General features: G+C 44.8%; 2 protein-coding genes across 2 annotated transcripts; both read right to left on the bottom strand.

The window, feature by feature from the left end:
- Positions 1–60,695: 60,695 nt before the first annotated feature.
- Positions 60,696–189,968, bottom strand: LOC124796236. The gene is made up of 5 exons (XM_047260325.1): positions 189,925–189,968; positions 187,849–187,986; positions 174,251–174,507; positions 106,642–106,824; positions 60,696–61,431 (listed from the first exon to the last, which is right to left on the bottom strand). The coding sequence occupies exons 1-5, from the start codon at positions 189,958–189,960 to the stop codon at positions 61,365–61,367; spliced, it is 681 nt and encodes a 226-aa protein (XP_047116281.1). The 5' UTR covers positions 189,961–189,968; the 3' UTR covers positions 60,696–61,364.
- On the bottom strand, positions 60,825–61,343 carry LOC124796222 (platelet glycoprotein Ib alpha chain-like). The gene has a single exon (XM_047260314.1). It carries the CDS (start codon positions 61,341–61,343, stop codon positions 60,825–60,827), a length of 519 nt encoding a protein of 172 aa, XP_047116270.1.
- Positions 189,969–288,358: the final 98,390 nt, after the last annotated feature.

Below are 288,358 nucleotides of genomic sequence, written 5' to 3'. Positions count from 1 at the left end.
GTCCGAAATGACTGAATATGATGCTCCAGAGTCAACAAGAGTTTGGGCTGGTCGGTCATCCATGAGGATATCGACGTAGTTTCCTATCATTTTTGTAGCGATCGACGGCGGACGATATTTCTTCTCGGCGACCTTACCTCCAAGGAAGGTCGCACCTGTTAGTCTTCCAGATTGCGGCGGCTAGGTGATCGGCTGGAGCTTCTAAACGGCGATGGAGATCTTGCTCGGCGTGTTGGGGAGCGTCCTCTCCAGCGGCTAGCTTGCGGCGATGGTGACCTACGTCGTCCTGCACCCACATCTTCTTGTTCATCTTCGTCGTCCCGGAGCTGTCGTCGGCAAAGTTCGGTCTGCTGTCTTCTGGAGTGGGCGTCGTCAAATATCCGCCGTCTTTCTCGACAATAGCGCACCACACGTCCCGATCGTCCGTAGTGGAAACACACTGGTTGGTTATCCTGGGTCCTCCAGACGTCAGTCTTCCTTCATGCCCAAACAGGTTCCTCCTGCGGCATTGTAGGAACGTAACTTCGTCTGGGTCTCGACTTTTTCGTCATTTTAAAGTGAAATGAAGGTCGAGAGATTCCGTTCAATGTTTGTTCCACTTCATCCCTCATGACCTCTTGAAGCGACTCGGCTTTTTGCTCGACGTGCAATCCAAGTGCCTTCTGGACTTCCTCTCTCACTATCTGACAAAGAACGCTTGTGAAATCAGTTGCTTCCTCCACCACAGACATCGAGATGACGTTTGGAAGCCGTTCAAACTTCTTTTTTGATGCATTTTCTCGATGTACTGGCACCATTTTACGACGCCGCCTGCTGTCGAAACTTCTTTCAAGAGTAGTACTTGATGCAAGTTCTCAGCAACACCCTTCATCAGATGTGCAACCTTGTCTTCCTCCTTCATTCTAGGATCCACTATTTTACACAGCTCCCAGACGTCTTGAATGTAGGATGCTGTCGTTTCTCCTGGAAGCTGTGCCCTGTACTTTAATTTATCTTCGGCCTCGCACTTCTGTCGTTGAGTGCCGCCGAAATACTTGCGCAGTTCCGCCTGGAATACTTCCCAGCTTGTGAACTTCTCCTCGTTGTTCTCATACCACTGCTTGGCAGTGCCCTCCAAGTAGAAAAATACGTTAGCCAAACACACGGTGTCATCCCATTTCTTAAATTTGACTATATGCTCGTATACCTTCAGCCACTTGTTCGGATCTTGGCCATCGTCACCAGAGAACTCGGAAGGATGTCTCATGTGGTGGCACACCGTTGCTGTCATCGTAACGCCCTCTTCTTCTTCTGTCTCAGGTAGATTGGGATCTTTTGAATATGGTTCGAACTCGGGTTTCCCGCCACGTAAACGGCGGCTCTGTCGTGGCCTGCTGGGAGCCACTGTGTCGTCGATAACGTGCGTTATCACAGGTTCCAATACCGAGCGCCTCCACCAGAATCATGTCACGTAGAGGAAGGTGTAAGTAGATGAATGACGAACACTAACTTCACCTAACGAAGGTTTATTCTGCACTTGCATATACAAGAGCGCGAATTGCCTCCGGCCAGAACACATTCAGTATATATATAGCTACAGAACATTCCAGTACAATGATGCTTGACATTTCTGGATACTTCTAGAATGTACGCGAACCGAATATGGGAATTAAAACTGTACAGTCCAGGTGAGTTATGAACTCACGACCCTCCACGCAACAGTTTAGTATCATAACCACTACACCACGGTGCTACTCAGCTTGTTTTGCGACAATATTATCCCTACCTGTTTTAGTGGTTACCATTATAAATCTTAGTGACGAATGCATAACACCTCACGGACATTTTCATTGTCTCAGACCAGGCAACACAGAAATCTCATCGTCTTCTTAAATTTTGTGTCCGACAGATGTGTGTTCAAACCACGTTTCATTTTCCTGCGTTTCTGGTACAAAAATGGGAGCAGCTATGGTTATTACTGGAAACAGAAATTTCCTTCTTATTCCAAAAACTGAATCAGGTCGAATGCCCCGTCACTGCTAAAGCTCCTCCTGCTAGAGTCAGACATGTGAGGATTAATCGAGAAGACAATCGCGTCTAATATGTAGTCGTGCTGCCTTCGTAATCAGTAGCGAGACGTGAGAGAAACATCGCTGCCTTTTGCGTTGCACAAACAATTCGGGTGTGCGGTCAGTCTGTAATACGATAGCAGGTCGGGCTAGATGAGTTCACTCGCAGAGATCGTCAAACGACAACAAGTTAACTCTTTATGAGAAGGAGCATCGCCGGCCAGCGAGACCGCGTGTGAAGCTGCCGTCGACAGTGCGGTGGCGCTGTTGGTTTCGCATTTGTTTGGCGCGTTTTGCTGACGGTTGGAGCCAAGTGATGGGTCGCGTGTGATCGGCTGTCTAACGCGACGGAACCGAGGAAATATTGGGTCGCAAAAATGTTATAAGAGTTGTGACAAAAGCATAATCACTGATGTGCAGTCGTACGAGCGCATCACGCGAAGGCAGCAGTAGTTCGCGAAATGAGTGAGGAATCAAAACGCGAGAAATACGACTTGGCGCATCCCCCACACCGCGCCACCTCAGAATTGTATTAACCACATCGCCACGAACGTCGCCTTGATGAACTGCAGTGAATCGATGTGAACGTCACCCAAAAGCGCACAGAAATGAATAATAATCAAAGTTCTACCACCAGACTCGTGTGACGAAATCGGTACTGAGGCATTCCCCCTCCCCCCCTCCTCCTAGCCCCGATTCCCCTCTGAACATTCCAGGGACGTTCCAGCATCGTGCCAGTGCAGCAGTACGACGATGGAAGAAGGAACGTGGTCTGAAGAGTTCCAGGTGAGTGAGTACTTATTAGGCATATATATATATATATATATATATATATATATATATGAAAAATGAAATTTGCGCCCAACCAGAATTCTGTGAAATCTGCGCTCCATACCTGCTCCTTCTGTGCCACGGATTACCTGCACCCAGACTTTCGTAATTACTCTGAACTACCTGGTCTGCACGCACGGCCCAACTGCTCCCCGATAGACCTCCTCTACCACAGTAGGCGACTCTGAACAAAACAATCTTAGTAGCGCTCCAGCTGTCGTGCGACTTGCGTGTTTCTAACACAGTAGTTCCGATACGGGAGTTTCAACGGCCATTGGCGGTATACCATGTTGCCACTATAAAGGTTATTCTTAGACAGTGAAGAGAACGAAAGAAGGCGGCACTGTGAGGTGGCGCGGCTCAAGACAGAAAGCAAGCCGCTGCCGAGGAACGCTTAAGAGCAAGGAAGGATTCCACGGAGCTTTTTCCACTGGTACATCCTGACGATGCTCAGCTGGAAATAAGGTAGACTTTGAACAAGGCACAGAGAAGGCGGGCGCGAGAGAGACTTGAATTACAAAAAGATATTCAGAGCAACTGGGTTGCCTGCATAATTCAGGGTATGACCTTCTTACTGGAATGCCAGAACAGCAAGCAACGAAGAGAATTTTGTACCACCAGCAGGGAAAATCACAGGGAAATAGAAGAGATCCACAGACAAGAGAAGAAATTGACCTCAAAGCAGAGTTACTAGCAGCTTTCTGTTAAGGGATGACAAATTAGGAGAAAGGGTTATTGACAGTACGTTAAAGTGCTGTAGCAAATATACACCAGTCACGCTGTCTTTTGGAGTAGAAATAATAAGTCATTCATCTATCCAGTTGTCCTGGAAAATATTCCAGAATGGAAAACTGCAAACGTGATTGAAGATGTACTAGCAACAGCCGAGGCACATAGATTTTATTTACGTATGAAAAAGTGTCTCTGGAGAAAACTGCAACATCTGTCGCTTACTCATGAGTACAAAGAAAATGTGTGCTAATGAGGGCAGACAATAAGTATGAAAGGCAAGCTGAAACGGGATGAAAGGTTGGAAAAAATAGCAGACAAAGTAGGAGCAGGATGGTAATATCATAGCTTCTTTGAAAGCTATCTCCTGCCTATAAAAACTTGACTAAATTTATCATAAGATGTATAAGACAGAAAAATGTACGAAATGTAACTAGGAACTTATAAACAGAAAAAAAAATAAAAAAGTTACGTTGATTATGCTTATAAGCTGATTTTAACCAGCGTAAGCCTGGGAAAAGCGTGATGGAAACTTTATTACTTTTAAAAACCTGGACTCAATTCTATACCCGGCCATACCGCATTTGGTTTTCCGTAGTTCCTCAGATTCTTCCAGGCGAATTCTGGGATGTTTCCCTAAGGAGACCATGGCTGCTTCCTCCGCCTCCTACGACCACAAATCAGAGCAGTATGCGATGACCGCGGACCTGCTATCGATGTAGACCCGTCCGGGCGACAGCAGCGGCACCTGGCGAGGAATGACTGCTGCTAGTGAGACACACAGACACACACAGGGTGCACGCAGTATCACTGAGCGCGCTGTCCGTGTGTAGAGTGGGGAAGGCGCGCGATCTGAGTCTGACAGGGGGACGATTATGATGGCCTTTCAGACATTGCACAATTTCTCTGGCGTTCGAGGAGTACTGAGGTGAATGTCTTCAACACGTGGCGAAAGCAAGCTGAAACCACATCGTAGGGTTGGGTGGCCACCCCTTACTGCAGATGTCGGACGTCGTCGGCTGGCCAAAATGATAACAGAGGATAGGCGGCGACAGTGGTGGAACTAATACGAGACTTTGATACTAGGTAGAGTACAAGTGTATCTGAACACAGGGTGCGGTGAACAGTCCTAAAGACTGGCCTCCACAGGCGAAGACGTGTGCATGTTCCACTTTTAACACGGTGAAGTCGGTAACTACGACTGAAATGGGTGCGTGATCATCGGCACTGGAGGTTCGCGCAGTGCAGAGCGTTGCACCGTCTGATGAATCCCGATACCTTCTTCATCACGCCGATGGCAGGGTGCGGAACGGCTCCTGGACACCTGCACTACGGGACCTGTGACTGAAGAAGCTGTGCAGTCGATTATAGAAGGCGAGACATTTAGCATTAGATAGGTTATCCAGTTAATGTGGTATCACAAAAGTTACGCAAAACATGGTTACAGTATGGAAACAAATACTGAATTTTCCTGCGATTAGTGTACGTATTGTGAACGCTGCAGATACGAAAAGTAAGGCTGTAAAGGAGCAGATTTCGGTCGCTGTAAAAACTAATGAGAGAATTTATGAAGTTTCGACGCTAGTTTCTCCTGGGCTGTGGTTGCATATGATATCTGGTGTAGAGTGGATAGCAAAGCAGCGAGCTTGCTTAAGCTTTGGTGATGAGAATGTAAGAGTGTTTAATGAAGGAAGGGATGATATTATCGTCTATAAGGGGAGTAGCACGTCAAAAGGGGCGACTTGGAGCAGGAGAGGCACCACAGGACATTTTAATTTCCACTGTCTATACTTTTACAAATAAATTCATAAAACTTTAACAGCATGACCAGGAAGGATTCAGGATTCACACTCATAGCAGTGGAAGCTCAAAAACTTTAACAAAACACATTTTATTACATGTGAAATTTCATCATTTTTTCACTTACTACTGGCTGCATTTGTTGCTATAGGTACACTTTTCTTCCTAAATAAGAGACATTCTTCGATGACTTTTGCACAGCATACAAACCATAGTTACAGGTGTATGAAACTCTACAAGTTATTTAATTTATGAAAAAATGAATGAACTGTTTCATTTTAAACTTCATATTTAGAAAAAAATCAAGTTTTATAATTAATTATCTCAATTTGTTCCACAGTTTTTTAATAGATTTGGAAAATTCTAGAGTTTCATACACCTGTAACTACTGTTTGTATGCTATGAAAAATTCATCGAAGAATCTCTCTTACTTAGGAAGAAAAGTGTACCTATAACAAAAAATGCCGCCAGTAATAAGTGAAAAAATGTTGAAATTTCACATGTAAAAAAAGGTATTTTGCTACGTTTTTGAACTTCCACTGCGATGAGTGTGAGTCCTCAATTCTTCCTCGTCATGGTGACAAAGCTTTATGAATTTGTTTGTAAAAGTATAGGCAGTAGAAATTAAAATGTCGTGTGGTGACTCTCCTGGTCCAAGTCGGCCCGTTTGACGTCCTGCCCCCGTTAAGGGTACCACGGTGGCACATGAGGTTACAGGAGCGACGAGACTATGCTTCGTGCCATCACAAAATGTACCGCAACATATGCACAAAGTGGTGATACTGCAGGACTAACCAAGAGACACTGGAGATGGCACAACCAGGTTAAGAGGGAGGACTCTGAAGAAACGTTTAGAAGAAAGATAACCTCATTACAGCAAGATGAACATGAGGAAATTAAGAATCTCGTGGACACATTGAGGAAGCACAGTCAAGTTTTTGCAAACGAGCCAGGTACAATCAAAATGCAAGTTAGCTGTCACGGAGCAAAAACCCTTCTTCATGAAACCATAAGCAGTGGTGGCTGCTGTTAAGAGCACGTAAACACCCTAACTTTTGACGCCTTGAGTATTTATTGCGTAATTTTCTTTGAATGCTGCTCAACGTAATGTAGCTGCGATAATCTGAAACACGCTGCACTAAATGTATTGCATTACATCGCGACTCCTCTGGACTCCATGAAACTTGGCGTCAGGGTTCGTGACCACACTTTGGGTTGTGCACGTTTTAAGGGGCTTTTGCGCATGCGCAACTGGCGTGACGTAATAGCCTTACAGGCCAAATACACACGGAATTCACGAACAACGTGCACTGTTAACGGCGTCCACAACCAGCCCTTCCACTCATCTAAAAGCTTATGTCAATGCCACTAGATGGTAGCACACTGGAACAGACTTTTGTCTGCCTGGCATAAATCCCGCTAGGCGGTAGCCAATTCACGCGATACAAAGTAAAATTAGTGTGTGTGTGATCTTGGCTACTGAAAGATTTTCCCAAGCAGAACATTAATCGCTACTTCTGAGTTCTCAATATGAGAAAATTCAGTCCAAATTTGTATTTCCATTGCGAATAAGGGAAGAATTTGCGACATCATAGCAACTTCCACTTCCGTTTCATATGACTTTACACTCAGTATACGTTATAGTTATACTGATGGAAAAACTTACTTTGTGGGGACTCTGAATGAGATATACAAAGTTTTGGATTTTATCATACTGCAATCCATCAGAGGTGCTGAGAACCATAGAACCATCGTATGACTGCAGGGTATGACTGTGCTTCTGACATCAGTTGAACTTATGGTGGGTCAGGTTTAAATGTGCTGTAGGGCAACATTGTCTTTACGAACTTTCACGAAAAGCTGACTGACCGGTTTCTCTGATATTCACTTAAATTTTAGATCGACGACGGTGTGCTTTTGGCCCTTACGGTTCTCAGCGCCCCATTTGTATTCTCGTCAAGCGACCATGTTGGTAAGTCATTACTGCTTGACTTTAACCGTTTTCACTAACGGCAGTTAGTGTTTGGAGTTGATTGTTTACTGTGCAAAAATCAGCATTTGTGTGCAATGCCAGCATGAACACTGTTGCATCTGTTTTAAGTGCTGACAGAAAAGAAAATTATCAGGAAAAGTTAGCCGCAAAGGAACTAGGCTCTCCCAGATCAGATCCTCTGACTAAGAAAATGACGAAATAGAATAACTTTGACTACAAGCGAACATTTAACAAACACGTTTACAACAAGCGTGGGTGCAACGTGAGAATATCTGATTTTCAGCCTGAAAGTTAATGCTTTACCTAATACATGTGTTAGGGAACTTGTACATTTGTCGAAAAAAATAAAAAAAGCACCAAAACTCCGACGTACACAAAAATGGGAAAACGGAGAGTAGCGAAAGCTTAAACGTTAGTTCGTTCTCGCCCTAAACTATACTTACTTATGTATCAAACATCAAATTTCCACAAAAATAGTTCTTTCTTTGTTCAGACGAGTTATCCATATCTGAACGGTGAATTTACTTTCAAATTTTTTTCTTAAAGAATTTACTTTATTTACTGGCGATTCATCAAGAACATTAGGACATTTAATCATACTTGGTGAGCGTGGAAGTAGTTACCAGGAAGTAACTGATGGAAAATGAAATTACTTTTAACGAATGTGAATTTTATTCCTAAAAGCCTTTTCAAAAACAGGTTTAAAATCATAACCAGTAAAGCACCCTCGAAATATCAAGTTACAATTGTATTTAGAGGCAGACAGAACAATATTAACAGCAGGAGCCTTCGGGCTGGGAACCTTGCCTGCTCCCTTTCAACACGGCCGTAGTCATGACCGCTCACAACAACCTCTGAAAGAGTACACTGGTGCAAATCTGCAACACACCAGATTACTTTAAACTAAAAAAATGTTAACAACTCACGCAAACACGTAAACTATGCACCCCGTAAGAGGGATGGAAATGGTACAACACTCAAATTATTTGCCACCGAAGGTGCAATTTGTTTTGTTTTTTCAAAGGACTCTTATGGTGGAACGGTGGCAACCTTAAACCTAAAATGACTATTTAAATAAAACTCATAAAATGCAGACTTACATAAAATGTACAACATGCTCTGCATTAAACATATACCACCTCTCAAGATGATAGGCAAGATAAAAACATATTTCAGGAATTCGGCCTTTGAGCAATAAATTCGTTAACACCGAATCCGACAACCATGACAGAGGCAGCTATTAACGAATGGCAGATTGACGGTGGAGGGGTTACTAAACAACCCGAACCGCAGATTGCTCTAAACCTCCCCAATTCCACACAAGGAAAGAAACGGACCACCCAATTCACAAATAACCACCTTCCCGCGGGTGGGCAGACGGAGAAGAATGGTGGGACGACCCCAAAACAAAGCGGCTGGTGACTTCACCAAGAAAACAAGTAGAATTTAACAAGTAAATGAAACAACATATCTCCAATCACAAAACTTCTAATAAACTGCGATTTCTGGCGAAGACCTGGCGCAGCACCCACAACGCTCTCCCGAACCGTCCGCTGCCAGCCGCTTCAACGGACGCAGGAAGGCGCGCCGATCTCACGTCTCGCGGCGTCGCAGCTTGCACCGGCCAGACTGATGTCGTGGGTTGACTCCTGTTGCTCTCGTGTGAACCGCAAAGCCACTACCCCTTTCTATACGGCGCTGCCCACTGGACTCACGTGGCGACTTCACATGCGCCGACGCTCAAGGCGGGCACGTCATCTCGTGTCTCAGTGCGCGACCGACCAACCGACCGATCCAACCGCCAATGACCGTTGCCCGAGCAACTCGAGCAGACTGGCGGCCTAACGCGCAGACTCAGATGCAGGACTTCAGCCCCGACCGGGCGACCACTAGCTGAGTTCTGTTACTGGCGGAGTGGCAAGACTCTCATTTTCTGGCTTTTAAGTTTGACCCAAACGACAGACACACTAGCACTCAAGACGACAGACAGACACTAACTAACTGCCGCACAAATGCAAACGAGAGACAGACCAGCAACTGGTGACGCGAGACTGACCTGGCCTCACACCGACTGACCCCTGCCGAGCTATCAGCGCCCCTTAAATGCACGTGAACAGGCAACCTTTCCGCTTTTCCCACTAGAGGGAGACACCGAAGCTGCGATTGCCACAGCGGCGCCACCGCCAGAAACGGAGGGCGACTGCTTCACACTACGCGCTGCGGCGCGCTCTTCAAAACAGCAATTTTTACCACGGCTCAATATCATTATTATTATTGTTGTTATTATTGTTGGCAGCGGCAGTAGATATGTAAATATTTTAATAATCATAACTGTTATATACAAAATGATATTAATTTCACACTCTCATATCTATCCGCATCTAAAAATTTTTGAATACCAGAATGTATACTCAACAGCCACCGCTGGCCATATGCTATTCCAAAGGCGAAACAAAAAGCTGCGAGCGAGGAAATAACAAAGATGTTGATGATGGGAGTCACTGAGAGACCAACAAGTCAAATTTCAACTTGAGAGAAAATTACATTACAACAGGTTAACTAGATGGGCTCTTGAACTTCAGGAATATCAATTTGAGATCATATATAGGTAACCAAAGCATTGTACCAGATCCATTATTCAGAATGCCACCGGATATTGAAGATATTAATGTGATTGTTCCTCAAGGCAAAGAGTTGAGAGTCAGTTTAATGAAAGGAGTTCCACACATACCTTTTATGAAAAACCGTGTAAAGAAGATAGATACAGCTTGAACAGAACTTGAAATCAGTACTTAATCTTGTAATGACCTTATTTGGTTGTGCAGGTCAAGAGAATATTGACAAAACCTACCTGAAACATAACAACATTTTATATAGGCGTACAGATGAACCTAAACAGGACTGGCGTGTATGTATTCCGTAACATGCCAATGAGAAGATTTGGTACACACATTTTAGTAGTGTACACTTTGGTGCAGATAAATGCATAGAAAAACTGATAATGAAGTGCGGAATCTTTGGTATGAGCAATAAGGCGAGGAAAATGCCGTGGACATGCGATGACTGACAGGAGGTAAAGACTACAGACATCAAGGGCCAGTGCATCCAGTTATACCAGGCGGTATTAAGGACATCACTACAATTGGTCTCTTGGGGCCTTTATCAAGGGAACAAGTGAATTTTACACAGGTTATGGTAGTGTTGGAAGTATGGTCCAAATACGTGAACTTTTGCCCTCTACAAACAATTGTCAATAATGTAATGGTGGCAAAGATGGTCCATAATTATTTTGTAACTATATGTGAACCAAAGCAACTACTAACTGCCAAATATAGACCTGCTTCGAACACAGCAGTACGTGTAATGAAGGAAATAAATCCCGTGTGTAGGACCTCTCGTCAACGCAAGCATAGTCATTGGAAGGAATACTTTGAAGATTTTGAGAGTGTGCTTAAAAACCTGGCACATGTATCAATTGACTTTGGACTCTTTGAGTTGTTACTAAACGAGAAAGCTGAAACCGTTTTTGCTGAACAGATGAGAGATGTTAAAATGACTATTATGCCATGGGACGGCAAGATACACCTGGCAGTGGATACAATGGATATAAAAGCGAACCAAAGATGATCACGATAAAATCGTTCGTCGAATTAAATATTCACTGGCCAACTTGGAGTTAATTAATACTCATACAAAATTGTCTTAGATGAGATAAGAGAATTTAATTTGGGGCATAAGGGTGCACGCAAAATAATGGGCATTGATCATCATAATGGAGTCGAACTTGGAAGTTGTAAAGTCGGGGAAATGAGATGGAAAGCATCATGTTAAAAATATTAAATGGCTCTGAGCACTATGGGACTTAGCATCTAAGGTCATCAGTCCCCTAGAACTTAGAACTACTTAAACGTAACTAACCTAAGGACATCACACACATCCATGCCCGATGCAGGATTCGAACCTGCGACCGTAGCGGTCGCGTGGTTCCAGACTGAAGCGCCTAGAACCACTCGGCCACTCCGGCCGGCTGAAAATATTATACCCTGTCATAAAAACGACTGGATGTAAGGACGCTTACGTACAACGAAGACAGTCTGCTCGGTCAGTTAGCAACGTGTGGTTGTGCTCGAATTAGTATTAGGAGGGTGAGTCGTATTGTAAAGTAATAATGATGTTTCTTATACTGTATAAACTATTAAGTCATGTGTTGCGTTATAGCACATTTACTACTAAGATTCTGTGCGTGTCAATTTCTTATAATGTTGCCTTTCTTTACACGAAGTCAATTTTATCTTCAGTATGAAAATTTGAGCATTATTCAGTGTCACGTAAGTTTGGCTAAAGTAAAAATTTATTATATTGAATTTCAAGTATCTTAAACATCGCAGCTGTTAGCCTTAAGAAATGTGTGTGTTAGGCTGTGTGCAGGTCAAATTGTAAAGCTCTGATTACCGTGTTTCGTTGCCTGCTACATGTTGCAGATTAATGTTTCTTTCTTCTTCTCTCTTCGGCGAGCGCTTATGCGCCCGTGAAAGTCTGCGTGTGCCGCTAGCAGATGAATGATAGGCTGTTAGTGTTGTTCAGTTATCACTAAGACTGCGTGTGGCGGCTTTGTGACTTGTTTCACCTCTTTGTGTATTTTAATATATTTAATTATTCGTGTGCGTCGTGTTGTCGACGGTAGCGCTGTTATGCAACAGAAATTTTCTTGATTTCCGTGCTTTCCTTAGAGACCGCAGTCCATTATCCTCTTTAATGTTACGGTGTCAGGTTTTCATGTTTACTGTGTTCTTGTAATTTGTTTGTACTTTGGCTGCACTGTAGTGACGAATATGGTGACTAATGTTTGTTTCGTATAGAGGTTTCTTTTACATATTACGTTCCATAACATTTCAACAGCAATTTTTGAGTGAATAAGTGAACGAGCATTGCCATCTAATGGTGTAATAGTGCACCAGACGACATTCGTGGAAATTCTTTTCCATTCTTATTACTTTTTATAACTCGTTAGTTGTTTTCCTTGTTCTTGGGTAAGCTCCTCTTCTGTTTTCTAACTCCCTTCTGAATTTACAAACAATTTTTCGTGGGGGAATGTAAGCTTACATCCACTAGCATCACTGTTATCGTTTAGGCGCGTTTTGCTAACTAATGACACCAAGTGATGGATCAAGTGTGTGGTTGGCTGTTTAGCGTGAGGGAACAGCGGAAATACTGGGTCGCAAACTTCCTTTTATAAATGGATCATACTTGTGGAACCGTACACAAATGAAATATATATAAATCCCAAGAGTGTGAGTATACTTTCTGGCATCGGTGGGTTAGTGCTGCTTGTCTCTATCATCCCCCAAGCTGTTCGCAGATGCGTAACCCAGCAATGAAGCCCTGTTGACTCGTTCATCCATCTACACACTAGATGTTTATCTTCAAATCCCCAGAACCGTCTGCTGATGGCTGACAAATAACTCCAAAATGTTAGCATTGCTCATAAAACTCGCTTGTAGTACTCGGTAATGAAACTAACTTGCAGCTTGAATAATGGATAGATGGTTGGCTGTTAATACACAAAATTTAACACATTCATTACCAAACACGATCTCGTAATGGGAGTTTGGAAATATTTACAGTAATATGGACAACATTTTTCTGATGTTCAGTGAGTTATTAGTAGCGTTGTACATTTGTGCAACGTCTAATGTGTTTCGTGGCCTGACACTTATACGTAAAGCCCTTCCTCTATGCAGGTACACCTCCGACACATACTCACAGCTGCAGTCGCCAGTTGTCAGAACGTAACGAGACGCCTTACCTGACGAGTCTTTGGACTCAGCTATGGGCAGTACACTATCCGCTGCAGGGATGAGTTACTGTGCAAGGCCCGGTCTGTCAAATGGTTTTAACCTAATGGATACATTTGTTTGAGCTTCTTGAGATATTCACAAAAATGTGACGGCACTTTGTGTAGGCATGCCGCTGTAAACACTTTCTCTGCCGTGCAGTACCCACCACAGATCGCTCTCTGATACATTCGAAACATCGCAGGGTAAAAGATGGATGGAAAAAAAAAAAAGAACAACTTTTTTTATCTTAGATACCGGCACTAAAATAATTATCTAGAAAATGCCGGTAAAAGTTTCGAGGCAAGTTCATCAGTTCGCTCGCACTGCCTAAAACGAAATGAGTCATTAGTGCAGTGGCTAAGAGCACAGTTTAGAAAGTCTGCACCTCGTGCTCAAATTCAGTCTTAGGCACTTTTTTCTTTCATTATCGCGAAAATGTATCAGTACTTTTTCTGGCATCGTAAAATACAGTGTAGTTATTGACGAAATAAATACACAATTCAAATCTTATTAAAATAGATTTGATAATCACAGATCTTATAAAATTAACGGTAACTGAAAATGAAAAACGTAATCTATAGTATTTCAATTTCTGCTTCGATTTTTGGTTTTATACTTCGAGAGAAGCAATTATTTCCGCAGGGTCATATCTATCATCTACTTAGTTAATACCTCGCGATCTAGCGATAATTTCGCGGCAAAACACGTATATAAAAGATTTTGCTCAAAAGCTGCAGCCCGCATTTGGTTATGGATCAAGACGTGTGTTTTAACGGCATCGCCCCTACTTACGAATTTCCTTTGCTGTGCTATGAGAGCAGGGCACTTCTGTAATCGGCAAATGTAATTATTCACTTGCCGGTAAAAGTATACGTTGCCAGACTGACAAAAGGGCATTCGGTGTAATGACTTTTAATGAGCACAGCGGCATTCCGGTCTCGTCGACAAACAGCCCATCGCACAGAGAATGAATTTTCACTCAGCAGCATATCCCGTGCTGGTACGGAGTTTTAGGCAGATTAAAACTACTTGCCGAACCGAGGCTCGAGCCCTGCCGAATACACGGTAAGCGCTCCGCGCACAGGCTGCCTGAGGGAGGCGGGGTTGGCTCAGCTGGACACAGCGCAGACGCGCTGAACCGGCCGACGCTCGGCTCTCGTCACGACCCTTCAACACGACGGAAAGCCTCAGGGGCGACATTGCCCCTTCCCCCAGTACACAAGCTTCACCTGCCGCCATTTGTGCGAATATCTTCAGAAGGAGGCTGCACCCGTCTCGTATGGAGAATAATGACACGTTTTAGTGAATATTACAGTCACTCGAAGCCAACCGATATTGTGTTTTATGGGAGCAGTGGCAGTTTGGCAACTTAATACAGTTTGAATGAAATCTAATGTTACCCCTTTCTGCCTAAGTGGTTTTGTAGAGAACCCACGGTAACATTTTCACTTTGTGGCTACTCTGGTTTATCAGTGGATTCACTTTGACATCATTAATGCCTGCAGCCATGTTGCTCAAAAACAGCAACTATGTGCTATAGGCGGATGCATTGTTACTCTAAACAAGTGGAAGTCAAAGAAAAGTTTATAATGTGTGGTTTTGTGCACCGATACCACGCCACTGGCGTTCCACAGTCGAACTGTCAGCACATGCCGCCTGTGGTCGTGGGGAACCTGAGGGGAGCCAGTGGAGCACGCCGGCTGAGCCACACCTCCGGCGGGCAGCTCTGTACCACGGGCGCCCTGTGCTGCTGACGTCCTTGTTCGTGCTTCAGTACAGAGAGGGACTCTTCCTTGTTGACACTGGGAGCTGGACTCTACTTCTTGTCACATCATTTGCAGTGAGTATTCATACACTTGGAGAAATTCAAGTTAAGTAAACCTGTCATATCTTGCCGGCTAATTATTGCTGCTCCTTTCCAGCTTTACTACGACGACTGTTGCGCACCGTTATGTAGCCTACCTCTCCTTAGCATTGTGTACAAATCCTTACACAACATGATGGTCCGATTCATTTTTTTTTTTTTTTTTTTTTTTTTGCAATAATCGTTTGTTTTTGTTCTTAAGGTAAGACTTTTCCTACTTCACATAATCAACAATAGTGAAAGTTTCTAATTATTTGTTAATACTAACCATATACAAAATTTTACTATTTACTGTCTATATTGGTGGTTTCAATTGAAACCAAGCTGCTGCGAATCATTCTCGATTTTGAGGTTATCCATGTTGTTCACCCAAGAGACGGCATCTCCAAAGAGATGAAAGTACTGAATTTACAAGTGATAACAGTGCCTCAAGTCTGAGGATAAACGCTGTGTCATGTTAGCACAAATATAAGTCATCTGGTGAACTTCGAACAGAAAAGAGAAAGATAGAGCATGATTACAGTCAACTGACCAAAAACTTTCAAGGACAATAATAAAAACATGGGATTCGTTGACAAAGCAGACGTAATGAAGACAACACATGTCGCTGACCGCAAAAACAGAATATCTTGACACAGAATATTATGACACTTTGTTGATGCCAGTATTACGAACATCTGCATTTTATATAAAGTTTCCAATAAGCTTCCCAAGTGGTCTTTGAAATCTTTCAGGTGTGAGGTAGCTACAGGAGTTTTCGGGCGCATATGTTTCACCCTGTCTAGGGAGGAGGAAGTCAGATAGTCTGCAGCGCGGGATTAGCCGAGCGGTCTAGGGCGCTGCAGTCATGGACTGTGCAGCTCGTCCCGGCCGAGGTTCGAGTTCTCCCTCGGGCATGGGTGTGTGTGTTTGTCCTTAGGATAATTTGGGTTAAGTAGTGTGTAAGCTTAGGGCCTGATGATCTTCTACATTTGAACATTTTCAGATAGTCTAAGAATTCACTTCAGTCTGTACGTCTCAGAGGATGTGCACCCTGATAAAGTAGCACACATGTCAGTGTAGAGCACTTCAAAACATTGTGCCTAATGCAACAGCAAGCAAAATCCCAAACGAACAACGCGGATGCGTTCCATGTGCAAAGTTGGATTATGTATGATGAAGGGCAGAAAGTTCTTTCAGCTATACTACAAGTAGTGATCGCGCTTGTGAGGACTAAACGAGAGAAACTGAATGGACTTTTTGTATGTTTGAAATAATGCATCATGATAAAATTATACATAATGCATACTGCTTTTTGGACTGTATACTTAGCTCTCTTTGGGCCAAGAGGGCGTTCCTGGCTAACAGGAGTTTACTTGTATTGAACATAGGCATTTATTTTAGGATGGTATTGCTGAGACTGTACGTTTGGAGCACAACACTGCTTGGAATTGAATTATGAGCTGTGGGAAGACCGGGTAAGAAGTGGGTCGAAGTGTCTGAGATGTGATGCTGTATAGAATGTTGACAACTAGTTGGAGTGATAAGATAAGAAATGAATGTTTTAGCAGAATCGGCGAGGAAATCAACTCGTGGGAAACACTTCCAAGAAGCAGAGATAGCGTGATAGGTCATGTCTTAAGACATCAGTAGTTCCTGTGGTTCTACAGGGAGATGTTGAGGATAAAAACAGTAGGAGTGACAGAGAGAGCAATATATCCAATAAATAATTGACGACGTTGGGTGAGATGAATAGGTTAACAGAAACGAGGATGCCAGGGTGCACTGCATTAAGCCATTCAGAAAACTGATAAAAAACATAAAATCAGATTAAATATCCATTCAAAATAATTTTTCTGCGGATATGACAGGACTTATATGCCAATGTTAGGTAAATGTTTATTCTTACTTTTAATGTGTCATCAGGGCATAAACTGGTGGTTTCAGCGTGATAGCACCGTAGCGATACCAACTTCAGTAGACTTTTGAATAAAGCTGCCACTTTGACCACTTTGGATCGTCTGCTTTTATTTTGATTCGAAGCTAACAAAATTCTTTCAGTTCTTCAGCTTCGTGCTCCTCAGTGTGGATGTTAAGTTTATAAATTACGTCAGTTCTGATACTTCTCAATATATTCGCCTTTTCTTCGGTAACTCTTGTACCATATTCTGTGTTCATTAGATAGTCCATTCGATTCAACATGTACTAAACTTCTTCCTCACATTCACTGAAGATGGCAATGTCAGCAGCGAACCTCGTCATTCACATCCTTTGAATATGAATCCCATTCACGATTCTTTCTTTTATTACCGTCACAGCTTCTTCGATGTACAGACAGCGGTGAGCAGATAGACTGCATCAACGCATGCTGATCATGATTTTCCATTCTCAGTATCACCTCTTGGTACTTCTATATACCGCATATTATCCGTCGTTTTCTATTGCTTGTAGCTATTTATCTGAGACTTCCAAACATATTGCTCAATATTACGCTGTAGATCGGCAAATCATTTGAAACGTCATTCATTTTTCTCAAGTTTAGTTTCCATTATCAAGCGCAAAGTCAGAATTGTCTCTCTTTTACCTTTACCTTGCAAGAGGTTCGCTGTTTTAGCAACTGGTCTATCATAGCCAATAGTATGTTGAGACCCTAATTTGGTGAAACTATAGCCTTTAAGCAATAAACGTGTGCTCCGTAGTCTTATTCTGACTTTGAGAATAGAAAAGGATTTGTTAGAGTGTACCCACTTGTGGTAAATCGCACAACTAGTAACCAGCAGGCGTATTTTGTATAAGTGAACATCAGATACAGTAAACAGTACTCATAAGACCCAATCGAAACTCTAAGGGTTTTCGGCTTGTAGCGGAATATGGAACATTGTGATCGTCGACCTTGATTGTAATCAATACATTTTTATTAAGATTTTTGATTTAATTTAATAATCTTTGTAATTATGATAGAATTAGTATATTTATTTGTATAAAAATTTTACATTATTAACTTATTGCAAGTAACTAAGCAAAACTGATTTTCACCTGTTTATCAAAAACATGTCCTCTTGAAAATATTTTGAGGTCTGGCCTTATCAATGAGCTAATTTTTAAAGAGCCACGGTATTTTGACCATGCAAAGGTAGCATAATTATTAGTCTCTTAACTAGTGGCTGGAATGAATGGCTTGTCGAGAAATCAACTGTCTCTTAGTAAATTTTTGAATTTAACTTCTAAGTCGACAGGCTTAAACTTATCTTTAGGACGAGAAGACCCTACACATATACACACACACACACACACACACACACACACACACACACACACACACACACACAGATCAAGGCAGGTCCAGAAATCTGCAGCCGAGACAACCACAGAATCGATGGAGTCTCTTATTGACAGCTTCTGCTCGGCTCTAAACCGAAGAACGCCGTTAAATTCTGGGTACGATATTGTGAACGGCGAGCTCTAACTGCGCCCAGAGACCGCCGACTTCACCAATAACGCCAGACACCTTTACGAAATGAGGATGGACTCTGGACCTAAGTGACAGGTGTCATTGTTGTCGACATGAGCCACAACTTGAAGAAGGTGAACTCTGTCTGCACACTCGTTAGCCGCAGGCTGGAGCTGCTCCTCGCCTCGGATGGGCCTCAACGGCAAACATATAGAGAGCACATTGGACTTACTTCCAGTCTTGGATGCTGTTTCCCAAAAATAGCATTGCGGCGCAGACAGAGGGTGTTGTAAAATGGACCATCTCTGAAAACTGTCTTGAACAGTTACTTCCCATAAATAGCAACTCCCTCTCCCCCCCCCCTCCCTACCTATGTGACTTTTATGACCCTGTCGAATGAACATTAATTTTTGGTGAAGTTGGACTGCAAGACGTCAGTCACCATTTGCAGCGCCCTGAGCGACGCTAACATGCTGCAACCTGCAATGGGTCTCGTGGTGGGTACAGTTCCCCCGCGATGGGCACACTGAAAGGTGCCTCGGTAGTAGAACCTATGGGCGACACAAGGAATACTTGAGGTCTCCCATGCGACGGGCCAGTTGCCCCACCGCCACTGCACCTCGTGGTGAGCACAGTTCCCCGCAATGGGTACACTGAAAGGTGCCTCGGTAGTAGAACCTATGGGCGACACAAGGAATACTTGAGATGTCCCATGCGACGGGCCAGTTGCCCCACCACCACTGCACCTCGTGGTGGGTACAGTTCCCCCCGATGGGTATACTGAAAGGTGCCTCGGTAGTAGAACCTATGGGCGACACAAGGAATACTTGAGGTGCCCCATGAGACGGGCCAGTTGCCCCACCGTCAATGCACCTCATGGTGAGCACAACTCCCCACGATGGGTACACGAAAAGGTGCCTCGGTAGTAGAACCATTGGGCGACACAAGGAATACTTGAGGTGTCCCATGCGACAGGCCAGTTGCCCCACCGCCACTACACATCGTCGTGAGCACAGTTCCCCGCGATGGGTACACTGAAAGGTGCCTCGGTAGTAGAACCTATGGGCGACACAAGGAATACTTGAGGTGTCCCATGCGACGGGCCAGTTGCCCCACCGCCACTGCACCTAGTGGTTGGTACAGTTCCCCCGCCACGAGTACACTCAAAGGTGCCTCGGTAGTAGAACCAATGGGCGACACAAGGAATACTTGAGGTGTCCCATGCTACGGGCCAGTTGCCCCACCGCCACTGCACCTCGTGGTGAGCACAGTTCCCCGCGATGGGTACACTGAAAGGTGCATCGGTAGTAGAACCTATGGGCGACACAAGGAATACTTGAGGTGTCCCATGCGATGGGCCAGTTGCCCCACCGCCACTGCACCTCATGGTGAGCACAGTTCCCCGCAATGGGTACACTGAAAGATGCCTCGGTAGTAGAACCTATGGGTGACACAAGGAATACTTGAGGTGTCCCATGCGACGGGCCAGTTGCCCCACCGCCACTGCACCTTGCGGTGAGCACAGTTCCCCGCGATGGGTACACTGGTAGATGCCTCGGTAGTAGAACCTATGGGCGACACAAAAAAAACTTAGGGTGTCCCATGCGATGGGCCAGTTGCCCCACCGCCACTGCACCTCGTGGTGAGCACAGTTCCCCGCGATGGGTACACTGAAAGGTGCCTCGGTAGTAGAACTTATGGGCGACACAAGGAATACTTGAGGTGTCCCATGTGATGGGCCAGTTGCCCCACCGCCACTGCACCTCATGGTGAGCACAGTTCCCTGCAATGGGTACACTGAAAGGTGCCTCGGTAGTAGAACCTATGGGCGACACAAGGAATACTTGAGGTGTCCCATGCAACGGGTCAGTTGCCCCACCGCCACTGCACCTCGTGGTGGGTACAGTTCCCCGCGATGGGTACACTGAAAGGTGCCTCGGTAGTAGAACCTATGGGCGACACAAGGAATACTTGAGGTGTCCCATGCAATGGGCCAGTTGCCCAACCGCCACTGCACCTCGTGGTGGGTACAGTTCCCTGCGATGGGTAGACTGAAAGGTGCCTCGGTAGTAGAACCTATGGGCGACATAAGGAATACTTGAGGTCTCCCATGCGACGGGCCAGTTGTCCCACCGCCACTGCACCTCGTGGTGAGCACAGTTCCCCACGATGGGTACACGAAAAGGTGCCTCGGTAGTAGAACCAATGGGAGACACAAGGAAAACTTGAGGTGTCCCATGCGACAGGCCAGTTGCCCCACCGCCACTACACATCGTTGTGAGCACAGTTCCCCGCGATGGGTACACTGAAAGGTGCCTCGGTAGTAGAACCTATGGGCGACACAAGGAATACTTGAGGTGCCCCATGCGACGGGCCAGTTGCCCCACCGACACTGCACCTCGTGGTGAGCACAGTTCCCCGCGATGGGTACACTGAAGGTGCCTCGGTAGTAGAACCTATGGGCGACTCAAGAAATACTTGAGGTGTCCAATGCGACGGGCCAGTTGCCCCACCGCCACTGCACCTAGTGGTTGGTACAGTTCCCCCGCCACGGGACACTGAAAGGTGCCTCGGTAGTAGAACCTATGGGTGACACAAGGAATACTTGAGGTGTCCCATGCGATGGGCCAGTTGCCCCACCGCAACTACACATCGTGGTGAGCACAGTTCCCCCACGATGGGTACACTGAAAGGTGCCTCGGTAGTAAAACCTATGGGTGACACAAGGAAAACTTGAGGTGTCCCATGCGAGAGGCCAGTTGCCCCACCGCCACTGCACCTCGTGGTGGGTACAGTTTCCCCGCCACGGGTACACTGAAAGGTGCCTCGGGAGTAGAACCTATGGGCGACACAACGAATACTTGAGGTGTCCCATGTGACGGGCCAGTTGCCCCACCGCCACTGCACACCGTGGTGAGCACAGTTCCCCGCGATGGGTACACTGAAATGTGCCTCGGTAGTAGAACCTATGGGCGACACAAGGAATACTTGAGGTGTCCCATGCGATAGGCCAGTTGCCCCACCGCCACTGCACCTCATGGTGAGCACAGTTCCCCGCAATGGGTACACTCAAAGATGCCTCGGTAGTAGAACCTATGGGTGACACAAGGAATACTTGAGGTGTCCCATGCGACGGGCCAGTTGCCCCACCGCCACTGCACCTTGCGGTGAGCACAGTTCCCCACGATGGGTACACTGATAGATGCCTCGGTAGTAGAACCTATGGGCGACACAAAAAAAACTTAGGGTGTCCCATGCGATGGGCCAGTTGCCCCACCGCCACTGCACCTCATGGTGAGCACAGTTCCCCGCGATAGGTACACTGAGAGGTGCCTCGGTAGTAGAACTTATGGGCGACACAAGGAATACTTGAGGTGTCCCATGCGATGGGCCAGTTGCCCCACCGCCACTGCACCTCATGGTGAGCACAGTTCCCCGCTATGGGTACACTGAAAGGTGCCTTGGTAGTAGAAACTATGGGCGACACAAGGAATACTTGAGGTCTCCCATGCAACAGGCCTGTTGCCCCACCGCCACTGCACCTCGTGGTGGGTACAGTTCCCCGCGATGGGTACACTGAAAGATGCCTCGGTAGTAGAACCTATGGGCAACACAAGGAATACTTGAGGTGTCCCATGCAACGGGCCAGTTGCCCCACCGCCACTGCACCTCGTGGTGGGTACAGTTCCCCACGATGGGTACACTGAAAGTTGCCTCGGTAGTAGAAACTATGGGCGACACAAGGAATACTTGAGGTGTCCCATGCGACAGGCCAGTTGCCCCACCGCCACTGCACCTCGTAGTGAGCACAGTACCCCGCGATGGGTACACTGAAAGGTGCCTCGGTAGTAGAACCTATGGGCGACACAAGGAATACTTGAGGTGCCCCATGCGACGGGCCAGTTGCCCCACCGACACTGCACCTAGTGGTTGGTACAGTTCCCCCGCCACGGGTACACTGAAAGGTGCCTCGGTAGTAGAACCTATGGGTGACACAAGGAATACTTGAGGTGTCCCATGCGATGGGCCAGTTGCCCCACCGCAACTACACATCGTTGTGAGCAGAGTTCCCCCACGATAGGTACACTGAAAGGTGCCTCGGTAGTAGAACCTACGGGTGACTCAAGGAAAACTTGAGGTGTCCCATGCGAAAAGCCAGTTGCCTCACCACCACTGCACCTCATGGTGAGCACAGTTCCCCGCGATGGGTACACTGAAAGGTGCCTCGGTAGTAGAACCTATGGGCGACACAAGGAATACTTGAGGTGTCCCATGCGAAGGGCCAGTTGCCCCACCGCCACTGCACCTCATGGTGAGCACAGTTCCCCGCGATGGGTACACTCAAAGATGCCTCGGTAGTAGAACCTATGGGTGACACAAGGAATACTTGAGGTGTCCCATGCGACGGGCCAGTTGCCCCACCGCCACTGCACCTTGCGGTGAGCACAGTTCCCCACGATGGGTACACTGATAGATGCCTCGGTAGTAGAACCTATGGGCGACACAAAAAAAACTTAGGGTGTCCCATGCGATGGGCCAGTTGCCCCACCGCCACAGCACCTCATGGTGAGCACAGTTCCCCGCGATAGGTACACTGAAAGGTGCCTCGGTAGTAGAACTTATGGGCGACACAAGGAATACTTGAGGTGTCCCATGCGATGGGCCAGTTGCCCCACCGCCACTGCACCTCATGGTGAGCACAGTTCCCCGCTATGGGTACACTGAAAGGTGCCTTGGTAGTAGAACCTATGGGCGACACAAGGAATACTTGAGGTGTCCCATGCAACAGGCCAGTTGCCCCACCGCCACTGCACCTCGTGGTGGGTACAGTTCCCCGTGATGGGTACACTGAAAGATGCCTCGGTAGTAGAACCTATGGGCAACACAAGGAATACTTGAGTTGTCCCATGCGACGGGCCAGTTGCCCCACCGCCACTGCACCTCGTGGTGGGTACAGTTCCCCCTTCACGGGTACACTGAAAGGTCCCTCGGTAGTAGAACCTATGGGTGACACCAGGAATACTTGAGGTGTCCCATGCGACAGGCCAGTTGCCCCACCGCCACTGCACCTCGTGGTGAGCACAGTACCCCGCGATGGGTACACTGAAAGGTGCCTCGGTAGTAGAACCTATGGGCGACACAAGGAATACTTGAGGTGTCCCATGCGATGGGCCAGTTGCCCCACCTCCACTGCACCTCATGGTGAGCACAGTTCCCCGCGATGGGTACACTGAATGATGCCTCGGTAGTAGAACCTATGGGTGACACAAGGAATACTTGAGGTGTCCCATGCGACGGGCCAGTTGCCCCACCGCCGCTGCACCTTGCGGTGAGCACAGTTCCCCGCGTTGGGTACACTGATAGACGCCTCGATAGTAGAACCTATGGAGGACTAAAAAAATTTTAGGGTGTCCCATGCGACGGGCCAGTTGCCCCACCGCCACTGCACCTCGTGGTGAGCACAGTTCCCCGCGATGGGTACACTGAAAGGTGCCTCGGTAGTAGAACTTATGGGCGACACAAGGAATACTTGAGGTGTCCCATGCGATGGGCCAGTTGCCCTACCGCCACTGCACCTCATGGTGAGCACAGTTCCCCGCTATGGGTACACTGAAAGGTGCCTCGGTAGTAGAACCTATGGGCGACACAAGGAATACTTGAGGTGTCCCATGCAACGGGCCAGTTGCCCCACCGCCACTGCACCTCGTGGTGGGTACAGTTCCCCGCGATGGGTACACTGAGAGGTGCCTCGGTAGTAGAATCTATGGGCGACACAAGGAATACTTGAGGTGTCCCATGCGACGGGCCAGTTGCCCCACCGCCACTGCACTTCGTGGTGAGCACAGTTCCACGCGATGGGTAGACTGAAAGGTGCCTCGGTAGTAGAACCTATGGGCGACACAAGGAATACTTGAGGTGTCCCATGCGGCGGGCCAGTTGCCCCACCGCCACTGCACCTCGTGGTGAGCACAGTTCCCCGTGATGGGTACACTGAAAGGTGCCGCGGTAGTAGGAACTATGGGCGACACAAGGAATACTTGAGGTGTCCCATGCGACGGGCCAGTTGCCCCACCGCCACTGCACTTCGTGGTGAGCACAGCTCCACGCGATGGGTAGACTGAAAGGTGCCTCGGTAGTAGAACCTATGGGCGACACAAGGAATATTTGAGGTGTCCCATGCGACGGGCCAGTTGCCCCACCGCCACTGCACCTCGTGGTGAGCACAGTTCCCCGCGATGGGTACACTGAAAGATGCCTCGGTAGTAGAACCTATGGGCGACACAAGGAATACTTGAGGTGTCCCATGCGACGGGCCAGTTGACCCACCGCCACTGCACTACGTGGTGAGCACAGTTCCACGCGATGGGTAGACTGAAAGGTGCCTCGGTAGTAGAGCCTATGGGCGACACAAGGAATACTTGAGGTGTCCCATGCGACGGGCCAGTTGCCCCACCGCCACTGCACCTCGTGGTGGGTACAGTTCCCCCGCCACGGGTACACTGAAAGGTGCCTCGGGAGTAGAACCTATGGGCGACACAAGGAATACTTGAGGTGTCCCATGCGACGGGCCAGTTGCCCCACCGCCACTGCACCTCGTGGTGGGTACAGTTCCCCCTTCACGGGTACACTGAAAGGTGCCTCGGTAGTAGAACCTATAGGTGACACAAGGAATACTTGAGGTGTCCCATGCGACAGGCCAGTTGCCCCACCGCCACTGCACCTCGTGGTGAGCACAGTACCCCGCGATGGGTACACTGTAAGGTGCCTCGGTAGTAGAACCTATTTGCGACACAAGGAATACTTGAGGTGTCCCATGCGATGGGCCAGTTGCCCCACCGCCACTGCACCTCATGGTGAGCACAGTTCCCCGCGATGGGTACACTGAAAGATGCCTCGGTAGTAGAACCTATGGGTGACACAAAGAATACTTGAGGTGTCCCATGCGACGGGCCAGTTGCCCCACCGCCACTGCACCTTGCGGTGAGCACAGTTCCCCGCGTTGGGTACACTGATAGACGCCTCGGTAGTAGAACCTATGGGCGACACAAAAAATACTTAGGGTGTCCCATGCGACGGGCCAGTTGCCCCACCGCCACTGCACCTCGTGGTGAGCACAGTTCCCCGCGATGGGTACACTGAAAGGTGCCTCGGTAGTAGAACTTATGGGCGACACAAGGAATACTTGAGGTGTCCCATGCGATGGGCCAGTTGCCCCACCGCCACTGCACCTCATGGTGAGCACAGTTCCCCACTATGGGTACACTGAAAGGTGCCTCGGTAGTAGAACCTATGGGCGACACAAGGAATACTTGAGGTGTCCCATGCAACGGGCCAGTTGCCCCACCGCCACTGCACCTCGTGGTGGGTACAGTTCCCCGCGATGGGTACACTGAGAGGTGCCTCGGTAGTAGAATCTATGGGCGACACAAGGAATACTTGAGGTGTCCCATGCGACGGGCCAGTTGCCCCACCGCCACTGCACTTCGTGGTGAGCGCAGCTCCACGCGATGGGTAGACTGAAAGGTGCTCGGTAGTAGAACCTATGGGCGACACAAGGAATATTTGAGGTGTCCCATGCGACGGGCCAGTTGCCCCACCGCCACTGCACTTCGTGGTGAGCACAGTTCCACGCGATGGGTAGACTGAAAGGTGCCTCGGTAGTAGAACTTATGGGCGACACAAGGAATACTTGAGGTGTCCCATGCGATGGGCCAGTTGCCCCACCGCCACTGCACCTCATGGTGAGCACAGTTCCCCACTATGGGTACACTGAAAGGTGCCTCGGTAGTAGAACCTATGGGCGACACAAGGAATATTTGAGGTGTCCCATGCGACGGGCCAGTTGCCCCACCGCCACTGCACTTCATGGTGAGCACAGTTCCACGCGATGGGTAGACTGAAAGGTGCCTCGGTAGTAGAATCTATGGGCGACACAAGGAATACTTGAGGTGTCCCATGCGACGGGCCAGTTGCCCCACCGCCACTGCACTTCGTGGTGAGCGCAGCTCCACGCGATGGCTAGACTGAAAGGTGCTCGGTAGTAGAACCTATGGGCGACACAAGGAATATTTGAGGTGTCCCATGCGACGGGCCAGTTGCCCCACCGCCACTGCACCTCGTGGTGAGCACAGTTCCCCGCGATGGGTACAATGAAAGATGCCTCGGTAGTAGAACCTATGGGCGACACAAGGAATACTTGTGGTGTCCCAAGTGACTGGCCAGTTGCCCCCCCGCCACTGCACCTCGTGGTGATCACAGTTCCCCGCGATGGGTACACTGAAATGTGCCTCGGTAGTAGAACCTATGGGTGACACAAGGAATACTTGTGGTGTCCCATGCGACGGGCCAGTTGACCCACCGCCATTGCACCTCGTGGTGAGCACAGTTGGCCGCGATGGGTACACTGAAAGGTGCCTCGTTGGTAGAACCTATGGGTGACACAAGGAATGCATGAGGTGTCCCATGCGACGGGCCAGTTGCCCCACCGCCACTGCACCTTGTGGTGAGCACAGTTCCCCGCGATGTGTACACTGAAAGGTACCTCGGTAGTAGAACATATGGGCGACACAAGGAATTCTTGAGGTGTCCCATGCGACGGGCCAGTTGCCCCACCGCCACTGCACCTCGTGGTGAGCACAGTTCCCCGTGATGGGTACACTGAAAGGTGCCTCGGTAGTAGAACCTGTGGGCGACACAAGGAGTACTTGAGGTGTCTCATGCAACGGGCCAGTTGCCCCACCACCTCTGCACCTTATGGTGAGCACCGTTCCCCGCGATGGGTACACTGAAAGGTGCCTCGGTAGTAGAACCTATGGGCGACAAAAGGAATACTTGAGGTGTCCCATGCGACGGGCCAGTTGCCCCACCGCCACTGCACCTCGTGGTGAGCACAGTTCCCCGCGATGGGTACACTGAAAGGTGCCTCGGTAGTAGAACCTATGGGCGACACAAGGTATACTTGAGGTGTCCCATGCGACGGGCCAGTTGACCCACCGCCACTGCACTACGTGGTGAGCACAGTTCCACGCGATGGGTACGGTGAAAGGTGCCTCGGTAGTAGAACATATGGGCGACACAAGGAATACTTGAGATGTCCCATGCGACGTGCCAGTTTCCCCACCGCCACTGAACCCGTGGTGAGCACAGTTCCCCGCGATGTGTACACTGAAAGGTACCTCGGTAGTAGAACATATGGGCGACACAAGGAATACTTGACGTGTCCCATGCGACGGGCCAGTTGCCCCACCACCACTGCACCTCGTGGTGAGCACAGTTCCACGCGATGGGTACAGTGAAAGGTGCCTCGGTAGTAGAACCTATGGGCGACACAAGGAATACTTGAGGTGTCCCATGCAACGGGCCAGTTGCCCCACCGCCACTGCACCTCGTGGTGAGCACAGTTCCCCACGATGGGTACACTGAAAGGTGCCTCGGTAGTAGAACCTATGGGCGACACAAGGAATACTTGAGGTGTCCCATGCGACGGGCCAGTTGCCCCACTGCCACTGCACCTCGTGGTGAGCACAGTTCCCCGTGATGGGTTCACTGAAAGGTGCCTCGGTGGTAGAACCTATGGGCGACACAAGGAATACATGAGATGTCCCATGCGACGGGCCAGTTACCCCACCGCCACTGCACCTCGTGGTGAGCACAGTTCCCCGCGATGTGTACACTGAAAAGTACCTCGGTAGTAGAACATATGGGCGACACAAGGAATTCTTGAGGTGTCCCATGCGACGGGCCAGTTGCCCTACCGCCACTGCACCTCATGGTGAGCACAGTTCCCCGCGATGGGTACACTGAAAGGTGCCTCGGTAGTAGAACCTGTGGGCGACACAAGGAATTCTTGAGATGTCCCATGCGGCGGGATAGTTGCCCCACCGCCACTGCACTTCGTGGTGAGCACAGGTCCACGCGATGGGTAGACTGAAAGGTGCCTCGGTAGTAGAACCTATGGGCGACACAAGGAATACTTGAGATGTCCCATGCGACGTGCCAGTTGCCCTACCGCCACTGCACCTCATGGTGAGCACAGTTCCCCGCGATGGGTACACTGAAAGGTGCCTCGGTAGTAGAACCTATGGGCGACACAAGGAATACTTGAGGTGTCCCATGCGATGGGGCAGTTGCCCCACAGCCACTGCACCTCGTGGTGAGCACAGTTCCCCGCGATGGGTACACTGAAAGGTGCCTCGGTAGTAGAACCTATGGGCGACACAAGGAATACTTGAGATGTCCCATGCGACGTGCCAGTTGCCCCACCGCCACTGCACCTCGTGGTGAGCACAGTTCCACGCGATGGGTACAGTGAAAGGTGCCTCGGTAGTAGAACATATGGGCGACACAAGGAATACTTGAGATGTCCCATGCGACGTGCCAGATTCCCCACCGCCACTGAACCCGTGGTGAGCACAGTTCCCCGCGATGTGTACACTGAAAGGTACCTCGGTAGTAGAACATATGGGCGACACAAGGAATTCTTGAGGTGTCCCATGCGACGGGCCAGTTGCCCCACCGCCACTGCACCTCGTGGTGAGCACAGTTCCCCGTGATGGGTACACTGAAAGGTGCCTCGGTAGTAGAACCTGTGGGCGACACAAGGAGTACTTGAGGTGTCTCATGCAACGGGCCAGTTGCCCCACCACCTCTGCACCTTATGGTGAGCACCGTTCCCCGCGATGGGTACACTGAAAGGTGCCTCGGTAGTAGAACCTATGGGCGGCAAAAGGAATACTTGAGGTGTCCCATGCGACGGGCCAGTTGCCCCACCGCCACTGCACCTCGTGGTGAGCACAGTTCCCCGCGATGGGTACACTGAAAGGTGCCTCGGTAGTAGAACCTGTGGGCGACACAAAGAATTCTTGAGATGTCCCATGCGGCGATATAGTTGCCCCACCGCCACTGCACTTCGTGGTGAGCACAGGTCCACGCGATGGGTAGACTGAAAGGTGCCTCGGTAGTAGAACCTATGGGCGACACAAGGTATACTTGAGGTGTCCCATGCGACGGGCCAGTTGCCCCACCACCACTGCACCTCGTGGTGAGCACAGTTCCACGCGATGGGTACAGTGAAAGGTGCCTCGGTAGTAGAACCTATGGGCGACACTAGGAATACTTGAGGTGTCCCATGCAACGGGCCAGTTGCCCCACCGCCACTGCACCTCGTGGTGAGCACAGTTCCCCACGATGGGTACACTGAAAGGTGCCTCGGTAGTAGAACCTATGGGCGACACAAGGAATACTTGAGGTGTCCCATGCGACGGGCCAGTTGCCCCACTGCCACTGCACCGCGTGGTGAGCACAGTTCCCCGTGATGGGTTCACTGAAAGGTGCCTCGGTGGTAGAACCTATGGGCGACACAAGGAATACTTGAGATGTCCCATGCGACGGGCCAGTTACCCCACCGCCACTGCACCTCGTGGTGAGCACAGTTCCCCGCGATGTGTACACTGAAAGGTACCTCGGTAGTAGAACATATGGGCGACACAAGGAATTCTTGAGGTGTCCCATCGACGGGCCAGTTGCCCTACCGCCACTGCACCTCATGGTGAGCACATTTCCCCGCGATGGGTACATTGAAAGGTGCCTCGGTAGTAGAACCTGTGGGCGACACAAGGAATTCTTGAGATGTCCCATGCGGCGGGATAGTTGCCCCACCGCCACTGCACTTCGTGGTGAGCACAGGTCCACGCGATGGGTAGACTGAAAGGTGCCTCGGTAGTAGAACCTATGGGCGACACAAGGAATACTTGAGATGTCCCATGCGACGTGCCAGTTGCCCTACAGCCACTGCACCTCATGGTGAGCACAGTTCCCCGCGATGGGTACACTTAAAGGTGCCTCGGTAGTAGAACCTATGGGCGACACAAGGAATACTTGAGGTGTCCCATGCGATGGGGCAGTTGCCCCACAGCCACTGCACCTCGTGGTGAGCACAGTTCCCCGCGATGGGTACACTGAAAGGTGCCTCGGTAGTAGAACCTATGGGCGACACAAGGAATACTTGAGGTGTCCGATGCGATGGGGCAGTTGCCCCACAGCCACTGCACCTCGTGGTGAGCACAGTTCCCCGCGATGGGTACACTGAAAGGTGCCTCGGTAGTAGAACCTATGGGCGACACAAGGAATACTTGAGGTGTCCCATGCGATGGGCCAGTTGCCCCACCCCCACTTCACCTCTGGTGGGTACAGTTCCCCCGTGATGGGTACACTGAAAGGTGCCTCGGTAGTAGAACCTATGGGCGACACAAGGAATACTTGACGTGTCCCATGCGACGGGCCAGTTGCCCCACCGCCACTGCACCTCGTGGTGAGCACAGTTCCCCGTGATGGGTACAGTGAAAGGTGCCTCGTTAGTAGAACCTATGGGCGACACAAGGAATACTTGAGGTGTCCCATGCAACAGGCCAGTTGCCCCACCGCCACTGCACCTCGTGGTGAGCACAGTTCCCCGCGATGGGTACACTGAAAGGTGCCTCGGTAGTAGAACCTATGGGCGACACAAGGAATACTTGAGGTGTCCCATGCGATGGGCCAGTTGCCCCACCGCCACTGCACCTCGTGGTGAGCACAGTTCCCCGCGATGGGTACACTGAAAGGTGCCTCGGTATTAGAACCTATGGGCGACACAAGGAATTCTTGACGTGTCCCATGCGATGGGCCAGTTGCCCCACCGCCACTGCACCTCGTGGTGAGCACAGTTCCCCGCGAAGGGTACACTGAAAGGTGCCTCGGTAGTAGAACCTATGAACGACACAAGGAATACTTGAGGTGTCCCATGCGACGGGCCAGTTGCCCCACCGCCACTGCACTTCGTGGTGAGCGCAGCTCCACGCGATGGGTAGACTGAAAGGTGCCTCGGTAGTAGAACCTATGGGCGACACAAGGAATATTTGAGGTGTCCCATGCGACGGGCCAGTTGCCCCACCGCCACTGCACCTCGTGGTGAGCACAGTTCCCCGCGATGGGTACAATGAAAGATGCCTCGGTAGTAGAACCTATGGGCGACACAAGGAATACTTGAGGTGTCCCATGCGACGGGCCAGTTGACCCACCGCCACTGCACTACGTGGTGAGCACAGTTCCACGCGATGGGTACACTGAAAGGTGCCTCGGTAGTAGAACCTATGGGCGACACAAGGAATACTTGAGGTGTCCCATGCGACGGGCCAGTTGCCCCACCGCCACTGCACCTCATGGTGAGCACAGTTCCCCACGATGGGTACACTGAAAGGTGCCCCGGTGGTAGAACGTATGGGCGACACAAGGAATACTTGAGGTGTCCCAAGTGACTGGCCAGCTGCCCCCCCGCCACTGCACCTCGTGGTGATCACAGTTCCCCGCGATGGGTACACTGAAATGTGCCTCGGTAGTAGAACCTATGGGTGACACAAGGAATACTTGAGGTGTCCCATGCGACGGGCCAGTTGACCCACCGCCATTGCACCTCGTGGTGAGCACAGTTGGCCGCGATGGGTACACTGAAAGGTGCCTCGTTAGTAGAACCTATGGGTGACACAAGGAATGCATGAGGTGTCCCATGCGACGGGCCAGTTGCCCCACCGCCACTGCACCTTGTGGTGAGCACAGTTCCCCGTGATGGGTACACTGAAAGGTGCCTCGGTGGTAGAACATATGGGCGACACAAGGAATACTTGAGATGTCCCATGCGACGTGCCAGTTGCCCCACCGCCACTGAATCCGTGGTGAGCACAGTTCCCCGCGATGTGTACACTGAAAGGTACCTCGGTAGTAGAACATATGGGCGACACAAGGAATTCTTGAGGTGTCCCATGCGACGGGCCAGTTGCCCCACCGCCACTGCACCTCGTGGTGAGCACAGTTCCCCGCGATGGGTACACTGAAAGGTGCCTCGGTAGTAGAACCTATGGGCGACACAAGGAATACTTGAGGCGTCCCATGCGATGGGCCAGTTGCCCCATCCCCACTGCACCTCTGGTGGGTACAGTTCCCCCGTGATGGGTACACTGAAAGGTGCCTCGGTAGTAGAACCTATGGGCGACACAAGGAATACTTGACGTGTCCCATGCGACGGGCCAGTTGCCCCACCACCACTGCACCTCGTGGTGAGCACAGTTCCACGCGATGGGTACAGTGAAAGGTGCCTCGGTAGTAGAACCTATGGGCGACACAAGGAATACTTGAGGTGTCCCATGCAACGGGCCAGTTGCCCCACCGCCACTGCACCTCGTGGTGAGCACAGTTCCCCACGATGGGTACACTGAAAGGTGCCTCGGTAGTAGAACCTATGGGCGACACAAGGAATACTTGAGGTGTCCCATGCGACGGTCCAGTTGCCCCACTGCCACTGCACCTCGTGGTGAGCACAGTTCCCCGTGATGGGTTCACTGAAAGGTGCCTCGGTGGTAGAACCTATGGGCGACACAAGGAATACTTGAGATGTCCCATGCGACGGGCCAGTTACCCCACCGCCACTGCACCTCGTGGTGAGCACAGTTCCCCGCGATGTGTACACTGAAAGGTACCTCGGTAGTAGAACATATGGGCGACACAAGGAATTCTTGAGGTGTCCCATGCGACGGGCCAGTTGCCCTACCGCCACTGCACCTCATGGTGAGCACAGTTCCCCGCGATGGGTACACTGAAAGGTGCCTCGGTAGTAGAACCTGTGGGCGACACAAGGAATTCTTGAGATGTCCCATGCGGCGGGATAGTTGCCCCACCGCCACTGCACTTCGTGGTGAGCACAGGTCCACGCGATGGGTAGACTGAAAGGTGCCTCGGTAGTAGAACCTATGGGCGACACAAGGAATACTTGAGATGTCCCATGCGACGTGCCAGTTGCCCTACCGCCACTGCACCTCATGGTGAGCACAGTTCCCCGCGATGGGTACACTGAAAGGTGCCTCGGTAGTAGAACCTATGGGCGACACAAGGAATACTTGAGGTGTCCCATGCGATGGGGCAGTTGCCCCACAGCCACTGCACCTCGTGGTGAGCACAGTGCCCCGCGATGGGTACACTGAAAGGTGCCTCGGTAGTAGAACCTATGGGCGACACAAGGAATACTTGAGGTGTCCCATGCGATGGGGCAGTTGCCCCACAGCCACTGCACCTCGTGGTGAGCACAGTTCCCCGCGATGGGTACACTGAAAGGTGCCTCGGTAGTAGAACCTATGGGCGACACAAGGAATACTTGAGGTGTCCCATGCGATGGGCCAGTTGCCCCACCCCCACTTCACCTCTGGTGGGTACAGTTCCCCCGTGATGGGTACACTGAAAGGTGCCTCGGTAGTAGAACCTATGGGCGACACAAGGAATACTTGACGTGTCCCATGCGACGGGCCAGTTGCCCCACCGCCACTGCACCTCGTGGTGAGCACAGTTCCCCGTGATGGGTACAGTGAAAGATGCCTCGGTAGTAGAACCTATGGGCGACACAAGGAATACTTGAGGTGTCCCATGCAACAGGCCAGTTGCCCCACCGCCACTGCACCTCATGGTGAGCACAGTTCCCCGCGATGGGTACACTGAAAGGTGCCTCGGTAGTAGAACCTATGGGCGACACAAGGAATACTTGAGGTGTCTCATGCGATGGGCCAGTTGCCCCACCGCCACTGCACCTCGTGGTGAGCACAGTTCCCCGCGATGGGTACACTGAAAGGTGCCTCGGTATTAGAACCTATGGGCGACACAAGGAATTCTTGACGTGTCCCATGCGATGGGCCAGTTGCCCCACCGCCACTGCACCTCGTGGTGAGCACAGTTCCCCGCGAAGGGTACACTGAAAGGTGCCTCGGTAGTAGAACCTATGAACGACACAAGGAATACTTGAGGTGTCCCATGCGACGGGCCAGTTGCCCCACCGCCACTGCACCTCGTGGTGAGCACAGTTCCCCACGACGGGTACACTGAAAGGTGCCTCGGTAGTAGAACCTATGGGCGACACAAGGAGTACTTGAGGTGTCTAATGCAACGGGCCAGTTGCCCCACCACCTCTGCACCTGGTGGTGAGCACAGTTCCCCGCGATGGGTACACTTAAAGGTGCCTCGGTAGTAGATCCTATGGGCGACACAAGGAATACTTGAGGTGTCCCATGCAACGGGCCAGTTGCCCCAGTACCACTGCACCCCGAAGCAGCAGCCTTCAAAAGGCTGCCCGTAGCCAACAGTGTCTTAATTTCTTCTCGGAACGCAAACAGCTTCCCTTGCATTTGCACACAGCCTGTCACACACCCTATCCACCGTTCTGCTAAATTTCGAATGAAAACTATATACAAAAACCCTGTTGTCTTTTATATACAGATTTGCACTACGAAACTCGTTAAAATCACAAATCTGCTAATCCCATAGCATACTGCCTGACAGGGAAATAGGGGCAGAGGTGGTGGCCTTAGACGTTACTATATTTAGACCTACACAACTGTGGTGCTGCAGGAGACACTAAATTATACTGCAGAAACTATGAACTACAAAGAAAAAACAGTAACTAAATACAAACCATATTGTTTTCAGAAATGGATTCGCTACATCAGACTCGGTAAAACCGCAAACGCAATCTACTGCCCTGAGACTGTCACTGACCTCTTTTTACTTCACACTGGCAAAGGTGTATCCAGTCCCTACTCTGTATTTGACAGCGGGTTTGCCACTGCACTAGTAATGTTGATACCTTTCGTTTTAATTTCAGCGAAGTTTAGTTTGATTTCTCTATATGGTGTATCTGTCCTTTTGACGAACATTTAATTTTCTATTGCACCACATTTCTCTGCAGCCATTTCCCTTCAGCTCCCTGTATTTCCTATTTATTTCATTTCTAAGTAATTTATGTTACAGTATTCCTCACTTCTCTTGAACATTTTTATACCTCCGTCTTTCGTCGATCAGTTTAATTATTTCTTCCTTTACTCAAGGTTTCATCGCAGTTACCTTCCTTGAGTCTATATTTGTCTGTCCAACTTCCGTGATCGCTTATTCGCAGATGTCTAGTCCTCTTCAACTAAAGTGCACACACGCGCACGCAAACATTCTGTAGTTTTTACAGTAGTTATATTGTTTACACATTTATTTTTCCTGACGATACTGTTAAACTTCAGCCTTATCTTCATCATTCTTAAATTGTGATCTGATTCTACACCTAGTCGAGGTTATGCCTTACGATCCAGTATCTGCAACTGGAATCTCTCTCTCCCCATGATGTAGTACAGCTGGTAACTTCTCGTGTCTCATGACCTTTTACAAGTCTGCTAAGTGCTCTTGTGATTCTTGCACAGTATATCTGCTATTACGGGCCGATATTTATTGCAGAAATCAAGGACTGTGTATCCTCTTTTATTCAAGCTACCGAGACTGTGTTTTCCCCTTAACTCTGTCTTCTGTGCATTGCCCCACTACAGTGTTCCAATCCCCTGTGTTTATTAGATATTCATCTCTGCTTACATATTCAACTGCCCGTTCGATGTCCTGACATGCCCTGTCCCTTCACTTTCGACTTGTTGTGTTGGCACGTATACCTCATCTACTGCTGTTGGTGTAGGTTTACTGTCGATTGTGACGACCTTTCTGTGGTGTCACCGCCAGGCACCACACTTGCTAGGTGGTAGCCTTTAAATCGGCCGCGGTCCGTTAGTATACGTCGGACCCGCGTGTCGCCACTGTCAGTGATTGCAGACCGAGCGCCGCCACACGGCACGTCTAAAGAGACGTCCTAGCACTTGCCCCAGTTGTACAGCCGACTTTCCTAGCGATGCTACACTGACAACTACGCTCTCATTTGCCGAGACGATAGTTAGCATAGCCTTCAGCTACGTCATTTGCTACGACCTAGCAAGGCGCCATTACCAGTTAATATTGAGATTGTAAAACCTGTACAGTCAAGAGCGATGTACACCAATTATGGATTAAAGTTAAGTATTCCAGCAGCAACGTACCTTATTGGCTATATTAATTACATTGTAATGTTCCAGACCTCACGCCAGCCTGCGTGAGTTAAACGCGTGCATTTCGGCCTCCTCTAGCAACACGGTGTTGGCTCTTCTGCCAACACAATACTTTCCACAGTAAGTTATTTAATGAATCGTACTCGCTGTTAAAATTACGCTCTATCATGACACCACGAATCGTTATTTTCTTTGTTTTTCATTTAACTGGTGCTATTATATCTAAACTGAATATTCTCGTTTCCTTTTTAGATTTTCTTGCTTCCCCATCAAATTTAGTCTGCAATTCCACGGTCGGGCACGTGGAATGGCTTTTCAGTCTTTTTCTCTCATCCGTGGCAATCGTCCCGGAGATCCGACTGTGTGACTAAACCTGAAACTTCTCCACATTGGTTTCAGGTACAGGCCACACATCCTGTGGAAAGTCATTACGTGTTGCTACTATAACGGCTTCCACTGCGTTTTGTATTCTGACGTCGCTGATGTTTCCTGATTTTCCCATTTTCACGGGGAGTTTCCCAAGTCCAACGCAAGGCGTTGGCCTGAATCTCTGTCGTCTATTTTGCCTACATTTTCCAGGGCGTCGGCAGAACGAGGCTGACTCTGCATACTGAAGAGTTCGGTCGCCTTCTCTGACGGTTTTTATCCTAAATGTGACGTCTAGGATCGGACCCAAGACTAAGGACGACTCGGTTCGTCATCTAAAACAGTATCTGTATACCACGAGTCTAAAATTATGTGGGAGCGACACGTGGGCAATGAACAGTACAGACAAGATGAAATTAGAAATATTTTAAACGCAGTGCTAATGAAAATTACTAAGGACCTGGTGGGTAGAATGGATAACTAACGAAGGCATTGCATCGAATCAGTGAGAAAGGAAATAATTGTGTATTTTTACTGAAATAGCGGGTAGACTGACTGAACACATCCTGAGGCATCACTGAGTATGTAATTTCTACTTAGAGGTAAGTTTTTGGGGATTTCTGGCTTTCTGGAACGAGAGGGCGAAGACAAAACATTGTAGAGTGTAGGTTGAATTAGCTGTTGCGTGCAGCGATGACGCAGAGATGAGGAGAATAGCACAGTCTACACGAGCATGGAGAGATTCGTCGAATCAGCCTTCTGTCAGAATAGCTGATCGGAAACGGCGTACCTGCAAATACTTATCACGCAAGTACCATATTTTCAGAGGAAAATCATGGAGACTAGTAAACTCAAAGATTCTACACAGTCTGGTCACATTAATGCGATCACCGCTTATGTCAGATGCCAACGTGCAGTAACCACTCACAGACGCAAGATGGCACCGCTAGCAATGGAGGGTGTACAAAGCGTTTCGGGGGGACGTGGAGAATAGTGCAGTCGTTGTCGTAGTGCTCAAACGCAACAAATTACTTGACGTCCAAATGGGCATAATCACGACCATGTACTCAGTTTTCTTCCCATTAATTTCTAACACTCCTTTCCTTGCACTATTTCTCTAAGAAATTTTCACGAGTTGCAAGGCGTCTTTGCTACAACTTATTAGAACAACACTTTAAGCATATGCAGCCCGATTTATTTCTTTATCACCCAGTCTTATTTGAGGTTGGTTTAATATTTCATTTTCTCTATCTTTTCTGAAATATTAAGTTAAAAGGTATCGGAGATAATGGTCTTGTCGGAGATCAGTTCTGACTTCAGACTGCTCTGATATTTCTGTAATGATCTTTACTCTGCAATAGTTTTCCCATAGACACATCTGTACTAGACGTATAAACTTTTGTGGAAACTGAAACTCTGCCAAGACAATGGTGATTGCGAACCTACGTATGCTGTTATAAGATTTTTTGAACTTAATGAAAACTACGTAGATGTCAACATTATGTTGGAAACTTTAACGCTTACCCGCCCGAGCATATAAAGCTGACCTATAGTTGAGCTGTTCCCTTCTGAAACTATACTGGTCGCCCCTATAGTTCCTTCAGCAATGGGGATCATAATTTTCCGTAGACGCTGTGATAGAACTTAGTAGTTCACTTTAAGGAATGCCATCCCTCTACGATTATCACATACCAGGGGATTGTTCTTCTTTAGTATAGGACAGATTACGGCCATTTTCCAGTCGTCAGGTAATCTCTCATATTCCCAGTTATTGTGTAACAGATTCGTAATTATTTTAACCAGTACCAAAACTCTATTCTTTATTACGTCTCCTGCAGTTTGTCATTCGTCAAAAACGTTATTGTTTTTTAGGTTCTGGATTATTTGACGTATTTCTTCTCTACCGGGGTTATCTACATTACTGTCTGCTGTGTCTTGTACCACGCATGGAACAGACGCGATGGGATCGTCACAGTATGATAATTTTTGGAAGTAATCCGTCCATCGCCCTCTACTCCAGTTTTATTCGTGAGGACCTTTGTCTTCTCATGTGATCGATAAAGTCCTCTTTGGCTTCACCTATTAGCTTCTTGTAATACTTCCGTTTCTCTTGCCTTACTATAATTTCCGTTTCCTTCCTTATTCTGATTTCAAGTCTCAATTTCTGATTACTGATCTTTTATTTTATAACTGATTACTCATATTTTACACAAGAGGACGTCATCATCATTTAATCACAGAGTAAACCTGCATGCCATCGGGAAAAATTACGGCTATAGTTTCCCCTTGCTTTCAGCCGTTCGCAGTACCAGCACAGCAAGGCCGTTTTGGTTAGTGTTACAAGGCCAGATCAGTCCCACACTGTTGCCCCTGCAACTACTGAAAAGGCTGTTGCCCCTCTTCAGGAACCACATGTTTGTCTGGCCTCTCAACAGGAAGACCACAACAACAACAACAACAACAACAATTCATATTTTATAACTAGCACTTCGTGGCTGCCTACTCTCTTCAATTTCTTGCTCGCACGCTTGAGAGAACCACACGTTTGACCTCTTTCGTTTGTCTACAATTTCGGAGGCTACCCTTTTTACTGTTTTCTTAATTTAAGACCGGTCGTGGTTGATATCACAGTCTCCTACTTTTACTCACATTTACTAACGTTTGCCGCTCGGGATAGCCCTGCGGTCTGGGGCGCCTTGCCACGGTTCACGCGGCTACCCCGTCGGAGGTTCGAGTCCTCCCTCAGGCATGGGTGTGTGTGTTGTTGTTAGCGTAAGTTAGTTTCAGTAGTGTGTAATCGTAGGGACCGATGACCTTAGCCGTTTGGTCCCATAGGAATTTACCACAAATTTCCAAATTTTACTAACGTTTTCTATTAAACTCACTTTCTTTGAATATATTTATACATAATACGTAGCCTGCTTAGCTATGCTACACACCTTCGTAATGTTCATATTACTCGTAATGTTCATACACTCCTGGAAATGGAAAAAAGAACACATTGACACCGGTGTGTCAGACCCACCATACTTGCTCCGGTCACTGCGAGAGGGCTGTACAAGCAATGATCACACGCACGGCACAGCGGACACACCAGGAACCGCGGTGTTGGCCGTCGAATGGCGCTAGCTGCGCAGCATTTGTGCACCGCCGCCGTCAGTGTCAGCCAGTTTGCCGTGGCATACGGAGCTCCATCGCAGTCTTTAACACTGGTAGCATGCCGCGACAGTGTGGACGTGAACCGTATGTGCAGTTGACGGACTTTGAGCGAGGGCGTATAGTGGGCATGCGGGAGGCCGGGTGGACGTACCGCCGAATTGCTCAACACGTGGGGCGTGAGGTCTCCACAGTACATCGATGTTGTCGCCAGTGGTCGGCGGAAGGTGCACGTGCCCGTCGACCTGGGACCGGACCGCAACGACGCACGGATGCACGCCAAGACCGTAGGATCCTACGCAGTGCCGTAGGGGACCGCACCGCCACTTCCCAGCAAATTAGGGACACTGTTGCTCCTGGGGTATCGGCGAGGACCATTCGCAACCGTCTCCATGAAGCTGGGCTACGGTCCCGCACACCATTAGGCCGTCTTCCGCTCACGCCCCAACATCTTGCAGCCCGCCTCCAGTGGTGTCGCGACAGGCGTGAATGGAGGGACGAATGGAGACGTGTCGTCTTCAGCGATGAGAGTCGCTTCTGCCTTGGTGCCAATGATGGTCGTATGCGTATTTGGCGCCGTGCAGGTGAGCGCCACAATCAGGACTGCATACGACCGAGGCACACAGGGCCAACACCCGGCATCATGGTGTGGGGAGCGATCTCCTACACTGGCCGTACACCACTGGTGATCGTCGAGGGGACACTGAATAGTGCACGGTACATCCAAACCGTCATCGAACCCATCGTTCTACCATTCCTAGACCGGCAAGGGAACTTGCTGTTCCAACAGGACAATGCACGTCCGCATGTATCCCGTGCCACCCAACGTGCTCTAGAAGGTGTAAGTCAACTACCCTGGCCAGCAAGATCTCCGGATCTGTCCCCCATTGAGCATGTTTGGGACTGGATGAAGCGTCGTCTCACGCGGTCTGCACGTCCAGCACGAACGCTGGTCCAACTGAGGCGCCAGCTGGAAATGGCACGGCAAGCCGTTCCACAGGACTACATCCAGCATCTCTACGATCGTCTCCATGGGAGAATAGCAGCCTGCATTGCTGCGAAACGTGGATATACACTGTACTAGTGCCGACATGGTGCATACTCTGTTGCCTGTGTCTATGTGCCTGTGGTTCTGTCAGTGTGATCATGTGATGTATCTGACTCCAGGAATGTGTCAATAAAGTTTCCCCTTCCTGCGACAATGAATTCACGGTGTTCTTATTTCAATTTCCAGGAGTGTATTACTAGTCACCAGGAAGTGATTGATGTTATAGACTGAAGGTATAGACTAGAAGGTTTGCGTATCTTTGATACTGTTTGCGTACCGCTTCTGGATACACACGTTTTCAATCTAGTTTATACTTTGCCCGTTTGGTGCCATTCATGATCGTTTGTATTTGTGATGCAAAAAGAGACAGCCAGCAACTAAAGTGGATATTTACTTAGTCGGCGGTCGGTTTCGGATTATGCTCATTCTCAAACCAATCTATGTTAGCCAAGTAAAATGTCGGTCCAAAATAGCAGTAAATAAAATGGATATATACATGTATGGTCCCAACTAATGGTCGTTGATTAATGAATATTAGTTGGGATCATACATGTATATACCCATTTTATTTACTGCTATTTTGGACGGACATTTTACTTGGCAAACAGTGGTTGGTATACATTTATGTATGGTCTCAACTAATGGTCATTGGTTAGCGAACATTAGTTGGGATCGTACTTGTATGCACCCACTTTATTTACTGCTATTTCCGACGAACATTTTACTTGGTTGGCTTGAGAACGAGCGTAGCCCGAAAGTCACTGACTACATAAACATCCATTTTACTTGCAACTCTGGCTACCCCTTCTTGCATCACAATGTAAAACGAGTTGCTGCCTCACACTATCAAGCAGCCTGGGAATGTGTTTTATATTTGTTTTTAGGTTGAAGTCATGTAGAGACAGGTTGTAATTAAACTTTCGCTACTTGAGCCGGTGTAGAGGGAAAAGTATTTACTGTACGAGTACCGAACCCTGTAAGAGTGATGTTCAGACTGTGCGCTGCAGTATTTGCGTGTTTAGTGGTGTTGTTGTCGCGACTTGCCGTTGGGCGCTGATATTGGTACGGCGGCGTGGGGCGTCAGTGTGCGTTACAGTTGTGTGTCAGCAGAAGCTGCGCTGGGCTTCACTCGTAAGACAAGAGGAAGAGTGTTGCTGGTCTTCGCGAGTATCGGTGAATTACAGGAGTACGGAGAAGCCCTCCTGTCACACAGGAGTTGAAGAACATGGTCCGGAAGTCGAACTAACTGGCGACTTGGGAATTGGCCCTGGGAGAGGCCGACGACCAAATGCGCCACAAAATGTTGTAGACTTTACATTTGCCACGGCTGAGAACGCTTCTCGCACTGTGCGATCTTAGAGCACTGCACGAGTTGCGTCGCGACAGCTGGACGCTCCACAGTCGATCATTCGAAAAGCGCTGTGAACAACTGTGAAATGTGATTCTTGAGTTTCTCCCGGCGTATTTGATAATCAAAATATCCACGGGTATGCTGCCGGTCTATAGTGTCGAACGGGCACAATATTTCCGCGATCAAACATGTCGCCATCATCAGGTGAACTGACGGACTGAGCTCCTGTGAACGTGCCGGCACGGAGATCCGTACGCTATGGCTGCTCAGAGGGAACTGGGTTCGGTCGCGGCGGCGGCCGATTTGAATACCCTCCGCCCGCGGCGCGCTCCCTCCGCCGTCCGCGCCCAGCGCCACGGTCGCGCGGTGGAACAGATTGCGACGGCGTCTGAGATGACGTCGGTGTGATGGCTCTGTCCGCCGTGGTCGTCACAACTATACGTCTGCTCGATTTACTCTTGATTAACCCGATCGCTGGTTCCCAAGCCTTGCTAAGATTATAGCCACAGTCACGGTTTATGAGGTCGTCATTGGTGCGAATTTCGATGGCCTTTCTAACAACGCTGTCCCAGTATCTCGACGTCTGTACCAGAATCCTCGTGCGGTCATACTCCATGGCGTGATTTTCCGACAAACAATGTTCAGCGACCGCCGACTTGCTCGGATACATCAGTCGAGTGTGCCTCTGGTGTTCACGGCATCGATCCTCGACGGTACGCATCGTCTGACCAATATACGACTTGCCACATTGACACGGAATCTGGTACACGCCGGCCTTCCTCAAACCGAGGTTATCTTTGGCGCTCCCCACCAGTGCACGAGTTTTATTTGGAGGACAAAACACAGTTCCGACCCGGTGTTTCTTCAGAATGCGGGCGATTTTTCCCGAGAGTGCGCCTGTGTATGGAATAAATGCAGTGCCTACCTCCTCCCTCGTGACTTCACCCATCTCAACAGGTTGTGCTGCAGTGGTTGGGCGGAGAGCACTCAGAGTGGCAGATTCAACGTGGACACTATAGACCGGCAGCATACCCGTGGATATTTTGATTAACTGTGAAATGGTATACCTAGAGCGCTTCCTGTGTTTCGTGGACGCCAATGGTCTCACACTGAGCAATGTTTGAAACCTCGAACGTAAATACGGTATTCAATTAACAAATGTCACCCTCTCTTGTGGAAACTAAAAAGTGTTTCTGTCAATGGTTTATTCGTTATTTCTCTTCCGCGTGTTCTTGCACATGTTTCCGCAAAGTTTCATTGTCTTAAGACCACTAGTTTTTCATGGTGGCTCTCACAAGTACTGTTAGTTTAGTTAAAAGCACCCTGTACTTTTGATGCAGATATTAGTGTCAACTGCAAAACTAATCAAATGGGGGCCATTTTCACTGTTCATTTGTTGCAGACTTGTATGACCGATCCTCGTTCTATAGATGTCTTGTTCATTCACTTCGGCGTTAAAATCACCGAATACTGTTTTCTTCTTCTTCTTCTTTCGATTTCGGCCATCTTTGGACCACGTTCAACAATTCACTTGCCCGGCTTTTTGATCTTTTTTTCTCTCTTCCCAATATTTCCTCATCATTTTCGAGTGGTTCCTCCTCCGCTCTTCCGACCATTTCCTGTTATTATTCTTTAGTTTCGTTTCTTCTGGAAAACACTTAATTTCGTTCACTATTTGTCTAAACTTTTCCCTGTCCCTGATTGACTCACGGGTGACATTAAAATAGGCCAAATCCTTTTTCACCATCTGTATCCATTTATTGTTGGTTTTTTCGTTCCTGTTACTATGTTCAAACACTTTTCTTGTTAGTCTGTTTCCATCCATCCTCGACAGGTGACCATAAAACGTTAGTCTGCGTTTACGCATTGCCTCACTCACTTTCTCAATAGTTTTGTATATTTCCTTATTACTCTTTAGCTTGTACTCTTCTCCAATCTTTCTCGGTCCTAATATTTTTCTCAAAATTTTCCTTTCTTTCTTTTCCATGTTTTCTATTTCCCCCTTTTTGTTAAGAGTTATGCACTCCGATGCATACAGGCATTCTGGTCTAATGACAGTTTTATAATGTCTTAATTTAGCTTGAATTGAAATGTTTTTTTGGTTATATATGTCTTTGGTTTTTTGAAAAGCAAATTCCATTTTCCTTGCTCTCGCCTGGTTTGCACTCTTGTCTAAACCATTCACTTGAATTATTTCACCTAAATACTTAAATTTTTCTACTCTCTTAATATTGCCGTATTTAGTAATAAGATTTTTCTTGTTATTTCTATGATTAGACATATACACGGTTTTTTCAAATGAAATCTGCAGTCCAGCTCTGGCCGAAACTTCTTGTAGTTTCTCCAGGTAGTTCTGAGCTATTTCTTCGTTTTCTGTAACTATTGCCAGATCGTCTGCAAAAGCTAAACAGTCCACTTCTATTTTTTCTTTTTTTGTTCCAATTCTGATGTCATTCTTGGTGTCTTTGAGTTCTTCTTTCCATATTCTCAATATCTTTTCCAGTACGCAGTTGAAGAGGATTGGGGATAAACCATCACCTTGTCTAACACCTGTTTTAATTTCGAACTTCCTTGAAATTTCACCCATAAATTTAACTTTGGCCTTACTGTTTGTTAGCGTCTGTTTGATAATTTGAATTGTTTTCTTATCGACCCCAAATTCTTCCAATACTTTCAGTAATGTTTCTCTATCTACCGAGTCGTATGCTTTTTTGAAATCTACAAATACTATCGCAAATCTGTGGCCTCTTGAGATTCTGTAACGAATTAGTGTTTTCAGGTTAAATATTTGTTCAACACAGGATCTACCTTGTCTAAAACCTGCTTGATATTCACCTATTTTTTTATCCAGAACTGGCTCCACGATTTGAAGTAATTTCCTTGACAAAATTTTGTATCCTACTGGTAGTAGCGAGATCCCTCTATAATTATTAACATTCATCTTATCCCCCTTTTTGTGTAGTGGGTGTATCAGGGCACACTGCCAGTCTTCAGGAATTCTTTCTTCGTCCCAGATCTTCTTAAACATATGTTCCAAAACTTGTGGGAGGTTGGTATCCATTATTTTTAGGATTTCTGGTACTATGGAGTTTTCACCTGGGGCTTTATTGTTTTTTAGACTGTGTATTATGTGTTTTATTTCTTCAGCGTCTGGAGGTTTTGACTCGGTATTAGTATTTCGGTGGTTTTCAAAACTCATTTTATCTTTGGGTGGTTCACAATTTAGTAGATTCTCGAAATATTTTGCTAATATTTCACAATTAGTCTTGTTTGTCAAACCTAGCTTGTTCTCTTCATCTTTAAAACATAAATTTGGGGATTGGTATTTGGTTAGCTGTTTTCTAAAAGTTTTGTAGAAATCTCTAGAATTATTTCTTTTAAAGTCTTCCTCAATCTGTTCTAGGTTATCCTGAAATTGTCTTCTTTTTTTATTACGGAAAAGCTTAGCTGTTTCTCTTCTCTGGATTTTAAAATTGTCAAGATCTTGAGGATCTTTTGTGGAGTTCCATTTCTGCCACAATTTCTGTCTCTTCTCCAGGTTCTCATCACATTCATTGTCCCACCATGGATGTCTTCTTACTCTTTTCACGAGACAATTTTCTTTTGCTATTTCAACTATTTCGTTTTTGATCTCCTCCCATCCCGCTTCCTTATTTATTGTGGATATGCCATCGCTATCTTTGTGCAATGCTCTTTGAAACCGTTGTTTAATTTCTTCATTTTTTAAAGTTTCTGTGTTATATTTTGGAATTTTGTAAAAGGTTTTCTTCTCTTTTCGAAATGGGAGTGGTCTGAATTTAATCGTAGTCAAATAGTGGTCTGAATCAACATCAAGGCTTTTCAGCACTTTAGTGTTTTGAATTTCTTCTTGACAATGAAGTGAGATAGCCACATGGTCAATTTGGAATTCTCCGAGAAGTGGATTTGGTGATCTCCATGTTTTAGTTTTTCGGCTCAGCTTTTTGAAATGTGTTGTCATTATTTTCAAGTTGAAATGCCTACATACCTCTATAAGCCTTTCTCCATTTTTTGAAGTTCTTTTGTGACCTGGGAAGAGGCCTACTGTTCCATGGTATTTTTTCTCCCTTCCTATTTGTGCGTTAAAATCGCCTACTAACATTTTTATGTTCTTCTTTGAGCATCTATCCAGTTCCATTTCAAGTATCTCCCAAAATTCTTCAACTTTCTCCGGGTTATTTTTGTTGTCCTGGTTTATGGGTGCATGACAGTTGATTATAGAGTATCCTTTGTTTTTACATTTAATCTCAAGAATGGATAGTCTCTCAGAACTCGAGTAGAAGTTAGTAACTGAATCTAAAATTGAGTGATGTACCAGAAATGCTGTTCCCAGGTATGGCATTTGTTTCATTAAGATTTTACCTGGTTTTCCTTTAAATAAACGATAGTTTTCAAAATCTAAAGCAGTTTCATCTAAAAACCTTGTTTCTTGTAATGCACATATTAAAATTTCTTTCTGGTTCAGCTTTTCAATCAATAATTTCAATTTTCCTACTTTAATTAGAGAGTTTACATTTAGGGTTGCAAACATAGTTGCTTTCTTAAATTTCAGTGTTGAGGGCTGCATACATGTTGGTTGGGGTCCTCCAAAATCCTTTGACCCCTTTGCATTGTTTCTACGAACAACGGAGGATTTGCCATTCGGTCTACCTCTTGGAGTAGTGTCTATCTTTGACGACGTTCCCATCATGCTTTGCAGTAATTGTTGGATAATAAATTGGGGGATCGGGTTGCCCCGAATCCGAAATTAAAACCAAGGTAGTAAGCCCTGGATTTAGCTCTTCCGCTCTCTCTGCCGTTGGGAAATTGTTCCTCTTCCGCCATTGAGACCGTTGGCTGGGTTTCACCTAGTAACCCTAGGCAGGGGCCCTATGACAGGGTGCTACCATCTGGAGCCAGACGGACCCTGGTTTTTTTACGAGGTTGTTACTCCTCCCCCTCCACACTTCCCCATCCTCTTGTTTTTAGATGGGCCCGGGCTGTTTTAATATTATGATTTGGCAACGAGTTATACACATGGTCCAGTTCAGTTTCGTCCTTTATGAGCTCGTTGTAGGGAGCGTCTGCATTGATCAAGGATACGTCACCATTACGGAAAGAGATTGTAAAGTAGAAAATTCTGTTGTTTTATTACTCAGTTCTGTATTTGAAAACCAGTCCCAATTAATGGCCCTCGCCACAGTCCCAATACAGGATATTTCCATTGCTTATGTTGATTAATCCTATACCCTTTCATCTAATCTCCTGGAAAGCTACAACTTCTAGCTCGTATTTCCCTCAATTCTTGGTCATACTCTGCGCATGTCCTGCCCTGTGTGGGCTCCTCACATTCCACGTTTCAAAAGAGAAGTCCACTGTCCGTCACCCTAGCCAATTCCAGTTGAGACACTCCTCATACCATGATCTCAGCAGATCGTTTAGAAGCATTTTTTTTTTAAATGCCGATCCTAGAGGCGTAGCCTTCTGCACTGCTTCGACCCACCCCGAGTATTTTGTATCCTCGCTACCCACCCACCATATCTGATGAGCGTAGCTCAATCCGCAAGTGAGGAGGCAACCAGCGCAAGGCCAGCGACACCACACGAGCGTTGCCCCCGTGCCAATAACAGATTCTCTGTAGTACTGTGAATAGTTAGAGAAAAACTGCCGCGCAGGGTCGCCGCCTCGCCACGGTTCGCGCGGCTGCCCTTGTCGGAGGTTGGAGTCCTCCCTCGGTCATGAGTGTGTGTGTTGTTTTTGGCGTAAGTTAGTTTAAGTTAGATTAAGCAGTGTGTAAGCTTAGAGACCGATGACGTCAACAGTTTGGTCCAATAAGACCTTACCACAAAATTTTCAGCTTCCAAAAAGACTCCGAGATGTCTCCACTTGACTCAGAAATCAACATCCGTAGCAGTCATTACACCGCCTGTAAACTGATTTCTAGTAAATCTCGCCATTAGTCTCCTCCATTAACAGGATAGGATAAAAGCGCGAAATCAAAATGAAACAGAGACAAGAAAAACCACGGTTCAAAAAAGTCTTAAGCTGCTGATGAAACAATTCTACATTAACTACCGGTCTCGATCATCTGATGATCTCGAAGCATACAGTTGCTTGCACCGTGCCAGTGAAAGCGAGATAGGAACATTATCATACGCATTTTCCTAACTAATTTTGTGATACGTGAAGATGATTGAGAAGCCCGCCTCGTTAGTCTGACACCACCGTCCAACTGCCCGGCGTCTGAACGCACTGTACGTTTGTGTGCACTGCAACAGCGACTGGCTAAACTATCAGATCCGGCAGAATTCCAACCGCGCACTGGAACGCTGTCGCGAACTCTATCAGATATTTCCGTATCGGCAACATGACTTACTTCCGGCCTGATACACAGTATTATTCGGAACTACCTCCATGGCTGCAGAGGGCGACTCCACGGGAAGTACGACATACTGAATGAGTAGACGGAGAAGTGCAAGTAGGACTACCGCTCTGAGGGTTGCGTACAAACTTAATTACGTATAGCAGTAACAAGTTGCTGTGATTCAGCGGCCTGGTACAAGCCTCCCTATTGGGCGCCACTTCAGCGGCTAGCGTGTCCGAAACCCATCCCGTTTATCCGACTGGGGAAAGAGAATGAGAGGTGAAGGCTAGGTTAAAACGAAGACTGAAAAGTCCGTGGCCTGATCAACATTCGACCCCGCGAGTTCTGCGTTTGCAGACGCACTGTCTACCACTAGACAGTCAGTTTCCACAACTACATAGAAAGTTTATTTACACTAAGGTGCCAAATATCGTGTCGAACTTCTTCTTTCCCAATGTAGTGCAGCAACTCAATGTAGTAAGGCCTGAACAATACGCTGTATCTCCCATGACGATGTACTGAGCCATACTGGCTCTATATCCGTCCAGCAATTGTTAGCCGCGTCAGTGGAAGAATGAAACTCCCTACCACAGGAGCTCCTTACCAACTTCGTGACCAGCATGGGAGCACGTTGCAGAGCATGCGTTGCCGTCCGTGGGTATCACACACCCTGCTGTCCGCCCCTGCTAGCTGAGTGGTCAGCGCGACGCAATGCCATGCCTAACGGCCCAGGTTCGATTCTATACCTCTAGCCTCTCCTGAAAAAAAGGGATCTTGACATACATGGGCAGACACGGCACAACCGGTGGCATGGACTTAAACGTAGTGGAAGCTTTGTACCAGCTTTCCAGAAGGCAATTCCGCCAATTATCTAAGCTGGTCTACAGCTCGTCGTCTGCGTCAAAGTGTTGTCTTCAAAGTCAGCGGTTGATTTGAGCAATGAAAGAGTATACCAAGCCCCGGCTGTACAGTGGGTGATCAAACATATGTCATAGAAAACACTCTAAGATCGTCTTCACTGCCCTTGCAACGTGCGGTCTAAAATTATCGTGAAAGAGGAAATGCAAGTCAGTTAAGTTATACGAGCTGCAAGAAATCAGACAAAATCTCTCAGCAGTCATTCATACTCGGCAGGAGGCACTATTATTCTAGGCACCTCTCGTGCCCACTGTTCGCTCAGATCCGGAAAGAGCGACATGTCGGATCTACGGCCAGACGAGAGACATTGTTCAACAGGTCTGTGCAAAGTTCCATACCATTCTCACACTAGTTTCTATTACGCTATCGATCAGCCCGAAATCAACGAATTACTCTCTTAAAAGTTAACAATTTTCGGATTTTTTCATTTACTTGTACTGTGAAACTCTGCTCCTTGCCAGATTTCACTATTCTAGGTCAACGGGTAGTACACTACATTTTAATGAGTGATGACCGTTGGTGTGCAGCAGGTTCGTCTGCACAGGCGTGAAGAACACTGCAACCAACGGTTCCTACAGTCATCGAGGAATATAACTTTGGCAAAACCTCGTCGTCAGTTTTGTATAGGCCTCGTCACTACTGCTGTGGAGGCCGAGTTGCCACTGTTGTTACGGTAGGCCGAGCTTGTGGGTTCGTGAAACAGCTTCTGGTGCAGTACACCGCTAATGCAATTTCTCCCTGCTACCATTACACAACTATGCCCCAGGCTCAGGTAACAGGATAGCAGAACGAAGGTTCTACAACACTCCAACAAATAAGTAACACAGTCACACGAATGAGTTAAAAAGGTTTACTTATCTTTGTGACTTGTTGAATAACGTAGTTCGCAACACTGCATGTAATTTAACACCAGAAAAGCCCTCACTGGCTAAGTGCAAACGATCATAGGTAAACTTCAAGGTACATAGCAAATGAAATTTACAACAACTGTCTGTTCACTTCTAAGAGTTCAATAAACCACATTCCCCATCTATGACAGCCCTGGATCATGATATATGACCAAATGAGTGAAAGCTGCTCTTCTGTCTTCTGAGTATGCATCTGTCCGTTATCGTCCCGTCATTGGCAGATTGTTGTTGGCCAGCAACTTGGTGAAGCAAAGTCGATATCTTCGTCCTCAGCACTGCCAGCGAGTATTGGGACAGCCTATGTTCTGGCACACTCTGCATTATTGCGAGATAAATCCAAGATGGCGGCGATGACGGCATCCAAGGTAGTGCCATGTAGACTTGGCAACAACACATGATGTCATCCAAGTTGGTGGCGATCACGTCATCCAAGATAGCGGATTTTCTGGGGAAGACAGGTCAATTGGGCTCCCTCCACTAACCTAACTCCCTACCCCACCCCTCCACGAGAAAAATGGCGGGAAGTTCAAATTCCAATAGGATAATGCATCATACCACAGTTATCTCTACTAACCTAAGAAAACTGCGGGAAGATAGGTCACTTGGGCTACTTCAACTGACCTAAGTCACCAGACCACCACATCGTCCTAGGGATCAGCGGGAAATTTGAAATTTGGTGGTAACAAAAGGTCATTTCGGCTACCTGTACTAACCTAAGAAAACGGTAGGAAAGAAAGGGCACTTGGGCTACTTCCACTAACCTAAGTCAGTCGACCGCAGCATCGGTGGGAAATTTGAATTTTGGTGGTAACGATAGGTCACTTGGGCTATCTCTCCTAACCTAAGTAAATGACATGAAAGAAAGGCCAGTTTCAGTAACCTGAATCACCCGACCGCCACCTCCCCATAGTAGGAATTGGCGGGAAAATGACTCAGCCTGCACTGGACTACTGGAGATAGGAAGGAGTGTACATTATCTATTATGGAACAATTTATTTAGCAATGGAGCATATTCATCACAGCAATACGGGCTCTGACATGCTACACAGCCTACAGACCTGCGAACCACTCATAAATAATGCAGTACACTTACATCCAGAGAGCCAAACAGCTCGTAAATCATCAAAATAATAATCCATCTAAGAGACTTTGCAAACATGCTCGCTAATCTTCAACTGTCGAAATCATGCACCAGTCTTTATTTAAACAATTTGAGGCACTACCACCATCCATTGCTTTCCCCACAAAGTCCAGAGTCCAACTTACCCAGTACACAGTACTGTTATCCAAGATGGAGAGAAATTGTGTGTCCACCAAAAGATCTGCACCTAGTACACAGTACTGCCACCAGAGAGCACTGTCGTCCCTTTATGTGCTGTAACCCAAGATGGTGGGAAAATGTCAGGAAACAGTGTGTTTGTCACGAGATCTGGATCTACTACACAGTACTGTCATCAGAGGGCGTTGTCGCCCATTCCATGACATAACCCAAGATGACTGTCTGGAGGGGGAAGTGACACAGCCTGCACTGCACTGTTGGAGAAAGGATGGAGTGTACTTTATTTATTTATTTATTGAGGGGCCGATTTGAGATGGTATATTTATCACACAGATAGAAAACACACGCCACACAGCTCACAGACCTGTAAACTACTCTGAAATAACACTCTGCAGACACACAAACAACTCCTAAATAATTCCAGTACAGACATGCAAACGCCTCCTAAATAATGCAGTACACAGATGTGCAGACACGAAATAAACTCTTAAACTGTCCAAATAATGCATAGCACAGCCTACAGAGCTGCATACAAAATAATGAAATAGACACACAAACAATGTACGCAGGCACCGCCTGCTGCCCCCCTGTCCACTGGACCACACAGGAGGATAGTGGCAGCCCCTGTGAAGTGGCATTGCCATCAACTGCCAAGCCACACACAGGTGGCAGTTTGGGTACCTCAAGAATGAGGTGGTGGCATCCCCTTTATACTTGACACCTGAGGAATGACGCAACCTTATGGGAGCGAAGACCTATTTACAGAGCGCACATGCTCCAAGGTGGGCCGCACATGTGTGTGTTCACCACTGATGGTGTGAATCCGCCTCTACCTGTGGTCTGGCGAAGAGCTAATTGCTCAGTGTAGGCTACAGAAATCCGTTCCAGAATAGCACAAGCTGCTTTCTCCCTAGCGATTGTAACAGACCATGCGTGATGTGTGGCTTACGCATTGCTGCGGGTAACTACATACAAGCGCAAGTGCATCTAACAATGTTCTCAATGTTATACTGAAGCCACATAGCTATCTAAAATAATAACCAAGTCAAACTCTAGTAAACTGCATAGTGTCCCAGAAATACTCAACGTGGGCTTTTGTAGGAGTTTTCGTGATGTCTCAGCTTGTAGGCACGGAAATTCTTGCCCTAACAGAGCCTGTTTACGAAAGTAGCACACAATATCATCGAATACGATGTTCCTAGCGGTCCTAACGTGATACCCCATCCATCACATGTTACCCTTCCTGCTTTCAACACACACAAACGTTCCCAACGCTATGTAGAGACTCACATATCCCAGCTCAAAGGATGTCTTGTGAATGAATCGACCATTATGATTGGCTCTTATCGAATTTACCCACCGAATTACTAATGCCGCCGGTATCGAAGCACCATCGACCTTTTCTTTCTTTCTGCAGATGAGATTTTCAGAGGTAAAAACTATTTTACACAGATCGTCATATTGCACTGACAATTAAACCCTGCAAAGTGCCCCTACATATCGCCAAATACAGAAAGACTGTTAATTACATTGCTCTCCTACCAAGGAGAGGAGCTTGAATATTAGAACATGATGCCGACCTGCGACCCATCAATATATCACTGCGTACCCTACATTTCGTAAAATATGGGAAGATTCCTACTAAATTACACTGCTCTCCCACCGAGGAGAGGAGCTTGAGTATTAGAACGTGAAACCAACCTGCAACCCGGCAATATATCACCGCCTACTGTCTCGATGTAGTAAACATATAATTCGTATCCTGCGCTATACAAACTCAGTCCTTTTATATACACCGTGAATACTGTTGGGGATATGTGAACAAACATTTTCCAGCGTGCATAGTGACGTACAAGATATGATGTGCAGAGTGCATTAGACTCTATGGAATACACATGTTCTGTGTTTGTTGTTGGGGCAGCGTAATATAATTTGTTTCAAAAATGGTTCAAATGGCTCTGAGCACTATGGGACTTAACTGCTGAGGTTATCAGTCCCCTAGAACGTAGAACTACCTAAACCTAACTAACCTAAGGACATAACACACATCCAAGCCCGAGGCAGGATTCGAACCTGCGACTGTAGCGGTCGCGCAGTTCCAGACTGAAGCGCCTAGAACCGCTCAGCCACTCTGGCCGGCTATAATTTGGTAGAAAAATGTATTAATATGTGTTGTGTGAATAAAGCATAAGTTTATTTTGTCCCTTAAATCGTGTTACCTGTCATTTTGCTGCGTTAACCTGCATAAACTACAACAAAGACAGACAAAGTTGTATATACCCCTTGCAGCAGTAGATATTTACCACACGGTCGGGTGGTCATCCACCCCCAACACATGATCAGAGTGTATCAAAGTCATTCTCAGAACTGTTCTACAATTTTGGGCTCGCTTCCCCTCTGCACAAATGCACTTCTGTTTCCGGTCCAGACCTGATTGCTTGCTTCCTTTTCTACACCCATGTCTGGACTCTGGGATTAAAGAACAGATGTATTTTCGCATGGTTTGCGATAATATTATGCCATTTTCGCGGTACTTCTGGATATCAAGCACACAGCGGTATCCCACTGATCGCTTGTGCAACATAATTATCTGGGTACAGACTGAAAATTATTTCTCTACAAACCCCAAACTTTAGCGAGGTGGAGCATGCTCTAGATCACTGAGTAACTGGAAATGTATCCCATGTGCGAGGATCTTTATGTGAAAGAAACTCGACAAAAGAAAAATAGAGGAAACTGATATTTCCTCTCACTAATACCAATGTCGGTGTTGTAACAGATTCCAATTCATCCCTATAATTTACAAAATCAAATAACGTGTTTCTGATGTCTAGAAAACCAGCAAACATGTCTTTCAACTGCTAGATGCACACTCCACAATCCATGTTCCCTCATCTAAATAAATGCGCGAAATGTGCAGAAGCAATGAACCGAACAATTTACATAGGCGGGAATAATGATCCACTGCAAACACTTCTACATTTTCGATCTTCTCAATTTTCCATATGATCATGAAAGCTATCCAGCACATACTAACAATTATTTCGCTATTCGATCGTCTAGAGGATAACACAGTTAAGTCATCTACATTCGCAGAGCGCCTACCGTTAACGGGAAACGTGAATCATTCCCACCACAGACCACGCACACACATGGAATCGTCCTAGAAAACTGGTCACATATATGTTTTATCATTGTACTTACAATTAAATCTTACGATCGATGGCTCAGTTGAGCGACATTCGACAATGAGCGAAGTATCGGAAATACGCCCTGATGACGGCTGTGGCTCTGGCTCCGGAAGTAGAAATATTCTTACGACTTGACATGCTCTTCCCTCTGCTATCGAAGCACTCCACAGTCATCTCCTTTGTACATGTCGGAACAAAAACACATACTCTATAAGCCTGATGCTCAAGGTGAACCTAATATGCATCCCCTACTACTGCTAATACTTGGCTAATAATGGTATAGCTCAAAGAACTTTCTGCCCTTCATCATACATAATCCAACTTTGCACATGGGACGCATCCGTGTTGTTCGTTTGGGATTTTGCTTGCTGTTGCATTAGGCACAATGTTTTGAAGTGCTCTTCACTGACATGTGTGCTACTTTATCAGGGTGCACATCCTCTGAGACGTACAGACTGAAATGAATTCTTAGACTATCTGACTTCCTCCTCCACAGACAGGGTGAAACACATGCGCCCAAAAACTTCTCTAGCTACGTCACACCTGAAAGATTTCAAAGAGAACTTGGGCAGCTTATTGGAAACTATATACAAAATGCAGATGTTAATAATACTGGCATCAACGAAGTGTCATAATATTCTGTGCCAAGATATTCTGCTTTTGTGGTCAGCGACATGTGTTGTCTTCATCATGTCTGCTTTGTCAACGAATCCCATATTTTTATTATAGTGCTTGAAAGTTTTTGGTCAGTGCCCCATCTTTCTCTTTTCTGTTCCAAGTTCACCAGATGACTTATATTTGTGCTAACATGACACAGCATTTATCCTCAGACTTGAGGCGCTGTTATCATTTGTAAATTCAGTACGTTCATCTCTTTGGAGATGCCATCTCTTGGATGAACAACATGCATAACCTCAAAATCGAAAATGATTCGCAGCAGCTTGGTTTCGATTGAAACTACCAATATAAACAATAGATATTAAAATTTTATACATAGTTAGTATTAACAAATAATTAGAAACTCTCACTATTGTTAATTGTGTAAAATAGGAAATGTCTTACCTTAAGAACAAAAACAAACGATTATTGAGAAAAAAAATATGAATCGGACCATCATGTTGTGTAAGGATTTGAACACAACGGTAAGGAGAGGTAGGCTACATAACGGTGCGCAACAGTCGTCGTAGGAAAGCTGGAAAGGAGCAGCAATAATTAGCCGGCAAGATATGACAGGTTTACTTAACTTGAATTTCTCCAAGTGTATGAAGACTTACTGCAAATGATGTGACAAGAAGTAGAGTCCAGCTCCCAGTGTCAACAAGGAAGAGTCCCTCTCTGTACTGAAGCACGAACAAGGACGTCAGCAGCACAGGGCGCCCGTGGTACAGAGCTGCCCGCCGGAGGTGTGGCTCAGCCGGCGTGCTCCACTGGCTCCCCTCAGGTTCCCCACGACCACAGGCGGCATGTGCTGACAGTTACCGACTGTGGAACGCCAGTGGCGTGGTATCGGTGCACAAAACCACACATTATAAACTTTTCTTTGACTTCCACTTGTTTAGAGTAACAATGCATCCGCCTATAGCACATAGTTGCTGTTTTTGAGCAACATGGCTGCAGGCATTAATGATGTCAAAGTGAATCCACTGATAAACCAGAGTAGCCACAAAGTGAAAATGTTACCGTGGGTTCTCTACAAAACCACTTAGGCAGAAAGGGGTAACATTAGATTTCATTCAAACTGTATTAAGTTGCCAAACTGCCACTGCTCCCATAAAACACAATATCGGTTGGCTTCGAGTGACTGTAATATTCACTAAAACGTGTCATTATTCTCTATATGAGACGGGTGCAGCCTCCTTCTGAAGATATTCGCACAAGTGGTGGCAGGTGAAGCTTGTGTACTGGGGGAAGGGGCAATGTCGCCCCTGAGGTTTCCCGTCGTGTTGAAGGGTCGTGACGAGAGCCGAGCGTCGGCCGGTTCAGCGCGTCTGCGCTGTGTCCAGCTGAGCCGGCCCCGCCTCCCTCAGGCAGCCTGTGTGTGGAGCGCTTACCGTGTATTCGGCAGGGCTCGAGCCTCGGTTCGGCAAGTAGTTTTAATCTGCCTAAAACTCCGTACCAGCACGGGATATGCTGCTGAGTGAAAATTCATTCTCTGTGCGATGGGCTGTTTGTCGACGAGACCGGAATGCCGCTGTGCTCATTAAAAGTCATTACACCGAATGCCCTTTTGTCAGTCTGGCAACGTATACTTTTACCGGCAAGTGAATAATTACATTCGCCGATTACAGAAGTGCCCTGCTCTCATAGCACAGCAAAGGAAATTCGTAAGTAGGGGCGATGCCGTTAAAACACACGTCTTGATCCATAACCAAATGCGGGCTGCAGCTTTTGAGCAAAATCTTTTATATACGTGTTTTGCCGCGAAATTATCGCTAGATCGCGAGGTATTAACTAAGTAGATGATAGATATGACCCTGCGGAAATAATTGCTTCTCTCGAAGTATAAAACCAAAAATCGAAGCAGAAATTGAAATACTATAGATTAAGTTTTTCATTTTCAGTTACCGTTAATTTTATAAGATCTGTGATGATCAAATCTATATTAATAAGATTTGAATTGTGTATTTATTTCGTCAGTAACTACACTGTATTTTACGATGCCAGAAAAGTACTGATACACTTTCGCGATAATGAAAGAAAAAAGTGCCTAAGACTGAATTTGAGCACGAGGTGCAGACTTTCTAAACTGTGCTCTTAGCCACTGCACTAATGACTCATTTCATTTTAGGCAGTGCGAGCGAACTGATGAACTGGCCTCGAAACTTTTACCGGCATTTTCTCGATAATTATTTTAGTGCCGGTATCTAAGATAAAAAAAGTTGTTCTTTTTTTTCCATCCATCTTCTACCCTGCGATGTTTCGAATGTATCAGAGAGCGATCTGTGGTGGGTACTGCACGGCAGAGAAAGTGTTTACAGCGGCATGCCTACACAAAGCGCCGTCACATTTTTGTGAATATCTCAAGAAGGTCAAACAAATGTATCCATTAGATTAAAACCATTTGACAGACCGGGACTTGCACAGTAACACTTCCCTGCAGCGGATAGTGTACTGCCCATAGGTCTGTCCGAAAACTCGTCAGGTAATGCGTCTAGTTACCTTCTGACAACTGGCGACTGCAGCTGAGGGTAAGTGTCGGAGGTGTACCTGCATAGAGGAAGGGCTTTACGTATGAGTGTCAGGCCACGAAACACATTAGACGTTGCACGAATGTACAACGCTACTAATAACTCACTGAACATCAGAAAAATGTTGTCCATATTACTGTAAATATTTCCAAACTCCCATTACGAGATCGTATTTGGTAATGAATGTGTTAAATTTTATGTATTAACAGCCAACCATCTATCCATTATTCAAGCTGCAAGTTAGTTTCATTACCGAGTACTACAAGCGAGTTTTATGAGCAAAGCTAACATTTTGGAGTTATTTGTCAGTCATCAGCAGACGGTTCTGGGAATTTGAAGATAAACGTCTAATGTGTAGATGGATGAACGAGTCAACAGGGCTTCATTGCTGGGTTACACATCTGCGAACAGCTTGGGGGATGACAGAGACAAGCAGCACTAACCCACGGATGCCAGAAAGTATACTCCCACTCTTGGGATTTGTTTATATTTCATTTGTGTACGGTTCCACAAGTATGATCCCTCTGATAAATGATTATAATGTCGCTCTCCACAGCATATAATCAATCCTCTTCAGCAAGGCTTACCAATGTATGAAATATGAAATTAGAATATTTAGTGGATCACCTGTGAAAACATGATATCCCACTGAATTTTGTTTTATATTGTGTTCACCATCATGTGCATTATGTGAAGAAATTTCGTTCCTTTTATACACACCTTTATGTGCATTTTAGGTGTAAACAAACTGTTATATTTTAAGAATTTATTTGCAGATTATCGTTATTGTATTGATTTTGTATCACAATAATGGATTACTTATTATTTTCAGTTTAAAAAGTAAATGTATATGAAGCAGTAAGCTACAAAACAAAAAGAAACAAAAACGTAAAATGCAAAACAACAAGTTACAATATAAAACAGGAACAACTAAAATAAATAACTAAAATAGCAATGAATCTTTAGATACTTTAGTTAGGTATGTTGGAAATACTCTAACAGCACGCTGTATAGTTTATTTTCCAAAAATCTTATATTAGAAACAAGCTTTATTACCCACAGATATATGTGGCTTGAAAGCTTTATGATGAAACAAAAGTTTTCAGTTTTCTAAATTAATTAACGGTGATGGGATATTTTGCGAAATTTCAAATCATTGCAATAGTTGATTATACAGTTTTCAAGAACGTTAATTACACATCAACTTTTACATGGAAACATTTTTTTTACATTTCATCGTTGTGAAGATATCCCATCGAAGCTTAACATGCCAAATGACATTTTGGGATGCGCTGTACTCCTTAAAAGTGAAATTTGGCACAAACAAAAGTTACACATTGCATTACTTTGCCCTCTATATAAATCGCTAAGTTTCATCAAGTTCGTTTATTTGTGCTTTGGAATGTTCCCTTGTCAGTCACGCAAGTGACGCATTTCTATTAGTACAGGAACAATAACATATGGCAGGGTTTCAACTAACATTTTAGCAGCATCAACACACAATCCAGTGTTCTGCAAATCCTATATTGCAACAGATGTTATGCTTTCCGTATTTCACCCAATCAACAGCTTGAATGAAATGAATTTTAAAACTGTTACACATTTTCGACTGGAGTCTTTATACATTTTGGTCACTGGTGAAGCGTATTTCACATGCTACTGTTAAATCCATGATCACTGCGTGCACTGTTGCTCAAATTAAGAACAACACTGGCTGAGAGGAGACAAGCTTGTTTTGTCAATGTGTAATGTGAGTTTCTATAGAATCGTATCACTGATTCCCATATGAACATCTTCACCAATGAGTTGCGCTAGCGCCCATTGTACTCAGTTATTTGGTTAATTATTCCACTCTGTTTCTTCCCCTATTGCTTTTCCTGTCTATAGCTCCCCCAGGTACCCCTACATATACCATTCATAGACTTTATGCTTTTCCTCATTACAACCTAACAACTGTTGTAATTTACATCAATAAGTTGTTCTTTGAATACTACCAGGGTTGAACATAATTTCTGGCTTCATCTTTAAGATTTGGTGGAAGAAGGAGCGTTATGTTTTAACAGTTAATCGAGTTGAGTTTGTTACAAACGCAGAAGATTCGAGGAATGAGGGGTGGTCGACCACTTCTTTTAAAGATAACACTTTAAAAAAAATAATCCTGGCACTCACTCGAAGTGACTTAGAAAAAGTGTTCAAAACCTATATGAGGACGATGGGATGGATTTCTGAACCAGCGATCTAGCGAATACGAGTACTGCGTGTAAACCACAGCGTGAAATGTATTGGCTACATTTATCAGGACTAGAGACAAATTTTTGTTAGGAATTCAAGTGACCGAAATAAAGATAACTTCAAGGCATCGAAAGGTAGTAACACACTAGCAGGCGATTCTCTGAGACCAGTTTGTGTAAGGAAAACATAATGGATAACTGGAAATAATTATTTATTTTTTTCAATGATACAAATCAATGCATTAACAACGATTTCTGTTCTTGGCTGAGACAGCTAACTAAATGAAATACAAGTGTCACAGTTAAGGTAGTTATTAGAACTGAGCCAGAATTACTCTCTGAAATATATTCTGATGTATCACCAGAGGTAGGAATCACCACAAAGTGTAAGGGCAAGAACCATAAAGGCACTTCTCCCCGTCTCGATTGAAGTAATATCCATAAATGCATTCGATGTGCGTCCACTTATTCATTGGGAGACACTCGTAGTAGCTGGAGCAGTCACTGGGGTCTGGAACGATTTCCAGCGGGTTGGAACACTCGCCGCCAGTGGAGGGAGGAGTCGTGCTGGGCAAAGGGGACGTCAGTGAGGGCGTTGTTGGCACGTCCGGAGCTGTAGTCTGTGCTGTGCTGGCAGTCACGGTAGGGGGAGTGCCAGGCGTGTCGGACGACGCTGTTGGCTGTGACGATCCTGTGGCTGAAGACGTTGCTGGCGGTGTGTCTGCAGACGTAGGCCCTGCCATGCTGCCAGGTGTGGTGGGAGGTGTGCCAGATGTTGCGTCAGGTGACAGTGTTGTCGGTGACGAATTAGTGGGTGAAGGTGTAAGTGGGGTGTCCGAAGACGAGGGCTGTGTCGTGCTGGGAGGCACAGAGGAAAGGGTGCCAGATCCCATGCCAGACGTCGTGGTCGGTGACTAATTTACGCCTGAGGACGATGATGAAGAGCCCGTCGCTGCCGAATTTGTTGGGCCATCGCTGCATCTAAGAGAAAGGAAAAGAAGCTCGTTAACGAACAAAATTTACTGCAAGAAGAACAGGTGTAATTTAATAGCCACTGCAAGTGGCTTATTTATCACCTGCAACTGTACCACCGCCAAGAAAGAATTCAGGTATACTTATTTTTTTATTTTACACATAAGGGTTCTATAGGACCAAATTCAGGAGCAAATCTCTATGGTTATGAAATGAGCCATTGCATTAAACTGGCATCAGAAGTGTAATAATATCGGTACATATAAAGCAGAGTGTATGAGTGCATGTGAATGTTCCAGATCCCCTCCCAAACCCCTGGATCGATTTCAACCAAATTTTGCACAGAAGCAGCTGGCCTCACTTGTTGCAGCACTCTTTATTACTTCAAAACACCAATATGAGCGGTGACGTGGGCAAAAAGGTCTTTATCGGGCCCTCGTGTATAGACTGCCCTGTATCACAGGTATGTTACGTGGCAATAACATTTGCCTTGTCGACCAGCATTGCAGGGCAGCCTCAATGTCAGTGGCATAGAACGACTTTCCAGCCCCTGGAATGTAGGCTGCCCTGCAAGACACAGGTGTGTTGTAGTAGTGCTGCCTGCCTTATCGATTTCCTTTGCATAGCAGCCTACACTTCAGCAGAATAACCGGTTTTCAAGTCTCTAATCGTAGACTGACATCCATGACAGGTGTGTTGTAGTACCTGCTGCTTCATCAACCTGTTGCTTACAGACCACACATGCAAATGGGCACGGATTGGGAACGGTTCAGATGGCTAGGTAGGAAGGGATGAACAGAAAAAGGGGGAAGGAAAGGGACAGAGAGAGGGGGAGTAGGAGGTGGATGGGGACAAGGGGCAGCAGGAGATGAATAAGATGAAGTGGGAAGGAGAAGTTGTCGGGAGACGGGCTAGAGGGAGATAAACAGAAAGAGGGAGGCATAGAGAGTGACAGAAATAGAGAAGGAGAGAAAGAGAGAAAGTGGTTCAAATGGTTCAAATGGCTCTGAGCACTATGGGACTCAACTGCTGAGGTCATTAGTCCCCTAGAACTTAGAACTAGTTAAACCTAACTAACCTAAGGACATCACAAACATCCATGCCCGAGGCAGGATTCGAACCTGCGACCGTAGCGGGCTTGCGGTTCCAGACTGCAGCGCCTTTAACCGCATGGCCACTTTGGCTGGCGAGAGAAAGTGGGAAGACGAGATGGACTGAGAGACTGACAGGAGGAGATGGGCAGAGAGGGTAGGACGAAATGGCCAGGGAGGTGGGAGGAAGTGAGGTGATGAGGTGTAGATGGGCAAGATGTGAGTGAGGAGGAGATAGTGACAAGGAGGGGTGAGGCTGGAATGTGTAGGGGTGGGAGAAGGGCATGGACAGAGGGATGGGGGAAGGATGAGATGGTCAGAAAGAGGAGGAGATGTGTAGACTCGGTGAGGAGAATATGGATCCACAGAAAGGGTGGGGGTGGAGTGTGCAATATATGTGTCGAACATGTATGCAGGCGAAGCTGTGCAGAAAAGGGTAGTAGATAAAATAAAATTTATACGAATTCTATGCAGATGACATTCTACAAGTATATAATAGCGTAATCAAAAATATGATATCAGATTTAGCTTAATTTCTTTTCCAGGTCTCCCTGACAGAATGAAAGGTGTCAGTCATGAGCAAATTCTTCAGTTTGGTGTTGAAAGTGCGAGGATTACTGCTAAGATGCATTACTTTTTCTGATAGCTTACTGAAAATGCATTAAGGGAAGTACTGCACACCTGTGTGCACAGAAGTCAGTGAGGCATAAACCAAATGCAGACTGGATTTCTGCCTAGTATTAAGTGAAAGGTGCTAATTGTTGGCAATAAGCTCATAAAAAAAAAAAATACCAATATGTATGGGAAGATTTCTCTTAATAAACAGGATGGTCTGAAACAGTCTGAAAAGCATGTAAGGTTGTCGCGTCGTAGGTTGTGCTGAGAAATAAATGATCCGAAAAATCCACATATTGCGCCGTTTCCGTTTTGCCATTGGAGTTAGACAGAAAGGCTGTTGTCTGTGCAAGTTCAAGTGCCCCGTCAAATACAGTCAACGTCAGCTGTACTCACAGTGTAGATGATAGCGTGCGAGACTGCTCAGCGTTTGGCTCAGGTTCGTTACTTACTACCATTCCATGTCCAATTTTTGTATCGCTCTATTGTTCGGTTTTGGAAAACCAAAGAAGAAACACACTTGGCTATACCGTTTCTGGCAGGTCACTTGAATTTGCGTGCAAAGTGGCCTGATTGGCTAACCTCAATAGTCTTACCTCACAAAGGCGGGCCGGCCGCTGTGGCCGAGCGGTTCTAGGCGCTGCAGTCCGGAACCGCGCTGCTGCTACGGTCGCAGGTTCGAATGTGTATGATGTCCTTAGGTTTAAGAAGTTCTAAGTCTAGGGGACTGATGACCTCAGATGTTAAGTCCCATAGTACTTAGAGCCATTTGAACCATTTTGAAAACGAGCAATATATCTAAAATTTTTCCTGAACAACTATGTCTCAGCACAATCTACTCTGCAGCACCGTTACCAGCTTTCCAGACTTTTTTTGACCACCCTGTAATACGGCATATGTCATAAGCGAATGGAAATTGGTAAAACAGACTAATTTTCGTTTAGGACATCACTTATTGCAGATACTGTTGTAAAGGTAAATCAAGCAGCCTTCAGTTTTTGAACAATATCCTAAACATGGGCTTTCAATGATGTGTTATGGCAAGATAGTGTCATAGCAAACAGAAATATCTTAGGATCAGCTGTCATATGACAAGGCATGTCTATGGTACTATATAAAGACAAGTCTTTCGTTAATGCTGTTACCAAAAATCTCGAAAAGTTCTTGACCGATGTACTTCAGATTTTTCAGTGATACCCTAATAAATGTTTGGATTGACGTAGGCTACACATTTATTTTTAAATATATGTGGTGTAAGTACACTGAAGGGAAAACTGCATCGCCAGAAGAAGTTGTGCTACATAAACGAAAGTTGGTAGGCGTGTTTCTACACCTGGAAGATGACGTCTATTCGGATTTCACACCAGCCATGTAAGAATGCCGCTGGAAGCGCCCCCATGCGGAGCAAATCACGTATGCATTAAACACGGTCGTGAGTGTTAGCTACTTTTGAGACTGGGCGAGGTGAGTTGTTGTTAGTCAAGAGTGCCTTTGAGACATGAAAGATGCCACAATCAACACCTCACTGCGTTTGAACGAAGTAGTGTAATAGAGCTACAAGAGCGTGAATGTTCCCTCTGCGATATTGCTGGAAGACTTGGCAGGAATGTAACTGCTGTACGTGCCTGTTGGCAGCAGTGGTCACGAGAATGTGCGTTCACAACTAGACTTGCTCCGGACGGCCACATGGCACTGCCGACGGGGAAGACCATCATGTTTGGCGTAGGGCTCTGGTGCCTCATACTGCTTCTGCAGCAACAGTTTGAGCCATAGTTGCCACTACAGCGACACAACGAACTGATACAAATCGGTTTCTTCAATGACAGCTCCGAACCAGGCGCCCTGCAGCAGATATTCCACTGTCTCCAAACCTCAGCCATCTGTGACTTGACTGGTGTCAAGCGAGAGCTCATTGGAGGGAAGGCATAAAGTCTGTTATGTTTTCTGATGAAAACTGCCTGTGTCTCAGTGCCAGTGATGGCCGTGTGTCCGTAGGAAGAAGGCCAGTTACGGCCTGCAACCAACCTGTCTGCATGCTAGACGCACTGGACCTATACCCGGAGTTATGTTATGACAGCAGAAGGACCCTCGTGGTTATCACGTGCACCCCGACTGGCAATTTGTACATGAACTCGGTGATTCGACCTGTTTTACTGCCTTTCATAAACAGCATTTTCCAGACAGTGTTTCCCAATACGATAACGCGCACCTACTTGCCGCTGTTGTTAACCAGCGTTCTCTACAGTCCATCGACATATTGCCTTGGCCTTCTTGATCGGCACATCTGTCTCAAATCGAGCACGTATGTGAAATAATCAGACGACAGCACCTGTGTCATCCACAACCGTCATTAACCAACCATTTCTATATCGACCAACCAAATGCATCAGGCGCCGGCCACAAACTGACGACTGGCACCTGTACAACACAAAACATGCATGTCTGAATGCTAGCATTCAACATTCTGGCGGTGACATCGGTAATTATGGTAGCAGCATTTCACATTTGCAATGGCCTATCTCGAACTTAAATTAACATGTGAGCTTGCAATGTTAATCACTTAAATATGTCACCTAGATAAATGTATATCCGAAATTTCATTATTCTACATTAATTATTTTTTTGGGGGGTTGCAATTATATGTATATATTCTTAGCGAAATACCTGAAATGTTCTTGACTGGTTTATTTTAATCTTACATAATACTCTAAGAAAAGCTCATACAGACATGAGCTACATAATTAATAAAAGTTGTATATAAATAAATACACAAAAATCTATATGACTATATTAAAGGAAATAGTTCTGCAATGCTGTTGCAAAAAAAAAAAAAAAAAAAAAAAAAAATCTCGAAAAGATGTTGAATGGTTTTGTATGGTTTATTTAAAATTTTCCATAATTCTTCAATAAACATATATATATATATATATATATATATATATATATATATATATATATATATATATATATATATATATATTGTCTTTGTGTATGTGACTTATCATTTGAGTAATGCGCAAAAATTTGTAGTAAATCGGTCAAGACCCTCCAGAATGAGATTTCCACTGTGCAGCAGAGTGTGTGCTGATATGAAACTTCCTGGCAGATTAAAATTGTGTGCCGGACCGAGACTTGCCTTTCACAGGCAAGTGCTCTACCAAGTCAGCTACCCAAGCACGACTCAAACCCCATCCTCACAGCTTTACTTCTGCCAGCACCTCGTCTCCTACCTTCCAAACTTTGCAGAAGCTCTCCTGCGAACCCAGGGGGGGGGGGGGGGGGGGGGAGGGAGGACAGGATTGTAGTGCGAATCCTTTATGAGATACTGTATTTTTAAAGGATTCCACACTGACGCTTAAACAATACCTGTGGTAGCACACCCTACAAGTGCATACACGAGTTATACGGAATCTGACCAGTAACGAAACAAACTGACCATCACTGGTTGTGTTCAAAACGACCACCAGCAATGTAAATAGACACTTCCAGTCTTGTATGGAACTACTGCTGCACACTTGCTAGTATTGCGTGGGAGGTTTCCGAGCAGGTTGAAGTAATACATAGTCGCATATCTATCAATGTCTGACGTAGTGCTTGGGGGAACAACATGAATCCTGCAGGGCTGTCCATAGATCCTTAAAAGTACAAGGGGGTGGCATTCTCTACTGAACAACACGTTGCAAGCCATCCCAGGCATGCTCAATAATGTTCATGTCTAGGGAGTTTGGCGACCAGTGGAAGTGTTTAAACTCAGAAAAGTGTTCCTGGAGCCACTCTGTAGCAATTCTGGACGTGTGGCGTGCAATGGACATGAATGACATGAATGACATAGATTTGTATCTAGACATATCAGGGGTCCCCATATCACTCCAACTGCACACACCCCACACCATTACAGAGCCTCCATCAGCTTGAACAGTCCCCTGCTGATATGGAGGGTCCATGGATTCATGAGGTTGTCTCCATACCCGTACATGTCCATCCGCTTGATACAATTTGAAACGAGACTCATCCGACCAGGCAACATGTTTCCAGTCAACAACAGTCGAATGTCGCTGCTGGCAGTCCAATGACGGTGTTGACAGGCCCAGAAGAGGTGTAAAGCTTTGCGTCAAGCAGTTATCAAGGGTACACGAGTGGCCTTCGGATCTGAAATCCCATATCAATGATGTTTCATTGAATGGTTCACACGCTGACACTTGTTGATGGTCCAGCACTGAAATCTGCAGCAGTTTGCGGAAGGGATGCACTTCTTTCGCTTTGAACGATTCTCTTCAGTCGTCGTTGGTCCTGTTCTTGCAGGATATTTTACTGGCCTCAGAGATGCCGGAGATTTGATGTTTTATCGGTTCCTGATATTCGTGGTACACTCGTGAAATGGTTATTCAGGAAAATCCCCACTTCATCACTACCTTGGAGATGCTGTGTCCCATCGGTCGTGCACCGACTACAACAACACGTTCGAACTTGGTTAAATCTTGATAAACTGACATTGTAGCAGGACTAACCGATCTACCACCTGTGCCAGACACTTATTTTGTATATGCGTTGTCGACCGCAGTGCCGTATTCTGTCTGTTTACATATCTCTGCATTTGAATACGCATGCCTATACCAGTTTCTTTGGTGCTTTACGGGTGTTTTTATATGTGGCACCTTAATATTTACATACATACATCAGTGTGCAGATTATTTTTTCTCTGTGTGGAACAGTCTTCCCAAAAACTTGTCACAACCTGATGTTTTCTGCATGGTTGTACTGCACCATTCAGTGCACTATATCTGTCAGTGTAGGCCAGCCACTTTGCATCCATGTGCCCACACTTGAACACCTGACTTGTTCTGCAGGGGAAAATAAACATTGGTGCTCTCGCCACATATATTTGGAGATACTAGACAACCTAACAACATACTACTTTAATTATTAGTATGAAAATAGCGTCAATACTTATATAATGTTGTTCAGTACACCGTCCTCAGTCGCCAGTAGAAGTATCTGCACTGATACCAATTACACCGTGCACATACAATATTAAGGGAAAAAGTGGTTATCAAAAATCACGAAAAGCACCTGACTGATGTACTTCTAACTTTCCACAATACTCTAATAAGCATGCCGACGGACATACGATGCATATTTTTAATATATATAATATATAAATACATAATTAACTGATAAAGTGGAAACTTTATCACCAAAAATATCGAAAATTTCTTGATCAATTTACTTCTAATTTTTATATCACGTTCTAATGAACATTCGAGAAGATATAGGATATATATATTTTAGTGTATATTATACATAAGTATGTATGTAATGTATAAAGGAGAAAGTTGTTACCTAAGATCTCGAAACATTCTTGATCGATTTAATTCAAATTTTTGCACGATACTGTTATAAGCATTCAGGCAGAGATAAGCTATACATTTTTTTAAACAACAACATGCAGATTTTCTGTTAAAGCCAACTGCTAGAAAAAATGCTGCACTTAGGTCTGCCGCGAAAATGGGCGATTTTGGTTTCTTTCCAACAGTCAGTTTTGACTATGATAGCAGTGCATAGAAACCATTAGACAAACTGTTTCTCCCATACATATAGTTTTTTGTCACTATATGTATTTTTGAACAAAAACTGTTCATGCAAGAAAGCCCTGTTTTCACAGAGCCAAAGAAGTTGTATTTATGTCTTGTGATTAGAATACTACTAGAGAATCTGAATTTGCAACAACCATAAACAACACTCAAAGTCAGAGAAAGGGAGGAAGAGGAGATGGATAGAGAGAGGAGGGTGGAGGACATGGAGAGAGAGAGGAATGTTGAGGGGACTGACAGAGAAAGGGGAGGGGGAAGTGTACAGAGAGAGGAGGAGGAGGAGGAGATGAACAGAGAGAGAGGAGGGGACATGCAGGAGTCAGGTGGAAGGTGTAGGAAGGTATTGGACACGTGAACCAGGAAGAGGGGAGGAGAGGGAGGAGGACATGAACAGACAGAGTGGGAGAAGGTTATGGACAGTGGGAAGGGGGAGGAAGCTGTGGTCAGGGAGAGGCGTGGGTGAGAGAGGAGGTTGGAAGAGATGGATAGACGGAGAGAGTGGGGTGGAGCAGATGGTCAGAAAGAAGTGGGGGGATAAGATGAAATAGATGTGGACACAGAAAGGGTGGAGGAGAAGGTGTGCGCAGTACATATGTCGATCGCGTATGCAAGCGAAGCTGTGGTGAAAAGTCTAGTCATTACTACACATAAGAAACAGCAGTGCCCTAGTCAGACGCCACCTCACGACCGTTATCATTATGGTGGAGAATGGCCTGTTGCAGTCTGTTCTTAATGAGAGAAACCAATTTCGAGCTACTGCTCTTTCACATTATACTCCAAATTCTCTAGTAATATTTTATAATGCATGAAATCAAAAGCCTTATGCAAATCAAAGAAGATGCCTAGCTTTGCAGATTTTTTTAAATGCGTCCAGTGCCTGACAGAGAAAAGGGAACATTGTGTTTTCAATTGATAAACCTCTTCTGAAAAGAAACTGTACGTTTGACAACAATTTATGTGAATTGCAGTGATGAATTACCCTTATATATACAGCCTTTTCAATAACTTTTGCAAACACCAATGGAGTATAAAATGGGTCTAAAGTTGTTTGCATTATTCCTTTCTCCTTTTCATAAAGCACCACTTTAATAGTTCAGGAAACTGACCATTACAAAGGAATTATTACAAATGTGGCTAAGTACTGGGTTAACATATCCAGCACAGTGCTTTAGAATCGTTGTAGAAACTGTATTCCATCCATTAGAGTCTTTAGCTTTCAGTAACGTAGTTATTGACTCAGACTCTCCCTTGTCAGTATGACTAGACGTATTTCAGACGGCAGTTTTGGAAAGGCATTTCCTACGAGAGTTATACAGTGGTGTGCAAAACTTAAGGACAAAAGAAATTGTCGCAAGACATGTCACAGTGAAATAACATAGCTCGATGAAACTTGGACCATACATAGGACGAACTGCCATAGTGTAGAACAGAATATAGCTGAAAGAAAAACGCCAGTGGGCTGAACAGGAATGACACTTTTGTTCACAGACAATAATTACAATGAAGTCACTGAGATAAGTGATGGTCCACTGGACAATACAAAAGGCATCGTTCTTAATAGGGTGTGTGATCACCACAAATAGCAATGCATGCTCTGCAACGATGTCCCATGCTGGCCATAAGGTTGGCAAGGAGTTGTTGCGGCAGAGCATTCCATTCATCCACCAGTATGGTTGACAACTGCTGGATGGTCGTTGGGGCACTTGGATGTGCTGTAATACATCTCCCCAAACTTTTACACATGTGCTCAATGGCATTTAAGTAGGGGGATCTGGCAGGATAGTCGATTCGCCGACTATCCTCTTGTTACAAGAGCCCCTTCCAGTCTCGCAACTTCCTCAACGATGATGAGATGACGAGGACAAGACAAATACCCAAACCCCGAGCGAATAAAATCTCTGACCCACCCGGGAAATGAACCCATGACCCTGTGATCCAGAGGTAGCAACACTAATCACCAGACCACGAGCTGCAGAAGCCTCCACTAGTGCTGTTCGATGCAGTGGCTCATTGTCATCCATAAAAATTAGGTCTGAGCCAAATGTACACATGAAAAAAATGCACATGGGGAAGGAGTACAGTATCACAGTGACGTGACTCTGTTCAAGTATCAGCGATGGTGCCAAGAGCATAGGAACTGGAATGGTGTCGTAAGCCCTTCTCGGATAAGAACAGATTTAATCTGAGTAGGGACTCTGGACATACCATGATATCGGACGGGGGGGGGGGGGGGGGGGGTTCGGAACAATTAATGAACCCAAGAACATTGTCAAACATGATAGTCTTGGTGGTCCAGGTATTATGATATGAGCTGGCATAATGGTGCTTGGGTGTACTGACCTAAAATCTTTGAACACAATACACTCACCAGTCAACATTATTGTGGTAATGTACTTCTTACCCACGGGCATTTTGTCATGGCTGCATTCAGAATCCAGCACTGGTGGAATAGATTAGGGAGAAATATTACAGCAATGGTGGCACATGTGGTTATTCAAGGTAGCAACATGTCCCAAACAAAGCATTATAATAGCTCTTGGATCCATAAAAGGAAGCTCTTCAATAGCGTTTAACCAGATTAAAATATTCAGACAACCCACTAGACGAAAACATTTAGTACATGTTCTTGTGTAACGGTTATCTTAGTGTGTGATTTGTGCTACTTATAGTGAATGGGCTAATATGGATAATTTATTACCGTTCATTGAAGGGTTAGATACATTATATAAAGAAAGAGGAGATTACAATCAGGAAGAAAACCGGGCTGCTTGAGTTAAATATCCAGAGAACAATGAGGGCAATAGCTATCCATCGAAATGTCAGTGACAAAAAGAAAGTAATATTACTTACATAGACAGAAGGCCCAATGTTAGCGAAAACGGGAAAATAAATACAAGAGGATGTAATAATTCACAGGTACTTTTGCATCGAGTAACACAAACATCAAGAACAATGGAACATGTCATCTAACTGTAAACGTAATACACAAATGGATATTTATCCTATAGTAGTGACTGAAAACACCCATCATCCTGGAATGCAGGCCAGGATCCAGGATATAACAAACCAATAGCAGGCCCATATAACAAACGATTAGTACCTTTTACTCATATAATATGTACAAGGGAGTGACTATTACAAGAGGATAAGATAAAGGAGGTTGAACAACTGAAACCATAAATGAGAGAAAATGTGTGGGGAAAGAGAGTAAACGTGCACAGAGATCGAGGAAGGAAAATTTCATTAGTATCGCAGGAATACCTCGAAACAAATAGAAATAGAAATGTGGATCATGTTTTGTCGGTGACAAGAGTGTGCATTATAGAAATCAATGGCGGAAAAGGAAACAAATCTGACAAAAGATCCGATTATCTATAGAAATAAATTATTTTAAGTTTATGAAAACTTTGTTAGTGGTACCTAACGTCACATTATAGGCCTACCTTAGGTATAGATTGGTTAGTAATGTACAATGTAAAAATTGACTTCGACAGTAAATTATTACACTAGAATAGTGAAATAGTAAGTAACGAAGAACTAACAGAAGATATTAATGTGTCAATCGAATCAGTTAGTTTCAAAGGTCATGGATCACGGCTGTTAACGAAGGAACAACAAAATGATTTATATAGTATTTTATTTACGTGTAGGAGTGTGTTTTGTGAAAAGCCAGGAGTGAGTGGAAACTACATTTGTAGCTTTCAGAAAAAAAATCACGAACCATTCTTTATGTAAGCTATATACAGTTCCAGTGAGTTTAAGACCAGTTACGAACGATGAAATAAGTAAGATGGTAGAAAATAAGGTAATCGAAAGGAATCCAAGGTATATAATAACCCTTAACTTGCAGTGAAGAAAGCCACAAGAGGTGTGCACTTAACTCTAGATGCCCATACATTGAACAAATGTATAGAAACAGAAACGGACAGACCAATATTTATCGATGGTTTGTTAGTTAAGTTTGAGTAAGAAATGTGCTTCAGATTGATGGATCTGACAGCCCGTTACTGGCAGGTAAAAATGTACTGTTTTACTCTTGGATGATAAATCTTATTTACTTTATATACTTTAAATAGTATTAACTTTTGGTCAAAATATATTGGTCTCGGTGTTCATAAGAATCTCTGGATAAGGAATTATTAGAAGTATATGTAGATGATATACTACTAGTATTCAAAGTTGGGAAGAACACTATATATTATAAGGACACGTGGTAAGAATGAAAATAACTAGACCAGAACCAGACAGCATGAAAGCCATCGAAGATTAGCCAGATATGAAAAATGTCAAACAGTTATGATCTGTTTTGGGTTTAGCTGGCTTCTAACACCTCTACAAAAATGGCCAAGCAATGAATGATCCAAGATTATTATCATTAATAAGACAAAGAGCAAAGCACATAATGGTGATTACAACCTGTATTAGGTCAGAGATGTATGATATCACATGCATAACACATGAACATGAACAGGTGACATGAACAGTTAGAATTAATTCAGTCATTCTTAAACATATGTGTTAGGAACATCACACGATAGGGGAGGGGAGGGGATAGGGAAAAGAGGAAGGGATATTATGACATTTTAACATGTAAATACAGGAGATAAGTTACATAGGACAGAGGTGTATGGTAACTGTGGTTACCTTGCTAATAAGAACAATATGCCATTATCTTGTGCAAGGCAGGAATATTGTGGTGAACTTGTGATATTGTAAAGGAAAAGATGTGTTTCATAACCTGGTGAGGACACTGTGCTACGAAGAAACTTCAACATTGTTAATATTGAAAAGTCAGAAACTACACATACAGCTATTTTAGATGAAGTGTATCTGGATGTTTAGGGAGTCAGGAAATAAAGAATATGGAGATCCAAAATATAGGAATAGTCTAATCCATGGTCAGATGAATCCAGGAAAGGAATGACCTGAAGCAATTTTGTATGGAATAAATATTGAAGGAACACTTGCATTTCAGATATAATAAAGTAAGTTCCCAGTATCTGTCCAGAGGATTGGATGAGAGTAAATCAGTTACGAAAGGATGGAACTGTAAAGTAAGAGGAAGGACATTTAAAGAAGTGTTCTCTAAAATAGCTAAAGCATATGGACTTACCAGGTCAATGTTGATTCTACTGAATATTCGTTTTTCCGTGAATGTTGTATGAAGGCAAATCTGAGATTTGCATATGGGAGCAACAGAGTGTGTGGCAATGAAAACATATAACTCCTTATGTAATTAAAAGATTAGGACGTTGTTTATGAAACAAATTGAGGGAACTATGTGGCTGGAAAGCAGTTACAGAGGTTACCCACTGTCATTACATACATAACAAAAGAAAAAACCTAATTGTTCATGGAAAATGGTTCTTGTTGGTTTTCACGACTAGAGACATATTTTGAAGTAAAGTCTCAAAAATTTTCTTTTAAAGTCGTTCATTCATTTGTGGCAATAAAAACAACATACACTGACGTGTAGAGTCTGATATATGATGAAAGTATAAAGATATACCAAGAATGGCATACCCCATGAGGCATTAGCATGCATTGTGAAATAATAATTATCATGTACTGACATAAAGAGGTTGAAACCTATATTTGATGAACCAAGGGATAGCAAATGGAAAAATGGTTAACTGAAAATATTTGAATGTGAGTAGTTTGTTGTGGAAATAATGTGAATAATGCTTTATTTTAAGAGCCTCTTGATATACAAGAACAGTAATTTATGGAAAGTCAAAGCTATACAATACTGTGATTAGTTACTTAAACTCATCTTTGACAGGAGACCTGTGTTGGTATATGTCACTATTCAAGATAAGAAGAAGTACCACTTCCTTTCTACTGTGCTGAGGAAAGATTGTCGTGTAGAAATCTCAGTTTATGGTAGTGGTAGCAGATGAAAGGCCACATACTGTGCTCTCATTTTCTGTTAATGCGCAGATACTAAACACTAACGTGAGCTCTGTACAGCGACAAGGCACGACAGAGGGCGAGGTTTTACTGCCGTGGAAGGAGCTGTTTACATTTTGACGTCGCAACCTGAGAGTGTCGTGGATGCCAAAGAAGAAGAAGTCGGGACGACAGTGGCTGTTGGTCCGGAAAGAACAACAAAAGAAGATTATACGGAATTACACAATCAATTACTTTCATATTTCTTGACTTTTGGATAATAACGTTCTGTCTGTCGACGAGTTTGGTTATTAAGGGCTTAAATGTGAATGTTCAGTTGATATGTTGCAAATGTTATGGGGACTGTTAAATAGAGAAGGATTTTGAGAGTAAGTGGTTACATGATTTCTTAGGTAGTGGGTAAAAGCAAACATAAACTTCCAATATCACAGCGCTTTCCCACAGAAGTTTGATATAGCTACGAGTGGCACTGCAGGGCAGGAGCGAGGCAGTGCAGAAGGAGAAGATCTGAGCCTAGAGGTAATTACGAACATACGGTTGACAGATCACATTCACGGAATTGTCAAGCGTTCTTCATCAGGGAATACCGGCAGTAACTTTCAGTCATGCGCGACTGTATTGAAATGCAGGTGGTGGAGGTCTCGGAACTAGAGGATATTCGGCGAGCAGAGTAGTCTCCCAGTTCCCCCAACTTAAATCTAAACCCCACCCAGCACGTGTGGAGCGGGTCCACATGCGCCAACGCCCGCACAGCCGCTGTCTGCCGCTCTGGTGGAGCAGTGGGACGCCCTACCGCGACAACTCTCCACCGATCTCGTGGCCGGCGTGGGTGTACGGTGCGGAGCACACACTGCTCTCCGTGGACATCGCATATCCTGACCTACTAACGAGCTTGCCCCGTCTTTTGTAATGTCCATGGAACCATCATAAATCGGGACGTCTTCAGTGAAATTAGAGTGTTTCACAAACATGTCATCTCTGTTTATCTCATTGTACACTTCTTCAGTTACCTTCTATACCACAGTGTAGCAATTCTTTCTATTGTCCTTCTTAAATCTGACTTACTAATAACAAAAACATTTTTACTAAATATAGACTATATAGCCTCGTTCTAGTGCTCCAGACATTTGCTTCACGACTGACCATATAATTTCTGTTTTATCATTAGAGTTAGTTATTGTATTTGCGTATCATATGCTTTTTGGCTTCTTAATGACTTTTTTAAGCACCATAGAATATTGTTTGTAATGGAGTAATGCACATGTTTTTTCCTATCCCTAAAGTTTTGATATAATTCTTAGTAACCGATCCAGGTTGCCTTTCTTAAACGTTGTAATGGAAAGTAACGTTCAAACAGCATCTGAAATCTGTTCAGGAATTCATTATATTTATCGTATATGTTATCTGTGTTATTAACTTCCCGCCATCTTTGTAGTTTAATGAGGTCCAAAGAAGTCTCTGTTATCAGTGGAATAACAGTACTAAATAGTTTGTAGTTAAATATAACATGCGTGTGCACAAGTTCCTTTAAGTCTTAATATTTGTGGCTCATGGTCTGAAACGCGATTTATCCTTTTACTGACAGAATGCCCCTCTAGTAATGAATGAACTAAAATGTTGACTAGAGCTGTGCTACTGTTCCCCTCGCTGGAAGGAATACAGTCTGCATCAGGTGATATGAATTTAAGAGACCTCCCAACATTCTTTTACTTGCACTATCACTTACAAATTAATATTAAAATCACCACATGCAACTGATTTTCGGCACTTTCTACAAAGCGAACCAAGAACAGAAATGTCTGAACTTATGTTATGCGATCTCTACATAAATATAATTCAACAATTTTTAGTTTAACCAAATTGAAATGCTCCTGCACAGTATTCAACGATATGTTCAGTGCAGTGCTCTGATATGTCAATAGGTTAAAAGGGAATACCGTTTTCCACGTAGATGGCCACTCCTCTTCTCTGCATAAAGGTCCTTGAAGAATAGCCAGTGTAGGAAGCCTTTAAATTGTCTCACTGTTTACGTGGTGCTGTAGTACCCTGATAATATTAGGGTCAACATCACCAAGCAGCTCATAAATTTTGTCTCTAGGGCCACTTACATTTTGATGAAATATGCAAATTCCTTCATTACTTTCATATCTGACCTTTTCCTAAGGTGTTTCGTTTGTTAGAGAGACGTCCCTTAAGCGGGGGTAGCCGTCAGGCGACTTGAGTCTGCTCTGCGCAACACCATTAAAGGATAACTTTTTCGAAACCTCGTAATTGGCTCCCATTAGACTCAGAAGTCTGAAATGTGGCTCAAAGGTTCTTAGAGCTTTCCTCTGTGCTGACGCAAAAGTGTGGCGCCCTGCGACGCCAGCCTCGCGCTCGCGAACGCTTCGAACAGCCAGGTGTGGACAATTCCGGGAAACGGTGTAAGATAGGTTAACGACGTCATGTTGGTACCAGATTACATCACAATTATACCCAACACCATCGCGAACGTGTCACACGATGGGAAGGTTGTGGGATACCCGCATAACCACATCTCACCCCTCTTCATTGCGGAGAAGGGCAGAACTGAGACTCGTAGCGTTTAAATCATGCGGTTTTCTAGAGGATTGTCAAGGAAAACCTTTCAACACAACGCTGCTCAGAGTCTGTACGAAGAGGTCTCAGGGGCTGGCCTAAATGGCATGAATAAAATCGCCCCTTTTCTTCAGACATAGACTTCCCACACATTTCGCATTTCTCATTTTGCAGTGCGGACTCTTGAGAGAAGCTTCTCTAACAGTTTCTAGGACGACGTTCTTGTCAATTTTTGGTGTCTACAGACGATTCTGAGCTTCTCTAAGACTATTGTGGGACAGCGGCAGCATTGAACGTGAATGAATCCCCTTGGAGTGGTGTGCTGCTGCAACTTTTCGCTCTGGTGTAGAAGGTGGCGCCACTGGGAACCGTTCCAAACCATTCAACAAATTTTGAGCACGATTTAAGCCCTACTGTTTCACGCGATTCTGTGGCTTAATAATAGAGCGGTGCGCCACTAAGACACGTGTGAATGAAACAGCAATTGGTCCCTCTGAGACTACCCAGGAAGGCACATGGCCCACTTGTTGAGCACCTTGAAAATGTATCTGTACAGAGACAATCCAGGATAGTGTCCTAGGCATCTGCAGGCAGGCAACCCTCTTACACCCCTCTGATGACACATCCTAGCTTGCAGGGGTTAGACAGGCAGCGTAACAGTGCGTGCAGGCAGCTAAAAATTCTTGACGCATTGTCTATGTAGAGGTGCACTCTTAAAGTGACCTCCATCATAGACGCGTTAAATGAAGGGACCAAATATGAGTAAGGGGGTGGGGAGGGGGGCAGTGCCGTCCTTCCCATCGTGTGACAAGCTCACAGTGTCATCCGGCAAAACTGTGGTGGAAATTAGTGCCACTGTGACATCATGAACCCACCTTACACCTCCTGTGAACTTCTGATCTCAGACCTATTTCTTGTGTTATACTATATCGTGGGTGTTACCAAGAATTGTGACTATTTCTGTTTGTAATGTAGATGAGTCATTGCTCTCACATAAGATAAATTGTGGAACTGTGTGGGCTTGTGGTTTATTCATCTCATGACATGCATTTGCAAACTATTTGGTTCGTGTACAAGAGACATGTCAAAAATGTATAATACAGTTACAATTATTTTTACACTAATAGTACTAAAACAAATAACAACACTACAATGACGTTTCTCCGAAAATGTAACACATTTTATGCAGCTGACATTTCCAGTTGGTCCTGCATGAGTTATTCACTGAGTAAAAACATTTCAGTGTCAGTGCCTCATATAGCTTTCTTTTAAGTTTGTGAAAAAAAAAAAAATTAATGAATTACATAAAATGATGAGAAAAATTTTAAAATAAGAAATGTTTCATTTGGTGTAGATGGTGTATGGCAAGCTAATCTAGTAGATATGGATTCTGAGAACTTGAAAGGAATATCAAAAATAAATAAAGGATATGAATATTTATTAACTGAGATTGATGTTTATTCAAAATTGTTTGGGCTATTCAACTTAGAGATAAAACAGGTAAAATGTGGCTGATGCTGTTGGAGGAACATGTAAAGTAAGAACACCAAGAAATCTGCAAACAAATAATGGAAAACAATTCTACAGTAAAGATTTTCCGTTGCCCAATAGTGTATATTATGCCGGTATACGTTACCGCTGTTGGTGAATGACGCTTCGTCGCCAAATAGAACGCGTGCAAAAAATCTGTCATCGTCCCATAATTTCTCTTGTGCCCAGTGACAGAACTGTACACGACTTTCAAAACTGTCGCCATGCAATTCCTGGTGCATAGAAATATGGTACGGGTACAATCGATGCTGATGTAGCATTCCCAACACCGACGTTGTTGAGATTCCCGATTTTCGCGCAATTTGTCTGCTACTGATGTGCGGATTAGCCGCAACAGCAGCTAAAACACCTACTTGGGCATCATCGTTTGTTGCAGGTAGTGGTTGACGTTTCACATGTGGCTGAACACTTCCCGTTTCCTTTAATAACGTAACTATCCGGCGAACGGTCCGGACACTTGGATGATGTCGTCCAGGATGCCGAGCAGCATACATAGCACACGCCCGTTGGACTTTTTGATAACAATAGCCATACATCAAGACTATATCGACTTTTTCCGCAATTAGTAAACGGTCCATTTTCACACGGGTAATGTATCACGAAGCAATTACCGTCCGCATTGGTGCAATGTTACGTGATACCACGTACTTATATATTTGTGACTATTACAGCGCCATCTATCACAAAGCGAAAAAAATGGTCCAACGAAAACATTCACATTTCATTACGTACTACACGAATACGTAATAAACAGTGGGGGTTCCTGTTTAAAAAAACGCAGTTGATTTCCGTTTGACCTATGGCAGCGCCATTTAGCGGGCCAACCATAACGCCATCTGGTTTTAGACGAGTTTCGTTCTTTGTAGGTTTTTCGTTTGATGCTTATTTCGTGAGATATTTGGCCCAGGTAAACCACACCAAATATCGACAAACCGATTCCACAGACCGAACGTGAGGAGAGGGGCTAGTGTAACTGGTTAATACAAACCGTACAAAAATGCACGGAAGTATGTTTTTTAACACAAACCTACGTTTTTTTAAATGGAACCACGTTAGTTTTGTTAGCACATCTGAACATATAAACAAATACGTAATCAGTGCCTTTTGTTGCATTGTAAAATGTTAATTACATCCGGAGATATTGTAACCTAAAGTTGACGCTTGAAATCTCCGAAGTTCAGTTGCGTGTTGTAACAAATACGGGCCACGGTCGGCGAGCAGCATCGGCAGGGACATGTTTACGATGACGACCGTGTTTACGAGTGTGGCTGTAGTGCACTGTTGTGGTTTGGTCTAGCTGTCGCAGTGTCCGCATGTAGCGCTTGCTGCTATTGTTATTCTGCATTCGTCTCCGCACGCAGACCAACTGTAGTACACCGTGTTACCAGACGTCTGTGATTGTGTAGTGTTGTAGGAACTGTGACCATGGTGTATCCGAACTCTGAAAAGGCGGAGATGATACTTGATGTGTTGGCAGAAGAGCCAACACTGTGTTGCTAGAGGAGGCCGAAATGCACGCGTTTAAGCTCACGCAGACTGGCGTGAGGACTGGAACAGTTAAAGGTGTTGAGTCTACTAAATAAAGTACGAAGCTCTTTGAATACTTAACTTTAATCCATGATTGGAGAACATCGCTCTTGATGATACATAACGACAATCTCAATATAAACTGGTAATGGCGCCTTGCTAGGTCGTAGCAAATGACGTAGCTGAAGGCTATGCTAACTATCGTCTCGGCAAATGAGAGCGTAATTTGTCAGTGATCCATCTCTGTAAAAGTCTGCTGTACAACTGGGGCGAGTGCAAGGACGTCTCTCTAGACCTGCCGTGTGGCGGCGCTCGGTCTGCAATCACTGACAGTGGCGACACGCGGGTACGACGTATACTAATGGACCGCGGCCGATTTAAAGGCTACCACCTAGCAAGTGTGGTGTCTGGCGGTGACACCACAATACTCATCTATGGCGAGTGTCGACGAAATGCAGCTGAAGCCTGCAGGGTGTATGCAGAACGGTACCCGGACAGAGAGCATCCAACGTGCATCACATTGCAAAACATCTACCGCCAACTGTATGCAACAGGTATGGTCGTAGCACGCAAACTGGTCCGTAACAGGCCCGTCACAGGAGAAGCGGGTGCAGTTGGTGTGTTAGCTGCTGTTGCCATTAACCCACACATGAGTACACGGGACATTGCGAGAGCTGGTGGACTGAGTCAAAGTAGTGTCATGCGCATACTGCATCGTCACCGCTTTCACCCGTCTCATGTGTCGCTACATCAGCAATTACATGGTGATGACTTTAATCATCGAGTGCAATTCTATCAATGGGCATTAATAGAGAATGCGTTGCAGTTCTACCTGTTTACCGATGAAGCGGGTTTCACAAACCACGGGGCAGTGAATCTACGGAACACGCATTACTGGTCGGTGGACAATCCTCGCTGGCTCGGACAGGTAGAGCGACAGCGACCGTGGACTGTTGCATACAGTTGGCGGTAGATGTTTTGCAATGTGCGGCACGTTGGATGCTCTCTGTCCAGGTACCGTTCTGCATACACCCTGCAGGCTTCAGCTGCATTTCGTCGACACTCGCAATAGATGAGTATCATCTCCGCCTTTTCAGAGTTCGGATACACCATGGTCACAGTTCCTACAACACTACACAATCACAGACGTCTGGTAACACGGTGTACTACAGTTGGTCTGCGTGCGGAGACGAATGCAGAGTAACAATAGCAGCAAGCGCTACATGCGGACACTGCGACAGCTAGACCAAACCACAACAGTGCACTACAGCCACACTCGTAAACACGGTCGTCATCGTAAACATGTCCCTGCCGATGCTGCTCGCCGACCATGGCCCGTATTTGTTACAACACGCAACTGAACTTCGGAGATTTCAAGCGTCAACTTTAGGTTACAATATCTCCGGATGTAATTAACATTTTACAATGCAATAAAAGGCACTGATTACGTATTTGTTTATATGTTCAGATGTGCTAACAAAACTAACGTGGTTCCATTTAAAAAAAACGTAGGTTTGTGTTAAAAAACATATTTCCGTGCATTTTTGTATGGTTTGTATTAACCAATTACACTAGCCCCTGTCCTTACGTTCGGTCTGTGAAATCGGTTCGTCGGTATTTGATGTGGTTTACGAAATATATCCAGCGGTAACGTTAGGTGACTCACCCTGTATATATGTGGTTAGGGGTGGGGGGGGGGGAGAGTTGTTGGTTTGAGTTGTTGAGTGTTGAATATGAATGTGATGAATTTTATTCAGCATAGATCATTTTACAATGATACTGGTATTGTCATAGAGGATGTAGTAGCACACATATAATAATAAAATAGATTAGTGTTAATACATTATAACATAAATTTGAAGCATGGCAGTGTACCAAATTACACCAGGATAGTTTCTAAAAGTTAATGCAATAAACTATACTACAATATACTTGTATTGTATAGTATGCCCTTATATAGTGCATTGTGTATTGTATACACTCTGTAATTACACACAATTAACCACACCACATAGCACTATGTTTAACTACAAAAAACTTTTAAATGCTAATATGCTCCTCAGGTATCTCAAAGAATTCTTTTATGTCATAGAATGGATGATCTGACAGTTAGCTGTACCACAAAATTAAAAAAAAAATTATATCCATAGACTGAACATGAATTAGCTGTTTATGGAACATTCTGAGTGGGTTTACTTTGTGGAAATTTCCTGTTCTTACTAATCCGTGGCACAGTATGTCTAAATTACCCTTAGCCCTGGTGTTGTGTTCATGTATTTCTCCTCTGGCAATAAATTCTGAAATATTTTTTTAATATAGAGTACAGACACATAAATGTATAAATTTATAATTGTGAGTATTTTGAGTTGGAAGAAAGAGGATGGCAGTGCTCCCTACAACATCTTTTACATACTATGCATAAGACATTTTTTGTTATTTCAAGATATTCCTGATGTGAGGGGACTGCCCCCTTATAACCAGACCATATGAAATATGTGACTGGAATAGCCCAAAGTATGTCACCCTAATATACTCCAAGCTCACTACCCCTCTTAGTTTCAAGATAAGATATGCCACCTGAGATATTTTTCACATACCTGATTAACATGTTTCTACCTATAGAGTTTTGAGTCAATGTGAATATGTAAGAGTTTTACTGACTTATTGCCTACTTCATTTGTTATTCGCATTAAAAGTTGTTGGGTTTTATCAGTATCACACAGGAGCTTATTGACTGCAGACCAGTCCAGGGCCTTATCAACAGCTTCTTTTGTTACGTTGTTCAGATCTGAAATGTTCTGATGTGTGGTAAGTAGTGTTGTATCGTCAGCAACATACCACAGGGTGGGCTCTGTTTTTAGGTAAATCATTGATAGCTACAATGAAGAAGAAGGGTCCAAGGATAGACCCTTGTGGTACACCTGTGCTGATTTCCATTACAGAAGAATTTACTTTTCTGACTGGATCAAATTACTTTTGGTTACTTAAATAAGAACTTATCGCAACTAAAGTGCTCCCTCTCACCCCATAAAACTCTAGTTTTCTCTGTAGTACGTCAACTGAAATCCAATTGAAGGCTTTGCTTAGGTCATATAACACCAGTGATACCATGTTATTGTTATCAAATGCTGTTAAGATTTGGTCAATGATTTCAAAGATGGCACCTGTTGTGTTTTTCCCCTTGCCAAAACCAAAGTGTTTGCTACATAGGATATTATATTTGTGTGTGTATTAGTGCCTCAAATATGTTTGAGAATATTGAAACAATATCTGTAGCTTTGGGGAAGATCTTTGTCCCTATTTTAAAAACTGGGACAACTTTTGGTAACTTAAGTGCATCCAGAAGACTCCAGATTCCACACATTTATTTAAAAAAAGGTAATGGTTTAGCAATTGAGTGTATTGTCTTTCTAACTATGTTTTTCGATAACCAATAACAGTACATACTTTTAAAACTTGAAAATTTGGATACAGCTTTTATAACATTAGCAGGTGTGACAGCCGTTCATTGAAATACCATGATAATGGGCAGTGGTGTTCCAGCAAGGTCAACTGCAGATGAATTTGTTGCTTTAATACTGTTACTTATTTCTTTAACTGAGTTTAAAAAGTATTGATTTAATTCCTCATGTTCAGGCAAGGCCTGTTTCTGTGCATTTTGGTGTATTCACTCGTTTTATTATTTGCCATGCTGCCTTGCATTTATTGGGAGCCCTTTCTATATAGTTTTCCACTGCTCGCGTGTTTGCCAGTAGTTTAGCTTTGTAGAATTTTGTGCGTTTCAGATATGACCTATGAATGTTCACACTCTGGTCTGCCCCTTGGTTGGCGGCTAGCTTACTCTTCTGGTACAGCATACACATGTTTCCTCTAATTTCTGATAGCACTTCTGTAAACCAATTCACACTTTTCTTTTTCATTTCACTTGGATATCTAATTTTTTGTTACTGGTGAGCAAGAATACGATAAATCTGTGTACTTTTTAATGAAGTTATCAAAGGTAATTTCAGCTTTCCTTTTGCCAGATTGACAATTATATATAAAGTCCTAATCTGCACTTCCTAATCTATGAACAAACATGTACTCTTCCTTTTACCCTCGTACCATTACTACTCTATGTTCTTCAATTTTAACTAGTTGCCTCTTACAGAGTTTAAGGAGCAGTGGCTCAAGATCTGCAAGTCCACTTCCTGCAAGTCTGACTGTAAAATATTCCCTATAGAAATTCACAACAGTATTCTCTATGTAGGCATACTTAGGTCTAATGATCTTAGTGTATTCAAGACTGTCCTAGGGACTAGCCTCTGTTTGTTTGCCATTACTAGGCTGAAATCACCACATATAGCAACTGTTGTCTTACTCTTCAATATCTTTTTGCCTACGAATTTACATTTTTCAATAACCAAATTTGCATCACCATCTGGCGACCTATATAGACTAACTACCACTATATTTTCATTCATTACTTTTACACAACTAAACTTTCCATCTAGTTCTGAGGAGTACATAGAGACCTCAATTCTGGAAAACTTTATTCCTTATTTGACAAAAATACTAGCCCCACCATTCTTTCTCTGTTTTCTACATATCATGTCTCCCACAACATACCCTTGGGGAACAAATATATTTACTTGTTCTTGGGTTAACCTGTGCTCAGATACACATATGGCATCTACATGCTCAGCTGATGACATTGTTATTCTGTCAGAGACAGCAAAGGACTTAGAAGAGCAGTTGAATGGAATGGACAGTGTCTTGAAAGGAGGATATAAGATGAACATCAACAAAAGCAAAACGAGGATAATGGAATGTAGTCGAATTAAGTCGGGTGATGCTGAGGGAATTAGATTAGGAAATGAGACACTTAAAGTAGTAAAGGAGTTTTGCTATTTGGGGAGCAAAATAACTGTTGATGGTCGAAGTAGAGAGGATATAAAATGTAGACTTGCAATGGCAAGGAAAGAGTTTCTGAAGAAGAGAAATTTGTTAAAATCGAGTACTGATTTAAGTGTCAGGAAGTCGTTTCTGATAGTATTTGTATGGAGTGTAGCCATGTATGGAAGTGAAACATGGGCGATAAATAGTTTAGATAAGAATAGAAGCTTTCGAAATGTGGTGCTACAGAAGAATGCTGAAGATTAGATGGGTAGATCACATAACTAATGAAGAGGTATTGAATAGAATTGGGGAGAAGAGGAGTTTGTGGCACAACTTGACTAGAAGAATGGATCGGTTGGTAGGACATGTTCTGAGGCATCAAGCGATCATCAATTTGGTACTGGATGGCAGTATGGAGGGTAAAACTCGTAGAGGGAGACCAAGAGATGAATACACGAAGCATATTCAGAAGGATGTAGGCTATGGTAGGTACTGGGAGATGAAGCTTGCACAGCATGGAGAGCTGCATCAAACCAGTCTCAGGACTGAAGACCACAACAACAAAAAACAACATTTACCTTGTTGATGTCAGCAAGTAGTTTTTCAGTTTTGTTTGTGGTTCATCTCTTAAGTAGAGCACATCATCTATATGCTTGAACCAATATAATATTTTGTATTATTTTGCTATTATTTTTGTGAAAATGATTTGTTTAATGTGGTTTACAAAAATATTTGCTAAGGCTCCTGAAACTGGAGACCCCATTGGTAATCCAACTTCTTGTGAATAAAATTCAGTATTGAACTGGAAGTCATTTTGTTTTGTTGTGAGCTTTATTAATGTGCATATTTCCTTAATCTGTTCGTTGGGGAAGCGACTATAAGTTTTCAGGTTCTTACCTATGTTTTCTATTGCTTATGTTACTGATTTGTTGGAATACATGCTTTCTATATCAAAAGAGAGGAGTGTTGCCTTGTCTGGGCTTTTTATATCTTTAATTGTTGTACTAGCTGTGTAGCGTTTTCAATGGTTCTGTCTTCTTGTATTTTGAAATTTTCAGACAGTAATTTTAACATGTACCCTACAAGCTTGTAAGTGGAGCATTTTCTTAAATCCAAGAAGGTTCTGTTTTGGATCTTTGCTTGGTTTGGAGGGCATGTGCAGTGGTATTAATCTGTGTCAACTTTCATTCCCCTTGTTGTCTAGTATGATGTCTATATTTTTTAGAGTATTTCTTACTTTTGTCTGGAACCTGTTTGTAGTGTTTATAATGTTATTTCGTGAGATGAATTCTTGTTTTTTTTCAATGTATTGTTCTTTGTCTATCAGTACTACTGTGTTTCCCTTGTCTGCTTTTGAAATGATAACATTTACATTTTGACGTTTTCTCCTAAGTTTTTTGAGTGTTGCAGATCCTTTGTTTTTGTTGTGTGTGTGTGTGTGTGTGTGTGTGTGTGTGTGTGTGTGTGTGTGTGTGTGTTTTGGGGCTTATGGGCGCTCAACACCAAGGTTATCAGCGCTCTGACACACATTAAAGGAAACGAATGTGGACAACATTTGTAAAATGGGAGTATACACGCAAAGAAAGCGGGAAAAGACGAATAATGCTGTGCAAAAGAATAAAACTTAAGTTAAATGACAAAGGAGTTTAAAGGACGCCACAGGAAGTTGTCACTGGCTGGCCACTTACTTAAAATATGGGCGAGGCAGTCACCCTGTGAAGATATTAAAGCCCTCTCCCTAAAATGTTGGTGAAAACATTGGACAAGTCACAGAACTTTAAAATTCTAGCCACATTAGTCTGATTATTACCTAAAAGAGATGGTAGATCCACCTGCAAGTCAGCCGCGGCCCGCTGATCAGAAAATAAAACGCAATCCAATAAAACGTGGCGCACAGTGACCTGGACGCCACAAGCACCACACATTGGAGGGTCCTCTCGCCGGAACAGGGAGGCATGCATCATAGGACTGTGGCCTATCCGAAGGCAAGTGAGGAGAACCTCGTCCTGCCTACGGGGCTGGATGGAAGTACACCACACACGCGTTGTGGGCTTGACTAAACGGAGCTTATTGTCAGTCACTTCCAGCCCCTCATCCTCCCACTGACGCGAGGCTCTTGACCTCAACAGCGAGGTGAGAGTGTGCAGGGGGATAGCACACTGAAATACTTGCGGATCGAGATACACTTCCTTGGCTGCGAGATTTGCCCTTTCGTTCCCAGCAATGCCGATGTGCCCAGGAACCCAGCAGAAGCCATCTCCTTCCCCTGTCGTTGTAGTTGGAGGAGGGCACCCAGGATGGTCTGGACCATTTTAAATGCTGGATACAAACGTTGCAACGAGTGAAGGACACTGAGTGAATCGGAACAGACAAGAAATTTAGGATGAGAAGAGCGTCTCATCTGCTCCAGTGCCCGCAAGAGCGCGGATAATTCTGCATCAAAGATAGTAAACTCTGGAGGCAGTGTGACTTTGAGGACGCGATCCAGAAAAATGACAGAGCAACCAACAGAATCCCTCTGTTTCGATCCATCCGTGAAAACTGCTACATAGTCGTGGTGTTCAGATAAAATGGCGGAAAATGTTGCATTAAATACGGTGGCAGGCGTGCAATCTCTCTTGTACCGCACCTATCTAAAATCACTCTGGCCCTCTCCAGTAACCAGGGTGGCAGGCGGCTAAAACCCTAGATTTGGGGCTGTATGGGCTCCACACCAAGGGACTCCAGCACACGTTGCACGCAGATCCCAAATGGCATTGTGGCTCAGGGACGTTGGGAAAAAAGACGGTCCAGAGGCAGACGAGCAAGAATATGGTGATCGGGTGAAGTTGGAGCTGTGAGAAACTTACACACTTGGCGCACAAGGAGGAGCTGCTACCGGATGGTAAGTAGCGGTTCCCCTGCCTCAGCACAGAGGCTGGGTGTGGGAGTGGTATGATAAGCATCCATGGCCAGCCAAAGCCCCTCGTGGTGGACAGCATCAATGAACTTCAAATAGGAAGACTTTGTCGATCCATACACTGTGCATCCGTAGTCCAGCCGTAAACGCACGAAAGGCCTATTAAACTGGAGGAGACGCGTCCTGTCCGCTCCCCAAGACCTGTGACTGAGGCACTTTAAGATATTCAGTGCCCAAAGGGTTCTGGCTTTCAGATCTTACAGGTGCGGCTGCCACGACAATCGAATCAAAAATGAGGCCCAGGAACCGCACTGTATCTGTAAAACATAGGATGGTGTCCCTCATACAAAAGGCAGGTAAATGAAAAATACTACGAGAACAATTTAAATGAACACGCACACACTTACCCGCAGAAAACTGGAAGCCCGTCTTTACAGCCCACTCCTCTAACCACCGCACAATAAGTTGCAACTGATGGCTTGCAGATGCAACACTGGAGGAGGAACAGAAAACAGCAAAATCGTCTACAAATAAGGACTAAGGCAAAGAGGGTAACGCTTAAAACACTGCTCTGAGGGACACCATTCTCCTGCCCGAAACGATCTGACACCGAGTCACCAACTCGGTTCCTCAAATAGCGCTGAGACAGGAAGGACCGAATGGAGAGGTGGTCACGAAAGCCCCATTGATGCAGTTGAGCGAGAATACAGAGTCGCCAAGTAGTATCGTTCGCCTTACTGATATCGAATAATATTCCAATGCAGTGATGTCTTAGGAAAGAACGCTGAATAGCAGCCTTGAGCAGAGTCAGGTTATCAACAGTGGACCGAAATCTTCGAAATCCACACTAAGGGCGGCTAAGGAGTTGCCTGGCCTTTAATAGCCAGACCAGACACCGGTTAACCATTGGCTCCAGCGTCTTTCGTACACAGTTCGTTAAGGCGATACTCTGATAACTACTGGGAGACGTGCGATGATTTCCTGGTTTGAGAAGAGGTATCAAATCTGCCCCTCTCCACTAGTTGGCGAAGTGACCTGTCTGCCATATAAGATTAAAATATTCAAGGAGGATGTCTAAGCATGCAGCACCGGATCTGGTCGTGACCAGGAGCCATGTCACAAGTCTCAGATAGGGCTGATTCCAGCTCCTACATGAAGAAGGAAGAGTTGTATCTTTCGGAATCGTTGGAACCAAAGTACAATTTACTCCTCTCTGCAGTCGCACCGTAGCAGCGAAACGCCAGATCCTAGCTGGCATTTGCAGTAGTTTGTGCAAAAGTCTCCACCAGCGTCTGAGCGATGTATCCAGGTGCTGTTTGGAGACATAGCACTGCAGCTATTGGTGAACGACTGCGCTTACCAGAAATCCTTCTGATGACTTCCTATACTTTCGTAGAAAAAGTGGAACGGTTGATAGAGTCCAGGAACGCTTGCCATGATCATTCCTTGCTCTCCTTAGTCACACGTCAGGCATTTGTTCTCGCGACTCGAAAGGCTATAAGGTTGTCTGTCATAGGCCAGCTTTTAAATCGTCGAAGAGCCATAAACCTGTTCTGAATGGCAGATCGGCACTCATCTGTCCACAAGACACAGGTCCCTCCGGAGACGACCTGAGGACTTAGGGATGGATAAGTCAGCAGCATGGTTGATGACTTGTGTGATATGGTCCACCCATTCCTGGACGCTTTTGCAAACACTACCAGCCGGCTGAACAGCGTCCAATTAGCTCTGATGACCAACCATGTTGGTGGCTGCTCTTCACGTATGGCTCTGTCAAATTGTGGAATGCAGAGTGGGAAGTGGTCACTGGAGTGGAGGCCATCAATGAGCATCCACTGAACAGAGTCTTCGAGGGCTAGAGAACAGAAAGAGCGGTAGATGGTGGAGAAGGACCCAGTAGCAGTACAAAAGTGAGTGTCAGTACCTGTGTCTAGGACCTGTGAGATATCATGAGGCTCTCCAAAACTCGACCCCGGGGACAAGTAGAGGTCGAGCCCCACAAAACACAGTGAGCATTGAAATCTCCCAGAAGAAGAAAAAGTCGAGGGAGTTGTTCCACGAGATCTGTAAGAGCCTCAGAGTCGATCACATCTTGTGGAGGGAGATACAGTGAGCAAATAGTGATCCTTTGACACACATAAATTTCGACAGCAACTGCTTGCAGGTTGGTAGCCAGGGGGAGAGCAGAGAACTGATACACGTCATTGACAAACACAGCAACACCCCTCTTTGTCCTGTCCCCAGACAGGTCATCCTTCTGGTAAAGGGTATAGCCAAGTAGCCTGGGGGAGTCAGTGGCTCTAAAACGTGTTTCTTGTAAACACAGGCACAGAGAGCGTTCCTCTCCTAGAATTTTCAGTTCCTCCACATGTGTCCTGAACCCATTAATGTTTCACTGTAAAATGGAAGCCATCTATCACGGGGATTTTACTTTCACCCTGTCTTTGCGCTGGGGAAGGGAGCACTTAATGGGTGGGGGCTCAGTCTCTGGGCGAGATGATTGCCCATGTCTGACATCAAGCTCCATTAGTTCTACTGAGGAGTCAAGAGAGACATCAGAGTGAAGGATACCCACATCGTCGGACTGTTTACGTCAGACTCCAGCGGTGGTGAACGCTTGGTCAAAATGGCTGCGGGGGTAGTGGCAGCGCTGGACGGTAGACCAGACTGAGCCTTTGAGGGAGCAGGGAGCTCTGCAATGTCAGCAACAACAGACTTGTCTGATGTTTTGGGAGTCGACTTTGAGGGACTCGCAGGAGCACAAGTGCACAGGAAAACGCAGGTGCTAGTGCTGACACAAGCAACCTCCGCTTTGGTAACAGCATCGTTCTTTGGAACTGGTTGTTTAAGAGCAGACGCAAAGGAGGCAGCAAATGCTGGAGGCTGCATAGCCTTATAGATCTTTTTGGCCTCTCCATATGAAATATGTCTAGACGTTTTGATTTCCTGTATCTTGCTTTCTTCAAGGAAGGCACAGCAGTGCCTACTCCAGACAGGGTGATCAAGAGCAGTTGACACACTTTGGAGGAGATGAACAGCCAACACCACCATGGGTGGCCTTATCACATTTGCCACACGTGGCCGCCCTCTTACAACGCGAGTTGGTGTGCCCAAAGCGCCGGCAGATAAAACAGTGCATCGGGTTAGGGAAATAAGGCCATACACTAAGACAGAGGAAACCAGTCTCCATGTGCTCAGGAAGTTTTGTGCTCCGGAAAGTCAGTATAAATGAGTCCGACTTCATTTGGTCACCATCCACCCATTTCATAATATTCTGGACATCAGCGATTCCTTCCTGGGACCACTCAGCTTTCAGTTCTTCCTGAGGAGTGTCAACCAGATACCTGCAAGCCACAACACCTTTGCTACAGTTTAAGGTGTTGTGCAGTTCACTTTAGATTGTATACTCCCCGATGCACTGAGCTTTCTGGATGTTCTTGACCTGTTGAGAATTTGACGTTTCTATCAACAGGGTCCCATTCCACAAGCGCTTGGAAGTTTTAAAGTTCCAGCGATTCCCTCTAATCCTTTCTGAATGTAAAAAGGTGAAACTTTCTCAAAGCTCCCCTCTTTCCGTTTAGTTATAAGAAACACATTCTGGCCACCAGCATGCGTTCTATTACGCATACCTGAAAGATTCTGCACAAACCCCGAGTCTGGAGGACTGGCTACACGAGCCCTTGCCACTGGGAGGAGGAAGAGAAGATTTCGAAGGATCCATCTCGGCAGCTAGGGAACTAGAAGTCCACCTAGACAGAGCCCCATGTGCCTAGGTAAGCCTTATACAACGGCAGATTCCCCAGAGGTTGCCCGCTAACGACTGTTCCACCTCGACAGCCATGCATCCCATCAGCATGCAGCACACCTTGAGATTGAGGGTTTTTTGTAGAGGTTTATTCCGTCCTCGCGATCCGGGCAGTCAAGCCAAGATCCCCGTTCCATGAGACACACAACCTTCTACCGCCATGCCGCAAGGTCGTCGCTGAAGCATGCCTAGAGCTTACAGTGACAGAGAACTGGCGGCGCTTACCGGTCCCCTAGCACAGAAGCATTGGAGTCGCCAAGCCCCTGAGGCCATTGTTTTTGTGTTGTGTTTTTTATCTGGTTATTATATAATGAATTTCTTTTTTTTAAAACTAGTTCTCTAGTTAGTCTAATGTTGTCGCTGCTGTTTCCATTACTGTCTTCACTTGTAGAAACACTTCCTGTTTCTGTAATTAGATTTTCTACGCAATCTTCATCTATTTCTGAATTTGCATTGTTTTGTAATCCTTTCTCGAACAGCAGTCTTTCTTTACTGGTTAACTGTGTGTCTGTAAGGTTCACTGATCTTGGGTAGGATCTTTGCGTGTGTTCTTGGTTGTGTGCAAAGGTATTGTGTTGTGACTGGAGTTTTTTGAGTTGGTTGATCTTCCCATTTGTGGTGTCACCGCCAGACACCACACTTGCTAGGTGGTAGCCTTTAAATCGGCCGCGGTCCATTAGTATACGTCGGACTCGCGTGTCGCCACTGTCAGTGATAGCAGACCAAGCGGCACCACACGGCAGGTCTAGAGAGACGTACTGGCACTCGTCCCAGTTGTACAGCCGATTTTGCAAGGAAAGGTTCACTCACAACTACGCTCTCATTTGCCGAGACGATAGTTAGCATAGCCTTCAGCTACGTCATTTGCTACGACCTAGCAAGGCGCCGTATTCAATTGATATTTGTTATGTGAAGCATGTATCATCAAGAGAGATGTTCTACAATTGTGGATTAAAGTTAAGTATTACATCATCTACGTATTTTATTTGAAATTCTCAAGACATTGTCCTGTTCCAGACCTCACGCCAGTCAGCGTGTAATTAAACGCGTGCATTTCGGCCTCCTCTAGAAAAACAGTGTTGGCTTTTCGGCCAACACTACACCATTCTTTCTACAGGCGTTTTTCTGTTTTCCGGCCTTGTTGACCAGATGGGAGGAAACGGTCATATTATTAATTGTGTGTGCAAGTTGTAAATGTGTCTTATATAATTCGTATTTCTCATTTTGTTTTGTAGAGATTACGGATTCGATTTCGTGTTTTAACTACATTTGCTGAGCAGCCTGCGTTAGTTTTTGGGCGCTGAGTGAACTATTTTTAATCTTTATATTGATATATTTAGGTACAAGATCGTTACATTTGCATATGTTATTGAATTTCATGTGTTGTATGATTTTGTGGACGTTTTTTGATAAAAAAACAAAAGAAAATTATACTAAAGACCCCATAAGTGGGATCTCCCCCTGCAATATATCCTACGATCTTATAACGCTCCTGGTCTCAACCTTCGTCAGTCATAGTCCTCACCTATCCAGCGCCTTCCCTGTTCCTATCCCAGCACGACACGGACCTCATTCTAGTAATGCACCCAGTCGTTTTACTTCTCTTCGTCCCATTACCCCGCCCCTGCCCTCTGTCTAGCTCCCCACTGCACATAGCTATTCTCCACCTCGTCCCTGCATGCTCCCCAGCAGCACATCAGTGCCCCCACCTCTACTCTATTACCCCTCCGCCTCACTGTCCCAGCCTCCACCTTACTTCCACCCAGTTGCCATTCCCATCATGCACTGCTTTTGCTGCTCACAGTGTGGCTTCAGCTGACAGAGTCAGCAGTCAAATGTGTGTCAGTTGCATTTGCATGCGTTTGTGTGTGTGTGTGTGTGTGTGTGTGTGTGTGTGTGTGTGATCTATTTTCGACAAAGGCAAAGGCCTTGTTCGCCGAAAGTTTGTTTGTAACAGTCTTTTTGTTGTGCATTTCTGCGAGTCTGCATCTCCACTATATGGTGAGTAGCAACTTTCCATTTCATATGTTGTTAAACAATAATAACATTCTGCTAGAACTAAAATATATGGCTTTGATAAAGAAACCAATACTGTTTATTAATATCAAGGTTGTTTTCGATAAGGCTGCTAAAAAGTTTTGAAATTGAGACAATTAACAACAAAAATAAAGAAATTATGGAAGACCCAGATTAAAAGACTTAAATAAGAGGTAGTGAAATATGTAATTCTGGATACAATTTAGTAGAAATTTGGGAATGTGATTGGCTTAACTCATCAGAATATAAAGATTTTGAGAAATTGAAACAGTTACCTGAAGTTGTTGAACCACTGAATCTAAGATACACTTTTTATGGTAGTCGAACTCACACAATAAATTTAAGAGCTAAAGCAAAAGGTATTAACAGAAAAATAAAATATATCAATGCATCAAGTGTTTATCCAACTGTGCAATATTATGATTATAATCCTTATTGGCACCCTATGAACTGAGATATACTAAAAAATGGTCTGTATTTATAAGATGTAAAGTATTGGCACCTAGAGGCATGTATCATCCTGCTTTACCAGTATAAATAAAGATCGATAAAAATGAAAAACTGTTGTTTCTTATATGTGCCAAATGTGGAGAAGAGAAAATTAAAAAATTGTAATGACAATTGTGAGGAAAGAAGTTTTATTGGAACTTGGACAACTCATGAAGTAATTAAAGCTACAGAAAAAGGATTCAAAAGTTTAGATGCCTATGAAGTGTGGGACTTCAAAAATAAGAGCAACATGTTGTCAAAATTACATGAAAAACTTGAGGAAAACGAAATTAGAAACCAGCCCCCCTAATTTTGAAACTATTGAGGTATATAGGAGATATGTGAAAAAAAGGTATTGACTTAGATCTTGACAGAATAAAAGTAAACTCTGGAAAACGAACAGCTGCTAAGATATGTCTGAATTCATTATGGAGAAACTTTGGGCAACAGCAAAATACGAGCCAAACTGAGTATGTGACAGATTTACAACAATTTTGTGAAATACTATTCGTAATCGATTAGATAATACAGATATAAATTTTATTAATGAGCATATGGTGGAGATGAAGTACGATTTCAAAGATCATTATGTAGAAAATAATGTAGCTAAAAATATTTTTGTAGTGATATCCATCATATCAAATGCAAGGCTGAGATTGTGTGATTGGTTACACAAGCTCTAGAGAAAGCTGTTGTATATATATATTGATATGTATAGTATAGTATAAATTGATAATGGTAAAAATACTGTGGAAACACGTTGTTTGATAGGTGAATGGACTGATGAGAAAGGAAATAACTGGATTATAGACTGGGCTTTAAATGAACCTAAAAGTTATTATTTTGAGTAAAATGATAAAAGCACAGAGATGAAAGTAAAGGGCTTCACTTTAAACTATAAAAATAGTCAAAAGTAGAATGATAAATCTATGATAAAATTTACTGAGAATGAAGTGAAAGAAAAGGTAGAACTAGATTACAATCAGATAACAAGAGATGTAGACACTGGAATTTTAATAAACAAAAAAGTTAAGAAAGAATTCTCATTTCAGTGCAATAAAAGAGTAGCTCTAGAAAATTATGATACAGTAGATTATGAATATTAAAGTAAACTTTTTGTATCTTCTAATATAAATATAAAATCTATATTAGCTATTTCATTATAACAATTGAATAAATTTATTATTTGGTTTTTATTGTATTATCTGATATCTGTATCACTAGATGTAGATTTTTTGGTTATTGAATAAAAAACTTTTGAAAGTTGTGTATAAGCTTTACTACAATTTTTTATTATTTTGGTATATTTTTTATTGATAAGTGATAATGATTAAATTGAAATTTCTCTATTTTTTACAGTTATAAGAAATTTGACTTTTCTATTACTTCCAACATTTCTGTACCAGTTTCTAAAAATGTCTCATCTTCTCCATAAGCATTATGTTTCATACTTCTCAAATGTTCTATGATTCAAGATGTTTTAAATTAATATTAGGAAATGTCACATTTAAGTTACCTCTCTTTTGCTTTAGTATTTCTCTCAACAGAAATATTTTGGTCAAATTTAAATTAGTTGCATACATTAGTAATATTCATCCTTATTTAGAAGATAAATAAATTTTATTTTTAATAAAATTTTAATCTACATAAATGTAGGGTCTACTGAAGAAGCTCAATAAACCAAACAGGTGTAATTTGTTTAAAAAGCTCATTGAGTGAGAAGTAATTAATTTATATTATGTTACTGGTTGTGAACATTTAAAAACTAGATAAGGTGAAAAAATTTGTATTGAGCTTCATAGTAAATTTAAAATTTCAGATACCTGAAATTAATTATTGATTATTATTTTCAGTTTTTTGATGATGGGAGTATAAAATTGAGATTCAAAGGGATGAAGAAATACAAAAATAATGATAATGAATTTCATTTTAACTGAAATTCGCTGATGCAGCCTGGTTAATTATTTCTGAGTTATTAGTTTTTTTGAGCCCTAAATTTTTAATATTTCTTGTTCAATAATTAATCTTTTTATATTAATTTATGCCAATGCATGTAGTTTGTGGGATGCTGTTGACTTTTATGTAGACGATATTGTTTGTTCTGAAATTTGGGTCCTTCCGTGCTCTACATGCCCACTTACTTATACTGTAGAAGGCTCTTCTAATCTGCATAACTTACTGCAACCTACATCCGTTTGAACTTACTATACTATAGTGTTGATACCCTCTTCCCGCCATCCTCCCGACACACACACACACACACACACACACACAGAAACACTTCCCACTATTATTAATAAGCATTCGGATTTGTTGTATCCACTGATCCTTTCTTTGAATCATGATATGCCATAAATTTCTTTTCTTCTGATTCCGTTCACTACTGCTTCTCTAGTTACTCCATATACCCACATAATATTCAGCTTTCTTCTGTAGCACCATTTTTCATAAGCTTGTATCCTCTTTTTGTCTGAAAAGTTTATTATACATGTTTCATTTCCGTACAAGCAACACTCCAGATAAATACTGTCAGAAAAAAACTTCCTGATTAAATGTTAACAATTTTGTCTCTTTCAGAAATATTTCTTCTTCTATTGCCAGACAGTGCTTTATATCCTCTCTGCTTCTGCCCATGTCTCTTATTCTGCTGCCAAATAGCAAAACAAATAGACTACATTTAGCATCTCATTCTTTAATCTATTTCCCTCGGCATCCTGCGATTTAAGCCAACTATATTCCATTGCCATTCTTTGACTTTTGTTGATAGTCGTTCTATAACGTCTTTTCATGAGACTACCCATGTGGTTTAGCTGATCATCAACGTCCATTACCGTTTCTGACAATATTACAATGTCATCAGCAAATCTCAAAGTTTTTACATACTTTCCATGAGTCGTAACTCCATTTCCAAATATCATTTTGCTTTTCTTTACTGCTTGCTCAGTATACATATTTAATAACACTGGGGATGGCTACAGATCTGTCTCACTTCCATCTGATCTACTGCTACTTTGTGATGTCCTTTGAATCTTATAGTCAAAGTCTGGTTTCTGTACAAGCTGTTGATAAGCTTTTGCTTCCTTCATTTTATCCTTGCTGCCTCCAGATCTTCTTGAAGTGAATTCCACCTTTCTCTAAATCCACGAATACTGTAAAGACAGCTTTGTCTTTTTTTCAGGCTGTTTTCTAAGTTAAGTCTCTCCTGTAGTGGCTTTCTCTGGGTTCTTCCATTCTTCTACAAATAATTCGTTTGAGGACTTTGAAAACGTGACTTGTTAAGCTCGTGGTTCTGTAATACACGCATCTGTCAGCTCATGCCTTTTTTGAAGCTGAAATTATCTGACACTTGTTGAAGTATGAGGTTATTTCGTCAGTCCCATATAACCTGTATACCCGGTGAGTTATTTTGTCACCGTCGGACCTCCAAAGGGTCTTAATAATTCTGCAGAAACGTCATCTCCTCCAGGTGACTTGTTTCGACATTCGTCTTTGGGTACTCTGTGAAAGTGTTCTCACAGCATCGTATCTCCCACCTTTATTGATTGATTGATTGACTGATTGAGAATTCATACAGTACAGCAGGTTTTGTGTAATACAGAGAACCGCGTTTAACAGTTAGCGTGGTGACGCCAATTCGTCTGCAGACCGCTGGCTGCGCGCTTCTCTTGTCTTCCCTGTTGCCCGGGTGCCTTCAGACTCCGTCACAGTCTCAGCACCTGGACGGCAGTCACCGCACACGCTACGACTGTACACTGGACGCTCGTAGCTTTTGTTGTCAGCTGCCGTGTTGGTGACGAATACACATAATCGTGTCGGCTTTCGGTAAGTTTGACTGGCAGCAAAAGCTTTTCCTTTCGGACATTCGTGGCCTCCAAAACATATTAAAAATAGTTTATTTCACTACATAAGTTTTACTAGTTTTCATCGCCAACTTCACTTTATTCTTCAATCACTCAACGACCCTATACTCTCCTAGATAACGTTTATGAGGAACATTGTCTGTTGTTTAGGATAGGCCGACAGGAACATATTTTAATTGGTAAAATCACAACAGTCCGTGATTTTAACACAAGTCAGTCCCTTTTTGGCAGTTGGTCCACGTTACTTCGGGACTGTCCTCATCTCTTTTTCATTTTAGATACCGCTTCACTCAAGAATCAGTTTCTGGTTCCTAATTCTATTCTTTCATTTTTTAAACATGACGTTCATCATTGATGACGGTTTTATCAATTGAGGAGGACTGAGAACTTTACCTAGCCACGCCAACTGTTACTCTGTGGCATTCTGTAAGTAATCCCTATACCACATGACGTAGCATTAGTAGGTACCCTTCTTTTGGTATGAAATTACAGATCTTATTTATTCTCTGTGGGGCGTATGTGATCCACACCTAGTTGCCTCACTAGATGCGTAATATTTTATTCCATATTTGAGTATTTACATCCTTTGTTTTAACATATCTCAGACAACTTCAATTCTCCATTATCAAAACATTAATTTATAAGAAAATTCTGTACAGATATACATTAAGAACTGTAACTTAAAAATTGCGAAGCGGGATGTTTGGGTCTCTACTCGACTTCAGGAAGTACAGCTACAGCGGACTGTTAAACTTTTCGTTCAATTTTATATTTTAATAACTTTAACACCTGTAGTACTTTATGAATTGTGAGTCAATCATGTATAAAAATTTTAGCTGTGGCTGCCCAATTGTTAAAATTGTCTGCCCTCATGCTTAACTACTTCCTCTTCTGTTTCTCTAATATTTTTCTGCTTATAGTGGTTGAACATTAATTGATTTTCTCAATATCCTATAATCATTTTGCCATAAATCTCACTAATTTACCATTCCACTTTATCAGTCTCTTTTAAATTAAGGTTGCTTACTTCTCTTATAATATTCTCTGATTCAATGTTTAAATTTCTGGAATTTCACATTCTGATTCTTATATTAGCCTCAGTTGTCCTCAGGTTCCTATTTCAGACAGCGAATGCATGACCAGACTTCCAGCAAATTTTTTTGAAAGGAAGCTGTCATCATGAAAATGTTTTTCAATGTTTTCGATACTCTTCCTGCCTCCTTAATGAAGCGTTTCACTAACGTTTGCACACTCATGTCGTTGCTCTTTTCTGATTCTTACAACTCACTGTCAGTATCAACCCTAAGGCTTGGAAACCAGCCTGATCATCTATTTATCCATTTGATGAAGCCATTTTCACAGTAACTGTCATTTCTTATAGTGGAAATTTTAATTCGAAATCCGACGAACGCATTGAATCAAATTCGAGAGTTTTCCATTCGAATCTAAAGGTACTAGATCTTTCTACTATATACCAAAACAGTTTTAAGGTTACTTAAACTGCTATGAAGTGTAAATAAACTTGGTAAACCGTAAAATATAAATTTCATGCGGCTTTCAGAAATTTAGTTTGTGAACTGAATCTACTGCTTTCAGACATTTTAGAAAGACCATTCTGTTGTATTTTTCTTCAGTAACGTAAGACTAAAACTCATAGCTAAATAAAAAATGTATGAAACAGTATGTCAGCAAATGTAACAGTATAAAAAACTGATTCATTTATTTTATTATTGTTATATTTTATTTTCGGTAAGACGTCTGTGACGTATTTGATACTGCCATGGAGCACCGATAGATACGTCTTCGTATCCTTGGATTTTATTTATCCTTAACGCTCTCTTCTTTCACATTTTCCCTTCATGAATCTAAGTTTCCTATGCTTTACTGCGTCTTTCTATATTATCTTTAAATTAATGTGCCCTGTGTTTGTGCCCAACTGCAGGAACAATTTGTCTCCTTCCAAATAACCACAAGTGAATTACAAACGTTTGGACGGACGGGCAGTATTTAAAACACAGTCTGACGTACACACTGAAGTGGAGAAACGCCTCGTCAAATTCTCCACCATGGCACGTAAGCATATTCACAAGAGATTTGCATCACGTACTCAGTACTGTGTCTGAGTACATAGCGCCCAGAATGAACTGCTTTTGTGTATGCACTTTTGTTCAGTCTCTGTAAAGACGTTGATGAAGTTTCTGCAGCCTTTGAGGAAAATTATTGTTTGCCATTGCACGAAAAGAGCGTGCCCCGAACATTAGTCATTAGGGAATCCGAATTTGCTTGATTTGTTTGAACCGCCATCAGGAAACAACGGGTAAGACGGTAAGAGATGAAAATGGAAAACGAAATAAACACTATACCGTAACAAATGAAAATCAATACGTCTTAAGAAAAGGGATCTATGTGAAAAATACACTCCTGGAAATGGAAAAAAGAACACATTGACACCGGTGTGTCAGACCCAACATACTTGCTCCGGACACTGCGAGAGGGCTGTACAAGCAATGATCACACGCACGGCACAGCGGACACACCAGGAACCGCGGTGTTGGCCGTCGAATGGCGCTAGCTGCGCAGCATTTGTGCACCGCCGCCGTCAGTGTCAGCCAGTTTGCCGTGGCATACGGAGCTCCACCGCAGTCTTTGACACTGGTAGCATGCCGCGACAGCGTGGACGTGAACCGTATGTGCAGTTGACGGACTTTGAGCGAGGGCGTATGGTGGGCATGCGGGAGGCCGGGTGGACGTACCGCCGAATTGCTCAACACGTGGGGCGTGAGGTCTCCACAGTACATCGATGTTGTCGCCAGTGGTCGGCGGAAGGTGCACGTGCCCGTCGACCTGGGACCGGACCGCAGCAACGCACGGATGCACGCCAAGACCGTAGGATCCTACGCAGTGCTGTAGGGGACCGCACCGCCACTTCCCAGCAAATTAGGGACACTGTTGCTCCTGGGGTATCGGCGAGGACCATTCGCAACCGTCTCCATGAAGCTGGGCTACGGTCCCGCACACCGTTAGGCCGTCTTCCGCTCACGCCCCAACATCGTGCAGCCCCCCTCCAGTGGTGTCGCGACAGGCGTGAATGGAGGGACGAATGGAGACGTGTCGTCTTCAGCGATGAGAGTCGTTTCTGCCTTGGTGCCAATGATGGTCGTATGCGTGTTTGGCGCCGTGCAGGTGAGCGCCACAATCAGGACTGCATACGACCGAGGCACACAGGGCCAACACCCGGCATCATGGTGTGGGGAGCGATCTCCTACACTGGCCGTACACCACTGGTGATCGTCGAGGGGACACTGAATAGTGCACGGTACATCCAAACCGTCATCGAACCCATCGTTCTACCATTCCTAGACCGGCAAGGGAACTTGCTCTTCCAACAGGACAATGCACGTCCGCATGTATCCCGTGCCACCCAACGTGCTCTAGAAGGTGTAAGTCAACTACCCTGGCCAGCAAGATCTCCGGGTCTGTCCCCCATCGAGCATGTTTGGGACTGGATGAAGCGTCGTCTCACGCGGTCTGCACGTCCAGCACGAACGCTGGTCCAACTGAGGCGGCAGGTGGAAATGGCATGGCAAGCCGTTCCACAGGACTACATCCAGCATCTCTACGATCGTCTCCATGGGAGAATAGCAGCCTGCATTGCTGCGAAAGGTGGATATACACTGTACTAGTGCCGACATTGTGCATGCTCTGTTGCCTGTGTCTATGTGCCTGTGGTTCTGTCAGTGTGATCATGTGATGTATCTGACCCCAGGAATGTGTCAATAAAGTTTCCCATTCCTGGGACAATGAATTCACGGTGTTCTTATTTCAATTTCCAGGAGTGTAACTTTTGTCTATAAGAACTGATTCTTACATACATTTTACACCTTACCTGATGAGATAATTTATCCACTAGTCGTCTGCCTGATTCCTGCGACGCCCTCATATACTGTATACATTAAGCTGTGATAGCGATACGCACGCATAAAGACGGCGGTACAGTCGCGTGCACAAGGTATAAAAGGGCAGTGCATTGCAGGAGCTATGATTTGTAGTCACGTGATTCACGTGAAAAGCTTTACGATGTCATTATGGCTGGATGACCGGAATTAATAGACTTTGAAAGCGAAGTGGTTGTTGGAGCTAGACACATGGGGCATTCCATTCTGGAGATCGGTAGAAAATTCGGTTTTCCGAGATCCACAGCGTCAATAAAGTACCGAGAATACCAAATTTCAGGCATTACCTCAAACGACGGACACTGCGATGGCCATCGTCCTTCAGTAACGACCGAGAGCAGCGGCGTTTTCTTAGAGTTGTCAGTGCTAACAGACTAGCAACAGTGCTTGAAATAAACGCAGAAATCACTGTGGGACGTACGAGGAAGATAGCCGTTAGGAGAGAGCGGCGAAATTTGGCGTTAGTGGGCTGTGGCAGCAGGCAACAGACGCGAGTGCCTTTGCTAAAAGCACGACATCGCATGCTACGCCACTCCTGGGCTCGTGGCCGAATGGATTGCAGCCCAGACGACTGGAAATCCGCGGCCTGGCCAGATGAGTGCCGACTTCAGTTGGTGAGAGTGGCGCAGAGCCACGGACCCTAGCTGATAGTAAGGCACTGTTCAAGCTGTTGGTGGCTCCATAATGGTGTGGGCTGTTGTTACACGGTTTGGACCGACTGGGTCTTCTGGTCCAGCTGAACCGATCATTGACTGGAACTGGTTATGTTAGGCTATTTGGAGACTATCTGCAGTCATTCATGTACTTCATGTTCCCAAACAACGACGCAGTTTTTATGGATGTCAATGCGCCACGTCACCGGGCGACAGTTGATCGTGGCTGGTTTGGTGAACGTCCTGCAGTTTGAGCGAATGATTTGGCCACTCAGATAGCTCGACGTCAACCCCATCCAAAGCTTGAGGGACATAACCGAGAATTCAGTTCGTACACATACTCCTACACCAAAAACACTTTTGCAGTTGTGGACTGCTATAGAGGCAGCATGGCTGGGCATTTGTGCAGGGTCCTTCCAACGACTTGCTGGGTCGATGCTACGTCGAGCTGCAGCACTATGCCCCACGACTCTCGTCACCTCACTGTGTGCTGTGAAGGGCTGGAGTGTGCTAGTAACGTCTGGAGTAGTGAGAAAAAATCTAAATGTACAACTACTTTACACATGAAACAGTTTACAATGAAACATTTCTGTAAGTTTTGAATACATTTTTTTTGTTAAAACACTGTAATAAAAGGTTCGAATCCTGCCTCGGGCATGGATGTGTGTGATGTCCTTAGGTTAGTTAGGTTTAATTAGTTCTAAGTTCTAGGCGACTGATGACCTCAGAAGTTAAGTCGCATAGTGCTCAGAACCATTCGAACCATTTGAACTGTAATAAACGTTTTTGCGTACGTGTGTTACAAAATTCTTTTGAAAGCTGTTTCAACGTTCCTTTTCAAATTATTATGAGACGTTTTAGGCCCGTACAGTGGACGTGCTACATGAAGCTGCTGGAGAGCTCACACATGCTCATATGACCTCCTTACTGTGCTTTCGCTTGACAATAAGCCTTTAACTGTACTCGCCACGCCGGTATTAGTAGTCATGGATAAATAGATTTTTCACTGTATCTAATATAGAAGATATATTGTGTAGTCTATGCGGCTCTTTTGTGGCGCCGTGATTCAAGACATTTTCGTACAATTTTTTTTTTTTTTTTTTTTTTTTTACGTTTAGCACCTCTGAGGATTGAATATGGTCTATACCTGTAACTCGAAATCAAGTACCACTAAAGGACTTTGTAATCCACTTGATAAGTACTTCATTTAAAAAACGTCACAATTTTTCCAACATAATCCCACTGTTCCAATACATTAGTAGTTTTCTACGGATGATATTCAATTGTAGTCCTTTTCTCGGGTGCCTCGCTATCACATTCAGCGAAATAATGGGCGAGGTATGGATCTGTCACTAGGCGCGCATTAGCATTATAGTGGCGTCGAAAATGGATGAAAGAATATTTTACCTCAAAAATTATTTTGTACTATGTGAAGTAAGCACTATCAGTTTAAAAAGCGCAGAGTATCAAAATATACAGCATCTTTCCCTTAAGTTAAAGGATGTATCTGATCGTGAATGAGACGCAGTGCACCAGATACAAACCGCATAAGTGTACCACCGGCCAGCCGCCATGCGCTGTTGCCATTTTTCGGGGTGCACTCAGCCTCGTGGTGCCAAATGAGGGGCTACTCGACCGAATAGTAGCGGCTCCGGTCAAAGAAAACCATCATAACGACCGGGGAGCGGTGTGCTGACCACTTGCCCCTCCTATCCACATCCTCTACTGAGGATGACACGGCGGTCGGATGGTCCCGATGAGTCACTTGTGGCCTGAAGACGGAGTGCCTGCCTGCCAACAGAAGTCAGGACGTGTATGCTGGGATTGAGGTACAGATTTTTGAGTAGATGTGAAGCTGTGTTTCTGGTTGTTTGAGCAATCAGTTTTCACAATTTCCCATTTTAAATAGCGTACTGTGACTATTCAGGAAAACCACGCATATTACAATAATGTAGTATGTCTATTCCAAATCTCCTGAACTACTAGATCGATTTGAATCAAACTTGGTAGGGCCTACACATATCGCCCACTGGCTGGAAAGAATCACTGTGGGGGTGAGAACCACTTATGTATCTAAGGGGTTGATGTGACGCGCGGATGCCAGATCTCTTCATCCAATATTTGAGAATGAGAGCACTTTGTCACTTGCAACAAACTTTAACCATAATATCAAACTCTTACGACACTTTTTCTCGTTTATACCTCGTACAAAATTATGAACGAAAAAAAGTTAATCGCTTAATACATTTTCGCTGTCATACAGTAGAACTTCCAACGACCTCGCCGCTGTGGTAACACCAGTTCCTGTACATCACCGAAATTAAGCGCTGTCGGGCTGGGTTAGCACTTGGATCGGTGACCACCCGGTCTGCCGAGCGCTGTTGGCAAGCGGGGTGCACTCAACCCTTGTGAGGCAAACTGAGGAGCTGCTTGATCGAGAAGTAGCGGCTCCAGTCTCGTAAACTGAGATATGACCGGGAGAGCCGAGTACTGACCATGTGCCCCTCCATATCCGCATCCAGTGACGCCTGTGGGCTGAGGATGACACGGCGGCCGGTCGGAACCGTTGGGCCTTCATGGCCTGTTCGGGCAGAGTTTAGTTTAGTTTTTATACAGTAAAACTACCGCAACAGAGACGACTTCTTTATTACTAACTCTTTCGTCACACGTTTTGCAGGCAGTATACACATATACGACTGAACGTACGTCGAAAATTATATCATTGTACGACACATAAACACTGGATCCGTGAAAAACTGCCGCATCATGAATGAAGTTTTAATTTATTACTTCATTACTGCCAGCTGCACTCCCAACAAATTACTCATACAGTATTCATACATGTCACTGAGTGTAGCTGCAAAATTATACCGTATCACTATGGATAGAAGATAAGACGCTATGAACATGGATCTGCCTGAAAACTAAACTACAGGGTGAAATTCGCTAGAGATACAGATGAAACTGTATACAAACATTTGTGAAATATGTTAAATATATGTGATGTGTGTACACGGGTGGAGACACAGGTAAAAATCTCCCACTACACCCCTGCATCGATTTCAGCACACATGTTACTGTCTGCGGGCGAGGACCACCAACCATGCAATCGCAATAATTAAGGAAGAAATGATGGGAGACAGAGAATGAGACCACCTGGCTAGCTTATCTGCAAGGAGGATGTGTCTCAAGGCAAAGACGAAAGCGAGGGATATTTGCTACGAGTTATTCATTTTGGCAGTCAAGGCAAATGGGTTTCCACAATGATCTGAAGTTTCGTATATATTCTTACCATATTAGTACTTTTATCAGATAAGGTGATTAAATTGCTTATCATCCATTTTAAGAGCACGTTCTGCCTCACACTTCACAATATATTTCGTAGTAGCTTATTGTATTTCTTACTTAACGAGCATTGTGATAATAACACTAATTTTCCTTCTATGTTTAAACTCCGGGGAATATCACAATGGCAGCCTTGCAAAGAACCTAAACTGAATGTTTCAGTTGTTCCACCAGCGATTTCCACATCACACCCCTCAGCACAATATCTGTTGTAGTGTGCACCAGAAGATTTCGCAAGTTGTGTTTTCCAGAGTCAGCTGTAGAACATTGTCTATAAAAAATAATGAATATCGTTCCCTTTTTTTAGAATTAATGTTACACAGTTTTTCTTTTGTTATAGACTAAAAGCACAAATAAAAGTCGTTTCATGCCATGCACAACAACAATGGTTTAACTGAAGCAGGTGTGTTCCGCTGGTAGCTAACGTAGTGCACTTACTGGTAGGTGCTCGGGTTGTAAATTCCTCCGTGTGGGCATCTGTACAAAGAGGGGTAAATTTTACCAAGTGTGTCGCTGACACAGATGTAGTAGATGCTTGGGTTTCCAGGAAATGTATTGGTATCGGCTAGGGCGTCGCACACGATGGGAAGGCTGCTGCATATGCTGCCCGTTAGCTGTTCACTGAAACAGAATGTACGCTCCATTGGGAAAGAGTGCTTTGTACAGTCACCTTGCCAACAAAGACAAAGTCCCATACATACATAAAATACAAACATAATTTAACCAAATGTTTTCATTAAACTTATTACTTAAAAGTACATTCGGAGAGTCTAAAATAGCAACAAAACGTGTGTGTTCAGCTTTCTGGCGTTATTTTCTGTCCGGGTAGCGGTAGCCAACGCTTAGAAATTAGTGAATAAATCTTTACTAATTTTTCACCATTGTAGCTGCCGTAGCCCAGCCAAGATTCCAAGATATGTGTTTTGCTCCCCGTGTTCGGTAACTGGCAGCAGGAGCGTTACTCGTTGCCTTAGAGCGAAGAGAAAGAGGGATCTAACTGTATGTTGCATCCAGTAGCTAACGATGTACACACTTCCACTTTTATTTTTTTATACACTGTGCTGTCAAAAGGTTACGTGAAAGGTATTACAAAGCATAGGAAATTTGGATGGAAACGAAACACCTGCGTTCGGATTCAAAGTACTCTCCGATCGCACTGCTGAACTTTTGGCCACATTTATGAAGACGATTCCATTCAACTCATGCCAGGAACTCAGTCTGAATGGAAATTCCTCAATCCGAAATCTCTATTCCTTGAACTAAAAATAGTTACCCACCTGAGCTAAACATGTCCCAATGAATATCTGGTATATACTCTGTTATAGCAAAATCCTAAAATCCTTACATTAATTCTCTTGGATGTATAAATCCTCTGCTGCAACCTTCGCTCACCGAGCCCCACTAAGTCCCACGCGCGTCAACCAAACGCGAATACTGATCCTCAGTACTGCGTTTATTGGACTAATATTTTAGATAGATTTCAATGGAGACGACTGAATGGAAATTTAACATCTACTGTGATGTTCAGTTCGATGAATCCCCCTCCACACTTGCATAAACGCCGGTCCCACATTCCCTGTTCGCATATTTTCAGAATCTACTTCAGCTATCGAACACTTCACAGTCAAGGGCCCCTCCATTTGTTACCGTTCACACCATTTGAACCCTTCTGTTCCCGAGTCCAATCACATTTTTTCCTGCAACGACTATTCACTGATGGCCATCTCAACCAAGATTCTAAAGATCACGCCATTTATCCTTATCGCAAATCTAATTAACCCCTGTAAAAAGTAACTCCACGTATTGCAATAATTGAAAATCAAAGCCTCGTCTTGCTTTTACCTGAAGTCGCCATCCCCATTCGCCATATCGATACAGCACAGCGTCCAATCGGCTCCCCTCGTCCTCTCCTCACCGTTGACTTTATAACGTCTTTTACTACAGTCATCCTCCAGTACACCCAGGGCCCTTAGCAACAAACTATACTGTAATCCCGCTTGAGCACCGTCGCCCAATTCGTCCGGGATGACGCGTATTCCGCTGCCACGCGGCCAGGTACCTTCCCACCGTACTCTGTCAAGCATCACAACCCCCGACGCCCAGAGCCCACAGGCCAAACACACGCATGTCCTCCTATTCCTACAGTGTTCAGCTGACAGTCCCTTTCATCTCCTATCCCTGCCTCATCTTACCAGAACCCCAGTCCTTGACCCACGCGGATTGAGAGAATAATACGTTGATGGGACACGTACGTCCCACTACTCATTGAATTGTTAACCTATTTCTTTCTGTACCTGAGTGTAGACTGATGCAGTCAAAATCAGTTTCACTAAAATTCTTCATAGTGTATTCCTGCGCTGTTGCGTGATAGGGCTACCGACATTTCTCCTACTATTACAGATGGTGACAACCTGTGGTCTAATGGACGTCACAATCCCTCGCTGTCTTGATTCACACGCTGCAGGCGATGTCATTCTGTTGACAAAGCCACTCGTCGTAGGTCGTCTGCTGCCACAGTCCATTAACGCCAGATTTCCCCCCTCTCTCATAACGGATATATTCATCGTACGTCTCACACTGCTTTCTGGGATTATTTCACTCAGTGTTGCTTGTCTGTTAACACTGACCAATCTACGCAAACGCCGCTGCCCTCGGTCGTTAAGTGAAGTCCTCGCCCACTGCGTTGTCTGTGGTGAGAGGTGATGACAAAAATTTGGTATTCTCGGCGCACTATTGACACTATGGATCTCGGAACATTCAAGTCCCTAACGATTTCCGAAATTTAATGTCCCATGCGCCTAGCTACAACTACCACTCACCTTCAGAGTCTGTTAGTTCCCGTTGTGCGGCCATACGCACGTCGGCAACCTTTACACAAGAATCACCTGAGTACAAATTATAGTCCTGCCAATTCAGTGTACTTTTATACCTTGTGTATGTGATGCTACTGCCATATGTAATGTTCCCATCGCTATCCCATCCATTTGTTGCCTGAGTGTATGTTAAATAGGCCAGTCATAATAACTTGCTTTTCAGTGATATGTTGTACAAGGTATAACAGGAGCAAGTGCAGATATTTTTATGTGTAGTATCTTAATATGTGCACACATCAGTGTGCTGGCTGTTTTTCTTTTCGCATCAAACCGTCTCCTCTCAAACACGACACAAGCCTTATGACCTGATGTTTTCTGCACAGCTCTAACAGCACCACTAACTGGACTGTGCCTGTCAGTAAACACTGGCTGTTTTGCATCCACGCATTCACAGTTCAGCACCCTGACCTGTTGCCCAGGGGAAGATGAGCATCGATAACTCGCTCTTGCAATATGTATTTGGATGTACTACCTAATCCAAAAACATATCATTTGTAATGCTATAATTATTAGTCTACAGGTGGCGTAAATACTGGTGTAATGTTGTTCGGGTCACGAATCTCAGTTACCAATTGGAATATCTGCAGCAACACCCATTACACCGTTCAGATGTTGAAGTACGCGCAAGCATCTAGATTATGGCGTTGTTGTTTGATATCTGTTATCTCAGTTTTTCCTCTTGTATCAGTTCAGTTTACATTTGCTGTGGTTCTCCTTTCGATCATTGCCAATTTGTCATGGAGGAAATTCCATATATCACCTATGTGTCTACAATTAATTCTGTAGATTAATGTATCGCCATTTCTGCATATAATGCAGTAGTTACTTTGACTAAGGTACATTTAGTGCAATTTTCCTTTGGTCGGGAATTTGACAGTTAGATTTTACGGCCGATGTGAAGTGAACGTTGTGCACATTTCTCCAAACGATGTTCCACTTCGACTGGTGGTGTTTCTCTTCGATTCGATTACAGTGCACTGTAGAAGTCAGGATACTGGAAATGATGCTGTTGCTAAGTAATTTTATTTTGTCTGCTTTGCTGTTTAGGTAATGAAAGTTTCGTCGATGGCATAATACTGTATGGCTGATGTCTGAGAAATTGAATTTGGATTGGGCTTGGGTTTTGCTTTCTTACTTCTTTTTTATGCAATTAATTAAAAGCGTTTGCCACATACATCTCACTCTCACAAGAGTAAGGCCTCCACTTGCAAATGGTGGAGTGTGTGTCTGATTGTCTCTCAATAAGAACCAGAAAAAGGCAGTGAGTCTGAGACAGGCTGTATGTGCACCGAGTGCCGTAGTGTATTTGCTACTGACAGGTCCATCATCTTCAGTTTTTGGAGTAAATCGATGTCCCTGTTTTCAAAACTTATTTTGTTTAGTGTTTCTCCAGTTGGAGGCTATAATCTGACAGGAAATTGCATTTAAACAGAGACCAAGTAATTTTTGCGGTGTGTCAGTTTTGCACTAGTTTATACTGTCAGTAATGTTAATGCCTTGTCCAATGTTTAACGAGGTAGTCCTCTTTAAACTGAGCTTGGCACCTGTCACTGTTGTGAAGTGTCTGAGAATATGCGCCGCTTCGAGTGGTCTTCAGGTGACGACACTCAGATTTCGGCGGCGTATATCATGCACGAGATTTTGATGTTATGGAACATTACACCTTGTACCTGCGATTCTAGATTAACCAGTAACGCATCGACAGAAATACCATACATCATTATTGTCATCGGATACCGTTGTTTCAGGGCTTGCGCAATAGGAACATCTTTGCTGAGGTGTCCACTAAGTAAGAGGAGTGAGCTAGTGTTCGCAATAAAAGTTTGAAAATTTAAAAAGTGTCGGGTTCTTTTACAGTAATTGCCAGTTCGTTCTTTTACGGGACAGAGCTACAGCATTGTTGATGAGTAACAACTTTCGGCAGCTGTGCAGATAACAGTAGAGGATGTAGGCCGGTTCTGCGACAAAGGTCTTATTCTTATCGTTAACTAAAGTTGCCCTAGCCCAAGTTATGTTAATTTATGATGTAATTAAATGGAAGTTACTGTCATAATGACAATTAATGGCCAATAATTGTCAAGATAATTACAGTAATTTATAGGCAAGATAGCTAACTACCATGGTATTACTTATTGTTATGCTTTTAGCGTTAAGTGATAACTGTCATTATAATTATGGTTCTATTGGCATCTATTCAAAAAGCGTACAGATGTGCTACTGGCTTAACACGATAATTAAGATAGATACAAATAGAGGAAAGGGAGTGGTCCCCATCATTACCAACGGGTTATTCCAAATTAATCGTATATGTGAAAGTACTAAGAACACACAGTAAAAAAAAGACATTTGTATTATTTTTACAACCTTCACTTCACTGTTTCTTAGGTTGTGAACCATCAACCTCACAGTCTCCATCCAACTGAAAATGCCTGTCGTATTAGAGACACTTGTAAATAAACTCGCCATGGCTTGTGAAAGTTGTCTGTAATATTTCACAAAGCATGCGTCATTTCTTTAGGAAACAGGCAGTAATCTGCAGCATTCAAATTATTGCTTGTTCATTAGTTTCTTCTAAATATGTAGCGTATTAACCATATTCAATCAAAAAATACGCCACAGAACTGCAATATGCTAGCGGAAGACTGGAAGTCTGTCCTCGCTTGTCACCACAGAAGTATTTAAAGCACGTGCCTTATGCCCTAAACGAACATAGTCTGGAGCACATGCACTACTGGCCATTAAAATTGCTACACCACGAAGATGACGTGCTACAGACACGAAATTTAACCGACAGGAAGAAGATGCTGTGATATGCAAAGGATCACCTTTTCAGAGCGTTCACACTAGGTTGGCGCCGGTGGCGACACCTACAACGTGCTGACATGAGGAAAGTTTCCAACCGATTTCTCATACACAAACAGCAGTTGACCACCGGCGTTGCCTGATGAAACGTTGTTGTAATGCCTCGTGTAAGGAGGCGATATGCGTACCATCACGTTTCCGACTTTGTTAAGGTCGGATTGTAGCCTATGGCGACCGCTGCGGTCGCAGGTTCAAATCCCGCATCGGGCATGGATGTGTGTGATGTCCTTAGGTTAGTTAGGTTTAAGTAGTTCTACGTTCTAGGGGACTGATGGCCTCAGATGTTAAGTCCCATAGTGCTCAGAGCCATTTGAACCATTTTGCAGCCTATCGCAATTCCGGTTTATCGTATCGCGACATTGCTGCTCGCGTTGGTCGAGATCGAATGACTGTTAGCAGAATATCGAATCGGTGGGTTCAGGAGGGTAATACGGAACGCCGTGCTGGATCCTAATGGCCTCGTATCACTGGCTGTCGAGACGACAGGCATCTTATCCGCATGGCAGCAACGGATCGTGCAGCCACGTCTCGATACCTGAGTCAAGAGTTGGGGACATTTGCAAGATAACAACCATCTGCACGAACAGTTCGACGACGTTTGCAGCAGCACGGACTATCAGGTCGGAGACCATGGCTGCGGTTACCCTTGACGCTGTATCACAGACAGGAGCGCCCTCGATGGTGTACTCAACGACGAACCTGGTGCAAGAATGGCAAATCGTCATTTTTTCGGATGAATCCAGGTTCTGTTTACAGCATCACGATGGTCGCATCCGTGTTTGGCGACATCGCTGTGAACGCACATTGGAAGCGTGTAATCGTCATCGCCATACTGGCGTACCACCCGGCGTGACGGTATGGGATGCCATTGGTTACACTTCTCGGTCACCTCTTGTTCGCATTGACGGCACTTTGAACAGTGGACGTTACATTTCAGATGTGTTACGACCCGTGGCTCTACCCTTCATTCGATCCCTGCAAAACCCTACATTTCAGCAGGATAATGCACGACCGCATGTTTCAGGTCCTGTACGGCCTTTCTCGATACAGAAAATGTTCGATTGCTGCCCTGTCCCGCACATTCTCCAGATCTGTCACCAATTGAAAACTTCTGGTCAATGGTGGACGAGCAACTGCCTCGTCACAATATGCCAGTCACTACTCTTGATGAACTGTGGTATCATGTTGAAGCTGCATTGGCAGCTGTACATGTACACGCCATCTAATCTCTGTCTGACTCAATGCCCAGGCGTATCAAGGCCGTTATTACGGCCAGAGGTTGTTGTTCTGGGTACTGATTTCTCAGGATCTATGCACCCAGATTGAGTGAAAATGAAATCACATGTCCGTTCTCGTATAACATATTTGTCGAATGAATACTCGTTTATCATCTCCATTTCTTCTTGGTGTAGCAATTTTAATGGCTAGTAGTGTAGCCTGCTACACCATAAGCACGTAACAGCCAGGGTGGCCTACTGGAATGCAGTACAGGGTCCGCTGTTCGAGCACGGGGTGGGGCAGCCTGCCCCGAGTAGGGAGAGAACCGTCGCCACGGTCGGTCGCTGCCGGAGACTTCGCTGACAGCGGCATTCGCCGCACTTTACAGTGTCAGCAATGCTGGGAGTCTGTTGTTTCACGTGAGAGGCAACTGGACGCCTCCGCCAAGCTGGTCGTGATGCACTATGGCTGAGGGTCGGAGTGAAGAAGCTAATTAATCAAAATCAGTGCCATCCTGACGTCTCATTTCACTCTCCACGGGTGGAAAAAAATGGTTCAAATGACTCTGAGCACTATGGGACTTAACTTCTGAGGTCATCAGTCCCCTAGAACTTTGAACTAATTAAACCTAACTAACCTAAGCACATCACACACATCCACGTCCGGGGCAGGATTCGAACCTGCGACCGTAATGGTCGCGCTGTTCCAGACTGTAGCGCGTAGAACCGCTCGGCCACTCCGGCCAGCACGGGTGGAAATCGAAGGGCATCTAATACAGATCTCAGAACAATGATGTTGCCTTCCTAGAGTGACGTCTGAACGTACAGTCTACGATAAGGTCAGTCCAAATAATTTTCATTGCGCTTTGTACACGGAAAAAGGTTCGGCAGTCGTACATTTTGTACAGTAGATTCTATTGCGAGTAGAGAACCAGTGGATTTGTCTAGTTTTAGAGGTAATGGAAGTCACAATTGGTTAGTGTCTGTTAGATGTGCACAGTGTAACCTTGATGGGCACTCAGCACCGTATACGGAATCATTTTCAGTAAAATTCTGTACGTGCAATCGTTGGGGGCATATGACTAGGCAATGCCAGGAGTTGAAATAGCTCGTAATTAGACGTCAGAATTAAGTTGATGAATATTGTTTTCTTATCTCGTCAATGATAGTTCTCAAAATGGGGGCCGGCCGCTCTGGTCGAGCGGTTCTAGGCGCTTCAGTCTGGAACCGCACTGCTCCTACGGTCGCAGATTCGAGTCTTGCCTCGGGCTTGGATGTGTGTGATGTCCTTAGGGTACTTAGGTTTAAGTAATTCTCAGTTCTAGGGGTCTGATGACCTCAGATGTTAAGTCCCATAGTACTCAGAGCCGTTTGAACCATATTGTTCTCAAAATGAGTTTTGACAAGGACAAAGCTTCGATAGAAGCAGAGACCCAAAGCGTACGCACATTTTTAGAAAAGGTAGCACAACCAACACAGAACTGCTTGCCTTTCATAAAAACGCGATCGCCACAACGCGGTGTAAAGTTCTCAGTGGCACGTTTAATTGCTCCTTTTCCTTGTAAGGTAACTGAGGATGTGCAGATGTTTGTGGGAGACATTAGAAATCTGGCTCAGGTGGAAGGTTGGTTTGATAAGGAATTATTGAGTGTTGCAAAATTGAGACTAACAGGGAAGCTGAAACTTATGTACCGTATCAGATGCTCTTCAGGGAGCCACAACATTGGAAGGTTTTAAAGATGCGTTAATTTAGAGATATACAGAACGAAATAGTGCCAGACACTATAGCGGACAATTAGAGGCAATAACTAAGAAAAATACGGAAAGTGTGGAACAATTTGCGGATAAGATAAGGAAAGTTAATGGATACATCTGTGAGTTAGGACAGAATGCTGCAGTCAATGAAATTATTTTGTAAGAAGCCGAGCAGATGCTTTTTAAGAGGTTGCTTTTTTAGAGGGTTGCATGAGGAAATTAGATATATGCAGACAGGGGGTCCGACGGGTTTGCGCACAGCAGTACAGATAACTACAGAGCTCGAGATCGACTTTTCGAATGGAATGCGGGGTAAGCGGATAGTGGTTGGCAGCCAGTATGAAGTATTTCAGGTGTGAACGAGCAGGGCATGCAAGGAGGCAGTGTCGCCAGAGTGATGCGAATAAAGTAAGAGAATGCAGTAGTTTTAGAAGTAGAAGATCGGGTAAGGATAAGGTGTTAAATGCCAACGGGAACCCCAGGTCCACCTACGGTCGTTCCCAGTGAGATTGGATGCTACGAAATCGTATGCAGAGGTGGACTGTGAGATAAGAGTAACTGTAGGATGCAAGCAGGATGCTATTGGAAATAGTGGCGCATGTGTCGATCGCCAATAGTGATCTGGCGAAACGTAAGCAATGGGACTCACCACAATATAGATTGCGTGGAGTGGGGATAAAGACATCACACGATCAGGATCTCTGGACATAGACTTTTGCGTGGATATGGTTCAATTAAAACAATGTGTAGAGATTGTGCCACACGTAAGTGAGGGCTACGACATGATTCTAGAATTACATTTATTTTTTGTATCAGCATTGTGCCATAATCGACCTTCAGCAACATGGGGTGGAACCTGACTGATATAACTTTTAGTTAGGTGAAGCTATTCCCAGGGTAGCGATGTCGTGAGGGGAGTCTGCCGTGGAAGACGAAACGATTAAACCACACTAAACTTGATTCGCACGATTGTGTACCTGAGCCTAGTGGGAAATCACGTTGTGTTAGTCTTGAGACTAGTTTGGCCGTGGAAATTTTGTGCATGGAACCGTTAAAAGAGAATGAAGTATTACATCATGGGGTTGCTTATTTAAAAGAGGTATTGCATGCGTACAAGAAATAAAGCCTGAAAAGAAGGTACCTGTTTCTATAGGCAATGTTAGCGCAGAGGACATAGGATTAACAAAGGGATTGTTAAACGCTAATATGGATATCCTGGAGGAAGAAGAATAGGACACGAGGGATGTCGGCCACTGACAGTCACTGGACGTTCTTGAAACGGCATTACGAGAAAAAGTGAAGCACCTACAAGGAGGCAATAGAGAATGGATGAAAAAGTTGCTTTCGGAATCTAAGGATTTATTTCGTCCAAAAGAGCCATTATCAGCTACACATATTACACAGCACTGCATTAACACCGGGAACCGAGTCACCTGTCTACTGCAAACCGTGCAGGATACCTAGGCACTCGCAGCAAATTTTGGAGGGGTTTATCGATCAGCAGGTGAAAAGCGGAATAAATGAAAAAAGCAATAGTCCATTCGGGGCAGGAACAGTCGTTCTGTGAAAAACAATCAACGGATGAAATTCGAAAATATAGGTTTCGTTGCGATTACAGGCACATAAATGCGTACACGATAACGGACTTCCAGCCTCTGCGAAACGACAAAGAAACCTTGGATCATTCAGGGGAATGCAAATATTTTTCAACAGTGGATTTGGTTATCACCAGATAGAGGTCGCACCACACGATCGACACAATAAAAAAAGGTTCAAATGGCGCTGAGCACTATGGGACTTGACATCTAAGGTCATCAGTCCCCTATAACTTAGAACTACTTAAACCTAACTAACCTAAGGACATCACACCCATCCATGCCCGAGGCAGGATTCGAACCTGCGACCGTAGCAGTCGCACGGTTCCGGACTGAAGCACCTAGAACCGCTCGGCCACTTCGGCCGGCCGATCGACACAAAACAGCGTTTTCGGTACCATGGGAACACTGCCAATTCAGGAGAGTGGCATTCGGATTAAAAAATTCACCGGAAAAGTTTCAGAGATTGTTGGACGGAGTACTCAGAAGTTTAAAAACACAGCAATGCCTAGTGTATCTCGATGATATAATCGTCTATGGGCGAGATATGGAACAGCATATGCAGCGATTAAGGAAAGTATACCTAAGCTTAAAAGCAGCTAATTAAGCACTGAGTACAAAGCAGCGCAATTTTCTGATGAAAGAGGTGGTATACCTAGGTCATATCATGAGTAAAGATGGGGGTAAGAGAGACCAAAATTAGTTAAGAGGTGTACGTGAATTTCCTGAACCAGAATGTGTAAAGGAGTTAAGAATCGCTCTTAGAGTTCCCGAACTATTACCACCGCAAAAGGATTTTAGGACATTGCCAGACCGTTGACACACTTGTTAAAAAAGGATAGTAAATTTTTGTGGCCAGAAGAATGCCAGCATGCTTATAAGGAGCTAAAAGAAGCTTTAACATCGAGTCCGATATTGGTACTTCCGGATATTAATAGAGAATTTGTTTTAGCATGTGATGCATCGAACCATGCACTTGGCTGAGCGTTGTCACAGCAGGTAGAAGGCGTAGAACATTCAGTAGCCTACGCATCAAGGCTACCAAATTCTGCAGAAATAAAATGATTACCCAATGGAGAAAGAGATGCTAAGCCTTATTTATGGAATTTCATATTTCAAATGTTAACTGTATCGTAAAAAGTTTAGAATAATAACAGATCATGTGGCATTAAAATGGGTGCTGGGGTTAAAGGATCCTTCTAGTAGGCTGACGTGATGGGCAGTAAGACTAAATGAATTGGAAGTCATGCATAAAGCTGGGAAGAAGCTCGGAAATACGGATGGCTGAAGCAGAAAAGTAGCGGTATTACATACTGGGGGTAATGAGCATAATGGATGTCAAACGCCACAGAGAACGGATATAAGCAGTATTTTAAGCAGTAACAGTTTTGTTTGCAGGATTGGTTGCTACACAGAGAAACCAAGTTGGGACTGCAGGTAATGGTACCAGCGAAGCTAACGAATAGAGTGCTACAAGAATCTCATGATCACATATTAGCGGATCATGGAGGTTGCAGATCTATCAAGAGAAAACTAGCAGAAAGGTATTAGTCGAGGAACAGGCAGACGGACATAAAGCAGTATGTGCGGAATTACATACAGTGCGCTCACAGATCGGGCTTGTGTCGAACGAGAGCAGGCTACCATTGCAGAGTTTTCTGAAGCATTAATACCATTTGAAATTCTGATGATTGATGTTTTAGGTCCATTCAGTGAAACACCTGCAGGGAATATGTACGTACTGACCGTCATAGATCATTTTTCAAGATACGTAGAAATGGTTCCTATGCCAAATCAGCAGGCAGAAACAGTGGCACAAACACTTGTGAATAGTTGCACACTGAACTTTGGAGTGCCTGCAACAGCTGTAACGGACCTTCATGTCAGATCTGTTCAAGGAATTGTGTTAGTTATTGAATGTTGAAACACGTATGTAACGTAGCAGCGATGGTGAGGCACGTTAAAATCTTTGACCAGAGAGCCTATTATCGTGGTTAGTCTGCGCTTGACCGCGCGAGTGTTGCGAGTAGTACGCTAGTAGTCGTCATGCAGTACAGTTGCGAGCAGTCTGTCAGTGGGCAGTCTGTGAGCAGTGCAGTATGTCGGTAGTAGCAGCCGAGTGCAGTTGTGTGTGAGGAGTCGGCGAGCGTCGACATGTCATTCTGGTCAAGATGCTGAATGAGGTATATTGTTAATTAAGGTAATCATCAGATAATGTAAAGTTTATTTATTGTAATTAATTTCCAACAAATGCCCCAATAATAATTTTGATTTCAAAGCAATTTTTACACAAAAAAAATCATTTAATTACGATTTCCTTCATTTCCCTTAAAGAAAAGTTTCAGTTAAATTCAAAAAATTAAAAAAAAATATTATTTGCAATGCAGTTCCTCCAAGCCGTGCGCAACAATAAGAGCAGAAATTTGACAAGCAGTTTCAATGAGGTAAGAAATTAATTCTGATTTTTGCACAAGGGCCAAAGACCGATATTTCGGTTTAATTGAATTTTCATTGTCACTGAAGTTTCATTAGCACTGAATTGTTTTTCATCATTTTCGTGACAGCTTATACTTTCAGTCAGATTGCGATTCTCATTTTTATTGTCATTAAATTTAATTGCTAGGGAGGTTAGCATTCTTAAATAATATTGTCACATTTATAAATTTTTGTGGGGAGGTTACACTTGGCGACACCCAGTCCAGGATCGAATTTCGTTGAGAATCTTTTGAACAACAGTCAGATATCTGCTCTTATTTGCTTAAGTATAATTAGGATTTGGCGCTACGCTTTTACTAATTTTGCGACTTTCTTTCCACAGATCAACGACAATTCGTTTGCTCTGTTGTATTTGTGTGTTGTTTTTGCATTGTGCTTATTTGTTTTGTGAATATTTGTGACTATTGTAAAAATGCCGCGAAAGACTGTGAATAGTGTATCGCGAGGTATTACGAACGAAATTACCGGCTCAAACGACTTTACCGATAGGACATGTGACACGCAGTGTAATGATGACAATCCTGCGTTCACTAACAATCAGTGCATTACAACCACTAATGATGACTTTTATCTTAATGATGAACAAACGAACTCAATTGTCTCGTCTGTTAATCTGACGACAATTGATGACGCGGGACGCTCTATTGTAATGAGCGCTGCCGAGCTTAACACACCCGATTTGGAAAATTCAAATAACGTTCAGACAAATTTGTCTAATGAAAATGAACAGGATACACAAAGTACGCCGGAGTTATTTAATTCCGAAATAGTGAATGTGAGTGTACATTTGACAGGGACAGCTTTTTGTGAACCAAAGAATGACCATATGGTCACACAAAACGTGACAATTGCATGTACTCCATCACAGAGTACTGAGAATGCAACAGCTACTTTAGGTTTGGATCAATTTATGACAATAATGCTACAGTTTAAGAACGAACTTGGTGTAGATATCAAACAACAGAGTGAGAAAACAGACAACAATTTCAGACAACTTAGTGAACAAATTAGAGCCGTTTCCGCGCAGTGTCATGACACTAAGGAACAGTTGCGCGAGGAAATTGAGGCTACCTCAAAGAAAAGTAGCGAAGAAATTAGGTCTGTTGCGCAAGAATTAAGGGAAATGCAAACAGTCGCAACAGAAACACTTAGAGTGGAAATTAGTACAGTCGCTAAACAATGCTCTGTAAAAGCTACACAACTACGCGACGAGTTTAAAGCAATGACAACAGAATTTTCGCGCACAATGGATGAAAAGATCGACGCGAAATTCGACCAACAAAACACTCAGATTGACGAACGCTTTAATCTCCACATACAAAACAGTGATACGCGTTTCCGCAAATTTATTCAGGATCAAAATAAAGTCAAACGTCAAGTCATGGAAACAATCACTGCACAAAGACAAGAAGACAAACGTAAAATGTTTGCGAAGGCAAAAACGTATGTAGACAATAATATTGCTACAGTGTCAGACAAAATTAATACCATAGAACAGTTGAACGCGGAATTACGTGATGAAATTTCTGATCTTAAATCAAAAACAGATACACACACAGTAAATATTCAAACAGTGACAGACAGATTCGAACAATTAGAACTAACACAGGATTGCGATGTCATCAAAGCTGATGTTAAAAAACTGAGCGAAACTACACGTAAGCTGCAAAAACAGATTAATGCGTCCGATTCTAAAACCGATGATCAGGCAAAAATACTAACTGAAAAATATGATGAATTAGCCAGTCGTATTGATGCTATTGAAAGTAATAATGATCATAAATCAGACGATACTGCACCGGTTTCGTTTGACCAAACACCTGAATTTCAAAATTTACAGCAGACAATTAATGAGATCGATTCGTCTAATAACACGTTGCATAGAAAATTGTCGAGTTTACAACAAGAAGTAACAGAGATGAAAAACATTTCAGTTAATAATAACATATCACAACAGACGCCACTTTATGAACATTTGTCAGACTTACGCAGCGCGTATAATGTGAGCAACTTACAGAGACTACGAGACGTAAAATCCGAAAAGCCACGCGATTTAAAATCTGTAAAGCTATGCAACTTGAAATCCGAAATGACACAGACAAACAGACTTTCACACAAACCTGAACGTGTTCTCAAATTCAGTGACGAGAACGTTAATTATAAGCAATTTGCATTTGTAAGAAAATGTAAAGAATTTAATAATGACAGAACACAGGTACACGCTTTGAGCTGTATACGACAATTTGTTTTTATGCTTTCACCGCTATTGCGTGTAATGCAGAAACTAGCTTTGAACCAGATGCGACAATTTATTTTTGTATTTACAACAGCATTGCCTATAATGAAGAAACTAGAATTAACATGGATACAACTATTTGCTTTTGAATTTATACCGCCATTGCCTGTAACGCAAAAGCTAAAATTTATTTGCAGTGCGTAATAGACCTCAGGGGATTCATTACGCTTTAATGAATATGTGCCGTAGCGAGCATAGGGCCCCGAGCTGTAGAAGTGCTGTTTCATCTTTAGTTTTCTGCACTGCTGCCTTTTCTTCTACTATCCTTTATATCTATCCAAACTGCTCTTTAACTATTGCTCTATCTAGAATTAAGAAACATTGTAATGAAAACCCGATATGACAAATCTTTTACCGAATGTGACAATTTTCAGTAGGCACTCCCGTAATGACAACTACCGCCGTAACTTTAATAACAGATAAAATCGTAATCATCAGTATGTACAAAATTTTCGGCAGTCGCAACCACATTTTTGTAACAATAGATGTTTTTCACCACAATAGCATGAGGGTCAGCCGCTTAGCATACCTAACCAACAATGCAGTCTACAAGGTCAACCAAACTTTGATGTTTCGCCGCGTGCACGTGTAGTCCCGGATCCAACAAATAGTAATGCACGGCAGCAAGGAAACAACTACGTACAAAGAAGACAGTATTAAAATTCCTATCGCAATGCGCCGTATAGAAATTACTATCATGACAGACGTAAAAAAAAAATGATGAGCACAATTTTCAGCGTACATTTAATAACAGTCGATCTTATGAGCAGCAACAACATCAGCAACAACAAATAATCATGAATGAAACAGACAATAGGTGTCATCCATAGCGTAACACGTCAGTAAGAAATAACAGAACAGTTCATATAGTGGATATGCCACAACATTCTCCCGTAAATAATAACACGTACGATAGATTTTAACCAGATACAGCACAGATTGCATATTACAGTAACGCAAATATTACTTTTGACACGCAGAATTTTGTTCACGAGAATGTTATTTGAAACATGCTTTGTTGAATGCTCCACTTTTATCGCACCCAGATCTTACCAGAAATTTTTCCATTGCCACTGACAGTTCCAATACCGCTTTAGGCGTACACGTTTTCCAGGAAATTGAAGAAGATGGTTCAATAGTAATCAAAAACATCGCATTTGCAAGCCGCATTTTGTCACCTGCTGAACGAAATTACTCCGTTACAGAATTGGAAACATTATGTGTTGTATGGGCTTTTACGAGATTTCGGCACTTTCTTTATGGCAGACATACCACCGTTTACACAGACCACAGAGCAATACAATTTTTACTTTCGGCTAAATTCACTCACGACAGATTAAGCAGATGGAAACTTTATTTACAGAAATTTAATTTTACGATTGTTCACATTCCCGGCACACAAAATGTTATAGCAGACGCACTATCGTGTTCTCTGTGCAACAATCAGCAAGACGTAGCAACCAACTTCTGCAAAGCAAATTTCAGTGTCATGTACATTCAGCAAGTTGCATTTGAAAACTTTATTTCGTCGTCATTACAGGACATAGCACAAGAACAAAATAAAGACAACGTGTGGAAAGAAATTAAACACCTTTGGCAAGATAAGAATAATGTTACGATTAGAAACCACTACACTGTACGCAATGACGTTCTGTTTCGCCGCTCTCATCCTGACAGCAACAATTGGTTATTATGCATTCCTGACGAGCTGATTAACAAATTAATTTGGTACACTCATTTAAGTTACGCACATTACGGAGCACGAAAACGTTTTCTTATACTGAGACAGAACTGTTATTTTACTAACATGGAGAAACGTATACGACGAGTTTTAGCGTCTTGTAAAATTTGCCAGAAAGCTAAATCAGACACCACTTCACATATTCCTCCTTTATATCCCATTGTACCTGTTAAATTAAGACACATGGCGGCTGTAGACATTTTTGGTCCAATTCCGAGAACTAACAGAGGTTTTTGCTACATCTTTGTCGCTGTTGAGGTCAGTTCAAAATTTGTTACTTTCACTCCATTACGCAAAGGTACTGTTAAAACTGTTTCGAAAGCATTTGTAAAACATTTTCTATTTCATGTAGGGCATGTGATGAAAGTAATTTCTGACAATGGATCACAATTTCGTTCTAGCATATGGACACGCATGTTACGAGCCAGAAACATTTCTCCGATTTATATATCCAAGTACCATGCTTCTTCGAACCCTTGTGAACGGTTAATGAAAGAAATTGGTAAGCTGTGCCGAATATACTGCCACAAAAGATATATTGATTGGGATACACACATACTCTCATTCCAAGATGTAATTAATTCCATTCCAAATGAATCCACTATGCTATCTCCGTCTGTTATATTGAAAAACGTTGAACCACCAAACAAAATTAAAGAATTAGTAAACTTCCCCAAATGTCGTCGACTAAGACACCACGAAATAATTGACATTGCGCTGAACAACATCAAACGTGCCGCAGAGCGCCGGAGAAGACAGCAAAAACAGGTTTGTACACGCCGCGACTTTCACGTTGGACAGAAGATATTAGTACGTACACACTATTTATCCAGTAAATTAAAAGGTAAGTGCAGTAAATTTGAACTTCTATACGCAGGTCCATATCGGATTCGCAGCATCCCTCACCCCAATGTTGTACACGTCGAAACTTTGAGAACCAGAAAATCGAAAGGCAATCACCATATCTCAAACATTAAACCGTTTATTGAATCAAACCACTTTATGATTCAACACACTATGATGCTATTCACTAATGCAATTATATTCACATGACTAATTACTGATGATTATCGTATTTTTCTTGGCAAGTGCCCGGCAAGGTAAGGTTAGCAGGTCGCTCTTCTTGTCGTTACACATCAGACCGTGCATATTTTTCCAGACGAACTTACGTATTTTATGAATAATTATGCAATTGTATGTAATGACGTAGTAATTTTATCAAATTCTCTCTCCATTAAAGTCTTTAATTCTCGCCTCTATTAACTACACTACATACAAGCTGAACACAACGAACGTCACATTTTGTCTTTTTATGTATGATTGTATTCCAGTTTTGTTTGTATGCACTGTGAAATAGTTAAGATATAACACACACCAGTTGACTTTGACATTTTTTTTGCCTTATGACATCTCAACATCGTGACTGTTTTACATTTTTTGCTGCTGCATTGTATTATTCTGTGTACATTTTTGCATCTGAACACTGTCAATGTCTTTGACATATTACGTTTTCTGTCATGTTATGCTGTATGGTTAATTATGTTACCATAAACCAGTCATTATTTAGTGGGTATATGATTTAAATGCAAGGCATTAATCTTTGTTCATCAATTTCAGAAAGAAATGATGCGTGTAAGAAATAAATTCAACAGAAATGGGAATTTCACCTACGGAATAAACGAAAGAAGATGCAATGACTTTATGAGGAAGAGTAAATGGATCAGGATTAACAAGCATTAACAAGAATATACTATACTCATCGTAGAATAGCAGTCTTAACTAATTTTTTCTTTCAGAATACAAGGTGATTTATGCAGGCTGTCAGACAGAACTACACATCTTAGTTTTAGTGATGAAATATGTTAGAGATAAGGATTAGTTGTATAATGAGTAATGCAGTGATTTTTTGCGGATGATAATGAATCCTGATGAATAATGAAGAAGAGTATGCTACTATGAATAATGAAGTTTTTCTTTACAGGTGATGATAATAATGAAGTTATGATAATGTGGATAATGAAGTGATTGATAATGAAGTTTTTTCTTTACAGATGAGGATAATGTTGAAGTTATGTATTTATGCTACGTAGTTATTTAAGTATTTGTTGCAGTTTGCTTTGACAGCAGGTGTTATATTGCATAGTAGGATGACGGAAAGTTTTGGAAAGGTCAGCTATGGAACACATTTTTATACACATTTCACTACCTGTTAATTCGAAGTTCACTACTTTTCAGCATAGTATGCGTTTCTTCTTTCAGGTCAATAATCCATTTTGTATTTTTTTTCAGGAGAAGCTTTTCATGATACTTACTAAACCTGTTACTTATTATACCTGTTCTAGTACTTGCATTTTTATTTTTTACCCATTTGTGTTTATCATTTATAAATGTGATCACATATACTGCCTTGTTACATAATCTTGCTACAGCTGACTCATGACGAATGACGTTACCTATCCTCATTTGCAGCAATAGGTCAAAAGCAAATAGTGTTATGCCTCAGCAATTAATTATCGATCCCAACGCAATGCATTGCTAACAAAAAAAATGTATTAACAGTCCCAAATAGTGATACCAGTTAGAGAAAGTTCTGAGTAATGCTGAACAGCAATGAATAATATGTCACTTGGAAAATGATTAATTAATTATGCTATGCTTTGTAACTGGAAAAGAATTCGATTGTTTCATAATGCTTTGTAATTAGGAGAAGGCTAATGATTATTACTATATTGGAATGACACATAATTAATTAACTATGCTATACTTTGTAACTGGAAAAGAATGCAATTGTTTCATAATGCTTTGTAATTAGGAGAAGGCTAATGATTAATACTATATTGAAATGACAAATGATTAATTGACTATGCCATACTTTGTAACTGGAAAAGAATGTGATTGTTTAATAATGCTTTGTAATTAGGAAGAAGCTAATGATTCTTACTATATTGAAATGACAAATGATTAATTAACTATGCCATACTTTGTAACTGGAAGAGAATGCGATTGTTTAATAATGCTTTGTAATTAGGAGAAGGCTAGTGATTAATACTATATAGGAATGACAAATGATTAAATAACTATGCTATACTTTGTAACTGGAAAAGAATGCGATTATTTAATAATGCTTTGTAACTAGGAAAAGAAGGTTACTGATTCTATGTAAAACAATTAATGAACATTTTTCTGTAATACTACATACATGGTACAGAAATGTTAAATAACTGGGCTATGAATGCCGCAAACTACTAATGAGGAATGGTATGTGACTTAATGTCCTTCACCTTATGAGCTAACTACCCTGAATTACTGCAATGTCCATTTGTCCTGTCTATCCTAGTGATCATGGAGCACTATCTTTGGTTTTGCACTAATTCTACGTTGGTGTGCCTTGTAAGAGCGTGGTGTTGACACGACATGCTGTCCACCACCGTGAGCGATGAAGACGTTATTATGGTCCCACTGTTTGGTGTACCTAATGTACTGCCAAAATGAAAACATGGAACATTACTACGACAGTTCAGTGTCTTGGCTACACTGATAAATTCTGATGGGAAAAGAACTTCAAATTGTGTCACTTGGTGTTGTACTTCTGTGGAAAGATATGGACTTTCAGAACAGCTGTGTGCAATCTAAAGTGCTACAACCATAATGCAATCCTTCCCTTTCCTATCCTAATTCTTGTCACATAGTGAAAATCATTTTTTGCTAACATCATTTATGTTCATGGGTTATACATTTTTTTTGGCTTCGCTGAACTCCAGTGCGAGTACACTTATGTCACTGGTCGACATGATTTTTTGCCATTATGTTTATTTATTGCGAAAATGCTAAAGACATTTTTTTCGATTTGTTCTGAAGTACAGTATATGCGCACTCTTGTCTTTTATATTGTATATACATTTTTATTTTGATGATATGTTCTGAACTACAGTGCAAGTGCACTAATGTTGTGTGTTAATATGTTTTCTACTGAACTTCAGTGCCTGTGCACTTTTCTCATTTTTCAATATGATTTGTACTCATTCTGTATATTCAATACTTCAGTGCGTATGCACTTATGTCATTTGTTACTCATTGTATATACATTTCGTCATTTGCTGATATGTTCTAACCTGCAGTGCATGTGCACTCATGTCACTTGTCAACATGATTTTTTTTGCCATTCTGTTTATGCTAAAGAATTTTTTCAGTGCGTGTGCACTTTGTTATCTGTCAAATAATTTGTATATACATTTTTCTGATTTGCTACTATGTTTTGTACTCATATTTTGTCTTTGTCTGATATATTTTGTACTTAGTGCGTGTGCACAACATTTAATTCATGTACTACATCTAAATATTCTGTAAATTGTAGAAGTTTGTTAATTAAAGAAAAATTTTGCCGCGCTTGGCAAGTCCAAATGACTCACCATCGCTGCCAAATTTTTGCCCCCCCCAGTGGAGGGTTATGAAACACGTATGTAACGTAGCAGCGATGGTGAGGCACGTTAAAATCTTTGACCAGAGAGCCTATTATCGTGGTTAGTCTGCGCTTGACCGCGCGAGTGTTGCGAGTAGTACGCTAGTAGTCGTCACGCAGTACAGTTGCGAGCAGTCTGTCAGTGGGCAGTCTGTGAGCAGTGCAGTATGTCGGTAGTAGCAGCCGAGTGCAGTTGTGTGTGAGGAGTCGGCGAGCGTCGACATGTCATTCTGGTCAAGATGCTGAATGAGGTATATTGTTAATTAAGGTAATCATCAGATAATGTAAAGTTTATTTATTGTAATTAATTTCCAACAAATGCCCCAATAATAATTTTGATTTCAAAGCAAATTTTTCACAAAAAAAATCATTTAATTACGATTTCCTTCATTTCCCTTAAAGAAAAGTTTCAGTTAAATTCAAAAAATAAAAAAAAAATATTATTTGCAATGCAGTTCCTCCAAGCCGTGCGCAACAATAAGAGCAGAAATTTGACAAGCAGTTTCAATGAGGTAAGAAATTAATTCTGATTTTTGCACAAGGGCCAAAGACCGATATTTCGGTTTTATTGAATTTTCATTGTCACTGAAGTTCCATTAGCACTGAATTGTTTTTCATCATTTTCGTGACAGCTTATACTTTCAGTCAGATTGCGATTCTCATTTTTATTGTCATTAAATTTAATTGCTAGGGAGGTTAGCATTCTTAAATAATATTGTCATTTTTATAAAATTTTTGTGGGGAGGTTACAATGTGAAGAAGTTAAGGACGAATCCTGTCCGCCCACAAACCAATGGAAGAGCTGAAAGAGTGCACACGACAGTTAGGAACATGCTTGGGTACTGCGTTGACTCGCATCACACCAACTGGGATGTCTATTTGAAGTACCTCATCTGCACCTACAACTCAAAGCAGCATACGAATACACGATTATCGCCGTATGAAGTAGTGTATGGTCGTAAAATGGCTTCACCACTCGACATATTGAAAGCGAAGAAAGGGAAGACTGGAGCGTCTGTTAAGGAATTTGTCAGTGTGATTAGGGGAATCAGGAACAGATTCGCCGTAATTTACGACTGGTGAAATTAGGACAGCTGGATTGAGCTAACAGACGTTTAGGCCAGTAACTGAAAGTCCTAAAAGGCAGAAGAGGAGGAAGAGGGATTTACATTAACGATTGTAGATACATGTTCAAAATTCACATGGGTTCTACTTGTGAAGGTGAAGTGTGATAAGCAAGTGTCAACGTCTTTGAGCGACTGCTGCAGGCAAAAACAAATCGCTGCCTAGACAATCTTCAGATTGATCACGGAGGTGAATTCTACAATCGCTATTTCAGGGCAGTAATGAATCGGCACAGAATACATCACTACTCAACATTTACTCATACACGATTTTTGTGGAGCATCTGAGCGCAACAATAAAAAATAGTGTGTGGGTTCCGTTTAATCTTCGAGGAACATATCAATGACTCAATATTCTTCCACAAATAAATCGCAGTATAATTGCTCTAGACGTAATACCATAAAAATGCTGCCTATAGACGTCCGCCGCGCCGAGTAGCCGTGCGGTCAGGGGCGCCTTGCCACGGTTCGCGCGACTTCCCCCGTCGGAGGTTCAAGTCCTCCATTGGGCGTGGCTGTGTGTGTTGTCCTTAGCGTAAGTTATTTTAAGTTAGATTAAGTAGTGTGTAAGCCTAGGGGCCGATGACCTCCCACAAATTTCCAAATTTTATAGATGTCAACTTAACTGTGAATTGCAGAGTAGTCATGTAGATTTAAAAAAACATGTAATTTCATATGGGGCAACCTTGGTATCCTCAGAAATAAAAAAAAAAAAACAGCTTGTAAATACAGTATTCGATGGCATTTAAATGCTGGAAACACGTATATGTAATAATACAAGACAGTGTTTAAGAAATCATATCTATTGAACTGGTCCACAGAGACATTTATAGTTTCCAAAAGTATGACAAACCCAAGAATGTACCTCTTACATGACGATGAAGGTGAAGAAACTGCCAGCAGTTTCTAAACAGAGGAATTGGAGAGAAGTCCTAAAACTGAGGTAAATCTCATAGAATGTATCATAGGCAGGGACCAGTAAAATTGCTTGGCTTTCCTTCAAAGCACAATACCAGCTTGAATGTTAAAGATGTGGTACACAGTAACGTATACAACACCCTCTAATCATACAGTATCACAATGCAAGTTGTAGGATGCGCATCGTGTACAGTGAAGGTAGTATTCTTGATAGTCTGACAATCGAGTTACGTATACTGGTTTATAATTATTGTAGGCCCGGAACAAAACTGGGAAAGCGTCTGGTGCTTAGTGATAGGGGATTAATCTGCTAGACGATGTGTGTAAGGAACGTGACTTGACATAGTCTGAAAACGAAGGAATAGCAGAACGTCTCCTTGCACACCGAATTTTAGCCGATAAACCTAAACAAATACGTGGAAGAAGGGATACAGGCATAGGACAAAGTATTGTGGCATTCGCAGTTCATAAAGCAATGTGTGCTGGGATAAATTTCAAACTGACTATCGACACTGCTCATCGACCACTTAAGGGGGGGGGGGGGGTATGACGCCAAAGAGGTCGACTCGGAGCAGGAGAGGCACCACAGGAAATTTTAATTTCGACTGTCTATACTTCTACAAATGAATTCATAAAACTTTGTCAGCATGACCAGGACGAATGGCTGCATTTGTAACTATAGGTACACTTTTCTTCATAAGTAAGGAGATTCTTCGATGAATTTAGCTCAGCATGCAAACCATACTTACATGTGTCAGAAACTCTAGATTTTCCAAATCTATTAAAAACTGTGGTAAAAATTGAGACAATTAACTATAAAATTTAAGTTTTTTCTAAACATGAAGTTTAAAATGTAACAGCTCATTCATTTTTTCATAAATTAAATAAATTCTAGAGTTTCGTACACTTGTAAGTATGGTTCGTATACTGTGCAAAATTCATCGATGAATCTCTCTTACTTACGAAGGAAAGTGTAACTTTGAAGAAAAGTATACCTATAGCAACAAATGCAGCCAGTACTAAGTGAAAAAATTATGAAATTTCACATGTAAAAAAATTATATTGTTATGTTTTTGAACTTCCACTGCTATGAGTGTGAATCCTGAATCCTTCATGGTCATGCTGACAAAGTTTTGTGAATTTATTTGTAAAAGTGTAGACAGTGGAAATTAAAATTTCCTGTGGTGCCTCCCCTGCTCCAAGTCGGCAATTTTGACGTCCTAACCATCTTAAGAACGCGAAGAAACCTATGGGATTTTAAAAAGAAATTGCATTCAGTTATTTTTGCCATTGGCTAAAGGTGTTCTGAAGCGGAAAGGAGTAAAAAGTAGAAGATGGGTTAAAACACCCCAGATTCTACCACTTATCAGGTGAAATTATTCCATTTTTAATTCCAGCCACGGTTGGATTATCAGTCGACAGCTCACTGGCCGGCGGCGGCAGCGCAGGCAGTGAATAGCATGGAGCAGCAACTTCAGGAAGCGCAAAGTCGTAACAAGCTTGTGGCGTCTGCCGTTGTTAGGAAAAGACTCTATCTGAAACCATACAGGGAAATGTTTGGACTGTTCATGACGGTTAAAAAGACTCATAGCCGTATCACCTGTCAGACCACTTACAAATACTGATCTGCTTAAATTCGTCAAAAAATCCTGCATCTAGCGATTCTACGGACGGTTTATGAGTACGCTCCCGAAGACGACGTGAAGAAGTGGAGAACTAGATGTATTTTTTCTTTTTCTAAAAGTGGGTCCCGGGGTGTGCCCATACAGCTATCTCAATGGTGATATACACTCCTGGAAATGGAAAAAAGAACACATTGACACCGGTGTGTCAGACCCACCATACTTGCTCCGGACACTGCGAGAGGGCTGTACAAGCAATGATCACACGCACGGCACAGCGGACACACCAGGAACCGCGGTGTTGGCCGTCGAATGGCGCTAGCTGCGCAGCATTTGTGCACCGCCGCCGTCAGTGTCAGCCAGTTTGCCGTGGCATACGGAGCTCCATCGCAGTCTTTAACACTGGTAGCATGCCGCGACAGCGTGGACGTGAACCGTATGTGCAGTTGACGGACTTTGAGCGAGGGCGTATAGTGGGCATGCGGGAGGCCGGGTGGACGTACCGCCGAATTGCTCAACACGTGGGGCGTGAGGTCTCCATAGTACATCGATGTTGTCGCCAGTGGTCGGCGGAAGGTGCACGTGCCCGTCGACCTGGGACCGGACCGCAGCGACGCACGGATGCACGCCAAGACCTTAGGATCCTACGCAGTGCCGTAGGGGACCGCACCGCCACTTCCCGGCAAATTAGGGACACTGTTGCTCCTGGGGTATCGGCGAGGACCATTCGCAACCGTCTCCATGAAGCTGGGCTACGGTCCCGCACACCGTTAGGCCGTCTTCCGCTCACGCCCCAACATCGTGCAGCCCGCCTCCAGTGGTGTCGCGACAGGCGTGAATGGAGGGACGAATGGAGACGTGTCGTCTTCAGCGATGAGAGTCGCTTCTGCCTTGGTGCCAATGATGGTCGTATGCGTGTTTGGCGCCGTGCAGGTGAGCGCCACAATCAGGACTGCATACGACCGAGGCACACAGGGCCAACACCCGGCATCATGGTGTGGGGAGCGATCTCCTACACTGGCCGTACACCACTGGTGATCGTCGAGGGGACACTGAATAGTGCACGGTACATCCAAACCGTCATCGAACCCATCGTTCTACCATTCCTAGACCGGCAAGGGAACTTGCTGTTCCAACAGGACAATGCACGTCCGCATGTATCCCGTGCCACCCAACGTGCTCTAGAAGGTGTAAGTCAACTACCCTGGCCAGCAAGATCTCCGGATCTGTCCCCCATTGAGCATGTTTGGGACTGGATGAAGCGTCGTCTCACGCGGTCTGCACGTCCAGCACGAACGCTGGTCCAACTGAGGCGCCAGGTGGAAATGGCATGGCAAGCCGTTCCACAGGACTACATCCAGCATCTCTACGATCGTCTCCATGGGAGAATAGCAGCCTGCATTGCTGCGAAAGGTGGATATACACTGTACTAGTGCCGACATTGTGCATGCTCTGTTGCCTGTGTCTATGTGCCTGTGGTTCTGTCAGTGTGATCATGTGATGTATCTGACCCCAGGAATGTGTCAATAAAGATTCCCCTTCCTCGGACAATGAATTCACGGTGTTCTTATTTCAATTTCCAGGAGTGTATGAATGGCCGGCCGAAGTGGCCGTGCGGTTAAAGGCGCTGCAGTCTGGAACCGCAAGACCGCTACGGTCGCAGGTTCGAATCCTGCCTCGGGCATGGATGTGTGTGATGTCCTTAGGTTAGTTAGGTTTAAGTAGTTCTAAGTTCTAGCGGACTGATGACCACAGATGTTAAGTCCCATAGTGCTCAGAGCCATTTGAACCATTTTGAACCCCGCCCACCCTCCTCGCCCCACTCATAGGATATTGACGATTTTAATGCGTATATAAAACAATATGTAAAATGGCTTACAAGATGCACAAACGTTAGTATGTTTAAAACAGAGATAAAAACGATAGAGCACACAATTGACTTTACCCAAAAAGATTCAACAGAACCACTGCTTCGTTTCTCAAGGAGCCATGTTTTCCAGAAGAAATTCGATAAATTTTACGAGTCAACAGAACGTGTTATTATATTATCTACAACGACATCTACATCCATACTCCGCAAGCTACCTGACGGTATGTGGCGGAGATTCTCTCTTGTATTCCAGTCTCGTATTGTTCGTGGAAAGAAAGATTGTCGGTATGCCTCTGTGTGGGCTCTAATCTCTCCGATTTTATCCTCGTGGTCTCTTCGCGAGATATACGTAGGAGGGAGCAATATACTGCTTGACTGTGCGGTGAAGGTATGTTCTCGAAACTTCAACAAAAGCCCGTACCGAGCTACTGAGCGTCTCTCTTGTAGAGTCTTCCACTGGAGTTTATCTATCATCTCCGTAACGATTTCGCGATTACTAAGTGATCCTGTAACGAAGCGCGCTGCTCTCCGTTGGATCTTCTCTATCTCTTCTATCAACCCTATCCGGTACGGGTCCCACACTAGTGAGCGGTATTCAAGCAGAGGGCGAACACGTGTACTGTAACCTACTTCCTTGGTTTTCGGACTGCATTTCCTTAGGATTCTTCCAATGAATCTCAGTCTGGCATCTGCTTTACGGGCGATTTACTTTTATATGATCATTTCATTTTAAATCACTCCTAATGCCTACTCCCAGATAATTTATGGAATTAACTGCTTCCAGTTGCTGACCTGCTATATAGTAGCTAAATGATAAGGGATCTTTCTTTCTATGTATTCGGAGCACATTACACTTGTCTACATTGAGATTCAATTGCCATTCCCTGCATCATGCGTCAATTCGTTGCAGATCCTCCCGCATTTCAGTGCAATTTTCCATTGTTACAACCTTTCGATATACTACAGCATCATCCGCAAAAAGCCTCAGTGAACTTCCGATGTCATCCACAAGGTAATTTATATATATTGTGAATAGCAACGGCCCTACGACACTCCCCTGCGGCACACCTGAAATTACTCTTACTTCGGAAGACATGCTGCGTTCTGTTATCTAGGAACTCTTCAATCCAATCACACAGTTGGTCTGATAGTCCATATGCTCTTACTTTGTTCATTAAACGACTGTGGGGAACTGTATCGAACGCCTTGCGGAAGTCAAGAAACACGGCATCTACCTGGAAACCCGTGTCTATGGCCCTCTGAGTCCCGTGAACGAATAGCGCGAGCTGGGATTCACACGATCGTCTTTTTCGAAACCCATGCTGATTTCTACAGAGTAGATTTCTAGTTTCCAGAAAAGTCGTTCTACGTGAACATAATACGTGTTTCAAAACTCTACAACTGATCGAGATTAGAGATATAGATCTATAGTTCTGCACATCAGTTCGACGTCCCTTCTTGGAAACGGGGATGACATGTGCCCTTTTCCAATCTTCTGGAACGCTTCGCTCTTCTAGAGACCTGCGGTACACCGCTGCAAGAAGGGGGGCAAGTTTCTTCGCGTACCCTGTGTAAAATCGAACTGGTATCCCATCACATCCAGCGGCCTTTCCTCTTTTGAGCGATTTTGATTGTTTTTCTATCCCTCTGTCATCTATTTAGATATCTACCATTTTGTCATCTGTGCGACAATCTAGAGAAGGAACTACAGTGCAGTCTTCCTCTGTGAAACAGCTTTGGAAAAAGACGTTCAGTATTTTGGCCTTTAGTCTGTCATCCTCTGTTTCAGTACCATTTTGTTCACAGAGTGTCTGGACATTTTGTTTTGATCCGCCTACTGCTTTGACATAAGAGCAAAATTTCTTAGTATTTTCTGCCAAGTCAGTATATAGAACTTTACTTTCGAATTCGTTGAACGCCTCTCGCATAGCCCTCCTCACACTACATTTCGCTTCGCGTAATTTTTGTATCTGTAAGAAACCTGAGTCAACGGTAATAGTGCGACGAGTTCGTACTTCAACGGCCGGTTTTAGTATCTCTTGGTCCGAACCTACAGTAAGCCCAGGATAACAAACTGAACAGGTTCCAGAAAACTTGATATATCTTATAGTGACTGTCCAGACATTAGACCATCTAGAGATCACAATTCTTTATCAGAACAGAAGTTAAGTTGATTTTTTTCGCAAGGAGACAGTTACACCACTTGACGCTATGTGGATGTAGGGTACAAATCTGACACTCACAGTCATCAGTACAACACTTCACAATGGAAGCACAGTGTGATAATATTTGAGAATTTCAAGTTTCTCAAAGCGGTAGGTTTTAAATCACGCAAAGATGTCACTGGAATGAACAGCTCCAGTTCGATATGACGAACGAATCATCCATCACGAATATGTTCCCCATTAACCGTTTGCTTCAGTGATATTTAACACCAATGATGAAATGCAAACTTTTATTCGACACCAGGATACACTGACACTTCCAAGCAAATGTTTCCTTTATCTAGACGGGTGGTTTTTAAAGAAGGATGGAAGGTCTACATCGTCTTCGCGATTCATGCATAATGCATTTGCCTTTCTGATTCAAGAAACGAGGTATGAATTAAATGTCATAAAAAATCGACTGCACTTGCAACATGGGTATAACATCACCCTTAAGACATATGCATGTGCATCAACTTCTGACGTGAATCGTCTGCACAATGGAGGATAGTTCATAGGCGAACCGATAAATAAATATGAGTGCTTTAGTGTACGCTTACCACTCTTGACACTGTGAAGAATTGAGATGAGTCATTATGCACTCAAAATAAGAACTGATTTTAGTGAGATATGCAACGGATAAGGGAGAATCTAGTCCTGAAGAAAATGAAATAGTACTGGAAAAGGTCATCTGGAAAATCAGCACATTATTCAATGAAGAGTTCCTGCAGTTCCTGAAGGTACTGAATTCCTGTGCTGTGCTGGATTTACCTTTCTGTTTATGGGAACTCTATAAATGTCCAGCACATCTGACCACTGGATGTCGGTCTTGAGAAATTAAAACAGCTGTTCAGGCAGAAACTCCTCGATTCATTACAATGACACTGCAGACCAAGAGGAAAGGGAACTTGAAGAAAGATTCAAGTGTATTCAACAGCTGTAACTAACAAACGCTAAGGTCTTTTTAAATGCATAATCTTACCCTGTAAGATGGCAAGAGCTATGCCCCTTACATGAAGTCATTAAAGATCACCTAACTCACGTTGAGCGAACAGTAGGGTTGAACAGAAATGACTGACAAGGCACAATGCATCTTGTAGAGGGTATAGTATGGACGAATTGGAATAATTAAAGTCGGGTGATGGTTTTAAAGTAATTCACACGATATGAAAAACTTCGTGGAAACGCGTCGATTTACTTGGAGGCTAGTTTATCCCAGGGAAGTATACAGAGTTGACCGTGGTTGGCTGGGGAGCAGCGAAGGGAAGCGACAATAGGCAGCTTAGGGCAGCTCAAGCCCTGAGAAAGCGGTAACGGGGCACAGCCTCCAGCTGCCTTAAGATGAGTGACAGTGAGTGGGTGGTTGACCCCATGCTGGTGTACTGGGAAGCAGGAGAAGAACTGGTACACCTGTTGATAAATGTCCATCGTCCCGTTTTCAGTGAAACATGCGAGTAAGCCACGCAAAGCTACGGTGGAGCGGTCAACAGAGGCCAAAATATGCATGTTCGTGACTATAGCAACTTCACGTTGAATTCACGGTCCACAGAGTCTGAAGTAAATCAGGTGAAGAGCGACAGAATGAAATACGCCAGCCTCTGATGGGAACAAAGGGCCAAGGAATTTGAAGTACTCTCCTGGGAGTCAGAATTCCGGAAAAATTGGTGTTTTGTGCAGACGCTAACCTTGATGGGTGGCCTGGGAGGAGCTAAATAGCGGAAGTTGAGAGGAAGGGAAATTTTGTGGGAATTTGTTCACTTCCCAGAGCAGGCATTGGTCGGCGCTGGGAAGCGACGCATAATTAACGTGACTTGCGCTGCAATTGGCGTAAGTAATTTTGCTGGAGGGGAAACCAAGGCGAAGAGCGGACTGAGAGAAGTCTCCATAGTGGTCTTCCATTCCCAGTTTGCCTAGAGTGCGGACATGGTGTTCTTTACTCAGCTTGCCTGAGGAAGGGTGAGCATCTCTACAGTTTAGGACTTAGCAAATGGAATGGTTGAGCTTGGAGATAGGAAGTTTTGGTTCAGCAATGTACTGAGCAAGATAGCTAGGAGTGAATAGACGAGCGCAGCCTTGCAGCACCACGAGGTTGGCTGACGTCTGCACAACGACGACGCTCCGCCAAGCTGTATTTGGTGATATTGCGTCCGCTACGACCACTGAATAATTTGTTGGATCATCGGCAAAGTTTCCTCGTTTCCTCATGGGCCGTGTATTGTAGAATTCTTGTCGCACTTAGCAGTACGCCTGGGTCAGTCGATAGGAACTACTTTTGAGTTATCGCGCTTTACTCCACGCAAACGCAATTTATTACCACTGCCTGGTAGGAGAGTCATGTAATGTGATGATTGAAGGTCGTGAGTTAAAATAAATTTGTGCTAATCGACAGCATCTGCTTTCAATCAAGTAGTTGAAATCCCAAGTCAGTTTCTTAATTAATTTTATGTTCAATATTTGCAACTGGAGTTCAATAGCTGAATATAACATCAATGTGCACCCCTTTTTAATTAAAAGTGATCAATTCTGAATCAATTAATGTCAACACTGCCACCGAAGTTCAATCAGGAGTCACAGGTCCTTATTACTTTCTTTGCATTATCCGATATTGCGGCAGTTTTGCACTCTTTGTTGATCTGTTAGTCAATTAGCTGGGGTGAACATACGCCAAAACCAGATAAGTGACGTGTGCGGTGTTACAACCCATATGGCAACTTACTGCTGAAATGGAGCAATACTGTGTGCAGCCTATTATACGACATTTATTCGAAGTTTCATCGCTCCTATTAAGAGTGAGATGACGAATCTGGATGCATAATGAACCCGCAGAAGTTCAAAGAATTGGCGCCGATCGTAGACACATCAAATGAGAACGAGCTCATCAAAACTGAGCATCTAACATAGAAATTGAATCATCAGACAGCTTCCCTTAAGTAAACGTCCGTTTTTGTTACATGATAGGGTGGTGTGGAATAGTGCAACGAGCAGTAGAAATTAACAAGCACCTTTTCACAGTGTAGTCTCAGGGTGCAAACATTATTACTGACATCCAAATGCTCCTACATGAATTTGGACATTTTGTGCACAAAGATTATTACCTTTTATGAACTCTAAATGTGTGATAGTGACATTCTTCACCAGTTTTAGGGCTCCTAAGCCGTTCAGGTATATTAAATGTGCGAAACCTTGGGGGACAATTATGTCTGATGCGAAATAACCATGCACAGGACTGTGATGAACCATGCTTCTCTCTGGAACATGAAGTGACAACGTTTCGGAATTTTGATCACATCGATAGTGTAGTTTACTTCAAATGCAGTGATAAAGCGTTCTGGGTGAAGAAAATGTTCAAGAAGTTACAGTATGTGATCTTGGTTGGTTGGTTGGTTGTTTTGGGGAAGGAGACCAGACAGCGAGGTCATCGGTCTCATCGGATTAGGGAAGGACGGGGAAGGAAGTTGGCCGTGCCCTTTGAAAGGAACCATCCCGGCATTTGCCTGGAGCGATTTAGGGAAATCACGGAAAACCTAAATCAGGATGGCCGGACGCGGGATTGAACCGTCGTCCTCCCGAATGCGAGTCCAGTGTCTAACCACTGCGCCACTGCGCTCGGTATATGTGATCTTGAATCGCATGGTTGTCCACCTCTCTTTCATCTCAAAAAGATGTCGGAAGGAACAATGCTTTTATTTTTGCTTCTAATAATGTGAAATTACTTTGAAGTTGGGTGATAAATAATTTTTTTAGCTAAGTTACGTGTTTGACTCATTTCAGTTACAACAGATATTTCATTGGTGAATATGCAAATTCTGCCACATACATTCCCTGTGTTTGTGTTCTAGAATTGGAGATAGAATTTCAGACGGTTCCCAAATACGTTTCCAAACCGATATTGGTCAGCTGCTTTCGTCTCTCATTCTCCTACACGAGCTGCCTGTTACGAGTAAATTCATACAATCATTAGGTGAAGTGAGTTACAACATTCACCGAAACGAACATCTTTTGTATTGAGAAGCTGCCTGTTAGGCTTCTGTCTTGGGTCGTTTGACCGATTTTGTTTGATGAATTTTCTGACTTCTTGCGAACGTGAGTTGGGGATAAGGAATTCGATAGAAGGCCCAGTTTAGAGCTAATATTCTTCGAAACTTCGGACCTCAAAAAGTATACCCCGAAAGAGATAGAAGTGTATGATCAAATATTATGTGTGAGTAATTTACGTAGGACCTGAGAAGTACGAATGAAAGCCTCAATGAGTGACAAATAAAAGAATATAACTAACCCACCTTTAGCTGCTGCACGTAACGCTGAAAAATCTGTCCCTAGACTATTAGTATTATGATGACTCGAATGAAATCATAGATATGGGCGACTTCTGTTTCTTATTTGTATAAATGGTATGCCCTCTAGTGTTACAGGATTACAGGTGATTCTAAAATATTTCTATTTGCTGATGACTCCAGCTTGTTAGTAAAGGATTTTTTTGTGCAATATCAGCACTGTTTCAAATAGTGCTGTTCATGAGATAACTTCATGGCTTGTAGAAAATAAACTACCGGTAAATCACAGTAAGACTCACTTTTTACAGTTTCTAACACACAATTCAACAAAGCCCGACATTTTAATTTCACAGAACGGGCATATGATTAGTGAAACTGAACAGCTCAAATTTCTAGGCGTTCGGATAGATATTCAACTGTCGTGGAAAGCTCGCGTTCAGGATCTTGTTCAAAGACTTAATGCTGCCATTTTTACTGTTCGAACGGTGTCTGAGGTAAGTGATAGTTCGACACGAAAAGTAGTATACTTTGCTTATTTTTACTCGCTTATGACGTGTGGTATTATACTTTGGGGTAACTCTGAAAGGATGGTTTTGTCTCAGAAACGGGTTGTTCGAGCAATAACCAGTGTAATTCGCGAACCTCTTGTCGGCCCTTGTTCACTAGTCTGGGTATTCAGACATTGCCCTTTCAGTATAAATAATTCGCTACTGTTGTTTCTATTAGTAGTGATGATGAAGGCACGCAGTATGTAAATATTTGTGTGTTTGTGTCTGTTGGCGGCTGCTATTCTGGTATACATGGCGTACATCCTCGTTTGTTTGTTCTAGCAAGTCAAATATGCAGCTATGATGTAGAATTTCTACAACCACTTCAGAGATATGGTGTACCACCTGTACCACTTCCGCGCTCAGCACCTGTAGTAGGGCTCTCAGCTGGGAGGAAGACCGCAGGCGAGGCAGGGGTTTTTAGTAAGTATCTGTCCAAATATACTTGTCTGCGGGCAATTTGACATAATAAAGACTGTTGTGATGTGCGTGTTTCAGAATTACTCGATGGCCTCTATTGCCACCTGTGCATAATGTGTCCGAAGGTGGGCTTACAACACCCTGCCCATCATCGACACCGCGGGAGCGTGGCGCTGCCGTCGACTCTGCATCACCTTATCTCTCGGGCAGTCAGGCAAGCCTCCCCCTCCCCCCCCTCCCCCCGGCTCACGGGTAGTAGGGCGGTACTTTCACCGTTTGCATCACCTCATCTGGGGCCTTCAGGCTAGTGTTAGCAGCACGGCACTATCAGCCTGTTCTGGTCTAGCAGTAGCAGCGTCACAGCCCAGTTTGTTCACCGGCACCAGGTGAATGGTGCAGCCACATTAGACTACTCTGTGGTTGCTGGTGATTTCAGGGATAGGAGCCTACAGTCCCATACTGATTACATCGATGCTGGATTTCGAAATCCAACTACCTTCCTTCACACATGCAAAGCACCACCAGAAAGGGAACTCCCTGAAATCATCAACGCCTGGTGGTATCCCACCGTCAGATGCAAAGCAGTTCTCTACTGTGAGCTGCTGCATCCCACTAAAGAAGGCATTAATGATTATGCAGAGACAAACATCGTCAAGCTTTGTGGGAAGGATGGCGTGATATCGCAGGACGTGCCAGTTGCAGAGTGGTGTGGAACTTTCACCGAGAGCGTCGTAGTAAAGCTTTGGTAAGGCACTCAGCCGTGTAATCCAACTTGACGTGTACTTACACGTTGTTGCTGCACATAATGGGGGCGGAAGAGGGGAGGGAGTCCAGCTCGATGGCGCTTCCTCTGGATACTGCCGATAAAAGGACATGTATTAACTCCAGCATCTTGATGGGAAGGATAAATATTGATTTGCACAGTCGCTTCTGGCTTACGATTCAAATTACCTGAAAAAAGCTCATCTTATGGGTAGATATTAAGCAACTTGTCCTGGCGTAAGCTGTCGCCAGCAAACTGGTCGGCAAAGAAGAAGCGCGAAGATCGGTAGTAGGCGCTGAATCGAGCGCGCCTATCACGAGAGAGGCCAAAGTCACAACCACAAACAAAACGCCGCCATCGCCCTCTTAACAGCGTGTGTTTAGGCTGCCTCCACTGGCCAGAGGGCCTCACTTGACTGACTCACGGTCCAGTTTGGCGTCTGTCAGTTCCTTCGCAGTGCAGGTGTTCATCTCAGGCTACGACAGTACATAGCGACCATATTAGTGACTGTAGTAAGACTAAAGTTTGTAATAGCAGGATTACCGATACTGTCTGCAAGAGGACTGTTACTGATCAGCTTGCACCGCAACGCATGAACTCTGTTCTAGATAAGTAACTGATTCCTGGTCTTGTAAATGAAGAACTGTATTAATACATGTCTACATTTGTTGTAGAAAGAGGATACCGGCCACCCATAACAACATCCTCTCCATTGCTTCTTTACGGTACAAGACTCTGCGCAACTAACATCTGTGGGCATTATAAATCTGAAGGGATCTCATTGCCCATCATGACCCCAGACGTACCACACTTCTAGAGGCTGAACCCTAATTACTCAGTTCACGTTTACCATCTGCATGTAGTGGATGTGAAGCATAAAGTCATTGAACCCCTGTGTTTTTCAAAAGTAGCTGGTCAGCGCCCTAAACACACAGATTTATTGTTAGTCTCTGAAGAGGAGAGGCGGCACTGCATCTGGATCAAAACTATGACCTGCCTATTTACCACCCAAATGTCGAACTTTTGCTGCAGATGCCTCAGTTCTAAGCGTGAGTATTTAGAAAGACTTCTGACTGTCTGCTCAGGCCAGGAACCAGTACAAGTGGATATCGACACCGATGATAAAAAGTTCTTAAGTTTTAAGAATGTCCACCATCAGAAACAATATCCCGTTGTTGTATACTCTGGCTCTGAGTGCTTACTAGTTAGTTTGGCACATTGTGAAGGTGATCTCAGTACCTCTCACACCACTTTCACAGAACGACACGTTGCATTTGCAACAGCTAATCAGGTGGTATGCTCATGTCATATGAGTCACAACAAATTTCGCTCATACGTCCAGGACAATCCTGCAACATGGTTGTTTTCTCAGCTCAAATGCGTGGAATGTGGATAGCCTTTACAGCAAAAACATCCCAATGGCCATCTCACAAGCAACCAGATAAATGTCGCATTTGTGACCTGCCTCTGGACTGAAAAGCTGACACTCCACGTATTGTAAACTAATGGGAAAGTACCATGGTTCAGCTCACAATGCCTGCAACTTGAAGCACAAACTATTCTTCCATAATCTGAATGGCTACGAATCTCAATTTCTTGTGGGGGGTTTGAGCGCATTTAGGTTGGAGAATGAAAAGGTCAGTATCATACCTGATAATGTAGGAAAATACATTTCATTTCCCACGTAAATGACACCAAGAATATCACTTCACTCACGGATTCTCAAAAATTTGTGCAGGCGCCTCTTCAGGAACTTGCTGAGATGATGCAGCAAGAGGATATGCATATCACGCAAGCCACATTTCCTGATGACAGGGGTCTTTCCAAAGCAATACGTGGATCTGATGGAGAGACTCCGTAGTATTACGTTTCCCGAAAGAACTGCATTCACAAGCAAAGTTACAGGCATGGCCATAATGGATGAGGAGTACAGGCAAGAGTTCAACATCCGTGATTTAGAGGGTTATGCTAAATTGCATCGAGACAGATGTACAGATGGATGTTTTTGAGAAACTCTGGAGTGTATGCCTGGGAACTTACAATTTGTTCACGAAATGTTGACGATTGGCGCGGTGGGTGTCAGGGACAGCCGTGCTCCTGCATTCCGGCTGCAGAGGGGGCAGGAGTGGTGAGGGAGGGGCAGCATCGGCTGCTTGTAGCAGTGCTGCCACCATTACCCAGGTCTTGTGCTTACTATGAAATCGAAGGAGGCACTCGCGGAAATCTTATCCGCTTAACTGACACTTCGGTCGGATCGGAAATCACCAAATTTGTTGAGATATTCATGGTCGAGAGTTTTACCTACATCTTACGTCTTATTTATTTATCGACAGTAATGAAATTTGAAAGTAGATGAATGTACAACTTAATCACACTAAGAATCGAAAGTCAAAATTTCATTTTTGGAAACACAGCTCAGCAGTAATGTTTACAAAATGTACTTTACTGTGCCTGAAAGAACCATCAAAATGGTTTGTATTTGATTCCATATCATCATCATCATTATTTGAGAGCGTCTTATTGACGATAATTTCATCCACGATCATTTTGCAGTTGTAGTGTGGTAGACGGACTACTTTGGAGTCTCTGCTCTGAGCGAATTTATCCACGACGCACACTTTCACGGCAGGTTTGTTTTCCTTTATTTTAGATAACAGTTCAGCCTTTCTCATTGTTTTGTTGCAGTTTATTTGCCTGTCTCGCAACCATTCTCACATTGTAATCCTGAAATCGTAATTGTTAGGCATCCTGTCGATAATCCTACTGTGGTATGGCGCATTATCCACACAGTCACAGAATTGGGTGGAATATTAGGAACCACCATATCTGCACCCACCCCGCCCCTCATCTCTTCCATCGATGTCCTCTGGTTTCGTAAACTTCAAGAAGTTCACTTGTTAGTGGAAACCATTTTTGCATGAACGTTCCTAACTTAAAAGTATGTACAAGACCCGGTTTCCTAGTTGAAGTCCCAGTCCGACACACAGTTTTAATTTGTCAGGAGTTTCAGACCAGCGCGCACTCCGCGGTAGGCTGAAAATTCTTTCTAGCTGTTTGCATCTTCCTGCAAGAACTTGCAGAATTTGTCATTCCGTCGAAGTCTTTCTCGAAGTTACAGAAGTTATATGTGTTCAGTAACGGTGCCAAAATATCAGTGTCGAAAAGAAGAATGGTACAACGACAGGTGAGCCAAAACAAATGTTCCATTGGAACTCCTAAACACATGTAACTGGCACCAACAGTGAAGGAATTGCGAAATGAGTTTACCAGCCAATTTGTTTCACCAGAAGAGAAAGTAGATTGGTAGTACAGACGTCTTTAAATTTAGCTGTTTTTTTTTAATGTTACAGTGAACACAAATGTATTACATTTGTGATAAAAGTAGTAAATACTGCTAACAGAAATCGAAGAGTAATTAAAACACAGTATCTTAGTGACATACCAGCCACAGTAGATTGGTAGTACAGACGTCATTAAATTTAGCTGATTTTTTTTAATGTTACAGTGAACACAAATGTATTACATTTGTGATAAACGTAGTAAATACTGCTAACAGAAATCGAAGAGTAATTAAAACACAGTCTCTTAGTGACATACCAGCCACACTTAAGCTTCCTTCTGTCGAATTTTTTATTATACATTAGACATGTTAGAAATTTGCACACAACATCCTCAAAGTATTTCATCTGAGTGAAGTCCTCTGATTTTAGTTGAATGAATAGTGGTTTTTGGTTACATAAATATGTTCTCTCTAAAACTTCTTGGATTTCTATGTTTATGTTTCGTCACGATTTTTACACATTAATAATAATGCAACAACAGGATCGACTGCTCTGGTTTTCAAGAATAGCTGCACTTCCGCTGAAAGTACTTGCAACAAGAACCTGTCCCAGTGGCCTGAAGAAGTCAACTTGAGTTAGATTTTAGTTCTAATGTAAACACATCAGTACGTACTTGCAGAAGTTACTAGTTAGTGGTCGCATGCCTTTCGTAATACTTTGTATTTAGCGGCAGCTTGACGTTGGAAGCGCTCGGAGACAAATGAATATCTTTCAAGTAGTGCCCATTTTCTCCGCTTCTGGCAGCACTAGCGAAATCGTCAAGTTACCGTGGCTAGACAGTACTCTTCCGTCTCCTATCACACTGTTGTCGGGGCTTTCATGGGGCACAACGTTGAAAGGGATGAGACTTTTGAACTGTTAATTTGTTGCTTTTTTCGAATGCAGGAATAGCAAGTGACTTAGCAGTGTGTCTAGAGATGCGCGAAGGTGAACAACTCGTGACTGAATGAGGAGTACAGGCCAGCCGACTATTGGACTTACATCCTTTACGTAGATATTAACAATCTCCACGGGGAAGGCACTTAACAAACTGTGCCATCTGCGGGGTTCTGATAGCTGTAAGAAGATGAAATTAAGTGACTGCAGGATAAGATGGTCATTGTGCCTGATGATGTTGATAGGGGATACGTCCTTGAGACAGAGCTGAAGTACCCCATCAATTTGCAAAATGAGAACAGTGACCTGCTGCTACGTCCCGCAAAATGTTTCCATCCCCAAGCTGGTGATGACGCTGCGGATTTGATGATGTTGATAGGGGATACATCCTTGAGACAGAGATGGAGTATCCCATCGATTTGCAAAATGAGAACAGTGACTTGCTGCTACATCTCGCAAAATGTTTCCGTCCCCAAGCTGATGATGACGCAGGGGAATGATGATGTTGATAGGGGATACGTCCTTGAGACAGAGATGGAGTATCCCATCGATTTGCAAAATGAGAACAGTGACTTGCTGCTGCATCCTGAAAAATGTTTCCGTCCCCAAGCTGATGATGACACTGGGGAATGATGATGTTGATAGGGGATACGTCCTTGAGACAGAGCTGGAGTATGCCATCGATTTGGAAAATGAGAACAGTGACTTGCTGCTACGTCTCGCAAAATGTTTCCATCCCCAAGCTGATGATGACGCTGGGGAATGATGATGTTGATAGGGGATACGTCCTTGAGACAGAGATGGAGTATCCCATCGATTTGCAAAATAAGAACAGTGACTTGCTGCTGCGTCCTGCAAAATGTTTCCGTCCCCAAGCTGATGATGACGCTGGGGAATGATGATGTTGATAGGGGATACGTCCTTGAGACAGAGCTGGAGTATGCCATAGATTTGCAAAATGAGAACAGTGACTTGCTGCTACGTCTCACAAATTGTTTCCGTCCCCAAGCTGATGATGACGCTGGGGAATGATGATGTTGATAGGGGATACGTCCTTGAGACAGAGATGGAGTATCCCATCGATTTGCAAAATGAGAACAGTGACTTGCTGCTGCGTCCTGCAAAATGTTACCATCCCCAAGCTGGTGATGACGCTGGGGAGTTATGATGTTGATAGGGGATACGTCCTTGAGACAGAGCTGGAGTATGCCATCGATTTGGAAAATGAGAACAGTGACTTGCTGCTACGTCTCGCAAAATGTTTCCATCCCCAAGCTGATGATGACGCTGGGGAATGATGATGTTGATAGGGGATACGTCCTTGAGACAGAGATGGAGTATCCCATCGATTTGCAAAATGAGAACAGTGACTTGCTGCTGCGTCCTGCAAAATGTTTCCGTCCCCAAGCTGATGATGACGCTGGGGAATGATGATGTTGATAGGGGATACGTCCTTGAGACAGAGATGGAGTATCCCATCGATTTGCAAAATGAGAACAGTGACTTGCTGCTGCATCCTGCAAAATGTTTCCGTCCCCAAGCTGATGATGACGCTGGAGAATGATGATGTTGATAGGGGATACGTCCTTGAGACAGAGATGAAGTATCCCATCGATTTTCAAAATGAAACAGTGACTTGCTGCCGCGTCCTGAAAAATGTTACCATCCCCAAGCTGGTGATGACGCTGGGGAGTTATGATGTTGATAGGGGATACGTCGTTGAGATAGAGATGGAGTATCCCATCGATTTGCAAAATGAGAACAGTGACTTGCTGCTGCGTCCTGCAAAATGTTTCCGTCCCCAAGCTGATGATGACGCTGGGGAATGATGATGTTGATAGGCGATACGTCCTTGAGACAGAGATGGAGTATCCCATCGATTTGCAAAATGAGAACAGTGACTCGCTGCTGCATCCTGCAAAATGTTTCCGTCCCCAAGCTGATGATACCGCTGGGGAATGATGATGTTGATAGGGGATACGTCCTTGAGACAGAGATGGAGTATCCCATCGATTTGCAAAATGAGAACAGTGACTTGCTGCTGCATCCTGAAAAATGTTTCCGTCCCCAAGCTGATGATGACGCTGGGGAATGATGATGTTGATAGGGGATATGTCCTTGAGACAGAGATGGAGTATCCCATCGATTTGCAAAATGAGAACAATGACTTGCTGCTGCGTCCTGAAAAATGTTTCCGTCCCCAAGCTGATGATGACGCTGGGGAATGATGATTTTGATAGGGGATACGTCCTTGAGACAGAGATGGAGTATCCCATCGATTTGCAAAATGAGAACAGTGACTTGCTGCTGCATTCTGAAAAATGTTTCCGTCCCCAAGCTCATGATGATGCTGGGGAATGATGATGTTGATAGGGGATACGTCCTTGAGACAGAGATGGAGTATCCCATTGATTTGCAAAATAAGAACAGTGACTTGCTGCTGCGTCCTGCAAAATGTTTCCATCCCCAAGCTGATGATGACGCTGGGGAATGATGATGTTGATAGGGGATACGTCCTTGAGACAGAGATGGAGTAACCCATCGATTTGCAAAATGAGAACAGTGACTTGCTGCTGCGTCCTGCAAAATGTTTCCGTCCCCAAGCTGATGATGACGCTGGGGAATGATGATGTTGATAGGGGATACGTCCTTGAGACAGAGATGAAGTATCCCATCGATTTTCAAAATGAGAACGGTGACTTGCTGATGCGTCCTGCAAAATGTTCTTGATGATGACGCTGGGGAATGATGATGTTGATAGGGGATATGTCCTTGAGACAGAGATGGAGTATCACATGAGATTTGCAAAATGGAAACAGTGACTTGCTGCTGCGTCCTGCAAAATGTTTCCGTCCCCAAGCTGATGATGACGCTGGGGAATTATGATGTTGATAGGGGATACGTCCTTGAGACAGAGACGGAGTATCCCATCGATTTGCAAAATGAGAACAGTGACTTGCTGCTGCGTCCTGCAAAATGTTTCCGTCCCCAAGCTGATGATGACGCTGGGGAATGATGATGTTGATAGGGGATACGTCCTTGAGACAGAGATGGAGTATCCCATCGATTTGCAAAATGAGAACAGTGACTCGCTGCTGCATCCTGCAAAATGTTTCCGTCCCCTAGCTGATGATGACGCTGGGGAATGATGATGTTGATAGGGGATACGTCCTTGAGACAGAGATGGAGTATCCCATCGATTTGCAAAATGAGAACAGTGACTCGCTGCTGCATCCTGCAAAATGTTTCCGTCCCCAAGCTGATGATGACGCTGGGGAATGATGATGTTGATAGGGGATGCGTCCTTGAGACAGAGATGGAGTATCCCATCGATTTGCAAAATAAGAACAGTGACTTGCTGCTGCGTCCTGCAAAATGTTTCCATCCCCAAGCTGATGATGACGCTGGGGAATGATGATGTTGATAGGGGATACGTCCTTGAGACAGAGATGGAGTAACCCATCGATTTGCAAAATGAGAACAGTGACTTGCTGCTGCGTCCTGCAAAATGTTTCCGTCCCCAAGCTGATGATGACGCTGGGGAATGATGATGTTGATAGGGGATACATCCTTGAGACAGAGATGAAGTATCCCATCGATTTTCAAAATGAGAACGGTGACTTGCTGATGCGTCCTGCAAAATGTTCTTGATGATGACGCTGGGGAATGATGATGTTGATAGGGGATATGTCCTTGAGACAGAGATGGAGTATCACATGAGATTTGCAAAATGGAAACAGTGACTTGCTGCTGCGTCCTGCAAAATGTTTCCGTCCCCAAGCTGATGATGACGCTGGGGAATTATGATGTTGATAGGGGATACGTCCTTGAGACAGAGATGGAGTATCCCATCGATTTGCAAAATGAGAACAGTGACTTGCTGCTGCGTCCTGCAAAATGTTTCCGTCCCCAAGCTGATGATGACGCTGGGGAATGATGATGTTGATAGGGGATACGTCCTTGAGACAGAGATGGAGTATCCCATCGATTTGCAAAATGAGAACAGTGACTCGCTGCTGCATCCTGCAAAATGTTTCCGTCCCCTAGCTGATGATGACGCTGGGGAATGATGATGTTGATAGGGGATACGTCCTTGAGACAGAGATGGAGTATCCCATCGATTTGCAAAATGAGAACAGTGACTCGCTGCTGCATCCTGCAAAATGTTTCCGTCCCCAAGCTGATGATGACGCTGGGGAATGATGATGTTGATAGGGGATGCGTCCTTGAGACAGAGATGGAGTATCCCATCGATTTGCAAAATGAGAACAGTGACTTGCTGCTGCGTCCTGAAAAATGTTTCCGTCCCCAAGCTGATGATGACGCTGGGGAATGATGATGTTGATAGGGGATACGTCCTTGAGACAGAGATGGAGTATCCTATCGATTTGCAAAATGAGAACAGTGACTTGCTGCTGCATCCTGAAAAATGTTTCCATCCCCAAGCTGATGATGACGCTGGGGAATGATGATGTTGATAGGGGATACGTCCTTGAGACAGAGATGGAGTATCCCATCGATTTGCAAAATGAGAACAGTACCTGCTGCTGCATCTTGAAAAATGTTTCCGTCCCCAAGCTGATGATGACGCTGGGGAATGATGATGTTGATAGGGGATACGTCCTTGAGACAGAGATGGAGTATCCCATCGATTTGCAAAATGAGAACAGTGACTTGCTGCTGCATCCTGAAAAACGTTTCCGTCCCCAAGCTGATGATGACGCTGGGGAATGATGATGTTGATAGGGGATACGTCCTTGAGACAGAGATGGAGTATCCCATCGATTTGCAAAATGAGAACAATGACTTGCTGCTGCGTCCTGCAAAATGTTTCCGTCCCCAAGCTGATGATGACGCTGGGGAATGATGATTTTGATAGGGGATACGTCCTTGAGACAGAGATGGAGTATCCCATCGATTTGCAAAATGAGAACAGTGACTTGCTGCTGCATTCTGAAAAATGTTTCCGTCCCCAAGCTCATGATGATGCTGGGGAATGATGATGTTGATAGGGGATACGTCCTTGAGACAGAGATGGAGTATCCCATCGATTTGCAAAATGAGAACAGTGACTTGCTGCTGCGTCCTGCAAAATGTTTCCATCCCCAAGCTGATGATGACGCTGGGGAATGATGATGTTGATAGGGGATACGTCCTTGAGACAGAGATGGAGTATCCCATCGATTTGCAAAATGAGGACAGTGACTTGCTGATGCGTCCTGCAAAATGTTTCTGTCCCCAAGCTGATGATGACGCTGGGGAATGATGATGTTGATAGGGGATACGTCCTTGAGACAGAGATGGAGTATCCCATCGATTTGCAAAATGAGAACAGTGACTTGCTGCTGCGTCCTGAAAAATGTTTCTGTCCCCAAGCTGATGATGACGCTGGGGAATGATGATGTTGATAGGGGATACGTCCTTGAGACAGAGATGGAGTATCCCATCGATTTGCAAAATGAGAACAGTGACTTGCTGCTGCATCCTGAAAAATGTTTCCGTCCCCAAGCTGATGATGACGCTGGGGAATGATGATGTTGATAGGGGATACGTCCTTGAGACAGAGATGGAGTATCCCATCGATTTGCAAAATGAGAACAATGACTTGCTGCTGCGTCCTGCAAAATGTTTCCGTCCCCAAGCTGATGATGACGCTGGGGAATGATGATGTTGATAGGGGATACGTCCTTGAGACAGAGATGGAGTATCCCATCGATTTGCAAAATGAGAACAGTGACTTGCTGCTGCATTCTGAAAAATGTTTCCGTCCCCAAGCTCATGATGATGCTGGGGAATGATGATGTTGATAGGGGATACGTCCTTGAGACAGAGATGGAGTATCCCATCGATTTCCAAAATGAGGACAGTGACTTGCTGCTGCGTCCTGCAAAATGTTTCCGTCCCCAAGCTGATGATGACGCTGGGGAATCAGCAGAGATGCAATGTAGAATCCTCTTGCAGTGTTTCAGGTTGGGGATGAGACTTCTTACAATCACGTGTGGCATCTTCTTGAAACAGCGTTCCTGGCTGAAAGGATGCATTGATTTAAACACGAAATAACGGACTCTTGTGTTGCGTGATTTTCGTGGATTAATGTATAGTTCTGTTTTCGGCAAAGCAATGGAGAATGTTAGAAACAGCTGCGATATTTATTCAGTTCACTGTTGGGATGTGCATTGTGGCGTACGAGATTACATGATCAGGCCAAATTTTTAAGCAGGCCACAATTTTCAATGAAGAACTAGCCACTGTGGAAATGGCTGAGGCTTCAGTAGAGTTAATGAAGCCTGTCTATATCGGTGTGTGCCGGCCGAAGTGGCCGTGCGGTTAAAGGCGCTGCAGTCTGGAACCGCAAGACCGCTACGGTCGGAGGTTCGAATCCTGCCTCGGGCATGGATGTTTGTGATGTCGTTAGGTTAGTTAGGTTTAACTAGTTCTAAGTTCTAGGGGACTAATGACCTCAGCAGTTGAGTCCCATAGTGCTCAGAGCCATATATCGGTGTGTGTTCTGGACTTGTCCAAACTCAGCGTCTACTGTCTCCACAGAAAGTTTGGAAAACAACATTTTATTGGTGTCAATTTTCTTGACATAGGTTGGACAGTTTCATCCACTGCCCGAGAGAAAAAGTATGAAGTAATTAGTTGCAATTCCAAGGAATTCGCCTGGATATGCGGCAGATAGTCCTTATGGCATAACATCTCAGAGCAGGAAGATTCGTGGCCTGATGAAAGACAAGGGGAATGGTTCACAGATTGTGCAGTTTGTAGGGCTCAAGGCTCAGATCGAAGGTGCATGCATACAATGTAGATGTAGCTGTAGCTGACACACAGAGGCAGACTAAGGATTTGCATCACGCGGCCTCATAGGCATAAGAGTGCCGGTTTGCTGTTGATGAATCCCATCCTATAGTGCAGCAAATAGTCTTCGGGTCATGTAAATAAATAAAATCATTCTCCTCACTCTTAGTATGATGTATCTCTGCTGCTGTAAATATTGTATAGTTGATCAATTACTGTTATGTAAATAAAATCATTCTGCATTTTACAATCTCTCACATTAAAAACATGTATTGCTTCTGATAATAAACCATGAGTTATTGCTGTACCTGTGTTATATTATTTGCTTCTTTCACGATTATAGTTATTGTAGGATCAAAACAAATAAAAAGAAATCATAGGACATTTTTTATTTACGCACAGAAATTTACAGACATATCCAGGTAACTGTTTTTAACGTGGCTTGAATTAAGCCTGTGTCATATTCAGGCCTACAGGTGCGATTACATACACGGGCATTCCTTCAGTAAATTCGGACTCCATTGCTTTTACTCGTACAGCCTCAACACTTTCGCGCTTTGGAATGGGAAGTATACAGGAATTGATCCATTGCTGCCCTTGATCAATCTTTACAACATTATTGCGCAAATACTCAATCCATTCATAACATGTCTCTCTCATATTTTGACACTAATGACACAAATGTTCTAGATACATATTCATGTCCCCTGAGGTTAACTCTGCCATTGCCTCACGACACGACCCACTGCAAAGTAAGCACAGGAACTTGCATTTTGAGCAGCTCGACAGTGGCGCAGGGCTCGAGGGCCTTGGGTGGGGCAGAGCACTGTGACTGGCGCTAGAGGGGTGGGCGCGGCATCTGCGGATTTCCACGTATTGTCTGTGCTTTCGACCCACATGTGTAGAGTTCCAGGTTGCCTGTCACAGACTGTTAATGCCCGGAATCCCTTAACATAAAAAAGTGACAGAATATGTTTCTGTGAACCAATTGTCACAGTGCGAATGCCGTTACCTACTTTTAAGCGCATATTACTTACACACCTTAACAGGTCACAGCCTAAATCCAGCATAGCTTAGCTGCACGGTACTTATTTCGTCGTTGCAGCGTAGGACTTCTGAGGTACCACTCACCCACTGCTTCTGTGACTCTTGCACACTTCTCCTCATTAATAATGTTGACGTAAGAAAGTATTAGTAACAAGGTCATGCTGAAGTCCACAGACTTCCTCTTCACCAAGACCAGTTTGACCGAAAAGCCCTAGGGCTCAGAGTGTAAATTTCAAGGTTAGTCAAATCCAAGGTCACTCTACAAAGTACTCTTTGGAACACGGTAAATCTATGTGCAGTTGACAAAGTCGGTCATCCGGCCGCACGTGAAACAGTAATTTGCTGCTCACCACAGCCGCCGATGGCCGAATCGTGCTGCCGAGGTATACGAGACGGATAGCTTCCGGAACTCATTCGCCGTCCGATCGGAAGGAAAAAGAAGAAAAAAATAATGCCTAAAAATCAGGTAATGTCGATGAGCGAGTTTCTGTTGCAACTTCTGCCGGTCGTTGCTGCACGAGGTGGTGCGTCCGACCTTGCAAGCAGGGTTGCTTTACCGCGCAGCGTGAACACCAGTATGGAGACTGTGGTGTCACCGCCCGACACTACACTTGCTAGGTGGTAGCCTTTAAATCGGCCGCGGCCCGTTAATATACGTCGGACCCGCGTGTCGCCACTATCAGTGATTGCAGACCGAGCGCCGCCACACGGCAGGTCTAGAGAGACTTCCTAGCACTCGCCCCAGTTGTACAGCCGACTTTGCTAGCGATGGTTCACTGACAAAACAGGCTCTCATTTGCCGAGACGATAGTTAGCATAGCCTTCAGCTACGTCATTTGCTACGACCTAGCAAGGCGCCAGTACCAGTTACTATTGATACTGTAATCATGTACCGTCAAAAGCGACGCTCATCATTAATGGATTAAAGTTAAGTATTCCACCAGCTACGTCCGTTTTTCTAAATTCTAATTTCCTTGTCCTGTTCCAGACCTCACGCCAGCCTGCGGGAGCTAAAACGCGTGCCTTCCGGCTTCCTCTAGTAACACGGTGTTGGCTCTCCTGCCAACCCACAACAGAGACACCAGCGACTCAAGTAATATGTAAGCAGCGCTGTTTTGCCACAGTAGCGTCGTCCAGTATACACGCAGCAGGGACGCTGTACTACGTGCCCAGCAGTAACTACAAATGGTGCTAATCGTGGCAGCCTGCAGTTGTAGCCGAAAAGTCGGTCTCGTCACTTCATTCTGCAGTCTTCACACGGTCATAAGAATTTTATTCGAGAAGTACTCATTTCTGCTTTAATATTCAGCGTATGGCTCACGTTTCGTTTAAATAAGGAGGTTGTTTGAAGATGCCGGAAATTGTCACAAACTACAGTGCACACAGGGTTGAGGCAGCTACGACAGGCAGGCAATCTCAAACATATCCGCAATGAGCAAATGCGTCAGCGTGCGTTTCTCGCTGACAGAGACTTTTCGCACAGACTTCATCTTCTTCTTTAATGGAACGATATTATTTTCTGTGAGAAAGGAAACAGTCTTTAGGGTGTAGTTCTACGACATAACGCGCATAGAGCTCGAGCAAAAAGCGCTGCAGACCGTCTTGAAGTCGTCACGTGAAGACATCACACAACCGTCTCCCGTACTGCACCGTAACGTAAGCAAGCGTGTACCTCTGGTGCGGTTAGTGTCTTCACCTGTGTCTTTCAATCCCATCAGTCCGTGCCCCCAGGTGTGATAGCGATCATACGACTTACTACTCAGACTTTCTCCATGTTTACAGCGAATATTGCCAATCTGCTAGACCAACGGTGTGACTGTATGCTGAAATGTGCCCTTATTGTGCAAAGTGATCTCAGTCTGTTTATGCAAACATTAAAAAAAAGTCATGAACTGGAAGTTTGAAAAACGAAATAACAACGAAATCGAAAAAGAACAGCGTGAAGTTAACATTTTAAACAGTACTAATACATACTCTACATATTCCAGGGACCTTGGATGTATGAATCAGACGAGCCTAAAGCATTTTGCAGATACTACATTCCAACGGATTTTATCCTTTCGCTCCGCCAACAGCTCCATACCGACGAGCTTCAAAGTCGATTGTAGTTCTTTCATGGCATCTAACAAAACTACGTAGCTCTGCGGAGTTTCTACGGGTGGTTTTGTTCTAGGATTGTGTGTATCTTTCAAACCATGAACTAATCAGTCTTCACAATGTGCACCACTGTGCAGCTAAAAATCTCAGCAGGCTTAGGGTGTGTTGTGAGATTCTCCTTGTTCTCAGTGGTTCTGTGCGTTCCCACGCTAAGCGGATGCCATATGACGCGCCTTTGCTTGTCCACCAGCAGCTAACTTCTAAGCGTGTGCGCTCTTCGCAGATCGTAAAAACCACACCACACCAACCTGTGAGTTAACAAAGTGAAACGCTTACACGAATCGCCATAAATTTTTTGTGGCTTCCAGAATGGCAATAATTAACAGCAGTACGAATTTCGCTTTTGCGTCTGAAGTAATTTCCGAGATATTCAGAATTACTAAGAGCTATATATTTCATCATTTCCTATTACGATCAAGCTCGTGACAAGTTGATATACTTTTATGAATACGTTGGAGGAGGACGATACTCTTTCTTTTCACATAATTATTAAGCAATATTTCGATCACAAAACTGAATGTTACTTCATGGTTCCAGATTCGGAGAATACTTACTGTTTTCAGTTGTTTGACGTTACTATTTCCATTTGTTTCGCTGTCAGAGTGAGTGAGGACATGAAGGTAGGATGAACGTGGCGTACGGTTCTTGCTATCTGTTAATAACTAATTATGAATGAGCGTGTGAATTAAATTATGATTTCTTGCAATGAGTCACATACGAGAAGTACTGTTTTTTTTTTTACTGAAAACTGTGTCTTTCTTACGGTCGGATAAAGCTCAATACGGCGTGCTAAGCAGTCGTATTGCAGAAACTTCACAATACTGAATAGCACTGGGCTGTATAGTGTTCAGTGCGCATTGTAAACGGTTAAACATCGTCCAAAATATCAAATTTCTTGTTGACCGGTTTAAGTTGCGATTCTCTGGACAGCGGATCGCGACTTTTACATTCGTGCTGACTGCTAGCGACACAACGCGCCGTCTGATTGAGCAGAACTGTACAAATTTTGATCATGTCTTTGATTTCAGAGGGCATTAGGGCGGGACTGGTGGCAGCATGGCTATGTATAAAAAGACGACACAGCACACACATTTTTACCGAGAAACTGTTTTCGATTTTGTGGAGGTATCACACAGTAGTTGAATTGTGAGAGAGCATCTTCACGACACTCGACATCTCATTCTGTCGGGGTGGAGCTTAGTCGGTGACCTCTACAGTGCAAGCACGGCCCTTACTTCCGTAAATGGGGCGATTACGGCGCCCGGTACCATGTTGGGTACCGTAGCGAGGGTGACCGAGCAACGTTACCCAACTTGGAACATAAGAAATGCCATTGCAATCTATGGCCTGTCTTTGGTTACGAGGCTACGACCAAAAAAATAATTTAATAATTAATGAATAGGAACGACGATGGAGGAATAATGCAGTGCGATACTCGTTTCTGGAACTCTGAAGATATTGCAGCTACATTAACTGAAAAGTGAAAATAGCAATGATTAACCAAGGAGCAGTAGGAAGCTATCTTGTTGGGGACAAAGGAACTCCCTCTTACTACACCAACGGCTGTTACCTGTATGATGTTTGGTGCATTGTGTTTTCAGTTTAAGAGGGCCTTTTCTCCAGAGAAGTGACTATTTCTTTAAGGTAAAATTTGTTTAACGGACATCTCAGTAAGTGTATGTTGTGAAGAACATATTCTCATTATGACGTGTATCCCACTAAATCTAAATTGGATGATTACGTTGTTTCATAGCCGTCTACCACAGCAATCTATTTTTTTATCTGACGAAACAGTGAAAGCTTCCCACCCGAAGACAGATGTGGTGCCCAACTGCAAGGATTCTTGGAATTTCTGATTCACTGTGTGCAAGACCAATGAGAAACCCAGGGAAAAAAGGACGTGCAACAGCAGAGAAAAGTGTATGCAAAGCCGCTACAGAGGTGATGGATCAGATGAGAATCATCATCGCAGAGTTAGCACTCGAATAAGTCAATAATATCGTGGCAATTTATGCTGGAATTGGCAATTCACTCCTTTTCTTTGTGCCTCTTTTGAGTAGCCAAGTTTTTGGTTTGTCTTAGAGTGCAAGCAATGGGCTCTTTTCATTCAGAAAATTCCCGTTGCTGTGAAGTCAATGTGAGGAAAATTTTGAAGTATACACTTGTTCTCGTTCTTGTTGCTTTTCGTAGTCTATATTTACTCTGTGTTTTTTTTCTGTGGCAGTTCTCTGATAATTTCCCTTTGTGTCTGGCAATTCGTAATTGTGCGTGTTTGTCACTGTATTTTTGGAGAAGATTTATTTGCTGCATAGATTTGGTGCCAAACTTTAACTGAGGAAACGAACGCGACTGGGTTGCGTCGCAGGTGCTTGCCCGACGCCGGTGCACGGGGCGTGTCCTTCCCAAGAGTTGCCAGGCGCATTTCCTCTGCGGATTCGGTAGATACTTGCTATTTCGTTTACGCAGTGTGTAGGTGGAGTCAGCTCAGACATACGCCGCACATCACATCTTCCATGCGATGCCCAGGGTCGACGAAAAGCATGATGACGCTTAAAGCGAAATTTGTTGTGCCCAGTCGATAAGGGGTCCCAGATTAGTCTAGTGCGACGTTTCTTTCCACTGTTGTGTATTTGAAGGGGCCGCCAAACACGGAAAACGGCCAGTACTCCGCCGTGTGCCGCGCTGACCGGAGCCACCCTCAGTGCAGCAGCGCCGCTACTCAGTCGCTGTTGGAGGGCTGCTCATTCTGACCGGACTAATCTGGCACCACTGTTGAATAGGCATGTGAAATTACTGTTTGAGAATGATTTTGTCTGTAAAGGCAAACGAACCGACGCTTTCTGTTGACACTGGGCGTCACGTGCGGTGTTTGCTTGGCCTGCCTCCAGCTACACACTGCAAAAACTGAAGTTGCAGCTGTCTGCCGATACATCGTAGAAGATTCTTAGGAATATGATGAACCATTGGGTAAATTAACGGTATTTAAGACACTTTTGAAAAACTGAATTGGAGACTAGATAGACTACGCCACTGGAAGACAGAATGAGTTGAAAAACTCAGCGAAGACCAAGAGGAGCTTAGTGTGGAACTGAAGAGCAGTGTGGTAGGATAAACGAGGTGGTAGAGAAAGAGCAAGTATAATGAATTTGCGTCTAGTGTATCCGGTTGCCTTTTTCAAATCAGTTCGAACACATCTGGCCCAAACACTGGGACGAATGGAAAAGGACAGGGTTTAAAATTAGTCAACTTGAAGGCGAAGTATGACGTGGGGATTGTATACGGTAGCGTTCTGTAAACCTTACCTTCAATCGGAGCAGCAGTTTATAAGGGAAGTTCTGTTCAAGTCCAAGTCAGAATGGAATAAGGATTGAGATTTTTGGGGCAATTATTCGACAAAGGAGATGCGAGGCTGCCTAATTGTTTGTTCCAATGATTCTGCACTTCCAGAAACTGCAAATACGGATGATCTCGTGACACTGACACTAATGAAACGTACGACAGAAATACAGGAAGAATTACTGGCAAGTCAAAGGTCAGAAAATGCATGTCGCATGGAGGCGATAGAGAACCTCGACAATCTTGATTTTGTTAACCGTACGCTCAGACAAGCAGAGATGGTTGAAGAGTATGGAAGAAACAATTGGGAATGGAGAAATAAGGGTGGGACATGGTTTTCAAAACAGGAGGAGTATGCGAGATAATGAAGTCATTCGTATAACATGTTCACAGAATAGAAACAGGAGTTCGCCACAAAGATACGATAATGGAGGAGAGGGTTGCAGACTGCGAAATGAGCAAAAATACGAATGGGTAAACAAGGGGAAGCATAAAGAGATGAGTAAAACCACGATTTGTTGTCTGTGTGGTCCAGTGAAGAACTACAGTGAAACAAGGAGTGGGTTTTTTCCTGATGAAAGTGGTGGACGTGCAGGTGAAGTCGTGTGATGGAACAGTTAATTTTAAGCTTGAGAATCAGTTATGAGGAATGATTCACAGTCTTGAATTCTGGGAGCGAGTTACTGGTGATCACAGAAGACACACAAGCAGGGATAGTAAGAAAAAAGGCAACGCAAAAGTTGCCATTGAGAGGAGTCAGATTTTTGGAAGCTATTGAGGCCGAAATTAGCCTTATAAGGACGCAGGTATTGGGTGAATTTGCAGTAGATAGGCAGCTTTTCAAACAAAATATGCTATTGGTACCATGACGATACGTCCCAGTCGTTCTAGGATTACACTTATTGGCAAGTGTCAAGGTGTGTATCGGTTTAGCCCAAGGAAATGTGCTAGTCAGGCTCAATGAACTGAAGAAGCTAATTAATTTTAACAACTTCGAAAAACAGAACAAAGCAGTCGAGCATCCTACTAAGAGCTGATGAACCGTTATGGAATTTCGTACCTCTGCCCATTCCAAAGAAGCAGGCAAGTAGTCGGTGAGAGGATAACGATTCAGAGCGAGCAGGAAACAGCATGACTGACGTGATCTCATGTCACACGTCAACGGCAGACAGGTTACATTTGAGATAATTTCTGACTCCTAGTGGAAAGGTTTTCTCACAAAACACCAGAGAGGTAAAAGACCTCGAGTCTAAACGTGATGTAATTCCACATACATCCATATTTATGCGACCATATCCCATACAGTCTCTGCCGGTCCATTATGGCCTGGGGGACATCGGCTGGTACGTATATTTTGATTAAAAAAAATTAACCAACAGCCATATGTTTTGGTTTATTTTATTTTATATCTCAAATGATACCACTTTCGGCAACTCAATATTGCCATCTTCAGGCCACATACTCTATTATCGTATTAACAATCTTATCGAACGGTGCCATAAAACTGGAATTGTAAATACGATCATTATACAACAGACTCCTTTGAAAGGGATCTGTTGCATACCGATCGGTTTTACGATTTCAGTTTTATGTCACGATTCCATAAGATTGTTAATACGATAATAGCATATGGTGCCTGAAGATGGCAATATTGAGTTGTTGAAACTGGTAGCATTTGAGATATAAAATAAAATAAACCGAAACATACGGCTGTTGGCAAATTTTTTTGAATCAGTAAACATCACATACAGGTTGCAAAATATAAGATCGTTGGCAATGAGGTATAGTGCATGAAACTGTGACGGAGTATGCTCGCCATCAGTACAACAAACCTCTAGCGCTAGTATTGAAACAAGATGGCTCACAAAGTCTCATATTAGACCCAAGATATCTGAAAAAATTATAGCTGAGTAATGCAAAAGACCAGAGCCAACAGAGGAACTACTGCTGAAGTTTCATGGTGCACAAGTGCTACCCAGACTTGACGTCGCTTCTTGTTACTGGCAGATGAGACTTGCTCGTCAGTTGAGGCAATACACAGGCAGCATTCCTTCACAGAAGATGAACATATCAGTTTAATTATCTTCCATTTGGCTTAAATGTGTCGACTGCGTTTTTGTTTTGACAAAACACTATCAAATTAAACAGTTGCGAAACCAGTTGTAAGGTGATCGTATCTTCAGAAACCTTCTCGGTCGGCTCACGTTATATTAATTTAGAAATAATTAAAACTTTTCAGAAGGTAAATGAATATGTAAATGCTCGCCGTACTCAGTCCCAGATGTTACGTAGTACTCCGATGAAAAAAACAAAAAAGCGCCAGTAAGAAGAGAAAAACAAATCATGTGAAGCCATGTTGTGCAATGGATGAAGAACATAGGTAATGAACGATGCAGATACGCTAAACTGGTGCAGAAGACATTCATGTAAGGGCATAAAGCAACACATAGGAGAGTATTGACTGGCCTTGGACGTTGCGAGGCAGGGACATAGGAATAAAACATGGCCAATATTGAGGTAGTGCTACAGAAATATAAAGATGATTAACATTTTAGACATAACGTTATAGGTACAAGATAGGTGTGACTTTTGAATAAGAAAATTATCGAAAAGTTTTATTTTAACAAGATGTAAATGAAAAATTGTGGTATAATAGGTGTTAACAGTGTATGGTAATAGTTGGTGTAGTAAAACATAATCAGTGCGCAAAGAAAGAGGATACGAAAGCACCGAGGAATTAAGAGATACCCTTGAAGTTCTCTGAGGCTATAGATACTGCGATAATGAGTAACTCAGTCGGCAGTTAGGTTGAAGAGGAATGGACATCTCTAAAAAGGCTGGTCACAGAAGTTCTAAAGAGAAACATAGGTACAAAGAAGACAGCTGTAAAGAAACCATGGGTAACAGAAGAAATACTTCAGCTGATCGACAAAAGAAGGAACTACAAAAATGTTTGGGAGAAATACAGAAATATAAGTCACTTAGGAATGAAATAAGCAGGACTGCAGGGAAGCTAAGGTGACATGGCTGCATGAAAAATGTGATGAAACCGAAAAAGAAACGATTGTCGGAAGGACTGACTCAACAGTTAAAACAACCTTCGGTGAAATTAAAAGCAAAGTTGGTAATACTAAGAGTGCAATGGGAATTCCATTGTTAAATGCACAGGAGAGAGCGGGTAGATGGAAAGAGTACATTGAAGGCCTCTGTGAGGATGAAGACTTGTCTGATGTGATAGAAGAAGAGACAGGAGTCGATATAGAAGAGATAGGGGATCCAGTATTATACTTATAATTTAAAAGAGCTTTGGAAGACTTAAAATTGAATGAGGTAGTAGAGGTAGATAACATTCCATCAGAGTTTTTAAAAACTTTAGGGAAGATGGCAATAAAAGGACTACGCACGTTGGTGTGTAAAATGTATGAGTCTGGCGATATATCATCTGACTTTCGGAAAAACATCATCCATACAATTCCGGAGACTGCAAGAGCCGAAGAGTGCGAGAATTATTGCACAATCAGCTTAACAGCTCAGGCATCCAGGCTGCTGACAAGAATAATACACAGAAGAATGGAAAAAAGTTTGGGGATGTGCGCAATAACGATAAGTTGGATTTTAAAAAAGGTAAAGGCGCTAGAGAGACAGTTCTCACATTGCGTTTGACAATGGAAGCAAGACTATTGAAAAACCAAGACACGTTTAAAAGATTTGTTGATCTGGAAAGAGCATCTAACAACGAAAAATGGTGCAAGCTGTTCAATATTCTGAGAAAAATAGGGATAAGCTATAGGGAAAGTAGAGTAATGTTATACAATATGAACAAGAAAAGAGGAAGCAATAAGAGTGGAAGACCAAGAACGAAGTGCTCACATTAAGAAGTGTGTAAACATGGATGTAATCTTCCGCCCCTACTGTTCAATCTAAACGTAGAAGAAGCAATGATGAAAACAAAAGAAAGGTTTCAGAATGGACTTAAAATTCATGGTTAGAGGATGACAATAGTAAGATGCGCTGATGACATTGCTATCCTCAGTGAAAATGAAGAAGAATTACAGGATTTGCTGAATGGAATGAACAGTCTAATGTGTACAGAATGTGGATGGAGACTAAATAAAAGAAAGACGAATGTAATGAGAAGTAGCAGAAATAAGAACAACGAGGAACTTTACATCTGGACTCATGGTCACGAAGTAGATGAAATTAAGGAATTCTGCTACCTTGGCAACAAAATAACCTATGACGGACAGAGGAAGGAGGATACAAAAAGCAAACTAGCACTGGCAAAAACGGCATTCCTGGCCAATAGAGGTCTACTGGAGCCAAACATTCTGAGAATGTGAATTTGGAGCACTGTATTGTATGGCAGTGAAATATGGACTTTGGGAAAACCGGGAAAGAAGAGAATCGAAGCATTTGAGATGTTGTGCTACAGAAGAATGCTGAAAATTAGGTGGACTGATAAGATAAGGAATGAGGAGGTTTTCCGGATAATAGCGAGGAAACGAATATATGGAAAATACTGACAAGAAGAAGGGACGGGATGATAGGACATTTTCTAAGACGTCAAGGACTAACTTCACCGGTACTAGAGGGAGCTATAGAGGATAAAAACTGTTGAGGCAAACGGAGATTGAAATACACCCAACAGATAATTGGCTGTGCAGGTTGCATGTGCTACTCTGAGATGAAGAGGTTGGTTCAGGAGAGGGATTCGTGGCGGGCGGCATCAAACCAGTCAGGAGACGGACAATTAAAAAAAAAAGTTCTCTCATGTCATGCAATCATTTACCTACCCGCCACACTAAATGGAGCTCACCATCATCTTGTAGGTAACATGGAGCATATTACGCGTGTGTGTACCAGAATACTTCTCTAAGGTGAAGATACGACTACATAATTACATTCTTTCAAGATAAAGAGTCAGGAACTTGAATGACGAAAACTAATGCCTGCATGTCACAGATTCTTTCGGTAATGTTCCACTGCATTCAAATCACATCATATGAACAGATATAAATGTCCACTGTATGAATAAACATTTAAAAACTATCACTTAAAAGAACCAAAACAGTAAAATCCAGTATAGTTTGTTTTCCATAAATCCACAAATCGTGCTTCGCATAACATTTGACAATAAACACGTGTTGTTTTATCTATAGCACAATTTTGTGTGGTATTCACTAAACGTGTCTGCTCTTCTGACTCTCTCAAACATAATGACGCGGCGAAGTAGTTGGGACAGAGTATGCGGTAAAAGTACATGCTCAGACACATTGCAGCAATCGATTCCTGCATCGAAATCACGGTTTCAAGCATTTTCAGTGATGGGCAGTTCCCCCTGTACTTAGCCAGGGTAAATTCTGACTCAGTTTTACAAATGTTTTCTGGGCCAATTTTGCATTGTCCGCCCTGTGTCTACCAGGGTACGTACAGCCTGCTTACCTTAAAACAGACAGTGGTTCAGAATTTATGGCGAACCTCTGGAAGGAAAAGGTGCCTGAACCTCCGATAAAACTGATAAGCATATCGACATACCACCCGACATTCGACTTGCTGCGCGCATTGTGCGAGAAATGGCAGTAATAGAAGACTAGTCTGCCATGAACAAGACGACGCGTTCGCCCAGGATAGCACATTTTGAATAAATGACATCGTGAACCGTCTTTCTCATGAGACTTTTAAAATTGCGCCTTGGAAAGACCTGTTTGTTCAGAGAGTTCTTGAGAGACAATGTGGATTTCCCCACGGAGAGGATACAAGATTTGGCAGTAATACGAAGACTGGCGTTGAATAATCTGGTAGAACCTACCATAAAGAGGACAAGAAAACAAAAAAACAAAAAATTTCTTTTTGATTTCGCAAGGTCCGTTCTGAGCTTTAACTTACACACAGTAAATGCTGAATATGGAGTGTTCACCATATTACACATCATCCTTGACCGCTCGATTCTCAGCTTGATAAGGGAGAAGAAAGCTAATGCACCTCTGCCAAACTTTATTTATACTTATTTTTTGTACAGTGGTGTTTAACTATAACATGCACCACTTATATAATGTACAGCTAGGCAAATCTGAACTGTTATACACATAGTGTGATGCAAGCGTAGATGTAACAATATAAGGCAATGTATTAAGAGACGATGCCATTAGAAATCCGTCAGACAAGTCAAGAAACATAAAAGAAGGGAAAAGAAAATGAATTTAGTAAGTCAAACGGCAGAGGAGATATGATGCCAGTGTCATATAATCAAACCACAGATTCAAAGGAAATGTATTAAATTTTTAAGTAGACTGAAAGAATAATGATGAAAATAACTAAAGTGGCACAGAAAGAGATTAATGCTTGAAAATGACGTAATGTTACAGAGGGAGTCGGGGAGAAGGAGGGGGTTAGTGTTTAACGTCTCATCGACAACGAGGTCAGAGACGGATGTCAAACTGGGGTTAAGGGAGGATGGGAAAGGAAATCGGCCGCGTCCTTTCAAAGAAAGTATCCCGGCATTTGCCTGAAGCGATTTAGGGAAATCACGGAAGACCTAAATCAGGACGCGGGTTCGAACTGTCGTCTTCCCGATTGCGAGTCCAGTGTGATAACAACTGCGCCAGCTCGCTCGTTGGAATCACGGAAACAGACTGATCGACACAAGGTTGGAGCTGCGCGGTATGTTCAAACAAGGATAAAAGAGATAATTCCTCGTACAGATCCCCCAGCACCTTGAATAGATGATTTTCAAGAGCTGCCAGACTTGTATCGATCTCTCGGAAATCCTTTAGAAGGGAGGAAAGAAGGGAGCTGTCGCATAATAAGTGAATGTCGGAGGGCGTGCTCGCAGCGCTGGGGTGGGCCTGCGTCGTAGGCGACCTCTGCAGCGGAAGCGACGGCCGTTTGTTTACTCCAGGGTGTGGGATGCGGCCGTTGGCTGCTACCGTGTTTGTAAAGGTACGCGACTGGAGCGTAGGTGAGCTTCACACACCGCGCGGAAGATGAGAGGTGCCGTTAAACCTCTGCGGGCTGTGTGTGGCCGCGAGGCTACGACCAAATAAGCAATTTAAACACTAATAAACATAAACTACAGTATAAGAAAGAGCCAGTGCGGGTCTCACATCCCAGACTTGCAAGTTATCGCAGCTACACCACTTTAAAAGTCAGTAGAACGCTAACTCATAGGAGACATGGGAGCTTTCTCGTTGGCCACTGGACTCGGCCGTTCTGAGGGACGGGGAAGGGCCGTTCCGAACGGCAGGAACGAATACCTGGCTTGCTCATCTGGATGGGGAAGCGAGTACTTCAGACAGGCGACAAAACTAAGGGATAAGATCTCACTTAGTGATTTTGGCAATCAAAACGGACGGTTTGTCATATTGGTGAGCGTTTTTATAAAACAACTACTAACTGTCGCCTTTAGGACGAGTAATCCATCATGTCTTCTGTTTGACAGTTTCTTTGCTGCACTGACATATCTGCGAAGCGTAAAATTTATTTGAAGAAAATACTTGAGATAAAATATAAGATTTGGCATTAAGTAAACCAGAAGATCAAGTCTGTTTGTATGGCCATCTTTCGTATCAAGTACAGACATACTTGTTTTGTAAATAAAACCGCCTTTTCCCGCTGCCACTTAATTTATTTTTCCCACAAGCTTTTCGCCTTTTGCATGTTCTAAGGCATCATCAGTGGGATCTATAACGATACAGTTTCTGTACTTGCTGCAGAAGATGGCCACGCAAACGAACTTGTTATTCACGCCATGCCAGTCATTTCCACGTGATCTATACCAGAAATTAAGAAATAACAAAACTGTACCGTTATAGATCCCACTCATGATGCCTTGGAACAAGAAAAACGCGAAAAGCGTCTGTGAAAAATAATTGAAGTGGCAGCATGAAAAGGCGGTTTTATTTACAAAACAAGTGTAAACGAGAAGATATTGATGTAAATAACATATCTGCAGAGTTTCTAAAATCATTGGGGCAAGTGGCAACCAAACGATTATTCACGTAGTGTGTAGAATCTATGAGACTAGCGGCATACCACCACATCCGGAAAATATCGTCCACACAATTCCGAACATAGCAAGGCCAGGTAAGTAGGAGAAGTATAGCAAATCATTTCAACAGCTCATGCGTGCAAGCTGCTGGCAAGAATAAAATACAGAACAATGGGAAAGAAGTTTGAGGTTCAGTTAGGTAACTATCTGATTGGATTTAAGAAAGACAGAGGCATCAGAGAGGCATCCGTGATGTTGGACTTGATAATGGAAGAAACCTGAAGAAAAATGAAGACACGTCCATAGGCTTTGTCGACCTGGGAAAAGCGTTCGACGGTGTGACATTGTGCAACATGTTCGAAATTCTGAGAAAAATAGAAGTAACCATACGTCCATTAATTGCATGAGTTCAGAATGATGACTGGGGGGGGGGGGGAGAGAAGTACAGCAAAATCTCATATAAAGGGGAGGGTGGGGAGGGGGCTCGGAGGAAGGGCGTCAAAGAAAATCTCACGTCAACTTTTTAGTTCAGAGTATATACATTATCATAGCGGATAACAAAATTCGGAGTAGGTATTAAAATTCATGGAGAAGAAATAAAAAATATGAGATTTGCCGATGACATTGTCATTCTGTCAGAGACAGCAAAGGACCTGGAAGAGCAGTTGAACTGAACGGAATGGACAGTGTCTTGAAAGGAGGATATAAGATGAACATCAACAAAACGAGGATAATGGAATGTAGTCGAATTAAATCGGGTGATGCTGAGGGAATTAGGTTAGGAAATGAGACGCTTAAAGCAGTAAATGAGTTTTGCTATTTAGGGAGAAAAATAACTAATGATGATCGAAGTAGAGAGGATATAAAATGTAGACTGGCAATGGCAAGGAAAACATTTCTGAAGACGAGAAATTTTTTAACATCGAGTATAGATTTAAGTGTCAGGAAGTCGTTTCTGAAAGTATTTGTATGGAGTTTAGCCATGTATGGAAGTGAAACATGGACGATAAATAGTTTGGACAAGAAGAGAATAGAAGCTTTCGAAATGTGGTGTTACAGAAGAGTGCTGAGGATTAGATGGGTAGACCACATAACTAATGAGGAGGTATTGAATAGAATTTGGGAGAAGAGCAGTTTGTGGCACAACTTGACAAGAAGAAGGGAGCGGTTGGTAGGACGTGTTCTGAGGCATCAAGGGATCACAAATTTAGCATTGGAGGGCAGCGTGGAGGGTAAAAATCGTAGAGGGAGACCAACAGATTCAGAAGGATGTAGGTTGCAGTAGGTACTGGGAGATGAAGCTTCCACGGGATAGAGTAGCATGGAGAGCTGCATCAAACCAGCCTCAGGACTGAAGACCACAACAACAACAACAACATTTTGTTTTGTGTAATTAATCCCGAGCGTAGACAGTAGGTTTATTTAAGTGCCCACCAATATTTATCGCCTTTGAACTAAACTGAATGCCTTACACGTGTGCATGTCCGGGATTCCCGGATTTGGAACAAGTGCAGCGCAACTGTTAGGAATCATTCGGATGGTGCACCGGTCGAAATCCCTGTGTGCTTCTCAGTGAGTCGGTCGCAGTATTCTGCAACGCCTACAGAACTGATGTTATTTTGTACAACAGAGGACCTCCCGAAACATAACACACACACACACACTCACACACACACACACACACACACAGTGTAAACACTAGCGCCATCACAAAGGTGACCGCATAAGAAGTTATCGATAGTGAAATTAATAATCAATCGATGAGACAGCATTGAGTCAGTTTCTCTGTTTTTTTGACAAGCGAGACAGCCGGATTACACGAAGAATTTGAACAAAAACCTCCATCTCTATTTATAACGTTACTTGCTAATTTAATATTGACTGCTTCCGTAACACTATCTCAATAGCTGAAAGTGCATGCCAGTAGGGGTCGAAGTTTAAAGAGACCCTCTCACGTACTTAATGGACATCCCCTGAGCTATAGGAAAAGACGAGAAAACTTCACAGTATGTACAAGATCGAAGAGGGAACAATAAGACTAGAAGACCAAGATTAAAAAGGGACTAAAACAGGGATGGTGCTTCCGCTCCTAAATCTATACATCGAAGAAACAATGACAGAAATAAAAGAAATTTTCAAGAGTAGGATTATAATTCTTGGGGAAAGGATATCTGTGGTAAGATGCGCTTATGACGTTGCTATCCACATTGAACTTGAACAAGTATCGTAGGATCTAAAATGGTGCAAATGGCTCTGAGCACTATGGGACTTAACTTCTGAGGTAATCAGTCCCCTAGAACTTTGAACTACTTAAACCTAACTAACCTAAGGACATCACACATATTCATTCCCGAGGCAGGATTCGAACCTGCGACCGTAGTGGTCGCGCGGTTCCAGACTGTAGCGCCTAGAACTGCTCGGCCACCTCGGCCGGCTATCATAGGATCTGTTGAATAGAATCAACACGCTAATGAGTACAGAATATGAACTGAGAATAAACCGCAGAAGGCTGAAAATAGTGAGAAGTAGCAGAAATGAGAACGGCGAGGCACTTAACATCAAAAATGGTGATCAGGAAGTAGACGAAGGAATTCAGCTACCTTTGGAGCAAAATAACCCCTGACTGACGAACCAAGGAGAACGTAGAAAGTAGACTAGCACAGGGAAAGAGGGCATTCTAGCATTCTAGAGCAAAACAAATCTGCTAGCAACAAAAAGAAGCCTCCATTTGTGGAAGAAGTTTCTGATAATGTACGTTTGGAGCCCAGTGGATCGTGGACTATAGGAAAACCAGAACAGAAGAAAATCGAAGCGTCTGAGACGCGGTGCTATAGAAGGTACACTGTAGGTAAGAAATGAGGAAGTTCTCCTAAGAGTCGGGGAAGAAAAGAACATATGGAAAATACTCAGGCCGGCCGTTGTGGCCGAGCGGTTCTAGGCGCTTCAGTCCAGAACTGCGCTGCTGCTACGGTCGCAGGTTTGAATTCTGCCTCGGGCATGGATCCGTGTGATGTCCTTAGGTTAGTTAGGTTTAAGTACTTCTAAGTCTAGGGGACTGATGACCTCAGATGTTAAATCCCATAGTGCTCAGACCCATTTTGAAAACACTCAGAAGAAGAAAGGACAAGATGTCCAGTGTTAAGACATCGGAGATTAACTTCCATGGCAGAAGACGCTGCAGTGGAGGGTAAAAACTGTAGACGACGATAGTGTCTGGAAAACCTTCAGCACGTAGTTGAGGACGTAGTTGAGGTCGCAAGTGGTACCCTAAGGTGAAGAGGATGGCACAGGGGGCGTATTGGTGGCCAACGTCATAAAAAATGTCAGATGTCTGATGGCTCAAACAAAAATTATTGATTGGCGACTCCACCTCATAACTTTACCTGTTTATTTTTATTCTTGCATGTTTTTTAAGTTGTCTTGAAAATAACATGCCAGTGTATTTTAGCAAGATGTGCATTTCCCCCTTCCTTTTTGCTATGCGTTTGGTTCAATTAATGATTTGCAAGTGCACATTTGGTATTTTGTGGCCATCTCCTGCCAAATAAAGTAATGTTAAGTCTTCATGTGACACATGTCACATAGAGGGCGTTCCAAGCCCCTGTCAGACCGAGGTCTGCTGTATAGGTGAATGTAAGCAGCGGCTTCAGTTATTTTGGTCGTTTCATTGCTTCTGTTACTGCTAATAACTAGACACCAGTGTCCACGAGCTTTAATTTGTACGCTAAAAGTATGTTCTTACCAACAGTTAGTTAATACTCAGGTGTGTTTGTGGTCTTTTGTTTCTTATTCACTGATCGTTATTTAAAAATTTTTAACTTCCAGCACTGAAGATGATCATTATATGATCGAAAACCGATTTTGCTGTTAATAAATCATCAAAATTACCGCCAATGCGGACCTTCCTTCTAATTTTATTCAAACAGAAATGGTTTAATGGGCGTCTCAGTAAATCTATGTTTTGCAGACAATGTTCGCATTGTGGGACGTATGCCTTGGTGATCTTTGCTATGGACCTAGTGCGTCAGATTAAAATGTTCCATAGTCATTTCACACGGAAATCTACCTTGCCTCTCACGATGCTGTAAAAGAGTCCCAATGCAAGATCTTATGAAGCTTCAGTGGTGCTGACGGAATGAATCCTCTTTCCAATTGTGAGACAGTAACATTTTTGCATCCTGCTTCCACGCATATCACAGCCTGTCTTTTAAAGTCTTTCCACACTGAACCAAAGAACACGCCGCTACAGGTCGGGCAGTCGTTCAGAGCAGCTCACTGAGCTAAGAAAGTTCAGAAATAGCAACGACACCTCACCCTGCAAGTGGATAAACAAGGATCTGGGCACGTCAAAACGTCAATATGCTGTTCAAGAATATCGACATTGGTCCCTGTTTCACTGATGGGAGCTTAAAACGGCCACAAATATCTGCAGAACCTAATACACACGCAGCCGTACTTGGTGGGACTTATCCTATTGTGCATATGGTAGCAACAAGACTGTTCCTCCCATTCCAAACAGATAATTATAGACCTTCTGCACAGGACATTTCTACAGTATATCTCTGCCTTGTTCGTCTTGGAAACGCAAAATGGCCCACACGCTCACAGGAGTACGTTACCAGCGCTCTCATGACATGACCTTGACCTTTAGCACCAGGTTACAGTGATAAGGACTTCCAATGTCAGGTTACGCCCTTGGGCTCCTTGGTACCCCCCCCACCACTTATTCCCCCCCCCTCCCGCCCTCCCCCTCCCCCCTCCGGAGAACCATCATCAGGAATTAATCATGGTAACCGAGAGAAACCCCCACACATCTTACGCAATTGTTTGATTTATATTCAAGGTTATAACGTAACTCAGTAGTGGTTATGTAACATAACATTGGCGGGAAAGACCTTCCTCTCTCCCTCAGCCAATGGGAGCACAATAAAATGGCGGGAGACTCAGTAGACCAATAAGATATGGGCACCCCTTCCACCCCCATATCACGCTTTGTAAAGGGGTACTTGAGTGGAAGCACAGACAGGGTCATGACGTGCTATTTGTTAATAACAAATTACATTAAGTCGCACCACTTGATTGTATTTGTTAATAACAGTCAATAAAACTTTATCGTATTTCTTCCTTATTGCTACACAATTTTCCGTATTTGTAGCTGGGGCACTCTGGAAGGAGAGTCTGTAGGCCGTGTCTACTTTTTAATAACAAATTACGTCAAGTCACGTCAATTAGTGAGGCCTAGGCTATGGTTATTTGATAACAACAGTTTAACATTTCGTCATTCGAGGCGCCAGCAGAGATCACAAACAGGCAGATATCTGAATACTCTATTTCCGTCAATTTTCGCGTTTTATCCAGTTATGCAATATCCTTCCTAACGCCTCCGCGACCTGTCGACGTCATGATGCTGTCAGCTAATCACAATGCAGCACGGGCCCGATGTATGTATCACCGCCAAGCCATCAGTTCGGTACTAGTGTGGCTGGCGCCATAGTGTTAGGAATGAACACCATGATAGAAATAGTGTCATTTCATATTAATGACGTCATAGCACAATCGATTTGCGACCAAAGGTACCGCACGCATAAAAAATAAGACGCCGCGACGAATAAACACGCTGCTAAGCCACCTCCACTTTGCTGGATTGTGTCACATCAGAGAGAAATTCTGCTGCTTCCAACCAAAGATGCTATTCGTGTAGTGCAGCGCTAGGCAAAAGATGCAACTAGAGAGTTTCTCACATCGTGAGAGAGGTGCCGTGGCCTCTGGGGTTCTATGGCCGACTGTATATGTGGATATAGTTTGTTTTTGTTTCACTGTGGCCTTCGCTGAATCTCATTTGTGTGTGCCGAGGACCTGTATACTTCGCCTTATTTCCGCATCTATTCAAATGGTTCAAATGACTCTAAGCACTATGGGACTTAACATCAGAGGTCATCAGTCCACTATACTTACAACTACTTAAATCTAACTAAACTAATGACATCATACTCATCCATGCACGAAGCAGGATTCGAACCTGCGACCGTAGGAGCAGCGCGGTTCCGGACTGAAGCGCCTAGAACCATTCGGCCACAGAGGCCGGCCCGCATCTATTTACGAGGCATACAGTGACTTTGGACACTGTTATTGCGAGAGTTACATGTCCTTTTATTCTGTCTGGGAGCGCTGGTGGATCTCATCTACGGCCAGTAATATTGCAGAATTGTATTTATGAGTACTCTAGCATCGCCACTGACTAATACTACTGCAGGGGTTATTTGAGTAAATACCTTGTTGTGGTAGGTTAGTGGTTATTTCTTGGCTTTCCACTGTTAAAACCGTACATACATACGCGATGTTGCTCGTTATTAATGCACAGGTAAGTTTTGGGAGCATTAATTTTTTTAAATACTGCAAAGTGCTAGTTGTCCAAGCTGTGTATTTGGAATTCTAGGGATCATTCGAAATTACGTTAATAGCGATAGCTATACTCGGATTTTCCCGTATTTAATAAAAGTGACCTTTAGTAATGTCACGTGTATTAACAACATAGCTGTCTTTTTTGTTTAGGTCTGGTAATTATAATTAAGTGTCTTCGTTCAATGTGGGAGTGCTGCCTGGCTGAAAATGGTGTCGTTCACTCATAAACGCAAGTTTAGAAGCATGAGGTTGGGGAGGGGGGGATCTTGTTTCTCGCTGGTTCGGGGAGAAAGGGGAAGGTGAGGAGAGTGTTTGGCGCTTTGAAAGGTCAGCAGCGTTTACCCGCTGTGGTGGGCTGTCCGTCCCTCAGGGCAGAGGTTTGTGAGACTCCTAACAGAGGGATACTTGTTTGTGGCGGTATCTTGAAACTGTCTGATCGACATGTTATATCGTAGGGGGCCTGTGGTAGCTGACTCAAACTGCGTGAAGAGATGACGTTAGTATTTGGAGTCCGCAGCTCGTGGTCATGCGGTAGCGTTCTCGCTTCCCACGCCCGTGTTCCCGGGTTCGATTCCCGGCGGGGTCAGGGATTTTCTCTGCCTCGTGATGACTGGGTGTTGTGTGACGTCCTTATGTTAGTTAGGTTTAAGTAGTTCTAAGTTCTAGGGGACTGATGACCATAGATGTTAAGTCCCATAGTACTCAGAGCCATTTGAACCATTTGAACCAGGCGGGGTCAGGGATTTTCTCTGCCTCGTGATGACTGGGTGTTGTGTGATGTCCTTATGTTAGTTAGGTTTAACTAGTTCTAAGTTCTAGGGGATTGATGACCATAGATGTTAAGTCCCATTGTGCTCAGAGCCATTTGAACCATTTGAACCAGGTGGGGTCAGGGATTTTCTCTGCCTCGTGATGACTGGGTGTTGTGTGATGTCCTTATGTTAGTTAGGTTTAACTAGTTCTAAGTTCTAGGGGACTGATGACCGTAGATGTTAAGTCCCATTGTGCTCAGAGCCATTTTTAGTATTGGGAATTCCGTTTCAGCAGGAAAATTGTTATACCTTACCTGCAAACGCCTGTAAGTGGGTTGTAAGCCCAGCCGTCCTCGCAGTATCTTACGGTAGAGTTTCCCTCCGCCTTGCAGATGTGGAACTTGGTACAGTCGTAAGGGTCAGGGAAGAGCCCCTCGCCTGTACACGTGATGGGGTCGTTTCCCGCCTCGCACTCCGATTCGCCTTCGACGCATTCCCCACGAACGCATCCGTAGTTGTCCTGACATGTTAGCAACTCAATAGCTTGTTCTTCCCCTTGGCAGAGCAGTACCTGTGGAACTTTTGTAATGTAAGTGATCTGACGCAGTATTATGGCTTTCTAACTCTATTTTTCCAAGCAGCAATGTATTTTGACTAGCTTTAGGAAATTTCATATGCACTGTAGATACACTATAACTGCACAATATATAGGGTGTAAAACACTGCGTACAAAATTTTAGAGTGGTTAGCGTGCACGAAAGTAAACACTTCTTGAATATGACAAACAACTCACCGTTTCCCCGCTAGGTGTCCACGAAGTGATGTTCGGAGATTCTGTTCGGACTGCTGTGTGATGAATACTCTTTAGAGATCTTGCAGAAAAATGTCGTATGTTTACACTAATGCATAATTCGCATCTGCGTGTCTAATACCTACATGACATCCAGGTGTTTCACCAACAATGGTTGCAACATCAGTCAAACAGGCAACCAGGTCCTGTAGAACCTATCGGCGTCTTGTATATGAAACACTTCACGTCCTCTACCGACAATGAGAAACTCATGGCAGTATTTCACTAAGATGACCGTTAAATCTTTCAAATGTGCCAAAATTTCACTATTTCCTCCCTCAAAACCATGCTTCCCCACGAATTAGGTGCCTGTGAGCGAACTCGATTAGAGTGACATCAGTCATGGAGACCCTGCAAGTAGTAGGGCAGGAAGCACAGCAGTGAATTTTGTTAGTGCGGGTTGCCTACATTCAGGAGCATGCATACATTTAGAGGCAAACGTACCGTTCTCTTTTCACTGAAAGGTCCTTATCCAGTTGCTCACCGATCCCCCTTCCCCTCTTACTCGTCCCCCCTCCCCAACCCCTCTGGGAACTCCCCTCACTGATAAAAGGACACTTTTGATATCAGTTTGATTGACTAATTAATTAAATCGATAAATTAATTAAACTCCCTCCTTCTGGGAGCTCCTCCAGTCCTTCTCCTCCCCTCCCAAATCTGGAAATTGGCAGGGAAAGGACTCACTTCATGCTGGAGACGAATGATCTCACAACAAGAAATTCAATTATACACTACTGGCCATTAAAATTGCTACACCACGAAGATGATGTGCTACACACGCGAAATTTAACTGACAGGAAGAAGATGCTGTAATATGCAAATAATTAGCTTTTCAGAGCATTCAAACAGATTGGCGCCGGTGGCGACACCTACAACGTGCTGACATGAGGAAAGTTGCCAACCGATTTCTCATACACAAACAGCAGTTGACCGGCGTTGCCTGGTGAAACGCTGTTGTGATGCCTCGTACCATCCCGTTTCCGACTCTGATAAAGGTAGGATTGTAGCCTATCATGATTGCGGTTTATCGTATCGCGATTGTGGTTTATCGTATCGTGACATTGCTGCTTGCATTGGTTGAGATCCAATGACTGTTAGCAGAATATGGAATCGGTGGGTTCAGGAGGGTAATACGGAACGCTGTGTTCGATCCCAACGGCCTGGTATCACTAACAGTCGAGATGACAGGCATCTTATCAGCATGGCAGTAACAGAACATGCAGCCACGTCTCGATCCCTGAGTCAACAGATGGGGACATTTGCAAGACAACAACCATCTGCACGAACAGTTCAATGACGTTTGCAGCAGCATGGACTATCAGTTCGGAGACCATGGCTGCGGTTACCCTTGATGCTGCATCACAGACAGGAGCACCTGCGATGGTGTACTCAACGACGAGCCTGGGTGCACGAATGGCAAAATGCCATTTTTTCGGATGAATCCAGGTTCTGTTTACAGCACAATGATGGTCGCATCCATGTTTGGCGACATTGCAGTGAACGCACATTGGAAGCGTGTATTCGTCATCACCATATTGGCGTATCACCCGGCATGATGGACGGGGTGCCATTGGTTACACGTCTCGGTCACCTCTTGTTCGCATTGAGTGCGCTTTGCACAGTGGACGTTACTTTTCAGATGTGTTACGACCTGTGGCTCTACCCTTCATTCGATCCCTGTGAAACACTACATTTCATCAGGATAATGAACGACCGCATGTTGCAGGTCCTGTACGGGTCTTTCTGGATACAGAAAATGTTCGACTGCTTCCCTAGCCAGTACATTCTCCAGATCTCCCACTAATTGAAATCGTCTGGTCAATGATGGCTGAGCAACTGGCTCGTCACAATACACCAGTCACTAGTCTTGATGAACTGTTGTATTGTGTTGAAGCTGCTTGGGCAGCTCTACCTGTACAAGCCATCCAAGCTCTGTTTGAATGAATGCCCAGGCTTATCAAGGCCGTTATTATGGCCAGAGGTGGTTGTTCTGACTACTGATTTCTCAGGATCTATGCACCCAAACTGCATGAAAATGTAATGACATGTCAGTTCTAGTATAATATATTTGTCCAATGAATACCTGTTTGTAATTTGCATTTCTTCTTGCTGTAGCGATTTTAATGGCCAGTAGTGTATATTATAGGATATACTTTTTTTTTTTTTTTTTTTTTTTTTTGTAAAATTCAGTTTGCAGGGGCTGGATCTCACTTTTATTTCGTGGTAAAAGCTCACATCCAACAGCTACCTGTCGTAAGTATGTAATTACACTGTTGCCAATTGAAGGTGTCGTCTTATTGGAAGATTGTCGTGTGTGTACTCATCTTGACATGCAGGGATCGACTGAGCTAGTGCACAGTGCCACCACCAGAGAAAGTTCCATCCCCCCTACCAATCGACTGCACCCCTCACCTCCCTCCTAGAAAAGAATTGGTAGGGAAAAGACTCACTCTGTGATGGAGAGGAAGGAGCTAATGTCACAAAATTCAAATCAAAGTCATTAATATAATGATATTTATTCCTTAGTTGACCAGTTTGCAGGAGACAGGGTTTCCCCACTTGGGTAGACATCATGACTCAACTGTCCACCCCTGTTCCCCAATATGTAATAAGTGTAATCACTACGGAGTGGAATGAAATGCTGTGTAGTACCCACCATTTGGATAGGGACAACAGCAACTACCACTGCAAGACAGAGTCTACTGCGATGTACTGACAAAAAATGAAACACTACACACTTGAACGACGACCCAGGCCCTAGCTGTAGTTGCCGTGGGTAGATGTCGCACACTCGCCTCACAGAAGTCCACAAACAGCACGCCTGTGCCCTCGTACATCACTGGCGCCAACGTTCAAGGACCAGAGGAAACTACAGCCACAGCTGTAGTTGCAGCTGCAATCGTGGATGCACATGTATGACAGACTGCACCACCGCCGCCGTGGAGGGCATGCGAGGATGATTGGAGTGGTAGGAATTCAGATGTTATCAATACGTCCAGCACAAATATTCATCACTTTGAATCTTCTTTCATGCAACACACACACGTCCGCTTCTGTCGGGCTCACCCAGCACACTGGTCACTTCGCCAGCCTTCACTGCTGTGGGCAAAGTCAGACAGGTCGGTGCACTCTTTGCACCCGACCCAGGCTGTGCTAATCCGTTACTTCCGGTTGCTGACTCCTCGTGACCGCCGCTGCAGGCAGCCACAGTGCACTGAGAAACAAGCAGCTGCAGCTTGGATGAATACAGTAGTCTAAACAATTACACCCCAATGTAGACCACCCAGTTTAAATAACCCACTTTACCCAATCAAAGGCAGTGATGTTGTTGACCACACACCTCGAATTTCTCACACGAAATGTAGATTGCTCCTATTTAAACGAGTTATTTTTAAAGGTAGAAGAGATTGGACAAGACACGCGTTTTCACATCGCTAAAGTATCGTTACTTGTTGTGAAATCCTGTACAGGACTATGGCATAAGCTATATTCCCTCTAAGTATTCTTTCATCAGGTAGAAAAATATCTTTCCTTGACTCTTACGTCATGCATCACAGGACTAGAATATTGAACTCATCTATGGCTCATGACAGAGTGCTGAGATCTAGCACTGTAACAGGACGCCTTCTCACTTTCAGACGCTGTCTTACGGTAACAGCACAGAGAAGTTGTAAATATAGGCTTTATATTACTTATCACTTCATAAATTCGGCAATACCTCTGTGTAGGTGAGAGACTCAAATATCATTAAAAGATATCGCCGCAACAAAAAAATCGCCAAGTGAAGAATCATATCGTTGGTGCCCTAGTCATCAACTCCAACCATCATGCGCCAAGTCATTGACATCAGAGTGATGGGCTAATTATTTAAATTTATCGTGATAGTCACTTTGCATGGGGAGTAATTTTTCTTCTTCAGTAGTCAGATTACACTCACTAGATAGTTCAAATGGGAATCCCTGGAGAGAACCGACTTTTGAAGCTGACAACAGGAGGACTCCAGCGCTGGCAACATACATTTTGCATGAGGACTGAGCCTAGACAGGCAGTCGTTCTAATGGAAGAAAACCGCCAGTAAACATTGACCGATTCTCCAGGCTGGCATTGGGGCGTTAGGTCTGCACCCCATCACCTGTAAAAAATGCCATGGCCAAGTTTCCCTTTAAAACACCCTCAGATGAACAGGTTTGTTTTTCTGGAAAACAAAATTTCGCACAGAGAAAGACAGTTAATCTACGTAATTGGAAGGTCCCTGGGATTGCCACTAAAGGTGAGGAAACATTTCGTAAAATAAAAAAAGGATGATATGGAGTAGTGCCAAAAGAGAAGAGAGCCAGAGGACGGTCTTCATAGCATTACGGAAAAATTGCAAGAAAGATATAAAATCCTGGGATCGTATTGGTGAAAGAATCCTGCACGTGCTAGTGGAATTATTAGGGCAATCAGTCGTAATCGTGGAAATGTATGCTTCAAATGCAGGCGTAAGATGAAATGTTACGCGGAAGTCACGGAATCGCCGGAGGAGATAAGTGATCGAAAAGAAAGTTTAGTTATTGGGCACTTGAGTGCACGTACTGGGTGGAGAACTAATGACTCCATTGTTGATCAGTGTGGCGTAAATGCGTTAAATGACAATGGGAATAGGCTGATAGACTTATGTTAACATAATGCTTTAAAGATATTGAAAAGATGGTTTAGGTATAAGTCATATTAATATAAGAGGAGAGGAATCTTTTTCAGCCTCTTCCATACATCGTTGCAGATTTCAGAGAGACATCGCTCATATCTGTGGTATTGATACACATTGCTGTGGCACCGCAATTTTTGGACGATATCACACAAATAGTAATATGAGAGAGACTATGGGTGTAGAAAACCAATAATTTTTATCATACAGAAGAAGCATTTAAAATAGTATGGACTACTTGAAAGAATGGATGATAGCCAGTGGCCAAAGAAAGTGTGATGGTGGACATCACAGTATAATGACGACTATGAAGACCTTCTCCTTGTGTACTGAATGGTGATGTTTCAGAAAATAGTTCTGCAAATCGACCCATGTGGGCATCCTTTAGTGATCCTTTTGAACACTAATAACGATTCCATACTTGGGCCTCTGCTATAGTTAAGAAGGTCCTATGGGACGAGTCTTGAAGGCAGACCACTGTAATTTAGTCCAATTAAGTAATACTAGTGTATATTTGTTTTTTCTTTTCGACGGTATTAGGAAAACGATACATTGCTTCTTACCATACAGAGGAGAAGCTGAGTTGCATACAGGCACAACAAGAAGACTGCTGTACCTGTAAGCTTTCAGCCTAAAGGACATCTTCTAAAACAGAAAACACACACGCAAATTTATGCAAGCACAACTCGTACACCAATGACCACTGTCTCTGGGCACTGAGGCGAGACTGCAATCAGCTATGCCTTATGAGAGAAGCAATCTGGGTGGTGGGGTAACGAGGAGGCTAGGAAAGGGGGGGGGGGTATAATGATGCTTGTGGAAACATGCAGGGATGTGGTGGAGCCAGGGTGGGGCTGCTACCTGTCGTCAGGTGGAGGTTAGAGGAGGGGAGGGAGCAGAAAAGGGGAGAAGTAGAGGAGAGGAAAAAGAGAGAGACTAGTGCATGCCTTGATGGAATAGAAGGCTGGAGTGGGAGCAGGGAATGCAGTATGTGGCGAAGGTTGAGGCTAGTGACATTCCAGGAATGTAGGATGTACTGCAGGAAGAGTTCCCATCTGCACAATTCAGAAGAGCTGCTGTTGGTACAATGGATACAAATGCCATGGGCAGTGAAGTAGTCACTGAAGTGACTGGAAGCAGCATAGGGAATAAAGGGTGACAGACAGGGACTCGTGAAGTTACAGGAATGTAGGGTACACTGCACGGAGAGTTCCCATCTGCACAATTTAGAAGAGCTGCTGTGTAGAGAGGATCCACATGCCACAAGTAGTGAATCAGTCATTGCAGTGGAGCACAGTGTGTTGGGCAACATGATCAACAACTCTGTGGTCAAGCTGTCTATTCGCCACAGTCTGTCAGCGTCCATTCATGCAGACAGACAGCTTGCTGGTTCTCATGCTCATGTAACACAGTGATTGCAACTTAGTTTGTGGTTGACATGACTGCATTCAATGGTAGCTCCACATTCGACAGGATAGGTGACACTTATGACCAGACTTGAATAGGAGATGGTGGGCTGATGTATGGGACAGGTCATACAACTACGTCTCTTACAGAGCTATGCGCCATGTGGAAAGGAGTTGGGAGCAGGGGTGCAATAGGGACGGACAAGGATAATGTGTAGGTTGGGTGGTTGAATACCATTTTAGGAGGGGTGGAAAGAATAGTGGGTAGCTTATTCCTCATTTCTGGACATGGTAAGAGGCAGTTGAAACCCTGGTGGAGAATGTGATTCAGTGGCTCCAATCCTGAGTGGCACAGATCGCATGAGGTGAGTGCTCCTTTGTGGCTGGACAGTGGAAATCTGGGAGCTGGTAGGTAACTGAAGTGACAAGGTATGGGAGATATGTTGCCATACAAATCAGGAAGGGTAATTTCAGTCTGTGAAGGTCTCAGTGAAACACTTGGTGTATCTGCAGAGGGACCACTCGTCGCTACTGATTTCATGTCCATGGGTGACTAGGCCATATGGGAGGGACATCTTGGAATGGAATGGAATATGTGGCAGCTGACAGTATGGAAGAAGTATTGCTTGTGGCTGGAAGATGTGACATGGATGGAGATACTGATATAGCTGTCTTTCAGGTGGAGGTCAACATCGAGGAAAGTGCGTTGTTGGGTTGAGGAGAATGGGACAGAAGATATTATGATTCTGGACGAGTGTGGGTGTGGTGTCACGAAAATATCATCAAAGAATCTGAACCAGGTGAGGGATTGCGGATCTGGATGATTAGGAAGGATTCCTCTAGATGGCCCATGAAAATTTTTGCCTAGGATGACGCCATGTGGGTGCTCAATGCTGTACCATGGGTTTGTTTGTAGGTTATGCCTTCAGAAGTGAAGTAATTTTGAGTGAGGGTATGGTGGTAATTGAAACAAGGACCGTAGGTCATAGGCTTGGGGTCTCTTGGGCATTGGGAGGCCATGGGCTAGTGTCAAGGCCATGTGCTTTTGGGATGTTAGTGCACAGGGAGGTGGTATCAATAGTGACAAGCAAGATGCCTTGTGGTAAAGGAACAGGAACTGTGGACAATCAGCGGAGGAAATGGTTGATGTCTTTGATGTAAGAGGTTGAGTTACAGGGTAACGTGTTGTTCCATGAGAGCAGAGGTTCTCACAGTGGTGGCACAGTAACTGTCTACGATGCGGCATCCTACATGGTCTGATTTATGGACTTTATGAAGCATATGCAAGGTAGAAGTTCAGGGACTGGTAGGGGTGAGGAAAGAGGTAGATTCATGGCAAAGATCCGTGGATAGGCAATGATTTGGGGACAGACAGGAGGTCCCATTATATTTTTGGAATGAGGTCGTTGTGGAAGGGTATGTAGATGGATGAATCTGACAGCTGGTGCTTCTGCCACATAATCACTGTGGTTCAAAATCATAGCGCTGGAGCCTTATCAGCAGGTAGAATTATGAGGCCAGGATCAATTTGTAGGTGATGGATTACGTTTTTTTTCTGCAGATGTCAGGTTACTCTCCATATTGAAGGTTTGGAAAATGATGGTGAGGCAAGGTTTCAGGTAAGAAGTTCTGAACTTTTAAGAGGGGATTATTTCGTGCAGTGGGAGTTGGATCACTGTTGGATGTAGAAGTGAAATGGGATGAACCCCCTCTGACTCAGTTCACTCCTCCATCTGACGATGACACAACTCCCCCTCTTAAAGTTACAGAATTTCTTTACCTGAAATCTTGTCTCACCATCATTCCTTCAGCCAGCATGGAAGCTAACGTTCCATCTGCAGAAAAAAACACACTCCACCACTTAAAAATTGACCCTACCCTTATAATTCTACCGGGTGACAATGGCTCACTCGTACTACTCCTCGCCCTCCTACCTTGTACATTCTTCGTAAAGACTGTAAATTCAACCAGCAGGGTACACCACTGTGGCCATTTACTGTGCTGCCACTGAGAGAATCTCTGCTCTCATATACCAACATGTTCAGCCTCTTACCTGTTACTTACCCTTCAATATGAAAGACACTAACCATTTCCTCCACCAGTGTCCACAGTTCCTTTTCCTTTAGCACATGGTAATCTACCTGTTACTATTGATGCTATATCCCTGTATACTGATATCCCTAATGTCCATGGTATTGCGAACATTGAGCACTACCTTTCCCAATGCCCAACTGACTCCAAACCTACTACTTCCTTCCTGGACACCATGACCTACAACATCCTCACCTGCAATTCCTTCATCTTTGGAGGCATTATCTATGAATAAATCCAACAGTAATGGCCGCCTCTATGGTCCCATCCTGTTCAAACCTGATCATGTTTCAAGTAGAGGAGCCCTTCCTAACTACCCAGAATCCCAAACCTCTCGCCTGGTTCAGATTCGTTGATGATATTTTCATGATCTGGGCCAAGGGTGAGGATATCCCATCCAAATTCCTCCAGAAACTCAACACCTTCTCCCTCATTCACTTAATCTGGTCCTCCTAAACCTGAAAAGCCAACTTCCTAAATGTTGACCTCCCCCTCAAAGATGGCTACATAAGTACCTCCATCCATATCTAACCTACCAACTATAAGCGATACCTTCACTTCAACAGTTGCCGCTCATTACATACAACCTAGTCACCAGTCCCCAACACATTTTCGGTGATGATGAGTCCCTCTCCAAATTTATCAAGTGTCTCACTGAGACCTTCACTGACCGAAATTAGCCTCCTAACCTGGTGCACAACGGATCTCCTGGACTTGCCTCTCCAGCCACCTACCGCCTCCCACCTTCCTACCATCCAGCAACAAAGGAGAATTCCTCTCCTGATCAATACAACCCAGGACTAGAGCAAATGAATCACCTTCTATCCCAATGTTTCGACTACCTGTTCTCGTGCCCAGAAATGAGAAGTACCCTACCCAGTACCCTCTCCACCTGAGTCATGCACAGTGGCTTCACAACCAGAGTGGTACCTCTCTAGTTATCAATGATCGTCGGTGGTTTAGTCTTTCGATCAGAGACGCTGATCTTAAGGTGAAGACTACTTAAGCTTGCGCTGCAAGTCTGTTGCCCTCGAGTTCTTCAAGTTTGGTTCTGCGGTGGTGCAGGACAGGTGGCTGCTGGTATAGAGAGGGAGAGAGTGTGTGTGTGTGAGAGAGAGAGAGGCGGCGGTGCAGTAAGGGGGCGTGTGGTATCCAACGAGAGTACTGTACTCGAGTCTGAGGGGCCAGTTTGCTCTGGTGTTCACAAACAGCAGTGACGGATTGTTAGTTTGGCTGGGTTGGTGGCTATACGGCTGTTTAAAGCGTTAGTGTGTTTCACAACGTAGTTACAGTAAAAGTACTGTAATTAATGCAAATTATTACAAGTTGTCGTATACTATTGAAAGCGTAGCTTGGTGTGGAGCAGAGAGGGGAGCAGATTTTGGCTCTCCCGCTCGCAGAGCTGACGCTGGCTGCTGGGCCGATCGAGTCGTATACTTGCTCAACGCTGCGTGCAATACGTTACACATACTCTGTATGAATCTGAAGAAGTACTATTAAATATAAATCGATCTCTTTCATACTTAGTATACCAAATTCTATGGCTAACACAACCATGATGTTAAAATGTCGGATCAATAGCTTCAATACTACAGGAGATATAAATTTCTACGTAAAACACATAATAACCATGCTGGCATTGAAAAACGGAGTTAGGGACTGTGATGTATTCATCTATAGTATCAGTTGAAACTGGACCCAAGAGGGTAAGTTCATATAATCTAATTTCCTGGAATGTTCTTAAGTTTCATTACCACAAATTTCTGGCGTAATTAAAAGTACTTCGGAACACTATTATTTCATCGTGTTTAAAATATCGGGTCGGACTAAATATTTTCGGCTGCTTTTGAGTGTAAACCTGTTATGGAGACAGTAGCATTGCATAATTGATGTCGGGATGTTAAATATGGACTTGGTAGCCATTTTTCTTGTTTTAAAGACAATACATCAACTAAAAGGAAATTTTTGACATTTTTTCAAGCGACGTAACTTTTAGTTACTACCTATGCACTGGAGTTATGTGACCTTTGCCTGGTAGGTATTTAGTCGAATTTTGTTCAACGCTGTTTTTGTCGGCTAAACCAGTATCTACCATCGCAGTATCTACCTACCTCACCTGGTAGGTGCACTGACTGTTTAAAGGATAGTGAGAGAGCAACCAGCACCGCCGCAGTACAAGTACAGCTATGCTATTATGTACTATTCTGTGACCTGATTGCACTTCTGAGCGTATGTTCTGAATCAGCTTTTTGGTCAAAGTGATTTGATGTTAGTAATTTGCCCACGTTTTACTGTTCAAGTTTATTTCACTCATTAAGAAATGTCTTACCTTCGGTTGGCTGTAATTTAGCAAGGTATTCATATTTAAAGAACTATCATGTGCTGTTGTTGTTGTCGTTTTACAGTACTGTAGATATTTTGTGCTTTAAAGGGAATTCCTTTTACTCAAACATTATGTAGAGATTAGCTGGGTGAATGATCACTGAATTGCTTATAATAACTGGGCTGACCTCGTCTCTTCTCGTTCTTCTTACTTGATGTGTCTTGAAGTCATTCAGATTGTTGGTTTGTTAAGTTGGTATGACAGGGAGCAGTCATCTAATGCCTTAATTCACAGACAGCTAAATTAAAAGGTTAAAATTAAATGGGTTTGTGGTGTTTAATGCCAAGGGATAATTCTAATACTTGCAATTGCTGCACTGCAAACTTTCTGTGTTTGTGTGCGTGAGGTTACGTATGTTTGCTACCATTATGAAACATTTTGATTAATCGCTGTGACTTCTTGTCTATGTCTGGTGCTAATAGGTTTATGTTACAGGTATTATAAGTTATTCTAACCAGAAGGGCCAAGACATGGACTAATGTAAAGAGAAACACCAGCAGGACCTACCATTTGTAAAACAAATGCCAGTATTGTGGCCCATAAACCGCTTCGCCCTACAGATTAAATGCTGCTGTTAATCCCCCGGTTCTGAGCTGACTGTCTCTGCTCAAGTGTTTTAAGTGTTGAAGAGACTAACAATAAATCTCTTTTTAAGGTGTGTTTGTAAAGTGACTTGCCATCTTACCATTCTCCTCCCACTCATACCACTTCACCACCCCTTTCTACATTTTTATTCCACCACCCAACCTACACAATATCCTTATCCAACCCTCCCTACCCTGCTCTCAACCCTTTGCCTCATGACTCATAACTCTGTAATAGAGCTAGATGCAAGACCTGTCCCATACGTCATCCCATCATCACCTCCTCAAGTCTGGCCTAAGTGTCAACTATCCTGTCGAAGGTAGAGCTACCTTTGAAAGCAGTTATGTCAACTACAAACTAAGTTTCAACCATTGTGTCATATTACATGGACTTGACATGCAGCAAGCAAGCTGTCTGTCTGCATGAATAGCCACTGGCAAGTTGTGGCCAAGAGACAGCTGGATCACAGAGTTGCTGAACATGTTGCTCAACACAATGTGCTCCACTTCAATGACTGATTCACTACTTGTGGCATGTGGATTCTCTCTACACAGCAGCTCTTCTAAATTGTGCAGATGGGAACTCTCCCTGCAGTATACCCTACATTCCTGTAACTTCACGAGTCCCTGTCTGTCGCCCTTTATTCCCTATGCTGCTTCCAGTCCAGCAATTCACAGCCTTCTATCCCATCAATGCCCACATCTCTACCTGTTTTCCCCCTTCTCTCATTTTCTGTCTCCACCCCCCTCAGACCTCGCAAGTGCAGCTACCCTGCCCCCATTACGTCTCTGCATGTTCCCACAAGCAGCACTGCACCCTCCCCTCCACCCCCCACCCCCCCCCCCCCCCCACCCATTCATGGCACAGCCACCTCCTTACCCCCACAGCTCAGATTGATTCTCCTATCAGGCACAGTTTTATGCCGAATGACCTCAGTAGTTGTCATGTTTGTGTGAGTTGTTCTTGCTTGAATGTGTGAGTTTTCTATGTTTGAAGAAGGCCTTTTGACCGAAAGTTATTTGTCTAACAGTCTTTTTGCTGTGCCCGTCTGCGAGGAATGTATCCTTTCATTAATACTGTCGTTATTCCGTGCTGGATTTTCCATTTCTTTTTCTTTTCTGTGATACAGTAGAATTGCTAATTGCTAACGAAGGTGCACCATATATCTTAGACATGGAACAATACTGACTGTTTCATTAGCAGAACACAACACATACACACACACACACACACACAAACTTACGCGCGCACACACACACACACACACACACACACACACACACACACACACACACACATATACAGATACATACACACACACACATTGTAATTAAAAGTTCCTGGAAACTGGAGTGTCACAGAAACTAATATTAGATTTTAAGGTAAATGAAGATGTGAAGTACATGCAGTTGTCCAGAATAGACGGAAGAAAAGGAAGCTAACCTAGATGTGTGACCATATCAACTGTGGGCGAGAGACTCGGAAGTATTGCTGATTTCCCCAGCCTCTGATGGCTAGTAGTAGTCGACTGGGCAGTGTATGTCCACGAGCGAGAGCCTCAGTGTCTTTGTTAGGCACCCCCTCCTGGACAGCATTGAGGGTGGCAGTCTTCAACAGTGACCACTTCCATATATTTCTATTTTCCCATCCTCTTAAAGCAAAAATTGTTAATTTTAAGCATTTCCGTTTCCCACTTGCATTCAAGTACGCAAGTATAAGTGCTGCAATATTGGTGAAACACTAAGAAACCGCATAAGCTTCCCGTTAAGTAAATGTGCAACATAATATCGTCAAAATATGACCTGTCTGAGTCGCTAGGTGTAAATGACAAGAAATAAAATAGAAAGTAATAATAAATACATGGTAAGTTACAGTCAGAGCATTAGGCAGTGCCTCAATTGGGGTCTCACCTTCTCGCAGTTGTAGTTGCATACACGGTCTCCAGGGGTGGTTCCCAAGCACTCAGTGCCATTCCAGTCCACATACGGATTCACGACGACAGATGTCAGGATCTGTGAGACGTCGGGGACAGCTGCGGTCGCCGAAACCTTTTAACATGGAGAACAGGCCCTGAATACCAACACGAAGCAACTGAATTTACTGGCAATGTGTAACTTGCGCATGCTTGCGTGTGTGGAATCTGGAACGCTAGGAATGTTACGTGTAACTGAAAAGAACGCTTTAGCTGATAAGGCCACAGATTAAGTGAATTACAGTTTCAGCAGTGAAAGCGAACTGTAATTCCTCGCTGTCATTGGTTACCAAAAACTATCCTAACACTGTCTGCACGGACTAGCCGTTACCAACCAATGACCGGTCCTTGGTGGCACTCGGTTGCAGATTATAGGCGAGACAGGCAGATTCCAAACGAATAAAAGAATGTTGAGAAGAAAAATAGCAGTAAATAAAAATGCCAGTAGGATGACGTGGTAAATCATTAGAAATAAAATGATATTACATTTGAAAATCATATTACATTTAAACCAATTAATTGACTAAACATGATAAGCAAAGCCTTCTGATTACTCTTAGAAAATTAAAAAGTTTCGCTGCGGTTGAGCCTCCGTTCTTTTACACATCACGTTTATCCGCTGACCACTAGGCTACGCCATTACATTCTGAAGTACGCTGTTGTATTTGTGACTCTGGCGTCCCTGTCGCATCGACTAACTGACAGCCTTCAAAAATTCGACGTCGTGCGAAACTTATGTAATGCGTGCCGGCCTCTGTGATTGAGATAACCGTTTAAAGGACACTGACTCGCGTCTTGTGCGGAATAATCCAGAAGTTTTCGGGTAGTGCCGCGTAAGAAACGTGTGTCATTCGTTAGCATTCTTGTGTATGAGTCTATGTGCGTGTGTGTGTGCGCGCGCGCGCGCTCGCGTGTGAGTGTATGTATGTATGTGTCTGTGTGTGTGTGTGTGTGTGTGTGTGTGTGTGTGTGTGTGTGTGTGTGTGTGTTTGTGTGTGTGCATGTGTAGTTGTGTGTGCTTGTTGTTTATGATATTGTTAGCATGTGTGATGAAATACGAAATAAAAGGGCCAGACCCAGAATACGGCATCCAAACACATTGAGGAAGAAAGCCGAACAAGTAATTGGAAATGAACTAACTGTTGTGACGGTGTGGTAACGGCGAACGATTCGGTCGTGACGTTGAACGCTCTGTTTGGAAGGAACCAGCTACAACGCGGCGTGAAGCGTCGACTGTAAAATAATGTTAGTCGGACTATAGAACGACAAACCTCCATGAATCGATCTGTTTCCAGTTGATGCCTTACCACATAGGCACGAGTGGCAACAACCGTTCTGACGGAAACGTAACAGTCAAGTACTCTCCATTCTGCAATGAACACTGAACAGCATACTAGCAACTGTGCCAAGGAAAGATTAAAGACAGCATGTAGCGGAGACAATAGTTTCCAAGGAATTTGCCTCTAGGCAACAGTGCATAATACATCACACACAGTACCTTGATTATGGCCCCGACTGGAGGGATACTTTCACTGACAGTAAGTTAGGAATATTTCACATGGTTAACAACAAATCGAATTACGTGCTAAACTCAATATCTCTCCGCATTCCAATTACTACGTGGATTTTTTAGTTGTGTGCGAAAGGTACGTACAATAAACAATAACCACAGCCTCAACGTTCGGAAAAGTTCTAACTCAAACTACTTCTAAGGATGTGGAACAATCTTGTTTCTAAATCGAACTGTAAATTCATAAGAATCTGGAAAACAGAATCTACGTATTACTTCAAACATTCACTCCTTCGGCGGGTCAGAAACGTACCGACATGTTATACATGTCTTATTTGGAGCAATATTACGTCTGACTACTGCGTGTCCGAAATGTATACACAGACGTAAATGTTAGGGATTTTACAGCTTAAAATACGATAACATTAAACATAAACTGGCATGAGGAAGAATACCTCCTCTGATATTTCAGAACAATGGGCTGTAAATACTAATGTGGCTTACCAGGAGCAGTGTGAAAATCACCACCAACTGACTCATGTTGTTACTGTACTCTCTTCCACCAGACGCTGGGGGCTGGCCTTATATATCTTCCCCGTATCAAAAAATTATCGCAGGACCTAGATATCAGAGTGGTCCATACGAGCAACCTTAACTCTTCTCAAGAGTTTCCCACTTGAAGCTGACGGATGAAATACATTTGATTCCTGCTATTAATTGGAGTCTTCAAAACTGATAAGTATTATTTCACTGTTTTAAGCCAGGTGCACGGCTTCTGATAGTGGGAACAACGCTTTTTTCTTAACGAATGTCCGAAAAGAATCTGCTTCAGTTACATCATATCCGATTGTACACACCAGTAAATAAATTTTCTTCAAGGTAATTCACCACGTTTTCGAAATTTGAATAAATTTTGTATGGTTTAGCTGAATTATAATTAACAAGCTCCGAGAAAGGAAAAATAAATCTTCAAAACACCAAATCTATTTGTGTTATTTACGGAACCACATATTCACATATTACGCGCTATTGTCAGTCAGTTAAATTCGCGGGAACTTTTCAATCTGTGCATGACAGGCAAGGACAACTGTGGACCATTTGATGAAGAGGCAACATTTTCAGAGAAAGTAAACAATTTAATTCGCAGCTGTTTCACGATATTTTTTTCTACTTTCTATTGAGTTTCTCCTTTTATATCCGCTGGTTCCCCTCCCCCCCCCCTCCATTACTTTTCTTTGTCTTCGTTATTAGAAAAAATCTGCTCCAGTTTCTGTGGTTTCCTATCTGTAACTATTTCTTCAAACCGTTTCCTCGTCGTAATGTTGTTGACTGTAGTAGTTGCACCGTGAGATATCATTTTCTTAATCATGGCTTTGTACAGGGGTAGATCTACACGTATTTCTTTGTGCAACATTACGGATTGCGTCCCAAAGAAACTACTTTCTTTCTTTGTCGTTTATCGAAGTTTCATCCCATTTTATTCACTGACGGAGCTGATAAGAAATATTCTTTGCCTGTCTCTGTGCGTGGGCGACGGAATGATTGAAAAAATATGCAATGAAGTAAAAGAAATACCCATTATAGTAAGGGAGACAAAATTCCCATTGTGCTGGGGGACTGCAATTGGACAGCAGGAAAAGGACTGGGGGAAAGGACTGGAAGTGGAAGTCACCTCGTGGAGTTATGCAAAGAGCACTATTTTATCATAGCTACCGCTTGATTTGCATATTGTGAAAGTAGAAGGTATGCGTGGAAGAGACTTGGAGACACTGGAAAGTTTAAGATTGATAAGACAGAACTTAGAAAGTGCAAAGATTAGGCATAGCAGGAGTCCCTGAATAACACAAGGGATATTAAATGTATGTGATGAAAAACGATAGTATAAAAATCGAGACAAAAGCTTATACAGGCGGTTAGAAATGAGAGTAACAGTTGCAAAACGCCGAAGCTAGAAAGGAAAGAGGAAAAATATGAAACTATAGAATCTTGGCATTGAGAAACACTGGTTCTCCATGAAGTGAAATTAAAGAAACCCTTGAAGTAACAATATGAACATCCAGAGCTCAGGTGACAAGCAAAGACCTTATTACTTGAAGTGCAAGGAATGTAAAGAATAATTATATAAACAAACCTGAAGAAGAAGTTAGGTAAAAGGAAAAGAAAGTTGATGAAGATGAGGTATAGGATCTGGTATTGCAGAAAGAATATGACAAAGTGTTGAAAAATGTAAGTCGAAATCAGGCACCTCTGACACGAAGAAATTAACAACCCCAACACTCAAGGAGGAATCACAAGTTTCGTCAGTCAGAGTTGAAGATTACTAAATAGAGTTTCCTGTAGAAGAATGGAACAACTGGTAGAAGATCTCGGGGAACATAGCTCTGATTCCGAGGAAATACTGCAACACCCTATTCAGTACTGACTCTACGAATTACCTTAGAAGAAAGGGGAATCTACATTTGTAGTACTTAAAAAAATAGAAAAATCTTTTGACAGTAATGTCTGTTGCACAATTATGGAAGATAAAATACAGTCAGCGAAATGTTATCTGTAACTTGTACAGAAAGCATTCGGCAGTTATAAATGTAATTACAGGGAATGACTTTAAACAAAGTAAACACTTTATACAGGATGACTCATGACAAGTCACTCACAAATTAAAAACTTTTCTTAATGAGACGTAGGTTCGCTCTTTACTTAACTAAGGGCTCAAATTATTTAGCATAGACAGCAAGAGACATTTGCAATCCCCGTTCGAGAGATAGATGAACAGATGAAAGTAAATTCGATGATATGACGTTGCATGCTGTGGCGATTCAATGACGCGTATTGTCAAGCGTAGTTAGGGCTTCATGACAGACTGCATCTTTCAGTGTTCCCCATGGAGAGAAATCAGGAGGAGTTAAATCAAGAAACCGGGCCAGAAATCTTGCTGCAGCATTCCTTCCTATCCAACGGTCACTGAACTTTTCATTCTGTACTTCCATCGGAACACGGGAAAAGTAATCATTCACTGAAGGCTTTCACGACCGGATGGTACTGTTGTTGATAATTCTTCCGGGTTATATGACCGTGGTCCATGGAATTTTTCTATTCCTAACGTTTCGTCCAATACTACGTTGGACATCTTCAGAGGTAAGGCTGGTCCTGCTGAGTCCAGCTGAAATATTCCATGGACCACGGCCATATAACCCGGAAGAATGATCAACAACGGGAAAAGTAATCTGGGAGATCGCCGTGTTGCAACCACATCATACACTGTCTCTTAGATAGTGCTACCTCTCCTTAGAAGAACAGACGGAATGTTCGTAAGAAAGTGTGCATACGTATTTCGATTTAACATCCCTGGGATAAAGCAAGGTCTCACAATCGAATTTCCTATGACACTGTGTAACCTCCCCGCAAAATTTTAAAGAATAATAATGGCCCAAATGTAAACTCCCCACAAAATTACGGGATGATAATTGATCATAAAACCCACAATAATATTAATTAAATAATGAAGTATGAACTGGATGTAACATCTCAACACAAATAATTAAACCTGATAAATTTTATAAGGGCAGCTGCGCTGACCTTCGGCCGTGTGAAATAATTAAACCTGAATAGAGAAACCAAAATTCTTACCTCAGTAAAACTGCATCTATATCTGCTCTTATTCTTCGCACAGCTCCGTGCAATGCTGGCCCATATTTAATTTTGATTCTTGGAGGGAATACATAGGAAGTATTATTTAACTTGAAATGAATCTTTTTCTTTAAAAAGGTTACTTTGTAGAAAAATTATTATTTGGGCAATTCTTGAACAAATTAATTACAATTAACATATGTTATTAGCTGAGCGCAATGCTGCTTCATTACCTTCTATAACAATATACCTCGTCCCGAACCGTGACCAAAGATGCAAGGAGAGCACGCCGTCGACGCATGCCGACGCCCGCTCAGTACAACCGTCCACTCGCTACAACTACTGCCGACTGACTACTACTGCAGACAGAGTGCAACTCGCAACTGACAACTCCCTCTGCCGACTCGCGACACACACTACCGTCGTCTCGCGCGGTCAAGCGTAGACTAGCCACGATAAATAACTCTCTGGTCAGAGATTCTATCATGCCTCGCCATCGCTGGTAATGAATACATATGAAACGTACGCGTTTCATAAGCCTCCACTGGGGGGGAGGGGGGAGGGCAAAAATTTGGCAGCGATGGTGAGTCATTTGGACTTGCCATGAGCAACAAATTTTTTCTTAACTAATTAACTTTACGATCACAAAATATAAGTATATAGGTGTAGAACATGAAGTAAATATAGTGCACATGCACCGAGTACACAACATATCAGACAATGACAAAAAATATATATACAATGAGTACAGAACATATCAGCAAATCACAAAAAATGTATATACAAATCATATTGATAAATGACAAAAGTGCACACTCACTGAAGTAGTGAACATATCAGGAAATCACAAATGTATAGGCAACGAGTCAAATCATATTGAGAAATGACAAAAGTGCACAGGCACTGAAGTTCAGTACAAAACATGTTCACAAATGGCAAAAGTGCACATGCACTGTAGCTGAGAACATATTAAGTAAAGACAAAATGTATATACAATGAGTACAGAACATATTCACAAATGGCAAAAGTGCACATGCACTGTAGTTGAGACCAAATCACAAAAATGCATATGCAATGAGTAGAAATCATGTTTACAAATGACAAAAGTGAACATGCACTGTAGTTCAGAACATATTTGTAAATCACAAAAACGTATAGGCCATAAATACAAATAATGATAACAAAAATGATTTTTTTTTACTATGTCACAAGAATTAGGATAGGAAAGGGAAGGATTGCGTCATGGTTGTAGCACTTTAGGTTGCACGCAGCTGCACTGAAAGTCCATATCTTTCCACAGAAGCACAACACCAAGTGAGGCAATCTAAAGTTCTTTCCCCAGAAGTATTAATCAGTGTAGCCAAGACACTGAAATGTCGTAATAATATTCCATGCTATCATTTTGGTAGTACATTAGGTACACCAAACAGTTTGACCATAACAACATCTTCATCGCTCATGGTGGTGGACAGCATGTCGTGTCAACGCCACGTTCTTGTAAAGTAGACCAACGTCGAATTAGTGCAAAAACCAAATATAGTGCTCCATGATCATGAGGATAGACAGGACAAATGGATATTGTAGTAATTTCTGGTAATTAGGTCAGAAGATGAAGGACATTAAGTCACATAGTAGTCTTCATTGAGAATTACACTAGTAATGGGTGGCACTCATCGTCCAGTTACCAAACATTTCTGTACCATGTATGTAGTATTACAGAATAATGTTCATAAAATTAACTGAATATAGTAATTATTGGCACTCATTGGTAATCTTATTACTATAAATAGTGGCATTCATTGGCCAGTTACAAAGCATCATTTTTTTGTATTATTAAGAAGTCATTATTGAAAATGAGTTAATTATTGGCATAGCATTTATACATAATTAATAATCATGGGCATCATAAGTAATCTTATTACAATAAACAGTGGCATTCATTAGCCAGTTACAAAACATCAGAAGTCATCATTCAAAACATAACCTAATGAATGGCATAGTATTAACATAATTCACTTAATTATAGTAATTATTGGCATCATGGGTAATCTTATTACAATAAACAGTGGCATTCATTGGCCAGTTACAAAGCATCATTTTTTTTGTATTATTAAGAAGTCATTATTGAAGTGACATACTATTCAGAGCTGATCAGTATTATTCAGAATTCTCTTAAACTAGTAGCATTATTTGGGACTGGTAATTACTTTGTTTGCTTTTCAGTTGTTGCTGCAAATGAAGATGTGTAACGTCATTCGTCATGAGTCAGCTGTAGCAAGGTTATGAAACAAGGCAGTATATGTGATCACATTTATAAATGATAGACACAACTGGGTAAAAAAATGCAAGTACTAGTACAAGTTTAATAAGTAACAGGTTTAGTAAGTATCATGAAAAGCTTCTCCTGGAAAAAATACAAAATGGATTATTCAGCTGAAAGAAGAAACGCATATTATGCTGAAAAGTAGTGAACTTCGAATGAACAGGTAGTGAAATGTGTATAAAAATATGTGTTCTCTAGCTGTCCTTTCCAAAACCTTCAGTCATCATACCATACGATATAAAACATACTGTCAAAACGAACTGCAACAATTACTTAAATAACTACATAGCATTTCTTAACTAACAGCAAATATATAAACTTCATCATCATTTTCATCTACAAAGAAAAACTTCATTATCCATATCACCATAACTCCATTATTGTCATCAGCTGTAAAGAAAAACTTCATTATCCATAGTAGCATATTCTTCATCATTATTCATCACCACTCATTATCATCTACAAAAAATCACTTCATTATTCATTATACAGCTATTCCTTATTTCTAGCATATTTCATCACTAAAACTAAGATGTGTAGTTCTGTCTGACAGTCTGCATCAATCGCCTCGTATTCTGAAAGAAAAAATTAGTCAAGACTGCTATTCTACGATGTGTATAGTATATTCTTTTTAATGCTTGTTAATTCTGATCCATTTACTCTTCATCACGAAGTATTGCATTCTCTTTCGTTCATTCTGAAGGTGAACTTCCTATTTCTGTTTAATTTATTTCGTTTACACGTTATTTCTTTCTGAAAATTATGAACAAAGATTAATGTCTTGCATTTAAATCATATACCCATTAAATAAAAACTGGTTTATAGTAACATAATTTGAGCATACAGCATACCATGACAGAAAACGTAATATGTCAAAAAAAAAAAAAAATGGACAGTGTTCAGATGCAAAAATGTACACAGAATATCACAATGCAGCAGCAAAAAATGTAAAATAGTCACGATATTGTCATATCATAGGGCAAAAATGTCAAAGTCAACTGGCGTGTGTTATATCTGAACTATTTCACAGTGCATACAAACAAAACATGAAAACAATCGTACATACATAAAAAAATGATGACAAGAAATGTGTCCTTCTTTGTGTTCAGCTTGTATGTTGTGTAGTTAAAGAGGCGAGAATTAAAGACTTTAATGGGGAGAGAATTTAATAAAATTAATACATCACTAGATAGAATTGCATAATTATTCATAAGATACGTAATTTTATCTGGAAAATGTGCACTGTCTAATGTGTAACGACAAGAAAAGCGACCTGTTAACCTTACCTTGCCGGGCACTTGCCAAGAAAAAATATGACAATCATCAGTAAGTAGTCATATAAATATAATTGCATGAGTGGTCATAAAATGTGTAAATTCATCTGGAAAAATATGCATGGTCTGATGTGTAACGACAAGAAAAGCGACCTGCTAACCTTACCTTGCCGGGCACTTGCCAAGAAAAAATACGATAATCATCAGTAGGTGTTCATGTGAATATAATTGCTTAAGTGGTTATAAAAAATTAGGAAATGGCATTACAGTGTGATAAATCATAAAGTATCTTCATTCAATAAAAGGTTTCACGCTCGACACGTGATGGTTTCCTTTCGATTTTCTGGTTCTCAAAGTTTCGTCGTGTACAACATTGGGGTGAGGAATGCTGCGAATCCGATATGGACCTGCGTATAGAAGCTCAAATTTACTGCACCTACCTTTTATTCTGTTGGATAAATAGTGTGTACGTACTAATATCTTCTGTCCAATGTGGAAGTCACGGCGTGTACAAACCTGTTTTTGCTGTCTTCTCTGGCGCTCTGCTGCACGTCTGATGTTGTTCAGCGCAATGTCAATTATTTCATGGTGTCGTAGTCGACGAGATGTTGGAAAGTTTACTAATTCTTTAATTTTGTTATGTGGTTCAACATTTTTCAGTATAACAGACGGAGATAGCATAGTGGATTCATTTGGTATGGAATTAATTACATCCTGGAATGAGTGTATGTGTGTGTCCCAATCAATATGTCTTTTGTGGCAGTATATTCTACACAGTTTACCAATTTCTTTCATTAATCGTTCACAAGGGTTCGAAGAAGCATGGTACCAGGATATATACTCGTATATCGGAGGAATGTTTCTAGCTCGTAACATACGTGTCCATATAGCAGATCGAAACTGTGGTCCATTGTCGGAAATTACTTTCAACACATGCCCTACATGAAATAGAAAATGTTTTACAAATGCTTTCGAAACAGTTTTAGAAGTAGCTTTGCGTAACGGAGTGAATGTAACAAATTTTGAAGTGAGTTCAACAGCGACAAAGAAGTAGCAAAAACCTCTATTAGTTCTGGGAATCGGGCCAAAAATGTCTACAGCGGCCATGTGTCTTAATTTAACAGGTACAATGGGATTAATGGAGGCATATGTGAAGTTGTGTCTGACTTAGCTTTCTGGCAGATTTTGCATGACGCTAAAACTCGTCGTATACGTTTCTCGATGTTGGCAAAATAACAGTTCTGTCTCAGTATAAGAAAACATTTTCTAGCTCCGCAATGTGCATAACTTAAATGAGTATACCAGATTAATTTGTTAACAAGCTCGTCAGGAATGCATAATAACCAGTTGTTGTTGTCAGGATGAGAGCGGCGAAACAGAATGTCATTGCGTACAGTGTAATGGTTTCTAATCGTAACATTATTCCTATCTTGCCAAAGGTGTTTAATCTCTTTCCATACGTTGTCTTTACTCTGCTCTTGTGCTATGTCCTGTAATGACGACGAAATGAAATTTTCAAATGCAACTTGTTGAATGTACATGACGCTGAAATTTGCTTTGCAGAAGTTGGTTGCGGTGTCTTGCTGATTGTTGCTAAGAGAACGAGATAGTGCGTCTGCTACAACATTTTGTGTGCCGGGAATGTGAACAATTGTAAAATTGAATTCCTGTAGATAAAGTTTCCTTATGCTTAATCTGTCGTGTGTGAATTTAGCCGAAAGTAAAAACTGTATCGCTCTGTGGTCTGTGTAAATGGTAGTGTGTCTTCCATAAAGAAAATGCCTAAATCTCGTAAAAGCCCAAACAACACATAATGTTTCCAGTTCTGTAACAGAATAATTTAGTTCAGCAGGTGACAGAATGCGACTTGCAAATGCGATGTTTTTAATTACTGTAGAACCATCTTCTTCAATTTCCTGGAAAATATGTACGCCTAAAGCGGTGTTAGAACTGTCGGTGGCAATAGAAAAATTTCTAGTAAGATCTGGGTGCGATAAAAGTGGTGCATTCAACAAGGCTTCTTTCAGGTTCATAAATTCAGAATGTGCTTGCCTATCCCAGGACCAAATAGTGTTTTTACCTGTCAATTGACATAATCTAGGGGTGTCTAAAGCAGAGTAATGAATAAATTTACGAAAAAAGTTAATTAAACCCAAAAAGCTGCGTAGTTGCTTTTTCGTCGTAGGAACAGTAATGTCACGTAAAGCTTGTAGTTTTTCCGGGTCAGGCGCAATGCCTTCTGCTGAAATAACGTGTCCAAGAAAATTTATAGAAGTTTTGCCAAAATGCGATTTACTGAGATTAACTGTAAGTCCTTGTGCACGGAAAGTTCGTAACAGTTGTTCAAGAATCAGATTGCGTTCAGACCAGTTAGCTTCTGCAATAAGAATGTCGTCTACGTACGTTGTGATTCTGTCTTTAAGTTCTGTCGGAAGTATTGTATTCAAACCGCGAATAAATGCTGCTGAAGAAATAGTTAAACCGAACGGTAATTTACAAACTTGATAACAGTCACCAAAACAGAGAAAAGCCGTGTACTTTCTGCAGTCCGGATGCAGTTGAATTTGCCAAAATCCCGATTTCAAATCTAATGTGGAATAAATAGCAGTACCATGAATTTCGGTAGAGGTTCTTCTTGTGTCTATGGGAGATCTGTTTCATTAATAATAATGTCGTTGATATGACGCGAATCAAGTACGAGGCGAAGTGAACTTAACTTGTTCTCTGTGAATATACGGATTGGGATAATGTTTCGCTTTAAATGTGTCGTGCTGTTTAACTTGAAATTCATACATAAAACCGGACATAGTAACAGGAACGTTGTCAAAAACTGGAGCTTGCTGTAAAAGAATTTTGCGTAGTTGTGTGCGTTCGTCGTCTGTATTTGCACTGCTCTGTTTAACTTTATCAGAAATCATCTGTATGACGGCATAGTCGGCTTCGTCTGGATTATTATAGTTGTGTACGTACGTATCTGTTAACAATGTGGAATGACAGTCTATGTTACGTGATGCGGAAATCACCTCTGTACGATTAATTGTTCGTTCTTCTGCAGATAAAGATTGCTGAAATTCTAAAGCCAATTGTACATTTTCATCCTTTAACATTAAATAGGAGTTTTGAAAGTCAGTAATTGCGTCGTGTTGTACCAGAAAATTCGTACCTAAAATAACGTCTGTCGTCAATAAGGGAACAATCCAAAAATTTGAGTGAAATGTATGACCTGCAATACAAAATGATAAATGTGTCTGTAATTTAACATCTACTCCTTTACCAGATACTGCTCCTTTTACTTCAGTTTTGACTAATGGTAATGTAGGATAGGTATTCTCTTTGTTACACTCGTTGAACGTTTCTTCATTTATTACTGACATAGGTGATCCGGAATCGATTACTGCTGAAAATTTCGATGAACCAATTTTAATTTCGATGACAGGATGTGAAATGGTTTTCTGAACAATTGGTCTTTCCTGCAAAAGAGTGTCTCTGATGTCGTCAAAAGTAATTACATTTTCGTGAACAACATTCTGCGTGTCTAAAGTAGTGCTTGTTTTACTGGAAGATGCGACCTGTACAGTATCTAGTCAAATTCTATCTGACGTGTTATTATTTTCGGGAAGATGCTGTGGCATTTCCACTATTTGAACTGTTCTGTTATTTCTTCCAGACGTATTACGCTCTGGATGATACCTACTATCTGGTTCATTCATGAGAATGTGTTCCTGTGGAGGATTTTGCTGTTCGTAAGATCGACTGTTATTAAATGTACGTTGCAAATTGTGCTCATCATTTTTACGTCTGTCGTGATAGTCATTCCTATACGGTGCATTCCGATAGGAATTGAAATACTGTGTTTTCTGCACGTAATTATTTCCTTGCTGGCGTGCGTTACTATTTGTTGTAGCTGGGACTATACGTGCACGCGGCGAAACATTAAAGCTTGGTTGACCTTGTGCATTACATTGTTGGTTGGGTATGCTAACCGGTTGACTTTCATGTTGTTGCGGTGAAGAACGTCTATTGTTACCAAAATGTGGTTCCTGTTGCTGATAACCTTGACGATACTGATAATTAAAATTTTGTCTGTTATCAAAGTTCCGGTGGTTGTCGTTCCTAAAGCGTCTGTTACCTTTGCTATTGAAATTACGTGGCTGATCGTAACTGCTATACGTTTGTTGACCTTGGTTATTATAAGAAAAGTTTTTGTTTATAAAGGAATAATCCGATTGCTGTACTTCCAAAAGCTGTAACAGATCTCTGAATGCCGAAATGTTTTCCTTCTGTTGACCCGTTAAAAGTGACACTCTTAATGACCGTGGTAATTTAGAAATGCATAATTGTATAAGTGCAGATTCACTGTATGGTTCACTTAAGTACTGATTTTGTTGGACCATGTGCTCAAAAAATTGCGTGACTCTGGGAAAATTTGAGTTCTCATAATTTGGTAAACTAATTAGTTGATCTTTAATTCCGCGCTGTGTCGTCTTCGACCAGTATGCTGACAGAAAAGCATTCTGAAATTCTTCTACCGAGTAGCATTGTCTCGCGATCGGTCTCATACGAGTTGCCGGTTCGCATTCCAAAAAGCTGCAAATAAATTCAAGTTTGTGCGTTACAGGCCAAGTCGGTGGAAAAGCAAAGCTAAATTGTTGTATCCAATCCAGTGGGTGAATCTGTGTTCTGTCATTTTTAAATACTTTAAATTTTCTCACTGATAGAAAATGATTGTAATCAAAATTATCGTCTCTGTATGTCGGAACCGGTTCAGGATTGAATGAAAATCTATTTGACTGGGACTGTTCGGAATCTAACTCACGTACTCTTTGTAGATTACCTAAATTATACTGGCTGTGTGAGTGTGAGAAATGTTCGGAATTCGCCGTATGCTGTGACGTGTTATTAACTGAAACATTTTTTATCTCTGTTACCTCTTGCTGTAAACTTGACAATTTTCTACGCAATGTGTTATTAGACGAATCGATCTCATTGATTGTCTGCTGTAAATTTTGGAATTCAGGTGTTTGGTTAAACAAAATCGGTGCAGTATCGTCTGATTTGCTGTCATTATTACTTTCAATAACATCAATACGACTGGCCAATTCATCACATTTTTCAGTCAGCATTTTTACCTGATCATCGTTTTTAGTGTCAGAAGCGTTAATTTGTTTTTGTATTTTACGTGTGGTTTCACTCAATTTTTTAACGTCTGCTTTGATGACATCAGAATCCTGTGTTATTTCTAATTGTTCGAGTCTGTCTGTCACTGTCTGAAAGTCTGCTGTGTGTGCGTCTGTTTTCGATTTAAGATCGCAAATTTCATCACGTAATTCTGTGTTCAACTGCTTGATGGTATTAATTTCGTCGGACACTGTAGCAATATTGTTGTCTACGTATGTTTTTGCTTTCGCGAACAATTTACGTTTGTCTTCCTGTCCCTGTGCAGTGATTGTTTCCATGACTTGTCGTTTTACTTTATTTTGTTCCTGTATAAATTTACGGAAACGCGTATCACTGTTTTGTAGGTGGTGATTAAAAGCGCTCGTCAATTTGACTATTCTGTTGTTCAAATTTCGCGTCTATCTTTGCATCCATTGTGCGCGTAAGTTCTGCTGTCATTAATTTAAACTCGTCGCGTAACTGTGTTGCTTTTTCAGAGCATTGTTTACCGACTGCACTAATTTCGTCTCTAAGTGCTTCTGTTGTAGCTGTTTGTATATCCCTTAATTCTTGAGCAACAGATCTAATTTCTTCGCTACTTTTCCTACCACAAGCCTCAATTTCCTCGCGTAATTGTTCCTTAGTATCATGACATTGTGCGGCAACGGCTGTGATCTGTTCACTAAGCTGTTTGGAAGTGTTGTCTAGTTTTTCATTAAGTTGTTCGTGATTGTAATCTTGTCTTTCATTCTGTTGTTTGGAATTTGCATTAAGTTGTTGTTTGGCATCTTCTTTAAGGTCGTCTTGTTTTTCATTAAGTTGTTTCAAACTTTCCCTAAGTTGTTTGTTATCTTCACTCTGTTGTTTGAAATTTTCCTTAAATTGTTTGTTATCTTCACTAATTTGTAGCAATAATGCCATAATTTGATCCGAGCCAAAATTAGCATTTCTATTCTCTGTGCTGTTTGATGGTGTACCTGCAATTGTCACGCTTTGTGTAACCATTCGGTCATTTTGTGATTCTTGAAAATGTTTGCCAATCGGATGTGCACTGTTAATCACTACACCGGAATCAAATAAATCTGTCCTACTCTGATTACTCTGTTCATTTTCTTTAGAAAAATTTATCTGTTTCTCACGTAAATCCTGCAAACCGGGTGTGTCAAGCTGGGCAGCGCTCACTGCAACAGAACGCCCCGCGTCATCAATTGTCGTTAAATTAACAGACGACACAATTGAATTTGTCTGTTCATCACTAAGATCAAAATCATTATTAGTGGTCGGTACGTACTGATTGTCACTAAATGGAGGATTGTCATCAATACACTGTGTGTCACAAGTACTATCAGTGAAGTTATTTAAATCGGTTATTTCACTCATTATACCTCGCGATGCACTATTAACAGTCTTTCGCGGAATTTTTACACTAGTCACAATTATTCACAAATGAGACAAAGACAATGCAAAAAGCAACAAATACAAATACAACAAAGAGCAACGAATTGCCGATGATCTGTGGAAGAAAGTGACAAAGTTAGTAAAAGCGTTGCGCCAAATGCTAATTATATTAAATAAATAAGAGCAGATATATGACTACTTCTCAAAAGATTCTCATAGAAATACGATTCTGGCCCGGATGTCGCCAAGTGTAACCTCCCCGCAAAATTTTAAAGAATGATAATGGCCCAAATGTAAACTCCCCACAAAATTACGGGATGATAATTGATCATAAAACCCACAATAATATTAATTAAATAATGAAGTATGAACTGGATGTAACATCTCAACACAAATAATTAAACCTGATAAACTTTATAAGGGCAGCTGCGCTGACCTTCGGCCCTGTGAAATAATTAAACCTGAATAGAGAAACCAAAATTCTTACCTCAGTAAAACTGCATCTATATCTGCTCTTATTCTTCGGCACAGCTCCATGCAATGCTGGCCCATATTTAATTTTGATTCTTGGAGGGAATGCATAGGAAGTATTATTTAACTTGAAATGAATCTTTTTCTTTAAAAAGGTTACTTTGTAGAAAATTATTTTTGGGGCAATTCGTGAACAAATTAATTACAATTAACATATTTTATTAGCTGAGCACAATGCTGCTTCATTACCTTCTATAACAATATACCTCGTCCCGAACCGTGACCAGAGATGCCAACGCCCGCTCAGTACAACCGTCCACTCGCTACAACTACTGCCGACTGACTACTACTGCAGACAGAGTGCAACTCGCAACTGACAACTCCCTCTGCCGACTCGCGACACACACTACCGTCGTCTCGCGCGGTCAAGCGCAGACTAGCCACGATAAATAACTCTCTGGTCAGAGATTCTGTCATGCCTCGCCATCGCTGGTAATGAATACATATGAAACGTACGCGTTTCAACTATATGAAAAGTTTAGCTTCACAATCATTGTTGTTGTAACTGACGAAGCCTGAGCGCATTTTCAGCTGCCCAGTAGTGCATGTTACGTAAATTTACATTACCTTGGTACGAAAACTTTGCTTCATCTGTGAAGAGCACACGTTACAGAGGCAACGTGTCGACACTCTGTAGAGCATGTTAGGTTACAACAGAGGTACGTGGGCGAGCGATATCTTGTTAGAAAATACTCCCTGTAATGCTGTTCACGAATGGCAGCACAACAGGTAGATTGACCAGATTTGCATTCGGGAAGCGTGGCACAACCACGAGAGCGCTCCTGCTGTCATACGAAGTCGCATCGCAGGCCGTAACTACACGTGCAGATCCAGGGTGTCTGGCACTCACACAGCATGGTTGCAGGACCTCAGCTCCACTCTCTCTAACCAAAACACGTCCATCGCTCGCGGTGCGGCAGATCCAGATTCCATCAGACCTCCGTTCAGCCCTCCAATGAGTTCCCACTTGACAACACTGAAGTCGAAAATGGAGGTAGTTTGGGCTCAGTGGAATGCACGATACAGGGCATCTGGTTCGGAGATCTCCTTGGAGTAACCGATTTGCAACAGTTTGTTGTTTCACTATGGAGCCAACTGCTCACCAAATTACTGCTGCAGATGCAGATGATGCTCCAGAGCCACACGCCCAGCATAACGGTCTTCCCTCTCGGTAGTGTCACGTGTCCATCCAGAGCGTGGTCCTCCAGCCACCGTACATTCCCGCGACCACCGCTGGCAGCAGTCATATGCAGTGGCTACGTTCCTGACAAGTCTCTCTGCAGAATCACTGAGGAAACATCCAGCTCAACATAGCCCTATTACACGACCTCGTTCGAACTCAGATGTTGATCATGTCGTCTTCGTCGTCTTCGTCGCCTTTCATCAACTCTATCCATCCAACCTCAGAGGTAACTAACGCTCACGGCCGTTACAGCGAGTATTTAAAGCAGACCTGATTTGCATCTTCGTACTGGCGCTACTAGCGTTACTCTTATGCGACAGACGCGAAATTTGAACTTTCACATGTAGAAACACACCTACTAGCTTTCCCTACTAATTTTCGATATATATTCCGCCTCCGTAGCGTAGCGGTAGCGTTACCACTTACCATCTAGGGGGCCCGGGTTCGATTCCCGGCAGGGTACTGGGTGTTGTGTGTCCATCATCATTGACCCGCAAGTTGCCGATGTGGCGTCACCAAAAAGGACTTGCAATACGGCGGCCGAACTCCCCCGAATGGGGTCTCCCGGCCAACAATGCCTTATATATATATGAGCACTTGTTAATCTTCGATACTATGAAACAGACCTCTTCTGGTTAAAGGACTTTGCTTTCTGTGTGTGCAGTCCTAAAGCATCGACTGCAACCGACCAGCGCAGAGGCGCGAAACGACATCAAGAAGGCGCTGACCTGCGCGCCAATGGAAAGAACGGGCAGCGCCACACCTCCAGGGAGACAGGGTTCAGCCCCTGCTGCCAGCCGCCCGTCGCTGGTCGGCCCCACTTCGGTCACAGACTTGGAGAGCGTCAGCACTGAGTAGCAGGAAGACGATACTTAGCCTGCGTTCTGCGAGTGGAAGTAATCCGTGTTAAGTAGCTGCACGTAGGAGGCACAGAAGCACACGCCGCAAGTTAAATAATGGTTCTCTTCTTTGTGGGTATAAAGTATTCAATTAATCCACAACTGGTTTGTACAGATGATTTTGGATTCCTGCCACCGGCCATAGTAGCTTCTCTCGTTCCTCGGCTGTGTCGGTGCTGACTCCCACAGTAGCCGAGACCACACCTGACGCTGCCGGTTACAGAACCGACGCTGCCTTAGCGCCACGCCGCTCCGTCATAGCGCGTCACTAATATTTCTCTCTTTTCTTTCAGTGACGCACGGCAGCTAATTGTTCTTTCTTTTACCCTGGTTCTGCCTATAATTAGTTGCGATCCAATGCAGTTTATTCAGTTTCAGAACCACCAAATGTCGCATTTGATGATGGCAGTCCAGCAGCTCACTCATGCACGAGATGCTGCTGCACCAATTCCACCACAACGGCCAGCCACATTCACGGCACACCTTCTCTCATTTCACCGTTCCAAGCGCTCGACGAACAGCAAGAGGAATGGAACGAGTACTACGCTCTGTTCGAAGCTTGTTGTGCTGTAAATCAAGCGCAAGGTAGTGTGAAACATTCTTATTTCTTGTCAACGGCTGGCACGGAAGTTTACCACCTTGCTCAGAAGTTATCCCCAACTAGTAGGCCGGAGTTACTAGTTTTTGAAAATTTAGTTTCTGGCCTCACTAATTACAAGGATCAGGTACAGGTTGCTGCAACTTGTTACAAGTTCATTCGACTGCGAAAAAAGCCAGAACAGACGTACCGCCAGTGGGTACGACACGACGGTGTCGCTGTGAACAGTGCTATAGTGACACAATTACTCGTGACGCCATTACGTGCCATGTGCCAGACAGTACGATTTATGAACAAATTCTCAATCATTCTGATCCCACTTTAAAACCATAACACAAATATTGTAGGCAACATAGCACGAAACAATCATTTACTAAAATTATGTACACTATAATACTCAGCACAGTCTGATGAAGGTGCGTCACACTAAAGTAAAAATTCTGAACCCAGTCAAAGCCAGTCAGTTCACTAACCAAACAGAAGTTTAGTCATGGACAGCTGTCGGTTGACAGCCAATTAGATCACGATAAATGAAGATAAAGATTCTGAAACTCGGGGTTTACTTCAAATGGTTCAAATGGCGCTGAGCACTATGGGACTTAACAACTGATGTCATCAGTCCCCTAGAACTTAGAACTACTTAAAACTAACTAACCTAAGGACATCACATACATCCCTGCCCGAGGCAGGAATCGAACCTCCAACCGTAGCAGTCGCGCGATTCCGAACTGAAGCGCCTAGAACCGCTCGGCCACCACGGCCGGCCGGGGTTTACTGTCCGGTGATCGCTCTTCCATAGTTGCAGGACTACAGCTGCGACAACTGCACCACTGGCCGAGTGAAGCTGTGCACCCACATTTATCTGCGAACCGCGGGAGGACGTCCATTTGCGAAGTATTTTGTGGACGGAGGAAGTTGTTAGTAGAGTGAGCTCTCTCTGTGATGACTGACTCAACTTCTGTCTGATGGTGCGGAGTATTTGTGAGTCGTGTGGCAGAAGTGTTGGTACGTTCCTGTAATGTGCGACTCCACCGTGGCGACTGAGCGGAACTGTGTGTGGCCACGGCGCAGCATGCCTAGCGTGGCGTTTCTCTTATTTGGGCGTCCAGGAATATCTCTGAACTGATCTGTCTCTCTCTGTGCCCTCGCTCTGGATCCTCACCTCTCAAGGAATGCTTCATCTCCGACTGAGGCGATACTACTGGACGCATGGGCCTAATTTCAAATCCCCGAATAAGCGCAACTGATATACAGCTGAAGTTTTCAACAGTCTGGCCCAAGATCTTTATCCGACAGCCTACTTAGTTAAATGATGCCCTACACGAAATCTTCACCTTTCTTCGAAGATTCTGTCTCTTTCAGAGAGTAAATGTTCAACACTATTTCACGAAATTATACGTCACATAAAAATCGTATATGTTAATTGTTAATCAGTTTTCACAGTTCATTACTTTATTTAAAGTATCTTCCAATTACGAATAACGGCAAAGGACACGTTGAAACACACTTGAAATATGAAGTGTTGGTAGAAGAGCCAACACTGTGTTGCTAGAGGAGGCCGAAATGCACGCTTTTAAACTCACGCAGACTGGCGCGAGATCTGGAACAGTTAAGGGAATTAATAGTAGCAAATAAAGTACGTAGTTGATATAATACTTAACTTAAATCCACAATTGGTGTACATCGCTCTTGACGGTACATGTTATAATCTCAATATCAAATGCTATGGCGCCTTGCTAGGTCGTAGCAAATGACGTAGCTGAAGGCTATGCTAACTATCGTCTCGGCAATTGAGAGCGTAGTTGTCAGTGATCCATCTCTGGCTAAGTCGGCTGTACAACTGGGGCGAGTGCTAGTAAGTCTCTCTAGACCTGCCGTGTGGCGGCGCTCGGTCTGCAATCACTGACAGTGACGACACACGGGTCCGACGTATACTAATGGACCGCGGCCGATTTAAAGGCTACCACCTAGCAAGTGTGGTGTCTGGCGGTGGCACCACATTCCTCCCCCGCAAATCGGCGAACGTTTGTGTAATAAGGCTTCCGCCCGCCATGGGGAGGACCCCATGTTGACGTATGCGACGAGGTGGGGAGCCTAACAACAGGCGAGGCTGTGCCACCCGCACCCGGCCATTCGGTCCGAGGGGAGCCAGGAAACGCCTGAAAACCTAGTCCAGGGTGCACGCCAACATGCGGTGTATGCGCCCGCAGAGAGACAGGAGGGGCCGAAGATTCGACCTCCATCGGGGCGGGGCAGCCGACGGGCGAAGACGACATCTGGTCCGGAGCGGGCAAGAGTTCCATGGCGGAGGACAGCTGGTCACGGGAAGCGATCGGCGGTGCGTGACCCAGGGAGGCGCCCGGCGGCAGCAGCGACGCGTCCACTGCGGGCGGCGGGAGGACCGGCGGCGGCGGCGGCGCGACGCCATGGAGCAAAATGGAAGGCAGCGCCGGTAACACCTGGGGATGAGGCGAGCCAGTAGATGGGTCCCCAGGGCGCTGACCGGACGGCACCGTCGCTGAAAGCAGACGGGGAGCGGCAGAACCCAGGCGACGACAGAGACGCAGCTGATTGAGATGCCGGCGCACCTCACCAGAGGCCCCCAAAACCAGATACATAGCGCGGCCGAGTCAGCGAAGAATGCGCCCTGCGAGCCAACGCCGTGAACCTCGATAGTTGCGATAGTATACAACGTCGCCTGGAGCAAAAGCAGGTGGCTGCCGCTGCACAGGAACCTGATGCGGCGGATGCAGCAAAGACATCAAGGTTCGATGAGGACGACCGTGGAGCAACTCAGCCGGCGAGCGACCATCTCAGGGCTGAGAGCGATACGAGGACAAAAAGAGCAACAACGCGTCCTCCCGAGAACGCGACTCTTTCAATTTCAACATCTGTGACTTGAAAGTCCGGACCGTTTGACTGAGACGAAAATGGCGCGGATGTCAGATGTTGAATACCATTGGCCTTGCAGAATGACTGAAATTCTGCGGACATGAATCGTGGGCCATTGTCGGAAACAATAGTCTGTGGAAGACCTTCTATGCAAAAGATAGCAGATAACGCTTGGATGGTGGCAGATGACGTCGTGGAAGACATCCTGACAACAAAAGGAAAATTACTGAATGAATCTACCACAACCAACCATCGAGCATTCCAGAAAGGACCAGCAAAATCGATGTGTAAGCGTTGCCAAGGGGAAGTGGCTTTTGGCCATGCAAAGAATTTCCGCGGTGGTGCGGATTGTTGTTCGGCACACGCCATTCAAGATGAGCACATATTCGTAATCGCAGCATCGATTCCGAACCAAGTACAGTGCTGACGAGCAAGTTGTTTCGTTCGCACGATACCCCAATGTCCTTGGTGGAGAAGCCGTAAGACAGAGGACTGTAACGAACGTGGGACCACGACCCGGGACTGATCATTATCAGAACGCAACAGCAAAACACCACGTCGTACAAAAAGTCTCTCCTTGTGAGCAAAAAATCGACGAACCAACGGATCCTCGATCCGTGACTTTGACAAGGGCCATTGCGTAGCAACAAAACGCAAAACTGTAGCAAGGACAGGGTCAGCTGCTGTGGCTGTAGCCACACGACGAAAATCAACTGGAAACGATTCGACCACGTCATCGGTTTCCGCATCAATGAACATGCAAGCAAGTTCGGAAGAATCGAATGCTCTATCCTCAGCAACAGGCAAACGGGACAACGCATCGGCGTTTCCGTGCTTAGCAGTGGACCGATACAAGATATCGTAGCGGTACTGCGAGAGGAAAATAGACCAGCGAATGAATTTCTGCGCTGTACGTGGAGGTACAGGCTTGTTCGGATGAAAAAACGATGTCAAAGGTTTGTGGTCTGTGATGATGGTAAAGTGACGACCATACAAGAAATCATGAAACTTTGTAACACCAAATACGAGAGCCAATGCTTCTTTCTCGATCTGTGAATAATTTCTTTGCGCAGACGAGAGCAATTTGGACGCAAAGGCAATAGGGCAATTGTGCGATCCATCTTTGTGCGCAAGCACAGCACCGATCGCGAAATCCGATGCATCTACCATTAACAAAAGGGGTTTCTCGGGATCGAATGGCGTAAGGCAAGTATTTGACAGCAACGCCGATTTCAACTGGGGAAAGGCGCGTTCGCATTCCGTCGTCCAGACGAACGGAACACCTTTACGGCGTAAGCGATGAAGCGGAACTGAAATGGAGGAGACGTGTGGGATATATTTATGATAATAGTTGATTTTTCCCAGCACACACTGTAGCTGCTTCAAATACTGCGGCGAAGGCAAGTCTTGTATGGCACGGAGGTGCTCTGGACTGGGATGTATGCCTTGGTCATTGATTACATGTCTCAAATATGGTAAGTCACGAGCAAAAAACACACATTTGTCCTTCCACTAGCGAAGACCATTTTGTCGCAAGACCTGAAATAATGTTCTGAGATTGGCTAAATGTTCTTCTTCTGTCTTTCTGGAGATCACAATATCGTCCAGATAGTTTGCTGCAGTAGGGACCGAGGCACAAACAGTTTGCAGATATTGCTGAAACAATGCAGGGGCGGATGCACACCCAAATGGTAGTCTTTTGAATCGATATAAACGAAGATGCGTGTTAACCACCAAAACGCGCTGGGATTCTTCGTCCACCGGTATTTGCAAGTACGCATCTGCTAGGTCCAACTTCGAAAAATATTTACCTGGGCACAGTTTGTCAAAAAGATCTTCCGGGCGTGGTAAAGGAAAAGTTGCAATCACTAGTTGTGGATTCACTGTAGCTTTGAAGTCCACACAAAGTCTCAATTTTCTGGAAGGTTTTGGCAAAGTTACTAAGGGTGATGCCCAGAGAGAAGCCTGCACACGTTCAATCACACCTTGTGATTCCAAATCGTGTAAGGTTCTGGCGACCTTATCACGCAATGCGTGGGGAACATTGCGCGCTCTGAAAAATTTTGGTTGTGCGTTGACTTTCAGTTCCAAATGTGCTTTATAGTTCGTAGCGCAACCGAGGCCGGGTGCAAAAATGTCTGCAAATTCTTCACATAGACTAGAAACACTGTCTGAAAGCCCAGTCTGATTCACTGATAGGACCTGATTTACTATAGACAAGTTAAACAACTGAAATAAATCCAAACCATACAAGTTCACAGCAGAAGAAGAACGAAGGACGTAAAAAGACACAAGTTTTGTTTGTCCCTTGTATGTTGCAAGAAGGCTGCACTGTCCTAACACAGGGATATTCTGACCGGAATAACCACTTAACTTAACATTTGCAGCACGCAACGGAGGTGTGCCCAGTTGTTTGTACGTGTCTTTATTGATCAATGAAACTGCAGTTCCGGTATCGAGCTGGAATGGGACCACGTTGCCATTAATGTCCAAGTCTACACAAAGTTTATTGTCCTGCTGACGACAAGAGCGACTGCCCCGTGCAACGTGAACAGACAGTGGTACAGAATCACTTGCGACTTGACGCAATTTCCTGCGATGTCGACGCACACTATTTGTGGGACGAATATAGTCACTGTTAGAGAGAGTGGCACTGGGTGGAGTGGAATTAACTACATGAATGTCCATGGGCGAAGGTTCATGAGCCTGAGTATTCTTGGTTCGATTCCGGCGCGAAGCAAAGGGCCTGGAATGGTTTTTAGTGTCCGATCTGAGCTTTTTCTGGCAAACACTCTGAACATGTCCTTTTTATTACAGAAAAAGCAAATAGCTTGGCGTGACGGGCAATTCTCACGTGAATGTCTAGTAGCACACCGCGGGCATGATTTTAGCACTGCATTTGCCTGCTTGTGCAGCACACATAGCGGAGAGCTTGGCGGCAGCTGCGCGGACGGGCGCGAGGGCTGTTTACTGTTCCCTGCAGCTTGCCCGGCGGGCCGGTTAATGTGACACATGGCCAGCGAAGTTTCAAACGATGCCTGAGCAAAGTCAAGTGTGTCTTGCCTATCCAGTATGTCCATGACTTGTTGAAGGGAGGGATTGACTAGTTTCAAAATCTGTTCACTTATACGAACATTAGAAACGTTCTGTGCAATTGAATCACGCACCATAGTATCTGAATAAGGGAGTCCACATTCACACTCAAAAGCACAATCCCTAGTAAGGCCTTGCAATGTTGCACCCACTCCCGATTAGTTTGACCGGGTGTACGTTTTGTATGAAAGAGCGTATACCTTTTTGCAACGACATTGACTGATTCCTTGAAATATGCATCTAATGCAGACAAAATTTCGTCGTAGGACAGAGTTGCTACGTCCCGTCGGGGAAATAATTTCACTATGACTCGGTACGTGTGCACCCCGACGGATGCTAACAAAAAAGGCTGCCGCTCGTTACCTTGAATTCTGTAGGCGGCGAGATGGAATCCAAATTGGCATGACCACTCCGTCCAGCTTTCCAGTGCCGCATCAAAAGGACGAAAAGGTGGTGCAACGGCGTGTTGTGGCTGCGGTAGTGGTGAAGCGGCGGCTGCCGCATCGTTTTGCAGTGCACGTTGACCCTGGACGAGCTGTCCAAGGGCATCCAATAAGGCCTGCGTCTGCTGATTCTGCAAGCGATAAAATTCGGACAGTACATCTGGAGATTGTGGCGAAGCCATGACATGACATGAAATCAGTCTATCAACAAACACAAAATCCTCGGCGCCAATATGAAGTGTTGGCAGAAGAGCCAACACTGTGTTGTTAGAGGAGGCCGAAATGCACGCTTTTAAACTCATGCAGACTGGCGCGAGGTCTGGAACAGTTAAGGGACTAAATAGTAGCAAATAAAGTACGTAGTTGATATAATACTTAACTTTAATCCACAATTGGTATACATCGCTCTTGACGGTACATGTTATAATCTCAATATCAAATGCTATGGCGCCATGCTAGGTCGTAGTAAATGACGTAGCTGAAGGCTATGCTAACTATCGACTCGGCAATTGAGAGCGTAGTTGTCAGTGATCCATCTCTGGCTAAGTCGGCTGTACAACTGGGGCGAGTGCTAGTAAGTCTCTCTAGACCTGCCGTGTGGCGGCGCTCGGTCTGCAATCACTGACAGTGGCGACACGCGGGTCTGACGTATACTAATGGACTGCGGCCGATTTAAAGGCTACCACCTAGCAAGTGTGGTGTCTGGCGGTGACACCACAAAATACATTCTGCAATAAATATTATAGAATGTGCGCCTGCTATTTCCCCCATCTGCCCTCAGAAATGTTTATGAAATGTATTCGCAGTTGCTAATACGAACAAGTATCAGTTGTATAATGGAATGGCGACAGGCAACATTGCGCCGGACCGGGACTCGAATCCGTCTTTCCCGCTCATCGCGAGCGGCCGTCTTGAGATTTGGCCATCTGAGCAGAACTCACGGCCAGACACAGACTTCCATATTTTGCCAGCCATGTGTCCACAGCCTGTACTCACATATATTATGTGTATTCCCGTACAGGGGAGACATTTTACGTGAAGGTCACTTGCCCAGTGTCGCCGGATAAATACGATATTGCTGTGCCTACGTTATTCGGAATATCCGCCGACACCAGGCAGCGACTTTTAAGTAAAATGTCTCCCCTGTACAGGAATATACATAATGTATGTACGAGTACAGGCAAGACACAGCACAACCAGGAGCACCTCCGTAGATGTCCAACATAACCTTGGACGAAAGGTTAGGGATTGAAGAGTTCCATGGACCACGGCCATACAACCCGGAAGCTTACACAGACTACAATCTAGGCTGCAGGGACTTACGTTGAGGGAACATACCTTTGTATGCCATGCGTATGCAGACGATCTGGTGTTTTTAGTGTGTACACCAGACGATGTCCAAAGATCACTGAACTGGATTTCCCAATATGGGGCCATAGCCTGAAGCCGCTTGAAATTGGAGAGGTTGGGAGCCATTGTCATCAGCAGTGGCTGAAGGAGAGCTTGGCTCTGGACCCACTCTGGGATACGGTCAAGTGTTCGGAGGTTATCTTTACATGTGACAGTCGATGGAAGGCACACCTTAGCTGTACGTGTCTCCTACAAGGAATACATACGGATGTCCATAGCAGATTGGTGCCATCTTTGAACATGGTCCAGCAGGTGGCTTATGTCAACATGTATCTGGCGTCCAGGATACCCCATCTCACCATGGGCTTCCTGATGCTGCAGATAATAGTAGGCAGTATACAGGCAACTTTTGGTTACTTTGTCAGAGTGGGAATGATCATCAAAGTACGATACGACATGCTCACCCTCCTTATCACAAAGGGCAGTCTTGGAATGATCAATGTGCGAGTTAGAGCAGCTGCTTTGTACGTCGACATGATGATGAAGTTGTGGGACCACTGCCAGCGTAGTTTCACAGGAAGTCTAATTAAAGAACTGATCCCCGCATCTCAGGAATCACCCACTGCAATCGCGCATGTTTCTCCAACACTATCTCGCCTAAAGGAGTTATATGTGGGCTTCAGTTACGTCAACAGTGATCTGCCGAGTCAGTGGCTGCAGTGGGGCCGTAATGTGTATTGCCATATGGTGCGAGACCATCCCTGAAATCCAATTGAAAGCTGTGTCCCCTTGGTTACTTGGCCAGTGGGCGGGAGTTCAGTCAGTGGTGCTCTTTTCAATTCTGACGCGAGAGCGGCCAGGTATTTGGTGGACAACCGCAGATATATGAATCGTCAGAGACTCCATTTCATACTTGTGGCCAGTTCTCCGTTATGTCCCCCGTACTATCTATCTGATACGGATGAACACCATCTAGAATGTGGGTCTGCTGTAGCGTTACGGAGGTTGACGAGACTGATGTTGCCCCTCATTCAGCAAACAACCCCTACAGCAGTGACTCCAGCATCACTTCTTATCCGAGATATGGTGTTTTATCCGGATACTAAGATGAACGCCATGATACGGTTGAAGGGTGATGATGACAAATACTTTCTCGATTTCTGCACCTTCTCGTTGGAACTATTCACTCTTCTACGACGCGACTCGCTCTTCTTCCAATACTTTGCTAATTATCTGGGCAGTGTCTTCTTAGACCCTCCTCACAGTTGGGGTGTGTCGCATATAAAAAGTTAACCTTATGTGCACGGTAATTTTAAGAAACAGACTGGGCCAAGTGGCAGAACCATATGAGCCCTTTCTTTGTACAGACGTAGCTGGCCGTAATGGTGAGTTTGAAGGATCCAAAGACACTTCATCGATGATAGCAGTAGGTGTAGGGTCAACCACTGGTTCCGCCAGATGGGTGGCCTTAACGTTCTATTTATGCTTTAATTTTTTTGTGTAGTTACTTTCTTTACCCCTAATAGCGCACCACTGTAAGAATAAATATGTTTTGTTTGCCTGCCTCCCTGCTCAACACAACAAAAAAAGAAAAAAATGTTCGAAGGGGAATGGTTCCAGGATGGGTAGGGGGAGGCATTGCGACCAAGCCTCGGGTTTCGATCTCTGCCCACTCCGGTTCCATGGGCTTGAAGACGACTGCTCTACTTCCTTAAAAAAAAAAAAAAATAAGTAAATAAATAAGGCGACTGCTCGCATGCATGTCCCAAGGAACTTTGCATCGCAAATATTCATTGAAGTCAAACATTAAGTTCAGTAATCATCAAATTATGTAAGAAAGAGACTGGCGTTTATACAGAGTCATTTTGTTTTTGTTCGATACCGCCATCGCTCACGCGCACACCCACATCCTGTTACTTGTTCCCTGGTCGCTGTGTACTACCGTGTGGCGGGGAACAACTTTTCTGAAACATCTGTGTACCAAGCCGCTTATACGTGACTTAATTTAAGGTCCCCATCCGATAAGTTAAAGTTACTCTGTCCAAAATGAGGTGTGTCCCTGACAGATGTCCTCATTTCAAATCTTTTCTGAAATTTAAAAAAAAAATTCTTAATCTATAGTACACTGCACGCGAAGTAATAGCCCAGTTTTTTGGAATTTGTCTAAATAATAAAATGGCGGACATTTGAAACAAAGATTTAGTTTATCGTGTGCGTCTCGTCACGTTTTTTTCCAATAACTAATGAATAAATGAAAATAAAAAAAAATTTGCCAATTAGTCCTTCCAGACTTGCCCGAGGAGTAATTTAGCCAAATTTCAGAAAGATATTTTTATTAGTGTACCTGCAATCCAACTTGAGGTATAGTGAATTTCAAACTGTGGCTCAGCACAATGGGATTTGACATCTGAGGTCATCAGCCCCTAGACTTAGAACTACTTAAACCTAACTAAGGACATCACACACATCCAAGCCCGAGGCACGACGCGAATCTGAGACCGTAGCAACAGCGCAGTTCCGGACTAAAGCGCCTAGAACCGCTCGGCCACAACGGCTGGCTTCAAACTGGTGGAATGGATTGTGGGCACAGTGGTGAAGATATCTTCCATTTAGATGAATTACTCCTCGGGAATGTCCGCAAGGAGTAAAAGTTAATTTCTTTTATTTTCATTTATTCACAAGTTACAACAAAAAACGTGAGCAAAACCAAACGACAAAACAGCACCTTGGTTTCAGGTGGCCCCATTTTTTTATTTTGCCAAATTAAAAAAACGGTGGCATTACTCCGTGCACGATATCCTACAGGTTAAAAAATGGTTACTTTTTCTTTCAGATAAGATTAGCAGACTGCAGGACTTTCATCATGGACAAACCTCACTTTGGACAGAACAACTTTAACTCTTCGGATGGGGGGCTATTTTATGGTGGAATTTAGTTAAAAATTCAGAAAATATTGTCCGAGAATCAACAATGTACAGAAAGATTTACATTAATTGGTTTATTAGTTGTAAAAAAAATGGGATCGTAAAGATCCTTCGTATTACGGCTGACTGAGGAGTATGGACCCTTATCCTTGTCGCTCATCAACATTCCCCTTTGCATCCTCCTAGCCTTATTATCACAGCGAGCAGAATAGGCATACGCACGGTTTACAATGGCGGACCATCACACTGGTGACGCGGGCCGCTTTGATTACAGCTGTGTGCCGCTCGTGTTGGCGGACGCAGCGTATGTGAACTGCGGAGGGCTACTGACGTCGCCTCACATCTAACAATAACACGGAAAACATTTTACCGGAGACATCAGAGAAAAATATTTCATGGGTCAGCTTTGAGTACGATCGTTTGTTGTGAGCCCCTACAGGACCCAAACCGTGGGAACACTCGGTGTCTTCCACTGATTCTTAATTTCTGCTTTACATACCTTTTTTTTGAGTCATCTGTCTGGTATGATGCAACACGCCTCGAATTTATCTCCTGTGACAACCTCTTCACCGCAGGATAGCACTTGCAATCTACGTCCTCAATTATTTGGTGAATGTATTCCCATCTCTTTCCTCTACAGTTTTCTCTCTCTACAGCTCCTCTACTACCATGGAAGTCATTCCCTGATGTCATAACAGATGTCCTATCATCCTGTCCCTTCTCCTTGTCAGTGTTTTCCACATATTTCCATATTCTCAGATTCCACGCAGAACCTCCTCATTTCTTACGTTATCAGGCCACCTAATTTTCAACATTCGACTATAGCACTACATCTCAAATGCTTCGATTCTCTTCTCTCCGCGTTTTCTCTATGTCCATGTTTCACTACTATACAATGCTGTGTTCAAAATGCACATTCTCAGACATTTCTTCCTCAAATTAAGGCCTATTTTTGATTCCAGTAGACTTCTCTTGGATAGGAATGCCCTTTTTACCAGTACTAGTCAGCTTTTGACGTCTCCATGCTCTGTCCGTCACTGGCTATTCTGCTGCTTAGGTAGCAGAATTCCTTAATTTCATCTACTTCATGACCATCAATCCTGATGTTACGTTTCTCGTTGTTCTCGTATCTGCTTCTTCTCATTACGTTGATTTACTCTCAACCCATATTCTATGTACATATGACTGTTGATTACATTCAGCATATCACGTAACTCTGGTCACTTTCACTCAGGATAGCAATGTCGTCAGCGAATCGTATAATTGATATCCTTTCACCTTGAATTTTAATTCCACTCCTGAATGTGAACCATTTTTTTATTTCCATCATTGCGTCTTCGATGTACAGATTGAACAGTAGGGGCGAAAGACTACATTCCTGTCTTACACCCTTTTTAATCCGAGCACTTCGTCCTTGGACGTGCACTCTTATTATTCCCTCTTGACTCTTGTGCAAATAGTATATTACCCGTCTCTCCCTATACCTTACCCATATTTTTCTCAGAATTTCGAACATCTTCTACCATTTTACATTGTGGAACGCTTTTACCAGGTCGACAAATCCTATGAACGTGTCTTGATTCTTCTTTAGTCTTCCTTCCATTATCACCCGCAACTTCAGAATTACCTCTCTGGTGCCTTTACCTTTCCTAAAGCCAAACTGATCGTCATCTAATACATCCTCAATTTTCTTTTCAATTTTTCTGTATATTATTGTTGTAAGTAACTGCCGGCCGCGGTGGTCTAGCGGTTCTAGGCGCTCAGTCCGGAGCCGTGCGGCTGCTACGGTCGCAGGTTCGAATCCTGCCTCGGGCATGGATGTGTGTGATGTCCTTAGGTTAGTTAGGTTTAAGTAGTTCTAAGTTCTAGGGAACTGATGACCACAGATGTTAAGTCCCATAGTGCTCAGAGCCATTTGAACCATTTTGTAACTAACTTGCATGCATGAGCTGTTAAGCTGATTGTACAATAATTCTCGCACTTGTCAGCTCTTGCAGTCTTCGGAATTGTGTGGATGATATTTTTCCGAAATTCACCTTGTTTATCGCCAAGCTCATACGTCTTACACACCGACGTCTATAGTCGTTTTGTTGACACTGCCCCAATGATTTTAGAAATCCTCCAAAGCTCTCTTCAATTCTGATTCTAATACTGGATCCCCTGTTTCTTCTAAATCGACTCTGTTTCTTCTCCTATCACATGCGACAGTGTGTCTTCCTCCTCATACAAGCCTCCAGTGCACCTATCCGTCTCACCTCTGCATTCAGCTGTGAAATTCCGGTTGCACTCTTAATGTTACCACCTTCGGCTTTAATTTTACTTTCCTGTATGCTGAGTCAGTCCTTCCGACAATCATTTCTTTTACGATGTCTTCACATTTTTCCTGCAGCTATTTCGTCTTAGCTTCCTGACACTTCCTATTTATTTCATTCCTCAGCGACTTGTATTTATGTGTTCCTGAGTTTCCCGGAACATTTTTGTACTTCCTCATCAATCAATTGAAGTATTTCTTCTGTTACTGATGGTTTCTTCGGAGATGACAATTCCTCTTCAACTGTACTGTCTACTGAGCTATTCCTTATTGCTGTATCTACAGCATTAGAGAACTTTAATCGTATCTCATCATTCCTTAGTACTTCCGTATACCACTTCTTTGTGTATTGATTCCTCTATCTGCTCCTGGGTAGGCCTTACAATCAAGTAACTGATTTCGGAATCTCTGCCTGACCACGATGTAATCTAACTGAAATCTTCCCGTATCCCCCGGCCTTTCCCAAGTTACCTCCTCCTCTTGTGGTTCTAACAGAGTGTTCGCTATTAATAGCTGAAATTTATTACAGAACTCAATTAGTCTTTCTCCTCCCTCATTCCTTGTCCCAAGTCCATATTCTCCCGTAACTTTTTCTTCTACTCATTTCCCTACAACTGCATTCCACTTCCCCATGACTATTAGATTTTCATCTCTCTTCACGTGCTGTATTACCCTTTCAATATCCTTTTATGCTTTCTCTGTTTCTTCATCTTCGGCTTGCGACGTCGGCATGTATACTCGAACTACCGTTGTCGGTGTTGGTTTGCTGTCGATTCTGATAGAACAACCGTATCACTGAACTGTTCACAATAACACGCTCTCCTCCCTGCCTCACCATTTATAACGAATTCTACTGGCGTTATACTATTTTCTGCCACTGTTGATATAATCCTATACTTATCTGGCCAGAAATCCTTGTCTTCTCTCCATTTCACTTCACTGACCCCCACTATATCCAGATTGAGCCTTTGCATTTCCCTTTTTAGATTTTATAGCTTCGCTACCATGTTCAAGCTCCTGACATTTCACGCTCCGACATTTAGAACGTTATCCTTTCGTTGATTATTCAGTCTTTTTTTTTTTCATGGTCACCTCCCTTTGGCAGTCCCCTCCCGGAGATCCGAATGGGGGACTTTCCGGAATCTTTCATGATGGAGAGATCATCATGACACTTTTTGAATTACAGGCCACATGTTCTGTGGATACGTGTTATGTGTCTTTAATGCAGTGGTTTCCGTTGCCTTCTATATCCTCATGCTCTGTCCGCTCCTCCGCCCTCTTTGACAAGCCCGTTGGCAGAATGAGGGTGACTTCTTATCTACATCTACATGGATACTCCCTTAAACGGTTCTGGGCTCATGAACTAACTGCTCGAAATAATTTTCAGAGAATGCGTTTAGCACAATTTCGGATGATATTTCATGCGTACCTCCGGAATTAAACATGTTTTTTCGCCAACATATCGAAGGTAAATAAAAGTCACCACCAACTATTATCGTATGAGTCGGATACGTGTTTGAAATCAAACTCAAGTTTTCTTTGAACCTATCAGCAACTGTATCATCTAAATTGGGAGGTCAGTAAAAGGATACAATTATTATTTTATTCCGGTTGCCAACAATGACCTCTGCCCATACTAACACACAGGAAGTATCTACTTCAATTCGGCGACAAATTAAACTACTTCTGACAACAACAAACACGCCACCGCCAACCGTGTTTAGCCTATCCTTTCGGAAGTCTTCGGCCGCCAATGCTCATTATTAATCGAAATTTACGCAGTGGCGGGGTTCGAACCCGGAACCGAGGACTTTTTAATTACCAATCAAAGACGATACCCCCCCCCCTTTTTTAATTGAGTTTGTTCGCTTTCGTTCGTTGCATCTGCTCGGGGCGGACGTCGTAAGACACCCGTTTAAGTTCGTCGTTTATCGATTAACTCAGTTTTTTTATTACAGATGGTAGCTAACCTTCTGACGGAACACACTGAGCTACCGTACCGGCTGTCGCCTAGACAACGGATGACATACACTACCCACAAATAACTGTTAGGTGTGAAGAAAATCCCTGTCATTGGAAAGTCCTACGATGCCGCCACCGTACTCCTGGACAGTTCTACTGTCCTTTGTAACTCTAATCCCCATTGTCTGTTGACAAACGTCACATACCTGTATGAATTACACTCACGAGATAAGTGGCACTTACATTCTACACTCAGCTCAGTAACCTTACCGAATGCCACACTCACCGTACCCCAACACTTCGCTTGCTGCATCCTTTCTTGTTCCCTGCTCAGTCCTACTCAGGTGTCACAAAGTCCTTTTATGTTGCTAGCACTCTTGTATGGACTCACCTTCTTTGTAACAACAACGATGACACACGTGTCCCCAGTTTTCGCAGTTTTAAGAAGAAATTAACCGTGTCTCGACAGGAAAGAGGCACCGTTGTGCTAGGCGTCTCTGATTTCAGTACTCTTAAACGAAATACATCTAATATTACAAGAGTGCGGAGTGTAGCTAGAACTGTCAAATGTCTTTGGCACAACCACCTCCGCTATAAATTACATCATATTGGTGAAAAGGATAAGATGACAGTGGGAAGATTATACTGAACATTAATTTATCTGTATTAACAGTGTTAATATGAATTTAGTATCCTTGTTGCGTGTAAATTTTGTTTTGTTTTGTCTGATTAACGAAGTTAGTTAGTACTGGATATTGCATTTTCAGTGGTAAATAGAGGTTACAGCTGCAAAAACAAGTAGTCAGGTTGGGTGCTTCCAGAAGAGCTGGCTGCAAAGTAGTGACGCTCTGATATGCGTAGTGTATAATGCAGACATGCTCGATTTTGTAAATCAGATAATAATAATTTGACTGCTATCCCCTCAGGCTGCTTCCTGTATTATGACAATTTTTATTGCCATACGGACTTAATATACAAGGAAGGTTAATCACAACTGCAGAAGTTTGCTCCAAAATCGGCGATAAAATAAAATTACATTTAAGATAACGACAATGGCACTTGCGTACCGAATTTCCCTGCGATAAACACGTATTACGAAAGTCAAGTGATAAGATATACTCGATTCAGCTGCTGAGGTCATCACTTCTCAAGTGCGTAGCGGAGCGGATCTACGAGTACGCTGCGTGAGCCGAAGAAGCTTCTGGTGCATCGAGAAAGTTTCAAACAGCAAATTTCTTCCTAAAGATCTATCAACATAACGACTTATCGATTAGTATCTGTTTCCGATGATATCGGCTAGTTCCGTGAGGCTTTTCGCGGATGATGCCGTTGTATACAGAGAAATTGCAATGCTACAGAATTGTAGAGAAATGCAGCAAGACCTGCAAAGGATTGACCCAAAACATAACCAAATGTAACGTACTGCGAATACGTAGACAGAAAGACTCTTCATTGTAGAATTATACGACGGGAAATCTATCACCGGAAGCAGTTACTTCCATAAAATATGTGGGAGTATGCGAACGGGGAGATTTAAAATGAAACCAATGTATGAATTAAGACAGAGGCCAGAATGAGACATGCACAGTGGAAGAATCCTCGGAAAATGTAATCCATCAACAGAGGAAGTGGCTTATAAAGACTCGTTCGACCAGTACTTGAATATTGCTCATCAGTCTGAGGTCCGCACCAGATATGGTTGATAGCGGAAATAAAGATGATCCAAAGAAGAGCAGCTCGTTGCGTTACAGGCTCTTTCAGCAAGCGCGAAAGCACACGTGTATGGTCAGGCTACTCCAGTGGCAGACGCTGAGAGAGATGCGTTCTGCGTCAGGCCGTGGCCTACTATTAAAATTCCGACAGTGTACTTTCTTAGAAGAGTCGCCCAATATAATGCTTGCTTCTACGCACATCTCCGGAAAAGAACATGAACCTAAAATTAGAGAGATCCAAGCCCATACGGAGGCTTACCAGAAATCGTCCTTCCCGCTTGCCATCAGCGCCTGGAACAGAAGAAAGGGGAAGGAACAGTGGTTCATGAAGTACCACAACGCATCTCCCCCGCCACCCCCCACCCCCACCCCCACGCCACACACCGCAAGGTGGCCCGAGAAGTACTGATGGAAAAACAAGGAACCTGCAAAATTATTCGCGTGGAAGAAACTAATAATTACCCTAAGCCGCAAAATTGCGCCAGTTAGAATAGTTTTAACGCGTGGTACGAAGCAGCTTGCGAATACTGGAAATACGTTACATACACTTCCTGACAAAATAAAACTGAAATACCCAATAGACATAATCAGATGTCAATACAACTTTGTACACCCCATCGGCGGGTGAGCAAGTTACACTTCAGTGTGCCAGGTAGAACAACTACCAGAGTGCGTTAGTGTTGCTCGTGTTTAGTGGTGTTACCAGGCCTGGATGGGCACCCAAGGGAGGGTAAAGGAGGCGACAGTGCTGCGTACTCGTGTGAGGCAGCGTTATCAGAGAGTGGACGGGCCTCGTATCGGCTCTCCACTTGGCCGGATTGTCGAATCGTGAAGCATCAGCGTTTGCGGGGCATTCGGATGTCACCCGATAGTCGACTGCAAGCCAACGTGGGGGCGGCCATGACGGTGTTGAGGTTCTCCCGTGGTCAGCTAGACGGTGGGCTTGCCCCAGGAGAGGTTATGACGTCCTCCCCAACAGAACAAATGCACGCCAGAAGGGGTGAATGCGCACTGCCGTGCTGGTAAGCAGCTTCGTACGGTCAAGTTCTTTGCAAATTTCACTCGATTTTGTAATCAGTGAGATAACGTCGCATACCCTCTAACCTGTCAAGTTTCATTCCATTCCTGCCTCACCTTCTCGGCGCTTCAATTTTTTGTTAGGCAGTGTGCATATATAATTGCTGTACACTGCAAGAAAGAGGACAGACCAAATATAAAATACTACGAGTATAAACATGCCCACTATCGCTTGCTGCAGTAGAACAGAATTACTGACCGTATTTGTCATAGTGGAACTTGAACACAAATTCATACAGTACCAGACACATTTAATGAAAGCTGCTGCCTTCCAGGCGCACTTATTTTGCAGAACTGGTACCGGGAAACATAGTTCATTTAAATTCCAAAACTAGTTGTTGTTGCTCTCAATTTCTATGTGAACCACGCATATTTGAACATTACTGTTAAAGCAGGCGCACTAAACTGATGCGGAATTGACGTATGTATTTTTATGGGATCTTCCCTCGAAACAATTTATCTATTACTCTTTAGCCAGTTTGTTGCATTTCGATTTTTTTTCGTGAAACTTTTAACCTAACTACACAAATAAATATCATAGCTTTTCAAAGTGGAGTACATGTTCGATGAATAACTTTACGGTGCGAGTGCGTATTTCTCTTTCATCTACAAAGATTTGGTCGGAAAGTGCCTGATAAGTCTCTACTCTCCATGAATCAAGCGAACGTTATCCAGATATTTCGAATTGTCAATATGTGCCACAAATAGAATACATGTTTGAAGAACATTTCTGGCACAATATTTTTATTAATGATATCATTACGAAAAAACCACTATTTTGGAATAATTTTGCATGACATGTACTATTTAGTGATGTTCTTTACCACGAAACTGAAAAGAATAGTACACATAATGGATCTGAACCTGTACCGTCGCATGATAACCGTGAATTACACGGAGGCGCCACAGAAACTTGTATAGGCATGCGTATTCGAATACAGAGATATGTAAAGAAGCATAATACGGCGCTGCGGTCGGCAGCGCCTATATAAGACAACACGTGTCTGGCGCAGTTGCCAGATCGTTTACTGCCGCTACACTGATAGGTTATCGAAATTTAAGCGAGTCTGGTGTTGCAGTCGGTGCACGAGCGATGGGACGCTGTATCTCCGAGATGACAATCGGACACAGTATATCCAAGGTGGCCATATAGTGGAGATTTTCCCGTACGACCATTTCACGAGTGTACCGTGAATATCAGGAATCTGGTAAAACGTCAAATCTCCGACATCGCTGGGGTCGGAAGAAGATCCTGCAAGAACGGGACCAAGAACGACTGAAGACAACCGTTCGACGTGACATAAGGGCAACTCCTCCGCAAATTGTCGCAGATTTCAGTGCTGGACCTTCAACAAGTGTCAGCGTACGAACCATTCAATCAAACATCATCGATATGCGCTTTCGGAACCAAGGCCCACTCGTCTATCGTTGCTGACTGCACGACAAAAAGCTTTACGCCTCGCCTGGGCCTGCCAGCAGCGACATTTGACTGTTGTTGACTGGAAACTTGTTGCCTGGTCGGAAGAGTCTCGATTCGAATTATATAGAGACGATGGACGTGTACCTGCATGGAGACAACGTCATGAATCCATGGACCCTGCAGGGCAGCAGGGGACTCTTCAAGCTGGTGGAGGATATGTAATGGTGTGGGACGTGTGCAGTTGGAGTGATATGGGACCCATGATACGTCTAGATATGACTCTGACAGGTGACACATACGTAAGCATCCTGTCTGATCACTTGCATCAATTCATGTCCATTGTGCATTCCGACGGACCCGGGCGATTCCAGCAGGACAATGCGACACCCCAAACGTTCAAAATTGCTACAGAGTGGCTCCAGGAACACTCTTCTGAGTTTAAACACTTCCGGTGGCCACCAAACTCCCCTGACAAGAACATTATTGAGCATATCAACACGCTGCTGAGGAGAGATCTCCACCCCCTCCTACTGTTACGGATTTATGGACAGCCCTGCAGGATTCGTGGTGTCAGTTCCCTCCTACACCACTTCAGCCATTAATCGAGTCCATGCCATGTCGTGTTGCGGCACTTGTGCGTGCTTGCGGTGGCCCTACACACAGGCTGATGTACCAGTTTGTCTGTCTCTTCAGTGTATATCGACTGCGCTACTGTCACTACCTTGGAATAATGCTCATGTTACTGGTATGGGAAGTTCGCAAAAAATTTCAAAATCGATTTTCTTGGAAACTAGAAGCCGTTGAATGAAAATCCGCTAGGCACGTACTCAGAACAGGTCCGTCTACAACTTACCTAAGATTTATCAGAATTTCTGATTTACTGGTCTAACGGTCTCCCTGTGAAATATAGAAACCACTGGACAGTTTGAACTTCTGCATTTGCAACAATTTTGCGCAAATAAATCCCATCGATAGCGTAGCAGCCAGAAAACGCACAAGGGAAGTTGAGGAACATGAGTAGTGCCAGTTGTCATACAGTCTGTTCATGTGATGTAATGATATCTGTTTTAAAGCTGCAAATATACATCGTGTCTGATCTGTGGACAACATAATAATAATGATAATAATAATAATAACAACCGTAAACATAGTAATAATAGAGGTAGTAGGTTAGTTTAGGTTAGGTTTGGGTGCAATACAATTTACAGATGGTTGGAAAATCGGTAGTAATGAGGAGATCTACAAAAACATAGCGAAAGCGTCAGACATAATGGCTAAGCCAGGATTAACCTTTGTCGGACACATCTACCGAATGAATGCGAGCAGGTAAATAAACAAATATTCTTGTACTTCTGGAAGAATACGCCCGTAATAGCATTGATTAAGAAGTAAGCAAAGAACTAGAAAGAAACAACATCAAAGAATCGGAACTTACGGAAATAAACCTTTTCAAATGGTTCAAATGGCTCTGAACACTATGGGACTTAACTGCTGAGGTCATAAGTTCCCTAGAACTTAGAACTACTTAAACCTAACTAACCTAAGGACATCACACACATCCACGCCTGAGGCAGGATTCGAACCTGCGACCGTAGCGGTCGCGCGGTTCCAGACTGTAGCGCCTAGAACCGCTCGGCCACCCCGGCCGGCAAACCTTTTCAAGAATAGACTATTGAATTTAGAAGGGTTTCAAAGCAGAAGAAATAAGAAATAGGAAACAATATGGAAAGAAGAACGGAAAGACAACATGGAATAAAATGACGGTATACTTGAAAAAAAAGGTAACAGCGACAGAGAAAAAGAGCAATTGTCGCTGTTACGTGGTCCTAGTTGGTAAATACGAAAATAATAATAATAATAAACTAATATTTGAAAACTATGATAACGCCACTACGTTATTTGGTGTGAATATCTGCAGGAAACAGACATCACCTTGAGCGTCCAGCGTCTCAACACTTGGCTTCAGTATATCCTCCAGAATATTAACGTAGTATTCTGCGTTGAGAATGCCCTTACTTTGCCACAGGGACACTGATCCCTGAGCCGAGATATAGCCCCGGACGGCAACGCAATAGCGTCAAGTTCTTTCTCTATCCACGAAATACCTTCGGACTAAGCCGCTCTCCTCGCGGACGGCACACCTGGTAGTATCAAAACAGTTTTACGATAATAAAACCGCTCACAAATTCAACGGAAACATTTACTGAACTAATGTAGCATCATAAAAGTGTAACTATGAGACAAGGAAAAGCGATGTTATAAAGGGTGTTCTGTACTTCAATAACATAAAGCCAGTATTAGACAAAAGACTTACATGTACGATACTATACACAGCCAATTTATTGATATCTCAAGCAAACTGGGGCATTACTCACGGAAGAAAAGATTTTCTCTTCAGAAAATATGACTCTGCTCCAGTCAAAGGCATGCGGTCGATCTTTTGGTACATAGTGAAGCTTTGCTGTATAGTAGCTCTTCGGTATAAAGGTCCACTATCTTTCAACCCCCTCCTCGCAATTGTTGCGCTGCCAGGGAGTTCAGAAGTCCCGCCTAGGAGCCGCCAACTGAGGAGCGGATTTGGCGCATCCGTTGTCGTCCAGACGCCGCAGTCCCTCGCACTGGACCCACGGGGTCGCCCACCCCCACCTGTCCGCCCCGTGCAGCCAGTGGCGGCGTGTTCTCTCCAGCAGCGCCTCGCCTCGCCTCGGACGGCCAGCGACTCCCGGCGTCGATCAGCGCCACGACTCCAACTCCCGCCTCGTGGTTCCAGTAAGCCTGCGTGGTGTGGCGCTGCCGTGATACGGTGTGCGCTTTTAGGGCGCCCGCTGCAACGTTATCAGTGCCCTCACTTACAATTAAACAGAAGGCCTTTTACTGCTGATAGGAGGAACGCAAATTTACTCAATAAAAATCAAATATTTGTCGGGTATGGAGGGAGAAGGAAAACTTCCGTAAATAAATATCATTATGAGGTAAAATTAATGAGCGACACAAGTGACACTAAATATCAGCGTGATGTATTTTATTGCGGCGGCAAGCAACAAAATTAATATTTACCCAGCCCGTGTCCCGCACTTTAAGTTAGTTAAATTCGTGGAGAACGTATTACGTCTCTAATATAGCTTGCTCTGGATGTCGTGACTCAGGACAAGTGCAGCGATGAACGGTGCCCAGTAAACCGGCTGTGGTGCATTGGTAATGAGGTACGTCACACCCAGGAGAGGCTCCGTGCTGTGACCGTAGCCGAATGCCAACTCCACTGTGATACGTATGCACCGGCACAATATCTCCGACAGTGCCCTTGAGGTGTATGCAATATCACTGCACCCACCTGATGGAGATGCAGTTCCTGATGGGAGCACTAGTGTGTTGGGGGGACATCAGCTGTGAACCTGTAGTACGCAATGGCGAAGCAATGTTGGTGTCCCACAGTCAACGTGAGGGTACGAGAGCTACAGTAAATCGGCAGCGGTGCGTCCGTTACAAGCTAGTGGGCGCCCAGGAAAGTTTCCGTGCTGTGACCGTAGCCGAATACCAGCGTCCAGTATCATACATATACACTAGTAGAATGTTCCTGAGACAGTGCAGCAGCCGTCTTAAGGCGACTCAATTAATGAGGGCAGCATTAGTGTCTTGGTCGGACGTTGTCAGAGATGCTGCATTATGCAATGGCGAAACAAATTCTGCATACCATCGTCATTGTCAGGGGGCGGGTGTTACAGTAAACCAGCAGTCGAGAATCGGCTACATGCTACTTGACACCCGGGGAAGGCCCAACTCGCTTACCATAGCCGAATGCCAGCGCCGGTATCATGCATATTCACTAGCAGAATTTTTTCTGACAAGGTCATTGAGACATATGCAATACCTCAGCACCCGCCTAATGGGTAAGCAATTCCTGAGGGCTGCACTGGGGTCTTGGAGGGACATCGGCAAAGAGCCTGTAGTATGCAATGACGAAGCAATTTATACGCCCCAACGTCAATGTTAGGGTACGAAGTATACAAAAAACCGCCAGCGGTGCATCCGTAAGAAGCCACTTGAGCCCAGGAGGTTCCATGCGGTGACTGTAGAAGATGCCACCGCCAAAATCGTGCATATCCACTGGTAGAATTTCACTGACAATGACCTTCAGACGTGTCCTCCTGTAATGGCCAGATAATTCCTGAAGCCAGCATTAGCGTCGTAGAGATATGTCGGCAGAGAGCCTGTAGTGTGAAATTACGTAGCAATATCTTTGTCTGATCGACAAAGTTAGGGTGTGAGGATTACAGTAATGCAGCAGTCGTGCATTGATCACCAGCAAATCAACACCCAGGAGAGGTTTCAAAAGATTACCGTAGCCGAATGCCCTTGCCAGTATCATAGCCACTCGCTAGCAGAATGTGCCCATCAATGTCCTCGAGACATATGCAGTAGGGCAGCAACCACCTAAAGGTCTGTTACTTCTTGATGGCAGCACTAGAGTGTTGGAAGACGTAGGCAGAGTTCCTCTAGTATGCAAGGACGAAGCATTTTCTGTGTCCCATCGTCAATGTGAGGGTGCGAGTGTTACATTAAACCGGTAGTGGTCCATCGGTTACAAGCTACTGAACACCCAGGAGAGAGTCCATGAGTTATCTGTAGTCGAATGCCGGCTCGTATCATGAATATTCACTAGCAGAATGACTACAAAATATCCTCGAGGCTTGCATAATAGCGCGGCAGCTGTCTGATGCTGACGTTATTCCTGAGGGGGGAGCCCTAGCGTCAAGGATGGTTGTCGGCAGAGAAACTGTAGTATGCAATGGCGAAGCAGTTTCTGTGTTCCATCGTCAGTGTGAGGGTGTGAGATTTACAATAAACTGGTTGCAGTGCATCCGTGACAAACCAGTGTACACCCAGGAGCCGTCCCGTGCTGTCACTATAGCTGAACGCCACCGCCAGTGTCATAGATGTACACCAGCAGTATGTGTCCGAAAACGTCCAAGAGGCGTATGCAACAGCGGAGAACCCTTCCGATGGATATTCAAATCCAGAGGAGGGCATTAGTGTCATGGAGAGGCCAGCGTCACAGATGTACACCAGCAGTATGTGTCCGACAATGTCCTAGAGGCGTATGCAACAGTGGAGAACCCTTCCGATGGATATTCAATTCCTGAGGGGGGCATCGGTGTCATGGAGAGGCCAGTGTCATAGATGTACACCAGCAGTATGTGTCCGACAATGTCCAAGAGGCGCATGCAACGGCGGAGAACCCTTCCGATGGATATTCAATTCCTGAGGAGGGCATCAGTGTCATGGAGAGGCCAGTATCATAGATGTACACCAGCAGTATGTGTCCGACAACGTCCTAGAGGCGTATGCAACAGTGGAGAACCCTTCCGATGGATATTCAATTCCTGAGGGGGGCATCGGTGTCATGGAGAGGCCAGTGTCATAGATGTACACCAGCAGTATGTGTCCGACAATGTCCTAGAGGCGTATGCAACAGTGGAGAACCCTTCCGATGGACATTCAATTCCTGAGGAGGGCATCAGTGTCACGGAGAGGCCAGTGTCATAGATGTACACAAGATGTATGTGTTGGACAATGTCCAAGAGGCGCATGCAACGGCGGAGAACCCTTCCAATGGATATTCAATCCCTGAGGGGGGCATCGGTGTCATGGAGAGGCCAGTGTCATAGATGTACACCAGCAGTATGTGTCCGACAATGTTCTAGAGGCGTATGCAACAGTGGAGAACCCTTCCGATGGACATTCAATTCCTGAGGAGGGCATCAGTGTCACGGAGAGGCCAGTGTCATAGATGTACACCAGATGTATGTGTCCGACAATGTCCAAGAGGCGCATGCAACGGCGGAGAACCCTTCCGATGGATATTCAGTTCCTGAGGAGGGCATCAGTGTCATGGAGAGGCCAGTATCATAGATGTACACCAACAGTATGTGTCCGACAATGTCCTAGAGGCGTATGCAACAGTGGAGAACCCTTCCGATGGATATTCAATTCCTGAGGGGGGCATCGGTGTCATGGAGAGGCCAGTGTCATAGATGTACACCAGCAGTATGTGTCCGACAATGTCCTAGAGGCGTATGCAACAGTGGAGAACCCTTCCGATGGACATTCAATTCCTGAGGAGGGCATCAGTGTCACGGAGAGGCCAGTGTCATAGATGTACACCAGATGTATGTGTCCGACAATGTCCAAGAGGCGCATGCAACGGCGGAGAACCCTTCCGATGGATATTCAATTCCTGAGGAGGGCATCAGTGTCATGGAGAGGCCAGTATCATAGATGTACACCAGCAGTATGTGTCCGACAATGTCCTAGAGGCGTATGCAACAGTGGAGAACCCTTCCGATGGATATTCAATTCCTGAGGGGGGCATCGGTGTCATGGAGAGGCCAGTGACATAGATGTACACCAGCAGTATGTGTCCGACAATGTCCTAGAGGCGTATGCAACAGTGGAGAATCCTTCCGATGGACATTCAATTCCTGAGGAGGGCATCAGTGTCCCGGAGAGGCCAGTGTCATAGATGTACACCAGATGTATGTGTCCGACAATGTCCAAGAGGCGCATGCAACTGCGGAGAACCCTTCCGATGGATATTCAATTCCTGAGGAGGGCATCAGTGTCATGGAGAGGCCAGTATCATAGATGTACACCAGCAGTATGTGTCCGACAATGTCCTAGAGGCGTATGCAACAGTGGAGAACCCTTCCGATGGATATTCAATTCCTGAGGGGGGCATCGGTGTCATGGAGAGGCCAGTGTCATAGATGTACACCAGCAGTATGTGTCCGACAATGTCCTAGAGGCGTATGCAACAGTGGAGAACCCTTCCGATGGACATTCAATTCCTGAGGAGGGCATCAGTGTCACGGAGAGGCCAGTGTCATAGATGTACACCAGATGTATGTGTCCGACAGTGTCCAAGAGGCGCATGCAACGGCGGAGAACCCTTCCGATGGATATTCAGTTCCTGAGGAGGGCATCGGTGTCATGGAGAGGCCAGTGTCATAGATGTACACCAGCAGTATGTGTCCGACAATGTTCTAGAGGCGTATGCAACAGTGGAGAACCCTTCCGATGGACATTCAATTCCTGAGGAGGGCATCAGTGTCACGGAGAGGCCAGTGTCATAGATGTACACCAGATGTATGTGTCCGACAATGTCCAAGAGGCGCATGCAACGGCGGAGAACCCTTCCGATGGATATTCAATTCCTGAGGAAGGCATCAGTGTCATGGAGAGGCCAGTATCATAGATGTACACCAGCAGTATGTGTCCGACAATGTCCTAGAGGCGTATGCAACAGTGGAGAACCCTTCCGATCGATATTCAATTCCTGAGGAGGGCATCAGTGTCATGGAGAGGCCAGTGTCATAGATCTACACCAGCAGTATGTGTCCGAAAACGTCCAAGAGGCGTATGCAACAGCGGAGAACCCTTCCGATGGATATTCAAATCCAGAGGAGGGCATTAGTGTCATGGAGAGGCCAGCGTCACAGATGTACACCAGCAGTATGTGTCCGACAATGTCCTAGAGGCGTATGCAACAGTGGAGAACCCTTCCGATGGATATTGAATTCCTGAGGGGGGCATCAGTGTCATGGAGAGGCCAGTGTCATAGATGTACACCAGCAGTATGTGTCCGACAATGTTCTAGAGGCGTATGCAACAGTGGAGAACCCTTCCGATGGACATTCAATTCCTGAGGAGGGCATCAGTGTCACGGAGAGGCCAGTGTCATAGATGTACACCAGATGTATGTGTCCGACAATGTCCAAGAGGCGCATGCAACGGCGGAGAACCCTTCTGATGGATATTCAATTCCTGAGGAGGGCATCAGTGTCATGGAGAGGGCAGTATCATAGATGTACACCAGCAGTATGTGTCCGACAATGTCCTAGAGGCGTATGCAAGAGCGGAGAACCCTTCCGATGGATATTCAATTCCTGAGGAGGGCATCAGTGACATGGAGAGGCCAGTATCATAGATGTACACCAGCAGTATGTGTCCGACAATGTCCTAGAGGCGTATGCAACAGTGGAGAATCCTTCCAATCGATATTCAATTCCTGAGGAGGGCATCAGTGTCACAGAGTGGCCAGTGTCATAGATGTACACCAGCAGTATGTGTCCGACAATGTCCTAGAGGCGTTTGCAACAGTGGAGAACCCTTCCAATGGATATTCAATTCCTGAGGAGGGCATCAGTGACATGGAGAGGCCAGTGTCATAGATGTACACCAGCAGTATGTGTCCGACAATGTCCGAGAGTCGTATGCAACAGTGGAGAACCCTTCCGATGGATATTCAATCCCTGAGGAGGGCATCAGTGTCACGGAGAGGCCAGTGTCATAGATGTACACCAGCAGTATGTGTCCGACAATGTCCTAGAGGCGTTTGCAACAGTGGAGAACCGTTCCGATGGATATTCAATTCCTGAGGAGGGCATCAGTGTCATGGAGAAGCCAGTGTCATAGATGTACATCAGCAGTATGTGTCCGACAATGTCCTATAGGCGTATGCAACAGTGGAGAACCCTTCCGATGCATATTCAATTCCTGAGGAGGGCATCAGTGTCATGGAGAGGCCAGTGTCATAGATGTACACCAGCAGTATGTGTCCGTCAATGTCCTAGCGGCGTCTGCAACAGTAGAGAACCCTTCCGATGGATATTCAATTAATGAGGAGGGCATCAGTGTCATGGAGAGGCCAGTGTAATAGATGTACACCAGCAGTATGTGTCCGAGAATGTCCTAGCGGCGTATGCAACAGTGGAGGACCCTTCCGATGGATATTCAATTCCTGAGGAGGGCATCAGTGTCATGGGGAAGCCAGTGTCATAGATGTACACCAGCAGTATGTGTCCGACAATGTCCTAGAGGCGTATGCAACAGTGGAGAATCCTTCCGATGGATATTCAATTCCTGAGAAGGGCATCAGTGTCATGGAGAAGCCAGTGTCATAGATGTACACCAGCAGTATGTGTCCGACAATGTCCTATAGGCGTATGCAACAGTGGAGAACCCTTCCGATGGATATTCAATTCCTGAGGAGGGCATCAGTGTCATGGAGCGGTCAGTGTCATAGATGTACACCGGCAGTATGTGTCCGACAATGTCCTAGAGGCGTATGCAACAGTGGAGAACCCTTCCGATGCATATTCAATTCCTGAGGAGGGCATCAGTGTCATGGAGAGGCCAGTGTCATAGATGTACACCAGCAGTATGTGTCCGACAATGTCCTAGAGGCGTATGCAACAGCAGAGAACCCTTCCGATGGATATTCAACTCCTGAGGAGTGCATCAGTGTCATGGAGAGGACAGTGTCGTAGATGTACACCAGCAGTACGTGTTCGACAATGTCCTAGAGGCTTATGCAACAGCGCAGAACCCTTCCATTGGATATTCAATTCCTGAGGAGGGCATCAGAGCCATGGAGAGACAAGTGTCATAGATGTACACCAACAGTATGTGTCCGACAATGTCCTAGAGGCGTATGCAACAGCGGAGAACCCTTCCGATGGATATTCAATTCCTGAGGAGGGCATCAGTGTCATGGAGAGGACAGTGTCATAGATGTACACCAGCAGTATGTGTCCGACATTGTCCTAGAGGCGTATGCAACAGCGGAGACCCTTCCGATGGATATTCAAATCCTGAGGAGGGCATCAGTGTCATGGAGAGGCCAGTGTCATACATGTACACCAGCAGTATGTGTCCGACAATGTCCTAGAGGCGTATGCAACCGCGGAGAACCCTTCCGATGGATATTCAATTCCTGAGGAGGGCATCAGTGTCATGGAGAGGCCAGTGTAATAGATGTACACCAGCAGTATGTGTCCGACAATGTCCTAGAGGCGTATGCAACAGCGGAGAACCCTTCTGATGGATATTTAATTTTTGAGGAGGGCAGTGTCATGGAGAGGCCAGTGTCATAGATGTACACCAGAAGTATGTGTCCGACAATTTAGTAGAGGCGTATGCAACAGCGGAGAAACCTTCCGATGGATATTCAATTCCTGAGGAGGGCATCAGTGTCATGGAGTCGCCAGTGTCATAGATGTACACCAGCAGTATGTGTCTGACAATGTCCTAGAGGCGTATGCAACAGCGGAGAACCCTTCTGACGGATATTTAATTTTTGAGGAGGGCAGTGTCATGGAGAGGCCAGAGTCATAGATGTACACCAGCAGCATGTGTCCGACAATGTAGTAGAGGCATATGCAACAGCGGAGAACCCTTCCGATGGATATTCGATTCCTGTGGAGGGCATCAGTGTCATGGAGTGGCCAGTGTCATAGATGTACACCAGCAGTACGTGTCCGACAATGTCCTAGAGGCGTATGCAACAGCGGACAACCTTTCCGATGGATATTCAATTACTGGGGAGAGCATCAGTGTCATGGAGAGGCCAGTGTCATAGATATACACCAGCAGTATGTGTCCGACAATATCCTAGAGGCCTATGCAACAGTGGAGAACCCTTCCGATGGATAATCAATTCCTGAGGAGGGCTTCAGTGTCATGGAGAGGCCAGTGTCATAGATGTACACCAGCAGTATGTGTCCGGCCATGTCCTAGAGACGTATGCAGCAGCAGAGAACCCTTCCGATGGAAATTCAATTCCTGAGGAGGGCATCAGTGTCATGGAGAGGCCAGTGTCATAGATGTACACCAGCAGTATGTGTCCGACAATGTCCTAGAAGCGTATGCAGCAGGGGAGAACCCTTCCGGAGCATATTCAATTCCTGAGGAGGGCATCAGTGTCATGGAGAGGCCAGTGTCATAGATGTACACCAGCAGTATGTGTCCGACAATGACCTAAAGGCGTATGCAACAGTGAAGAATCCCTCCAATGGATATTCCATTCCTGAGGAGGGCATCAGTGTCATGGAGAGGCCATTGTCATAGATGTACACCAGCAGTATGTGTGCGACAATGTCCTAGACGCGTATGCAACAGTGGAGAACCCTTTGAATGGATATTCAATTCCTGAGGAGGGCATCAGTGTCATGGAGAGGCCAGTGTCATAGATGTACACCAGCAGTATGTGTGCGACAATGTCCTAGAGGCGTATGCAACAGTGGAGAACCCTTTCAATGGATATTCAATTCCTGAGGAGGGCATCAGTGTCATGGAGCGCCCAGTGTCATAGATGTACACCAGCAGTATGTGTCCGACAATGTCCTAGAGGCGTATGCAACAGCGGAGAACCCTTCCGATGGATATTCAATTCCTGAGGAGGGCATCAGTGTCATGGAGAGGCCAGTGTCATACATGTACACCAGCAGTACGTGTTCGACAATGTCCTAGAGGCTTATGCAACAGCGGAGAACCCTTCCATTGGATATTCAATTCCTGAGGAGGGCATCAGTGCCATGGAGAGACCAGTGTCATAGATGTACACCAGCAATACGTGTCCGACAATGTCCTAGAGGCGTATGCAACAGCGGAGAACCCTTCCGATGGATATTCAATTCCTGAGGAGGGCATCAGTGTCATGGAGAGGACAGTGTCATAGATGTACACCAGCAGTATGTGTCCCACAATGTCCTAGAGGCGTATGCAACAGCGGAAAAACCTTCCGATTGATATTCAATTACTGAGGAGGGCATCAGTGTCATGGAGAGGCCAGTGTCATAGATGTACACCAGCAGTATGTGTCCGACATTGTCCTAGAGGCGTATGCAACAGCGGAGAACCCTTCTGATGGATATTTAATTCCTGACGAGGGCAGTGTCATGGAGAGGCCAGTGTCAGAGATGTACACCAGCAGTATGTGTCCGACAATGTCCTAGAAGCGTATGCAACAGTGGAGAACCCTTCCGATGGATAATCGATTCCTGAGGAGGGCTTCAGTGTCATGGAGAGGCCAGTGTCATAGATGTACACCAGCAGTATGTGTCCGACAATGTCCTAGAGACGTACGCAGCAGCAGAGAACCCTTCCGATGGAAATTCAATTCCTGAGGAGGGCATCAGTGTCATGGAGAGGCCAGTGTCATAGATGTACACCAGCAGTATGTGTCCGACAATGTCCTAGAAGCGTATGCAACAGTGGAGAACACTTCTGATGGATATTCAATTCCTGAGGAGGGCATCAGTGTCATGGAGAGGCCAGTGTCATAGATGTACACCAGCAGTGTGTGTCCGACAATGTCCTAGAGGCGTATGCAAGAGTAGAGAACCCTTCCGATGGATATTAAATTCCTGAGGAGGTTATCAGTGTCATGGAGAGGCAGTGTCATAGATGTACACCAGCAGTATGTGTCCGACAATGTCCTAGAGGCGTATGCAACAGTGGAGAAACCTTCCGATGGATATTCAATTCCTGGGGAGGGCATCAGTGTCATGGAGAGGTCAGTGTCATAGATGTATACCAACAGTATGTGTCCGACAATGTCCTAGCGGCGTATGCAACAGTGGAGGAACCATCCGATGGATATTTAATTCCTGAGGAGGGCATAAGTGTCATGGAGGGGTCAGTGTCATAGACGTATACCAACAGTATGTGTCCGACAATGTCCTAGAGGCGTATGCAACAGTGGAGAACCCTTCCGTTGAATATTAAATTCCTGAGGAGGGTATCAGTGTCATGGAGAGGCCAGTGTCATAGATGTACACCGGCAGTATGTGTACGACAATGTCCTAGATTCGTATGCAACAGTGGAGAACCCTTCCGATGAATATTCAATTCCTGAGGAGGGCATCAGTGTCATGGAGAGGCCAGTGTCATAGATGTACACCAGCAGTACGTGTCCGACAATGTCCTAGAGGCGTATGCAACAGTGGAGAACCCTTTCAATGGATATTCAATTCCTGAGGAGGGCATCAATGTCATGGATAGGCCAGTGTCATAGATGTACACCAGCAGTATGTGTCCGACAATGTCCTAGAGACGTACGCAGCAGCAGAGAACCCTTCCGATGGAAATTCAAGTCCTGAGGAGGGCATCAGTGTCATGGAGAGGCCAGTGTCATAGATGTACACCAGCAGTATGTGTCCGACAATGTTCTAGAAGCGTATGCAACAAAGGAGAACCCTTCTGATGGATATTTAATTCCTGACGAGGGCAGTGTCATGGAGAGGCCAGTGTCAGAGATGTACACCAGCAGTATGTGTCCGACAATGTCCTAGAAGCGTATGCAACAGTGGAGAACCCTTCCGATGGATAATCGATTCCTGAGGAGGGCTTCAGTGTCATGGAGAGGCCAGTGCCATAGATGTACACCAGCAGTATGTGTCCGACAATGTCCTAGAGACGTACGCAGCAGCAGAGAACCCTTCCGATGGAAATTCAATTCCTGAGGAGGGCATCAGTGTCATGGAGAGGCCAGTGTCATAGATGTACACCAGCAGTATGTGTCCGACAATGTCCTAGAAGCGTATGCAACAGTGGAGAACACTTCTGATGGATATTCAATTCCTGAGGGGGGCATCGATGTCATGGAGAGGCCAGTGTCATAGATATACACCAGCAGTATGTGTCCGCCAATGTCCTAGAGGCGTATGCAACAGTGGAGAACCCTTCCGATGGACATTCAATTCCTGAGGAGGGCATCAGTGTCACGGAGAGGCCAGTGTCATAGATGTACACAAGATGTATGTGTCCGACAATGTCCAAGAGGCGCATGCAACGGCGGAGAACCCTTCCGATGGATATTTAATCCCTGAGGGGGGCATCGGTGTCATGGAGAGGCCAGTGTCATAGATGTACACCAGCAGTATGTGTCCGACAATGTTCTAGAGGCGTATGCAACAGTGGAGAACCCTTCCGATGGACATTCAATTCCTGAGGAGGGCATCAGTGTCACGGAGAGGCCAGTGTCATAGATGTACACCAGATGTATGTGTCCGACAATGTCCAAGAGGCGCATGCAACGGCGGAGAACCCTTCCGATGGATATTCAATTCCTGAGGAGGGCATCAGTGTCATGGAGAGGCCAGTATCATAGATGTACACCAGCAGTATGTGTCCGACAATGTCCTAGAAACGTATGCAAGAGCGGAGAACCCTTCCGATGGATATTCAATTCCTAAAGAGGGCATCAGTGACATGGAGAGGCCAGTATCATAGATGTACACCAGCAGTATGTGTCCGACAATGTCCTAGAGGCGTATGCAACAGTGGAGAACCCTTCCAATGGATATTCAATTCCTGAGGAGGGCATCAGTGTCACGGAGAGGCCAGTGTCATAGATGTACACCAGCAGTATGTGTCCGACAATGTCCTAGAGGCGTTTGCAACAGTGGAGAACCCTTCCAATGGATATTCAATTCCTGAGGAGGGAATCAGTGACATGGAGAGGCCAGTGTCATAGATGTACACCAGCAGTATGTGTCCGACAATGTCCTAGAGGTGTATGCAACAGTGGAGAACCCTTCCGATGGATATTCAATCCCTGAGGAGGGCATCAGTGTCACGGAGAGGCCAGTGTCATAGATGTACACTAGCAGTATGTGTCCGACAATGTCCTAGAGGCGTTTGCAACAGTGGAGAACCGTTCCGATGGATATTCAATTCCTGAGGAGGGCATCAGTGACATGGAGAGGCCAGTGTCATAGATGTACACCAGCAGTATGTGTCCGACAATGACCTATAGGCGTATGCAACAGTGGAGAACCCTTCTGATGGATATTCAATTCCTGAGGAGGGCATCAGTGACATGGAGAGGACAGTGTCATAGATGTACACCAGCAGCATGTGTCCGACAATGTAGTAGAGGCATATGCAACAGCGGAGAACCCTTCCGATGGATATTCAATTCCTGTGGAGGGCATCAGTGTCATGGAGTGGCCAGTGTCATAGATGTACACCAGCAGTACGTGTCCGACAATGTCCTAGAGGCGTATGCAACAGCGGACAACCTTTCCGATGGATATTCAATTACTGGGGAGAGCATCAGTGTCATGGAGAGGCCAGTGTCATAGATATACACCAGCAGTATGTGTCCGACAATATCTTAGAGGCCTATGCAACAGTGGAGAACCCTTCCGATGGATAATCAATTCCTGAGGAGGGCTTCAGTGTCATGGAGAGGCCAGTGTCATAGATGTACACCAGCAGTATGTGTCCGGCCATGTCCTAGAGACGTATGCAGCAGCAGAGAACCCTTGCGATGGAAATTCAATTCCTGAGGAGGGCATCAGTGTCATGGAGAGGCCAGTGTCATAGATGTACACCAGCAGTATGTGTCCGACAATATCCTAGAAGCGTATGCAGCAGTGGAGAACCCTTATGGAGGATATTCAATTCCTGAGGAGGGCATCAGTGTCATGGAGTGGTCAGTGTCATAGATGTACACCGGCAGTATGTGTCCGACAATGTCCTAGAGGCGTATGCAACAGTGGAGAACGCTTCCGATGCATATTCAATCCCTGAGGAGGGCATCAGTGTCATGGAGTGGCCAGTGTCATACATGTAAACCAGCAGTATGTGTCCGACAATGTCCTAGAGTCGTATGCAACAGCAGAGAACCCTTCCGATGGATATTCAACTCCTGAGGAGTGCATCAGTGTCATGGAGAGGACAGTGTCATAGATGTACACCAGCAGTACGTGTTCGACAATGTCCTAGAGGCTTATGCAACAGCGGAGAACCCTTCCATTGGATATTCAATTCCTGACGAGGGCATCAGAGCCATGGAGAGACCAGTGTCATAGATGTACACCAACAGTATGTGTCCGACAATGTCCTAGAGGCGTATGCAACAGCGGAGAACCCTTCCAATGGATATTCAATTCCTGAGGAGGGCATCAGTGTCATGGAGAGGACAGTGTCATAGATGTACACCAGCAGTATGTGTCCGACATTGTCCTAGAGGCGTATGCAACAGCGGAGACCCTTCCGATGGGTATTCAATTCCTGAGGAGGGCATCAGTGTCATGGAGAGGCCAGCGTCATACATGTACACCATCAGTATGTGTCCGACAATGTCCTAGAGGCGTATGCAACCGCGGAGAACCCTTCCGATGGATATTCAATTCCTGAGGAGGGCATCAGTGTCATGGAGTCGCCAGTGTCATAGATGTACACCAGCAGTATGTGTCTGACAATGTCCTAGAGGCGTATGCAACAGCGGAGAACCCTTCTGACGGATATTTAATTTTTGAGGAGGGCAGTGTCATGGAGAGGCCAGAGTCATAGATGTACACCAGCAGCATGTGTCCGACAATGTAGTAGAGGCATATGCAACAGCGGAGAACCTTTCCGATGGATATTCAAATCCTGTGGAGGGCATCAGTGTCATGGAGTGGCCAGTGTCATAGATGTACACCAGCAGTACGTGTCCGACAATGTCCTAGAGGCGTATGCAACAGCGGACAACCTTTCCGATGGATATTCAATTACTGGGGAGAGCATCAGTGTCATGGAGAGGCCAGTGTCATAGATATACACCAGCAGTATGTGTCCGACAATGTACTAGAGGCCTATGCAACAGTGGAGAACACTTCCGATGGATAATCAATTCCTGAGGAGGGCTTCAGTGTCATGGAGAGGCCAGTGTCATAGATGTACACCAGCAGTATGTGTCCGGCCATGTCCTAGAGACGTATGCAGCAGCAGAGAACCCTTCCGATGGAAATTCAATTCCTGAGGAGGGCATCAGTGTCATGGAGAGGCCAGTGTCATAGATGTACATCAGCAGTATGTGTCCGACAATGTCCTAGAAGCGTATGCAGCAGTGGAGAACCCTTCCGGAGGATATTCAATTCCTGAGGAGGGCATCAGTGTCATGGAGAGGCCAGTGTCATAGATGTACACCAGCAGTATGTGTCCGACAATGACCTAAAGGCGTATGCAACAGTGAAGAATCCTTCCAATGGATATTCCATTCCTGAGGAGGGCATCAGTGTCATGGAGAGGCCATTGTCATAGATGTACACCAGCAGTATGTGTGCGACAATGTCCTAGACACGTATGCAATAGTGGAGAACCCTTTGAATGGATATTCAATTCCTGAGGAGGGCAACAGTGTCATGGAGAGGCCAGTGTCAAAGATGTACACCAGCAGTATGTGTGCGACAATGTCCTAGAGGCGTATGCGACAGTGGAGAACCCTTTCAATGGATATTCAATTCCTGAGGAGGGCATCAGTGTCATGGAGCGGCCAGAGTCATAGATGTACACCAGCAGTATGTGTCCGACAATGTCCTAGAGGCGTATGCAACAGCGGAGAACCCTTCCGATGGATATTCAATTCCTGAGGAGGGCATCAGTGTCATGGAGAGGCCAGTGTCATAGATGTACACCAGCAGTACGTGTTCGACAATGTCCTAGAGGCTTATGCAACAGCGGAGAAACCTTCCATTGGATATTCAATTCCTGAGGAGGGCATCAGTGCCATGGAGAGACCAGTGTCATAGATGTACACCACCAATACGTGTCCGACAATGACCTAGAGGCGAATGCAACAGCGGAGAACCCTTGCGATGGATATTCAATTCGTGAGGAGGGCATCAGTGTCATGGAGAGGACAGTGTCATAGATGTACACCAGCAGTATGTGTCCCACAATGTCCTAGAGGCGTATGCAACAGCGGAAAAACCTTCCGATATATATTCAATTACTGAGGAGGGCATCAGTGTCATGGAGAGGCCAGTGTCATAGATGTACACCAGCAGTATGTGTCCGACATTGTCCTAGAGGCGTATGCAACAGCGGAGAACCCTTCTGATGGATATTTAATTCCTGACGAGGGCAGTGTCATGGAGAGGCCAGTGTCAGAGATGTACACCAGCAGTATGTGTCCGACAATGTCCTAGAAGCGTATGCAACAGTGGAGAACCCTTCCGATGAATAATCGATTCCTGAGGAGGGCTTCAGTGTCATGGAGAGGCCAGTGTCATAGATGTACACCAGCAGTATGTGTCCGACAATGTCCTAGAGACGTACGCAGCAGCAGAGAACCCTTCCGATGGAAATTCAATTCCTGAGGAGGGCATCAGTGTCATGGAGAGGCCAGTGTCATAGATGTACACCAGCAGTATGTGTCCGCCAATGTCCTAGAAGCGTATGCAACAGTGGAGAACACTTCTGATTGATATTCAATTCCTGAGGAGGGCATCAGTGTCATGGAGTGGCCAGTGTCATAGATGTACACCAGCAGTATGTGTCCGACAATGTCCTAGAGGCGTATGCAAGAGTAGAGAACCCCTCCGATGGATATTAAATTCCTGAGGAGGTTATCAGTGTCATGGAGAGGCAGTGTCATAGATGTACACCGGCAGTATGCGTCCGACAATGTCCTAGAGGCGTATGCAACAGTGGAGAGACCTTCCGATGGATATTCAATTCCTGGGGAGGGCATCAGTGTCATGGAGAGGTCAGTGTCATAGATGTATACCAACAGTATGTGTCCGACAATGTCCTAGCGGCGTATGCAACAGTGGAGGAACCATCCGATGGCTATTTAATTCCTGAGGAGGGCATAAGTGTCATGGAGAGGTCACTGTCATAGATGTATACAAACAGTATGTGTCCGACAATGTCCTAGAGGCGTATGCAACAGTGGAGAACCCTTCCGATGAATATTAAATTCCTGAGGAGGGTATCAGTGTCATGGAGAGGCCAGTGTCATAGATGAACACCGGCAGTATGTGTACGACAATGTCCTAGATTCGTATGCAACAGTGGAGAACCCTTCCGATGAATATTCAATTCCTGAGTAGGGCATCAGTGTCATGGAGAGGCCAGTGTCATAGATGTACACCAGCAGTACGTGTCCGACAATGTCCTAGAGGCGTATGCAACAGTGGAGAACCCTTTCAATGGATATTCAATTCCTGAGGAGGGCATCAATGTCATGGATAGGCCAGTGTCATAGATGTACACCAGCAGTATGTGTCCGACAATGTCCTAGAGGCGTATGCAACAGCGGAGAACCCTTCCGATGGATATTCAATTCCTGAGGAGGGCATCAGTGTCATGGAGAGGTCAGTGTCATAGATGTACACCAGCAGTATGTGTCCGACAATGTCCTAGAGGCGTATGCAACAGTGGAGAACCCTTCCGATGGATATTAAATTTCTGAGGAGGGTATCAGTGTCATGGAGAGGCCAGTGTCATAGATGTACACCGGCAGTATGTGTCCGACAATGTCCTAGACTCGTATGCAACAGTACGGAACCCTTCCGATGGATATTCAATTCCTGAGGAGGGCATCAGTGTCATGGAGAGGCCAGTGTCATAGATGTACACCAGCAGTACGTGTCCGACAATGTCCTAGAGGCGTATGCAACAGCAGAGAACCCTTCCGATGGATATTCAATTCCTCAGGAGTGCATCAGTGTCATGGAGAGGCCAGTGTCATAGATGTACACCAGCAGTACGTGTCCGACAATGTTCTAGGGCGTATGCAACAGCGGAGAACCCTTCCGTTGGATATTCAATTCCTGAGGATGGTATCAGTGTCATGGAGAGGCCAGTGTCATAGATGTACACCAGCAGTATGTGTCCGGCAATGTACTAGACTCGTATGCAACAGTGGAGAACCCTTCCGATGGATATTCAACTCCTGAAGAGGGTATCAGTGTAATGGAGAGGCCAGTGTCATAGATGTACACCATCAGTATGTGTCCGACAATGACCAAGAGGCGTATGCAACAGTGGAGAAACCTTCCGATTAATATTCAATTCCTGAGGAGGGCATCAGTGTCATGGAGAGGCCAGTGTCATAGATGTACACCAGCAGTATGTGTCCGTCAATGTCCTAGAGCCGTATGCAACAGTAGAGAACCCTTCCGATGGATATTCAATTAATGAGGAGGGCATCAGTGTCATGGAGAGGCCAGTGTCATAGATGTACACGAGCAGTATGTGTCCGACAATGGCCTAGAGGGGTATGTCACAGTGGAGAACCCTTCCGATGGATATTCAATTCCTGAGGAGGGCATCAGTGTCATGGAGGGGCCAGTGCCATAGGTGTACACCAGCAATATGTGACCGACAATGTCCTAGAGGCGTATGCAACAGTGGAGAAACCTTCCGATGGATATTCCATTCCTGAGGAGAGCATCAGTGCCATGGAGAGGCCAGTGTCATAGATGTACACCAGCAGTATGTGTCCGACAATGTCCAAGAGGCGTATGCAACAGCGGAGAACCCTTCGGATGGATATTCAATTCCTGAGGAGGGCATCAGTGTCATGGAGAGGCCAGTGTCATAGATGTACACCAGCAGTATGTGTCCGAAAATGTCCAAGAGGCGTAAGCAACAGCGGATAACCCTTCCGATGGATATTCAATTCCTGAGGAGGGCATCAGTGTCATGGAGAGGCCAGTGTCATAGATGTACACCAGCAGTATGTGTCCATCATTGTCCTAGAGGCGTATGCAACAGCGGACACCCCTCCGATGGATATTCAATTCCTGAGGAATGCATCAGTGTCATGGAGAGGCCAGTATCATACATGTACACCAGCAGTATGTGTCCGACAATGTCCTAGAGGCGTATGCAACAGCGGAGAACCCTTCCGATCGATATTCAATTCCTGAGGAGGGCATCATTGTCATGGAGAGGCCAGTGTCATAGATGTACACCAGCAGTATGTGTCCGACAATGTCCTAGAGGCGTATGCAACAGCGGAGAACCCTTCTGATGGATATTTAATTTTTGAGGAGGGCAGTGTCATGGAGAGGCCAGTGTCATAGATGTACACCAGCAGTATGTGTCCGACAATGTAGTAGAGGCGTATGCAACAGCGGAGAACCCTTCCGATGGATATTCAATTCCTGTGGAGGGCATCAGTGTCGTGGAGTGGCCAGTGTCAGAGATGTACACCAGCAGTATGTGTCCGACAATGTCCTAGAGGCGTATGCAACAGCGGAGAAGCTTTCCGATGGATATTCAATTACTGGGGAGACCATCAGTGTCATGGAGAGGCTAGTGTCATAGATATACACCAGCAGTATGTGTCCGACAATGTCCTAGAGGCCTATGCAACAGTGGAGAACCCTTCCGATGGATATTCAATTCCTGAGGAGGGCATCAGTGTCATGGAGAGGCCAGTGTCATAGATGTACACCGGCAGTATGTGTCCGACAATGTCCTAGACTCGTATGCAACAGTGGAGAACCCTTCCGATGCATATTCAATTCCTGAGGAGGGCATCAGTGTCATGGAGACGCCAGTGTCATAGATGTACACCAGCAGTACGTGTCCGACAATGTCCTAGAGGCGTATGCAACAGCAGAGAACCCTTCCGATGGATATTCAATTCCTGAGGATGGTATCAGTGTCATGGAGAGGCCAGTGTCATAGATGTACACCAGCAGTATGTGTCCGGCAATGTACTAGACTCGTATGCAACAGTGGAGAACCTTTCCGATGGATATTCAACTCCTGAGGAGGGTATCAGTGTAATGGAGAGGCCAGTGTCATAGATGTACACCAGCAGTATGTGTCCGACAATGACCAAGAGGCGTATGCAACAGTGGAGAAACCTTCCGACGGATATTCAATTCCTGAGGAGGGCATCAGTGTCATGGAGAGGCCAGTGTTATAGATGTACACCAGCAGAATGTGTCCGTCAATGTCCTAGAGGCGTATGCAACAGTAGAGAACCCTTCCGATGGATATTCAATTAATGAGGAGGGCATCAGTGTCATGGAGAGGCCAGTGTCATAGATGTACACCAGCAGTATGTGTCCACAATGTCTTAAAGGCGTATGCAACAGCGTAGAGTCCTTCCAATGGATATTCAATTCCTGAGGAGGGCATCAGTGTCATGGAGAAGCCAGTGTCATAGATGTACACCAGCAGTACGTGTCCGACAATGTCCTAGAGGCGTATGCAAAAGCAGAGAAACCTTCCGATGGATATTCAATTCCTGAGTAGTGCATCAGTGTCATGGAGAGGCCAGTGTTATAGATGTACACCAGCAGTACGTGTCCGACAATGTTCAAGGGCGTATGCAACAGCGGAGAACCCTTCCGTTGGATATTCATTTCCTGAGGAGGGTATCAGTGTCATGGAGAGGCCAGTGTCATAGATGTACACCAGCAGTATGTGTCCGGCAATGTACTAGACTCGTATGCAACAGTGGAGAACCCTTCCGATGGATATTCAACTCCTGAGGAGGGTATCAGTGTAATGGAGAGGCCAGTGTCATAGATGTACACCAGCAGTATGTGTCCGACAATGACCAAAGGCGTATGCAACAGTGGAGAAACCTTCCGCTGGATATTCAATTCCTGAGGAGGGCATCAGTGTCATGGAGAGGCCAGTGTCATAGATGTACACCAGCAGTATGTGTCCGACAATGTCCTGGAGGCGTATGCAACAGCGGAGAACCATTCTGATGGATATTCAATTCCTGAATAGGGCATCAGTGTCATGGAGAGGCCAGTGTCATAGATGTACACCAGCAGTATGTGTCCGACAATGTCCTAGAGGCGTATGTCACAGTGGAGAACCCTTCCGATGGATATTCAATTCCTGAGGAGGGCATCAGTGTCATGGAGGGGCCAGTGCCATAGGTGTACACCAGCACATATGTGACCGACAATGTCCTAGAGGCGTATGCAACAGTGGAGAAACCTTCCGATGGATACTCCATTCCTGAGGAGAGCATCAGTGTCATGGAGAGGCCAGTGTCATAGATGTACACCAGCAGTATGTGTCCGACAATGTCCAAGAGGCGTATGCAACAGCGGAGAACCCTTCGGATGGATATTCAATTCCTGAGGAGGGCATCAGTGTCATGGAGAGGCCAGTGTCATAGATGTACACCAGCAGTATGTGTCCGAAAATGTCCAAGAGGCGTATGCAACAGCGGATAACCCTTCCGATGGATATTCAATTCCTGAGGAGGGCATCAGTGTCATGGAGAGGCCAGTGTCATAGATGTACACCAGCAGTATGTGTCCGACATTGTCCTAGAGGCGTATGCAACAGCGGAGGCCCTTCCGATGGATATTCAATTCCTGAGGAGGGCATCAGTGTAATGGAGAGGCCAGTGTCATACATGTACACCAGCAGTATGTCTCCGACAATGTCCTAGAGGCGTATGCAACAGCGGAGAACCCTTCCGATGGATATTCAATTCCTGAGGAGGGCATAAGTGTCATGGAGAGGCCAGTGTCATAGATGTACACCAGCAGTATGTGTCCGACAATGTCCTAGAGGCGTATGCAACAGCGGAGAACCCTTCTGATGGATATTTAATTTTTGAGGAGGGCAGTGTCATGGAGAGGTCAGTGTCAAAGATGTACACCAGCAGTATGTGTTCGACAATGTCCTAGAGGCGTATGCAACAGCGGAGATCCCTTCCGATGGATATTCAGTTCCTGAGGAGGGCATCAGTGTCATGGAGCGGCCAGTGTCATAGATGTCCACCAGCAGTATGTGTACGACAATGTCCTAGAGGCGTATACAACAGTGGAGAATCCTTCCAATGGATATTAAATTCCTGAGAAGGGCATCAGTGTCATGGAGAAGCCCGTGTTATAGATGTACACCAACAGTATGTGTCCGACAAAGTCCTATAGGCGTATGCAACAGTGGAGAACCCTTCCGATGGATATTCAATTCCTGAGGAGGGCATCAGTGTCATGGAGAGGCCAGTGTCATAGATGTACACCAGCAGTATGTGTCCGACAATGTCCTGGAGGCGTATGCAACAGCGGAGAATCCTTCTGATGGATATTCAATTCCTGAGGAGGGCATCAGTGTCATGGAGAGGCCAGTGTCATAGATGTACACCAGCAGTATGTGTCCGACAATGGCCTAGAGGCGTATGTCACAGTGGAGAACCCTTCCGATGGATATTCAATTCCTGAGGAGGGCATCAGTGTCATGGAGGGGCCAGTGCCATAGGTGTACACCAGCAATATGTGACCGACAATGTCCTAGAGGCGTATGCAACAGTGGAGAAACCTTCCGATGGATATTCCATTCCTGAGGAGAGCATCAGTGCCATGGAGAGGCCAGTGTCATAGATGTACACCAGCAGTATGTGTCCGACAATGTCCAAGAGGCGTATGCAACAGCGGAGAACCCTTCGGATGGATATTCAATTCCTGAGGAGGGCATCAGTGTCATGGAGAGGCCAGTGTCATAGATGTACACCAGCAGAATGTGTCCGAAAATGTCCAAGAGGCGTATGCAACAGCGGATAACCCTTCTGATGGATATTCAATTCCTGAGGAGGGCATCAGTGTCATGGAGAGGCCAGTGTCATAGATGCACACCAGCAGTATGTGTCCATCATTGTCCTAGAGGCGTATGCAACAGCGGAGACCCTTCCGATGGATATTCAATTCCTGAGGAATGCATCAGTGTCATGGAGAGGCCAGTGTCATACATGTACACCAGCAGTATGTGTCCGACAATGTCCTAGAGGCGTATGCAACAGCGGAGAACCCTTCCGATGGATATTCAATTCCTGAGGAGGGCATCAGTGTCATGGAGAGGCCAGTGTCATAGATGTACACCAGCAGTATGTGTCCGTCAATGTCCTAGAGGCGTATGCAACAGTAGAGAACCCTTCCGATGGATATTCAATTAATGAGGAGGGCATCAGTGTCATGGAGAGGCCAGTGTCATAGATGTACACCAGCAGTATGTGTCCACAATGTCCTAAAGGCGTATGCAACAGCGTAGAGTCCTTCCAATGGATATTCAATTCCTGAGGAGGGCATCAGTGTCATGGAGAAGCCAGTGTCATAGATGTACACCAGCAGTACGTGTCCGACAATGTCCTAGAGGCGTATGCAACAGCAGAGAAACCTTCCGATGGATATTCAATTCCTGAGGAGTGCATCAGTGTCATGGAGAGGCCAGTGTTATAGATGTACACCAGCAGTACGTGTCCGACAATGTTCGAGGGCGTATGCAACAGCGGAGAACCCTTCCGTTGGATATTCATTTCCTGAGGAGGGTATCAGTGTCATGGAGAGGCCAGTGTCATAGATGTACACCAGCAGTATGTGTCCGGCAATGTACTAGACTCGTATGCAACAGTGGAGAACCCTTCCGATGGATATTCAACTCCTGAGGAGATTATCAGTGTAATGGAGAGGCCAGTGTCATAGATGTACACCAGCAGTATGTGTCCGACAATGACCAAGAGGCGTATGCAACAGTGGAGAAACCTTCCGATGGATATTCAATTCCTGAGGAGGGCATCAGTGTAATGGAGAGGCCAGTGTCATAGATGTACACCAGCAGTATGTGTCCGACAATGTCCTGGAGGCGTATGCAACAGCGGAGAACCCTTCTGATGGATATTCAATTCCTGAATAGGGCATCAGTGTCATGGAGAGGCCAGTGTCATAGATGTACACCAGCAGTATGTGTCCGACAATGTCCTAGCGGCGTATCTCACAGTGGAGAACCCTTCCGATGGATATTCAATTCCTGAGGAGGGCATCAGTGCCATGGAGGGGCCAGTGCCATAGGTGTACACCAGCACATATGTGACCGACAATGTCCTAGAGGCGTATGCAACAGGGGAGAAACCTTCCGATGGATACTCCATTCCTGAGGAGAGCATCAGTGTCATGGAGAGGCCAGTGTCATAGATGTACACCAGCAGTATGTGTCCGACAATGTCCAAGAGGCGTATGCAACAGCGGAGAACACTTCGGATGGATATTCAATTCCTGAGGAGGGCATCAGTGTCATGGAGAGAACAGTGTCATAGATGTACACCAGCAGTATGTGTCCGAAAATGTCCAAGAGGCGTATGCAACAGCGGATAACCCTTCCGATGGATATTCAATTCCTGAGGAGGGCAACAGTGTCATGGAGAGGCCAGTGTCATAGATGTACACCTGCAGTATGTGTCCGACATTGTCCTAGAGGCGTATGCAACAGCGGAGGCCCTTCCGATGGATATTCAATTCCTGAGGAGGGCATCAGTGTCATGGAGAGGCCAGTGTCATACATGTACACCAGCAGTATGTGTCCGACAATGTCCTAGAGGCGCATGCAACAGCGGAGAACCCTTCCGATGGATATTCAATTCCTGAGGAGGGCATCAGTGTCATGGAGAGGCCAGTGTCATAGATGTACACCAGCAGTATGTGTCCGACAATGTCCTAGAGGCGTATGCAACAGCGGAGAACCCTTCTGATGGATATTTAATTTTTGAGGAGGGCAGTGTCATGGAGAGGCCAGTGTCAAAGATGTACACCAGCAGTATGTGTCCGACAATGTCCTAGAGGCGTATGCAACAGTTGAGAACCCTTCCGATGGATATTCAATTAATGAGGAGGGCATCAGTGTCATGGAGAGGAGAGTGTAATAGATCTACACCAGCAGTATGTGTCCGACAATGTCTTAGCGGCGTATGCAACTGTGGAGGACCCTTCCGATGGATATTTAATTCCTGAGGAGGGCATCAGTGTCATGGAGCGGTCAGTGTCATAGATGTACACCAGCAGTATGTGTCCGACAATGTCCTAGAGGCGTATGCAACAGTGGAGAACCCTTCCGATGCATATTCAATTCCTGAGGAGGGCATCAGTGTCATGGAGAGGCCAGTGTCATAGATGTACACCAGCAGTATGTGTCCGACAATGTCCTAGAGGCGTATGCAACAGCAGAGAACCCTTACGATGGATATTCAATTCCTGAGGAGGGCATCAGTGTCATGGAGAGGCCAGTGTCATAGATGTACACCAGCAGTACGTGTTCGACAATGTCCTAGAGGCTTATGCAACAGCGGAGAACCCTTCCATTGGATATTCAATTCCTGAGGACCGCATCAGTGTCATGGAGAGGCCAGTGTCATAGATGTACACCAGCAGTATGTGTCCGACATTGTCCTAGAGGCGTATGCAACAGCGGAGAGCCTTCCGATGGATATTCAATTCCTGAGGACGGCATCAGTGTCATGGAGAGGCCAGTGTCATACATGTACACCAGCAGTATGTGTCCGACAATGTCCTAGAGGCGTATGCAACAGCGGAAAAACCTTCCGATGGATATTCAATTACTGAGGAGGGCATCAGTGTCATGGAGAGGCCAGTGTCATAGATGTACACCAGAAGTATGTGTCCGACATTGTCCTAGAGGCGTATGCAAAAACGGAGAACCCTTCTGATGGATATTTAATTCCTGACGAGGGCAGTGTCATGGAGAGGTCAGTGTCATAGATGTACACCAGCAGTATGTGTCCGACAATGTCCTAGGGGCGTATGCAACAGCGGAGAACCCTTCCGATGGATATTCAATTCCAGAGGAGGGCATCAGTGTCATGGAGAGGCCAGTGTAACAGATGTACACCAGCAGTATGTGTCCGACAATGTCCTAGAGGCGTATGCAACAGCGGAGAACCCTTCTGATGGATATTTAATTTTTGAGGAGGGCAGTGTCATGGAGCGGCCGGTGTCATAGATGTACACCAGCAGTATGTGTCCGACAATGTAGTAGAGGCGTATGCAAAAGCGGAGAACCCTTCCGATGGATATTCAATTCCTGTGGATGGCATCAGTGTCATGGAGTGGCCAGAGTCAGAGATGTACACCAGCAGTATGTGTCCGACAATGTCCTAGAGGCGTATGCAACAGCGGACAAATTTTCCGATGTATATTCAATTACTGGGGAGAGCATCAGTGTCATGGAGAGGCCAGTGTCACAGATATACACCAGCAGTATGTGTCCGACAATGTCCTAGAGGCTTATGCAACAGTGGAGAACCCTTCCAATGGATAATCAATTTCTGAGGAGGGCTTCAGTGTCATGGAGAGGCCAGTGTCATAGATGTACACCAGCAGTATGTGTCCGACAATGTCCTAGAGACGTATGCAGCAGCAGAGAACCCTTCCGATGGAAATTCAATTCCTGAGGAGGGCATCAGTGTCATGGAGAGGCCAGTGTCATAGATGTACACCAGCAGTATGTGTCCGACAATGTCCTAGAAGCGTATGCAACAGTGGAGAACCCTTCCGATGGATATTCAATTCCTGAGGAGGGCATCAGTGTCATGGAGAGGCCAGTGTCATAGATGTACACCAGCAGTATGTGTCCGACAATGTCCTAAAGGCGTATGCGACAGCGTAGAGTCCTTCCAATGGATATTCAATTCCTGAGGAGGGTATCAGTGTCATGGAGAGGTCAGTGTCATGGATGTACACTAGCGGTATGTTTCCGACAATGTCCTAGAGGTGTATGCAACAGTGGAGAACCCTTCCGATGGATATTCAATTCCTGAGATGGGCATCAGTGTCATGGAGAGGCCAGTGTCATAGATGTACACCAGCAGTATGCGTCCGACAATGGCCTAGAGTCGTATGCAAAAGTGGAGAACCCTTCCAATGGATATTCAATTCCTGAGGAGGGCATCAGTGTCATGGAGAGGCCAGTGTCATAGATGTACACCAGCTGTATGTGTCCAACATTGTCCTAGAGGCGTATGCAACATTGGAGAACCCTTCTGATTGATATTCAATTCCTGAGGAAAGCATCAGTGTAATGGAGAGGCCAGTGTCATAGATGTACACCAGCAGTATGTGTCCGTCAATGTCCTAGAGGCGTATGCAACAGTAGAGAACCCTTCCGATGGATATTAAATTCCTGAGGATCGTATCAGTGTCATGGAGAGGCAGTGTCATAGATGTACACCAGCAGTATGTGTCCGACAATGTCGTAGAGGCGTATGCAACAGTGGAGAACCCTTCCGATGGATATTCAATTCCTGAGGAGGGCACCAGTGTCATGGAGAGGTCAGTGTCATAGATGTATACCAACAGTACGTGTCCGACAATGTCCTAGCGGCGTATGCAACAGTGGAGGATCCATCCGATGGATATTATATTCCTGAGGAGGGCATCAGTGTCATGGAGAGGTCAGTGTCATAGATGTATACCAACAGTATGTGTCCGACAATGTCCTAGAGGCGTATGCAACAGTGGAGAACCCTTCCGATGAATATTAAATTCCTGAGGAGGGTATCAGTGTCATGGAGAGGCCAGTGTCATAGATGTACACCGGCAGTATGTGTCCGACAATGTCCTAGATTCGTATGCAACAGTGGAGAACCCTTCCGATGAATATTCAATTCCTGAGGAGGGCATCAAGGTCATGGAGAGGCCAGTGTCATAGATGTACGCCAGCAGTACGTGTCCGACAATGTCTTAGAGGCGTATGCAACAGTGGAGAACCCTTTCAATGGATATTCAATTCCTGAGGAGGGCATCTATGTCATGGATAGGCCAGTGTCACAGATGTTCACCAGCAGTATGTGTCCGACAATGTCCAAGAGGCGTATGCAACAGCGGAGAACCCTTCCGATAGATATTCAATTCCTGAGGAGGGCATCAGTGTCATGGAGAGGCCAGTGTCATAGATGTACACCAGCAGTATGTGTCCGTCAATGTCCTAGAGGCGTATGCAACAGTAGAGAACCTTCCGATGGATATTCAATTAATGAGGAGGGCATCAGTGTCATGGAGAGGCCAGTGTCATAGATGTACACCAGCAGTATGTGTCCGGCAATGTACTAGACTCGTATGCAACAGTGGAGAACCCTTCCGATGGATATTCAACTCCTGAGGAGGGTATCAGTGTAATGGAGAGGCCAGTGTCATAGATGTACACCAGCAGTATGAGTCCGACAATGTCCAAGAGGCGAATGCAACAGTGGAGAAACCTTCCGATGGATATTCAATTCCTGAGGAGGGCATCAGTGTCATGCAGAGGCCAGTGTCATAGATGTACACCAGCAGTATGTGTCCGACAATGTCCTAGAGGCGTATGCAACAGCGGAGAACCCTTCTGATGGATATTCAATTCCTGAGGAGGGCATCAGTGTCATGGAGAGGCCAGCGTCATAGATGTACACCAGCAGTATGTGTCCGACAATGTCCTAGAGGCGTATGTCACAGTGGAGAACCCTTCCGATGGATATTAAATTCCTGAGGAGGGTATCAGTGTCATGGAGAGGCCAGTGTCATAGATGTACACCGGCAGTATGTATCCGACAATGTCCAAGATTCGTATGCAACAGTGGAGAACACTTCCGATGCATATTCAATTCCTGAGGAGGGCATCAGTGTCATGGAGAGGCCAGTGTCATAGAAGTACACCAGCAGTACGTGTCCGACAATGTCCTAGAGGCGTATGCAACAGCAGAGAAACCTTCCGATGCATATTGAATTCCTGAGGAGTGCATCAGTGTCATGGACAGGCCTGTGTCACAGATGTACACCAGCAGTACGTGTCCGACAATGTTCTAAGGCGTATGCAACAGCGGAGAAACCTACCGTTGGATATTCAATTCCTGAGGAGGGCATCAGTGTCATGGAGAGGCCAGTGTCATAGATGTACACCAGCAGTATGTGTCCGACAGTGTCCAAGAGGCGTATGCAACAGCGGAGAACCTTTCGGATGGATATTCAATTCCTGAGGAGGGCATCAGTGTCATGGAGAGGCCAGTGTCATAGATGTACACCAGCAGTATGTGTCCGAAAATGTCCAAGAGGCGTATGCTACAGCGGATAACCCTTCCGATGGATATTCAGTTCCTGAGGAGGGCATCAGTGTCATGGAGAGGCCAGTGTCATAGATGTACACCAGCAGTATGTGTCCGACATTGTCCTAGAGGCGTATGCAACAGCGGAGACCCTTCCGATGGATATTCAATTACTGAGGAGGGCATCAGTGTCATGGGGAGGCCAGTGTCATACATGTACACCAGCAGTAGGTGTCCGACAATGTCCTAGAGTCGTATGCAACAGCGGAGAACCCTTCCGATGGATATTCAATTCCTGAGGAGGGCATCAGTGTCATGGAGTGGCCGGTGTCATAGATGTACACCAGCAGTATGTGTCCGACAATGTCCTAGAGGCGTATGCAACAGTGGAGAACGCTTCCGATGGATATTCAATTCCTGAGGAGGGCATCAGTGTCATGGAGAGGCCAGTGTCATAAATGTACACCAGCAGTATTCGTCCGACCATGTCCTAGAGTCGTATGCAACAGTGGAGAACCCTTCCAATGGATATTCAATTCCTGAGGAGGGCATCAGTGTCATGGAGAGGCCATTGTCATAGAAGTACACCAGCAGTATGTGTGCGACAATGTCCTAGAGGTGTATGCAACGGTGTAGAACCCTTCCAATGGATATTCAATTCCTGAGGAAGGCATCAGTGTCATGGAGAGGCCAGGGTCATAGATGTACACCAGCAGTATGTGTCCGACAATGTTCTAGGGCGTATGCATCAGCGGAGAACCCTTCCGTTGGATATTCAATTCCTGAGGAGGGCATCAGTGTCATGGAGAGGCCAGTGTCATATATGTACACCAGCATTATGTGTCCGACAATGTCCTACAGGCGTATGCAAAAGCGCAGAACCTTCTGATCGATATTCAATTCCTGAGGAGGGCATCAGTGTCATGGAGAGGCCAGTGTCATAGATGTACACCAGCAGTATGTGTCCAAAAATGTCCAAGAGGCGTATGCAACAGCGGATAACCCTTCCGATGGATATTCAATTCCTGAGGAGGGCATCAGTGTCATGGACAGGCCAGTGTCATAGATGTACACCAGCAGTATGTGTCCGACAATGTCCAAGAGGCGTATGCAGCAGCGGAGAACCCTTCAGATGGATATTCAATTCCTGAGGAGGGCATCAGTGTCATGGAGAGGCAAGTGTCATAGATGTACACCAGCAGTATGTGACCGAAAATGTCCAAGAGGCGTATGCAACAGCGGATGACCCTTACGATGGATATTCAATTCCTGAGGAGGGCATCAGTGTCATGGAGAGGCCAGTGTCATAGATGTACACCAGCAGTATGTGTCCGACAATGTCCTAGAGGCATATGCAGCAGCACAGAACCCTTCCGATGGAAATTCAATTCCTGAGGAGGGCATCAGTGTCATGGAGAGACCAGTGTCATGGTTGTACACCGGCAGCATGTGTCCGACAATGTCCTAGAGGCGTATGTCACAGTAGAGAAACCTACCGATGGATATTTAATTCCTGAGGAGAGCATCAGTTCATGGAGAGGCCAGTGTCATAGATGTACACCAGCAGTATGTGTCCGACAATGTCCAAGAGGCGTATGCAACAGCGGAATACCCTTCGGATGGATATTCAATTCCTGAGGAGGGCATCAGTGTCATGGAGAGGCCAGTGTCATAGATGTACACCAGCAGTATGTGTCAGACGTTGTCCTAGAGGCGTATGCAACAGTGGAGAACCGTTCCGATGGATATTCAATTCCTGAGGAGGGCATCAGTGACACGGAGAGGCCAGTGTCATAGATGTACACCAGCAGTATGAGTCCGACAATGTCCTAGACGCGTATGCAACAGTGGAGAACCCTTCCAATGGATATTCAATTCCTGATTAGAGCATCAGTGTCATGGAGAGGCCAGTGTCATGGATGTACACCAGCAGTATGTGTCTGACAATGTCCAAGAGGCGTATGCAACAGCGGAGAATCCTTCCGATGGATATTCAATTCCTGAGGAGGGCATCAGTGTCATGGAGAGGCCAGTGTCATAGATGTACACCAGCAGTATGTGTCCGACAATGTCGTAAAGGCGTATGCAACAGTGGAGGTTCCTTCCAATGGATATTCAATTCCTGAGGAGGGCATCAGTGTCATGGAGAGGACAGTGTCATAGATGTACACCAGCAGTATGTGTCCGACAAAGCCCAAGAGGCGCATGCAAAAGCGGAGAACCCTTCCGATGGATATTCAATTCCTGAGGAGGGCATGAGTGTCATGGAGAGGCCAGTGTCATAGATGTACACCAGCAGTATGTGTCCGACAATGTCCTAGAGGTGTATGCAACAGTGGAGAACCCTTCCGATTTATATTCAATTCCTGAGGAGGGCATCAGTGTCACGGAGAGGCCAGTGTAATAGATGTACACCAGCAGTATGTGTCCGACAATGTCCTAGAGTCGTATGCAACAGTGGAGAACCCTTCCAATGGATATTCAATTCCTGAGGAGGGCGTCAGTGTCATGGAGATGCCAGTGTCATAGATGTACATCAGCAGTATTTGTGCGACAATGTCCTAGAGACGTATGCAACAGTGGAGAAACCTTCCAATGGATATTCAATTCCTGAGGAGGGCATCAGTGTCATGGAGAAGCCAGTGTCATAGATGTACACCAGCAGTACGTGTTCGACAATGTCCTAGAGGCTTATGCAGCAGCGGAGAACCCTTCCGATGGATATTCAATTCCTGAGGAGGGCATCAGTGTCATGGAGAGGACAGTGTCATAGATGTACACCAGCTGTATGTGTCCGGCAATGTCCTAGAGGCATATGCAACAGCGGAAAAACCTTCCGATGGATATTCAATTCCTGAGGAGGGCATCAGTGTCATGGAGAGGCCAGTGTCATAGATGTACACCAGCAGTATGTGTCCGACAATGTCCTAGAGGCGTTTGCAACAGCGGAGACCCTTCCGATGGATATTCAATTCCTGAGGAGGGCATCAGTGTCATGGAGAGGAAATTGTCATAGATGTACACCAGCAGTATGTGTGCGACAATGTCCTAGAGGCGTATGCAACACTGGAGAACCCTTCCAATGGATATTCAATTCCTTAGGAGGGCATCAGTGTTATGGAGAGGCCAGTGTCATAGATGTACACCAACAGTATGTGTCCGACAATGTGGTAGAGGCGTATGCAACAGCGGAGAACCCTTCCGATGAATATTCAATTCCTGAGGTGGGCATCAGTGTCATGGAGAGGCCAGTGTCATAGATGTACACCAGCAGCATGTGTCCGTCAATGTCCTAGAGGCGTATGCAACAGTAGAGAACCCTTCCGATGGATATTCAATTAATAAGGAGGGCATCAGTGTCATGGAGAGGCCAGTGTCATGGATGTACACGAGCAGAATGTGTCCGACAATGTCCGAGCGGAGTATGCAACAGTGGAGGACCCATCCGATGGATAGTTAATTCCTGAGGAGGGCATCAGTGTCATGGAGAGGTCAGTGTCATAGATGTACACCAACAGTATGTGTCCGACAATGTCCTAGAGGCGTATGCAACAGTGGAGAACCCATCCGATGGATATTAAATTCCTGAGCAGGGTATCAGTGTCATGGAGAGGCCAGTGTCATAGATGTAAACCGACAGTATGTGTCCGACAATGTCCTAGATTCGTATGCAACAGTGGAGAACCCTTCCGATGCATATTCAATTCCTGAGGAGGGTATCAGTGTCATGGAGAGGCCAGTGTCATAGATGTACACCAGCAGTACGTGTCCGACAATGTCCTAGAGGCGTATGCAACAGCAGAGAACCCTTGCGATGGATATTCAATTCCTGAGGAGAGCATCAGTGTCATGGAGAGGCCAGTGTCACAGATGTACACCAGCAGTACGTGTCCGACAATGTTCTAGGGCGTATGCAACAGCTGTGAACCCTTCCGTTGGATATTCAATTCCTGAGGAGGGCATCAGTGTCATGGAGAGGCCAGTGTCACAGATGTACACCAGCAGTATGTGTCCGGCAATGTACTAGACTCGTATGCAACAGTGGAGAGCCCTTCCGATGGATATTCAACTCCTGAGGAGAGTATCAGTGTAATGGAGAGGCCAGTGTCATAGATGTACACCAGCAGTATGTGTCCGACAATGTCCAAGAGTCGTATGCAACAGTGGAGAAACCTTCCGATGGATATTCAATTCCTGAGGAGGGCATCAGTGTCATGGAGAGGCCAGTGTCATAGATGTACACCAGCAGTATTTGTCCGACAATGTCCTAGAGGCGTATGCAACAGCTGAGAACAAATCCGATGGATATTCAATTCCTGAGGAGGGCATCAGTGTCATGGAGAGACCAGTGTCATGGTTGTACACCGGCAGTATGTGTCCGACAATGTCCTAGAGGAGTATGTCACAGTGGAGAAACCTTCCGATGGATATTCAATTCCTGAGGAGGGCATCAGTGTCATGGAGAGGCCAGTGCCATAGGTGTACACCAGCAATATGTGCCCGACAATGTCCTAGAGGCGTATGCAACAGTGGAGAAACCTTCCGATGGATAATCCATTCCTGAGCAGAGCATCAGTGTCATGGAGAGGACAGTGTCATAGATGTACACCAGCAGTATGTGTCCGACAATGTCCAAGAGGCGTATGCAACAGCGGAGAACCCATCGGATGGATATTCAATTCCTGAGGAGGGCATCAGTGTCATGGAGAGGCCAGTGTCATAGATGTACACCAGCAGTATGTGTCCGAAAATGTCAAAGAGGCGTATGCAACAGCGGATAACCCTTCCGATGGATATTCAATTCCTGAGCAGGGCATCAGTGTCATGGAGAGGCCAGTGTCATAGATGTACACCAGCAGTATGTGTCCGACTATGTCCTAGAGGCATATGCAACAGCGGAGAACCCTTCCGATGGATATTCAATTCCTGAGGAGGGCATCAGTGTCATGGAGAGGCCAGTGTCATAGATGTACACCAGCAGTATGTGTCCGACAATGTCCTAGAGGCGTATGCAACAGTGGAGAACCCTTCCGATGGATATTCAATTCCTGATTAGAGCATCAGTGTCATGGAGAGGCCAGTGTCATAGATGTACACCAGCAGTATGTGTCCGACAATGTCCAAGAGGCGTATGCAACAGCGGAGAATCCTTACGATGGATATTATATTCCTGAGGAGGGCATCAGTGTCATGGAGAAGACAGTGTCATAGATGTACACCAGCAGTATGTGTCCGACAATGTCCTAGAGGCGTATGCAACTGTGGAGAACCCTTCCGATGGATATTCAATTCCTGAGGAGGGCATCTGTGTCATGGAGAGGACAGTGTCATAGATGTACACCAGCAGTATGTGTCCGACAATGTCCAAGAGGCGCATGCAACAGCGGAGAACCCTGCCGATGGATATTCAATTCCTGAGGAGGGCATCAGTGTCATGGAGAGGCCAGTGTCATAGATGTACACCAGCAGTATGTGTCCGACAATGTCCTAGAGGCGTATGCAACAGTGGAGAATCCTTCCGATGGATATTCAATTCCTGAGATGGGCATCAGTGTCATGGAGAAGCCAGTGTCATAGAAGTACACCAGCAGTATGTGTCCGACAATGTCCTAGAGTCGTATGCTACAGTGGATAACCCTTCCGATGGATTTTCAATTCCTGATTAGAGCATCAGTGTCATGGAGAGGCCAGAGTCATAGATGTACACCGGCAGTATGTGTCCGACAATGTCCTAGTGGCGTATGCAACAGTGGACAACCCTTCCGATGGATATTCATTTCCTGAGGAGGGTATTAGTGTCATGGAGAGGCCAGAGTCATAGATGTACACCGGCAGTATGTGTCCGACAATGTCCTAGTGGCGTGTGCAACAGCGGAGACCCTTCCGATGGATATTCAATTCCTGAGGAGGGCATCAGTGTCATGCAGAGTTCAGTGTCATAGATGTACATAAACAGTATGTGTCCGACAATGTCCTAGAGGCGTATGCAACAGTGGAGAACCATTCCGATGGATATTAAATTCCTCAGGAGGGTATCATTGTCAAGGAGAGGCCAGTGTCATAGATGTACACCGGCAGTATGTGTCCGAAAATGTCCTAGATTCGTATGCAACAGTGGAGAACCCTTCCGATGCATATTCAATTCCTGAGGAGGGCATCAGTGTCATGGAGAGGCCAGTGTCATAGATGTACACCAGCAATATGTGACCGACAATGTCGTAGAGGCGTATGCAACAGTGGAGAAACCTTCCGATGGATATTCAATTCCTGAGGAGAGCATCAGTGTGATGGAGAGGCCAGTGTCATAGATGTACACAAGCAGTAAGTGTCCGACAATGTCCAAGAGGCGTATGCAACAGCGGAGAACCCTTCAGATCGATATTCAATTCCTGAGGAGGGCATCAGTGTCATGGAGAGGCCAGTGTCATAGATGTACACCAGCAGTATGTGTTTGAAAATGTCCAAGAGGCGTATGCAACAGCGGATAACCCTTCCGATGGATATTCAATTCCTGAGGATTGCATCAGTGTCATGGAGAGGCCAGTGTCATAGATGTACACCAGCAGTATGTGTCCGACAATGTCCTAGAGGCGTATGCAACAGTGGAGAACCCTTCCGATGGATATTCAATTCTTGAGGAGGGCATCAGGGTCACGGAGAGGCCAGTGTCACAGATGTACACCAGCAGAATGTGCCTGACAATGTCCTAGAGTCGTATGCAACAGTGGAGAACCCTTCCGATGGATATTCAATTCCTGATTAGAGCATCAGTGTCATGGAGAGGCCAGTGTCATAGATGTACACCAGCAGTATGTGTCAAACAATGTCCAAGAGGCGTATGCAACAGCGGAGAACCCTTCAGATGGATATTCAATTCCTGAGGAGGGCACCAGTGTCATGGAGAGGCCAGTGTCATAGATGTACACCAGCAGTATGTGTCCGAAAATGTCCAAGAGGCGTATGCAACCGCGGATAACCCTTCCGATGGATATTCAATTCCTGATTAGAGCATCAGTGGTATGGAGAGGCCAGTGTCATAGATGTACACCAGCAGTATGTGTCCGACAATGTCCTAGAGGCGTATGCAAGAGCGGAGAACCCTTCCGATGGATATTCAATTCCTGAGGAGGGCATCAGTGACATGGAGAGGCCAGTGTCATAGATGTACACCAGCAGTATGTGTCCGACAATGTCCTAGAGGCGTATGTAACAGTGGAGAACCCTTCCGATGGATATTCAATTCCTGAGGAGGGCATCAGTGTCACGGAGAGGCCAGTGTCATAGATGTACACCAGCAGTATGTGTCCGACAATGTCTTAGAGGCGTATGCAACAGTGGAGAACCCTTCCGATGGATATTCAATTCCTGAGGAGGCCATCAGTGTCATGGAGAGGCCAGCGTCATAGATGTACACCAGCAGTGTTTGTGCGACAATGTCCTAGAGGCGTATGCAACAGTGGAGAAACCTTCCAATGGATTTTCAATTCCTGAGGAGGGCATCAGTGTCTTGGAGAGGCCAATGTCATAGATGTACACCAGCAGTATGTGTCCGACAATGTCCTAAAGGCGTATGCAACAGCGGAGAACGCTTCTAATGGATATTCATTCGTGAGGAGGGCATCAGTGTCATGGAGAGGCCAGTGTCACAGATGTACACCAGCAGTATGTGTCCGTCAATGTCCTAGCGGCGTATGCAACAGTATAGAACCCTACCGATGAATATTCAATTAATGAGGAGGGCATCAGTGGTATGGAGAGGCCAGTGTAATAGATGTACACCAGCAGTATGTGTCGGACAATGTCCTAGCGGCGTATGCACCTGCCGAAAAACCTTCCGATGGATATTCAATTCCTGAGGAGGGCATCAGTGTCATGGAGAGGCCAGTGTCATAGATGTACACCAGCAGTATGTGTCCGACAATGAACTAGAGGCGTATGCAACAGCGGAGACCCTTCCGATGGATATTCAATTCCTGAGGAGGGCATCAGTGTCATGGAGAGGCCAGTGTCATAGATGTACACCAGCAGTATGTGTCCGACAATGTCCTAGAGGCGTATGCAACAGCGGAGAACCCTTCCAATGGGTATTCAATTCCTGAGGAGGGCATCAGTGTCATGGATAGGCCAGTGTAATAGATGTACAAAAGCAGTATGTGTCCGACAATGTCCTAGAGGCGTATGCAACAGCGGAGAACCCTTCTGATGGATATTTAATACCTGAGGAGGGCAGTGTCATGGAGAGGCCAGGGTCAGAGATGTACACCAGCAGTATGTGTCCGACAATGTCCTAGAGGCGTATGCAACAGCGGAGAACCTTTCCGATGGATATTCAATTACTGGGGAGGGCATCAGTATTATGGAGAGGCCAGTGTCATAGATGTACACCAGCAGTATGTGTCCGACAATGTCCTAGAGGCCTATGCAACAGTGGAGGACCCTTCCGATGGATATTTAATACCTGAGGAGGGCAGTGTCATGGAGAGGCCAGGGTCAGAGATGTACACCAGCAGTATGTGTCCGACAATGTCCTAGAGGCGTATGCAACAGCGGAAAACCTTTCCGATGGATATTCAATTACTGGGGAGGGCATCAGTATTATGGAGAGGCCAGTGTCATAGATGTACACCAGCAGTATGCTTCCGACAATGTCCTAGAGGCCTATGCAATAGTGAAGGACCCTTCCGATGGATAATCAATTCCTGAGGAGACCTTCAGTGTCATGGAGAGGCCAGTGTCATAGATGTACACGAGCAGTATGTGTCCGACAATGTCCTAGAGGCGTATGCAGTCACAGAGAACCCTTCCGATGGAAATTCAATTCCTGAGGAGGGCATCAGTGTCATGGAGAGGCCAGTGTCATAGATGTACACCTGCAGTATGTGTCCGGCAATGTTCTAGAGGTGTATGCAACAGTGGAGAACCCTTCCGATGGATATTCAATTCCTGAGGAGGGCATCAGTGTGATGGAGAGGCCAGTGTCATAGATGTACACCAGCAGTATGTGTCCGACAATGTCCTAAAGGCGTATGCAACGGCGGAGAACCCTTCCAATGGATATTCAATTCCTGAGGAGGGCATCAATGTCATGGAGAGGCCAGTGTCATAGATGTACACAAGCACTATATGTCCGACAACGTCCTAGAGTCGTATGCAACAGTGGAGAACCCTTCCAATGGATATTCAATTCCTGAGGAGGGCATCAGTGTCATGGAGAGGCCAGTGTCATAGATGTACACCAGCAGTATGTGTGCAGCAATGTATTACACTCGTATGCAACAGTGGAGAACCCTTCCGATGGATGTTCAACTCCTGAGGAGGGCATGAGTGTCATGTAGAGGCCAGTGTCATAGATGTACACCAGCAGTATGTGTCCGACAATGTCATAAAGGCATATGCAAAACTGGAGAAGCCTTCCGATGGATACTCAATTCCTGAGGAGGGCATCAGTGTCATGGAGAGGCCAGTGTCATAGATGTACAGCAGCTGTATGTGTCCGACAACGTCCTAGCGGCGTATGTCACAGTGGAGAACCCTTCTGATGGATATTCAATTCCTGCGGAGGGCTTCAGTGTCATGGAGAGGCCAGTGTAATAGATGTACAAAAGCAGTATGTGTCCGACAATGTCCTAGAGGCGTATGCAACAGCGGAGAACCCTTCTGATGGATATTTAATACCTGAGGAGGGCAGTGTCATGGAGAGGCCAGGGTCAGAGATGTACACCAGCAGCATGTGTCCGACAATGTCCTAGAGGCGTATGCAACAGCGGAGAACCTTTCCGATGGATATTCAATTACTGGGGAGGGCATCAGTATCATGGAGAGGCCAGTGTCATAGATGTACACCAGCAGTATGTGTCCGACAATGTCCTAGAGGCCTATGCAACAGTGGAGGACCCTTCCGATGGATAATCAATTCCTGAGGAGACCTTCAGTGTCATGGAGAGGCCAGTGTCATAGATGTACACGAGCAGTATGTGTCCGACAATGTCCTAGAGGCGTATGCAGTCACAGAGAACCCTTCCGATGGAAATTCAATTCCTGAGGAGCATCAGTGTCATGGAGAGGCCAGTGTCATAGATGTACACCTGCAGTATGTGTCCGACAATGTTCTAGAGGTGTATGCAACAGTGGAGAACCCTTCCGATGGATATTCAATTCCTGAGGAGGGCATCAGTGTCATGGAGAGGCCAGTGTCATAGATGTACACCTGCAGTATGTGTCCGAGAATGTTCTAGAGGTGTATGCAACAGTGGAGAACCCTTCCGATGGATATTCAATTCCTGAGGAGGGCATCAGTGTGATGGAGAGGCCAGTGTCATAGATGTACACCAGCAGTATGTGTCCGACAATGTCCTAAAGGCGTATGCAACGGCGGAGAACCCTTCCAATGGATATTCAATTCCTGAGGAGGGCATCAGTGTCATGGAGAGGCCAGTGTCATAGATGTACACTAGCACTATGTGTTCGACAACGTCCTAGAGTCGTATGCAACAGTGGAGAACCCTTCCAATGGATATTCAATTCCTGAGGAGGGCATCAGTGTCATGGAGAGGCCAGTGTCATAGATGTACACCAGCAGTATGTGTCCAGCAATGTACTAGACTCGTATGCAACAGTGGAGAACCCTTCCGATGGATATTCAGCTCCTGAGGAGGGCATCAGTGTAATGGAGAGGCCAGTGTCATAGATGTACACCAGCAGTATGTGTCCGACAATGTACAAGAGGCATATGCAACAGTGGAGAAACCTTCCGATGGATATTCAATTCCTGAGGAGGGCATCAGTGTCATGGAGAGGCCAGTGTCATACATGTACACCAGCAGTATGTGTCCGACAACGTCATAAAGGCGTACACAAAAGTGGAGAACCCTTCCGATGGATATTCAATTCCTGAGGAGGGCATCAGTGTCATGGAGAGGCCAGTGTCATAGATGTACACCAGCACTATGTGTCCGACAATGTCCTAAAGTCGTATGCAACAGTGGAGAACCCTTCCAATGGATATTCAATTCCTGAGGAGGGCATCAGTGTCATGGAGAGGCCAGTGTCATAGATGTACACCAGCAGTATGTGTCCAGCAATGTACTAGACTCGTATGCAACAGTGGAGAACCCTTCCGATGGATATTCAACTCCTGAGGAGGGCATCAGTGTAATGGAGAAGTCAGTGTCATAGATGTACACCAGCAGTATGTGTCCGACAATGTCCAAGAGGCGTATGCAACAGTGGAGAAACCTTCCGATGGATATTCAATTCCTGGGGAGGGCATCAGTGTCATGGAGAGGCCAGTGTCATAGATGTACACCAGCAATATGTGTCCGTCAATGTCCTAGCGGCGTATGCAACAGTAGAGAACCCTTCCGATGGATATTCAATTAATGAGGAGGGCATCAGTGTCATGGAGAGGCCAGTGTAATAGATGTACACCAGCAGTATGTGTCCGACAATGTCCTAGCGGCGTATGCAACAGCGGAAAAACCTTCCGATGGATATTCAATTCCTGAGGAGGGCATCAGTGTCATGGAGAGGCCAGTGTCATAGATGTACACCAGCATTGTGTGTCCGACAAAGTCCTAGAGGCGTATGCAACAGCGGAAACCCTTCCGATGGATATTCAATTCCTGAGGAGGGCATCAGTGTCATGGAGATGCCAGTGTCATAGATGTACACCAGCAGTATGTGTCCGAAAATGTCCAAGAGGCGTATGCAACAGCGGATAACCCTTCCGATGGATATTCAATTCCTGATTAGAGCATCAGTGTCATGGAGAGGCCAGTGTCATAGATGTACACCAGCAGTATGTGTCCGACAATGTCCTAGAGGCGTATGCAGGAGCGGAGAACCCTTCCGATGGATATTCAATTCCTGAGGAGGGCAGTGTAATGAAGAGGCCAGTGTCAGAGATGTACACCAGCAGTATGTGTCCGACAATGTCCTAGAGGCGTATGCAACAGCGGAGAACCTTTCCGATGGATATTCAATTACTGGGGAGGGCATCAGTGTCATGGAGAGGCCAGTGTCATACATGTACACCAGCAGTATGTGTCCGACAATGTCCTAGAGGCCTGTGCAACAGTGGAGGACCCTTCCGATGGATAATCAATTCCTGAGGAGGGCATCAGTGTCATGGAGAGGCCAGTGTCATAGATGTACACCAGCAGTATGTGTCCGACAATATCCTAGAGTCGTATGCAACAGTGGGGAACCCTTCCAATGGATATTCAATTCCTGAGGAGGGCATCAGTGACATGGAGAGGCCAGTGTCATAGATGTACACCAGCAGTATGTGTCCGACAATGTCCTAGAGGCGTATGCAACAGTGGAGAACCCTTCCGATGGATATTCAATTCCTGAGGAGGGCATCAGTGTCATGGAGAGGCCAGTGTCATAGATGTACACCAGCAGTATGTGTCCGACAATGTCCTCGAGGCGTATGCAACAGTGGAGAACCCTTCCGATGGATATTCAATTCCTGAGGAGGGCATCAGTGTCACGGAGAGGCCAGCGTCATAGATGTACACCAGCAGTATGTGCCCGACAATGTCCTAGAGGCGTATGCAACAGTGGAGAACCCTTCCGATGGATATTCAATTCCTGAGGTGGGCATCAGCGTCATGGAGAGGCCAGTGTCATAGATGTACACCAGCAGTATGTATCCGACAATGTCCTAGAGGCGTATGCAACAGTGGAGAATCCTTCCTATGGATATTCCACTCCTGAGGAGGGCAGCAGTGTCATGGAGAGGCCAGTGTCATAGATGTACACCAACAGTATGTGTCCGACAATGTCTTAGAGGCGTATGATACAGTGGAGAACCCTTACGATGGATATTCTATTCCTGAGGAGGGCATCAGTGTCATGGAGAGGCCAGTGTCATAGATGTACACCAGCAGTGTTTGTGCGACAATGTCCGAGAGGCGTATGCAACAGTGGAGAACCCTTCCAATGGATTTTCAACTCCTGAGGAGGGAATCAGTGTCATGGAGAGGCCAATGTCATAGATGTACACCAGCAGTATGTGTCCGACAATGTCCTAGAGGCGTATGCAACAGCGGAGAACGCTTCTAATGGATATTCATTCGTGAGGAGGGCATCAGTGTCATGGAGAGGCCAGTGTCATAGATGTACACCAGCAGTATGTGTCCGTCAATGTCCTAGCTGCGTATGCAACAGTAGAGAACCCTACCGATGGATATTCAATTAATGAGGAGGGCATCAGTGTCATGGAGAGGCCAGTGTAATAGATGTACACCAGCAGTATGTGTCCGACAATGTCCTAGCGGCGTATGCACCAGCGGAAAAACCTTCCGATTGATATTCAATTCCTGAGGAGGGCATCAGTGTCATGGAGATTCCAGTGTCATAGATGTACACCAGCAGTATGTGTCCGACAATGTCCTAGAGACGTATGCAACAGCGGAGACCCTTCCGATGGATGTTCAATTCCTGAGGAGGGCATCAGTGTCATGGAGAGGTCAGTGTCATACATGTAAACCAGCAGTATGTGTCCGACAATGTCCTAGAGGCGTATGCAACAGCGGAGAAACCTTCCGATGGATATTCAATTCCTGAGGAGGGCAGTGTCATGGAGAGGCCAGTGTCATAGATGTACACCAGCAGTATGTGTCCGACAATGTTCTAGAGTTGTATGCAACAGTGGAGAACCCTTCCGATGGATATTCAATTCCTGAGGAGGGCATCAGTGTCATGGAGAGGACAGTGTCATAGATGTACACCAGCAGTACGTGTCCGACAATGTCCTAAAGGCGTATGCAACAGCGGAGAACCCTTCCAATGGATATTCAATTCCTGAAGAGGGCATCAGTGTCATGGAGAGGCCAGTGTCATAGATGTACACCAGCACTATGTGTCCGACAATGTCCTAGAGGCGTATGCAACAGTGGAGAACCCTTCCGATGGATATTCAATTCCTGAGGAGGGCATCAGTGTCATGGAGAGGCCAGTGTCATACATGTACACCAGCAGTATGTGTGCAGCAATGTACTAGACTCGTATGCAACAGTGGAGAACCCTACCGATGGATTTTCAACTCATGAGGAGGGCATCAGTGTAATGGAGAGGCCAGTGTCATAGATGTACACCAGCATTATGTGTCCAACAATGTCCAAGAGGCGTATGCAACAGTGGAGAAACCTTCTGATGGATATTCAATTCCTGAGGAGGGCATCAGTGTCACGGAGAGGCCAGTGTCATAGATGTACACCAGCAGTATGTTTCCAGCAATGTACTAGACTAATATGCAACAGTGGAGAACCCTTCCAATGGATATTCAATTCCTGAGGAGGGCATCAGTGTCATGGAGAGGCCAGTGTCATAGATGTACACCAGCAGTATGTTTCCAGCAATGTACTAGACTCATATGCAACAGTGGAGAACACTTCCGATGGATATTCAACTCCTGAGGAGGGCATCAGTGTAATGGAGAGGCCAGTGTCATAGATGTACACCAGCAGTATGTGTCCGACAATGTCCTAGAGGCGTATGCAACGGCGGAGAACCCTTCTGATGGATATTTAATTCCTGAGGAGGGCAGTGTCATGGAGAGGCCAGTGTCATAGATGTACACCAGCAGTATGTGTCCGACAATGTTCTAGAGTTGTATGCAACAGTGGAGAACCCTTCCGATGGATATTCAATTCCTGAGGAGGGCATCACTGTCATGGAGAGGACAGTGTCATAGATGTACACCAGCAGTACATGTCCGACAATGTCCTAAAGGCGTATGCAACAGCGGAGAACCCTTCCAATGGATATTCAATTCCTGAAGAGGGCATCAGTGTCATGGAGAGGCCAGTGTCATAGATGTACACCAGCACTATGTGTCCGACAATGTCCTAGAGGCGTATGCAACAGTGGAGAACCCTTCCGATGGATATTCAATTCCTGAGGAGGGCATCAGTGTCATGGAGAGGCCAGTGTCATAGATGTACACCAGAAGTATGTGTGCAGCAATGTACTAGACTCGTATGCAACAGTGGAGAACCCTACCGATGGATTTTCAACTCATGAGGAGGGCATCAGTGTAATGGAGAGGCCAGTGTCATAGATGTACACCAGCATTATGTGTCCAACAATGTCCAAGAGGCGTATGCAACAGTGGAGAAACCTTCTGATGGATATTCAATTCCTGAGGAGGGCATCAGTGTCACGGAGAGGCCAGTGTCATTGATGTACACCAGCAGTATGTGTCCGACAATGTCCTCGAGTCGTATGCAACAGTGGAGAACCCTTCCAATGGATATTCAATTCCTGAGGAGGGCATCAGTGTCATGGAGAGGCCAGTGTCATAGATGTACACCAGCAGTATGTTTCCAGCAATGTACTAGACTCATATGCAACAGTGGAGAACACTTCCGATGGATATTCAACTCCTGAGGAGGGCATCAGTGTAATGGAGAGGCCAGTGTCATAGATGTACACCAGCAGTATGTGTCCGACAATGTCCAAGAGGCGTATGCAACAGTGGAGAAACCTTCCGATGTATATTCAATTCCTGAGGAGGGCATCTGTGTCATGGAGAGACCAGTGTCATAGATGTACACCAGCAGTATGTGTACGACAATGTCATAAAGGCGTATGAAAAGTGGAGACCCTTCCGATGGACATTCAATTCCTGAGGAGGGCATCAGTGTCATGGAGAGGCCAGTGTCATAGATGTACACATGCACTATGTGTCCGACAATGTCCTAGAGGCGTATGCAACGGTGGAGAACCCTTCCGATGGATATTCAATTACTGAGGAAGGCATCAGTGTCATGGAGAGGCCAGTGTCATAGATGTACACCAGCAGTATGTGTCCGACAATGTCCTAGTGTCGTATGCAACAGTGGAGAACCCTTCCAATGGATATTCTATTCCTGAGGATGGCATCAGTGTCATGGAGAGGCCAGTGTCATAGATGTACACCAGCAGTATGTGTCCAGAAATGTACTAGACTCGTATGCAACAGTGGAGAACCCTTCCGATGGATATTCAACACCTGAGGAGGGCATCAGTGTAATGGAGAGGCCAGTGTCATAGATGTGCACCAGCAGTATGTGTCCGACAATGTCCAAGAGGCGTATGCAACAGTGGAGAAACCTTCCGATGGATATTCAATTCCTGAGGAGGGCATCAGTGTCAATTAAGAGGCCAGTGTCATACATGTACACCAGCAGTATGTGTCCGTCAATGTCTTAGCGGCGTATGCAACAGTAGAGAACCCTTCCGATGGATATTCAATTAATGAGGAGGGCATCAGTGTCATGGAGAGGCCAGTGTAATAGATGTACACAAGCAGTATGTGTCCGACAATGTCCTAGCGGCGTATGCAACAGCGGAAAAACCTTCCGATGGATATTCAATTCCTGAGGAGTGCATCAGTGTCATGGAGAGGCCAGTGTCATAGATGTACACCAGCAGTATGTGTCCGACAATGACCTAGATGCGTATGCACCAGTGGAGTCCCATCCGATGGATATTCAATTCCTGAGGATGGCATCAGTGTCATGGAGAGGCCAGTGTCATACATGTACACCAGCAGTATGTGTCCGACAATGTCCTAGAGGTGTATGCAACAGCGGAGAACCCTTCCGATGGATATTCAATTCCTGAGGAGGGCATCAGTGTCATGGAGAGGCCAGTGTAATAGATGTACAAAAGCAGTATGTGTCCGACAATGTCCTAGATGCGTATGCACCAGTGGAGTCCCTTCCGATGGATATTCAATTCCTGAGGATGGCATCAGTGTCATGGAGAGGCCAGTGTCATAGATGTACACCAGCAGTATGTGTCCGACAATGTCCTAAAGGCGTATGCAACAGTGGAGATCCCTTCCAATGGATATTCAATTCCTGAGGAGGGCATCAGTGTCATGGAGAGGCCAGTGTCATAGATGTACACCAGCAATATGTGTCCGACAATGTCCTAGAGTCGTATGCAACAGTGGAGAACCCTTCCAATGGATATTCAATTCCTGAGGAGGGCATCAGTGTCATGGAGAGGCCAGTGTCATAGATGTACACCAGCAGTATGTGTCCAGCAATGTACTAGACTTGTATGCAACAGTGGAGACCCCTTCCAATGGATATTCATCTCCTGAGGAGGGCATCAGTGTAATGGAGAGGCCAGTGTCGTAGATGTACACCAGCAGTATGTGTCTGACAATGTCCAAGAGGCGTATGCAACAGTGGAGAAACCTTCCGATGGATATTCAATTCCTGAGGAGGGCATCAGTGTCATGGAGAGGCCAGTGTCATAGATGTACACCAGCAGTATGTGTCCGACAATGTCATAAAGGCGTATGCAAAAGTGGGGAACCCTTCCAATGGATATTCAATTCCTGAGGAGGGCATCAGTGTCATGGAGAGGCCAGTGTCATAGATGTAGACCAGCAGTATGTGTCCGACAATGTCCTAGAGGCGGATGTCACAGTGGAGAACCCTTCTGATGAATATTCAATTCCTGAGGAGGGCATCAGTGTCATGGAGAGGCCAGTGTCATAGATGTACACCAGCAATATGTGACCAACAATGCCCTAGAGGCGTATGCAACAGTGGAGAAACCTTCTGATGGGTATTGAATTCCTGAGGAGAGCATCAGTGTCATGGAGAGGCCAGTGTCATAGATGAACACCAGCAGTATGTGTCCGACAATGTCCAAGAGGCGTATGCAACAGCGGAGAACCCTTCGGATGGACATTCAATTCCTGAGGAGGGCATCAGTGTCATGGAGAGGCCAGTATCATAGATGTACACCAGCAGTATGTGTCCGAAAATGGCCAAGAGGCGTATGCAACAGCGGATAACCCTTCCGATGGATATTCAATTCCTGAGGAGGGCATCAGTGTCATGGAGAGGCCAGTGTCATTGATGTACATCAGCAGTATGAGCCGACAATGTCCTAGAGGCGTATGCAACAGTGGAGAACAATTCCGATGGATATTCAATTCCTGAGGAGGGCATGAGTGTCACGGAGAGGCCAGTGTCATAGATGTACACCAGCAGTATGTGTCCGACAATGTCCTAGAGGCGTATGCAACAGTGGAGAACCCTTCCGATGGATATTAAATACCTGATTAGAGCATCAGTGTCATGGAGAGGCCAGTGTCATAGATGTACACCAGCAGTATGTGTCCGACTATGTCCAAGAGGCGTATGCAACAGCGGAGAAACCTTCCGATGGATATTCAATTCCTGAGGAGGGCATCAGTGTCATGGAAAGGCCAGTGTCATAGATGTACACCAGCAGTATGTGTCCGACAATGTCCTAGAGGAGTATGCTAGAGCGGAGAACCCTTCCGATGGATATTCAATTCCTGAGGAGGGCATCAGTGACATAGATAGGCCAGTGTCATTGATGTACACCAGCAGTATGTGTCCGACAACGTCCTAGAGGCGTATGCAACAGTGGAGAACCCTTCCGATGGATATTCAATTCCTGAGGAGGGCATCAGTGTCACGGAGAGGCCAGTGTCATAGATGTACACCAGCAGTATTTGTGCGACAATGTCCTAGAGGCGTATGCAACAGTGGAGAACCCTTCCAATGGATATTCAATTCCTGAGGAGGGCATCAGTGTCATGGAGAGGCCAGTGTCATAGATGTACACCAGCAGTATGTGTCCGACAATGTCCTAGAGGCACCAGCAGTATGTGTCCGACAATGTCTTAGAGGCGTATGCAACAGTGGAGAACCCTTCCGATGCATATTCAATTCCTGAGGAGAGCATCAGTGTCATGGAGCGGTCAGTGTCAAAGATGTACACCGGCAGTATGTGTCCGACAATGTCCTAGAGGCGGATGCAACAGCGGAGAACGCTTCTAATTGATATTCAATTCCCAAGGAGGGCATCTGTGTCATGGAGAGGCCAGTGTCATAGATGTACACCAGCAGTATGTGTCCGTCAATGTCCTAGCGGCGTATGCAACAGTAGAGAACCCCTCCGATGGATATTCAATACCAGAGGAGGGCATCAGTGTCATGGAGCGGTCAGTGTCAAAGATGTACACCGGCAGTATGTGTCCGACAATGTCCTAGAGGCGTATGCAACAGTGGAGAACCCTTCCGATGCATATTCAATTCCTGAGGAGGGCATCAGTGTCATGGAGCGGTCAGTGTCAAAGATGTACACCAGCAGTATGTGTCCTTCAATGTCCTAGCGGCGTATGCAACAGTAGAGAAACCTTCCAATGGATATTCAATTCCTGAGGAGGGCATCAGTGTCATGGAGCGGTCAGTGTCAAAGATGTACACCAGCAGTATGTGTCCGACAATGTCCTAGAGGCGTATGCAACAGTGGAGAACCCTTCCGATGCATATTCAATTCCTGAGGAGGGTATCAGTGTCATGGAGAGACCAGTGTTATAGATGTACATCGGCAGTATGTGTCCGACAATGTCCTAGAGGTGTATGCAACAGTGGAGAACCCTTCCGAAGCATATTCAATTCCTGAGGAGGGCATCAGTGTCATGGAGCGGTCAGTGTCAAAGATGTACACCAGCAGTATGTGTCCGACAATGTCCAAGAGGCGTATGCAACAGTGGAGGACCTTCCGATGAATATTCAATTCCTGAGGAGGGCATCAGTGTCATGGAGCGGTCAGTGTCAAAGATTTACACCAGCAGTATGTGTCCGACAATGTCCTAGAGACGTATGCAAGAGCGGAGAAGCCTTCCGATGGATATTCAATTCCTGAGGAGTGCATCAGTGTCATGGAGAGGACAGTGTCACAAATGTACACCAGCAGTACGTGTCTGAATATGTCCTAGAAGCGTATGCAACAGCGGAGAACCCTTCCAATGGATATTCAATTCCTGAGGAGGGCAGCAGTGCATTGGAGAGTCCAGTGTCATAGATGTACACCAGCAGTATTTGTTCGACAATGTCTTAGAGGCGTATGCAACAGTGGAGAACCCTTCCAATGGATATTCAATTTCTGAGGAGGTCATCAGTGTCATGGAGAGGCCAGTGTCATAGATGTACACCAGCAGTATGTGTCCGACAATGTCCTAGAGTCGTATGCAACAGTGGAGAACCCTTCCAATGGATATTCAATTCCTGAGGAGGGCATCAGTGTCATGGAGAGGCCAGTGTCATAGATGTACACCAGCAGTATGTGTCCAGCAATGTACTAGACTCGTATGCAACAGTGGAGACCTCTTCCGATGGATATTCAACTCCTGAGGAGGGCATCAGTGTAATGGAGTGGCCAGTGTCATAGATGTACACCTGCAGTATGTGTCCGACAATGTCCAAGAGGCGTATGCAACAGTGGAGAAACCTTCTGATGGATATTCAATTTCTGAGGAGGGCGTCAGTGTCATGGAGAGGCCAGTGACATAGATGTACACCAGCAGTATTTGTGCGACAATGTCCTAGAGGCGTATGCAACAGTGGAGAACCCTTCCATTGGATATTCAATTCCTGAGGAGGGCATCAGTGTCATGGAGAGGCAAGTGTCATAGATGCACACCAGCAGTATGTGTCCGACAATGTCCTAGAGGCGTATGCAACAGTGGAGAACCCTTCCGATGGATATTCAATTCCTGAGGAGGGCATCAGTGTCATGGAGAGGCCAGTGTCATAGATGTACACCAGCAGTATGTGTCCATCAATGTCCTAGAGGCGTATGCAACAGTAGAGAACCCTTCCGATGGATATTCAATTCCTGAGGAGGGCACCAGTGTCATGGAGAGGCAAGTGTCATAGATGTACACCAGCAGTACGTGTCCGACAATGTTCTAGGGCGTATGCAACACGGGGAACCCTTCTGATGGATATTCAATTCCTGAGGAGGGAATCAGTGTCACGGAGAGTCCAGTGTCATAGATGTACACCAGCAGTATATGTCGACAATGTCCTAGAGGCGTATGCAGGAGCGGAGAACCCTTCCGATGGATATTCAATTCCTGAGGAGGGCATCAGTGTCATGAAGAGGCCAGTGTCATAGATGTACACCAGCAGTATGTGCCCGGCAATGTCCTAGAGTCGTATCCAACAGTGGAGAATCCTTCCGATGGATATTCCAGTCCTGAGGAGGGCAGCAGTGCATTGGAGAGTCCAGTGTCATAGATGTACACCAGCAGTATTTGTTCGACAATGTCTTAGAGGCGTATGCAACAGTGGAGAACCCTTCCAATGGATATTCAATTTCTGAGGAGGTCATCAGTGTCATGGAGAGGCCAGTGTCATAGATGTACACCAGCAGTATGTGTCCGACAATGTCCTAGAGTCGTATGCAACAGTGGAGAACCCTTCCAATGGATATTCAATTCCTGAGGAGGGCATCAGTGTCATGGAGAGGCCAGTGTCATAGATGTACACCAGCAGTATGTGTCCAGCAATGTACTAGACTCGTATGCAACAGAGGAGATCTCTTCCGATGGATATTCAACTCCTGAGGAGGGCATCAGTGTAATGGAGTGGCCAGTGTCATAGATGTACACCTGCAGTATGTGTCCGACAATGTCCAAGAGGCGTATGCAACAGTGGAGAAACCTTCTGATGGATATTCAATTCCTGAGGAGGGCATCAGTGTCATGGTGAGGCCAGTGTCATAGATGTACACCACCAGTATGTGTCCGACAATGTCATAAAGGCGTATGCCAAAGTGGGGAACCCTTCCGATGGATATTCAATTCCTGAGGAGGGCATCAGTGTCATGGAGAGACCAGTGTCATAGATGTACACCAGCAGTATGTGTCCGACAATGTCCTAGAGGCATATGTCACAGAGGAGAACCCTTCTGATGGATATCCAATTCCTGAAGAGGGCATCAGTGTCAAGGAGAGGACAGTGTTATAGATGTACACCAGCAATATGTGACCGACAATGTCCTAGAGGCGTATGCAACAGTGGAGAAACCTTCCGATGGATATTGAATTCCTGAGGAGAGCATCAGTGTCATGGAGAGGCCAGTGTCATAGATGTACACCAGCAATATGTGTCCGGCAATGTCCTAGAGTCGTATGCAACAGTGGAGAATCCTTCCGATGGATATTCCATTCCTGAGGAGGGCAGCAGAGTCATGGAGAGGCCAGTGTCATAGATGTACACCAGCAGTATGTGTCCGACAATGTCTTAGAGGCGTATGCAACAGTGGAGAACCCTTCCAATGGATATTCAATTACTGAGGAGGGTATCAGTGTCATGGAGAGGCCAGTGTCTTAGATGTACACCAGCAGTACGTGTCCGACAATGTTCTAGAGTCGTATGCTACAGTGGAGAACCCTTCCAATGGATATTCAATTCCTGAGGAGGGCATCAGTGTCATGGAGAGGCCAGCGTCATAGATGTACACCAGCCGTATGTGTCCAGCAATGTACTAGACTCGTATGCAACAGTGGAAACCCCTTGCGATGGATATTCAACTCCTGAGGAGGGCATCAGTTTAATGGAGAGGCCAGTGTCATAGATGTACACCAGCAGTATGTGTCCGACAATGTCCGAGAGGCGTATGCAACAGTGGAGAAACCTTCCGATGGATATTCAATTCCTGAGGAGGGCATCAGAGTCATGGAGAGGCCAGTGTCATTGATGTACACCAGCAGTATGTGTCCGACAATGTCATAAAGGCGTATGCAAAAGTGGGGAATCCTTCCGATGGATATTCAAATCCTGAGGAGGGCATCAGTGTCATGGAGAGGCCAGTGTCATAGATGAACACCAGCAGTATGTGTCCAACAATGTCCTAGAGGCGTATCTCACAGTGGAGAACCCTTCTGATGGATATTCAATTCCTGAGGAGGGCATCAGTGCCAAGGAGAGGCCAGTGTCATAGATGTACACCAGCAATATGTGACCGACAATGTCCTAGAGGCGTATGCAACAGTGGAGAAACCTTCCAATGGATATTGAATTTCTGAGGAGAGCATCAGTGTCATGGGGAGGCCAGTGTCATAGATGAACACGAGCAGTATGTGTCCGACAATGTCCAAGAGGAGTATGCAACAGCGGAGAAACCTTCGGATGGACATTCAATTCCTGAGGAGGGCATCAGTGTCATGGAGAGGCCAGTGTCATAGATGTACACCAGCAGTATGTGTCCGAAAATGTCCAAGAGGCGTATGCAACAGCGGATAACCCTTCCGATGGATATTCAATTCCTGAGGAGGGCATCAGTGTCATGGAGAGGCCAGTGTCATAGATGTACACCAGCAGTATGAGCCGACAATGTCCTAGAGGCGTATGCAACAGTGGAGAACCCTTCCGATGGATATTCAATTACTGAGGAGTGCATCAGTGTCACGGAGAGGCCAGTGTCATAGATGTACACCAGCAGTATGAGTCCGACAATGTCCTAGAGGCGTATGCAACAGTGGAGAAACCTTCCAATGGATATTCAATTCCTGAGGAGGGCATCAGAGTCATGGAGAGGCCAGTGTTATAGATGTACACCAGCAGTATTTGTGCGACAATGTCCTAGAGGCGTATGCAACAGTGGAGAACCCTTCAAATGGATATTCAATTCCTGAGGAGGGCATCAGTGTCATTGAGAGGCCAGTGTCATAGATGTACACCAGCAGTATGTGTCCGACAATGTCCTAGAGGCGTAGGCAACAGCGGAGAACGCTTCTAATGGATATTCAATTCCTGAGGAGGGCATCTGTGTCATGGAGAGGCCAGTGTCATAGATGGACACCAGCAGTATGTGTCCGTCAATGTCCTAGCGGCGTATGCAACAGGAGTGAACCCTTCCGATGGATATTCAATTAATGAGGAGGGCATCAGTGTCATGGAGAGGCCAGTGTAATAGATGTACACCAGCAGTATGTGTCCGACAACATCCTAGCGACGTATGCAACAGTGGAGGAACCTTCCGATGAATATTCAATTCCTGAGGAGGGCATCAGTGTCATGGAGCGGTCAGTGTCAAAGATGTACACCAGCAGTATGTGTCCGACAATGTCCTAGAGGCGTATGCAACAGTGGAGAACCCTTCCGGTGGATATTCAATTCCTGAGGAGGGTATCAGTTTCATGGAGAGACCAGTGTTATAGATGTACACCGGCAGTATGTGTCCGACAATGTCCTAGAGGCGTATGCAACAGTGGAGAACCCTTCTGATGCATATTCAATTCCTGAGGAGGGCATCAGTGTCATGGATAAAGCCAGTGTCATAGATGTACACCAGCAGTATGTGTCCGACAATGTCCTAGAGGCGTATGCAACAGCGGAGAAGCCTTCTGGTGGATAATCAGTTGCTGAGGAGAGCATCAGTGTCATGGAGAGGACAGTGTCATAGATGTACACCAGCAGTCCGTGTCCGACAACGTCCTAGAGGCGTATGCAACAGCGGAGAATCCTTCCAATGGATATTCAATTCCTGAGGAGGGCATCAGTGTAATGGAGAGACCAGTGTCATAGATGTACACCAGCAGTATGTGTCCGGCAATGTCCTAGAGGCGTATGCAACAGCGGAGAACCCTTCCGATGGATATTCAATTCCTGAGGAAGGCATCAGTGTCATTGAGAGGACAGTGTCATAGATGTACACCATTAGTATGTGCCCGACAATGTCCTAGAGGCATATGCAACAGCGAAAAACCCTTCCGATGGATATTCAAGTCCTTAGGATGGCATTAGTGTCATGGAGAGGCGTGTGTCATAGATGTACACCAGCAGTATGTGTTCGACAATGTCCTAGAGGCGTATGCAACAGCGGAGACCCTTCCGATGGATATTCAATTCCTGAGGAGGGCATTAGTGTCATGGAGAGGCCAGTGTCATACATGTACACCAGCAGTATGTGTCCGACAATGTCCTAGAGGCGTATGCAGCATCGGAGAACATTTCCGATGGATATTCAATTTCTGAGGAGGGCACCAGTGTCATGGAGAGGCCAGTGTCATAGATGTACACCAGCAGTATGTGTCCGACAATGTCCTAGAGGCGTATGCAACAGCGGAGAAACCTTCCGATGGATATTCAATTCCTGAGGAGGGCATCAGTGTCATGGAGAGGCCAGTGTAATAGATGTACACCAGCAGTATGTGTCCGTCAATGTCCTAGAGGCGTATGCAACAGTAGAGAACCATTCCGATGGATATTCAATTCCTGAGGAGGGCACCAGTGTCATGGAGAGGCCAGTGACATATATGTACACCAGCAGTATGTGTCCGACAATGTCCTAGCGGCGTATGCAACAGTGGAGGAACCATCCGATGTATATTTAATTCCTGAGGAGGGCATCAGTGTCATGGAGACGTCAGTGTCATAGATGTACACCAACAGTATGTGTCCGACAATGTCCTAGAGCCGTATGCAACAGTGGAGAATCCTTCCGATGGATATTAAATTCCTGAGGAGGGTATCAGTGTCATGGAGAGGCCAGTGTCATAGATGTACACTGGCAGTATGTGTCCGACAATGTCCTAGATTCGTATGCAACAGTGGAGAACCCTTCCGATATATATTCAATTCCTGAGGAGGGCATCAGTGTCATGGAGAGGCCAGTGTCATAGATGTACACCAGCAGTACGTGTCCGACAATGTCCTAGAGGCGTATGCAACAGCAGAGAATCCTTCCGATGGATATTCAATTCCTGAGGAGTGCATCAGTGTCGTGGAGAGGCCAGTGTCATAGATGTACACCAGCAGTACGTGTCCGACAATGTTCTAGTTCGTATGCAACAGCGGAGAACCCTTCCGATGGATATTCAATTCCTGAGGAGGGCATCAGTGTCATGGAGAGGCCAGAGTCATAGATGTACACCAGCAGTATATGTCCGACAATGTCCTAGACGCGTATGCAACAGTGGAGAAGCCTTCTGATGGATATTCAATTCTTGATTAGAGCATTAGTGTCATGGAGAGGCCAGTGTCATAGATGTACAACAACAGTATGTGTCCGACAATGTCCAAGAGGCGTATGCAACAGTGGAGAATCCATCCGATGGATATTCAATTCCTGAGGAGGGCATCAGTGTCACGGAGAGGCCAGTGTCATAGATGTACACCAGTAGTGTGAGCCTGACATTGTCCTAGAGGCGTATGCAACAGTGGAGAAACCTTCCGATGGATATTCAATTCCTGAAGAGGGCATCAGAGTCATTGAGAGGCCAGTGTCATAGATGTACACCAGCAGTATGTGTCCTACAAGGTCCTAGAGTCGTATGCAACAGTGGAGAATCCTTCCGATGGATATTCCATTCCTGAGGAGGGCATCAGTGTCATGGAGAGGCCAGTGTCATAGATGTACACCACCAGTATGTGTCCGACAATGTCTTAGAGGTGTATGCAACAGTGGAGAACCCTTACGATGAATATTCAATTCCTGAGGAGGGCATCAGTGTCATGGAGAGGCCAGTGTCATAGGTGTACACCAGCAGTATTTGTGCGACAATGTCCTAGAGGCGTATGCAACAGTGGAGAACCCTTCCAATGGATATTCAATTCCTGAGAAGGGCATCTGTGTCATGGAGAGGCCAGTGTCATAGATGTACACCAGCAGTGTGTGTCCGACAATGCCCTAGAGGCGTATGCAACAGCGGAGAACGCTTGTAATGGATATTCAATTCCTGAGGAGGGCATCAGTGTCATGCAGAGGCCAGTGTCACAGATGTACACCAGCAGTATGTGTCCGTCAATGTCCTAGCGGCGTATGCAACAGTAGAGAACCCTTCCGATGAATATTCAATTAATGAGGAGGGCATCAGTGTAATGGAGAGGCCAGTGTAATAGATGTACACCAGCAGTATGTGTCCGACAATGTCCTAGCGGCGTATGCAACAGTGGAGGACCCTTCCGATGGATATTCAGTTCCTGAGGAGGGCATCAGTGTCATGGGGCGGTCAGTGTCAAAGATGTACACAAGCAGTATGTGTCCGACAATGCCCTAGAGGCGTATGCAACAGTGGAGAACCCTTCCGATGGATATTCAATTCGTGAGGAGGGTATCAGTGTCATGGAGAGGCCAGTGTTATAGATGTACACGGGCAGTACGTGTCCGACAATGTCCTAGAGGCGTATGCAACAGCGAAAAACCCTTCCGATGGATATTCAAGTCCTGAGGAGGGCATCAGTGTCATGGAGTGGCCAGTGTTATAGATGTACACCAGCAGTATGTGTCCGACAATGTCCTAGAGTGGTATGCAACAGCGGAGACCCTTCCGATGGATATTCAATTCCTGAGGAGGGCATTAGTGTCATGGAAAGTCCAGTGTCATACATGTACACCAGCAGTATGTGTCCGACAATGTCCTAGTGGCGTATGCAACAGCGGAGAACCCTTCCGATGGATATTCAATTCCTGAGGAGGGCATCAGTGTCATGGAGAGACCAGTGTCATAGATGTACACCAGCAGTATGTGTCCGACAATGTCCTAGAGGCGTATGCAACAGCGGAAAACCCTTCTTATGGATATTCAATTCCTGAGGAGGGCATCAGTGTCATGGAGAGGACGGTGTCATAGTTGTACACCATCAGTATGTGTCCGACAATGTCCTAGAGGCGTATGCAACACCGAAAAACCCTTCCGATGAATATTCAATTCCTAAGGAGGGCATTAGTGTCATGGAAAGGCCAGTGTCATACATGTACACCAGCAGTATGTGTCTGACAATGTCCTAGAGGCGTATGCAACAGCGGAGAACCCTTCCGATGGATATTCAATTGCTGAGGAGGGCATCAGTGTCATGGAGAGGTCAGTGTCATAGATGTACACCAGCAGTATGTGTCCGACAATGTCCTAGAGGCGTATGCAACAGCGGAGAACAATTCCAATGGATATTCTATTCCTGAGGAGGGCATCAGTGTCATGGAGTGGCCAGTGTCAGAGATGTACACCAGCAGTATGTGTCCGACAATGTCCTAGAGGCGTATGTAACAGCGGAGAACCTTTCCGATGGATGTTCAGTTACTGGGGAGAGCATCAGTGTCATGGAGAGGCCAGTGTCATACATGTACACCAGCAGTATGTGTTCGACAATGTACTAGAGGCGTATGCAATAGCGGAGAACCCTTCCGATGGATATATCAATTCCTGAGGAGGGCATCAGTGTCATGGAGAGGCCAGTGTCATAGATGTACACCAGCAGTATGTGTCCGACAATGTCCTAGAGTCGTATGCAACAGCGGAGAACCCTTCCGATGGATATTCTATTCCTGAGGAGGGCATCAGTGTCATGGAGAGACCAGTGTCATAGACGTACACCAGCAGTATGTGTCCGACAATGTCCTAGAGGCGTATGCAACAGCGGCGAACCCTTCCGATGGATATTCAATTCCTGAGGAGGGCATCAGTCTCATGGAGAGGCAAGTGTCATAGATGTACACCAGCAGCATGTGTCCGACAATATACTAGAGGCGTATGCAACAGTGGAGAACCCTTCCGATGGATATTCAATTCCTGAGGAGGGCATCAGTGTCTTGAAGAGGCCAGAGTCATAGATGTACACCAGCGGTATGTGTCCGACAATGTCCTAGGGGCGTATGCAACAGCAGAGAGCCCTTCCGATGGATATTCAATTCCTGAGAAGGGCATCAGTGTCATGGAGAGGCCAGTGTTATAGATGAACAACTGCAGTATGTTTCCGACAATGTACTAGAGGCGTATGCAACAGCGGAGAACACTTCCGATGGATATTTCAATTACTGAGGAGGGCATCCGTGTCATGGAGATGCCAGTGTCATAGATGTACACCAGCCGTATGTGTCCGACAATGTCCTAGAGGCGTATGCAACAGTGGAGAACCATTACAATGGATATTCTATTCCTGAGAAGGGCATCAGTGTCATGGAGAGGCCAGTGTCATGGTTGTACACCGGCAGTATGTGTCCGACAATGTCCTAGAGGCGTATGCAACAGTGCAGAACCCTTCTGACGGATATTCAATTCCTGAGTAGGGCATCAGTTTCATGGAGAGGCCAGTGTCATAGATGTACACCAGCATTATGTGTCCGACAATGTCCTAGAGGCGTATGCAACAGCGGAGAACCCGTCCGATGGATATTCAATTCCTGAGGAGGGCATCAGTGTCATGTAGAGGCCTCTGTCATAGATGTACACCAGCAATATGTGTCCGACAATGTCCTAGAGGCGTATGCAACAGCGGAGAACCCTTCCGATGGATATTCAATTCCTGAGGAGGGCATGAGTGTCATGGAGCGGCCAGTGTCATAGATGTACACCAGCAGTATGTGTCCGACAATGTCCTAGAGGCGTATGCAGCAGCGGAGAACCCTTCCGATGGATATTCAATTTCTGAGGAGGGCATTAGTGTCATGGAGAGGCCAGTGTCATAGATGCACACCAGCAGTATTTGTGCGACAATGTCCTAGAGGCGTATGCAACTGTGGAGAACCCTTCCAATGGATATTCAATTCCTGAGGAGGGCATTAGTGTAATGGAAAGGCCAGTGTCATAGGTGTACACCAGCAGTATGTGTCCGACAATGTCCTAGAGGCGTATGCAACAGCAGAGAACGCTTCTAATGGATATTCAATTCCTGAGGAGGACATCAGAGTCATGGAGAGGCCAGTGTCATAGATGTACATCAGCAGTATGTGTCCGACAATGTGCTAGAGGTGTATGCAACAGCGAAAAACCCTTCCAATGGATACTCAATTCCTGAGGAGGGCATCAGTGTCATGGAGAGGCCAGTGTCATGGTTGTACACCGGCAGTATGTGTCCGACAATGTCCTAGAGGCGTATGCAACAGCGGAGAACCCTTCCGATGGATTATCAATTTCTGAGGAGGGCATCAGTGTCATGGAGAGGCCAGTGTCATAGATGTACGCCATCAGTATGTGTCCGAAAATTTCCTAGAGGCGTATGCAACAGCAAAAAACCCTTCCGATGGATATTCAAGTCCTGAGGATGGCATCAGTGCCATGGAGAGGCCAGTGTCATAGATGTACACCATCAGTATGTGTCCGACAATGTCCTAGAGGCGTTTGCAACAGCGGAGCACCCTTCTGATTGATATATCAATTCCTGAGGAGGGCATCAGTGTCATGGAGAGGCCAGTGTCATAGATGTACACCAGCACTATGTGTCCGACAATGTCCTAGGGGCGTACGCAACATCGGAGAACCCTTCCGATGGATATTGTATTCCTGAGGAGGGCATCAGTGTCATGGAGAGGCCAGTGTCATAGACGTTCACCAGCAGTATGTGTCCGACAATGTCCTAGAGGCGTATGCAACAGCGGAGACCCTTCCGATGGATATTCAATTCCTCAGGAGGGCATCAGTGTCATGGAGAGGCCAGTGTCATAGATGTACACCAGCAGTATGTGTCCGACAATATCCTAGAGGCGTATGCAACAGTGGAGAACCCTTCCGATGGATATTCAATTCCTGAGGAGGGCATCAGTGTCTTGCAGAGGCCAGAGTCATAGATGTACACCAGCGGTATGTGTCCGACAATGTCCTAGAGGCGTATGCAACAGCGGACAAACCTTTCGATGGATATTCAATTCCTGAGGAGTGCATCAGTGTCATGGAGAGGCCAGTGTCATAGATGTACACCTGCAGTATGTGTCCGACAATGTACTAGAGGCGTATGCAATAGCGTAGAACATTTCCGATGGATATTCAATTCCTGAGGAGGGTATCAGTGTCATGGAGAGGCCAGTGTCATAGATGTACACCAGCAGTATGTGTCAGACAATGTCCTAGAGGCGTATGCAACAGCGGAGAACCCTTCCAATGGATATTCAACTTCTGAGGAGGGCATCAGTGTCATGGAGAGGCCAGTGTCATGGTTATACACCGGCAGTATGTGTCCGACAATGTCCTAGAGGCGTATGCAACAGTGGAGAACCCTTCCGACGGATATTCAATTCCTGAGGAGGGCATCAGTGTCATGGAGAGGCCAGTGTCATAGATGTACACCAGCAGCATGTGTCCGACAATGTCCTAGAGGCGTATGCAACAGCAGAGAACCCTTCCGATGGATATTCAATTCCTGAGGAGGGCATCAGTGTCATGGAGAGGCCAGTGTCATGGTTGTACACCGGCAGTATGTGTCCGACAATGTCCTAGAGGCGTATGCAACAGCGGAGAACCCTTCCGATGGATATTCAATTCCTGAGGAGGGTATCAGTGTCATGGAGAGGCCAGTGTCATAGATGTACACCTGCAGTATGTGTCCGACAATGTACTAGAGGCGTATGCAATAGCGTAGAACCCTTCCGATGGATATTCAATTCCTGAGGAGGGCATCAGTGTCATGGAGAGGCCAGTGTCATGGTTGTACACCGGCAGTATGTGTCCGACATTGTCCTAGAGGCGTATGCAACAGTGGAGAGACCTTCTGACGGATATTCAATTTCTGAGGAGGACATCAGTGTCGTGGAGAGGCCAGTGTCATAGATGTACACAGGCAGTATGTGTCCGACAATGTCCTAGAGGCGTATGCAACAGCGGAGAACCATTCCGATGGATATTCAATTCCTGAGGAGGGCATCAGTGTCATGGAAAGGCCGGTGTCATAGATGTATACCAGCACTATGTGTCCGACAATGTCCTAGAGACGTATGCAACAGCGGAGAACCCTTCCAATGGATATTCAATTTCTGAGGAGGGCATTAGTGTCATGGAGAGGCCAGTGTCATGGTTGTACACCGGCAGTATGTGTCCGACAATGTCCTAGAGGCGTATGCAACAGTGGAGAACCCTTCCGACGGATGTTCAATTCCTGAGGAGGGCATCAGTGTCATGGAGAGGCCAGTGTCATAGATGTACACCAGCAGCATGTGTCCGACAATGTCCTAGAGGTGTATGCAACAGGGGAGAACCCTTCCGATGGATACTCAATCCTGAGGAGGGCATCAGTGTCATGGAGAGGCCAGTGTCATGGTTGTACACCAGCAGTATGTGTCCGACATTGTCCTAGAGGCGTATGCAACAGTGGAGAGCCCTTCTGACGGATATTCAATATCTGAGGAGGACATCAGTGTCATGGAGAGGCCAGTGTCATAGATGTACACAGGCAGTATGTGTCCGACAATGTCCTAGAGGCGTATGCAACAGCGGAGAACCGTTCCGATGGATATTCAATTCCTGAGGATGGCATCAGTGTCATGGAGAGGCCAGTGTCATAGATGTACACCAGCAGTATGTGTCCGACAATGTCCTAGAGGCGTATGCAACAGCGGAGAACCCTTCCGATGGATATTCAATTCCTGAGGAGGGCATCAGTGTCATGGAGAGGCCAGTGTCATAGATGTACACCAGCAGTATGTGTCCGACAATGTCCTAGAGGCGTATGCAACAGCGGAGAACCCTTCCGACGGATATTCAATTCCTGAGGAGGGCATCAGTGTCATGGAGAGGCCAGTGTCATAGATGTACACCAGCAGTATGTGTCCGACAATGTCCTAGAGGCGTATGCAACAGCGGAGAAC

The sequence above is a fragment of the Schistocerca piceifrons genome, chromosome 4 (assembly GCF_021461385.2).
Source record: "Schistocerca piceifrons isolate TAMUIC-IGC-003096 chromosome 4, iqSchPice1.1, whole genome shotgun sequence".
NCBI lineage: Eukaryota > Metazoa > Arthropoda > Insecta > Orthoptera > Acrididae > Schistocerca > Schistocerca piceifrons.
The sequence above is the reverse complement of the archived record's forward strand: the minus strand, read 5'-3'. Positions and strand labels throughout refer to the sequence as shown.

Excerpts from the sequence above, each read along its gene's own strand:
- LOC124796222 (XM_047260314.1), bottom strand. The coding sequence starts at position 61,343 with ATGGGATCTGGCACCCTTTCCTCTGTGCCTCCCAGCACGACACAGCCC.
- LOC124796236 (XM_047260325.1), bottom strand. The coding sequence starts at position 189,960 with ATGAGTCAGTTGGTGGTGATTTTCACACTGCTCCTG. Across the intron at positions 106,825-174,250 it reads CCACTTACAGGCGTTTGCAG|TGAACAGCTAACGGGCAGCA; the intron begins GTAAGGTATAAC and ends ATTCTGTTTCAG. Across the intron at positions 61,432-106,641 it reads TACAACCCGAGCACCTACCA|ATGCAGCGATGGCCCAACAA; the intron begins GTAAGTGCACTA and ends CCTTTCTCTTAG.